General features: G+C 39.7%; 3 protein-coding genes, 1 long non-coding RNA gene and 1 other non-coding gene across 9 annotated transcripts; 2 read left to right on the plus strand and 3 right to left on the minus strand.

Moving 5' to 3' along the window:
* Positions 1 to 6,006: 6,006 nt before the first annotated feature.
* On the minus strand, positions 6,007 to 11,918 carry LOC128062233 (uncharacterized). 2 transcript variants are annotated; one of them, XR_008200805.1, is made up of 4 exons: positions 11,791 to 11,918; positions 7,359 to 7,515; positions 6,928 to 7,086; positions 6,007 to 6,258 (listed from the first exon to the last, which is right to left on the minus strand). It is a non-coding gene; the product is annotated as an uncharacterized LOC128062233 (long non-coding RNA). The 2 variants fall into 2 exon arrangements; XR_008200804.1 differs by having other exon boundaries at positions 6,007 to 6,320.
* Positions 11,475 to 53,737, plus strand: OTUD4 (OTU deubiquitinase 4). The gene is made up of 21 exons (XM_052654622.1): positions 11,475 to 11,633; positions 15,788 to 15,871; positions 18,291 to 18,341; positions 23,180 to 23,226; positions 23,755 to 23,827; positions 24,886 to 24,967; positions 26,770 to 26,902; positions 30,015 to 30,072; positions 30,317 to 30,434; positions 30,530 to 30,594; positions 33,981 to 34,075; positions 35,125 to 35,225; positions 35,329 to 35,515; positions 40,647 to 40,809; positions 42,741 to 42,864; positions 43,166 to 43,221; positions 43,934 to 44,014; positions 44,884 to 45,022; positions 45,581 to 45,841; positions 47,081 to 47,121; positions 48,737 to 53,737. The coding sequence occupies exons 1-21, from the start codon at positions 11,475 to 11,477 to the stop codon at positions 49,928 to 49,930; spliced, it is 3,312 nt and encodes a 1,103-aa protein (XP_052510582.1). The 3' UTR covers positions 49,931 to 53,737.
* Positions 53,738 to 57,076: 3,339 nt separating this feature from the next.
* ABCE1 (ATP binding cassette subfamily E member 1) lies at positions 57,077 to 87,734 on the minus strand. Its single transcript, XM_052654582.1, has 18 exons — positions 87,630 to 87,734; positions 81,060 to 81,193; positions 78,517 to 78,602; positions 76,100 to 76,197; positions 74,978 to 75,095; positions 74,477 to 74,614; positions 74,245 to 74,314; positions 73,938 to 74,034; positions 72,994 to 73,083; positions 68,467 to 68,588; positions 65,243 to 65,464; positions 64,013 to 64,072; positions 63,855 to 63,913; positions 62,089 to 62,199; positions 61,862 to 62,004; positions 61,619 to 61,741; positions 60,027 to 60,138; positions 57,077 to 58,520 (listed from the first exon to the last, which is right to left on the minus strand). The coding sequence occupies exons 2-18, from the start codon at positions 81,160 to 81,162 to the stop codon at positions 58,473 to 58,475; spliced, it is 1,800 nt and encodes a 599-aa protein (XP_052510542.1). The 5' UTR covers positions 81,163 to 81,193; positions 87,630 to 87,734; the 3' UTR covers positions 57,077 to 58,472.
* Positions 87,735 to 87,872: 138 nt separating this feature from the next.
* Positions 87,873 to 229,026, plus strand: ANAPC10 (anaphase promoting complex subunit 10). Of its 4 annotated transcripts, XR_008200815.1 has the most exons (8): positions 88,097 to 88,277; positions 89,409 to 89,535; positions 110,331 to 110,421; positions 123,218 to 123,338; positions 172,811 to 172,985; positions 196,509 to 196,585; positions 217,166 to 217,271; positions 228,958 to 229,026. XR_008200815.1 is itself a non-coding variant. In XM_052654792.1 (5 exons), the coding sequence occupies exons 2-5, from the start codon at positions 89,421 to 89,423 to the stop codon at positions 173,039 to 173,041; spliced, it is 558 nt and encodes a 185-aa protein (XP_052510752.1). In that variant the 5' UTR covers positions 87,873 to 87,971; positions 89,409 to 89,420; the 3' UTR covers positions 173,042 to 173,059. The 4 variants fall into 4 exon arrangements, 2 of the variants coding, with proteins under 2 accessions (XP_052510752.1, XP_052510751.1); XR_008200814.1 differs by lacking the exon at positions 228,958 to 229,026 and having other exon boundaries at positions 217,166 to 217,291; XM_052654792.1 differs by lacking the exons at positions 88,097 to 88,277; positions 196,509 to 196,585; positions 217,166 to 217,271; positions 228,958 to 229,026 and adding an exon at positions 87,873 to 87,971 and having other exon boundaries at positions 172,811 to 173,059.
* LOC128062683 (U6 spliceosomal RNA) lies at positions 90,312 to 90,414 on the minus strand. Its single transcript, XR_008200837.1, has one exon. It is a non-coding gene; the product is annotated as a U6 spliceosomal RNA (small nuclear RNA).
* Positions 229,027 to 288,358: the final 59,332 nt, after the last annotated feature.

A 288,358-nucleotide genomic window follows, 5' to 3' on the forward strand; every position in this document is an offset into this window, starting at 1 on the left:
AAGGAAATTACCTTGAATATTCATTGGAAGGACTGATGCTGAAGCTGAAGCTCCAATACTTTGGCCATCTGATGGGAAGAGCCGATTGATTGGAAAAGACCCTAATGCTGGGAAAGATTGAGGGCAGGAGGAGAAGGGGGCAGCAGAAGATGAGATGATTGGATGATCTCACCGACTCAATCGGCATGAGTTTGAGCAAACTCTGGGAGGTGGTGAAGAACAGGAAAGCCTGGTGTGCTGCAGCCCATGGGTTTGTAAAGAGTTGAACACAACTTAGCGACTGAGCAACATCTCAGTAAGACAGGAGAGATAAAGATACAGAATTGACTGGATCAAAGAATCTCCAGTAGGAGTCAAGATAGTACAGTAGCCCTGGAGTCAAAATCAGAGAAATTCAGACTTATTTTGTGACCCTAATTGAAAAAAAACCTGTGAAAGCAATCATTATGTTGTTTTGTATTTATTTTTAAAGCATTACTTCAGACTTCTGTTATTCCACTCAAGAGGGAATAACAGGGAGTTTATTTACCTTCTTTCCTGAAATAACCAAAAGTCCAGGCGAAATATATGAAACAATGGTTTTCAAGACAATGGATGTTAGCAAACAAAGGACAGTGATGACTGAGAGATGAGAAACAGATGTTGTGAGTTCTACGATCACCCCAGCTTAATGTCTGGAGAGAGGCTTTAGGCCATGGTTGCTTCCCAGGTAGCTCAGTGGTAAGGAATTCGCCTGCCAACATAGGAGACTCGGGTTTGATCCTTGGGTCAGGAAGATCCCCTGGAGGAAGAAATGGCAATCCGCTCCAGTATTCTTGCCTGGGAAATGCCATGGACAGAGGAGCCAGGTGGGATACAGTCCATGGGGTCACCAGGAGTCAGACGTGACTGAGTACGCTTGCATGCACAGAGAGAACCCAGGCAAAGTCTCGCAAAAGACAAGATATGAGAAGTGGAGCATGAAGTTCCGACCTCCCCTGAGTGCTCCCCCCTCCCTGAATCTCCAAGTGTTAACCCAGAAGCTCTCCAGATCTTGTCCTTGTGGGATTTTATGGAGGCTTCAGTACATAGGCACAGTTGATTAAATCACTGGCCATCTGTGATTGAACTCAACCTTTAGCTCTTCTCTCCTCCCAGGAAGTTGGGGTAGGACTAAAAGTCCCAACCCTTTATTCATAACTGGTTCCCCAGGCAACCAGCCCATCCTTAGGTTACTTAGGGTTTTTCCATAAAAGCTGCCTATTAACAAAGACGCCTCTATTGATCTCTTCATTTAGGAAATTCCAAGAGTTTAGGAGCTCTGTTCCAGCAACTGAGAGGAACAAAGACCATATATATATTTCTTATTATAAGTCTCAATTTCACTGGCAGTTTCTTATGAGGTTATATGCATGCCCAACAAATGACCTAGCCATTACATTCCTAGGTAATTTCCCCAAGAGAAATAAAGAGTTCACAGCAGCTTTATTTTTAATAGCTTCAAATTGGAAATAACCCAATTGCCTATCCACAGGTGAATGGATAAACAATGTGTAGTGTGTCCAGAGAATGGAATATTACTCAATAATGAAAAGAAATGAACTGCCGATCCATGAATGGATCAATCTCAAGATGAATTTTTCCCGCAAATGAAGTCAGGCAAAAAGAGGGTTCATTCTGAAAGAGTTTAATTCATATAAAACTGTAGAAACTGCAAACTAATCTACTGTTTCTGTTAAAAACTGAACTGGACCCAAAAACTTACCTGTTGAAGTTCTAACACTCAGTACCTCAGGATATAACTATTTAAGGAGGTAGTATTTTGAGTTTCCCTGGTGGCTCAGATGGTCTGCCTACAATGCAGGAGACCCAGGTTTGATCCTTGGGTTAGGAAGATGCCCTGGAGAAGGGAATGGCAACTCACTTCTTGCCTGGAGAACTGCACGGACAGGGTAGCCTGGTAGGCTACAGTCTGTGGGGTCACTACAGTCTGTGCAGTTGCAAAAAGTCAGACGTGACTGAGAGACTAAGACTTTCAGGACTTTAAAGGGGTTGGTGTTGTTCAGGCTCTCAGTCGAGTCAACTCTTTGCGACCCCATTTAAAATGAGACCATTCAAATTAGCTCTAATCCAATCTAACTGGCATCCTTTTAAGAGGACATTTTTAGTCAGATGGATGCAGAGAGAAAAATCATGTGAAGTCTCATGGAAAAATTTTCCATCTACAAGCTGAGGAAAGAGTACTCAAATCAACTCTGGGAACACTTTGATCCCAAACTTCTACCCTTCAGAACTGTGCTAAAATAAATTTCTGTTAGGTCAGCTGTGTGTGTGTTAAGTTGCTTCAGTCATGTCTGACTCTGTGAGACCCTGTGGAGTGCAGCCTGCCAGGCTCCTCTGTGCATGGGATTCTCCAAGCAAGAATACTGGAGTGGGTTGCCATGCCCTGCTCCAGGGGATCTTTCCCACCCAGGAATTGAACCCACTTCTCTTATGTCTAACCTGTATTGGTAGGTGGATTCTTTACCACTAGCGCACCCAGTCTGTGGTATTTTATTATAGCAGTCCTAGAAAATCTGCCTGCAAAGAAGGAAACTGGGGTTCGATCCCTGGGTTGGGAAGATCCCTTGGAGAAGGGAATGGCTACTCCAGTATTCTTGCCTGGAGAATTCCATGGACAGAGAAGCTTGGTGGGCTACAGTCCATGGGGTCACCAAAAGTCTGAAAGGACTGAGTGACTAACACTTTTTAACTTTTCACTTTCAGCAAACTAAGGCAGTGATAGAAAACATAGTATGGAGAGCTGAGGATGGGGGAAGCCTGGGGTAAACCAGTCACATAGGGGGACAGGAAACTCAGTGGGGTCATGGTTATGTTCATTATCTGGATTTTGGTGATGATTTCGTAGACAGAGACATATATCAAGGCTTCTTAAATTGTATACTTTAAATATATATATTTTTATTGTGTGATTTGCATTCTCAAGGAAGCTATTTAAATGATTTAACTTTTACACCGCTTTTTGCAGTAGTATGTTCCATATCTTTGTTAGTTTTAATTATGATGGTACACTTTTGTATTTTTATTAATAATTCCTTATTATAACTTTAATTTTATTTATTTTATTTTATTTTTTTATAACTTTAATTTTAAAATATTGGTATTTTTATGTTGCAATAATCTTAAGCAATACAATTTTATTTTTCTGTGTCTTTGTCTAATGGTGTGATAGGCATACCTCATTTTATTGTATTTTCCTTTACTGCATTTTACAGATACTGTGTTTCTTACAAATCGGAAATTCATGGCAATCCTATGTTGAACAAGTCTTTTGGCATCATTTTTCCGAGAATGATTGTTTACTTCATGTCTCTGGGTCACATTTTCACAATTCTCACAATATTGCAAACATTTTTGAGACATGGCCCTCCAGCAAAAAAGATTACAACTGACCGAAGGCTCAGATGATAGTTGACAGTTTTTAGCAATAAAGTATTTTTAAACTAAGGTACATACATTGAATTTTTTAGACATAATGCTATTGCACATGTGATAAACTACTGTATCGTATAAGCATAACTTTTATATGCCCTAGGAGGCCAAAAAATTCATGTGACTTACTTTATGGTAAAGGTCTGGAAGCAAACCCGCAATCTCTCTGAGGTGTACTTATCTACATAAATAGGCAACCTAAAGACTGGAATCTTTAAGAATTTTTTGTGGTGATTTAGAACAGGGATTTTGGGGTTGAATACAGGTCAGCTGTCTATTTCCTCCTCTCTTGTTAATTTAAAGATCCATAATTTCCTTTTTCATGTGTAGTAGGCGCTGCCTCTCTGATGCCATCCGAATTTTCAGATGTTCCCGGATATGATGGATGATCTTCAGAATCACCTGGGGAAATTCAAAAAACAGATTCCTCTGGCCTATCTGTTGCTATTCTGATTCAAGAAACCTGGAGTAGGATTCACAAAATTAACCTTTTAAAAAATGTATTTATTTATTCATTTGGCTGGGCTAGTTCTAGCTGTGGCGTGCAGGATCTTCGATCTTCATTGTAGCATGTGGGATCTCGTTTCCTGACCAGGGATTGAACCCAGGCCCCGTGCATTGCGAGTGGGAGTCTTAGCTACTGGACCACTAGGAAAGTCCCTAACCATTTTTTATTATAGAACATTTCAAACATGTACAGAGTGGAAGGAATAGTATAACGAACACCCATACACACGTCGCTTAATTTCAACAGTAATTATCTCCATGACCCAGTCTTTATCCCCATCTTTTCCCTTCAATACCATTGATCTGTTGTTTTTCAGAATTTCTCTGGGTGATTGTAATCAACACATAGACCCGCACACATAGTTAAGAGGCTCAATAGTATTCTAATTGTGCATATTAAAATGTAGTCAATTTTCTATTGTTTAACATTTAGATTATCTTCAATTCTTTGTTTATAAAGAAAAATATGTACAACTAGACACACAGTCTTGGCAAAATACTTAGGTCTCAACTACAGGTTCCAGAATTATACATTTTGTTTTCTTTAAAAAAAAATTATTTATTTATTTGGCTGTACCCGGCTTAATTGAGGCACTCAGGATCTTTGATCTTCACTGTGGCGTGTGTGATTTTTAGTTGTGGCATGTGGGATCTAGTTCCCTGACCAGGGATTGAACCCAAGCCCTCTGCATTGGGAGCATGGAACCACTGGACCACCAGAGAAATCCCTACACTTTCATGTAAAATGTTTTTCTCATTGAGAGATTTATTGGAAACACAGGAAAATATTTAATGACTATTTATTAAACTGCTGATCTGAATATATAAAAGCGAATACACTCTTAGACACGTGGGAAATACAAAATAATCATAAATTCTGCAAGCCTACAAAAAGTTTACAATCCCACACTGAGAAGACATAGTAAATTCCTTGTAAGGTGACTTTGTAAATTTGCTTGGGTCAGAGTGAGAACTGAGAAGTGGTAGTGAAAGGAGGGCCTTCTCAGGTGGTGCAGTGCTGAAGAATCCACCTGCCAATTCAGGAGACACAAGAGCCGCAAGTATGATCCCTGGGTGGGGAAGATCCCCTGGAGGAGGGCATGGCAACCCATTCCAGGATCCTTGCCTAGAGAATCCCGTGGACAGAGGAGCCTGGCAGCTACTGTCCACGGAGTCACAGAGAGTCAGACATGACTAAGCACGCACGCTATGAGATGAGTTAAAGGAGCGGTAAAAGGCTGAAAATAGGTGGGGTTTATTTACAGAGATGGTGGACTCTGACTAGCTGTATAAGAGCCTCAGTCTATTGTGAGGTTTTTCGTCTTTGCAACTTGAACATAGCAATGTGCTGACCTCATAAGGAAGTGACAGCTGCTGAGAGAAACTAAACCATAGTTTGACTCCTCCAGTCACACTGGAAATAGGGTGTCAGGACTACAGTCTGAGCTCTGGGGTTAGAATGGACTCAGTTCATTCTGTTTCACAATGAGGAGGTAGCCAACAGTGGCAACGTGGCAGCTGAAGGCGAATATGGATTGGTGATGAAGAAATAACATCAGGAAACCTTTTTGGAAGTCCTTTAACATTTGGGATTCCCAAATTTTCAGAAAAAGAAAATTTTTCGAACTTTCTAGGAAAAAAAAAAAAAGTTCTGTGCAACTAAGGGAAGTAACTCTTGTAAATTAAATTCTATTTGGCCCCAAATAGCTCAGTGGGTAAAGAATCTGCCTGCAATGCAGGAGACCCTGTGTTCAATTCCTGGGTTAGGAAGATCCATTGGAGAAGGGATAGGCTACCCACTCCAGTATTCTTGGGCTTCCCTGGTGGGTCAGCTGGTAAAGAATTGCCTGCAATACGGGAGACCTGGGTTCGATCCTTGGGTTGGGAAAATCCCCTGGAGAAGAAAAGGCTACCCACTCCAGTATTCTGGCCTGGAGAATTCCATGAACTATATAGTCCATGGGGTCACAAAGAGTTGGACACGACTGAGCAACTTTCACTCACCATTATTTAATATTGAAAGAAAAATATGCCAGGATACATAGACAAGTTGTAACAAGAACAACAACAAAAAATGCTTGGTTAAGTAAGTTCATTTTTCTCTCATAAAACAGTCCACGCCTTCCGGCCTTGAAGCATTGAAGGACTCTGTTTTCTTTCAGCTTCTTCATCTGTTCTCTTAGAGTACTGTCTTTGCAGTTAGTGTTGGCTTTGTTTCAACCATGTTTTCAAATGAGCAGAAGGAAAGCAGGAAAGACTGTCGAGGGCAGGAGGCTTCATCTTTAAGGAAATGAACTAAGAGTTAAGGGCTTTGCTGGTGGCTCAGATGGTAAAGAATCTGCCTGCAATGCAGAAGACCAGGGTTCAGTCCCCAGGTCAGAAAGATAACCCCAGAAAAGCGAATGGCTACCCGCTCCAGTATTCTTGCCTGGAGAATCCCATGAACAGAGAAGCCTGGAGGGCTACATATACATGGGGTCACAAACTTTCTCAGACATGACTGAGCAGCTAACACAAACAGACTGAAAGTTAAACGCATGGAGTCTGTTCGCATCTCATTGGCCTAGAGTAGTGACACGGTCACATTTAGTTCCAAGGTAGGAAATGTGTGAGGGACCATGCAGGTAGTTCAGGAGCAACAAAGTGTAAGCTGGAGGACAGTCTGAGAGAAATAGTTCTTTTTTTGAAAATAGGTTTTTTGTAGGATTTAATTACTTGCATTTTTGTAGAAAACAAACCCAAATGTTATGTGGTAATAAAGCTCAGATGTTCTTAGGATTTTGTATTTTGTAAAGGATTTTATGAATTAAAAAAAAAATCTGCTTACTGGCAACTTTGCTTAGCACAAAAGATAGTAAATTAGTGATTATTTTCATGAATTATTGACATATATTCTATGTCTACCTAGTAAAGGGGCTTCCCAGGTGGCTCAGTGGGTAAAGAATCTACCTGCAATGTGTTTGATCCCTGGTTTGGGAAGATCTCCTGAGAAGGGAATGGCAACCCATTCCAGGATTCTTGCTGGGAAATCCCATGAACAGAGGAGCCTGGTGAGCTACAGTCCGTGGGGTCACAAAGAGCTGGACACAACTGAAGTGACATACACACCTAGTAAAGAGAAACAATGGGGTGTTATGTTTGTCTTACTTACTTTGGGAATGTTATTCCAACATTTAGGAGCTTAACATAAGAAATATGCATTAACTCACATAGCTTGTGAGATCAAGAATCTTAGAATTAAGAAGCTCAGCCCTGGGGAATTCCCCGGTTGCCCAGTGGTTAGGGCTCTGCGCTTTCACTGGCAGGGCTTGGGTTGCATCCTTGGTAGGGGATGGGGGTGGGGGCGGGGGTTGAATTCAAAGAAAAAAATAATCTCAGACCTTGGCTGGATGAGGGGTTTCTCATGGAGTTGCAGTCATCTGAAAGCTTGATTGGGTTGGAGGACTCACTTCAAAGCTGACTTATGTGGCTGTTGGCTGAGGCTCCAGTTCCCCACCAGGAGAACTTCTAAGTTTTCCCCATGGTAACCAGCTTTCGCTAGAGTGAGTCACCCACAAAAGAGGAAATACAAGAGAACAACCAAAAACATCTCTTATAACCTGATCTCAGCAGCAATATATTAAATTTGTACAATTTGCTCTATTCTATTGATCACAGAGACCAATCCTGCTATAAAGTGGAGGCGACTATATAGGAGAGTGAATATCAGGAGGCAGGAATCATTGGGGGCCATCTTTGAGAATGCCTACTGTAAATGAATACTGGAGGATGCCTACTTGGAGAAGGAAGTCAACCCACTGAAGCATTCTTACCTGGGAAATACCATGGACAAAGGAGCCTGGTGGGCTACAGCCTATGGGGTCGCAGAGTTGGACACAACTGAGCAACTGAACACCACCACCATAACACCTTTTTATTGGAAAAAAAACTGCAGAAAATCTATCATTTTTAAAACAAAAAAATTTCACCAGATACAATTATTAGCTCCAAAGTTTGTCAGAGCAAACAGACTTGAGGTATTTAACTATGTACAGTTGACACATTTGCCTGGGATGACTAATTTTGTTCCTTCAGATTATATTTGATGAAAATGTCTGCTCTTCACTTTTGCTAATCAGAAATGGCTTCCTCAGAGCGAACATGGTCAGTCAGATGTAGTTTCTTGAAAACTTTCAGAGGTTAATGCTAGCAAGTGAATTTCTACAAGCATTGGTTCAGTTTAAAGTCATAGGATCCTTTAATGTTGCCTAAACAGGGAGTATATTTGGGGATTTGGCATACAGAGGGTCTGTCTTGGATCAGGTCTCAAAATACCTAAAGGATTTCCTTAAACAGGCCCCCTGGTCAGATACAACAGGTGTTTTACTTCTAATTTTGGAAGCAGAAGCAGGCAGTTTAGAGTGAGGCTGATCTGCACTCATTCAGCAGGAATGAGGATAATAAGTAATTTTGTCAGGACATGAAGTGTAGAAATGACTGGAAATGTGTTATTCTTCTAGTATTCTGATAATAAACCATATTTTTATAAGATTACATAGAATGGTGATGAATTCTGATTAGAGCCTCTGTTTTCTGTTAGTATTTAATGATTCATTTAAAAAATACTGTAAGTCAACCGTAGTGTCAACTAGAGTACTTATTTAAATGATTGTATTCATTTATTTGTCCAATTGTGAGTGAATTACATTTTTGTAATGGAAAATAAAGACATTATAGTGTTAATGATGTATTTGGTTTCCTTTTCAAAGTGTTTCAAAGGAATCTGGGGGCTTAAAAAACATAGTGATATTCCATTAAAAAATAGATAAGGCTTAAAATAGAAAATATGCTTGAAACACTATTAGCCACTCAAAATGAAATTATTGCACATATAAAAGGTGAGCAGAGCTTTTTAATGACTTCTAAAAATTAATGTAATCACGAACAATGTAGTCATGAACATTTCAATTACAAAATAAGGTTTGATAGATTTTCAAACGTGAGGCCCCTGGAAATATGTTTCTAATATGTTCTCAAGATAATTAGGAATGCAGTTGTCTAGCATGCTAGACACAGTAGATTTTCCATAAATACCTATTGATTTGGAGATTAGCTTCAGAACTCTTATTTCTAAATTACATAAATGGTAGGAAAGGCATGGTTTTCTTTTGGCATATAAGAAAGTCTGTTGCTTATTAATACTACAGAATCTACTCATTTTAAGAATTCAATACTTAAGCTATTGTTTAGATATTACTTTACTTTCCGGGTCTTCCCTGGTGGCTCAGATGGTAAAGCGTCTGGGTTGGGAAGATCCTCTGGAGAAGGAAATGGCAACCCACTCCAGTATTCTTGCGTGGGAAATCCCATGGACAGAGGAACCTGGTGGGCTATAGTCCATGGGGTCCCAAAGAGTTGGACAGGACTGAGCGACTTCACTTTCACTTTCACTTTCCATTCCTCTGTGGGTTTAAAAGGCAAGTCATTGTTTATAAAAAGAAAGTGCCATATTTTAAGTAGTGGTAAAACTGGGCAGTTCTTTCTGAGCGGAATGAGAGTGCAATCGTATATTTTAAATTATATATATTTTAAAGAAGGAAAAGCAACAGGTTTGACTTGAAACTAGGTTTTTCTAAAAGGGATTCTGCAGTGTATTGCTCTACAAAATGTACAACATTCAATAGTGGGACAAGAAAATTCATTTAGGTCAGAATCCTTTTTTTGCTTTCTCTAAAAACAGCACCATTGGATATTTGAATTTTTAAACCTTAAGAAATCAAATCTAAACGTTCCAAGGAGAGTGAACACACGAGTCATTGTTTGCACCAAATACTGAAAACAGATTTCTCAAATAGAATTTTCAGTAATTTGCACTGGACTCTCACCATCTGGCCTGCCTTGCCCCCCATTCCAAAGAATCTGTTTGACCACATGTCTAAATCTACAGTAATTCTTCCATCTCGCCAGCCCCACCCTGCCGCACCATGGCTTCAAGAGTAGATTTTATGATTAACCATGTATTTAAAAGATTGAGATACCAGATGCTGTTGTACTTGAATAAAAATAAAATTCTGGTGTCACAAAAACAAGCTGGATAAATTCTAGGTTCTAAAGGCATACACTGTCATTCAACTTCTCAGGGTGGGAAGTTGAACAGGAATCCTCCAGCAAACGCCGCTGGATCCCAGGGCACGTCCAGCACGCTATCAAACAATTAATTACAAGATGGTTTTCTAAAAAGGAAAAAAAAAAAAAATCTTAAGTTTTTTCGACTAGCGACACCCCTTTGTGCTGGGGTGGGCAGCTATAGTGGCAGGGTGAACCAAAATGTTTGTGGCAAAGGCATCATCTTGCGATATACCCCCAGAGCTGTACTTCTAGTCTCGAATAGGAATCAGCAGTCCACGGCTGATTTATGGACAGCCCGTATCGCCCCGCACGATGCGAGTTCCAGGAGCCTTCGCCAATTAGGTCTATTTTCTGCTTAAGCCGTTAAAGCCACCTCCATGGAAACGTCAGGGGAAGAGGCCGGGGGGGAGGGGAGCAGACAGGTGCGCCCTCTGTTTGGAAATACACAAAGGGCCGACCCAGCGGCCTCCGTGTCCCTGGCAACTCCACGCACGCAGAGCGCGCGCACATCCCGCAGGCCCGCGGCGCAGAGGGCGGGCGGCCGGCCGGGCGGGGCGGCGCGCGCAGGTCTCCGCGCAGACCCTCGGCCTGCTGGAGGACGCGCGGTGCCCGGGAAGCGTGAAGCCGGCGCCGGGTGGCGGCGGCGGCCGCGCTGTAGGGACTTGTAGTCCGCGCGCCTCCCGGGCGCCTCCCCCCGCCGGGTAGGCCGGCCGCGCGTCCCCGCCCGCCGCAGGCCGACTTCCTGCCGCTGCCCAAACTACACCTCCCGCCGTCCTCTCCGCGGTCGGGGCCGAAAGCGAAAACACATTCTGGGCTGCGAGGGTGCTGCCCTCCCGCCGGGCGCCCCCGCCCACTCCCCGCCCCTCCGGCGCCCTCCTGCGAGGTGGGGAGACGGTCAGGCCGCGCCTTTCTCCCTCGGCTTCTTCGGCTCCCGGTGTGGGGCCCACAGGCCTCGCTTTCACCAAGAGTCTGGGCCGGCGCGCTCGGGTTGCGGGGGTGTCCTCGCTTCCGCCGGGTCCGGCGAGGAAACTTGTGTGTGTGTGGGGGCGGGACCCCGGGGCCCCAGTGGCTGAGCCGGGCGGCGAGGCCCGCGTCAAGTGACTGCTCGCTTGCGGGTTTCGGTGAATTCCCCGCCTCGTTTCCCCCGGGCGCGTGGCCCCGCGGGAGGCGGCCGCGTGCGCCCGGCCATGCACTAGGCAGGGCTCCCCATGCGCGCGGACCGCCGCCTCGGGCCGCCGCCTGCCGCCGCCCGCCCAGCGCGAGCCGGAGCCCGAGCCCGAGCCCGAGCCCCAGCCGCTGCCCGCCCCCGGCCGGGGCGTCCAGGAGCCGGCGGCGCGGCCATGTGGGGCTAGCCCGCGCCGCGCCGGGCCTGCTGCGCGACCGGCAACATGGAGGCTGCCGTCGGCGCCCCCGACGGCGGCGACCGGGGCGGCGCGGCGCCCCGCGAGGACGCGACGCCCATGGACGCCTATCTGCGGACCCTGGGCTTGTATCGGAAACTGGTCGCCAAGGACGGGTCGTGCTTGTTCCGAGCCGTGGCGGAGCAGGTAACGGGGCGGGGGCCGGAGGGGGCGATCGGCGGGGGGCCGGGTGGGAAGCGGCGGGCGGGCTGCGCGTGGCCCCGCAGGCGTCACAGCGGCCCATTGTCGCCCCGGAACCGGACGCTGCCCTGGGACTGGGAGCTCCGAATCGAAACTTAAAAACCTGTAAATGATCTGGGTGTCGTCCCTCCTGGCGAAGAGGTAATGAGTTGAAGCTAGCCCGTGAGGCCTGCCGGAGAGTCTGCACCCTTGCTGGAGGGGTGGGAACTTGGCGAAATGCTGTTTTTCGCCTCCCCTTTTGGCTTTACAAGCACAGCGTTCACACCAGTAAGCAGAATGTTTACTAGAGGAGGTGGTGCACCAGACTCGACTCGTGGGATCGTGATATCTTCCCCCGCCCCCCCCGCCCGCCCCGTTACTGGACTTTGGAGCGTGGGGTAGCCAAGCCCGCGGATGTCCGCCTGAGTCAGGAGTGGGGGAAATGTGCAGTTTGGGAAAACCAGACTTTAGAAAATGTGGAATGTTTGCACAGAATTGTCTTTGAGTAGATTTCACCTTCTTTTATTGTCCTGCAAGGCAAGTGTAGGTAAACTAAAAAAAAAATAATTGACTTAGAAAAAGTGTTTTAAAGTTGCTAGTGGGAAGGAAGACTGTATCTGGGGTCCCTTAGGTCCTTGGCCGAATTCTTCCCCCTTACTGATTAAAATCACTTTGTAATACAGTTCTTGGGAGGATGTTTCTGATTTATTTTTTGGTAAGAGAGCTTATTCCCTATTATGTAACACTGTAGTTGGTAGGTGTGCAGCAACCCAGATCCATCCTGTATTAAGAAATAGCTGTTGAATTAGTTGGACATAAATTTCACATTGCTGTCCTGGTGTGTATTTCCTACCGTTTTCCTTTGCTTTCCTTTGGCCTAAGATCTACCCCTTTCCTCTCCTGCCCCCCTTTGGAGTTTTTCTGTCTCTCTCACCTTTTTTAATGCTAAGTAGCTTTCGGAATTTCTTTTTGTGAGTAAATGTTTTCCTAAACATCTATAGACCAGTCTATTCTTGTTTTTTTCAAAGTCCAAAGGCCAGCCACTTATTTTCCAAAGGCCCTCGTTTTCACATCAGTAGCATAAGATATTCTTTTTTTTTTTTTTTGGAAACAAGAAATTGGTGTAGCTGGTCCAGACCTTTGCATTTTGCGGCTGGCATTGTCATTCATTCTTCGCAAAGCTCCCCAAACTGAGCTGTGTCTTTTTCAGTTCAATTGATTTCTCTTATTTTTGGAATTTTTTAAGATGTTCTAATGTTGCTTTGGGAGATGTTAACACAAACAGATCCCAGTCTTTACTATTAGTAGGTAAACAGTCTGTCCCATTGGTGAGTTTTCGGGATCACCATCTGTCCTGCTTCATCCGCCTCAGCCTCCTGAGTCTCCTCATCACCTCCAGAAGCAGAGGGAAGATGTGGAAGTGAATTCAATCCCTATTGAAACATATTATTGGCTCTAGCAAGAGTTTGGTAAGGAAAGAGGTGGAAGCAAATAGAAATACGAGAAGTATGGTGCTTATTTGGAGTTGGATTATACACATCATAGTTTATATTGAAGCAGAAAGGTGTGGCTGGTTTCAGAACTACATACCACAGGTAATTGGCAAACTCGATTGTATAGACTCTCTTTTTAAGTAGAAATGAACAATAGCTAGCTGGTTACACGAAGAGCTCATTGCTAACAATAGTTAATGCATTTTATTATATCTCACTGTGATGGGATTTAAATTAGGCTTGAGGGAATGTCCCTTCCACTTACGGGAGGCTGACTTTTAATACACTGAGCTTATAGAAAGTTTGTTGCGGTGACTCTTGGAGCAAACTCTGTTCTTCGGTAGACATGGACCACAGGTGTAGTCTTCATGGCCAAAGGTGGCGTGTGTGTTGGTGGTCGGGAGGGAAGTAACGGCATCCTCAGGCTGCCCTTCAACAGTGTGCACAAAGGATTTACTTTTTGCCAACAGTTTCTCCAGTAATATTAGAATAACTACCATTTCTACCAGGGAGTCACAGTAAGTGATCTAAATGGCAGCCTTTGGCGGGGGAAATGCAGGGGGAGAGACTTGATTTAGCCAGAGTCTTCCCCTCCAAATTACCTGATTTAAATAACCCCTTCCCTTTTTACGCTTCTGGCCTGTGGCCTGCAGGAGGCCTGACCTGAATCAGCTCTGTGGCCCTGGAGCTAAAAATAGGGCCCTCTTAGAGGGCTTGGTGAAGCAGAGTGTCTCAGCCTTTCTCTGTGTTTATTATCTGTCTGCCCTAAGATTGGAAAGCCTCCTATTTCTAGGTTATTTTCTTGTATGTAATAATTTGCAAAGATATTTGTCATACCGTTTGAATTTTTCCTGAGTGCCCTTGAACTTGCTTTTCAACAGTTGTGATTTAGCCTCCTTTCTCTTGACATTCCTTTGCTCTATAAAGCCCCAGCACCCTGGGCACCTCGTACTGAGAATTTTACTTCTGAGTAACGGGTTCAGATTTCATGTGCTAGTGAAATGTTTGTTAAAGGAGAAAAAACATGCCTGTCATTGTGTTTGTTGTAAAATCATAAGCTTTATTCACTTATGTCTGCCACCTGTTGCTAGGTAAATGACTGTAAGACTAGCTTCACTGTGCTAATGGCAGAAATGCCCTATCTGATGACACTGGTTTACTCAGACTAATATGTTGATTCATAATAGCGTCTAGCGTAGCTTCTGTGAAGGAAATGTTACTAAATGTCATGTGTTGAATGGGCAAAAAAATTGTGTGGTGGTGATTTTTGCATTTGGATAGTCCTTCCAGTAAGGATGGATGCTTTTTTGTAGTTCCTAAAGACAGCAGTGTTCGCATACTTGTTAAGCTGAAAGCCAGCTAGTATGCTGAAAAGCAACGCATTGCTAACCTCAGTTTGCATCGTCAGAGTATCTGAATTGAATGTAAGGGGACCTGCTAGCTCTCCAGGCAATTGCGCCTCTTGGTTCCGTGGGTATAAATGAGCCTTGGCTGTTATCCAGAGAGACCTGTAGCAGGTGCAACCGGAGCTTCCCTTTTCCTGAATTCTCTGCTCACCCTGAACATAAGGGAGACTCACTCAGTTGAAACTGTAACTCTTAAAGCTACTTTATAATAATAGAAATTCTCAAGAGCCCTGGATAGTAGTTTTGAGACGTTATTTTAAATGTCAGTTTTTTCCCTCCCACTTTGACCTTGTAGGGTAGCAGGAGCACCTTCGTTTAAGACACCTAGTAGTAGAAAACAGTTTTAATCTCCTTTTTTTTTTTAGCGTGGTAAAATATTAGAGACTGGCCAAAGGGTTTCAAAACAAAGCTTTAGACTGTTGTTAAGAGGCAAGATGCCAGTAAGTTGTTCTTTGGTTGAACTAGTTGTTGAACAGAAGACAGCAGAGGCTGCAGAGTGAAAGGGTGTGGATCATGTTCGTAGTATGGCCTGTTTCAGTTGGTGCTTTAAGATTTGGGGCAGAAGAGCACGTTTGAAAGCCATTGGGATGACAACACACAGAAACAGATTGCATCCTCTGCGCTGCTCCCTGGTTGGTCTTCCCCGAATCGTGTAAGCTGAGGATTTAAGAATGAGTGCCTTAATTTTTCTCAAACCACGGTGGACTTACATTTATACATAAGGCAAGTAATTCAAAGTTACTGGGAAAAAGCAATTTCTCTACTACGGGCAGAAAGCCTCGAAGACTTATTTTTTTGTTGAAGTCACCTCTTCGTCCTCTCTTCCAACGAGCTGAGGATGGGGCTGAGCGCTGCGTGGCGGGGATTCTGTCAGCTCTGCTTTGTGACGAGTGAAGTAATAGTAGAGGGGTGGCCGGGAGAGGAAAGTGTAAGCTTACAAAGATTTCCCCAAAGGCGTGGTCTCAGTGACCTAAAGGGGAAATGGTGACAAGCTCTCCATCGAGTGACCTCTGGAGTAAGAGGCACTGTTGCTGGCACGTGGTGTGTCAGCTCTCAGGTGAGTGGGAGAGGTGAGAGTGAGCGCAGAGTCAGAAATGACGGAAGGGGAAATGGAGACTGCCGTCTGTTGGCGGTGAGGCTGTGTTGGGTGTGGAAGGTGTGGGCCGCAGCCTCGCAGCGTCTTCTGACACAGGGCTTGCCCGTGTGCTGCTCTCCCCCACAGGTGCTGCACTCCCAGTCTCGCCACGGTGAAGTCAGGATGGCCTGCATTCATTACCTTCGGGAGAACCGGGAGAGATTCGAAGAGGTGATTGACGATTTTAACCATGTAACGGTGCCTTGACTTAGAGGTACACGATAGCCATTTGAGTGGTCTAGTGGGAATTTCGCAGGTTGGATCGGATTGTAGGTTATGAAGATAAACCTTATAAAAATGAACTGCTTTTTTGAATTCAAATCCAAATCCATAGTCAGCTGTGATTTTTTTTTTTAAAGGTCATCTTGTGTTCATTTATTCAGACATTTAGAAAGCTTCTGTGACAGATGGATCACAGCCGTGGAGGCTGGAAGGGTGACTTGGGCAGGACCTGAGCATATTACTAGAGAGCCTTGTCTGACATGATCAGGGAGGCTACTGGTTTCTGTGATTGGTGACCCCCTGTGAACTGTAAAAAAATTGCAGTCCTTGGAGTATAAGAAATACACGGAGCATAGCTAATGTTGAGCCTCTGATTTTATCAGGAGGTATTTATAGATTTTTAATTTACAGGGTTCATCATTATGAACCACATATCAGAACATTGTAATTATATAAATAATGATTTGTAGTTAATAGAATGTAGTATAGTTAATTAGTACAGAATATCTTATCAACTGACTGTAATTTTCTTAGTATGTAGTAGGCTGTGAAATAGATGCCACGGTGACCTATTTTCACTTTACATTGAAAGCCTTGTAAGACGTACTGGTTATTGGTTTTATGATGTAGAATTATCATCTGACAATCTTTACTGGTATTTTCTCCCCGCTGACTGCCAAAAGAACATTGACACTTTGCATGTAACTCAGTTCTAAGACTTAATAGGTAAATAGTGTTTAAAGGTGCTCTTGGGTTGGAATTCCTATTTTTAAGCAAAATTTTATTACTGGTGACATTTTTCTGGATGCCATGTTTTAAGCTGAACAGTAATATATTCCAGGAAGGAGAGCCTGCTTGATCAGAAGATTTGAAAACTTGTCTTATTTTAAAAAGCTGGTAATGTGGAGGCTAGATAAGAGAGTATTATGGCAGAGAGGAAGGTAGGGTAGAGAGATAGTCTTTAACTATTTGAAGAAACTACAAGTGAATTAGTTAGTATTGGCTCCAGAGGGTAAAGCTCTGTTAACAGTAGTGGAGATGTCAGCAGCATTGTTTTAAGTGCTTTGCATGTCTTGATTCAGCTCTTACAGTCTTAGGCACTACGCTCAGAAGTTGAAAGTTCTGAGGGGGAAAGTTTCACTTTCTTTACAATGACTACCTCTACCAGTTTCTATTGACCAGAAGTGGAAAAAAGTCCAGGGTCGAAGGGTGTGCCTTTTTGTTGAAAATGTTTAGTCAGGGCCTAGGTAAGTAGTTTCTGATTATTAAGAAGAATCAGTTGGACGGAGGCTTGTGTCAGACCACAGCTTAAGTCTTTTGCAACTTTGCATGTTTCTGTGGGGTTTTATTTTTTTAAATTCTGTAAATAATAAACTAATAGAGAACAGTAGCCTCTGATTGGTGGAATATTTCAAATATGTGGCTGTGTTAGTGCAAGTATGTATTTAAGCTTAGGATACTTTTGGAAATTAGAGTATATCATCTATAAAATGATTAATCTCTGTCTTAAAAAAAGGGCATTTAAAAGATTTTTATAGACCAAGCAGTATATTTTAATGTTTTTAAGTATTATCACTTTGCTAAATTAACCGAGACTTTAATTGAAATAAAATTGAAATTGGTATTTCAGATGAATGTCTTTTAGAGCTTTCTCAATTAAATTAGTGCAACTGCTATGAGAAAAGCAAAAAGTGTAATCATATAGCTTGAATCAAATCAGATTTTTTTTGTTTTTGTTAAAATAACAATGAGACAAGCTGGATTAGAAAAATGTTGTTGATTCTTCAAAATATCTTTAGCATTATCAGTTCTTGTCTTTGTTTTTAGAATAATTGATCTAAGAGACAATGACTGTTCACATCTGTTAGAAAACGGGCATTTCTTAGCCCTTGCACCTGTCTTCAGCTCTCTTCTAAGCGCTGGCCTTCGCCCAGTTAGTCTTTAAGCGCTGCTATAACCATGTAAACCCTCTGCTGACGCCACGTGCTGTGACCTGGCACTGCCCCCTCCCTCGGCCTGCGGGTCCTGCCTCTGCTCCAGCCACGGGCAGGTGTGCTCACCCCACTCCGGCTGCGCAGGTGATTCCTCCCCACTGCCGCCTCCTCACAGGGTGCCGCCCACCCTCCAGACCCTGTCCAGGAAGTGGTTCCAGACAGTGTTTCCTTCTTTAAATTCTGCTGTGTCTTTATGATGTTTTCTTAATATTTTGTACATATTTTCATAATTAGATTTTTTCTGTGTGTGTGTATATATATATATATATATATATATAACTATTGTATCCAAGGTTTGTGTAAAAATTCAGTAATTCTCAGTGAAGAGATTAACTTTTGGTGGATTTCTAATAGGCCTTTTTCCCTTTTTGCAGTTTATAGAGGGGTCATTTGAAGAATATTTAAAACGTTTGGAAAATCCACAGGTATGTAGTACTCTGAGATGTTTCTATGTTTTAATACATTAAATATGGTGAGGTTGGTATTAGAGTGTATGGAGGAGCTTCTGCCTTAGGTGCACGTGTAATTGGAAGACAGCTGCTGCCACGAGCATTGCCTCACTCGGCACAGTCATGCTTTCTTGATCTGTCGTGACGCCCTTTAACGTAGTATAGAAGATCTCAAATAGCACCGCCGAGGATTTCCAGAGTGTGGTGCAGTTGTGTGTATCGGGCTTGGTGGACAGGGCGGTGTTCGATTGCTTCCTTATTAGGCAGCTGACAAGACAGGTTGCATCCATTCCCCTTAATGAGGTCCGCATGAGAAGCAGGAAGAGGCTGCTGAAGGTTGGAGGACAGCCCCTCCCCACCGACTCCCCCTGCCAGCACTTTCTTAGTCACTTGGAAATTAAAAGAAATTTTCTGTTTCCTATTTTCTCCTCTCCTGCTGAGAAAGCTAATGCTCTTTGTGTAGAAATCCAAATGTTAACGGAAGGCCATGTAGAATGTTCCCTTATCCCCAGAGATAATCACTGTTAGATTTAAAACGACAACAAAGAAGACTCCAAGAGGAGTCACATGGGGAGGAAAGGGTATACTAACAGGGGTAAGGTGTTTGATCATTGTGTGGGGTCTCTTCGATTCCCTGACGCTAAGTTGAGTGCTTGCTGTGGGCTAAGAACGGCCAGGCCCCGGGGATGCAGAAGTCACTGGGCTTTGGATGCTGTTCCCAGGAGTGTCCCTGCAGTAGGGAAGGGTGTCTAGTACCAGTGAGAAGGCACGTGTGTCCTAAGAAGTATAGGTGTGATGCTACAGTTGCGTCCTTGTTCCGTCACTTCAGTCGTCATCTGCCTTTTTGTGACCCTGTGGACTGTAAGCCCACCAGTCTCCTCTGTCCATGGGATTTCCCAGTCAGGAACACTGGAGTGGGGTGCCATTCTCCTCTCCAGGGGATCTTCTTGACCCAGGGATTGAACCTGAGTCTCCTGCATTGGCAGGTGGATTCTTTACCACTCTGCCACCTGGGAAGCCTGTGTCACAGATAGCAAAGATTAAACACCAGAAGGTTAACAGTTCTCGCCAGCTATTACTGGTGATTTTTATTTCCTTTGTAGAAGATGAAGGGAATGACAAAGACCATTTATTAATTTTTAGTCAGGAAGAAACCCACAATACCATTTTATGGTGATCTTTGTGAACAGTTCCGGCTCTTGGGCTGAGAAAGGGTAGAAGAGACATTCCGAGAGAGAAGGGGACAGGGAGGGGAGTGAGGCAGTGGAAGGGGACTGGAGACTGATTCGGGGACCTGCAGGGGCGGGGTGGCAGGTGCTGCAGAGTGCCTGGGAACAGCCCTCTCCTTCCCAGGGTGCTGGCCGGCCAGGTGTGTTATTCCCAGGACACTCCCCTCCCCAAGCTGGGCGGGCCTTCTGCAGATGTTGGCAGGTGCCTTCCAAACAGAACAGGTGTGTGCTCTTATTAGCGATAAATATTTCTGTTTCTCTTTCTCCCCGATACATGGAATGTATGAAAGGAAGAGAAACGTAGTCAACCGATACGCTCCATTGCCTCACCCATGTTTCTCAGAGAAAGAGAACTTCCTCCTTTTTTTCTTAAAAATATCAATGGAGCATTTTGAAAAATGCCTCAAAAAGAATATATTTTTGTCAGCTTTACAGAGGTAAAATGGACATATAGTAGATGCTTTAAGTTTATGAAATCTGACGGAGGCATGCAGCTGTGTGATCCCCTCACAGACACCACACAGGGCGTTTCCGTCACTCCAGAAGTGTCTCATAACGTTTTGGCAGTTGATCTCTACTCCCCTTACTCCCACCCGTGTGCGAAGTTTTGCCTTCTCGAGACTCGAACAGATAGAATGGTATAGCTTGTAGTCTTAACATGTCTGGCTTCTTTCACTTAGCATAATGGAAGCATTTTGAGATTCATCTGTGTTGTCCTTTGTGTGACAGTTCATTTTTATTGCTGAGTGGCCATTCCTTGTATGGATGTACTGCAGCTTGTTTTAGCAATTTACAGGTTGATGGATATATGATTTCTTCCAAGTTTGCTGCTGTTATTAAAGCTGCTAAGACTATTTGGTTGCAGGTCTTTCTATGGACAGATGTTTTCTTTTCTTTTAATTAATATTGTTAATATTGAGAGTGGAATTCCTGGGTCATACGGTAAATTCATGTTTAACTTAATGAGAAATTGCTAATCTGTTTTCCAAAGTGGCTGTGCGGCTTTGCTTTGTCATTAGCGATAAGTGAGAATTCCAGCTGCTCTGCATCTTCATCAACGCTCAGGATCGTCAGCCTTGTAAAATTGTAGCTGTTGCTACCTAGGTAGTGGCCGTGCGGTGGTGTCGTTGCGATCTTAACTTGCATTTCTCTAGTAATGTTGAGAGCCTGTTCATGTGCTTACTTGCCATCCGCATGTCTTTGTTGGTGAAATGTCTTGCTCATAGATTCTGCGCTTTATTATTTTGGTTTTGTTGAATTATAAGAGTATTTTATACCGAGCATCATGCATTCTGTATTGGGTGTGTATTTTCCAGTACTTTCTTCCTATTTGTATCTTGTCTTTTAGTGTTCTTAATAGTGTCTTTTGAGGAACAAAAGTTTGCTTTTGATGACTATCTAAGAACATTTAATTTGTGTTTTTGATACAGTGTGGTTCTTTACAAGATTAAAAATAGATTTTGTAGAAATGCTGTGCTCTTAAGCCACAGTGATAAAGTAGGCTAACATAGAGTGTTGAGTAAGTAAAAACTATAGCGTTCAGGTGGAAGACAGTGATAGAACATAAATTAAGAAAAAAGTCAAAATTGTTAGAGAAGGCAAGCTATAATGGCCATTGTCTACTTAACCAGACTACGATAGAATTTATCCTGAAGATTAAATACTTACAAAATGGTACCTTATTTGAGATGTAGTGTCTTGTTGACACTAGAAGTGATGCGGTGCATTCTGCACAGAATGGAATAGCTTGGGTTTATGATCTCAGCAGACGGTTTCAGGGAAGGATTTCCTCTGTGCCAGAAGGTATTGCTTGTGGAGTTTTGAGAGGCTGTGATTGCTAGGCAGAGGCCTATTTTAATAAATCTGTTTTAATGCATGGCACCTATTTCATTTTGAAAAACAGAGCCAACTTTAAGATTAATTGAAGTGCAGAGTCTGTGGGGAAAGATGATCCTTTTCGGAGAGGATTTCAAACCATCATCCAAAATCCTCTCCTTATCTCAAATCTCTCTTCTTTGAAGGTGGAAGTGGCAGCATTCATTTACTGTAGTTCTTATTTTTAGTAACTCTTGGTATTAAGTCTTTACTAATTTCCCAGGTAGTTTAGGAATACATTCTCATGGTCAAAGATTTATTACAGAATGAAGAGTGAAAATCCTTACTTTTCCCCTCATCTTTAAATTCCTGTTTCCACTGTCAATTTAGGATGTATCCTTCTAGTTCCCTCTCTACGTGTATGTGTCTATATATATTTATTTTGTTTTGCACAACAGGATTATTTTACTGACTTACTTTTCCCACTTAATAGTCTGAGTGATCTTTTCAGGTCATTTCATAGGAATATAGCTCATTCTTTTTGGTGATTGCATGATATTTCCATACATCGTTTGGGTGAATGATAAATTATTTAATTATTCCTTATCTATTAGTGGAATCTTGGGGCTATCTTTAAAAAATTTTTCAAAATTATTACAGATAGCTGTAGTGGCCATCCTGTTTATATACATTTTTTGGACATATGAAATATTTCTTTCGGATAGTTTTATAGAAGTTGAATTGCTAGGTTACCTTAAAGAGTATTTTAATTTTTGATAAATACTGCCTTCTGAAAAGCTTAAGGACTTAAAGTGACTCCTTTAGTACTAAAACTTCTACCACATGTTAAAGTGATTCCTGGCACACTGCTTTCTTTGTACCTTCGATTATTCTGAAGAGAGTAGACCCGCCCTTTCTCACCCTTTCTGGTCCTTGAGCTCTGCTTCTAGGCAGTGTCCTGTTTCCTGGGCACATACTGTGTGCTGGGCTCTGTCCTGAGTGCTCAGCTGGAACTTTGCCTTCTGCGAGTTCTCAACTTAGAGACACTACTCTGTCATCCTGCCACATCAACAGGAATTCTTATTCCAGCCCTGTTACCTAGGATATTTGTTACCAAGACTTGGGCTGCTTTTTAGTGTATATTATAGCCCGTTTTATAAAAATATTTTTATAGTATTCTCAGTACTAATAATAATGAGCTCTTTGGGCCATTAAGGAGAATGCGTTTGAGTCAGTTCCAGGATGAACCTAGAGCCAAGTAAGTTAGAAAGAGAGAAACAAATACCATATATTAACACATATATATGCAATCTAGAAAAATGGTACTGATGAACCTATTTGCAGGGCAGCAGTGGAGATGCAGACAGAGACGAAAGATTTGTGGACACTGGGGAAAGGAGAGGGTGGGAAGAATTGAGAGAGTAGAGTGGAAGCATATATATATTACTGTATGTAAAATAGATAGCCAGTGGGAATTTGCTGTGTGATGCAGGGAGCTCAAACTGGTGCGCTGTGACAGCTTGGAAGGGTGGGCTGGGGTGGAAGGTGGGAGGGAGTTTCAAGAGGGAGGGGACATAAATGTACCTGTGATTGGTTCATGGTGACACATAGCAGAAAGCAACACAATATTGTAAAGCAATTATCCTGAAATTAAATTAAAAAAATATTAATGAGCTACTCTAGCTAATTAGGGGTATCATATATAAAGATGTGTATTAAGATATTATAGAAAGTAGACACTTATGGGCCAGTGTTTTTTCTTCAATACAGGAATGGGTTGGACAAGTGGAAATAAGTGCCCTTTCTCTTCTGTACAGGTAAGCCCTGTAATCACATAGGTAAACAAAAATAAAGCCAGTGGGAAGTTAACATGCTCCATTGTAACGCAGTTGTTAAAATAGCAGAATCACTTACAGATCTTCTAGAGAGATGATTTCCTCCTTTCTCAAGGCTGCTAGCGTTGAATGGCTAGAACAAGGGCAAAGCACCATATTGTCAGTTTTACAGCTTTTTGTCTGATCAGGGGAATGCTTAATTTTTTCTTTTCAAAATGTCTTTATAAATTTCATCTCCACGCTTTCTGTGGTTTTGAGGTCTGCTTTTAGAATTATATCTGAAGTTATATAGAAAATTATATTTAAAAGTTTACTTGTTTAAAAGGATACTTTTTGCTTAAGTATGTTGCCGCTTAGTTATCCGTTAGTGCCTTCTGTATACTGCTCTTTCTCCAGCACCTAGAGTGTTGCTTGGTGCACTTGACTCTTGAGTGAGTGAATGAATGAAGGACTGAGCCTCAATTTGTGAAGTGTATTTCATCAGAAATAATTTCTAAATGTTATTTTCAGGAAAGATTTTATAATTTACCAGAAACCAAATGTTTCTCCTTCACAAGTAACTGAAAATAATTTTCCTGAAAAGGTAAGAATTGTTCTAAGTTTTTCTAAAGGATTTAAGTAAAGGAACCACTCACTTGCCATCTTGACTGCCTGAGCTATAATTTTTAAGTGACTTTTTTTTTAAGTTCTTATTAATCATTTACAAGTTTTATTATTTTGTACTTGTTTTTCTGCACAAATGTTGAACTCTCTTGTGACATTTTATTAGAGAAAAATAGTTGAGATGCCAGTGTATGTGATTGACTAGACTATTACTGTTTTACATCAATGTATACATTAGATAGAAACATAACTTGTGAAAATAGGTTCTACTGTTGCATCCAGAAACACTTAACTGTGAAATATTTCCCATTACAGAGGTAGTTTACTGGGTACGTTGTTATTATCTAGTCACCAGGCAGAAACAACTGGAAAATGATGTAAAGCCCAGAAAGGAGGGGGAAAACACCACGATTCATTACTAGAGAATTTTGTTTTCATGATCTGCATTGGGTTACGCAGCCCAGGTTGAAGTGTCTTGTCACCACGTTTATGGTGGCAAGGGGAAGGGAGCTGAGGTAAATATGCCTTCGTAAGGACTTGTGGGTGTCCGAGGTGCCTGGCTCTGGATCTGGCCTTTACAGTGTAATTTTTGGAATATGATGTAGTCTAAGCAAAGTCAATGTGCGTTGCTCTTTGCATAAGTGATTGATTATTTAGAAGGTACATGAAGCTGTAAAGCAGAAAAAAATGTACTTTTGATTCTGCTCCTTAGAGGTAAGCATCATTAAAGTTTTAGAATATTTTCTTACAGTCTTCTAACCCTTCTCTTTCAGTAGTTGAAATAATTTGTTCTTACAGATTGTGTGTGATTTTTATGATGCAGTAAGCGTTTCCCCAAGTCATTAGGAATTTCTGATTCCTGGCTTTGTATCCATTTCAACGTATGGATGTACCATGACCACATTACAGCTTTAGGTTATTTCTAAAACATTCTATGTGGAAATTTATTAACTAGTAACTCAGATATTAGAGATGTAAGTAGCTGTGTAAATGTTGTGTGTAAAGGGCTGAAGGATGTATTCTGTTTTTTCCTTTCAGGTATTCCTGTGTTTTTCAAATGGAAATCACTATGATATTGTCTATCCCATAAAGTATAAAGAGAGCTCGGCTATGTGTCAGTGTAAGTATCACCCTTGTGTTGGTTTAGAAATTTTCTTCCTAAGCTTTATGGTCTCGAGCAAACAACTCAGGGCAGATACACTGTTTTGTTGTGTGAAAATATATTTCTGAGAACTTTAGGTTACCAAAAATCTTAATATAGTAAAAACTTGTTTCAATAGGAAAAAGGTGCTAGTAGATTAGAGTTTGGCTTGTAAATACGAAGTTATATTTTCCTGTGGTAATCAGTATCATTAATAAAGATTTGTATGTTTTTAAAGCTTTTAGTGCATAGCTTGAAAATCTCAATGATTCAGGAAATCAGTATTTGTATTTGTCACCTGACCAGGGTTTCTTGACCTTTTGCTATTAATATATAGGGCACATAATTCTTTGTTTTGGGGGTTGTAGAATGTTTTAGCATCTATTATGCCAATAGTGGGCCTTCCCTGGTGGCTCAAATGGTAAAGAATCTGCCTGCAGTGCCAGAGACCTGAGTTTGGTCCCTGGGTCAGGAAGATCCTAGAGAAGGGAACGCCAACACACTCAGTATTCTTGCCTGGAGAATTCCGTGGAAGGGGAGTCCGCGAAGTCGCAGAGTTGGATGCAGCTGAGTGACTGACCTGCTGACATGGCAGTAGAGCTCTCTCTCTCCCCTGTGACAACCACAGATGTCTCCAGACATTGCCAGGTGTTTCCTGGGAGGATAAAAGCCACTCCACCTCTCCCAGTTGGGAGTGACTGCTGTGGCGGCGCCTTCGTCCCTTATTTATCTCCTTTATCATCTGTTCTGACGAAGTGCACATGACCTGTACGGAGCACTGTGCCGGGCACGTGACAGCCTCTCCCCTGTTCTTTAGCTAAGGGGGACCAGTAAAGACAGCACATGGCGCCGACCTTTTCAAAGCTGGAATGTCCAGCTTTTGATTGACTGAAGCGGCAGAGAACATATCCCAGGATGCAGACAGCCAAACGTCACATCTCAAAACAGATCAGTTCACAATTTTATATTACTTGTATTTAATGTATTGGTGTATTTAAAGCTAACAGTAATACAAAAAGGTATCACAGCTGTGAGCCAAAGTTGATAAAGTTCAACACGCACAGTGAGCAATGACTTAACTATGGGTGTACACACTGTGCTAAGCCTCTCCGTACTGCTTTCATATTTAATCCTAGCACAGTGAAGTGCTCTTATTCCAGCTGTTCTCATGAAGAAACTGAGAACTAAAGAGGTCATACAACCTACCCAACCAGAAGAGGCTTGGATGGAAAACTTAAGGAACACTACGTTTGCTAGAAAGAAGATACCTTTTCATAATGGACTAAAAAGAAACCATCGTAAAATGTGTTCTCAGCAACCACTGAAGCATATTGAGACAATGTTTCTGCTTTACAAAAAGAGGAAAACAAAAACAAACCTACACTCCAGAAAGCATAGAAATATATTACCAAATGCCCAGAACCTCTGCAGGAGTTCGGGCCTCTCATTTGTTTTAATTACAGCAAATCTTATGAAAACAAGTGCACTAAGAATTCATCACAGTGGTATCTACCCCTCAAACGAGTCCCCAAGAGACCCCCTTTCTCACCACCTTGTATCTACCTCAGTATCATCCAGACAACAGGCAGTGATGATTTTGAACTAACTGACCGCAAAGACAGAAGTCTAGTTGCTCTCTAGGTAATTTTCTGGTTAAATTGTGTTATTGATCATAAGGTGTTAGAAGGTATTTAGTTAAGGTTTTAGAAGCTTGGGTGTCTCAGTTTTATGTTAGAACATAAAATTAATGCTGTGTAACATCTCTTTCTTGTTACCTGCAGCTCTGCTTTATGAATTGCTGTACGAGAAGGTATTTAAAACTGACGTCAGTAAGATCTTGATGGGCCTAGACAGCTCTGAAGTAGCGGACGAAGACAGCAGTGAAATATCAGATTCAGAGGATGACAGTTGCAAGTAAGCGTGGCTTTGCCCTAAAGTACCTTTGTAGTGCCGTGCAAGGACACAGCTCAGCAACTGTCTTTCATGGGGCTGCCTCACTTAGGTGTCACGGTATTTCTAAAGTACAGCAATCTGCAGCAGAAGTTTCTTTTTTCCTGCCGCTCCTGTTACCTCATTTCTATTATGGGACTGTTTCTTTCGGAATTTGATTTTTTTTTTTGTTTGTTTATTTTTGTTTGTTTTTGGTAAGCATCTATTCCTGCGTAATCATGCGTGTATCTCTGAAATAGAGTTGGTTCTACCTATGTGTGTGTGTGGGGGGGTTCCCTCATTGCTCAGTTGATAAAGAATCCACCTGCAGTGTGGGAGGCCTTGGTTCGATCCCTGGTTTGGGAAGATCCCCTGGAGAAGGGAAAGGCTACCCACTCCAGTATTCTGGCCTGGAGATTTCCATGGTCGCAAAGAGTTGGAAATGACTGAGCGACTTTCACTTCATATGTGTGCATGTTCTAAAGTTTTCAGGTTAGGCTGTCAATTGCTCACATAACCAGTGATGAAAAATGGCCATTTTGACTTCCTTGACTTTCTTTTATTGTTTCTTTCTTAGATAATGCCTCCCCTTCTTTTTATGTAATACAAATCCCAAGTTGGAATATAAGTATATGTCAACAGCTCTGGATAATAATATTATTTATTTGTGTTTGTTTATGGTGTGAATAAACACCTTTTAACTTAGAGTCTGAAACTTATTTTTCTTTTCCACTGAAGACATACACGGTAATGGCTAAGAGCTTGGGCTGTGGACATTCTGACCTGATTTCATTCCTGTGTTCCTGCCAACTAACTGAACTTAGGGCAAGTTGCTTAAAGCCTCAATCCCATAGATATAAATGAGGATATGTCAGTCTTTCTTTAAAGTAGATAATGTGTAAGAATGAAATGAAATGTACAATGCACAGCCCAGTTCCTAGGTATAGTGTCCAATGTGTATGAATTTTTATCAATGATATTAAGAAATGTACTTTGTGTGTTCTAAGAACCAACCAATTTCATCCTCAGTGAAGCTAAAAGTATATTATTCCTTTTTTATGAGAGTATGAGTGTATCCTGTGATGTTACGTACTGTGAAACTAGAGGAAGATGAAGCCTCAGGATATCTAATTCTTTATTAAAGACTTATAAAATATATCTCCTTGTATCTGTAATTCCACACATTTCTTGAATTAAATGATTGGTCCTGATTGAAAGTTTGATTGACCACTGTTTCTACGTAAGAAATGAGCCAGATTAAAATCTGGGTCTACCATTGTAAATTAATCCTAGAATTGATTAAGGGGCTTTGCACAGATGGGAATTTTGCTGCGTGGTTTTCTCCAGGTGCCCAGTGTGATTAAGGCATGTTATAGAGCAAATGGGAAGCTGGGAGGGAGAATGATGACTCGGTGGTTTAGCTTGTCGCCATGAGTTGATGTGGGGGGACTTGAGCACATGCCCTGTGGTTGGTGCTACTGATGGCTTTAGCAATCCGGGTCTGGGATGGCAGCTGGCGGGTGAAGTGGAAGAAGTGCGGAGTGGAGGCTGGTAAGCTTGTAGAGGTCTGCCAGGGATGGTGTGTACATTGTCGTGGTCAGTTTTCCTCTTTATACCGCATTGCTGTAGCCCTGGGAGCAGGAAAGCCTTTCTGATGAGTTTTTTGTTGCTTTATTAAGGTTTTCTTTACTAGTGTCGTGTCTGGCTTAGGGAAGACAAAGCTTCATTTAGGGGAGATGGGTCCGTAATCATGGCAAGACAGATAGGCATGGTATCGTAATGAGGAGAAAGCAAGGACGCCACTGTGCTTCTGTGCCTGGATTCCTTTCACATTCGTATCGGTGAATCTGGGAGGATTAGCAATTAGGGTGCTTTTTAAATCCAGACTCTAGATAGTGGGAGTCTCTTAATTATTGCTGCATTTAGGGGTGTGACTCCTAAAGACTAGAGATTGATTTATGAAGGAGGAGGAATTATATGACAGAAGAATCCAGGTGGCTTCTCACCTTCTCACCCAGTCGTGTGCCATCGCTCTGCCCAGCCTCACCAGCCTCTTGGCTGCCCCAGGCTCTTTGCACTTGCTTCCCGTCTGCTTGCAGTACTAAACAGCCTATGGTTTGCTTTCTCGTCACCTTTAATTCTTAATTCAAAAAGACATCATTCTTTATCCCATTTTTTATTATTTGAGCAGGGCCTCAACACTGTAGTTTTTCTATCTTTCTTCCCCCAAAGCACTTACCAGCGTTAATGACGACTGATAACTTATTTAGCTTGTGTCTACTTCACCGGATTGTGTATCTTGTAGTGGGGTATTTTGTTTAATGGAGCCTCATCTATTGATGGACTTTCCTGGTGGCTCAGCAGGTAAAGAACCCACCTGCCAATGCAGGAGACACAAGAGACGCAGGTTCGATCCCCGGGTCTGAAAGATCCCTCTGGAGAAGGAAATGGCAACCCACTCCTGTATTCTTGCCTGGAAAATCCCGTGGACAGAGAGTAGTCTGGCGGGCTACAGTCCCTGGGGTCACAGAGAGTCGGACACGACTGAGGGCACACACATACGTACACACGTATCTATTGATACATTTTTGAAAGGAAGTTTTTACATTCAGTGTTTTTATAAACTCAGTTACTCTATCATCCCACATTTCACAGTTTATTTCTGTTCCTGTCTTCTTGTTGATTAAGTCAGTACGAATTACTGATAAAAATCTTTGACTGGAGAAGGAAATGGCAACCCAGGCAGTATTCCTGCCTGGAAAAGTCTATGGGCAGAGGAGTCTGGCGGGCTGCAGTCCTGGGGGTTGTATGGCTGAGCACGCATGCGTGAGGAGAGTGGAGGAGATGGGTTGGTAGCAATAAACTGGTAAACTTAAAGGAAAAAAAACTTTGCCTTATATGTATATACGCATATGCACATGTACACTCTGTTTGTGCTTACATACACATGTGCACACTTCCGTTTGCTTGGGCTCCTTGGAATATAGTTTTGACTTTGTGGACTATAACTCTGAGATTTTTCTGTGAGGTTAGAGTAAGTGAAATGTGTGTGAACATTTTTGTACTCCTAATGATACCTGTATTTCTTCCTTTGCAGGAGTAAACCTACCACTATTAATGATGTGAATGGATTTAAAACTTTGTCAAGTGATCAGGTATTTTTATTTAATGGTTTTTAACTATCTCTTCAATATAAGAAAGCATACAAGTTTATAGCCTTAATTTTTTTTCTCTTTTCTGGTACATTTTCAATAGAGTCAGGATCATCTCGTAAAATGTGTTTTTGGTGACTTCCTAATTTTTAAAGCTTTATTCTTTTGATTTTTCTCTTATACGTATCTCAAACATGTTTTAAAAGCATTTCTTTGTTGATTGGGCTTCTTGACTTCTTTTACTTAGCGTCCGAAAAGCAGTGGAAACTCTCCTAGCCTCCCTTTGTCTAGAAAGGTTCTTAAGTCGCTCAGTCCAGCAGTCTATAGAAATGTGGAATATGAAATTTGGCTGAAGTCTAAACAAGGTGAGTTAAAAAAAAATCTGTATTTTCCAGAAATTTACTTTGAGGCCCTTGAAAATGATTACATCAACTTGATATTATGCTGATATTCTTTACAGCTCAACAAAAACATGATTATTCCATTGCTGCTGGCTTACAGTATGAAGTTGGAGATAAATGCCAGGTAAGTGATTATGTAGAGGAAGAAAAGATTTTACTTGAAATCTTCCTTATTCTAATAGGAACTAAAAAACAGCTCAAGTTTGGATGTGTTGTTAATTTGAGATTTCAGAATATATTTTATCATGTATACATTTTAATAGTTAAAAATATTTAGCTTCTGAATACGTTACCAAAATCATGTATATCTAAAACTGTGCGACCCTTCACATGGTCTTTAAAGCAGTTCAGTCTTTGATAGTACTTGCTTCAAAGACGTAGCAGTAACCTTTTAGATTTTTAGATATTTTCTTCATAGCTGGCAGATAATGTACTGACATTGATTCAGACTTGACACTACAGGTCAGTTTGGTTTATGAAAGTGATCCTGGAAATTTTTGATACAACACGTAGTTCTTTTGTTGGATTGAGAAAAAGAAAGGGAACAGTTAGAGAAGTTTTGCCTTTTACTTTGAATAAGCTGCTGCTCTGGGCTTACTGCAGCTGACTGTTAAAGGGGAAAGTTGAGTTATGTCAGCGTTTCTTACATGGAGTGATATTGCACCCCTGCCTCCCCTCTAGCAATGTCTGCAGACATTTTTGGTCATTGCACCTGGGAAGGTACTACTGATACCTAGTGGGTAGAGGCCAGGCATGGTGCCAGACATCCTAGAATGCATAGGACACCCCCTCCTTCCCCACCCCTCCACCCCCAACACACACAGCAAGGAATCATCTGGTCCAAAGTGTTACTAATGCCAAGACTGGAGAAACTTCTGTGAAAAATTATGACTCTTTCTAAAACAAAAAAACCCCCATACACCAAAAATATTGTTATTTGGAAGATAATTGTCATCAAGAATGGTTCTCATAAAAAGTGTTACCTTTTAAAAACTATTTTGAAATCGCCATTGACAGACATTTCTTCTTGACTTGTGGAGGAAATAGTCATTCCTTCATGTTAAAGTGGTTTGTGAAAAGTATCTGGGGGACCAGGATTGTTTCTGGGTATCAGTGACAGACTTTACCTTAAGAACTTTGAGCAGTGTTCTGATTCGAGGGTGTTTTGAAAGTAGAGGAAGAGGATGTGATTCTTTTAAGGTTGTCAGAAATGTGCTCTAAGCACAGAACCGAATCTGGGAATCTTTTACTATAGTGATTTGGGGAACTTGGCAGAGAACAAAAGAGAAGAGGGCCCACCCTCCCCACCCTCCTCAGTAGAGAAGAGAAAGTACTTAGTTTATACTCTCGCTAAAATTGTTTTATTCATTATTTTAAACTGAGCATATTTCATTTGAGCTTTCAGTTCTTGGTAAAGCAGAAGGTAAAGCAGGTACTTGTTTTAATTTTTAATTTTTTAGAGTATTTTCCTTTTCTACTACTTGACTATTTCACTTGGATAAAATTTAATTGAAATTTTATTACGGAAAGTGTGAAAGTGAAAGTGTTAGTCATTTAGTTATGTCTGACTCTTTGCAACCCCATGGACTGACTGTAGCCCGCCAGGCTCCTCTATCCATGGGATTCCCTAGGCAATAATACTGGAGTGGGTTGCCATTTCCTCCTCCAGGGGATCTTTCTGACCCAGGGATCAAACCCAGGTCTCCTGAATTGGCAGGTGGACTCTTTACCATCTGAGCCACCAGAGTCTCAGACTCAAAGGTGACTTTTATTTACTCAGTTCAGTCGCTCAGTCGTGTCTGACTCTTTGCGACCCCGTGAATCACGGCACGCCAGATCTCCCTGTCCATCACTAACTCCTAGAGTTCACCCAAACCCATGTCCATTGAGTTGGTGATGCATCCAACATCTTATCCTCTGTCATCCCCTTCTCTTCCTGCCCTCAATCTTTCCCAGCATCAGAGTCTTTTCCAGTGAGTCATCTGTTCTCATCAGGTGGCCAAAGTATTGGAGTTTCAGCTTCAACATCAGTCCTTCCAATGAATACCCAGGACTAATTTCCTTTAGGATGGACTGGTTGGATCTCCTTGCAGTCCAAGGGACTCTCAAGAGTCTTCTCCAACACCACAGTTCAAAAGCATCAATTCTTCAGCACTCAGCTTTTCTTCACAGTCCAACTCTCATATCCATACATGACTGCTGGAAAAACCATAGCCTTGACTAGAAGGACCTTTGTTGAGAAAGTAATGTCTCTGCTTTTGAATATGCTTCTAGGTTGGTCATAACTTTCCTTCCAAGGAGTAAGCGTCTGTAATTTCATGGCTGCAGTCACCATTGCAGTGATTTTGGAGCCCCTCAAAATAAAATCTGTCACTGTTTCCCCATCTGTTTCCCATGAAGTGATGGGACCAGATGCCATGATCTTAGTTTTCTGAATGTTGAGCTTTAAGCCAACTTTTTCACTCTCTTTCACTTTCATCAAGTTTTAGTTCTTTTCAGTTCTTCTTCACTTTCTGCCATAAGGGTGGTATCATCTGCATATCTGAGTAAGCATATAAATGTAGTTTCAGTTTTAAATAAAAATTAGCTTCAGAAAATCTTTTTTATTGTTCAGCTCTTGAGGAGAGGGAAGCAGTGTCCTGCTGTGACCAAAGAATGAAATGTCAGCTTGAGGGCTTGGAATGGGCAGCTGCTGACCCTCCACCTCTGGCTGGGGAGGATGACTGTACTGTGCCATTTCAGTACCCATCCAGGAGTTCTGGTGTTCTTGAGTTCTGGACCAAGTCCCCCTGTGGATGCTGAGGGCTAGTGGTACCGATAACTGGAGATGGTTTTAAGCAAGGCTGTGTCCATCCAGCTGCTAGAGCAGGGTTGGGGGCGCCCTCTGCCAGAAGGAAAGTAAAAGGCTGACTCTCCTGTCCTGGTGTGCCATTGTGTAATAACCAACTGTATTTTAGAGAGACGATGCATCTATTTTTAGGGAGCAAAAAGGTCACATTTACATATTACAACATTTGAAATACTGGAAAAGTGAGAAGATAATATAATTTCCATAGCAGGTGCTCGCCTTTGTTGAGCGGTCGCTGTGTACAGGCTGGTGTCTTCTGTATGCATCGTGTGTGCCTCATTGCGCCTCTGTGGTGCCTGTGATGCAGACACTATAATTAGCCCCGTCTTGCATACGAGCGCAGTGAAGCACCAGATAAGTTACTTGCCTGAGGTCATATTGCTGCTGAGTAGAAAAGCGGGACCTGGAATCCTGGTGTGTGTATGGTGCCACAGCCCTGCCTTCAGAACCTCGACAGTTTAGAAAAAACATGGAAAAGTAAGCAAAGGAAAGTATTTTGGAACGAGATACACAGGTCTGGGAGATCAGAGGCATTATGGTATACTCTTTTAACTTAGTTTTGTTTTTAACTATGTATGTTCATCGACGCTTGAGTTGAAAATGAAATGGCAGTTTAAAAACGAATCAGGTGACTGATTTTTCTTTGCGAATTTGTTCAACAGGTTAGGTTGGATCACAATGGAAAATTTTCTAATGCAGACTTTCAAGGGGTTCACTCTGAGAATGGGCCAGTTTTGGTCGCAGAACTTGGAAAGAAGTACGTACTGTTCGCAGCTAAGGTGTTAATCCACTTTCTCTTCCACTTAGCCTGATGTAATCATGAGCATTTCTAAATGTCCCTGTGTATTTGCGAATTCAGTTAAATGTGTTGCGGGTGTATACAGAAATATACTTTTTTAGATCTCTTAGAAAAATAGTTTGAGTTCAAATTTAGTGTTTATGTGTTATGGTACTTTAAATAAAAGATACTTATTTCATTGCTTACTGTTTAAAATGTGCCATTCTTGACTAAGGCAGTTTAGAAAATTAACCTATTTTAACTGAAGCTTTGGAGGACAGGGTCAGTATTCATTTCTGATTTCATTCATTGCTGCCTTGCATGTAGTTTTCAGTAAATGATTATCTGGTGGAGTGAAATTCTTGCCACGATACAGTGTTATTTTAGAGCAACTTTTGTTTCAGCTGCTGCAGCCTTTATTTGAGGGAAGGGTAGTAAGCTCCACCTAGACTTTACCATGGCGAACTTCAAACATACGCAACTGAGGAGGGTTGTCAAGTGAACCCCAAGATAACTGTCACCCTAGCTCCATAGCTAACAGCAGGTTTGCCGTCTTTTCTAATCTCTTCTCCCTAACCCCTTAAAGCAGAAGAAAGGAGCAGAATTGGAATATTTGAAAGTGAATCCCATTTAAAGTAAAGCCACGCCATTTCTCATAGGTGCTGTGCGTCTGTGTGCCTCTCTAACAGCAAAGGCTTCTCCGTTCCCCACCCTTAGCCACAGTGCTGTTGTCACACCTCACAGAATAGTGTTCTTTCCTTCCTTACCTAATCTTTTGCTTAGACTGTGATTAAGGCCTCTCAATCTTCTGTTCTTTTGGGTTAGAAAATATGTTTTTGACCTTAGTCACTTGTTATAATTACATGTGGATTGCTGAATGCTTTGTACTTGATAGTGTGTTTTTACTATAAGAACTAAGACTGGAAATTCTCAGGTAAATTGAACATAAAAGATTTATGTAGAATACTTAAGTGCACAGTCTCAGTAGAGCACTTTAGTTACTTCAAGTCTCTCTCTTCTTTTTAAAGATACCCACCGAAGAGCCTCAGGCCGCCTCCCTCAGAAAGCTGGAACACACTGTCAGGGAAGAAGATGAAGAAGCCCCCTTCGGGACAGAGCTTCCATTCTGGTAGGAGCTCAGCAAGCTAGCCTCCTTTGGGGGAGGGGGATGGCACTTGGAGTTGTTGACAGTAGGCGGAGGGTTACAAAGGACTCTTGGCTTCGTGTCACAGATGTGGATTACAGAGGCCCGAAGAACTCCAGCAAGCCAGTGAAAGCCCCGTCAGCCCTACCTCCTCGCCTGCAGCACCCTTCAGGAGCGAGGCAGCACGCGTCCTCCAGCCACTCCGCTGCGCCGCAGGCCCAGAAAACCTCCAGCGAGCACAAAAGTCTCAGCAGAACACCCTCACAGATCGTAAGGTAACCTTCCTGAATGTAAGAGAGCTGGAAGTTAAGAGAGCCGGCATTTCTTATTTGCTGTGTTCCATGCATTTAGAAAGTTACAATTTTTTGTTCATATACTTGTCTAAAGCCTTAATATTTAATAGTAAGAGTATTGTTGATAAATAATGTGAGGATTTCAGTTCTTCGTTACTCTCATCACACAAATCAAAGTGATTTTATAGTTTAAGACATTTTGATTTTTTCATTTTTCACACAACAGCAGGATACAAATTGTGTTCGAGTTACCATAGATTATAAACCAGGAGACGCTGGAACATACCTAGGGACTTACAGCGAGGTGCAGAAATTTCATGGTCTAAAGGTATTGAAATCATAGAGAGTCTGTTCTCTTATCTTGGTGGAATTCTACTGGAAATCAATATCAAAAGATGTTTGAAAATAACCCACATATTTTCAGAGAATGAGATGGTTGGAAAGCATCATTGACACAATGGACGTGAATTTGAGCAAGCTCTGGGAGACCGTGAGGAACAGGGAAGCCTGGTGGGCTGCAGTCCATGGGGTTGCAAAGCCGGACACGACTCAGTGACCGAACAGCAGCACATGCTTTCAAGTGCAGTGTGATGTTTACTAAGAGAGATGTTTGACTTAGCCATTGAAAGCCTCAGTAAAGCTAAAAGACTGAAAAACATAGAGGGTGATTGCAGAGAAGAAAGCATTTTAAATGAAAAATTAAATCAAAATGAGAAATTAATTTCAATGATACTTTTAAAACCCCATGTATTCGGAAACTTAAATGTCCACTTTGAAATGATGGGTGTGTCTAAGAAGCTAAAAGAAGGAAAATTAGAAAATATTTGTAGGAGAAAAAAAAATGAAAAGAATTTATCAGAATTTTTTGCAGGCAGCTGAAGCTGCTCAGTGCAGCTAAACACAGTGTGGAATCTTGAGTAAAGTATGAAGGCAAATAATGGACACTAGCAGAAAATTTTGTGAAATTTGAACAAAATCTGTAGTATAGTTAATAATACTGTATCACGTTAACTTTTTTCTTTTTAAATAACATAGTATTTCTTTATATTCTCAGGATTGGATTAGAAATTAGACATCTTAACTTTTGAATAACTTTTTTCAGTGATTTAGATCTTAGCCAAGACAGATCTCCTGGCACCGCGTAGTTTTCTGGTAGTCTGTAATGTGTTAAATATTGAATTCCAGCTCACACTGCTAGTTCCCTGCAGGGTAAGGTTAGTTTTCTTTTATATATGAACGTAAATCAGCCAAAACGGCCAGCGTGCTTTGTTCTGGTAAGTTATGACCGGTTGCGGTCACGTGTCTAATGCTGAACAGGTTGTTGGGATCACGATCAGCATTCTGACTGAATGTGCAGAGGCATGGGCTTCTGAATATACTTCCGGGTCATGGTTTCCTGTGTTGCTGATTTCGAGTTTTCCCTAATCTGCTTTTCTTCCGAGTGGCTTATGGAGCTGTAGAGTAGCTCCTGTTCTTCAGAGGGGCTTTGTTTGAGAGTGTGTCTGCAGTGGAGGCCGCCCTTGTCCTGCAGCCTTGTCCGTGTCTCCTGTGGGTGCTTGTGGCTGATACCTTCCCCATCCAAGGTCGACTTCCCCAGTTACCTGAACCGCTGCAGCACTGGCTCATGTGCTTGCCAAGCTCTGGTCTTCAGCTTCTTTATTTTTGGCCTTTGGGCATTCCCCTTTCTTGGGAAAGTCCTTAACACGTTGTCATTGAAGATGGTTCATGTACTGTCTCTAGGACAGAGTTGTGGGTTCTTAGGCTGGCATGATGCCAGTACTGTGTGGTTTCCTGGGGCTGTGGCATTCTGCTACCCCAGACAGGCTTAAAACAACAGAAGTGAGTTACAGTTGTGGGGGCTGGAAGTCTGAAGTCAGGTGTGGTGGGGCCCTGCCCTCTGAAGGTTCTAGGGGAGAGTCTGTTGCAGGCGCCTCCTGCTTTTGGTGTGGTCCATAGCCCTGGGCAGTCCTTGGCTTGTGGCTGTAAGTCTCTGCCGCTACCATCACACGTTCTCCCTGGGTTTCTCTTCTAGTGAGGAACCGCTTACAGTGGGTTTAGGGCCTACCCTGCTGCATAGTGACTTCATTTTGATGTGATTACTCTTGCTTGCAGAGACCCTGTTTATAAAGTCACATGCACAGACCCCAAGGGGCAGGACTTGAGCATAACCTTTTTGGGAGACACAGTTCCAATTCATAACTCATACCAGTACCTCACATCCATTACATTTTTCTTTTTACTTGAACAAACTGTTTAGGATAGAAAATTGATATCGTTCAAAATCCAAAACACTCAAAAATTTGTTGTGATAATTCTCCTTGCCATCCCTGTTCATCCAAACTGTCCAGCTTCCTTCTGCAGTTGCTGTTGTTCAGTCACTAAGTTGTGTCCAACTCTTTGGGACCTCATGGACCGAGACACAAGGCCCCCCTGTCCTTCACCATCTCCCAGAATTTGCTCAAACTCATGTCCATTGAGCCAGTGATGCCATCCAGCTGTCTCATCGTCTGTTGTCCCCTGCTCCCCCTGTCCTCCCTCCCAGCATCAGGGTCTTTTTTAGTGAGTCAGTTCTTCGAATCAGCTGGCCAGAGTATTGGAGTTTCAGCTTCAACATCAGTCCTTCCAGTGAATATTCAGGGTTGATTTCCTTTAGGATGGACTGGTTTGATCTTCTTGCTGTCCTAGGGACTCTTAAGGAGAAGGCAGGGGCAACCCACTCCATTACTCTTGGCTGGAGAATCCCATGGACGGAGGAGCCTGGTGGGCTGCAGTCCATGGGGTTGCAAAGAGTCAGACACGACTGAGCGACTTCACTTTCACTTTTCACTTCCATAGATTGGAGAAGGCAATGGCAACTCACTCCAGTGTTCTTGCCTGGAGGGTCCCGGGGACGGTGGAGCCTGGTGGACTGCTGTCAATGGAGTCGCACAGAGTCGGACATGACTGAAGCGACTTAGCAGCAGCGGCAGGGACTCTTAAGAGTCTTCTCCTTCTCTTTCTGCAGAGGCAGTGTTAACAGATTCTTGTGTATCCTAAGGGCAGGGATATTTGAGCATGTGTAAAAAGTATGTATGTATTCATAATCTGATTGTCCAGAAATTCTAATGCGAACAAATGATTAAAAATCAATCATAAGAGAGGATTACCTCATGTCTCAAGGGTGGTCAGTACATACACAGCCCTGAGAAATGACCTGATTACAGAGTAATCAGGGCCTTGCATTCTTGGCATATCCAGGGATGCTAGGAAGGGGCGATGGGGGCCTGTGGTGGGTTACCTCCCCCAAAAGATGAAACTGATGCCCTTAATCGCCTAGTTGTGGCTTAAGTCTGACATGTGGACACTGACCAGACTCCACCAGCATCTGAAGGCTTCCTCACTACAGGCAGAATGCCTAAGAGGAGTAAATACAGAGACTCCCAAATGGCTGACTTAAATGCACTTTCGTTTACCACAAACTGAATTTTTATCCAGTGTGTTTTCTAGTGGTTTGTCCAGTCTGATAGGAATTTGAGTGATCCTACAGATGTTGCCCTTTTCTTGTTTATCTTAGGCATATGTTACTTGGTATATAAAAACACTTGATGGCAGAAGGCAGTGGATAGTGCATAGATGTGAAGCTTGGGAGAATTTTTGACATTGTGATTGATGGTGTAGGAACCCACTTGTATTTGCAGTGAGTAAGCCTTCACGGATGTAGGTGTGAGAATGAATTTTGCCAATGTATTAAATTTAGAGACTGCAGATGATTGAATAAAGTAAGATTTTAAAAAATTATGGTCAAAATTTAGAATTTTATAGCTAAATACTCGATTTAATGTTCATTAGAATTCATCTTGACTTTATTTCTAATATTTAACAGTAATTTGGAATACTCATTATAGAATAAAAGATCAGTGATGTTGGACATGAGACCTTGTGACCTCTCACTCTTTTAAAATTTCTTATTGATATTATCTCTTCCTTTTGAGAAGAAAACTGTATAACAGAAACCAGTGGGATTGCGTTGTGAGCTTTCAGTACGCAGGTGCTGAGAGTGATCGGCTTGCCAGGCTGGATACGCCCCTCCAGCTCGGCCCAGGCAGGGCGGGTTTGGTGCTCTGTGGCTGATGGGCGGGGTGGGCTGGCGCCTTCGGGTGAGGAGGCGTGCACAGTGGTTGATTGTGCAGAGACTCCTGGCTGTTGCTGAGTCGTCTTCGGAGTCTTTCACCACAGGGGTTTGAGAAGGAGCGGTCTAAGATGCTCCCGTCTTGTTTTCCCCTGAGACTCTGGGGTTGACATCCGCCCCATTGGAGTTAGGATGTGGTTTTAAGTGGGACTGAGGACAGGAAATGGCCGTTCTTTCTTTCAGAGGAGAAGAATCAGATGCTATCAGTTGTGTCCTTCCCAGTCTTTTGAGGGAGATGGTATCTCTTCACATGTTTTTCTTGTGGGCTTTGGATTTCCATTTCCCACTGTTGTGAAACCGTTAGACATGGAGGAAACAGTACTCCTATTGCCTGCAATAGTGAAATGTTAGGGTCACGTTATGGGCTACTCGACTCTATTCATGAACTCTTGTCTCCTCTGACCAAAGTTATGTTGAGATGATAGCAGTGCAATTAGTATCTCACCTCGTGCATTCTTTTCCCCCCCAGCTTTCATCTTCTCTTGATAGTGTCATTGAAAAGCAGGAAGGTGGTCCTGGTGTTTCTTTTAACATTGTCCTTTACTTAGAACAGAAAATTAGAATGCTTGTGAGGCCTAAACTAGTAACTTTCCCTTTCCTTTGAAAGAGAAGTCTTATGAAAATGTTGGAATATGGCCTAAAGAAAAGATACAATGCTTATATTTACGCTCCAATGAGAAGAAAAATCTGTGATCATGTCTATCGTTTGGAAGTGAGTTATATTTTTCTTTTCCTGCATTGTGAGTTTGTCATCTTGACTCTGAAATCCTAATAATTGAGGTGCTTCCTTTTGCTAAGCATTTATTACTCGGGCAGCTAAAAGTTCTGTAATGTGACAGTGTAGCTAAGATAGCAAATATTTGTATTGCTAAAAATGTTATTTTAGATTATTTTAGATACACAGTACATTGTCTTTTTTTCATCCAAGAATGTCTTATTTGACAGAAAACCTGATCGTGAGAGAGCTGAGGATTTTGATGCCACGACCCGAGAACCTAACTATTTCGGCCTCTCTCCAGAAGAGCGCAGAGAGAAGCAAGCCATAGAAGAGTCTCGCTTACTCTATGAGATTCAGAACAGAGATGAACAGGCTTTCCCAGCCCTTTCTGTATGTATATAAAAAGGAATTGGAAAAGTTACCCTTCAGAAGTCTCTCCTTAATCCAGTTTTTGTACTCAGCCATAGTTTCTAATGGGAGACGAATCATTTTTACACTGAAGGTTACCTTGGGGATGATGTAGCTGCCCCTCCTTTTCATCTTCATGAGGCAAATGAGGTCTAAAGACATTTCTAGTTGGTGGCAGAGTTGAGGCGAGTTGATTGTTTATCTAACTTCAAGTTGAGTATTTTGTTTTGAACTGAAGCTTGTTTGTTTTTGCTAGCCAAAGCCAGTGACTTACCCTAAGCAGTGGAGGTGTACGATTTAGTTAACAGGATACTTCTGTAAAATTGGGACATTCTTTTCAGTGTTCCTTATTAAACATATCTAGGACCTATTAAGAAAAACCTGGTACATACAAATGAGCGCTATGATTCAGAGCGGTCAGTGCTAGAGATGGTGGTGAGTGCAGCCCTGTGGCTTCGCCCTTGCTTCCTGTGTCAGATGTTGAGCTGTGACTTCTTGATGAGACAAGAGACAAACGTTCTCTGCCTTTAAGTGTCTTAATTCTTTTGAGTCAGAAGGGGAAACAGTAATGCTGTGTGAGGAAGGTCATTGGCACACAGGGGCAGGGTAGCTGCTTGAGTGTGGGGGCACTGGGCTCCCTGAGCCTGTGGTCTGGCGTAATGGTGAGTGGCACTAAATGACTTGTGACGCAGCTGTGAGCACCTGTGAGGCACCTGAGCTGTGGTTGGAACACTTTCTTAACAGTGGAATAAACAAGCAAAATGGAATGTTATAGAAGCTACCTTATAGTATATATATGTATGTGTATATGTGTATGTATATGTTGGTATGTATATTTATATCAGTATAAAACATTAAATCTCCACGCATTGTTTTCTGGCCTCTGTGGAATTCTTAAAGAGGTGGAGAGGCTGAGCTGAAACCAGCTCACTTGGAGTAGTATAGTTCAGGCTGGCACAGGGATTGGCGTTTAGGAATCGTTGGAAGACGTGCCCAAATTCATATGTGAATCAGGCATGGTCTCTATTCTGAGTGTAGTTTATCTCTGTGATATGTTATTTTCCCATAATATTTAGATAAGACAAAACTACTGATCTTTTAAGCTTCTACTCACAGCTTTTTGTCTTTTTTTCAGTTAGTGAATGATGAGAACTACTATAATGTGGGAATAGATGGCTGAAATGTTTTGATTGTTAAAATGAGGTTTTCATACTCACTGTGTTTAAATAGGCTTTTTTGATCCTGTCTTGGACTTGATAGTGACTCAGGTTTGTCTTCTAGAAAACACCCGCCACCTTGGCTGAGATCTCTTCTCAGCTGTGTGTAGCGTTTCCTCACAGATCCAGTAGAGCAGAGGCCTTCAGTGGTAATGGAGCTGAAAAGCCAGACTTATTCCAGCCCCTGTGCTTCACCAGATAGAAGCTGGAGCTCATGCGGGGCTTGGAGGGGTTTGCTGACAGTCAGCGATACTTTAGTGGGAAGAGTCCTAGTGACTGTATCTGCCCCTTGCCCTTGGGGCCTCCCCCGCTTCCCCAAAGGACTGTGGCTCTGCAGTGGCTGCTTTTGAAGGTTGGTGTGAAGGGTGCTATTCTTTGTACAGAGACTGGAAATACAAGTTGCATAGTACAGGTTTGGTCACAGTGGCTTCTTGAAATGTGGGCATATGAAGTCTTAACTACTAGGCCAAGCGTCTGACTGCCTCATCCTTTGGCTTATTAATAAGCCAGTTACTGTAGAGTATTTAATAGGAACCCTAGATTGTGTTTTTTTTGTAATCTGGGAAGTTTATAGATACAAGGTGATGTATTTTGAGATTTTTAGTCGGATGTGTGAACAGTAAGATTAATTAAAAGACTTCTGTTCATATACTTGTGAGTAAATCTTTTAACACAAAATGTTGGGTTTTGTTTAAGAGTTCATCAGTCAGCCAGTCAGCTTCTCAGAGTAGCAACCCAGGCGTCCAGAGAAAATCATCCCATGGAAGCGATCGAAAAGGAAGCAGGCGGAGAATGGACACTGAAGAACGGAAAGATAAAGGTATGTTATGTCATCATTTGAAAGCAGATGCTGGAGATCTGTTTCTGGCCTAAAGTCAGGCATGGGGAAAAGAACTCTCACTTTTTAATGACTGAGCAATGTACTGTCACATCTCACTGTTGCAGAGAAGCCTTGACTCAGGCTAAGTAAAGCATGGTGTGTAATTGTGAAAACTATTATTTGCTGACTGATCATGGTTAACATGGAATTTCCAGCTTTCTCTGCCTTCATGCTTTGTTGTTCTGTCTTCACACCTGACTAGTGGCTGATGCTGTCTTTTTTTAATCTTGATCTGTTATAGACTCTGTCCATGGACATATTTCCTTGGATAAAAAACCTGAGCCAGGCACACTGGAGGTAAATGTTTCAAATACTGATTACGTCTTTTTCTTCTCCCTTAACACTGTGGTAGTGCAGAAAAAGATGGAGATGATTTCATCATTTTATAACAAGTGGTGTTGAGTCACTAAGTCGTGTCTAGCTCTTTTGTGACCCCATGGACGGTAGCCCACCAGGCTCCTCCGTCTGTGGGATTTCCCAGGCAAGAATACTGGAGTGGGGTGCCGTTTCCTTCTCTGGGGGATCTTCCTGACCCAGGGGTGGAACCCCCTGGGTTCGACATCAACAAGCAGGTTTTCTACTAGAGCCATCAGGGGAGCTGCAGCAAAGTATTATGGAAGTAGAAAAGCAGAAAAAAATTCGGGAGAAAGTTACAATGCTTGAGGAAAATCGATGCACTCACAAATTATAACCATTTCTTCTAGGGTACATTTTGATGACCTTTACTTTCCATTACTCCATAGTATTACAGATTTTTAAGGGAAAAATGCTATTTTGGAACCATGCTCCTGGTAAAAACTGCCATATAATTTGATGTGATAAAGACATGCAGGCAAAATTACCTACCTGTTGAAGACCAGATACAATTGAAAAAAATGCTCAGTTGTTAGAGGAGTCAGTCAGGTGCAGATAGGTGAGCTATAAAGGTAGCACAGTTATCCCAGAATATGGGTGTTTGAAATAGAGCATAACCCCCCCCCCCCGTTTTTTTTTTTTTTTGCTTCCAAAGAATATTAGCAATGATAAGTGTGCAAGAATTTCATCACCATCAAAATCAAAGAAATTAGAGTGCCCACCTCCTACAGAGCAAGTAAGTACATTGTTGCATTTGACACTGAATGCTATTTAAAAACAGAAAATAATAGGAAATGAGAGAACTTATTAATAGATCATAATTTGGAATGCAATTATGATTTTTCTCTAATTCTGTTCTTGGTTAGTCTGGAATGGTCTCAATGGAATGTTTCCTGGACATAGAAACCATTCTTCTGACTTGAATTTGGATAAGTTTTTATCTGGTACATTATGTTGCCTTTGTGATGAGCTGGCTTGAAAATAAGATTCTTGAAGGGAAATTTGGTTTCTTTCAGAACTTAAAGAGACATCTCTGTATGCTTACCAGTCATTCCATAGAAGGGAAGGGATGTAACGACTGAAGAGATTAGAGAGGACACATGTCTAAAGGGCAGCACTGCCAGCTTACAGATTTAACGACGGAAGAACCCGCGTTCTAACAGATTGTTTTGGTTCTTGGTCTAATACAGGAGTAGAGAAAGTTCTTATCCTTTGTCTCTCAGTTAACATCCTTTGTGTCGGGTAGAAAACGTATGATTTTATGTTTGCTCTTTGTGTGAGGAGCTGTTCTAGACTCATGAATTTCAGGGTGATTTCCGTGACTTTGCTCCTTTGCCTTAAAGCATTTGGTTCAAGTTGCTTTATAGTTTGTTTTTAACCCCACCGGTGACTTCTGTGACTTTTGGTGGGCAATCACTGGATCAAATTTGTTAGTATGGAATTTTTAGCTCCTGTAATTTTTCTTTCATTTCGAAGACCAGAAGAAAGACCATTTATGTAGAAACTGCAGCTGTGTAAGAGGCAGGCAACTCATGATGCATTTGGTGGATGAATTAGTGTTAAGCACAATGAACTCTTGTCTTTTTGCACCCCTTCTTCTTGAAGAAGCCAGCAGAACATGTGTCTCTGTCAAATCCAGCTCCCCTTCTAGTTTCTCCAGAGGTGCATCTAACTCCTGCGGTGCCTTCCTTACCAGCCACTGTGCCCGCCTGGCCGAGCGAACCTACAACGTTTGGACCAACAGGTTAGATAAAAATTTTAAAAGTTGATGGAACCAAGCAGCAAAAGTCCTCCAAGTCTTGGCATTCTTGAGTGTGAGCTTGACCTCAGAGCAGGATCAGGTGCACGGAGCCTCAGGACTTTCTGTGACCCTCCATACTGCTCTGTTTCCCGTGGTGGAGGGCTGGGTTCACGTGGTGCTCATTGAAGAGCCGCCCTCAACGGTCTCGGGAGCAAGGCCTATGAGCTCTGGTTGCCCGGCGCTGGCAGTGTTGTTTTCAGTCCGCTCCAACCCCCTCAGCTCTTTATGGCCCCACGAGACACAGGCTGTGTGTCTTACATGTGTCTGTAAGAGCTGTTACTGGCTCAGAGCTGGTTTTTTGGCCTCATTTCCTCCTGCATGGCCGGGAGGGTGCTTGGTTGACATAAGTACTTCTTTAGATTGCTTAAGCGCATGCTGTTTTCCCAGCTGTGTAATGATACAGCATTCCTTTCCTTTTAGCCTAACGTTACCTTTTATTTGCAAAGGAGAATTGTCTTTTGCCTCTTCATAGCTTTTGATTCCTTTCCCTTTCTTTTGTAGGTGTCCCTGCCCAAATTCCTGTCTTGTCAGTGACACAGACTCTGACTACCGGACCTGATTGTGCTGTGTCCCAAGCTCATTTGACACCCTCTCCAGTTCCTGTGTCAATACAGGCCGTGAACCAGCCCTTGATGCCTTTGCCTCAGACATTGAGCCTTTACCAGGACCCACTGTATCCTGGGTTTCCTTGTAACGAGAAGGGAGATCGAGCCATCGCACCACCTTACTCACTGTGTCACACAGGGGAGGACCTGCCTAAAGGTGAGTGCCTCCTCCCAAGTTCAGGTTAACTTTAGTTACGAAATACTGCTGTGAGTTCAGTGAGAACTGTAAGTAGAGGGCAGAGGTCAGGTTGCTGAGTAAGCTGGAGGACTTGCTTGGGGAAGACTTGCTTGGGGAGGACAGCAGAGGTGCGGCTGTCTGTCTATCACCCACTCTTGTTTCAGCTTCTCTATGATGGGATATGTTTTTATACGTCTGGTAACTGCAGCATCCCCCATCATGTTTGCAAAAAGCCTGAATGCATTTTGAATTAAGTCTTAATAGTGTTACTAACCAGACAACTAAACATTACTGAGTTTTTCATATCAGTGGCTAGGTGTTTGGAACTACTCTTTTCATGTCCATGAAACGATTATAAGAAACGAGTGTAACATAATAGCTGTCATTATAGTGCTGCGTGCAATCATGTATATACGTATATGTATGTATATTTTAAAGGAATTCCTTTTAAATTTGTCCTGTTTTCTAAAGAGATTTTAGTTTGTGTTTGTGAACTTTCCTATCAGCAAAACTGAAAGAGTAATGCAGTGACTGCTCTTTACCTGGATAGTTGTAGATAATTTTATTAGCGGTTTGATGTTTGAGTCTGTGGGTAACTGGCTAATGTTAAATGAATACCCGAGCTACTCTTATGCTACTAATCTAGTTAATGAGTGTTATGTTGATTTTTACTCTTATCCCCCAACATTTTTATTTCATGATGTTTTAAACCCCACAGAGAAGTTGAAAAAAAAATGCAGTGAACATGTGGGTTTTCTTTGTACAGATGTGCTTTTAGTCAGGGCTTCCCTGGTGGCTCAGACGGTAAAGTGTCTGCCTTCCATGCGGGAGACCCGGGTTCGATTCCTGGCTCAGGAAGATTCCCCTGGAGAAGGAAATGGCAATCCACTCCAGCACTCTTGCCTAGAAAATCCCATGGATGGAGGAGCCTGATAGGCTACAGTCCATGGGGTCGCAGAGAGTCGGACACGAAAAATCTCAGTTTAAGCCATGTTGGGACTTGCATGTTAGAGTAGAAAAAGTGTGTTGAACCCGGAATCACCCTATAGTAATGGAGCCTAGTTTTGGTTATAATTTTTAATCCATGTTTTGTATTACAGGTGAGAGAAAACAGTTCAAGTAGGCAAAATTATCCTTAGAACTATGTATCATTTGAGGATAATGAGAAAAAGCTTTTTGTGAATGTATAATTTTAGTGTTGATGTTACTTATTTTCAGATAAGAACATTCTTCGATTCTTCTTCAATCTTGGTGTAAAGGTATTTACATTTTATTATTTTAAAGTTATTTTAATACCTTTTTTTTAATACTGTTTTAAATTACTAATTCTAACCTGTTGGTCAATAACCTAAGGCTTACTTAATCTTCTAGCATTTTTAATGCCTTACAGTTTGTTTTTTGTGGTGATTGAGGCTCCACCATTTGCCTGCTTTTCCTTGTAATTGACAGTGATTTAACCCTGTGAGTGTGTTTGGGAACCAGCCTAGCGGAAGTGCTTCTTGAGTTAGGTGAGAGGTCTGCACTTTGGGCCCTGGGCGAATTCTGGAGTGTGTCGGAGCCTGCCTGTTGGCGTTTATGGAACGGGGTGGGGCTCTTCTTCCCTGACTCAGTCGTTGAAAGGCTGAGAGGAAGCCAGCCGTGGAAGGCAGGGCTCCCTGGAAGAGCAGAGGTTCCTGCGGGAGGTGACCGGCCTGGAGGTGGCTTGTCTCAGGAAGAGCTGGAGAGCTCAGTTCTTGTCAGCGCTGTGTTGTCTCCTGTCTGGATTCGTTTCTGTGGGTTCTGGACGGTTAGAACATCAAGTGCTACCATGGCCTACAGACAGTTCATAAAAACAGACTTGATCAATTTCTTCATCTGCTACATTCATTGCCTAGTTTATATTTCTCTAGAAAATGTTGGCTGTACAGCTAATTGATTGATTAGCCAGTAATCTGGTAAATTTTTCTTTGTTTTGTTGTTTGGGCTGAACCTTTTGCGGGGCAACAATTTGGAGTATTTCATTTCATTATTTAGCCTTACTTGACTAGAGGTCTGGAGAGGGCGATGGCAACCCAGTCCAGTACTCTTGGCTGGAAAATCCCATGGACGGAGGAGCCTGGTAGGCTGCAGTCCATGGGGTCGCTAAGAGTCGGACACGACTGAGCGACTTCACTTTGACTTTTCACTTTCGTGCACTGGAGAAGGAAATGGCAGCCCACTCCAGTGTTCTTGCCTGGAGGGTCCCAGGGACGGGAGCCTGGTGGGCTGCCATCTGCGGGGTCGCACAGAGTCGGACATGACTGGCGTGACTTAGCAACTTAGCAGCAGAGATCTAAATTTAATCCTTGCAGTTGGATTGCTCTGGGGGTACCTGTAACCACGGAGTCCAAATGTTGGGGATCACCTACTTCTGTACCAGCGTTTTTAATGATAGAACCTGTCCAGTCTAGGTAGCTAGTTGGCTAACGGGGTCACATCCTGAGTTAGTGGTAGGGCCAGAACATGAGTGGAGGTCATCCCAAACAGCCAGTGATTGAGATGTTGGAAGTTGGAGGCTTGATTGCTGCTGGTGGTTTTTGAGATCTGTCACCCCAGATTCCTTCTGTGCAGTTAGATCTGCAGGGTGGAATTATTGATCACGATGGTCTGTGCTCATTGCTGTCTCCGGTCAAGCATCTGTATCAGGGCTGTGAGTTGGTTTCAGGCTAGGAACAAGGAATGCAGTCTTGGCAGTGACTTAACTTGGTGATTCCGCTGCCTGCTGTGTGTCAGAGGGGTCTTTGGTCTTTGCAGACGTGAGAAACTTACCTTGAGCTCACTCAAACTTCTCCCCCTGCAAACCCCCTGCCATGTAGTTTATCTTACTGTTTTTTTTTGTGTGTGTGTCTCTTTTAGGCATATAGTTGTCCTATGTGGGCCCCACACTCTTACCTGTACCCTCTGCACCAGGCCTACCTGGCAGCCTGCAGGATGTACCCAAAGGTCCCTGTCCCTATGTATCCTCAAAACCCGTGGTTCCAAGAAGCTCCTTCTGCTCAGAACGAGAGTGACTGTACGTGTCCAGATGCTCACTTCCCCATGGAGCCCGAGGGCAGCGTGAACGGCCAGATGCCACAGGCAGAGATGGGCCCGCCCGCGTTTCCTTCACCCCTGGTCATCCCTCCGTCTCAGGTGTCTGACAGTCACGGACAGCTGTCCTACCAGGCGGACCTAGAGGCAGAGAATGCGGGGCAGCTCCTTCACACCGAGTATGAGGAGTCGCTAAGTGGCAAGAACATGTTCCCGCAGCCGTCCTTTGGCCCGAACCCGTTCTTAGGCCCGGTCCCCATCGCACCACCTTTCTTTCCTCACGTTTGGTATGGGTACCCTTTTCAGGGATTCATCGAGAATCCAGTCATGAGGCAGAATATCGTTCTGCCCTCTGATGAGAAAGGAGAATTGGATCTGCCCCTGGAAAACCTGGATCTCTCTAAAGAGTGCGCTTCTGTGTCAGCAGCAGAGGAGTTTCCCGAGGCCGGGGGCGAGGACCCCCATGCTCCCCCTGAAGCCAGCGCGAGCAAGTCGGATGGCCGGGCTGAGCGCTCCTCGCAGACGCCGAAGGTGGAGCCGGCCCCGGCTCCCGGCCCTCCTGCAGCCGAGGGCGAGGCGCATGTTCCTGCTCCGCTTCTAAACAGAGAGAGGGAAGCTGGGCCCGCTGAGCCCAAAAGGACCATTCCAAGCCTGAAAGAGAAACCAGAAAAAGGGAAAGAGCCCAAGACTGCTGCTGATGTGGTCAGCGGGGCCAACTCTGTGCAGAGACCAAAAGAAGAGAGCTCAGAGGATGAAAACGAGGTGTCTCACATTCTGAGGAGCGGTCGGTCCAAGCAGTTCTATAACCAGACTTTCGGGGGCAGGAAGTATAAGAGCGACTGGGGCTACTCGGGCCGCGGCGGGTACCCGCACGTGCGAGGCGAGGAGTCCTGGAAGGGGCAGCCGACCAGGAGCCGCGACGAGGGTTACCAGTACCACCGGAACGCCCGCGGCCGGCCCTACCGGGGGGACAGGAGGAGGTCGGGGATGGGGGACGGCCATCGGGGGCAGCACACCTGACGCCGTTGCCGCTTAGAGCGGAAGCCCTTGCTTAGGTGGGATGTCTCTGAAGGCTTTAAACAAAACAACAAAAACCAATAAAAACCCAAATTGGAGCTCTCTCCACCCCTCCCCTTTACCTTCATGCTCATTCTGGACAGGAGATTTTGGATATGTGTTCACGGGGGCAGGTGAATTCCTGGTGTTGCCATTTTTCTGCGTACAAAACCTGTCTATTTATCGGGTGACTGCCCCTATAAAAAGTAGGAAATAAGTTTGTTAAAGTATTTTTTATAAACAGCTTAATATGAACCATTATAGATTTAGTGTTTGATTTCTGTTTTTCCTTATATAAGTTTAATTTCAGATGTTGGAAATGTGTGCTTTGTAGTGTTTACTAAAGTGACAAATACACCATTCGACACACTATAGATTCCAAAACATAACATCGCACCAAATAGAAACGTATATTTTATTATGCAATGCCTTAGTCATAAACTGGGCTCAAACAGGTCTTAGCCTAAAACACTGTTGTCTTTTGAAACGCTTCCAACCCAAAGGCCTTTCATCTCAATATCTGTCAAACTTGAATGATGTCTTCTCTTTAATATTACACATAAGGCAGCCTATTAACCTGTGTCTTAGAAATGTTGTATATAGTTCTTTTAATATTCATAGGGTATATTTTTGAATTTTGCTGAGTATTTGTTGAACTTGAGATTGCATACAAGAATAGATGTTTAAGAAATCATAGGAAATCTAATGAAATGGCTGTTCCCACCAAGAATTCTTAGCACTGGTGTAAATATCATGGTGCCTACTCGAAAGAAATGTCGATGCTATGCATTTTGAAAATAATCTGCATCTGTTAAAACTGCAGAAGTTTTTTAATGCCACTTTAACACTAATGCACTGACAGATTTAAGTATTTTGTGAGAAGAAATGTTAAAAAATTTTTAGCCTGACAGGTTTCTATAGAGTTACTGTGTTTGGTTTTTCTCTTTTGCACCATCCGTTTATGTGTACCACTTGATACTTGCATGTTCAGTTTGTCTCAGCTGGAACTGTTGTGCAAAAAAGGATGATTGTGACTGTGAGTTCCTTTTCTAGAGGGTGCTGCTAGACTATGGATTTGCTTTGCATCATGTCGCTTGATGCCCCTTTGGTAACGTGTCTCTGATCCTGCTTCCTTCCAGTCTCTGCAGTATTCATTTAGAACTTCCCTCTGCACGTTGCACTCTGTTCCCAATTTGAGGAGTTTCGATTCTCTGAATTAACACAGCATTCATTCATCTATGTTACTGTGTAAAAAAATTGCTGTAGCTTGTATTTCTTATTTGTACATATCAATGTGAAATTCTAACCTTTTTTATGTTCTCCTTTGATCAGGAAGTTTGAGTGCTATGCAAATAATGTAGTAATTTCTCTTTGCATGCCATGTGTAGTACACCTAGCCAAAAGTAGTTTTTTTTTTTTTTTTTTAAGCAAATTCCTTTAAAAGCAAATACAATTCACTTGAATTTGACAAACTGAAGCAGATGAGTTTTCTGGGTTCTCTGCTAACCTACGGGAATGTTTGGATGCCAGCTCGGCTCAGTGAATCTCCGCTGTACTGTAATGGTTATTTACCTCTTTGTTTTAATTACCTGATGTCTGTGTAACTGCTGATTTGAGTAGAGATTAGTGTGTAGATGTTTTGTAACATAGGATTTTAGAGAGCACTTTGGAAGATAACATTTTATTATGATGGTGCTAGGTAGAAATTTGTAGACTGGGATTGTTGTGTGGAAAAGAAAAAGATTCTTGAGAGAACCTGTTGAAAGGAATTTCTGTTGTCACCTAAGCCAGATAACTGGGGAAGGTACTGCTTAAGAATTTTTTTCGTAGTCACCATCAGTAGTTGTTATGGAATGAGAAGATGAGAGGGTCCTCCACTTTCAGCTCATGCTTTTATATGTGAGATTAGCTTACCTGATCATTTTAATGAAAATTATATTAGCTATAGTGACAACATTTAAAAGTTCAGCAGTGTATGTTTGATCTCAGGAGTCCAAAAAAAAAAAAAATTCATTCTTTTCCTGTGTCCTTGGTTTTCTTGACTGGGATTTGATCTCCGTTTCTTCTGGAAGTGTTTTAAAATTGGATAGGAGAGAATACTGTTTTGTTTCTTCGCTGTTACTCTGTCTTACCTCAGTTGAGTAACAGAACGCTCTATAGTTCCTGAAGGAAATGCCGAGTTGCTTCCTGTTTTCCCATACTTCCCTCCAGGACGTGGTGGAGACTGCTGAAGGAGAACTCGGAGCAGTTGGTACTTGAGTCAGTGACCTCTGGAATAAGAAGAAAGAACTCTGACTTCTGATTATTAGGCTTTAAAATTATCAGTCTTTGCAGGAAGGTCTGTTTTGTTTTCCCTTTAGGTTTGTTTTCAGCGTATCAGTCCAGGGGTTTGCCTTATGCTGAGGTCAAACTAGGGCCAAGCAAGCTTTGTCCTCCTCCATTTTAACTGAGTTATATGGTATGTTGACATGAGATAAAAATGTTTCAGAGAAAAGCAAAAGCTTAGAAGTGAGAATCATTTGTACTTTGAGTTGGAAATTATGACTTACTCTCTTAATGATCATACACATTTTGAAGAACAAACGTTTAGCATGACCAAAGCTCACTTCTTCTCATTTTTGTTGGCTTTTGCTAAACTTGATTCCAGCCCCTTTCCTTTTAGTATTGTGTCTATTTCTTCTCTTCATTTCCTCTCAGATAGATCTTCAGTTCTTGTTCCACATACCCCTTGGCGGCAGGATGCTAGCATCTGGGTAGTCCTCATCCTGTTGTTCCCTGTTATCTTGTGTGTGCGTTTTCACGGCTGACCTAAGCTCAGACCCTGCTGGGGCCTGGCTGGTGTAGGTTTTCCCTACTGATATGTCATCATATTTGATGCCAACTCTATATTCTTGCAGTGTGTTTCCTTTGTGACTCAAGGTTGAATAATGCCTGTGAACTGCAAACTTGCTTATGATTGACTTGGTGCAATATAGTTCCTTTCTAACCATTTCTGGTTTAGAAAACATTTAGCCATCCTAGAACTAGCAATATTTATTTATGCCTCATTTATTTTACCTTAGTCTTTCACTTATGGGTACTAAGCAAGGTCCATTTTAGTGTAGCTGAAAAGAATGCATATTTGGCTACACTATTTCTGTTTACTGTATTTTGCTTCCTATTTAACGTCTAAATGCTATTGTGTTGTTTCAAATCTTAATAATGGCTCAGTCCCAGTATGTCAGTTTCAAAGAACTAAGGTTTTGCTGTTAGTGTAAGCCAGTTACTCTCTCACTAACTGGGAATTCCCACTAATTTAGGTTTTTTTCTCCCCTGAAATACAAAGTTTAGAAAATCCTACAAGAGGGGTGGGTGCATGTCTTAATGCTGGGAAACAGCAACTTTGGGGTTGAATTTACTTGAATGGATAAAAAATTGCATTGTTACAGAGCTAGAAAAAAATTTTATGTATGAAAAATGATAATAGCCTTACACTGAGTACAGATAATACTTAAAGCATGTGAAGATGTGATTATTTGTGATGTTACTTGTAAAAAAAAGTATATATACATCTTTTGAAGTGTTGAAAGGAAAATAGTACTTTATATTCTTTATCATATCACTTTTTGTAAGTGTTGAATATATTCCTGTTTATTTTTCTATGTTCTGTTTTGTAGCCTTAAGAAGTGTTTCAAACATATCTGAATGTATAAAATAAGAGTAAATGCCCTACATGGTGTGATGCTGCATTATATATAAAACCGTGTGCATATATTAAATTTTGTCTCTCGATTCCACTTGTGATTCTTTGGCTCTAGGGTTTTAACCAGTAATATATAATATAGCATATAAATCTTAGGAGGAATTTAAGTGGAATTCTTAAGAGTTTCCATGCAGAAAATAGTATGTGCACTTAAACACCACGTGGGATTTATAATCTGTGGGGGTAAGTACTGTTCTTTTCCTTACGTTACATATATAATAAAGCTGGGGTCATGCGACTAGTAGGTGGTAGAATTTAGTTTTGAACCTAGCCCCAAGTGGTTTGAGAGCTAGTCCTGTTCTCTTTCTCGGCAGTCATTAAATGAAATGGGAATGTATAGAATATCTGAGAATAATTTATAGATTAAATGAATTTTTAAGTTAGATAAAGCATTGTTTGGAAGTTTTATTTGAAAATGTAGCCAGTATACTTAAATACTTTTAAGCCTAAGTTTCTACTTTTCTCCTAACTGAATTAAGTGCAGTTCTAGGGAATGATACAAGAATGTGAATAAACTGCAAAAGAAGAAGTACAATTTCCCTTCACAGACCTTAACTAATTTATAAGCTCTACCAAAAGTGAACCATGCACTCCTCAGAATCATCAAGCTACAGATGTTGGTATGAATGTCAGTTTTTTAGATTGATCCTTTGAGTTCATTAGAGAAACTGGAGCTTAAAAATCAAATTTTATTGTTTTTTAAAAAATCAACTTTTAAAATATGTGTCACTACTAGGATCACATTTTATTTTTCACATTTAGAAAAAATCTTAGGGAGGTTAAGTATAGTAAACAGTGTGGGTCTTAGGCCTCATCTCTCTTCGAATGTTGAATTAGGAAATTACTGAAATACTGAACTAGGGAATTATTAACTGATTTCAATAACAAAAATCTTTGTAGTAAGCTAGTTTTTTAAAAATGAAAAATTTGGCTTTGGATTAAATGCCTTCAGCTAGGCTAAGAAAGTAATGCTGTTTAGTACTTACCTAGGATATGCCTCTTACTAGTGGTATAACTTAGTCCTTTATACTTTTATACGTTCAGAAATCGGGGGCCAAAAATGGAGACTAGAAACCAGAGTTAGACATGAAATGACACAAGGCTCTGCTCCACCAGGGGATAGATGTGCGTGGTTGCCAGTCTCATTAGGTGAAGATGAATAGATACGGGAGGCAGACTTAGGCATGTGCAGTTGGGAGCTGGGACTCCTACGTTTGCATTCGCATCAGCAGTACCCCTGGAGAAGGAGATGGCAGCCCACTCCAGTGTTCCTGCCTGGAGAATTCCATGGACAGAAGAGCCTGGCCGGGTACTACGGTCCATGGGGTCGCAGGAGTGAGACACGACTGAGCAACTACACCACCACCACCAGGAGCACCCCAGTCAGAGGGGCAATAGTGGTAACTAAACATTTCCTACAGACAAGCCTCTCCTTGCCTGGTTTCCAGATTCTTAAGGAAAAACAAAAACCCACTGACTGTAGTCATACTTGTTTAGTTAGGTTTGATGTCCAGGAATCTGCAAGCTAAGATGAAAAGTGGTTCTGAGCTGGTCTGGCACAAGTAAATGGGAAGCCTTTGAAGAGACCTCAGAGCCAAGGTTCTTACCTCAAGAGAAATCCATGAGTTTTATCAGCTTAAACAGGGATTTGTTTTCCTAAGAAATCTGGAAGGAATGTGGCTGCTGGCATCGTGTGGTGTTTGACGGCAGGGCTAGCATCCTTGTGACTTACTAAGCATTTCCCTTTCGTCACCTTGTGGGCACAACACAGCCACAAAAAAGTGTGCCAGATACATATCTCTTTTTGTTAGGAAAGCAAAAGGGCTTCCAGAAACTCTCAAGAGGCTTCTTTCAGCTTATTGGCTAGAACTGGTCAACATGGCATGCTGAGCTGCAAGCAACAAGGATATTATGGAGAGGACTGTCATCATGGCCTTAGCCCAATTATGATCCACCAGCTGCAGCTGAGTACACGGCTTATCCTACCAATTAGGCAAAGAAGGGGAGGTACTGGTGAGTAATAATAAAATGAAAATTAAAGAATTGTAAGCTGCTGAACTGATTATTTGACAAACCTGTTTCTCTAGCTGGTTTTGTTTTCTCATTTATTCCTACTCAGACCATGTAAAAACTTCCACCTTAAATCTTGGAGGCACTGAAAGTTCACCACACTTTTGCCTGTATCCTTCCCTCTCACCAAGCTCTTGGGTGCCCACACTGATATATGTGACCTGACCTGTCTTCTGGTTCACAGGGATTATCTTACCATCTTCATAGGTTCTATTTCCCTGGCAGCTGCCTCCTCTTTTGTAGTCCTTTCTGACTCTCCAACCCAGAACTCTCTCTTCAGAACCATGTGGTACTCATAACTCACCAGACACTGGGGTTCAGGGCTTTACACACATGTACACGAAATACCAATGAGGGAGTGAAATTATGTAACAAAGTAAGTAGTTGCCTAGTCTTCCTATAGAAACAGAACCTCTGATGAGTAGATTGATCCCTTCAACACAGCAGTAGGCAAAACTACATGTCAAGACACCAAACTACACATTGAATTTGTAAGCAAGAGAAGGTACTGGACTTCAAGATGCTATGGTGTAAAATTAGGTTAACTTAAGTTGCACATACACTACTTTTTTAGACTGCTACATGCTACGTTAACTACGAACAGTTGATATGTACCAAATGTAAAATTCAAAAGGCAATAGGTGTGTGTGTGTATGTATGTTTCCTTTGTTCTCTGTTCCTAACCATCAAGTTATCCTTCTCAAAAGCGTTGTTTTTGAGTATCCTTTTATGTATTTTAGTACTTCATGCATTTTTATAAATAGTGGTGTCTTACAATAAACTTACGTTGCACCATGCTTTTTTGCTTAGAAATTTTTTCTAATCGGGATATAATGATATAATCGAGCAGTCTCATTCTTTTTAAGAGTTAACATCTGCTATTTGAGTTGGTAACAGATTTTATAAAACACTTTTCTTTGTATTAATATTTTAAGTCCTTTTCTATTGCTGTATAAAATTTTAAGTAACATCGAATTCCTTTTTAAAATTTTCATTTAGATGAAAAATACTACAATTGATACACATTCTATATCAGTAATAAGTAGAAAAGAACTGGGTTCTTATATCAAAAATATTTTAAGGACATAGTACAGAATAAGTAATTAAAAATAGATTCTGTCTTATTTTATTCAATATATTTGAAATAATCATTCACAAGTTTAACCTATCCTTAAAAATAGGCACTACTTATTTTAATATAATCTCATTTATGTACAAAGCAAACCCTTTACATATTCACACTTAGTTAAAAAGCATAAAAGGATATATATTATTAAACAAACACTGGTAACCTCTGGGAGGGTAAAATGAAGGGAAATCATAATTCTTTATTCCATTTATTTCTGTATATTTGAAATTTTCACAACAAACATTATAGATTACTCACATAAATTAATGTTTTAAAAGGCCTAATGGGTCTTAGTTAAACCACTCGTCACCAACTGTTTGCATATTAATTAAAGCTTCTGTAGTTTCCGGGAGCGCTAGAAGTTGTTCTCTGTCCTAAACCCCTTTTCTCACTTGTAGTATGAGTTAGTCCCGGTTCAGGGCATTAGGCAGAAGTATACCTGAAAGTGGCTTCACACTACAGGTATCCCACTGTTCAAGAAGTCTGGATCAGGGTTTAGAACTCCTGCTACACACTATCTAAAACTTAAAAAAGTCAAACAGATTTAGATAACATCCTCTATATTCAAAACCTAGAAATAAATATATTTGGTACCAAGGGATACTTTGTATTGCTATCTGGGCATTCCTTGGCGGTATTGTTGCCTTTAGGCAAGTGGCTCACAGTCCTTGGCTGCCCATCAGAAATCTGTGGAAGTTTAAAAATATAGATGCTTAGGGACCAACTCTAAAGATTTTGAGCTTGTACTGTACTTTTAAAGGAAACAAACGTTCTTTAAAAAACTTTTTCCTAAATCTTGATCAGTGATTACACAAAGGTATGTTTAAAGAATGACATTACCTTGAGAATAACTACAGAATATAGAATCTTATGGAATGCTACATCTAATTCAGAATCAAGCTAGGTTTTTCTTTTCGGGTAGGGAAGAGGAGGGTGTGTTGAAATGATTTTTGCTGAAGATATTTATAAGCACCAAAAACACTGTAAACAATGCTAAAGTTGGTAATAGTTTGTTTCCAGCAGTGGTGTTCCACAGTAATCTTCCTTTGAAAGTCTAAACATACTGACAATTTAATGCAAAGACTGAAAACAAATATAATCCTGATGTTTATTTATCAAATTTAATCAGTGAAGTAATCAATTGGATTTTAAAATAAGGGCAGTTTCATTATAATTGCATACTTGGCAAACCATGTAAGTGCAGAAACCTTTTTTAAGATTTTTAAAAGGGGGCAACACTGCTCAGCATTTGGTACATGAATATATAATAAACCTACTGAAAATCTTCCTATACATTATGGAAACCTGGAGGTAATTTGTATAGCTTGAAATGTCTTCATTTTAGAATCTTATGCACAAAAAGGGTTCTATCATCAAGATCAGAAAAGTGGCATTTTCTGTATTCAGACAACAATTTACAACACAACTGGCTTTTGATGTTACAGTAAGTTATACTTCAAGCTCTAGAGCATGTGGCGTATAAAACCTGATTTAAATTTTATATGACAAAAATCTCAATAAATGTTTCTCTTAATAAATGGCTTATCAATATTCTCCAATTCACTTTAATCATCCAAGAAAAAGTAGTTTCCACTCTTCTTTTGTTCTACATCCTAAAAAACAAAGAGAAGCAAACAGAAATCAACAAACACAGACGCAACAGAAATCACCACCATTCTCTGGTATGCCAGGGCTGGATTACCCACAGTATTACCGGTGCTTACAGCAGCGTCACACAATCTCCTCTGCACTCACTGGCTGCTTCTGGAAATTCCTCATCCCACTGCTCACAGGCAAGGTTACTATTCTGCTACCCACCTCCACTACCTACCAAAGACACCTTCCTTGGTGTACACCTCACACAAAATTCCTTTACATAAAATACCTTACACGTACAAAATTTTGCTATATAAAATTCTGTTTCCAAAAAAACTATTAAAATTCCATTTTCATCCTTCTAACTTTAAGCTCCTGATAAAAATGTAACCATGTCAGTTTGGGAACTGCCTAGTATACAAAATGTATATAAAAATAGTTTTTCCCAGTACCATTTGCAGACTGGCCAGTAATGATCCATCTACCTATCTGCCTAGCAGCTCCCTTATTAGAACTCAGGTGTGGTTGTCTAGGATGAATTGATACAGAGACTCTCCTGAATAAGTGTCCTTGGGGACTGAACTGAGTCTCTACCCAAGAAAACTACAACACAAAGGGTAAGGCTTCAGAAGAGATTCTTATGAACGTGCTCTAAAATTTAGTTCCTTTCTTCTGCTTAATTCACTTTTCAAAACTGAGGAACTATTCAGCTTTAATTTAAAACTTGCATTTCATTATCCTGGCTAGAGAGTAAACATAAAATATTATAGTGAAGGCTAAAGGCATCCAGACACGGTGTTAGGTGCTTAAGAATAAGTGATATGCTCTGTGTCTCTTGCTTTCCAAGGCCTCACGTTTTAGTAGCCAAGCTAGGGGAGTAAAATATGAAAGGGCGATGGCTAGAGGGCCATGAAACAGAAGCTGTGCTTTAAGCAGGCATTCATTGCAGGCATACTAGAAACACAGAAACACTTTTTTAGCATTTTTTTGGGGGCGATGAAGAAATGACTGCTTTCTAAAAACCATATTTAACATCAAGTATAGGGTGCACAATTACTTTATATACCACAAAGGAAAAAAAACTGCCTATTAAAAAGACTGCAGATTTAACCAAATTTCTTGTTTTACTGTTTACAATTTAATGTTCACTGAAGAAGTCTGTTTAAGACTCTTAAAATATACATTTTAATCGTGTTGTTCTTATGCAAGCACAAAAAATGCGTTAAAAAACTGTAAAAACTTCTCTATTAAGTGTAGTTTCCCTGCAAACACTTTAATGGCAAGCACCCTCAACACAAGCAGTACAGTGGCTGTGACTCAGAGAGAGAGTGCAGCAGTGGCAGCTCTCTCCCAAGCGCTGCCTTCCAGACTGATGTGTGCCAGCAGAGGCTAAAACGCGGAAAGCATGAATCTCAGAACTAAGGGAATGACGGAATTTTAATGACACAGTCTTCACTTCAAAACATACTCTCCAACTGTCCACACTGAGAAGTACCCGTGACTCGAGATAGCTTTTTACATACCTTGATTGAATTGAGCTTGTTTATTCTTGGCCTGTAGTTGTTTGGGTCTCTTCTGAATGTAATTTCAAGCTGAGACAAAAATTTATTCATGCCAGCCAAAAGGGTTTGAGGACTAAGGTGAAAAAGAGAGTCTATCAATTACAATTGATTTTTACTGCCCCCTCCCCAATTTAATTACTTTTTAGGAAGAAGAATATTAAGAACAACTGTTTCCTCTAATTCCTCAATCTTAAGTCATCTCAATAATAGTATAATCAGTATATTATAAATCTATATTAAAAATGTCTTTGCTTGACTAGTTTGGCTGTATTTTTGTGCAAAACAAATAGAGTTTAAAATGTATCTGATATGGAAAAAAACATTTAGCCAGAAGTACTACTTTAGAAAAATTAGGTGATGCAGAATTTCAAATCTTAAGACTTTCAGGGGAGAAGAAAATTTAACAGAGAAGGTACAATTATGTTAGAAACTTGGCACTGAGAAAAGTATGTACAACATAATGGTTTTTAGTAATAATTCCTTTTAAAATTTCCATACTATTTCTATACTAATCATTTTTGCTCACCTAAACTACTACTAAAATCATCCTACACCATATCATACTTGTGGAACATTTTAAGTATTTTTTAAATACAAAGGGTGGATCATTATTTGAAGGCTTCCCTGGTGGCTCAGACGGTAAAGAATCCACCTGCCATGGGGAAGACCTGGGTTGGGAAGATCCCCTGGAGAAAGGAATAGCTACCCACTCCAGTATTCTGTCTGGAGAATCCCATGGACAAAGGAGACTCGCAAACTATACAGTCCACGGGATCGCAGAGTTTGACACAGCTGAACAACTAACACATTCACTTTTCTTTTCACAGAGTCTATGAAATTTCCCTAACAAAGTACATTATTTTCAATAATTGACAATTTTTAAATTAAAAAAAAAAAGAATTTTAAGAAGTTTACTTTTATTTCTTGGATGCATTATTCAAACAGCAAACCCATTCCTCCCTAAACCAGGAAATATTGCATTGGAATCACATGAACTTACTGTTTTTATAGGCCAAATGGTTGAATATCCATAATTCATATAGTTCAACCTATTAAGATTTAAGCACTAAAAGCATAATGAATTTCTCATTAAAAAAAGAATTTTCTCATGAACTGTGAAAGTTAGGCTTCTTTATATTTCAAGTGCTATCAAGCCAATAAGAAGAAATGAAAGAAAAAAGAGAGGTAAAATCATTCATTTTAAACTCGACTGTACGTTTATAGCAGATATTTGGGGGTTAGTAAGCTTTACCACTAACACTGTAAATTGGGCAAGTCACGTACCCAAATAATGAAGCAGACAAAACATAACCAGAAAGAGAAGGTGAGGCCCCAAAGCTCTGCATCCCTATTCCCCTGGGTCAGGGCTATACCAGTCTAAAACCCGCTATTCTAATGTCATCCAATATGGTATATGAATACTCTTGGGAGTTACAAAATCACTTCAAGAGTTTTCCTTACTAAAAATTACAATAGTATGACTAATGTTTATATGCTGATTGGAAAAGTGCTGGAACTTATAATCAGGTTGAATGGTTTAGAAAATAGTTTACCTGTTTGCAACTGTGTTCTTGGATGGAACACCATCAAAAACGATGACTCGATCTGCTAGATAGGTTGCCATGATGAAGTCATGTTCCACAACAAAGGCTGTCTTCTTAGCATGGAGTATGAAACTAAAACACATGATTTTGAGATCTTAGTTTTATATCATCAAATAGTCAAATGCTATATTAAGCACATTTGTCTGCTAGTACACATGATCACATGTAATACACTTATGAGTGGGATATTACCGTTTGACAACTCGAGCAGCCATCAATCTTTGCTCAGAATCCAAATATGCGGATGGTTCATCAATTAAGTAGACATCAGCAGGTTTGCCCAAACAAAGAGCTAATGCTACTCGCTGCAGTTCACCACCAGATAATGTCTGCACCTATTTGCAGAAGAAGTTCAATAAACCATGTAGATACCCCCACCATTTAAAATGATAAAACAACAAAAATTATCTTAAGAGTACCTCTTGATCGATGATGTTTTCAATTTGCAGAGGCTTCATTACATCAGTCACAAACTGTGGATGAGTGTAAGCATCTCTGATCTTTTCATGCAGTAGCTGGCGAACACTTCCCTGTTTTTAAGGGAAAAGTATTCAAATTTTATTTCAGTACAAAACTACTCTGATTATGCACCTTATCGATCAGCTAGGTTATGTTTTGAGATTTAAAAAATTAAAAACCCATCATGTCCACGTAAAGAAAAATAAAAGCAATAATCTTAAAATCTGGAACAAATAAATGACTGCTTCAAGGGAAAAATCATTAAACTAGGAATACTTCTAAAGGTCAATATGTGTATCAAGTAATCTTAGGCAATCTGGGAGGTAACACAAATGTGCAACAGTATGACAGCGATGAATATAAGATGTCTTGAGAACTTAAAAAGCTAAGTTTATAAAAAACATCAATGATGAAATTTTTAATGTAAGCCAAGTCATCATAAATATTTTCAATATGAGTACTGAGGTACAGAAGTTAATAAGTTCATTACAATACCTGCAGAAATCAAAGGAAGTTAATTTCGAAATGTTTTAAGTCTCATCCATATTGTAACATATATCAATGCCTTCCTTTTGTGGCTGAATAACTGTGGCTCTACTGGTTTTCGTTCCTACCAGCAATCTATAAGGTTCAAATTTCTCTATATTCTCAGCAATACTTGTTCTTGTCTGATTGAAGTCATTTTAGTGGGTGTGATGTGGTGTCTCACAGTGGCTTTAATTTGCATTTCCCTTATGACTAAAAATGCTGAGCATCTTTTCATGTGCGTATTGGCCATTTGTTTCCTTTCTTTGGAAAAATGTCTATTCAAATCCTTCGGGCATTTAAAAATCAAGTTTTAAGAGTTCTTTATGTATGAGTACCTTATTAGATATATATGGATATGAGTACCTTATTAGATATATCATTTGCAAACAGTTTCTCCAGTCTTGTGAGTAGCCTTTCACTTCCCTGATGTCATTTGCACCACCAAACACATTAGGTTTTTGAAGATTTATTTTGTAAAAGATGCCAAACAGACTTAAAATAGTTTTCCCAGTAGTGGAAATGAAATTAAGGACTGCAGTAGTCTTAATATCTTCCTTAGCCACCTTATTACACCTGTGTGTGTGCTCAGTCGCTCAGTCATGCCTAACTCTTGGCGACCCCATGGACTTGTAGCCCACTACGCTCCTCTGTTGGAGAAGGCAGTGGCACCCCACTCCAGTGCTCTTGCCTGGAAAATCCCATGGACAGAGGAGCCTGGTGGGCTGCAGTCCACGGGGTCGCTAAGAGTCGGACACGACTGAGCAACTTCACTTTCACTATTCACTTTCATGCATTGGAGAAGGAAATGGCAACCCACTCCAGTGTTCTTGCCTGGAGAATCCCAGGGATGGTGGGAGCCTGGTGGGCTGCCGTCTATGGGGTCGCACAGAGTCGGACACGACTGAAGTGACTTAGCAGCTGCAGCAGCAGGCTCCTCTGTCCATGGGATTTGCCAGGCAAGAATACTGGAGTGGGCTGCCATTTCCTTCTCCAGGGGATCTTCCCCACCCAGGGATCAGACCCTTGTTTCCTCCATTGGTAGGTGGATTCTTAACCACTGAGCCACTTGAGGAGGGGGGGGACAGACAGAAACTGATTTGGAGAAACATTCTGATATAGTGTAACAGTAATGCTCTAGGTATATATACATATAAACTCTTCTTTAATAATAATAAAAAAAAATACCAGTATAACTCACGGTTGATTTGGGACTGATTTTCTGTGGCTTATAACTGACGTTTAGAACTGGAACTTCCCCTGCAGAATAATGCAAATAAATAAGACACTGAAAACTGCTCAAATCTTTAGAGTCTACTACATGGAAAAGAGTAAAAAAACTCAAGATTACAACAGTACCTCCTTCATCAGGTTTAAGCCTTCCAGCAAGCATTCTGATAAATGTCGTTTTACCAGTACCTGGCAACAGAAAACAAACTGACGTGAAAAATGTTTCACATTTAGAGTAAATCACTGCATTAAACTGGGTTGTAACTTGGAAACTAGTTTTGAAAAAATACACTGACACTACAGAATTCTGAAGGCTATATAGAAAATTACTTGAACTTTCCTGATTCACCTCTTAAGCATCATTCTAAACTCATTAGGAGGAATACATACTATTTAAAGTTTATAATGGCCATTTTAAATGGGTCTATAAAGTCTTGGGTTGATTCTTGAAAGACTTTTTTAGCTAAAGTACTGATGAACACAACTTATTGTTAAAACAGGACAATAACTGTTATGACTGACACCGTCATCACAAAGGCCATTTAACATGAAATATTTAATTGCTACCAAGCTGAAGACATATATTAACTAAAGACAAATACACTGACTAAAGACTGATATACTGCAACAATCTCCAGAAAATTTTTTTTCTTCTACAGTTATGTAAGTTGTAAGCATAAAATTCCCAAATCATCTCAAAATCATCAGCACTCAAAATCATCTCATAACTGTATTTATGACAGTAACCTATTATTTAAAAATGTCAGTAATATAACTATTTACAAAGTTGCAAGGAAAACATTTTAAACTAGACTGCTTTAGAATTACCAATTCTTTCCTTTCTGGTCAGTTTCTAGGATGAATAAATGTCACTGTATCAATATACATAGAAAAACCAGCTTAGAAAAAGATCTAATTCTCCCTGAAGGTTAACAAAATAAGAAATATGAACTTGATTAAATGACAAATTATACCATACGCTGTCACAAAATGTGAACCACAGTGAGAAATACAGGAATTCAATCTTGTTCCCAGACCTATAATATAACTGAGTCAAAATTTTTCAGAGTAATTAAAACTCAGTTACTGGATAAACAAAGTGAAAGTGAAGTTGCTCAGTCGGGTCCAACTCTTTGCCACCCCATGGACAGTAGCCTACCAGGCTCTGCTGTCCATGGGATTTTCCAGGCAAGAATACTGGAATGGGCTGCCATTTCCTTTTCCAGGGGATCTTCCCAACCCAGGGATCGAACCCAGGTCTCCTGCATTGCAGACAGACGCTTTACTGCCTGAGCCACCAGGGAAGCCCCTGGATAAACAGAATCAACTTTCAAATATCACAGAATAAGGGAAACTTACCATTTTCCCCCAGCATCACCATGATTTCAGAATCTGTAAACTCTCCAGCTACAATCGCTAACTCAAACTCTCCCATCTTTTTCTTCATTCCAGGATATTTATACATACACATCTTTTTAACTTCTTCTTCATTTGCTGTCTCAGCCACTTTAAAGACAAGTGATGCATCTCTGAATCTCAAGTTTTCTGTTGGAACGTAGCCATCCAAAAAAATGTTTATGCCTATTGGAAAGTTATTGAAATAGATTAGCAAAGATCAGTTAAAGACTAAACTTTTCCCACAGCAATAAATTATATAAAAACCAAACCCTAGGCTCTCTTGTGAGTAATCTATACATAGATTTAAATAGCAAGCAGTGCGACATGGTGTTTCACATACCTAATACCAGGTTTAATTCATGCACACACACATGCCTATATATACAAACACACATACACAAAGCACATCTTTTCATTATTATGTGATTTTTATAAGACTTTTCCCATCAGATTTTATGTGAAAGGCTGTGATGCCATTTATTCTGTATTTTAAAATTAAAAATTGCAATTTTTCTTTAAAAAATGACAAGTAAAATGGAATATTTTCACAGTGATATAAAATGAAGTAACACAGTTAAGAATTTAAGTTATAAGCATTCACTTTCATGTGAGACATAACCATATGCGGAACTTAGGATTTACTGCATTTGTTTTCAGATTAGCTTTGCAGATTTTTAAGAACTTCACTGAACTTTTCTTGGCTTTATTGTGCAAACAACATAATCTAAACAGATTTTAATAACCGAACAAAAACTAACATACTGGTACATGAAAATCCCTCCACACTAAGGTTGTTAAGAGCCACAATGGCAGATGCACAGAAATGGAAAAGCGGGTTATTTGGGAAACAATGGAAAGATCTGTTTTTGTGTTTACTATGTGTAACAGAAGAACAGTAGCTGAAGTTTCAGAAGGTCTTGAAAGAAAGTCTAGGATATTATTCATTTCATTTGCAATTAAGAACCAAATCTAGGCCTTCTCAGTCTAGAACACAGGTGCTCAATAAATATATACTGACAGAACAAATCAACAGATCCATTTATTCTGCCCAAATTAGCATTTTTGATCTTAAGCCATTTATGAATTAAGAATTCATGTTAAGAATAACGTGAGGTTAAAAAATTAAAACCAAACATTAAATAAAAATATAAACTCAAAGGAACCTAAGTGACCATTTAGTACAACTGCCCAATCCATTAGGTAAGAAAACAAAAGCTCAGAGAAGTGACTTTGTTAAAAAAAACAAAACAAAACAACACATCAGCTTTATACACTCCAACTGCAATGTTTCTCTATTTAAAAATGAGTTTAAGCTAAAATTCCTTTATAGTTCATAAAGAATTTTACATACATTTTAATTTCAGCATATTAAAGGAAAGCAGAAAGATTAAGTGCAGTTTGTTAGTTCAATAGTTTTAGCGGATAGGGAATATTAAAACCTCACCAGGAACTATTTCCTAGCAAATGCTTTAGACAAGGCATCTATTATTATACAGTTATATAGAGTTAGCAACCATGGATCACAAAGAGGCAGACACGACTGAGTGCCTTTCACCTTCAGGTCCTCCCTTGTGGCTTAGCTGGTAGAGAATCTACCCGCAATGCGGGAGACCGGGGTTCAATCCCTGGGTTGGGAGGACTACCCACTCCAGTATTCTGGCCTGCAGAATTTCATGGACAGTATATGTATATAGTTCATGGGGTTGCAAAGAGGCGGACATGACTGAGCGACTTTCACTTTTCTCTAACTAAAATTATGAAAAGTGACTGCCATGTATCCGTGTCGTTATTATCAATATGACTCTAGAACTACTTAATACTTTAGGCAGAGAGTAGATACTCTGATATTAGTTGCTAACTGAGGAGAAAAAAACAGTAATTGCTACTGCAATCATCTCTTAAGACTACTGGTAAGAAAACTGGGCACACTCACGAGTTTTTTCTAAAATATATTATCTCAATAGATGGATAGTATCTATCTCAAATATATTGGTAGGAAAGGGACAGTAAGTCCTTCCCCACATCTTAAATTATTTACACCCTTTCTATAGCTTTTAAAAAAGAAAAGCCTGTCCAACTGAGGGAACTATAAAGCTACATCAATAATTATTCTTATAGAATATGGCAGATTTTCAAGATATGGACTAAGGAGACATTTCATGTCTAGATTATCAGTTTAAGGCATAGCTGGAGAGAAGAAACATAAAAAGTAAAAATAGGAGTGAGGAAGCAGTGAAGGAAAACAGGAAAGAAATTAAAAGGAAGAAGGCATACCAGGTGGAGAGTGTAGTGATTTTGCTTCAGGAGCCACTTAGTGGTAGGCTAGTTTTTACTTTTGCCCAATGGCACCCCACTCCAGTACTCTTGCCTGGAAAATCCCATGGACGGAGGAGCCTGGTAGGCTGCAGTCCATGGGGTCGCTAAGAGTCGGACACGACTGAGCGACTTCACTTTCACTTTCATGCACTGGAGAAGGAAATGGCAACCCACTCCAGTATTACTGCCTGGAGAATCCCAGGGATGGGGGAGCCTGGTGGACTCCCGTCTATGGGGTCGCAGAGTTGGACACGACTGAAGCGACTTAGCAGCAGCAGCAACTTGCTTAGGTAGGGAAAACACACGGAACAGAGAGACAGTCCCTAGTCCCTCTTTCCTGCAAGTAGTAGGAATAAGTGAAAATACACATACTGAGCTGTTGTATTAGAATTTTAGTCACTCACCAGACTATAATATATTTAACTATTTTATTAGACTTTTGGATAACCTTAGTTCCACAAACTTAGGCTCCAGATTAAAGATAAATTTGAAACATGAAAACAATATGAGCACTAAATGAATTTCAAGAGTTTTCCCACTGGTACTGGCCTATCAAAGATAAAGTTGAAGATGACTAATAATACAGGGATGCTACAGAGGCTAAAATATAAAAGAACATTTTAGTACAGCAAATAAATAGTGAAACTGATAGAATATTTTTAGCCACAACAAAAACTTCTCCAAAAAGAAACAGGTTATGTTTAACAACTGGCATATAGAACCTTATATATTTATATTCTATTGTGAGATTAAATTTAATAAGGCCAGAGTTTTGGATAAGTAATATGACAGCAACACTTTACTTAGCATCAACAATACATTTTCTAAGCATTAATGTGAAAGAGCATTGTGAAAAGGTTTCAAGTTACCTTCTCTTACACTAAAAGGCATAGTGACAACACCATAAGCACTTGGTACGCCATATAAACAGCAGATGAAGTCGGAGAGATAGTCCAATACACTCAGATCATGCTCCACCACGATGATATACCTGCAAATCAATATAGATTAAATCAATGTTCACATTTCAAACTGTTTTCTAAACTAAAAGAAAAAGGTTAACATGAAAGTTTATGAATATAAGAAATAAATGTTTTGCTAATAAAAAAGCATTTTTTACTAAATGTTTAACTAAAAATGTTTAAAGGCATTTTTAAACTTTACAAAGCAGAAATATAATTATAATAGACCTAAACTGTTTACTATGCTATTCAATTTATGTATTAAACCCTTCTACTTGTCCTATCCCACACTAGTTGCAATATAGTTGTAGTAGGGGATGCATAGAGAATATGACATAATCCTCAATCTGAGAACTTTCAATATTAGCTGCACAGACTAGGAATTGATATGAAACAATACCAAAAAGACTACGTAGCAAAATGTTTTACAGGTGATAAAAACCTAATGAAAGGAAGGAAACAGGTTAGTGTGGGTACTGGAGCACTTAATAAATGAGATAGAACAGGAGATGACTTTTTAGTAAGAAAAAAAGTACTTCTAGTAGAAACTGTCAGGTAAATAAATAATAGTCATAAAGCTTTTATGCAGTATTTCATTCCTAGTCAACTCAGTTTAAGATTTTCAAAAAGCAATGACCTGCAGACATCAAATTCCAATTTATCAGCTTTCTGTACAAAAACCAGCCATATTTTTATTTTAATGAGATCATTTAATCATTTAATGAAATCATTACTCCCATAAAAACTGACTCAATTTGATTCACAATGCTATACTGTTTAAATTGTCAAGCATGTCTAATTCATTGTTTTCTTTCTCTATCGAGATTTTTAATTCAGGGTGGCATATTTCTATTTAATATTGCTATATGCTTTTAACAAATCTCATTTTTTTTTCCAGGGCCCCAGTAAGGCTCTTAGTTCCAGATGGAACAAATTTAACATCCTCAGACCTTCTTTTAAGACCTTCCAAAACTATAGCTACTACAGATATTCAATTTATAAAGTTACACTCTGATAAATCCATCATACTTAACCTAATCTAACAAACTTGGCCTAGCCCACCTGACATGTGTTCAGAACACTTACATAATCGCCTATTTTCAAATACAGTGTTGACTGCCACATGTAATGTGAAGGCTACACTGCAAGTGAGCAACAGAATGGCGGCAAGGGCGCCAGCTGTCTGTCCTCTCAACACGTGGCTGACTGAAAGCTGCGGCTGGCTGCTGCTGCTCAGCACCACAAACCAAGAGAATACCAAAAGCTGAAGTATAGTTCCACTGGATATGTACTGCCTTCCCAACACTGTAAAGTCAAAAAATCTTGAATTGAATCACAGTATCTGTACATTCCTTTATTACATTTGTATATAGGATATACTGAAAAATGGATCTTTGTTTCCTGAATAATCTACTCTTCTATCTCTGTGTGTCTAAGGGTTAGTCTATGATCGAATGGGTCTCCTGCCTACAATCCTCATCTGTTGAAGTCCTATATAACTCTTTAAGGTTCACCTCAAATTCTACCTCCAACAGAAACACCCTCCTTAATGTGCAAATAAATAAACTTTCCCCCACTGTTGAACAGTGCTAAGCATCAATGAAAATAGCAAATCACCCAAATGACCCAATACTTATCCTGCCTTGGTATCTTTACTGGCAATGTTCCATTACTTGGAATAGTTCTCTGCTTTTTTACCACTGAAATCTTCAAGGCCCAGTATATGGCAGCATAGTTTTATCTAGTGGTTTTTAATGTACTTTTGAAAAGAAAAAAAAAAAAAAAGTCACACCTCCTGCTTTCCCTACTTTCATATGAATCTTATGCAAAAGTCCTAAATGTTATTAAAAAATATTTAGAAGACTCACTCTATTTTCAGAGGGTTTCAAACAATAATCTACAGCATAATGAGAAATCTATGCTGTGAAAATTTATACCCTACACTTAATTTTGGGTTATTTGTTGGATTTTAATATTCCTCTTGCATTATTGTTCCTCTCACTAATCCATCCTCTATTTCTTGTTGTTTCCTAAAGGATACAGTCTTCAAAATCTTTTTACAGTATTAAAGACTGAATGGGTGCCTTGATACATCATAGAATTTCAGAATGCAGACATACTTCCTGAAACTTATTACCAAGTCTATCACTACAAAGAGATTATTTTGACCCTATGCCTATAAAATCAAGACCCAGCACAACTGAGAAAATATCTAACAATCATTTTCTTCACTTTGTCAATCTAATCTGTTTTGGTATGTTATCCCTTTTACCACTATGTACTGCCCTCTCATAACGTAGAAAGTAGTGACTTGAATGAATACATGTCACCTGGTTGTAAATTATTATCCTTTTATTTCTCTGCTTATGTATTCTTTAATTTACCAGATCCTAAGGTCCCTGAATATTGGGACCGCATTTTATCCTCTTACACTCCCCAAAGGGGCTTCTGCCCTGGTGGCACAGTGGTAAAGAACCTAACTGCCAATGCAGGAAGCTATGGATTCAATCCCTGGGTCAGGAATATCTCCTGGAGAAGGAAATGGGTACCCTACCCCAGTATTCTCACCTGGGAAATCCCACAGACAGAAGAGTCTGGTCGGGTATAGTCCATGGGGTCGTAAAGAGTGGGGCGTGACTTGGTGACTAAACAACAGCAACAATTTCCCAAAGAGCCTATCATAATGCCCTGAACTATGCATGGAGTGAAAATGATGGTCACCATTTACCTCAACTAAGACTGTCTCTTTATTACTGACAGTCTAAGTTTTCCTTCAAAGTATGTATAGGAATCATTTGTTCCTTGAATCTAAGGAGTCAAGTTTTTCAATTCTGGAAAATACCTGGCCATTATCTTTTCAGTTTGATTTTTTCAGATGCCTATAAAGACATATGCAATCATCTTCTCATTCTGTTCTCTGTCTCATTCTATTCTCCATGTCCCTGAATCTCCTCCTGTTTTTCCATCTCATTCTCTGTTGTACTCTGGTAGCTTGCTCAGGTCAACTTTTAAAGTTTGTGATGCTCTTCTGTTGTCCTAACCTGTCTAATTTGTCTAGTGAGTTTTCAATGTCATGACTATATTTTTAATTTCTAGATTTGTTTGGGTTTTTAAAACATGTACCTGTTACTTTTTTTGTACTATTATATTCTTAGAGCTTTAAATTTTTATGTTTTGAATGGTCTGAAATACTGCCTTACAGTCTCTGAGAATGCTACTTTCAGTTCTTCACGATCTAAGTCCTGCTGTTTGTTGTGTTTACTGACTCACTTGTACAGTTTTCTTCCATCATTGATAACCCTGGGTTTAAAGCTCTCGGTCTTTACCTGTAGAAACCCTGTGTGACCAGGGTTGAGAGCGTATGTCTCTGGAGTGTTTTTATATTTGCATCGTCTATATACCATAGAACTGACGATTCCAGGACTCTCTTTGTGTTACTTTCTTAGCATGGAGGGTTTTAGACATCCCTGATTACATAAATTTCAATTCCATATCCATGTGAGCTGCCAGTCCATAAACAGATATGAAGGGGAACCATCTCTCCATTCCCAAGGCTCTCACTGAGTGACAGGAGTATGTTTCCTTAACATCCTCATGTGTTTGCTCTTTTGCTGAGAAAGCAGCTGTTTGAGAGTCCTGGCATTTTGTGTGACAGTTCAAAAGAAGGCCCTGCTACCTGCCCACAAATGGTTGTTAAAGCTCAAGACTTATTACAGAGACAAGCACAACCCTTTAGGAAAGCCATCCTTGTTTCTCCCCTGTAATTTATAGTTCTCTGTTTGCTTTTTGATCCCCAGGGATTTCTCTTATGAAAGAAATTATGAAATCAACTACTAAAGAGAGGAACAGAAAATGCTATGCAGGAAAAACACTCTGTGTTCTGGCCATAGTCTTACCGTATCATAAATTCAAAACCTAGAAATAACTAAATTTTTTGAAAACTTCCTCATCTGCAATATGGTAATACCATCTAAAGATTCTAACTTATAAGATTAATGAGGCTCAGATGAGATAACGGATATAAAAACTCTTCAGACTACAACAGCATTCTATAAATACATGATGTTGTGACTAGTAAGAAGTTTTTAAGAACTCTTTTGTACTCAGTAAAGTCCTGGGACAACTGGAATTTCTCTGTTCTAAATGATGTGTATAAGCGACATATCCATTTGAGGATCTGACAAAAGCTAAGGATCTGCTTCCTGAAAACCCATAAATATATGTCAAAAATTTGTATATCACTGTAGGGTATTCTTAGGCTCCCTGGAAACAGGTATGGTAGTACAGAGGAAGCTTAAGTTCAAGTGACAGCTTCAAAACCAAGATGGAATATATGCACATGTATATGACATGGATGGTCCTGGTGCTGAATCTTTAGAAATTTGTAAAACTTTTCAAACAGAACGGCATAGGCATATGGCAAATTTTACTTACCTGTCTGGATTTATTAGAGATCGTATAGTAATAGCAGCCTTTAAACGCTGCTTGACATCTAGGTAACTAGAGGGTTCGTCAAACATGAAACTATGAAAAAGAAAAGCAAACATAATATGAAAGGCAAGTATGATAATAATTCTATCTTGCACATTAAAGCACTGAAATATTTCTGATTTAACAACAAAAATCCCATAACGGTAAAAATTTCTGTATTCTGTTCAGAAGCAGAAGGAAGAAATTATGAAAAGCAGGACGGCATATCAAGTCTGGGGAGAGACTCACAGATTAGGCTAACTTACAAACTGTTATCTCCTCAAGAAAGCTATTCTGATATATTCCAAAGTAATTCAGAGTGCTTCCCTTATTGGCTGAAGTCAGTTGCACTAAAGCAAACAGTTTTTGGAAAGGAGGGCCTTGCACAGAATTATAGAATACTTTACGAAGAAAAACTAGCCTGCACTGGATGCCAGAGTAGAAGTGTGGAAAAAGATGAGAGCAAAAAATATCTGGGAAAAGAGAGGCATTAAAAGGTAGGAAGGAAACTCGCCTTTACATTTGTGTCTCACATGGCACGCCACCCTGATTTAGGATAACCTAGAAGACCTCATGTTCCACTTGACTATTAAATACCTTGCCGGCCTGGTTGGAGAGCTTACATCTTAAAAAAATAATCTTCCTATGTATAAACAGAGTTGACAAAATACCTGACTTTACATTAAAAAGCTCTAGAATTCATAAGTTGTAAAGTTTTTACCCCTGATGGAGTAATAGGGGAATGGGCAATGGATGCACAGCTGCTTCAACATCTGAACTCAAGAGTTAAAACATTCACTACTCCTTCTATTACTAACAATTTATCCCAAACCACTGCTCTTTTAGCAGCATTATAAATAAAAACTCTAAAGTAAGGATAAGATTTACAAGAATATAAAGTGACCTACATATCAGCTTTCTGTATGCAGACGACAGCGCAGGCGAATCTCTGCAGCTCTCCTCCTGAAAGATCTTCAACATTGCGTTCTTTCAGATGGGTTAGGTCTATAAGAGGAATTGTCTTTAGTGTTATTCTGTTTTACCTCTTCAGGGTAAAATGTGCATTGCAAATCATCCTGCATTTGAATATTTCAGCTGAAAGTATGACAATTACTAGAGATTTTCCCATTTATTTCAGTAATCCATATAAAGATATCAGTCCTTAAGAGTTAAGTTCATGGCCTATTAAAACATATACACAAAATAAACACTTACCAAGCTGCTGACATACAATTGCTTGTGTCTTTGTTTCATCTTTTCGGTCCAAAATAGACCCCACTGTCCCCTGTCACAATACATCAGTAACAGTTACTATTATTTTCCTTCAATACTAATCCCTTCAATATTAAGAAGAGTCACAAAGTAAAACAAGTTTACTTTGATTTATCTTTCATATGTCCACCAATATTTGTAATACCCACTACACATCTCCTAAAAAGCAACTGACCTTTGCAGCCTTGGGAATCTGGTCTACGTACTGAGGTTTGATAATGGCTTTTAGGTCATCTTCAAGAATCTTGGTAAAGTAATTTTGCAATTCAGATCCTCGGAAGTAAGTCAGAATTTCTTGCCAATCAGGTGGATCCTAGAAATGTATGTACAGTTATCTGAATTTAGTAATACAATTGCAAAGAGGATAAATGTTATACAAAATAGAACATATATCCAAATAGAATACTTTTGCTTCTAACATACTAATAATACCAGAGGTGGATTTTTTTTTTTTTCAAATCAAGGAACATAAGTTTACAAAATCTCAGAATTATCAATTAAGTAGCATTAACACATTTTTAACTAAAAAGGAGTTTCATTTATAGTTTCTCAGCACTAATTACACAAATAATCTTGAAAATAAGAACATTAAAAAATAAAATCACACATACTCTCTCCTTCACAGCCTCATAAAACTGACCCAAGATACTCATTTTTATAAGGTGGCAATACATACATCATACTTCCCAAGGTTTGGCTTTTGCTTTCCTGCTAAAATTTTTAAAGCAGTTGACTTTCCAATACCATTAGTTCCAACTAATCCCAAAACTTCACCCGGACGAGGAATAGGCAACCTGTCACAAGTGTACAAAAATAATGAAACAACTCAGACTTAGGTAGAAAAAACTACATAATACCAGAACGATGTCTTCTGATGCACTTGCACTCCACACACATTCATTAATAAGCCAAAAGAGAAATATGTCAGATATTATTGGCTATTAGGAAAAAACAAAAACGGCAGCCAAGACTGTTAATTGTTAGAAATGCATCCATGACCAATATTACTCCAAATTTTATCTATTCAACTTTCACTCAAAGTCTAAAGTAACAATTTTTCTTTACATATAAGGCTCAGTTTTAATGTACAATAAAATGCTTTGGTACAAAACTGCAGAGCAGGTGCAACCTCACAGTCTTTTTCCTTCTTTCTTTTTTTTGGCCTGCCATTTACTTACAAGGAGAGAAGTGCCACATGAACCAGAAATATTCCACTTCATACTCCCTGCTGCAGTAGGGCCCCTTAAAGCTGGCAGGTTGAGAAATACCTTTTTATTAGTTAAATCTAGACTCCCAGATTCAAAATATTAGTGTTCAGCAGATTAAAAACCTCAAAGAATGTCAATAACAGTATATGTTGAAGCTCAGAGTAATATTCTCTGTAGATCATGAGATTAATAGATAAATAAAATCCACACAAGGTCCCTTAAAAATTATTTTGGGGAGAAGGATTTTATAACAACAATGATTCTCACCCCAGTTGTATACTAGAATCACCTGGGAGCCTTTTCAGGTTACAAACGGCCAGAATATACATCCAGAGATAAGACTAATTCAACTGGGTTGAAATTACCTGGGCATGAGTACTTTTAAAAAGACTCTCAGGTAATTTTAATGTCAGCCTGAATGAACCACTGACATATACAATGCTATTCTGCATGATGTTATAATATTATATTTTGCTTTAGTGGATGCAAAAGTTATTACCACTTTTTTTCCATTTTTTTATTTCTCTGAAAATTTCAAATGTATTTTACTCTTGACTGAAGTAAAGAACAATGTTGACTTGGAAACATACCTGTGAAGTTTGAAGGCATTGGCACAATATCGGTGTGTTGTTTCTTTTTCCAAGTTGCTTGGTAAGTTGACAATTGATAAGGCGCCAAAGGGGCATTTCTGTTATTTAAAATAAAGAATTAAGTTTCCGTTAATTTTTAGAAACATATGCATGACTAAAATGAACAGATTAAGAAGTTTTTACAATTAGTTTTCCAAATGTGGGAGTTTCACACAGACGTTAAGTACTGTTTTACTTCCTTTCCTTAAAAAAGTTAAGTTACTCAAAGGCAAGAATTGTAATTAATATATCTGTATTCCCCTTAGTAACTGGCAAAATGCTGGAGATTTAATCTGTTTAACACTTCGTGAAAACCTTACAGACCTGGAGATAGATTTTTGCGTTTAAAAAAAAATATTATTAGATAAAAGAAGGTTAAGAGCAAGATAAAACTTGATTATCTGGCATAGCTCAGCCAGTAATGCTTCTGTCTGCAATGCTGGAGACCTGGGTTCAATTCCTGGGTCAGGAAGTTCCCCTGGAGAAGGAAATGACAACCCACTCCAGTATTCTTGCCTGGAGAATCCCATGGACAGATGAGCCTGGCAGGCTACACAGCTCATGGGATGGCAAGAGTCGGACACGACTTGGTGCTATCTTTCTTTTCTTTCTATTGAGCGTACAATTTCATACACAGTCAATGAGAAATGTCCTCCCTTTATTTCCTTCTTCCTGTCTTCTGTATGCTTCCTTTTCATCTTTGTAAAGTCCTTTAAGTTTGTACTTTTCTTGGTCTATTTACGTCTCAACAGAGCATAGTATCTGCAACAGAGCAAGGACTAATGTCTTTCCATTGTGATTTTTAACCATCCCACATGAAAAAGATATTCATATTCCAAGTGAGTAAATTCACATAAAAAGAAAAACATTTATTCATAGAAAAACTTATTCAAATGGTGACTGTCAATCAGATAAATGCCCAAGGAATAAGAATGGTAAAAATTGGAAGGTGATTTAAGAGTGGTAATGTGGCTAGAAAAATTCCTCAGAAGTACAAATAAAACCAAAAGGATACAAGCAAAATGTATAAATGCAGATTAGAAATCTGTTTGATAGAACTGTTCAATGAGCTTAAGGAACTAATTCAAAAGTCTATATACAAAGATTTCAGTGAATTCCCATTTTCTAAGTTATAAGAACACAGAAGTTTAAAAAACAAAACTCTTATTTTCAAGCAAAATCATCAACCTCTAACAAAGAGTATTAATTCCTTAAGCAAGATTTTTTTTTTAAACAAATGGAGTCACTGCCATTTTACAGACTTCTCTATTATTCCATCAATGTACATAAAATGCTTATAGGCTTCAAGTAATTTAAACTTCTCTTAATCTTCAAAGAAAAAATATCCATGTTGTTCATATACATGCTGCATTACAAGTATCCTAAGTGTTCAGGAAGTATACACTACCCTTCTCCCCAAAGAGATTCATTACATCAGTATCTTTTCTGCCATGGAGTACATACCCAAATTCTGGAATCTCAATATGCTATAGTAGCCAAGAAAGAAAATAAAATCAAATACAGTGTTCAAAAAAAGATTTCCAGCACCCACAACATTGGCAGGCAAAAAATATTATTAAAAGAAGAAAAAACGCTTTCAGGTACCAAGCTTGGTACTTCTGGATACTTACCTGAAAATTCAGAAACCAATTTAAAATATACTTGAGCCTAATTAGAAAAAATAATAGGTGGTAGCCATATTCCAGGAAAGGTCCTTTCTAAAATACATTATGTGCAAATAAAAAATAACTAATTTAAGACCTTTATACTCTGGCTCCTAAATATCTTTTAAGAACCAAAGTTGGAAACCCATCACTCTTGAAAAAAAGCCCTAATCAAACTATTCAATATAACAAAAACTGAAGCATTTTGAAAAATTACACTATTGGAATAAATTCAACAATAAAAGAATACAGCAAAAGCAGCACTTCAGGATTAGGTTAAACTAAGAAAAGTTTTTGGCTGTGTCCATTTTTATTTAAAAGTGTGAATTTAAAATTAAACAGATTTGAAAAAAATAATATATAATATGACTCATATTTTTTGTCTTTATATTTCCAAAAAGTTCTGGTAAAGCTCTGGAGAATGTTCTTCTCATAAGAGGGTGAAAAAGAGAAATTAATTTTGGTTGGAAATGGCTTTACAAAATTGCATACAGCAAGGATAACTTTTATTTTTTTAAAGGATAATGTTTAAATGGGGTGGCTTAATTAATTGAAATTGCAATAATATTACTAATATAAGAAAACCATTTTTCTAAATTTGTATGATTTTTTCACTGTTTCATACTTGGGTCTTTACAAACAGTTATAATGTATTCAGAATTTTTAAATTTCATTTTTAGGTTATAATTTAATACAATAAATAATATCACTTACTTTAATACAAATACCACAGCCAATACAAAGAGTTTCAGAAATCCAGGCTATTTTGCTCTGGGCGGTAACCTCTATGCATAATTTTCCTGCAAAGGAAAAGACAGAATTAAGTCATTTCTTCTGATAGTCTAATTTTCTGACAACACTGTTATTTCAGCAATTCTGGTTCCAAATTTCCATACAGAATCAAATTTTCAAAGATCACAAAAAGAAATACATTTGAGATAATATCTTAAATCAGTGCTTTGTATGGATAGACTGCTCGACTTATTTACTTATATGAATATTCGTCATGTAAGACAGAGGTGACTAATATGCTTATTTTAATTTACTGCAAGAAGATGCTGGTTAAAGTATTTGTTGTTATTGGGTCACTAAGTCATGTCCAACTCTTTGTGACCCATGGACTGTAGCCCTCCAGACTCCATCCATGGCATTTTCCAGGCAAGAATACTGGAGTGGATTGCCACTTCTTCTTTATTTTTTTAATATTTACTTATTTTTTATTTGGCTGCGCTGGATCTTAGCTGTGGCACGTGGGATCTAGTTTCTTGACCAGGGTTCAAACCATGGCCCCCTGCACTGGGAGCATGTAGTCTTAGCCACTGGACCACCAGGGAAGTCGTAGGGGTTGCTATTTCTGATCTTAAAAGTTGACTAACCTGAATATTTAATCCACCAAATATGCCTTGACAATGGTATTATACACCTGACAGGAGAATGCAATACATTAGCTAGATCAGGAAAGCTCCCCAAAGACACGCATCTAATACACAGACTAAATTAAATTTAGCATTAAGAATATCAATAATGGCATTTCTGAATAGCACAGTAGACTGTAAGACATGACATCTAAAGTTTCTTTTAAGATTTAGTAAGTTTATTTCTCACTAGCATATTTAAAGTAACAATTATTTAGCATAGCTTTTAAAGACTACCAATTCTGAGTTTTTGAGAATTTATTTAATCTTGAAAATGTAGCAAAAGCTCATGAACAGTCATTCATACTAAGCTGTTTTTAAAAAGAATATTATCAAACACAAACATCTTGGTAGTTCTTTCTTCATGACTTAAAGTAACTATAGATTTTGCAGAAATGTAAGACTCTCACTAATTTGAACACTGGTTTGATTTTACAGTCAATGAACTTAAACAATACGTGAACTGTGAACTTCAGATGTTCAAACTGGTTTTAGAAAAGGCAGAGGAACCAGAGATCAAATTGCCAACATCCGCTGGATCATGGAAAAAGCAAGAGAGTTCCAGAAAAACATCTATTTCTGCTTTATTGACTATGCCAAAGACTTTGACTGTGTGGATCACAACAAAATGTGGAAAATTCTGAAAGAGATGGGAATACCAGACCACCTGACCTGCCTCTTCAGAAACCTGTATGCAGGTCAGGAAGCAACAGTTAGAACTGGACATGGAACAACAGACTGGTTCCAAACAGGAAAAGAAGTACGTCAAGGCTGTATATTGTCACCCTGCTTATTTAACTTCTATGCAGAGTACATCATGAGAAACGCTGGACTGGAAGAAGCACAAGCTGGAATCAAGATTGCCGGGAGAAATCTCAATCACCTCAGATATGCAGATGACACCACCCTTATGGCAGAAAGTGAAGGAGAACTAAAGAGCCTCTTGATGAAAGTGAAAGAGGAGAGTGAAAAGGTTGGCTTAAAGCTCAACATTCAGAAAACAAAGATCACGGCAAGAGGTCCCATCACTTCATGGCAAATAGATGGGGAAACAGTGGCTGACTTTATTTTTCTGAGCTCCAAAGTCACTGCAGATGGTGATTGCAGCCATGCAATTAATAGATGCTTACTCCCTGAAAGGAAAGTTATGACAACCTAGACAGCATATTAAAAAGCAGAGACATTATTTTGTCAACAATGGTCTGTCTAATCAAAGCTATGATTTTTCCAGTGGTCATGTATGTATGTGACAGTTGGACTATAAAGAAAGCTGAGCGCTGAAGAATTGATGCCTTTGAACTGTGGTGTTGGAGAAGACTCTTGAGAGTCCCCTGGACTGCAAGGAGATCCAACCAGTCCATCCTAAAGGAGATCGGTCCTGGGTGTTCACTGGAAGGACTGATGCTGAAGCTGAACTCCAATACTTTGGCCACATGATGCAAAGGGGTAATTCATTTGAAAAGACCCTGATGCTGGGAGGGACTGGGGGCAGGAGGAGAAGGGGACGACAGAGGATGAGATGGCTGGATGGCATCACCGACTTGATGGACATGGGTTTGGGCGAACTCCAGGAGTTGGTGATGGACAGGGAGGCCTGGCGTGCTGTGTGTGGTTCATGGGGTCGCAAAGAGTTGGACACCACTGAGCGACTGAACTGAGCTTAAACAGGGTCATTTAGTCACAAGGTATTTAAAGAAATTTAGAATAAAATCTGGTCTTATTTTTACATTTTAAAGAAACCAACAGGGGTGAAAAGTGTACACTAAAGCCTAGAGAACCATGATGATAATGCATTCTTTTAAAACTTTCTCTTATCCTTAAATGATCCACAAAACAGCTTACCCATTCGAACCACAGGGCAACTCTTCTTGCACTCCTGCCGACATTTCTTAGGTTTACATTTGTCATGGTTGACAATAGCAATTCTTGTTAATTTATCCGCCATGATTCTAAAGAAGTAAGACTATCCAGTTCCTCTATTAAAGAAAAGAGTAACAAAATTATGGCATAGTCAATGCAGTTTATTAAGATAAGTAAGTCACAGGTATAAAAAGTTTGAGAGGAGGAGATATCACTATTTCAGATATTAATACCTGGAACTAATTAAAAAAACAAACAAACTAGTGAAAGCAATAAAATAACTTGTTATGTCTGGAAAAACAAAATTTTACTTATATATCATTAATCAGAAAATTTATATAAAGAAGGAAAAAAATACTACTCTCAACAGTATATACAAATGTGATGAAACTCAAAATTACCACTGAAAGACAAAAGACCTGAACAAATAGAATGGTATGCTGTCTCAATTTTCACAAAAGAGAATAGTCAATATCAAAGTTTTCAATCTTCCCTGAATTTATACATTTAATTCAATCTCAAAGGGAAAAAACTGAATCAGACAAATAAAATCTAAAGCTCTTATGCAAAAAGTAGTAATAGCCAGGAAAATGGGAAAAGAGTAAGGGGTCAGGGGAACCTATACTTGACATATGGAAAAAATTGATATAAGGCCTAAGTAATTAATGCAGATACCAGTGGATGAATACTGACCAATAAAATAGAACAGAAAGACTTGACATGAAACATACATATGATAAAGATGTTTACTTCCTCCCTCAAACTAATCATCACTTCATGTCTTATCTATTTGACTATGATACTACTGATGGAAGTGGCAATTAGCAAGGGTTTAACCATTATGTTGGTCAATTGGAAAAAAAAGTAAAAACTGCTTTCGCTGGGAACTGAAAATATGGTCAAGATGAATTTTATGTTAACTGCGCTGATATGAAAAGGAGACCGGGGACTTCCCTGGAGGTCCAGAGGTTAGCATTTTGCCTTCCACTGTAAGGGGGTGAGGGTTGATCCTTGGTTGGAGAGCTAAGATTCCACTATGCCTTGCAGCCAAAAAACCAAAACATAAGACAGAAGCAATACAGTAACAAATTCAATAAAGACTTTAAAACTGTTCCACACACACACAAAAGAGAGACCAAGTAACCAAGTAGCTGAAAGTTTGAAAGCTTAGTCGCTCAGTTGTTTCCGACTCTTTGTGACCCCATGGGTTATAGACTACCAGGCTCCTCCGTCCATGGGATTTTCCACAAGAGTGCTGGAGTGGGGTGCCATTAACTATACGTATATAATTTTGGAGCTTTTAAAGTCTTGATATTTAACAGCACCATAAATTACAGAGCTGAGGTCAAAGTTAACATAATCTTCTATATACTGGGCTTAGTGATAGAAATTAATTTTCTTAGAATGTGATCAAAGTAATTCTAAAAAGCGCCTTTCTACTCCAGTTTATTCCAATATGTAATGAAAGAACCTCAAGCCAATAGATTATTGATCAACAAAGACATTCTGCTGGCTTTTTCTATCATGACTATGAACCCCCATCCAGATTTTTCTTGACTGAAAGCTTCCTCTTATATTACTCTCCAGTCTTTCACACATCCCTTCAGTATCGTTAGGTTTGGAGAGGACTAAGAGATGTTGCTCTTAGAGCTGCTCCCAGACAATTATTATCTCTCCCTTCTCATTAAAAACAGCCAGCTTTTGCTTCTTAGGTCATCCATCTGCTTTAGTCATTTCCAACCATATCAGTCCCTCATATCCTTTGAAGACTCCAGCCCTTGGCTAATGTTCACTCTTTACCAACTCTTGTCATAATACTTGGTGATTTCAATATGTTCATAGATGATCCTTCTATTAATAGCCTGTCCTCTCAGTTTATTAACCACTTTCCTCTAGTGAGCTTGTCTTTTACCCTACCCTACCTGGCCCTTCTTCCTTTGGCCAAATCCTTTACCTCATCATTTTGAATAACTGCATTTTTCTATAACCGACCTTTCAAATACGCCATTCTCCAACCATCTTTTCTATCTTTTCACTTCACCACTCACATATACAACAATCCAACAACCCTTTGAACTCCCCTCACTCCTCAGACCTGTAACTGTCTTTGCTGCTGCTGCTGCTAAGTTGCTTCAGTCGTGTCCGACTCTGTGCGACCCCACAGACGGCAAACCATCAGGCTCCCCCGTCCCTGGGATTCTCCAGGCAAGAATACTGGAGTGGGTTGCCACTGCCTTCTCCAATGCATGAAACTGAAAAGTGAAAGGGAAGTCGCTCAGTCATGTCCAACTCTTAGCGACCCCATGGACTGCAGCCTACCAGGCTTCTCTGTCCACGGGATTTTCCAGGCAAGAGTACTGGAGTGGGTTGGCAGTGCCTTCTCCAGTAACTGTCTCTAGATTCTATTAAATTTCCACTGTCCTTCATCCCTTTGTATCTTCGATTTCTTCTGTACCCACATAAAATTGTCAGTCACTTACACCCTTATCTATAATTCTGGTTAAATTCAACTCTTCACCTGCACACAGATGGCAAGAGAAAAAATAAAGCCATGCTGACTAGTATTATCTCAAGTGAACCTTTATGCCAATTAGCCATCACACTATATGTATTTCCATAGCTAAGTCCCTTTGCAAACTAAAAGATATCCATCCACCAGAGAAAAGGTTACAACAATTTTTTCCTATCTGTAACATCATCAATTATTCAGTCTTTCCACCAGCTTATTCCCAGCATTCAAACACTTCATTACCTGACCCCAACCTCCCCCACTGCTTCATTTCTCCACCAAGACTGCCAGGAGAAATATCAATAACCTCAGATGTAAACGAATTGCCTACACTCAGATGTAAAAGAGTTCACATTTCTCTAGGTATTTTCTGTGGAATCCACTGCAGACATTAGCGTCCATCATTTCTAACAGCCTGTCAGGTCATCACTGTATTTTACATGACTAAAGCAAACGGTTGCCGGTATTTGCTTCAGGGTCTTAGCATTTTCTGCTCCCTTTGCGGGTAATGCTACTCCCACTACTGGCTCACTCCTTCAAGTCTTTAATGTTGATTCTCAGTGAGTCTTCTCTAGCTGTGAAACTGCCTTGTTGTCTTCTTCTTCTTAGCTCTTCCTACTATATTACATAGTATATATTTCATATACATGTACGTATACGGTATATATAGGGTTTCCCTCATAGCTCAGTTGGTAAAGAAACTGCCTGCATTGCAGGAGACCTTGGTTTGATTCCTGGATTAGGAAGATTTGCTGGAGAAGGGATAGGCTACCCTCTCCAGTATTCCTGGGTTTCCCTTGTAGCTCGGCTGGTAAAGAATCCCTGCAATGAGGAAGACCTGGGTTAGATCCTTGGGTTGGGAAGATCCCCTGGAAAAGGGAAAGGCTACCCACCCCAGCATTCTGGCCTAGAGAATTCCCCTTGTATAGTCCATGGGGTCGCAAAGAGTCTGACACGACAATTTACTGTGTGTGTATATGCATTTATGTATTCTCTCTCTACACACACACAGACAATATTTTTCCCTCGCCAACTACAAAGTAGCCCATCACGAGTGCAGGAATTTTGTTTGTTCATTTCAGTGGCTGGCCCAGTGTCTATGTAGTAGGAAAGCAAACATTTCTATTGAATGAAATGTGAAAATGAATTTAAATATAGTAAATAAATTTCCTACAGGTTATAACAACTTTAGGAGTCTTTGCAAGTTACCAATACATTATAGTGACAGTTAAACACTAAAGTATATTATTTTTAAAAATCACCCAAAATGAGACAAACATCGTATGTAACAGAGTTACATTAATGGATAGGTTCACTTTACCTCTTTATAACTTTTAGAAACTCATCTAAAGATCAGCATAAGAAAATAAGTGATTTACGAACTGCTACCAAAAAAGCTATCATTCTAGAAGAGACAACTCCCAAGAGACTGAAGATTCTTCAGCTATTAAAAATAATAAAACTAGAGATCATACAAATTATGGTGAATGAGCATGATGAATTCCCCTGCAGGGGATAAATCTTCATTGATTTATCAATGAAACTGTTTACAATAAAGTTTATTTCTGCCAAACTACCAAATTGTTTTAACTGCTATTTCAAACCATTTAAAAAACCAAATGACTGTAGAAGATGATTTTTATAAAATAAAACATACTAGAGATGGTTAATGGAGAAGGCAATGGCACCCCACTCCTGTACTCTTGCCTGGAAAATCCCATGGATGGAGGAGCCTGGTGGGCTGCAGTCCATGGGGTCGCTAAGAGTCAGACAAGACTGAGCGACGTCACTTTCACTTTTCACTTTCATGCATTGGAGAAGGCAATGGCACCCCACTCCAGTGTTCTTGTCTGGAGAATCCCAGGGACGGGGGAGCCTGGTGGGCTGCCGTCTATGGAGTCACACAGAGTCGGACACGACTGAAGTGACTTAGCAGTAGCAGCAGAGATGGTTAATAAGCTGATTTATATTTTAAAATGATAAATTATAATGCAGTTAAGAAAAATGAATACAGATTCTCTGTAGAACTGTTAATTAACACAGCAAAGTGTAGACACTATTGTTAATTAAATTTCTATGTAAGTTTCAAGAATTGGGAAGAAGGATCCCCTCCTTTCTTTTTCAGTGAGAAAGCTACAGTACAGGAAAGCTTGGAGGGGAAGACTGTAGTTACAGACTCCTAGGAACAAACAGGGATCTGAAGCTATCTCAAATCTGAAAACAAACTGTTGAAAACAGGTACTTAAACAATGACCTCTATCATCCTTCCAGCTGAAAGGAAAAAAGGAAGTGAGACATTTATAGAAAGCATTTGTAGTCTAAAGAAACTTAAGTCGAACAGTCATGTCCGACTCTTTGCAATCCCATGGATTGTAGTCTATCAGGCTCCTCCGTCCATGAGATTCCCCAGGTAGGAATACTGGAGTGGGTTGCCATTTCCTTCTCCAGGGGATCTTCCCGACCCAAGGATTGAATCATCCATCCGCTTTACCGTCTGAGCCACCAGGGAAGCAAAGTCTTAACCACTGGACCACCAAGGAAGTCCCAGGAGTTTTCCCGCTCGGTTGGTAAAGGATCCACCTGCAATGCAGGAGACCCTGGTTCGATTCCAGGGTTGGGAAGATCCGCTAGAGAATGGAAAAAGCTACCCACTCCAGTCTGGCCTCAAGAACCAGCCCATGGAATCCGACAGGACTGAGCGACTTTTCACTTTGTAGTCTAAAACCAAAATTATTTTAACACCCTGTGAAAGCATATGAAAACGAATGATGCTTATGTCATGTGAAATATTATAAAATTCTATGCTATTGCAGGTTATTAAATTTATAAAACGTGTAAGTCGGGAGTGGTGCACAACTCTGATTTCAGAGTCTTAAACTGAAGACAATTAGAAGGGACGCTGAATTAATATAACTTTATCCTTGCCCCATACCAGCAATTACATTAAATATTCTTCCTAAAAATATTTTTTATAGGGGGAACAAGGATTTTAACTAAAACAAAAACAAACAACACTTTTTGGTTCAGATAAGACAAGAGCCCTTGGTTAATACTGACAAAAACGAAGCATTATCGTCAAGTAGCTGGTATAGAATGCATATTCTCAGAACCAGGGACAAAAGTACTGAGGACTGCAAAACAGATGCCACTCTCATAAATGCAGTTAGCAGTCCCGTGGAAGAGAAAGCACCCCTCCCCCCAATAAAACCAAATACAGTGTTTTGACAGTTATTTCTCTCTCACCGATTTTACCATAAAAAATGAGAAAACCTGCTTAGGTAGTTTATGGGATGTGGGAATTGACTTTAGCCGTCGCGCCCACGATGCAAGAACCACTGAAGGGGAAATAAAGGTACTTTCAGTAAAGACATAGTACCTGATCTCCAGAGGTTTAAGATACGATAACGGGGAAATCGAAGAAATCACCAAGTGTCATAAAAACTACTGCGAAATGCAAAATGCGTTCAACTGGGAGATTATTTGAGATCACCATGGTGACTGCAGAGTACAAGCCGCTGTGAGAAAAGTCTGGCCATCATTTCTATAAAGACTGGGAGTGGACGAGGAGGATCCGACTTCTTGGCGGTAGGATGCCGTGACTCATTCCACAATCCCCAAACCGCGAAGAAAAGGCTTCCACCTGTGCCAGAAGAGCCGGGGCAATAGGGGACGCTCTAAGTTATAAAGGCGGCTTTCATACAGACTCAGGGCTAGGGGAGGCGCGGGGTCAAGGCGGGAGTGGAGGCGGCGGGGAGTGGACCACCGAGAGAATGGCACCTATATCCATTTCCATGTCCCCTGGCGGGGGTGGCGGGCCATAGCGGCCGAGAGCCGGGTCAGCTGCAGGGAGAGGGCGAGGCGCCTCCAGCGCTCGGCGGCACCCGCGCTCCGGCGGTTCCAGCTGTCTCGTCCAAGCCGGCTGCCACGCGCCGCTGCCGCCGCCACCTGAGGCCTAACCAAAGGCTCTCGGAGAATGTCCCCACGGTGTTTAGACCGTGGCTGACTGCAGCTAAAGGCCAAACCCCTCCAGGCTATTCACGTACCTGGAGAAACAGATTCCCCTGGCGGAGGGGAACGCAGAGATCAAATCGGCGCTCGCTTTTCACTTCTCAGCCACACAGCGTGTTCCTGCGGCCACCGGCCAAAATGGCGGTGCCCAGCCGCCGCCTCACGCATGCCACAAGGACGTAACGCGCGTGCGCGCCAGGGCGCGCCAGGCGGAGCTGTGGAAAGAGGTAGAGAGAGGCGGCTGGGACTGACGTCATTGTACTGCGACCCCAGGGACGTCTCGGGAAGCTAGACGGGCCTGGGAAGCCGAGTGGGAGTGGCGCGGAGCTGCGGCGGATCCAGAAAAACCGAGTGGCGGCAAGCAGAGTCCGCAAGCTGTAAGTGCGTGGGCTTTCCCCGACGGGGAGAATGGTTCTAGCTTAAGCGAACACCTCTTCTGCATTGTCAGTCTTCTTTTACGCCATTTCCTCAAGGCCCGTGGGTCAGAAATGGATCTTTAGAGGTGGCCCATTTTAGCACTTCTGGCAGAGGTGTCAAGCAGAACCGACAGAGTCTGGACCAGACACTGCTCGCGGTGGCTTTCTCTCCTTGACCTTAGCTCCTGAACGGAATGGCCCGGAACCCATTCTTCTTCGAGCTCCGTGTTTTTTCCGCTTGGTGGCATCCAGTGCCAAGTTCGGCAGGTGAATTATGCTCCAAAATAGAGATGGGCCTTTTCTGCTCCAAAATAGAGATGGGCCTTTTGGGGGGACAGTTTGACATTTTTGGACATTTGAACATGTGACCGTAGGTTTAATTGCCTCATCTTAGATCTTACTTAACTTGTAGGTGGGAATACTTTAGTTTATTATTGAACCTATCCATTCATCCATGTACTCATTCAGAAAACTGCTAACAGATCGTTTAAGCCTCAGTCCTTTCCAGTTTGTAGTTCAGTGTCTGGTATTATTTAGAGAGTATCAAGTTTGAAGAGTTAGGGAACAACTGAGATCTGACAGAAGGTGAATATCAAAGAGACAGTGTGCAAACCTTCTGGGCCACGTTCATAATAGCATGTATGTATAACGATGTTTAGTAGTTGAAACTTTGCATTGCTGAAGCAGTCTTACGTGTTCACTATCCTGGAGGGTTTTTTTTTCCCCCCACATTTGGACACAGTTACCAAGATTAACTAACAAAAGGTGTGAAGGATGAAGTAAACTTGTGGTTTAGAACAGGCCCGTTACTTCTAGGCATTAAAGGCATTCTTCTGACTTCATGTTCTACGGTAAGAGCACATGTAATTGGAATTTTTGACAATTAATGAAGAGATGCGATTTTTCTCTGCATCACTTAATGGATTATATAAGATGTAGACCAATATTTACATACTCCAGGATTAAGATTTCAGTCTTTTTTAGGGAAAAAACTGCATTTGAATTGAAATTTTTGCTCATGGAGGTATAGAACTGCACAGCATTATAGAGTTACACATCAGCCCCTTTAGCAGGAAAGGGGAAAGCCCAGACCGCTCGAAAGTCTAGACTAGTTAAAGGCGAGCCTTGAGTTGACATCCTGATCCTATGGCGTTTTGACTACTGTATTTTGCTGCTTTGCACAACTTGTCAGTTACATTGTAGAAACAAAATGTTACATTGTAGAAACAAGACTGAATTCTAAGGCCTTTTAAATTGCAGTGGTTATGTCAACTGCTTTTGAAAATAGATGGTTACTATCCAGGTTACATTAGTGATACACTGGCTGTTAAACTTTTACCATTTGTAGAAAGATGCTCAGGTCCTGGTGTAATGTGAATATTCTTTTTTTCTGCATAGAATATTTTTAAAATGACCACACCAAACAAGACACCTCCTGGTGCTGACCCTAAGCAGTTGGAAAGGACTGGAACAGTACGGGAAATTGGGTCACAAGCTGTTTGGTCACTCTCATCTTGTAAACCAGGTAAAACAAAACAGAAAGAAACTGTTTGTGTTAACTACTGAAAGTTTCCTTGTACACTGGACTGACTTTAATATTCGTTTTGTTTAGATGTGTGTGTGTGTGTTTGTGAGTCACTCAGTCGTGTTCGACTCTTGGCGACCCTTAGCTCGCCAGGCTCCTCTGTCCATGGAATTCTCCAGGCAAGAATACTGGAGTGGATTGCTATTCCCTTCTCCACGGCATCTTCCTAACCCAGGGATTGAACCCAAGTCTCCTGCATTAAATGCAGATTCTTTACAGTCTCAGCCACCAGGGAAGCCCTTTGTTCAGAGGCTTTATTTTAATTTTAAAGTCTAATTGGATTTTCATTTGTTACATATCTCTTCTTAATTGCTTTACTAGTATCCACTTCAGTTTAACTGCACATGTTATAAGGTCCCTTTATCCTCTCCTCTTTTTGCTATGATTTAGTTACTTGGTTAGCATTTTTTTGACTATTTCTCTGGATGGGATAAATGAATGATACATTTTTTTTGCGTGATTATATATCCCCAAATAACTATTTTACTCTTGGTTGGGATAGAATTCTCTTTCTTTTTTTTTCCCCTAGTGTGATAAAGTACATTTTTTTTTTTTTTCTATTTTGAGAAAGGTGTCACTTCACACTTTGACTAGGATGAAGTTGGATTAATTCTCCCCATTTAATGTGTAGTATTCACGCTAGAACTCACATCACCAGAGACAGAGAATTTCTTTATGGACTTAACACTGCATCCTTTTCCTGGACCTAAAGCAAAATAAATCTGTAGTGCTTTACGCATTTGCGTGTCATCCTTATACAGGGGCCATGCTAATCTTCTGGCTATCATTCCAATTTTAGCATATGTGCTGTCAAAGCAAGCCCTGGGATAGAATTCTTGAGTGGCAGTCCTTCTCTCAAAAAGTTGGGCGTGCTAGTTTACCACTTCCTTTTTATCATGTTGCAAGTAAGATGGTGTATATCTGCCTTACTTGCTAAGTAACTTATTCTTTCTTTCTATTGATTCTTAGAGTTCAAGACTTTTGCCAGTATACATGTGTATCTTTTCTCATCCATATAGCCTGTAATATGATAGGCATTTTCAATCTGTAGACTCAAGCTCAGAGAAAGTTTTTTAGCTTAAGGAATTTCAACGATAATGGTATTGATTCAGTAGTCATTTTTCTCTCAGAAAGCTCTACTATTTACACATTAAGACTCCTGAAACCATCTTCCCAACCCAGCCTCTTCTGTTTCTCCTTAAGATTCTTTTCTCTCTCTTTTTATGAGTAATTTGAGGTATAATTTACTTAAGAAAATCTCACCCTTTTTGTATGTACAGTTATATGAATTTTAACAAGCACATCACAAATTAAAGCACCATCACAATTAAACATAGATTATTTTCATCATTTAAAGAAATTTCCTCATGTCTCTTTGTAGTCAATCTTTTGCCCCGTCCCAGACCACTGACAACTTGATCTGTTTTGTGTCTCTTTGGTTTTTACCTTTCTCAGAATGCCATATAAATGTAATCATATTTTATGTAGCTTTTGAGGTCTTACTTCTTCCACTTAGTATAGTACATTTGTGATTGTTCCTTTAGGAGTTGGTTCCTTTTTATTGCTGATTACTATTCCATTGTATGGATGTATCACATTTTGTTACCTATTCACCAGTTAATGGACCTTTAGGTTTGTGGTAGTCAGCTTCCCAAATGGTACCAGTGATTCCTGTTTCCTGGTTTTCATGCCCCTCTGATGACCTCTCCCACACTGTGTCAGGGTTAGTCTCTGGGACCAGGAGAATATGGCAGATTGCAGTCTCAGTGTGCAATTTCTGAGACTAGATCATAAACGACATCGTGGCTCTGCCATGCTCTTTTTTGGATCACACCGTCTAGGGGAAACCAGCTCCCATTCTGTGAGGGAGCAAGGGGACCCGTGGAGAGGTTGATGTGGTGAGAGGCATGGCCTTCTGACAATAGCCAGTGGAGAACTGGGGCCTCTTGGCAATAGTCATATGATTAAACCACCTTAGAATGGATCCTCCAGCCACTGGGTAACCAAACTGCTCCCAAATTCCTCTCTCATAGAAATTGTGAAGTGATGCATGTTTGGTGTTTCAAGGTGCTAAGTTAACTAAGATAAGGTTGCGTCCAATGTTTGGGGATTATGGAGGAATCTACCATAAGCATTCATGTACAGGTTTTTATGTAGACATATTTTTATTTTTCTTGATACTTCAGAGTAGAGTGGCTGGGTTAATTTATTTTTATTTCTTCCTTTCCAGTCCATACCTTTTATTTCCTTCTCTTGTCTTATTGCATGAGCTAAGACTTTCAATATGATGTTACATAGAAATGGCAAAAAGGGTTGTTGTTGTTTAGTCACAAGTCGTGTCCGACTTTTTTTTCTTTGCAATCCTATGGACTGTAGCCCCCCTAGGCTTCTCTGACCATGAGATTTTCCAGACAAGAATACTGGAGTTGCCATTTCTTTCTCCAAGGGATCTACTCAACCCGGGGATTGAACCTGTATCTCCTGCCTTTAGATGTGGACCTTTTACCGCTGAGCCACCAGGGAAGCCCCAAGTACGGTGTTAGCTGTTGTTTCTTATGGATATATAAAGTTGAGGAAGTCCCCCTAATTTCGGTAGATGTGCTGATAGAGTTTTGCCTTGAATGAATGTTGAATCTGTCAGATGCTTTCTCAACATCTCTTAGTATGATAATATGGTTTTTCTCATTTAGCCTGTTGTTTTGATGGATTATATTAATTTTAGAACATTAAACCAACTTTGCATACCTGGAATAAATTCCAATTGATTATGGTGAATAATTTTTTTTTATACTTACAATCAATTTGCTAATATTTTCTTGTGAATTTTTGCATCTGTGTTCATGAGAGATATTATTCCTTTCTTGTAATGTCTTTGTCTGGTTTCATTTTTAGAGTAATGCTACCTTTATGGAACCAATCAGAAAGTATTCCCTTTGCTTCTGTTTTCTGAAGAAAATTCTGGACACTTGGTATTATTTCTTCCTTAAGTTTGACAGAAGTCACTGGTGAAACCATTTAGGCCTAGTGATTTCTTTGGAAGGTTATTAACTTTTGATTCAATTTTTATAATAGATATAGGCTTTATTCAGATTATCTGTTCCTCCTTGTGTAAGTTTTGGTGGATTGCGTCTTTCAAGGAATTGGTCCATTTTATTTATCAAGTTTGTGGGCTTGGAGCTCCTTATAATACTCTTTTATTACCTTTTTATCCATGGGATCAATAGTGATGGCCCCTTTTTTATTTCTTATATTAGTAATTTATGTCTTCTTTCTTTTTTTCATATTTAGCCTGGTTAGAGGTTTATTGATTTTATTGACCTTTTCCAAGACCCAAGTTTGCAGTATTGGTGATTTTTCTCTATTAATTTCCTGTTTTTAGTTTCATTGATTTTTATTTCTTTTCTGATTTTTATTATTTCTTTCTCCTGCTTATTTTGAATTTAATTTGCTCCTCTTTTTCTGGTTTTCTAAGGTGAACACTTAAATTATTGACTTTAGAGCTTTCTTCTTTTCTAATATATATATATTTCATGCTATAAATGCAGTAAATTTCAGAAAGCACTGCTTTCTGTTATTGATTTTTAGTTTAATTTTGTTGTGGTCTGGGAGTACAATTTGTATGATATCTATTTGTTTGAATGTTTTTATGTGTGTTTTATAGCACAAAATGTGGTCCATTTTGGTTAATGTTACACATAAACCTGAGAATAACCATGCATTCTCCTGTCATTGGATGAAGCAATCTATAAATATCAAGTTAATATAGCTGATTGATGGTGCTGGTTCAGTTCAATCATACGCTTACTGATTTTCTGCCTAATGGATAAAGGTTTAAGATTCAGAGGCTAAAATTCCTTTAGTGTCCTTGTTTTTGTCTCCCTAGTTATCTTTGAATTTCTCTAGAGACTCCTTAAATGGCATCTAAGCTTGCAGTTCTTTGAATTTAACCCACTGATACTATATTGGAGTCCTGTTGATATGGTGTTAAGTTATGGGGAGAATGGAAATGTTCCGTAATCCTGTGATTAGATCTCAGTCTTTTAGTGGGCCTGTGTCTGTGCCTGTACCTTTTCAAGTGCTTCTCACCTTTTCTTACCCCACTTAGGTGAGACAGAAAGGCTAGAGGAGGATGGAGTCAGGTGTTTTCCTTTCCCTGCGTCAGTGGTGCCGTGCTTTGCTTAGTTGCTCAGTTGTGTCTGATTCTTTGTGACCCCATAGCCTGCAGCTCTCCAGGCTCCTCTGTCCATGGGATTCTCCAGGCAAGAATACTGGAGTGGGTTGCCATTCCCTCCTCCAGGAAATCTTCCCAACCCAGGAATCAAACCCAGGTCTCCGCATTGCGGGTGAATTCTTCACTGTCTGAGCCACCAAGGAAGCCCCCTGTGTTGGGCTCCGGTGAAAAAACAACAGCAACAAAAAAACATATTGGTTAGGCTCTGTTAAAACAGTTTTCCTTTAAGTCAGGCCTTTGTTGTGGGAAAGAGAATGCTTTTGGTGTGATTCACAATGATTACCTTCCTCCTCTGTCTGCCTCCTGCAGAATTTCCTGGAGAATTTTCCCGGATGTTTCCCATGAAGAGAAAGAACCTTGTGGGGCTCCTAGAGGTAACATTCCTGAACATGTGGAGCGCTCTCTGAGGCTGGGCAGCCAGGTGTTTGCACTCTCTCAGGCTAGTCTGTGCTCAGTCTCCAGCAACTAGTCAATTAGGAATTACTCTTAAGTTTTCCCTATTGTTCAGTTTTCCTACCAGTTGCTAACTCCAGTGATAGTTTCTGCTCCTGGTAAGATGTGATTCTCTATTTTCTGTTTCTTCAGTTTTCTGGGTGGTGGTTTGCCTTGTGACCTCTGTTGGACCTAAATAATTATTGGTTTTCAGTTCAGTTTAGTTCAGTCACTCAGTCGTGTCTGACTCTTTGCGACCCCATGGACTACAGCACTCCAGGCTTCCCTGTCCATCACCAACTCCCGGAGCATACTCAAATTCATGTCCAACAAATCTGTGATGCCATCCAACCATCTCATCCTCTGCCATCCCCTTCTCCTCCCGCCTTCAGTGTTTCCCAGCATCAGGGTCTTTTTAAATGAGTCAGCTCTTCGCATCAGGTGGCCAAAGTATTGGAGTTTCAGCTTCAGCATCAGTCCTTCCAATGAATATTCAGGGCTGTTTTCCTTTGGGATTGACTGGTTTGATCTCCTTGCAGTCCAAGGGACTCTCAACAGTCTTCTGTAACACCACAGTTCAAAAGCATCAGTTCTTCAGCACTCAGCTTTCTTTATGGTCCAACTCTCACATCCATGCATGACTACTGGAAAAACCGTAGCTTTGACTAGATGGACCTTTGTTGGCAAAGTAATGTCTCTGCTTTTTAATATGCTGTCTAGGTTTGTCATAGCTTTCCTTCCAAGGAGCAAATGTCTTTTAATTTCATGGTTGCAGTCACCATCTGCAGTGATTTTGGAGCCCCCCAAAAATAGTCTGTCACTGTTTGAACTGTTTCCCTATCTATTTGCCATGAAGTGACCCAACCATTTGCCACGATCTTAGCTTTTTTAATGTTGAGTTTTTTGAATGTTCAGTTAATTGAGCTTTTTTATTTTTGTTGTTGTGAGAGTGAGAGTAACATTCTCCTTGCTCTTTACAAGTCAGGCTCTTTTTCCTTTTTCCTTTAAAATATGTGTATCGTTTTATTTGTAGTGGATTTAATATAGACGTTTTTTGTAAAAATCTAGTCTGACATTCTTTGTCTTATAACTGAAAGTGTTTAGATCATTACACCTAATATACCTATTGGTGAAATTAGATTTAAAACTACTATCTTGAAATTGGGGGATTTGTCCATTTTTTCCTCTCCTTTTTAACCTGATTTTGGATAAGTTCAGTATTTTTTGTGACTCTTTTATCTTTCAACTGATTCATAAGTTATACCTCCTTTTTGAAATTTTCTGAGGAACTGCCTTACGGATTTCACTATATATCTTTGTCACAGTTTATCTTCAAGTAACATACTACTGCTATAGATAAGGCATACAGATCTTTTAACAGTATACTTCCAATTTCTCTCTCCCATCCTTTATGCTATTTTGAGATACATTTTATTTTTTGCACATTTAAAACCTTCAGGATACATTGATGCTACTTTTGTTTTAAAAGGTCAGTTATGTTTTGGAGTGATTTAAAAACAAAACCTTTAACTTTTTCAATTTGTGGAACTTTTTATTTCTTTGAATAGATCCAGGTTTCTATCATGGTATCATGTTCTTCCTGCCTGAAGAACGTTCTTTACAGTTTTTATATTGCAGGTCTACTAGCAATGTTTGGTTGAAAAAATTTTCATTTTTCTGTTTATTACTGTGGTATATTTTCCTTGCATGAAATTCTAGGTTAGCATCTAGGTTATCTATCATCTAGCATTCTAGGTTATCATCTCTCTGTTTTAGAGATGATATTCTGTATCTTCTGGATTACATAGTTTCTGAAGAAAAGTCTGCTCTAGTCAATGTGGCTTTTCCCCCCTGCCTTCTTTTAAGATTTTATCTTTAATATTTAGCAGTAAAGATATGAAGTGTGTGTATGTGTTTAATCCTGCTTGAGATTCATTGAGATTCTTGGATCTTCTAGTTTGATGTCCTGCATTATTTTGAAAATTCACTGCCATTATTTCTTCTGGTTTTTCTTTTGCCCCATCCTCATCTTTCTGGGAATCTAATTATACATATGCTTGTTCTTGTTGTTGTTCAGTTACTCAGTTGTATCCAACTCTTTACAACCCCATGGATTGCAGCTCACCAGGCTTCACTGTCCTTCACTACCTCTCAGAGTTAGCGCAAACTCATGTCCATTGAGTCGATGATGCCATCCCACCATCTCATCTTCTGTCACCCCCTTCTTCTTCTGCCCTCAAATCTTTCCCAGCATCGGGGTCTTTTTCAGTGACTTGGCTTTTCACATCAGGTGGCCACAGTGTTGGAGCTTTAGCTTTACCATCAGTCCTTCCAATAAATATTCAGGGTTGATTTCCTTTAGGATTAACTAGTTTGATTTCCTTGTAGTCCAAGGGACTCTCAAGAGTCTTCTCCAGCACCACAGTTTGAAAGCATCAACTTTTCGGTGCTCAGCCTCTTTATGGTCCAACTCTCACATCCGTGCATGACTACTGGAAAAAACAGCTTTGATTAGACAGGACATTTGTCGGCAAAGTGGTATCTCTACATTTTAAGACGCTGTCTAGATTTATGATAGCTTTTCTTCCAGGGAGCAAGCATCTTTTAATTTCATGGCTGCAGTCACCAACCACAGTGGTTTTGGAGCCCAAGAAAATAAAGTCTATCACTGATTCCATTGTTTCACCATCTGTTTGCCATGAAGTGATGGGACTGGATGCCATGATCTTAGTTTTTTTGAATGTTGAGTTTTAAAGCAGCAGAGCATTTAATTTTGGTAAACCAGTCGGTATTTGTCCCTTTGCTTTAGGTGCTCTATTTTTCCCCCTTTTTTTCCTCTTAGTGTTTTGCTTTGGGTTTTTTAATTGGTCTAGCTTCATTGAGTCTACTACTTCTTTCTTTGGCTTTATTGAATCTACTAATGATTCTGAGGAATCTTTCATCTTTGCTATGTTTTTTATTTATGGCTTTTTCATTTGACCCTTAAAGGAATTTTCCCTGTGTTGAAATTCCCTGTTTCTTTGTTTCATCTACTTTTCCCCCTAAATTCCTTAACATATTGGTCATAGCTATTTAAAGTCCCTTTTTGTTATTTTAAACATCGTGTTCATCTCTGAGTCTATTTCTAGTGATTGCTTTATCTCTTGATAATGTTTGTTTCTCTTGTTTGTTTGTGTGTCATAAATGCTAAAGTGTAAGTGTGTCATTTGTGCTAAGTCATGTCCAACTTCAGTCGTGTCTGATTCTTTGTGACCCTATGGACTGTAGCCTGCCAGGCTCCTCTGTCTATGGGATTCTCCAGGCAGAAATATGGAGTGGATTGCTTGCCCTCCTCCAGGGGATCTTCCTGACCCAGGGATCGAACCCTCATCTCTTAAGTGTCCTGCATTGGCAGGTGGGTTCTTTACCACTATCACCATCTAGGAAGTCTGTCATAAATGTTTACCAAATGCTAAACTGTGGAAAATTCTGAAAGGGATGGGAATACCAGACCACCTGACCTGCCTCATGAGAACTCTGTATGCAAGTCAGGAAGCAAGAGTTAAAACTGGACATGGAACAACAGACTGGTTCCAAATAGGAAAAGAAGTGTCAAGGCTGTATATTGTCACCCTCCTTATTTAACTTATATGCAAAGTACATCATGAGGAACGCTGGGCTGGAGGAAGCACAAGCTAGAATCAGGATTGCCGGGAGAAATATCAATAACCTCAGATATGCAGATGACATCATCCTTAAGGCAGAAAGTGAAGAGGAACTAAAGAGCCTCTTGATGAAAGTGAAAGAGGAGAGTGAAAAAGTTGGCTTAAAACTCAACATTCAGAAAACGAAGATCATGGCATCTGGTCCCATCACTTTATGGCAAATAGATGGGGGAACAGTGGAAACAGTGACAGACTTTATTTTTTTGGGCTCCAAAATGCAGATGGTGACTGCAGCCATGAAATCAAAAGGCACTGGCTCCTTGGAAGAAAAGCTATGACCAACCTAGACAGCATATTAAAAAGCAGAGACATTACTTTGCTAACAAAGGTCCGTCTAGTCAAAGCTATGGTTTTTCCAGTAGTCATGTATGGATGTGAGAGTTGGACTCTAAAGAAAGCTGAGCTCCAAAGAATTGATGCTTTTGAACTGTGGTGTTAGGGAAGACTCTTGAGAGTCCCTTGGACTGCAAGGAGATCCAACCAGTCCATCTAAAGGAAATCAGTGCTAAATATTCATTGAAAAGATTGATGCTGAAGCTGAAACTCCAGTACTTTGGCCACCTGATGTGAAGAACTGACTCATTTGAAAAGACTCTGATGCTGGGAAAGATTGAAGGCGGAAGGAGAAGGAGATGACAGAGGATGAGATGGTTGGATGGTATCACTGACTCAGTGGACGTGAGTTTGACTAACTTCCAGGAGTTGGTGGGACAGGGAGGCTGGCATGCTATGTTCCATGGGGTCACAGAGAGTCGGACACGACTGAGCGACTGAACTAAACTAAACTGAAACATTAGTAGCTATTGAAAAAAATGGTAGTTACATTCTGAAATGATAACCTCTTTTCTACTGTCAGACTTTTATAGTGGAAGTTGAGTGAGGAATTGACCTGGGTTTTAGATTGGGTTTTTTTTTTTTTTTGGTCTGTTTTGTTATAGTTACCTTCAGATTCCTCTAAAGATTCCAGTGTTTGTGGCAGGAGCAGTTGTGCCAGAGGAGTTTTCTTAGTGTTCCTCCTCCGTAATCGTTTTCAGTTATCTCTCTATCCCTGGGCTTCAAGGGTGTCTGTCTCTATGCTCTTGCCCTGCCTCCAGTGGTAAAATGTGATGGTTGTTACTCAGTGCAGAGGCTCAGAGGCAGGACTTCTCTGTTTTTCTAGTCCAACTTCAATCCTAGATAGCTCTTGGGTGCCTGGTCTCCAGAGTGGAACCTTCTCAGCGTTTTGGTTCCTCCTACCTATGATAGCGAAACTCTGGTCTTTGTGGCTCAGCTGGTAAAGAATCCGCCTGCAACTTGGGACACCTGGGTTCGATCCCTGGGTTGGAAGATCCCCTAGACAAGGGAAAGGCTACCCACTCCAGTGTTCTGGCCTGGAGAATTCCATGGGCTGTACAATCCATGGGCTCGTAAAGAGCTGGCCCAACTGAGCGACTTTCACCTCACTTTTACCTATGATAGGGAAACTCTGATCTTTCCTAGGGGAGAGTTTTCTGTCCTGTCCCAGAGGAAGGAGTGTTTCCTGCTCCTTTTCCAAGCATATAGGGTTTTTTCCTTTCCTTCTCTCCCAGCAAGTCTGGATCTGTTCTGTGTGCTGGAGTCAGCAGGTCTGATTCTCTTCCCTTAGCAGCTTAAGTTCTTTTCTGTAGGAGAGAAGGCTTTGAGGGGAGGATGGTTTTTGCTTTTCCTGCAGTGGCAGTCAGTCCCGTCCTCCATGCTTGCACCACTGACTTCCCAATTTCCTGTTCTCCCCGCTAAGTGTCCTCTTATGTGCACAGTGAGGGCTCTTAGACAAGAATCTGAGAGTGTGAATTCACCTTGTGTTTGAGACTCCCAGGGCTGCTATTCTTTTATGATAACCCACACTTAGCCTTTAGCAGTTTGTTAAAGTTCTGCCTGATTCCCGTTTCATGTGTGTATTGAGTCGCTGTTCTTCCTCCCATGCTCTACCACAGTTGGGAGTGGCTGTCCATCCTTTCTCTCTCAACCTGCAAACTGATCCTTCTTGGGTTTCAGGGTATTTGGTTGCTGCATAGTTTTAAGTGCTCATGTCTCCAAGAAAAATTATGAGATTTTAGTTTATCTAGCCATTTTTTTGTTGTTTGAGTAAGGGTTGTGCCTTTTTATAGCTTCATAAGTTCTAGACTGCTTCAGAAGTTTCTAACATTCTTTATAACACCAAATGTTTCTGTGAATTTGCTCAAATTGAGAATCTTCTGTTGCTTTCCTTAGTAGCATAATTCAGTTGGTGCCATGGCAATCTCAGTGACAGGGTAGGAATCAGTGCCAGTTCACACTGTTTTATGCTGTGGGGCTTGGCAGAAGGCAGCACATGGAGGTCATTGGTTCCCTGAAGATGCCCCCGCTGTCTGACGTCTTGGGGCTGCAGGGCAGAACAATAGCTGACAGTGCCGGAAGAACGGTGAGATCGCTTGAAATCGTGTTGGGTGGGAAGGGCATGAAATTCATCAGTGCACTGTCACGTGTTTCGTTTCTGTGACTTTCGGCTTTGGGCTCATCAGTGAGAGATAATTATGTGATGATCGTTTCATATGTTATGAATGACTGAATACTCTTTATTAATGAGAAACAGCCTGAGAAAGTTTAACTTTCACTTTGGTTCTTTATAGTAAGATGTTTTCCAGTTTAAGTCAGCAGACAGTCGCTGAAGTCTCTAACAGTGTTAGAGATTTAAAAATAAAAAAAGACCTTATTGTCAAGGAGTTCACAGTCTAGTGGAGAAAGTAATAATTAGTCATTATTATACAATGTAGTCATGTATAACTTTTGGAGTGAGGTTCTGTTTTAAGTACTTTGCATGCATAAACCATCTCAATAAAGTCTCTGAAAGTCATATGAAGTATTATTTACTGTTATTTTTAAAAATCATTTTCCACATCAGGAAACTAGAGCCCAGAAAAATTAAGTAATCTGGCAAATATCACCTGGTAAGTGGGGATGCTGGGATTCAAGGCAGCCAGTCTGCACTGGGTCGTACTGCTTTCCACTAAGTGGGCTCAGTGCAGGGTGGCCAGAGAAGGGGCCAGGAGGATTGCCGTGGAGGATCAGGGATGTGTTCATGGAGATGACTTACATCTGGATGAGGGGGTAAGGTAGAATGTCACTGAGGAAGTACCTGAGGGCAAGAGGAACGGTCTGTGCAAAGATGTACAGCCTAGCTGCTATGAGAACATGGTGCTTTCAAAGAATTGTGAATAGTCAGTGAGAGAGCAGAGCAGAACAGAGCAGAGGAGCATAGGTGGAACTAGTTAGGAAGAGACCTGATCAGAGGGGACTTTATTAAACTGTTCATCAGTTCAGTTCAGTTGCTCAGTCATGTCCGACTCTTTGCGACCCCATGAATTGCAGCACGCCAGGCCTCCCTGTCCTATCACCAACTCCCGGAGTTCACTCAGACTCACATCCATCGAGTCAGTGATGCCATCCAGCATCTCATCCTCTGTCGTCCCCTTCTCCTCCTGCGCCCAATCCCTCCCAGCATCAGAGTCTTTTCCAATGAGTCAACTCTTCACATGAGGTGGCCAAAGTACTGGAGTTCCAGCTTTAGCATCATTCCTTCCAAAGAAATCCCAGGGCTGATCTCCTTCAGAATGGACTGGTTGGATCTCCTTGCAATCCAAGGGACTCTCAAGAGTCTTCTCCAACATCACAGTTCAAAAGCATCAATTCTTTGGCACTCAGCCTTCTTCACAGTTCAACTCTCATATCCATACATGACTATTGGAAAAACCATAGCCTTGACTAGACGGATCTTAGTTGGCAAAGTAATGCCTCTGCTTTTGAATATGCTATCTAGGTTGGTCATAACTTTCCTTCCAAGGAGTAAGCGTCTTTTAATTTCATGGCTGCAGTCACCATCTGCAGTGATTTTGGAGCCCCAAAAAATAAAGTCTGTCACTGTTTCCACAGTTTCCCCATCTATTTCCCATGAAGTGATGGGACCAGATGCCATGATCTTCATTTTCTGAATTTCACTGTATATATAGTATGTGCCGCTGAACAATTTTAGCACAACAGCACAGTGTTCACAATTTGAGAATTGTGGAGGATGGCCTGAAGTGAAGCAATATTCGAGGTAAAGAACTGAGTTAAGAGACATGCGGTAATTCAGGAGAGCACTGATAGAAGGGAGAATTTTAATAAACTTCCAAAATGTTAGTATCAGTCTTCGAGAGATACAGGTTTACCTCACTGCTATAGCATGGTTGGTGGTAGATGGCTTTGCAAAACTGTCATTTTTTTCTTTGGAAATATTCAGTATCTCACTCAGATGATAGTTGAAATGGATTTAGTAGATTCAGCTAAATTTAATACATATCAGAAAATTATGTTTCTTTAAAAGTTATTTATTTTAATTGGAGGGTAATTACAGTATTGTGGTGGTTTTTGCCATACAGTAACATGAATCAGCCATGAGAAAATTATGTTTTAATTAGTGTAAGTTATTGTGATTTTAATCAGGAAGAACTACATAGGATAGTTTTCCATTATCTAGAATGACTGGATAATTTAGAATTCTGGGTAAATTTAATTTTTGATTAATCAGATGTTAATCAGAAACACTTGGTTTCAAAATGTATATGACTTTTGACAGTATTTTTAAGTTTTCTCTTTTTCTTGTCACATTAAGTATGGCACTGTAGTTGTTGTTCAGTTGTTCAGTCTGACTTTTTGTGACCCTGTGGACTTCAGCCTGACAGGGTTCCCTATCCTTCACCATCTTCCAGAGCTTGCTCAAACTCATACCATCCATTGAGTCAGTGATGCCATCCAACTCTCTCATCCTCTGTCAACCCCTTCTCCTGCCCTCAATCTTTCCCAGCATCAGAGTCTTTTCTAATGAGTCTGCTCTTCGCATCAGGTGGCCGAAGTATTGAAGTTTCAGCTTCAGCATCAGTCCTTCCAATGAGTTTTCAGAATTGATTTCCTTTAGCATTGACTGGTTTGATCTCTTTGCAGTCCAGGGGACTCTCAAGAGTCTTCTCCAACACCATAATGCAAAAGCATCAGTTTGTGGGCTCTCAGCCTTGTTTATGGTCCAGCTCTCACATCCATACATGACTACTGAAAAAATGATAACTTTGACTATACGGACCTTGGTCTGCAAAGTAATGTCTCTGCTTTTTAATACGCTGTCTAGTTTTGTCATAGCTTTTCTTCCAAGGAGCAAGTGTCTTTTAATTCCATGGCTGCAGTCACCATCTGCAGTGATTTCGGAGCCTGGGAAAATAAAGTCTCTCACTGTTTCCATTGTTTCCCCGTCTGTTTGCCATGAAGTGATGGGACTGGATGCCATGATCTTCGTTTTTTTAAATGTTGAGTTTTAAGCCAGCTTTTTCACTGTTCTCTTTTACCTTCATCAGGAGGCTCTTTAGTTCTCCATCGCTTTCTGCCATAAGGGGAGTGTCATCTGTGTATCTGAGATTATTGATATTTCTCCTGGCAATCTTGATTCCAGCTTGTGCTTCATCCATCCCAGCATTTTGCATGATGTACTCTGCATAGAAGTTAAATAAGCAGGGTGAGAATATACAGCCTTGAAGTACTCCTTTCCCAATTTTGAACAAGTCTGTTGTTCATATCTGGTTCTAACTGTTGCTTCTTGACATAGTGAACTTAATAAAACCTGTTTTATTTCTGAGGATTTTGTAGGACATGTGGGTCATTCTTACCAGCTTGTAAAAAGTTTAAGAAACTGGGTTTGAATACATACTTTAGGATATATTTAGAAGTTTTTCTTAAAAATTAAAACCAACAACCAAGAAAAGGTGGTCCTAATAACTTTTGTGTGCAAATATGTTTTCTTTTGACCTGAAAGGAATGGACTGTTAGATATTTCTCCAACAAAGGGGTTTATTCAGCATTAGCAGAAAATTGCAGTTTGGGGGTCTGCAGCCACGGCAAGCCACATGTAAGTTCCCATGTGACAGGGGAAGGAGCATACTTTAGTAAAGAAAAGGAAGCGGGGGGAGCCTATAGTAAATGAAGAATCCATGGCTTTTCATTGGCTGAGTCCCTGCCAGGGAAGAGCGAGAGTCTTTCTTCTTCCTCTTTGGCTCTGCTGTGGTCCCAGGGCATGTCAGCTCTCCCTTCTGGTCCCCCAGCTCTGTTTAATTGAGGTTTCTGTTTAATGTTTCACATTTCCCTCTTTTGATTGAGATCTTTCCCAAGTTTGGTGGCACAAGGTGAATCATATGAATCCAAGAGTCTGTTTCTTAGAGTTTGTTGGCACAAAGATTGGTTAGCAGTACCTGTTGGGTCCTTTCCAGCAATGTCGAAGAGAGTTCTTCTGGAGGTATGTTTTGCAATAGATGAAATCTTTAAGGTGTAAGGTATGATGCTTAAGGTCTTCATCTCCAAGGAGCACACTGTGGAAAGGTTGCTGTACCAAAGCAGGGTTATTCTTAATAGAAGCAGTTAGGCCTTTGCAGTACTGGAGCGCCTCTCCTTATATTGGTTGTGGGTCAGAAGATGCAGGAGCCAGGTGCACTGGGCATCTCATGATTATGTCAGAGGGCGAGAGTTTATGAGTGGGTCTGAGACTTAGAAGGACCAATCACTGTGCTTCTGGCCACAGTATTTGGAGGGACTGTACAAATTTTGCCAGTTGAGTCTTAATGCCTTTTGTGCGTTCACCTAAACTAGATGATTGAGGGTGGTGAGCATGATAGGAGCGCTATAAGACTGGCCAAGCCATGTCGACTTGTTGAAATACCAGGCCAGTGTATTGGGTTCTTCACTCGCTGTAAAATTCAGGAGAACCTCTTAGGTAGGGATAATCATTTGCTAAACGGCTTAAGCCACAGAAAAGGAGTAGCTTATATGCAAGACTTCAGTCTGGTAAAAAAACATAGAGACCATGACTAAAACATTTATATCAGTGAGACAGAAGAAGTTGTATGTGATCCATTTGCTAGACCTCAAATGGTCCATTAAGCAGTTTAATATGTGTAGGAGCAGTACACAAATTTGTACTTCAAATAAGTGGGACAAGTGAGGTAGGCACTCTTTGTAGCCTTCTTAATGTGTTCTCACCAGTATTGATGCATGAAGACTCTCATTGTGTCAGTAGATCAATGCTACAGCGGTGGGGAGTGGGAATTTGAGTCTCTAGGAAAACTGGATTATCTCTTTTTATCAAACAGTTACTGAATTTTCAGTCTTGTTTTTTTCTTTTCTGAGGCCAACAGTTGGGCTTTTCTAGACAGTTTTTCTAAATTACCATTTGGAGAAATATCCTTGTAAACTATGACAGAGGTTTGACTGCTGTTGGTCCCTTTAATGGCAGCATTCCTGCAAAAATATCAGCAAGGTGATCTCCCCTCGTTTCCAGAGAGTCATGTTTAGAATTCCCCCAAGTCTTAATAGCTAAAGCAGAGGTAAGTATCGCATTCAATAATTTCTGAACTTAGGGGCCATTTTAAATTTTATTTCTGCTGTAATTAAGGAAATCATGTTGGTTTCACAACATTTCAAAATCATGAGCTACTCTGAAAGCATATCTACTGTCACTAAATATCGGCAGCTTTGTCCTTGGTTAAAGTACGGGATCATGTAAGAGCAGAGAATTCAGCCTTTGGGGCTGAGGTAGCCATAGTAAAGATGCTGCCTCAACAGCATCAAGAGGAATTGTAATTGCTTACCCAGCACAGTATTTCCCATTGTCACCTTTTAAATAACCATCAGTGAACCATGAGAAGTCAGAGTTACCTAGAGGAATTTACTCATCATAAGGAGTCAGGATGTGGTCTGTCAGCATTAAGCAGTTGTGAAGGACTTCATTAGTGACAGGAGCAAAGAGTCCTGGGTTCAGGCTTTTACAGTGTAAGAGAGTTGTGTGAGGAATAGCGTACAAAGGACGTTTTAGAAGGTGAGGCAGCGGATTGAGAATTCAGGAGCGCTCCTACTGCGTCAGGTACCAAAGTGGTTGAAGGGGATTCCACAATGATTGTTTTGCTGACCTGAACCAAAAGGGCAGTGGCTACAGTGGCTGTAAGGCAAGTGGAGAGTGTCCCTCTGCCACAGGGGTTAAGGCTGAGAGCTTTAAGTGGTGGCTCTTTTCCTGTGAGAAATCTTGAGAAGGAGCGCAAAGAAGCAAATCATTCAGAACCCCCAGGGAATTTTATGTCATCCAGACCAGCCTTTGGGATTTGTGAGAAAAAAAGAAGGACCCTTAGTAAAACCCTGAGGCTTTATTATCTAGGTGACTTGTATTTCTTCCCAAATGAAGGCAAAAATGTATTGGCTCACTTCATCAGCTGGAGTGCACTGCATAAATCAGTTGATGCTGCTAAGTCGCTTCAGTCGTGTCCGACTCTGTGCGACCCCATAGACGGCAGCCCACCAGGCTCCACCATCCCTGGGATTCTCCAGGCAAGAACACTGGAGTGGATTGCCATTTCCTTCTCCAGTGCTTGAAAGTGAAAAGTGAAAGTGAAGTCGCTCAGTCGTGTCTGACTCTTGGTGACCCCATGGACTGCAGCCTACCAGGCTCCTCCATCCATGGGATTTTCCAGGCAAGAGTACTGGAGTGGGGTGCCATTGCCTTCTACAGCATAAATCAGTTACAGTTAAAGAATTTATTCCTGATGGGAATGGATGTTAGTAACATACAAGGATTAAAAACAGCAAGATGTTCAGGGAAAAATAACAGTGTTGCTTATTGCTAGTAGGTCCTGGACAAACTTCTACCAATAAAATGGGAGTTTTACAGAGATAATGAGGTCTTGAACCTTATAATCTTGTATTATTGGCTTTATGCCTTGAAAGACATTTTTACTTACAAGGTATTGATTAATTCTAGGAGGAGGTTTTGAGGAGTTGTTTGAATCTTGATGGGAGATATGCTAGGAATTCGTTAGTATCAGTTGACAATTTTGCCCATAAGGAGGGTAGTAGTTGATTTAATAGGGATAAAATGCTCGGTATTTCTGAAATCTGCTCTAGTACCATCAGAGATGGAGCAAACAAAAGATGTCAAAGGGTCATTTAATTAAATCATTTAATTAAAGGGTCATTTAATTAACTGTTAAGGGTCAAAGGGTCGTTTAAATTCAAAATGTAATTATTTTGAATTAAATAACTGAATTGAAATAATAATAATAATTGAAATAATAATTGAATTATTAATTAAATTAAATAATACTTTGTTATTTTGCTGCTGTCAGTGTCTAATAATTTTTCTCTTTTGGAAAAAAGAAAGAAATTCTGGCATGATAACTGTCTAAGAAGTCTTGGCCCCTAATAAATGAATAGTGGTGGAGGAACTGAGGGGGAAAAAGTCTTAACTCTTCAAAGGGCCTAGACAAAAGGGAAAAGTTCAGGAACCTCCTGAGGATGATCAGAGATCCCCATTATTTGAACTGGTTTATTAGTTCTCTGAGACAGAGGCTGTTTTATAGTAGTAGGGTATAGAGAGTGGCTCCACTGTCAGGACTGGAAGAAATTCCTTTCCATTCTGGAGAAATGTTTCTCCAGACTGACTGAGAGGATTGAGAAGAGTCCCTGTAGCTCCTCAGACCCCTATCATGGAAAATTGGGAGGACACTGGAAAGGCTGATTAGAGGGCGGAAAGCACCTAAAGTGCTTAAATTTGGAATAGTCTTTTTTCCAGTGTTGTAGCTCTTTGCAATAGTAGCAGAAACTAGGAGGGTTTTGGTTCTGTCTAGGAGCCTTCATTTGCTAGAACTGAAAATTAAGAATTTAGGCAGTCTTCCTTTGAGGTGACTCATCTAAAATGCAAGAGAACTAGCTCACCAGATTAACTGTATCTGGAGTGAACATAGGTTTCCATTCTATCCTGGTCCTTTTTACTAGAAGGGCAAGAGTCAGCCCATTAATAAACAGAAGTAGAGGTGACCTGAGTGGGATCAACATTCAGATGGAAGGCCAGAATTTTCTTTAGAAACAATTAGAAGTTGATTATAATAATCATAAGGAGGTTCATCAGATTTTTGTGTGCAAGTCTGAATTTTGTTCCAATCAACAGGCTTTGGAAAAGCCCCGGGACTGGCTCAGTGAAGCTGTTTATTGGTTGCTTGAGGCTGGTCACATAATAAGTTGTCAGGATGGTCTCCCAGTTGTAATTCTAGAGACCTTTCAGGATTTTCCCAGTTAGTGGTTTTCATCCAGTGCTGGCCCTGGCCTTCACCAGTTATCTTTGAACTAGTTGATAGGAATCAGAGAAACCAGGTTGGTAAATTTTAATGACTGTATTAAATTCCTTAGCGAATATGTAAGAATCTTCAATTACTTTGGGATCATTTTTGGCTTGGGATCAGTTTGGCTTGCAGTTCAGTTTTGGTCTGGGGAATATAAGAAATTAAGGGTTTAATGTATATTGTCATATGTGAAATAGATCACCAGTCCAGGTTCGATGCATGAGGCCGGGTGCTTGGGGCTGGTGCACTGGGATGACCCAGAGGGATGGGATGGGGAGGGAGGTGGGAGGGGGGCTCAGGATGGGGAACACATGTACACCCAGGGCTGATTCATGTCAGTGTATGGCAAAACCCACCACAATATTGTAGTTAGCCTCCAGTTAAAATAAATTAAAAAAATATAAAGAGAAGACAGAGAAATTAGGGGTTTAGCCTCTAGATCCTTAGGAGGCTTAAAGAGGAACATTCTGACAAATTCTAAAGAAAAGAGAGTTGGCAGAGTTTAAGAGACAAGGGGAAGGTTGGCGAGAGAATTAGTATGGGGGAATTAAAGGAGCAGAGGAGGTGTCGTCAGCACAGAAGAGGAAGAGGAAGATGGCACCAGAGGTGGAGTCTAGCCACAGGAGCTGTGGGAGGGTGACAAGATGGTGCCTGAGGTGGTGCCTATGAGCAGCCAAGGAAGAAGAGCCTGAGGCTTCAGGAGCCATTTTATCTTTCTTTAATCATTTATTTGCCTCAGTTCACCTTAAAATTTGATTTTGCAGAGAGACCATTTTAGACTCCTCATAATGTTGCGGAGCCTCAAAATAACAACCAAAATAAGCATTACACTCAGTTCTGGAAATTTTTGAGCTATTGTAGTCCAGTTCAGCTCTAAGGAAATTAAGTTAGGAATCTCAAAAGTTCTCTGTAATGGCCGTTAATATTCTAAATTGCCTTTGGTCAAGTTGGTCCATTTAGTTAGAAATGTGCCTGAGGAAGGACTTGGGCTTTTAAACATAAAATCATCTGGAGTCCTCCCAGGGGGCGGACACACTCAAAATGTTTAAATAGCTAGGATCTCATTTCTCTGAAGTTTTTCTCTGGAGTAAAAGAACAATTTCCAAACAGCTTACAGCACAGACAGCTCAATTCAAACAACTTGCAGGCTAATTCCAGCCAGTTTGAAGGAGACAGCTTGGTTTGGAGGAGGTAGGCCAAAGACTTTTTTTAAGCCAGTTTCCAGAGGAGAGCCCCTTCCAAAGGAGTAGGATGAAGAAAACTGGAACAGTTTCAGGGAAACAGCCCCTGTTCCCAAATGAATGGGCCAAAGGTATTTTCAGCCAGCTTTGGTTGAAACAGTCTGATCTCAAAATTAGAGTGACTTGCCAAATGAATACTTGTATATAAAACAAAGCCTTAACTGAAGAGATGAAGCCTTAACCGAAGAGATGAAGCCTTAACCAAAGAGATGAAACCTTAGGATAGATCCCAAATAAAGCCTGGAGAGCTTCAAATGCAAAGAGGGCATGTGCTCAGAATCCAAGAGAGAGACTTACTTTCATACTCCAGGGTCAGCAAGAAAGCAGTGAGTGGGTTCACTGTGGGTATTGCACCTGTTTGCTCACCAGTCCTGGACCTTTGGGGGCTCTTCCCCAGTCCCTGTGTGGGCCACTTCTCAGAACAAATATTTCAGAATATTTGTTCTGAAATAAATATTCTGCCAGATATTTCTCCAGCAAGGATGGGTTTGCTTAGGATCAGCAGAGTATTGCAATTCAGGGTCTGCAACCACAGTAAATCATGTGCAAGTTCCCACAATGAAGGGAAGTAGTACCCTTTATAGGAAGGAAAAAGAAGTGGGGAGGGCTTTAATAAACAGAAAGCCCATGGCTTTTCACTGGCTGAGTCCTTGCCAGGAAAGGAGAGGAGTCTTTCTTCTTCGTTTTGGTGCTGCTATCGTCACAGGGTGTCAGAACTCCCCCTCTGGTCTCCCAAATCTGTTTAATTGAAATTTCTGTTTATTAATTTTTTATGCTTCTAAGAATTGAGGTCTGGTTAAGAGGACAGGATAATTTTGGTTAATTTAAATTACACAGTACTGACCATCCTCTTTATCACACTTGCTGGACAAATATACATAGTAGTTTTATATTTTGAATATATGGCTCTTTCTTTTTCATGAGAATTCATTGTTGCTTGTGATTTTAGGATTTGGAGTGGATCAGTTACGAGATGACAATCTAGAAACTTACTGGCAATCAGATGGATCCCAGCCTCATTTAGTGAACATACAATTCAGGTAATACATAAAAAAAATTTTTCAATTTGTATAGGTTATAAGTGGACAAAGAAGTTGATTTTATTGACAGAAAATTTAAAGAAATACAGAAATTATAGTGAAGTGCACTTAACTCTGCTCTTTATAAGCCTCAGAGATTACTTTTCTACTCAATTAGGTTCTGTGTTTTAAGTTTCCTCTGTCTTATCCATTATGAATTCTGTTTTTTTCCATTTAATCAATACTTTCTGTTGAAGTATAGTTGATTTACAATGTTATGTTAATTTCTGCCATACAGCATAGTGATTGACTTATATATATATATACACATCTTTTTTTAGACTGTCCTTTTCCATTATGATTTATCCTAGGATATTGAATAGGTCTCTGTGCTATATATAGTAGGACCTTGTTTTCTTTATGTATTTTTCATGGTATTTACACAGTTCCTTTAATGTAGATATTTGTCAGATGTACTTTGCAGTATGATTTATATTAGAAAAATATGCTTTGCTTACGCCTTAGTGAATTGCTTTAAGTATACCAGAAGTGATGATGTTAAGTTTGTTAGGTATAAACTGTTCATGTAACTTCTCATATTTGTACTTCCATTTGGAAGAAAACTTTATTCTAACTTATTACGTTTAAGAACACTTTCAGTTTTGAAATGCTTAATTTTGCTGTAAATGAAAAACAGCCGTGTGTTTGTCAGTTGCTTTGAATTTATTGATAGAAACCAGTTAACTTGCTTATCTTGCTCCATATACACCATCTATTTTAACATTCTGTATATAGTATTTTTAGTTTGTTTTCATTGTCCTAGAATACAGATCAACACATTTCTTATGAAAAAACCCAGTAGTAAATATTTTAGGCCTTTTGTGCCGTCTGGTCTCTGTTGCAACTACTCATTAATGCCATTATAGCATGAAAGCAGCTGTAGGCAGTGCCTAATCACTGAATTTAGCTGTTCTAATTAGTAATTGTAAAGTGAAGTGAAGTCGCTCAGTCATGTCTGACTCTTTGCGACCCCATGGACTGTAGCCTACCAGGCTTCTCCGTCCATGGGATTTTCCAGGTAAGAGTACTGGAGTGGCTTGCCATTTCCTTCTCCAGGGGATCTTCCCGACCCAGGGATTGAACCCAGGTCTCCTGCATTGCAGGCAGACGCTTTACCATCTGAGCCACCAGGTAGAGGTCCTTGTTTATTTATTTTATACACAATAGTGTATGTATGTTAATCCCAAACTCCTAATTTATCTGTCTGCCCTCCCCTTCCCCACCACCCTGCTATTTTCTCTGGCAGCCATACGTTTGTTTTCTGTCAATATGTGGATTTGTTTTGTAAATGAGTTCATTTATATCATTTTGTTAGATTCTACTTGTGAGTGATATTTGATATTTGTCTTTGTCTGACTTACTTCACTTAATCTCTAGGTTCATCCATGTTGCTGCAATAGCATTATTTCGTGCTTCTTTACGACTGAGTAATATTCCACTGTGCATATATACCATGTCTTCTTTATCCATTTGTCTTTGGACATTTAAGTTTCTTCCATCTTTTGACTGTTATGAATTGTGCTGCAGTGAACATTGGGGTGCCTCACCCTTTTTGAATTACAGTTTTCTCCAGATATATGCCCATGATTGGGGTTCCTGGATCATATGGTAACTCAAGTTTTAGCTTTTTTGAGGAACCTTTATATTGTTCTCTAGGGCTTCCCTGATAGCTCAGTTGGTAGAGAATCTGCCTGCAATGCAGGGAACCCCGGTTCAATTCCTGGGTTGGGAAGATCCCCTGGAGAAGCAATAGGCTACCCACTCCACTATTCTTGGGCTTCTCAGGTGGCTCAGATGGTAAAGAATCCACCTGCAATGTGGGAGACCTGGGTTCGATCCCTGGGTTGGGAAGATCCCTTCTGGAGTGGAGAAGTCCATGGACGGTATAGTCCATAGGGTCACAAAGAGTCGGACACGACTGAGCAACTTTCACTTCCTTTCTCATATTATTCTGCATAGTGGCTGCACCAATTTACATTCCCACCAGCCATGTAGGAGGGTTCCTTTTTCTCCACACCCTCTCCAGCATTTATTATTTGTAGACTTTTTAATGATAGCCATTCCAACTGGTATGAGGTGATACCTCATTGTAGATTTGATTTCTCTGATAATTAGCAATATTGAGAATCTTTTCATGTGCCTGTTGGGCATCTGTATGTCTTCTTTGGAGAAATATCTGTTTAAGTGTTCTGCTCACTTTTTGATTTTTTTTTTAAATTAAGCCTTATGAACTGTTTGTGTATTTTGGAAATTAATCCCATGTTGGTAACATCATTTGCAAATATTTTCTCCATCTGTAGGTTGTTTTTTCATTTTATATATAGTTTCCTTTGCTATGCAAAAGCTTTTATTAGGTTTCTTTTGTATATTTTTTTATTTCCTGTAGGAGACAGATCCAAAAATATATTGTGGCAATATATGTCACAGAGTGTTCTGCTTATGTTTTCCTCTAGGAGTTTTACAGTATCTGGTCTTAAATTTAGGTCTTTAATCCATTTTGAATTTATTTTTGTGTGTTGTGTTAGAGACTATTCTAATCTCATCCTTTTACATATAGATGTCCAGTTTTCCCAACACCATGTATTGAACAGACCATCTTTTCTCCATTGTATATTCTTGCCTCCTTTGCTGCAGATTAATTGACCATAAGTGCATGGATTTAGAGCTTCCCAGGTAGTGCTAGTGGTAAAAAACCCATCTGCCAATGCAGAAGATGCAAGAGATGCAGGTTCGATCCCTGGGTCAGAAAAATGCCCTGGAGGGAGGGCATGGTATCCCACGCCAGTATTCTTGTCTGGAGAATCCCATGGACAGAGGAGCCTGGCGGTCCATAGGGTTGCAGAGTCGGACATGACTGAAGTGACTTAGCACACACACAGTCACACATTGATTTATTTCTGGGCTTTCTGTCCTGTTTCATTGATCTGTATGTCTGTTTCTGTCCTGGTACTATACTGTTTTGATGACTGTAGCTTTGTAGTAGTCTAAAGTCAAGGAGCGTGATTCCTCCAGCTCCATTCTTCTTTCTGAAGATTGTTTTGACTATTCAGCATCTTTGTGTTTCCATACAAGTTTTAAAAATATTTTGTTCTAGTTCTTTGAAAAATGCCATTGGTAATCTGTAAGGGATAGCATTGAATCTGTAGATTGCCTTGGGTATTATGGTAATTTTAACAATAATGATTCTTCCAGTCCAGGAACACAGTATATCTTTCTATCTGTGTGTGTTCTTTTCTCATCACCATCTTATGATGATCAGTTTTTGGATTACAGGTCTTTTGCCTCTTTCAGTCAGTTCAGTTCAGTCGCTCAGTTGTGTCCAACTCTTTGGGACCCCGTGAATCGCAGCATGCCAGGCCTCTCTGTCCATCACCAGCTCCCCGAGTTCACTCAAGCTCATGTCCATCGAGTCGGTGATGCCATCCAGCCATCTCATCCTCTGTTGTCCCCTTCTCCTGCCCCCAAACCCTCCCAGCATCAGGGTCTTTTCCAATGAGTCAACTCTTCACCTAAGGTGGCCAAAGTACTGGAGTTTCAGCTTCAGCATCATTCCTTGCAAAGAAATCCCAGGGTTGATCTCCTTCAGAATGGACTGGTTGGATCTCCTTGCAGTCCAAGGGACTCTCAAGAGTCTTCTCCAACACCACAGTTCAAAAGCATCAATTCTTCGGTGCTCAGCCTTCTTCACAGTCCAACTCTCAGATCCATACATGACCACTGGAAAAACCACAGCCTTGACTAGATGGACCTCTGTTGGCAAAGTAACGTCTCTGCTTTTGAATATGCTATCTAGGTTGGTCATAACTTTCCTTCCAAGGAATAAGCATCTTTTAATTTCATGGCTGCAGTCACCATCTGCAGTGATTTTGGAGCCCCCACAAAATAAAGTCAGCCACTGTTTCCACTGTTTCCCCATCTATTTTCCATGAAGTGATGGGACCAGATGCCATGATCTTCGTTTTCTGAATGTTGAGCTTTAAGCCAACTTTTTCACTCTCCACTTTCACTTTCATCAAGAGGCTTTTTAGTTCCTCTTCACTTTCTGCCATAAGGGTGGTGTCATCTGCATATCTGAGGTTATTGATATTTCTCCCGGCAATCTTGATTCCAGCTTGTGTTTCTTCCAGCCCAGCGTTTCTCATGATGTACTCTGCATATAAGTTAAATAAGCAGGGTTTGCCTCCTTAGGTAGGTTTATTTTTAGGTATTTTATTCTTGTTTGATGTGATGGTAAATGAGATTATTTCCTTAATTTCTCTTCTGATATTTCATTGCAGTATGTAGAAATGCAACAGATTTCTGTCTGTTAACTTAGTATCCGGCAACTTTACTGAATTCACTGATGAGCTGTAGTAGTTTTTTAGTAGTGTCTTTGGGATTTTCTAGGTATAACATCATGTAATTTTGCAAACAGTAACAGTTTCTTTTCCAATTTGAATTATTTTAATTTCTTTTTCTTCTGTTACTGCTGTGGCCAGGACTTCCAAAACCTTGTTGAATAAAAGTGGTAAGAGTGGGCATCCTTGTCCTGTTCCTGATCTTAGAGGAAGTGCTTTCAGCTTTTTGCCATTGACTATGATGTTAGCTGTGGTTTTGTTGTATACGTCCTTTATTCTGTTAAGGTATGTTCCCTCTATGCCCACTTTCTGGAGTTTTTATCATAACTGGATATTGAATTTTATCAAAAACTTTACTTACATCTCTTAAGGTGATGATATTGTTTTATTCTTCAGTTTGTTAATGTGTACTTCATTGATTAATTTGAGGATATTGAAATATCCTTGCATCTCTGGGATAAATCCCACTTGATTGTGGTGTATGATCCTTTTACTGTATTGTTGGTTTCGGATTGCTAATATTTTATTGAGAATTTTTGCACCTGTGTTCATCAGTGATATTGGCCTGTAATTTTCCTTTTTTGTGGTATCTTTGTCCAGTTTTGGTATCAGAGTGATGGTGTCCTCATAGAATGAGTATAGTAGTATTTCTCCCTCTGAAAGTTTTTGGAATAGTTTAAGAAAGATGTAACTCTTCTCCAAATGAAGTTCATAGTTCCTGGCTCACCTCTGCAGCCATCTGGTCCTAGACTTCTCCTTGCTGGGAGTTTTTAAATTGCTGATTCCGTTTCAGTACTGGTAATTCCTCTGCTCATATTTTCTGTTTCTTCTTGGTTCAGTCTTGGGAGGTTGTACCTTTCTAAGAATCTGTCCATTTCTTCTAGGTTGTCCCTTTTATTAGTTGCTAATAGTGGTCTCTTTAAATTCTTTGTATTTTGTGCTGTTGGTTGTAACTTTTCCTTTTTCATTTCTGATTTTATTGATTTGGTCCCTTCGCCTTTTTTTCTTGATGAGTTTGGCTAAGGATTTATCAATTTTGTTTATCTTTTCAAAGAAACAGCTTTTAGTTTCATTGTTCTTTTCTGTTGCTTTTTAGTCTACCTGCACGCTAAGCTGCTTCAGTCATGTCCAACTCTGTGCGACCCCATGGGCTATAGCCCACCAGGCTCCTCTGTCCGTGGGATTTTCCAGGCAAGAATGCTGGAGTGGGTTGCCATGCCCTTCTCCAGGGATCTCCTCCAATCCAGGGATCAAACCTGCATCTCGTATGTCTTTAGCAGTGGCAGGCAGGTTCGCTAGGATTCACATAGAACTGCTGTTATTTCTTGCTTAGATGGGCTTCCTTGGCGGCTCAGATGGTAAAGAATCTGCCTGCAGTGCAGGACGCCTGGGTTTGGTTCCTGGATGGGAAGATCCCTGGAGGAGGGCATGGAAACCCACTCCAATATTCTCACTTGGAGAATCCCCGTGGACAGAGGTGCTTCATGGGCTCAGTCCATGGGGTTGCAGAGTTGGATATGACTGCACAACTAAGTACAGCACAGCACTTGCTTAGGTATTTGATAAAATTAACCATTGAAGCTATCTGTTCCCAGTGGTTTTTATAGGGAGTTGTGTTTTTTTAAACATACAATTTATTATTTCTTTAATTTATTTTCTATGCCTGAATCAGCTTTCTTTTTTGCCATAGCACAGATTTTCTCTTTAATTACCAGTTTTCTCTCCCATTTCATTGCTACATTTCTCCCTCCAGAAAAATAGTTTTTTATGCCTCAGTTGTCAGCAGGTTTTAAAATTACTTTTCAGTGTAATTTTTATTTTATATATGGGTATAGTTGATTTATAATGTTGTGTTAGTTTCAGGTATACAGCTAGGTGATTGTTCTACATATATATATATATATATATCTTTTCAGATTCTTTTCCTATATGGGTTATTACAGAATATTGAGTAAAATAGTAGGTTCTTGCTGATGATCTGTTTTATTGAATCAGTTTTGATAAGTTGTTTTCAAAATTCATCTCATTTATTGGCCCAAAGCTGTTACCAATATTCCATTATCACAGTAGTGTGATTTGTAAGAAAGATACATACTTGGTTATTCAGATGTCTCATATATACTTGGTCTTCATTCATACTTCCTGGCTGAGAGCTCCCTAAACTCTTGGGATTTCCTGAATGATAAGAGCAATGGGATGATATTTGACTTCTTGCTCTCAGGTTCTTGAAAACACTTAAGGGAAGGGGACTTTTGGATTCCGCTCAAGGGTGGGAGCTAGTTGTGGAGAGAATTAGCCATGTGACGAGAAGGTTGGAACTTGCAGTCCCACCCCGTGATTTCCAGGAAAGGGAGACAGTATTTTCCAGTATGTTCACATTATTCTGAAGAAGGAAATGGCAACCCACTCCAATATTCTTGCCTGGAGAATCCCATGGACAGAGGAGCCTGGCAGGCTACAGTCCATGGGATCGCAAAGAATCAGACACGACTGAGCGACTGACACTTCACATTATTATTTCCCATTGCATATGTTCTTCTTTAGCTTTGATACTTCCTAATCAAGAGATGGCATCTATGACTCCTTTCTTGAAACTAGTCAGGCCTTTGTGGATTTCTTGTCTAATAGAATATGGATGTTATAATACTGTTCTTTCTAAGACCTGGTCATAACAGTCACTTTCTTCCTTGTTCTCTGTCTCTTTAATGGGTTCTTTCCCTTGGTACTCATTTACCATGCTGTGAGAAAACCTATATCAAATAGAGAAACCCATTAAAAAAAATGAATCATAACCCAAGTCCTCACCTAAGCTCCCAGCTGACAAGTGGCACAGCTTGCCAGCTGTATGGGTGAGCCACCTAGAAGCTCATCCTTCAGCTCTCAAGTCAAGTAGTCACACCCAGTGCTATGTGGAGCCTTCCCTTCTGGGTCCTGTCTAAATTCCAGATTCATAAACAAACAAAAAAATTATTTTTTTAAGTCACTAAGTTTTGACGTGGTTTGTTATATACTTATAGGTACATATTTATGTTTTCTCTTTTTAAGTCTTAATTGACTTAATTGACTCATTTTTCCTCATTCAGTTCAGTTCAGTTGCTCAGTTGTGTCCGACTCTGTGACCCCATGAATCGCAGCACGCCAGGCCTCCCTGTCCATCACCAACTCCCGGAGTTCACTCAAACTCATGTCCATCGAGTCGGTGATGCCATGCAGCCATCTCATCCTCTGTCGTCCCCTTCTCCTCCTGCCCCCAATCCCTCCCAGCATCAGGGTCTTTTCCAATGAGTCAACTCTTCACATGAGGTGGCCAAAGTACTGGAGTTTCAGCTTTAGCATCAGTCCTTCCAATGAACACCCAGGACTGATCTCCTTTAGAATGGACTGGTTGGATCTCCTTGCAGTCCAAGGGACTCTCAAGAGTCTTCTCCAACACCACAGTTCAAAAGGATCAATTCTTCGGTGCTCAGCTTTCTTCACAGTCCAACTCTCTCATCCATGGATGACCACTGGAAAAACCACAGCCTTGACTAGACGGACCTTAGTCAGCAAAGTAATGTCTCTGCTTTTGAATATGCTATCTAGGTTGGTTATAACTTTCCTTCCAAGGAGTAAGCGTCTTTTAATTTCATGGCTGCAGTCACCAACTGCAGTGATTTTGGAGCCCCAAAAAATAAAGTCTGACACTGTTTCCACTGTTTCCCCATCTATTTTCCATGAAGTGATGGGACCAGATGCCATGATCTTTGTTTTCTGAATGTTGAGCTTTAAGCCAACTTTTTCACTCTTCTCTTTCACTTTCAACAAGAGGTTTTTTAGTTCCTCTTCACTTTCTGCCATAAGAGTGGTTTTTCTGATTCTTCATAGTAGTTTTTTATTAGATGCTGAATATAGTAAATTTTACCAAGGTGAGTGTTGGATTTTTTTTTTTTTTAAGGGAATTAGACTTTGCTCTGGCAGTCAGCTAAGTTACTCAGGAATAAAGTTGATGGGGTTTCCCTGGTGGCTCACTGGTAAAGAATCCACCTGCCAATGCAGGAGACATGGGTTTGATCCTGGGTCCGAAAAGGTACCACCTGCTGTGCACCACACTCTAGAGCCCGGGCCCCACAGCTGCTCAGCCCACATGCCATAGCTCCTGAAGCCTGTGCACTCTAGAGCCTGTACTCTGCAAAAGAGAGGGCACTGCACTGAGAAGCCTGTGCACTGAAATTAGAGAAAACCCCAAGCAGCAATAAAGACCCAGCAGAGCAAAAGGAAAAAAAAAAACAAAAAACCTAGTTTCTTTATTAAAAAAAAGAATCAACTTGGTCTTCTTTAGGCTTGACTTTAAGCCTCTTTATTGGGAACTTAGAGTACCTTTTACTCTAGGGTGGAAGTCAGCAAACTCTTTGTAAAGGGGTAGACAGTAAATATTTTAGGCCTGGCAAACTATATTTAGGGCTCAATAATATTGAACCCTAAAATTAAACAGACTTACCCATCCAGTCATGAAAGTGCTAGACGGGTGGAGCCAGCCCCTATTAAATGTGTGATGTGAAGGATCTAAGCGCATGTTTGCTTCCTGAAAGACTCTTTCTCAGAGGAAGGGGAGAGTAGTGGGTGAGGGGATAGAGAAAGGCTGGGAAGATTACTTACATCATCAGAATGAAAGCATTACACTCTTTCTTCTCCTTTCTTACATCTTTCCTAAGATGCCTGGTATATAGTAAGCATTCAGTTATGGTGATTATTATTATGATGATTTGAGCAATTTGAGTAGCTGTCACTGTCTCATAATCTATGCATTTACCCTTCCCACATGCATTGTCACTGGACAAACAGCATGATTTTGTATGCAATATTAGTTTTTAAATTTACCATGAGATAAAATTTATAAATAAGTTTAAAAGGCTTTATGGAGTAATAGTTTTAAATTTTTGGTGAGGCACAGTTTACTTCGCAAATCTAATGAAACTACCTATATAGTATAAGTTATAACTATGAACTGGACATGGAACAACAGACTGGTTCCAAACAGGAAAAGGAGTACGTCAAGGCTGTATATTGTCACCCTGCTTATTTAACTTATATGCAGAGTACATCATAAGAAACTCTGGGCTGGAAGAAACACAAGCTGGAATCAAGATTGCCGGGAGAACTATCACATGCAGATGACACCACCCTTATGTCAGAAAGTGAAGAGGAACTAAAAAGCTTCTTGATGAAAGTGAAAGAGGAGAGTGAAAAAGTTGGCTTAATGTTCAACATTCAGAAAACTAAGATCATGGCATCTGGTCCCATCACTTCATGGCAAATAGATGGGGAAACGGTGGAAATAGTATCAGACTTTATTTTTGGGGGGGCTCTAAAATCACTGCAGATGGTGACTGCAGCCATGAAATTAAAAGATGCTTACTGCTTGGAAGGAAAGTTATGACCAACCTAGATAGCATATTCAAAAGCAGAGACATTATTGTGCCAACAAAGGTCCGTCTAGTCAAGGCTATGGTTTTTCCTGTGGTCATGTATGGATGAGAGAGTTGGACTGTGAAGAAAGCTGAGCTCTGAAGAACTGATGCTTTTGAACTGTGGTGTTGGAGAAGACTCTTGAGAGTCCCTTGGACTGCAAGGAGATCCAGCCAGTCCATGCTAAAGGAGATAAGCCCTGGGTGTTCTTTGGAAGGAATGATGCTAAAGCTGAAACTCCAATACTTTGGCTACCTCATGTGAAGAGTTGACTCATTGGAAAAGACTCTGATGCTGGGAAGGATTGGAGGCAGGAGGAAAAGAGGACGACAGAGGATGAGATGGCTGGATGGCATCACCGACTTGATGGACATGAGTTTGAGTGAACTCTGGGAGTTGGTGATGGACAGGGAGGCCTGGCGTGCTGCGATTCACGGGATCGCAAAGAGCCAGACACGACTGAGTGACTGAACTGAACTGAACTGATACCTATGATTTCTGGGGCTACCTAGACCTGGCTTACTGGTAGCTCAGTTGGTAAAGAATCTGCCTGCAGTGCTGGAGACCCAGGTTCCATCCCTGGGTGGGGAAGATCCCCTGGAAAAGAAAATGGCAACCCACTCCAGTATTCTTGGCTGGGAAATCCCATGGAGAGAGGAGCCGGGTGGGCTACAGTCCATGGAGTTGCAAAGAGTCAGACGTAACTGAGCCGTTAAATCATAGACCTGAGGGTAAGAACCCATGATGTAGATCAAATTTAAAGAATTATAAACATCTACATGCTACTGTTAAATGATGTCAACAGCAATGTTGAATAAGCTAAAATTCAATTAATAGAAAGGTGATGGTAGTTAAGATCCTGTGAGGCAGGCAGACACATGTGTGAACTCCGACTCTGCCGACTTACTAGCTTTGTTACCTTAAGCCAGTTACTAACCTGAGGGTTACTTTTTTTCCCTTTAATCAGTAAAATTGAGATGGTAATAGTTCCTGTATCACAGAGTTGAGGAGTCAATGAGATAATATATATATAAAACATTGATTCTGGGCCAGACACAGAGCATATTCAGTTATTCACTCGCTGTTTCTGCTGTTGCGTTGTGTTTAAAATTATTAGTGTTGTTATTATCCTTTGCCTTTGTAACCTAACTCTGATTATCTTTAGGTTCAGTGACTAAATTATCCTGAATTTAATAACAGAGATGAAATTATTCTGAGCAGAAAGTTTGGTCCTTTAGATCTGCTTTTGTTAAGAAAGAAAAAGGAATCCTTAAGAGTTGTCTTCATGATCTTTGATCTTGCCACTATAAGAAAGACCTTTCACTGCCTGTTTACGGCTGGTGTATCAGGCAAAAGATCTTTTGTACGCCCTTCAAAATTTCCCCTTCCTCCTGTGTTTCCCCTCCTGTCTCCTTCCTGGCCCAGCAGACAGAGAATGATGTCTGTTTGATGCCGCTGGCCTCTTTTGAAAATCTAGTAATGGCATTTATCCTGTCAGCAATTCCTGAGTATTTAGCGTTTTACATCTTGATCTGTCTTTATTACTTGAGGAACAGCCCTTAACTTTCCCCATTCCTTTCTGATGAAAAGCTTAGGCTATAGAAGTTTGGTGAGCTCACTAAGCTACAGATCCCCTGCTGTTTTTATAGACCGACTTTTGACACAGACTGCTTTTGTTCAAGTAGCTCATTGTTATTAAGTGAGTGCCAGTTTATACCAGATCTTAACTTTTAAATCACATTGAAATAGACTTCTTAATGATTATTTTGTTTGATGTTTAAATTGTCTGTTTTTCCCCCCAATGACCAAGGTAATACATGCTTATTTTAAAACATTATTCAGAAAATACAGAAATCATAAAAAAGAAAATAAGCTCTATGCCATCAGAATACTCACTTTTACTATTTTTGTATGGTTCTATATAGGCCTTTTTTTGTACGTATGTAGGTTTATATGACCTTAAAATTTTTTGTTTTTCCCAAAATGACATCCTTTTTTTCAGTCTGTTTTATAATCTGCTTTTTCCCCTTCTTTAACTATATATCTATGTGTATCTTAAATAGTTGTGTAATATTTCATTGAATTGGTGTATTATAATTTGTTTAACTAATTGTCTATTGAGATGGACATTTAGGTTATTTATAATTTTTCAGTGACTTAGCTGCAGGACCATGAACATTTCTCTTTATCTGTTTTAGAGTAGTTGTGTTATTATTGTCTTTTAATACATTCTTAGAAGTTCTTTGTGAGTCAAAGACTTTGCCTCTACTAAATGGCAATGAATGTACGTTTCCCTAATCATATTTGGGTATTATCAGTTATTTTCATATTTTCCAATATGATAAAAAAAGTCTATGTTTTAATTTCCTGTTTCTTTGATTATTGGTGATTGAACATATTTTAATTTTTTTTTGGCCACTAGCAGTTTTCTGAGATTAATTTTTATTACATAGTCTTTACTTATTTTTCTAAGATGTATATTTTAAAAGAGTAGAGGTTTATTTCTTGAACTAAGTAGTAAGATTATGCTTTCTAATTTTTAAACGTTTTTCTCTTTGCTAGACTTAGTTTCTCATTTAGCTAGTTATTTTCAAGTATTTTAACATAGGAAATTAAGTAAGTACTAACTAGAAAAGAAAACCAAGCTTGTTAGAATAATCTTCTTTGTCTAAAACACAAATGAGGAGAACTGAAACTCTCAATGCGTATTTGTACTCTAAGGTACCTATTTTGGCTTAACTGGTCCTTCTTTAGCATCTGGCTCTTGACCATGTTCTAGGTGAGAGATGTCTGTAAAAGTAACATGTATCTGTTTTGTGACATGTTCTTCATTTTTATTATTGTTAAAGGACATGGAAATCATTGATCCAGATACTCATGTTAGCAAAATATGACTTAAAATCAGAAGATAAGATGTTTGGGATATAATCTTTGCACATGATTAAAGCATGTTGTTTTTACTTTATTGCTTTTAGAAGAAAAACAACAGTGAAGACATTATGTATTTATGCGGATTACAAATCTGATGAAAGCTACACTCCAAGCAAGATCTCAGTCAGAGTAGGAAATAATTTTCACAACCTTCAAGAAATTCGGGTATGTCTTTAAAATTTTTAAAAATATTTTGTCCAGTAACATTTGCTGTTTAGAAGATGGTCACTTTTGACACTAAACAGATTAAAATGTTAATTTATAAAAGGGAAAGTGTTAATATTTTAGAAAACACTTTATATTTCTTATATTTTTCATTTTCTTCTGAATTCTGATTGTCATCTGTATTTTTTCTCCAGTATTTTATTACGGAAAATTTCAGATATACAGAGAAGCTGAAAGAACAAAACAGTGAACCCCAAACATACTCTTACTCATATTCTAGATTATACAATTGTTAGTGTTCTGCTATATTTGCTTTGTTATAATCTGTCCATTATCTAATTTTTATGTGCATTTCAAAATAGGTTGTAGTCACTCCAAATACTTTAGCATGGTATATGATAACTAGAGTCGTTAATATTTCTAAAGGTTCATTTGTTAAGGTAAAATTTATGTAAATTTTGCACAGATCTTAATTATATTATTTGGTGAGTTTTGACAAATGTATAATACATCTGTATAGCCCCAACTCCTGTTAAGATATAGAACTTTCCATTACCCAGAAAATTCCCGCATATTTCTTTCTAGTCAGTCCCCATATCTGTCTTACCCTCAGTGGCAACTGTTGGGATTTTTTTGTTCATTCATTCATACCACAAATCAGTTTTGCCTCTTCTAGAACGTCATATAAATGGAGTCATACAGAGTATACATTTATGTGAAGATTCTTTCGCTCAGCCTAATTTTTTTGACATTCATCCATGTTGTTGCATGTATCAGTACTTAATTTTTTGGATTCCTGAGTTGTAATCCATTGTTTGAATAAACTACAATTTATTTATCTTATGACAACTTTCTGAAGCCAATAGGACCGTGCTTTTGTGACCTGAATTTTATTAATCCCCAAATATTTACATTCCAGAGATATTTTCAGTGATTTTGAAATGTACACTTGGAAAATTGTGACCCTTATTAGCATTTTTTCTTTTCAGAAAATCTTTGAGCTCAAATAGTCATTAAAATCTTTTAAATTGGGTGGTTCTGAGAAAGATTTCTAGTTAAATTGTGGCCTGGACTCTTATTTGACTTGGTGTTTATATTTAGATCTATCTACATTTATATTTCTTCCCCGAGTTAGTAGTAGAATACTTAATAAAAATCATATGTACTTTCATTGTTTTCTCATTAAGCACAGTGTTTTTCTCTTGTGAATCTTGCTTATATATTAACAAATAATAAGTAAGTACATTGTCCACAGGTATTATTGTTGTTTGATCTTCTTTGAAATAAATTCATTGCTTTTTGAGATGAATACTTGGTCTTCTTCTGAAGTTATCTTCCTTTATTTTTAAAGAGTAATTCTGTAAATTTTCTCAAGGACTAATTGGTTTTGAAAAATTGCCATAAAAGAGGTAGTCTTATTCTAGTTTAAAAACATTTCTTGTTTTCTCTTGATAGACCATACTGTTAATTTGTACTTCCTGTGCTTGAATAAATTCATAAATAGATCAGTTCTGAATTTTCTTCATTTAAATTTTTTTCAATTTTTACTTTTTTCATTCAGAATCATTAAAAATTTTATTATCATAGTCATATTGGACCATTTGCTAGACTTTTATTAGTCAGTTAGTCATGTAACTAACAGTGCTTAGAGCCTTGAGATATTTACTTCTTATACTTCAATTATTAAACATTTTATATTTATCACATGATTGGGTCACTCACATTGAGAAGCCTTTGGGAGCAGAGTCAGCTTGTTTTGATTTAGAATTAAAGATTTGTCATACAGTTCTTCAGACAGGTTGAAATAAGTGAAACAGTAGGAAGAAAATGTTTTGATCCAAGATATGTATGGTTGAATCCTCCAAAAAGAGCCTGTTAGAACACTGCTACTTTTCTTATCTCAGAATTGTTACAGAGACTGCTAAAAGGAAATGAAGTAGTCAGAATTGGGGTTCAAAGCACATTTGTATAATGTTAGCTTGCATTTTGGAGAAGGCAATGGCACCCCAATTCAGCACTCTTGCCTGGAAAATCCCATGAGCGGAGGAGCCTGGTAGGCTGCAGTCCATGGGGTCGCTAAGAGTCGGACATGACTGAGCGACTTCACTTTCACTTTTCACTTGCATGCATTGGAGAAGGCAATGGCAACCCACTCCAGTGTTCTTGCCTGGAGAATCCCAGGGCCGGGGGAGCCTGGTGGGCTGCCGTCTATGGGGTCGTACAGAGTCGGACACGACTGAAGCGACTTAGCAGCAGCAGCAGCGGCAGCAGCATGTATGGCATATATTTATAACGTCCACTAGATGTCACTGTTGTCCTTTAATTGCTGTTCTCCTAAACTTAGAGATTAAGTTGAATACCTCAAGTAGTCCTAGTTGCACTCGTTTTTTCAAGAGTGTATTAAAAAATTCTTTAATGCATTTTGGGAACTGTAGTCTTCATGTCTGATTTCTAGATATGTGTTAAATATATGTTTGTATTTGTAAATTATAGAAACTTTAAAGAATATTTGGACCATTGTAGAATACTTTTAATCTAGTCTTTGCTTTTATTATATCATTTAAGTCATGAAACATTAGCCATATAGAATAAGGGCTCTTTTAAATAGTCTCTAAGTGTGTTTATATTTCTGTGTAGTGACCACATAGCCTCATGAGACCAATAATAATAAATATTACCAGGTGATAATGTAAGTTGTTTTCCTGAAAAACTTAATGAACATACTGTTTCTCTGCCACAGTTCTCGCTAAGGAACCATAATTTTTGGATTTTGCTTTAAAATATTAGTGCTGCCTTTGCAGCTCATAGTATAAAGAATACTTTTATCTTTAATTATACATCTTTATACGTGATTTATTGTTTACCTTTTTTCTTTTGTAAGTTGAAGAAGTTAAGAATTTGATAGCACTTTGTTTTTAAAGGAAAGATAAGCAAAGGATATTTTATTTTCTTAATGTTACTCTTCTATAACATCTAAATTTTTACTTTTAAAAAATCTTTGCTTTTTCTAACTCAGATACTAAGACAAGTGATTAAAATAGTGTGAACTTTTATGAGGTTTTTAGAACCATCATTTTATTAGTTATAGGACTGATTTAACTGAGTGGAAAATCCAACTAAATCTTTTTATATTTTTCCATGGATGCTTGCCCACCGGAGGGTGTAGTGTGTATTGGAGTGTTTTAATAGGTTTTCCTTTTTTACTAGAAATTATGGATTTGTTTACTTGAAACACTCTAAAGCCTATTTTCTGTAGCTTTGTTATTGATTTGAAATAGCAACTTTGAAAAAAATTATAGCTCAGGGTAAGAAAAACTTATCGGTCATCCTGTTTAACCAGGATTTCTAGTTTTCTAGCATATATTTTCTTTCATCTCAGTTATAAAGTATGTCGTTATATGTAGATCTTTGTTTCCTCTGTTGAAAAATCTCTGCAAAAAGATCAGGCCCTTCCTTTACTATTCTAGAATGCATATTTTAACCTGTATTCCTGAAGAGAAAGTTAACACAGAAATTAAGTTTAGACTTTCTGTTTAATGGATGCAAGATACTGACTCTAGGTTTGGCCAATTGGAACATTTTTTGTACCAGAGTTGAATTTATTTATGCTGCTCATTCTGCTTTCCTGTTTTCAAAATTATGTATCCTACACAGATTGGAAACCAACAGCCTAAGAACATTTTATGTTTATAATTGATTGCTTCTGCAGAAGAGACTATTTCTATATGGAAGTAAGAATTTAGCATTTCAGAGTCTGTGTCATTATCTTTTCAATATATTTCATCTCAGTTCTGTTACTTTTATGCAAGAAATCATGTTCATGCTCTCCAGGAAGTTATTCTAGAGATGTTTTCAAATAAAGATATAGTTTCTTTTTAACTGTTTAAATCCTTTATATTTTAGCATTATGTTTTGGTTTGATGTTGTTCTTTTTCTTTGCTCTCAGAAGGGAAAATCTGTGAGAAGGAAATTTTTTGTTGTTTAGTGTGAGGAACCAGAATACTACTATGTATTAAATGTGATCATTTTAGAATACATCCCCAGCTAAAATCTAAGAAAATTTAAAATCTAAGTTTTCTAACTGGGCGAATAGATACATGTGTATGTATGGCTGAGTCCCTTTGCTGTTTACCTGAAACTATTACAACGTTGTTAATCGGCTATACTCCAATACAAGATAAAAGGTTTTTTAAAAAATTACTAAAGACAGTTCTCTTTTTATCTCTGTGTGTATTCTCATTCCCATAAAAAAAGCTATTGTAGGAATTTTTGTTCTCAAATATAAAATGAAAGTCGTTTATTAGACATATAGTGGCAACTCTCAAAATTACTTCTACACAGTTTATGAAAAACAACTTGCTAATTTAAGGTTAAGCAGATGTTTTCAGCATATGTGAAAGTTGTTCTTTGGTTCATTGTTAGTATTTTACTTCTAAAATTTGTAGCCACAAGAGGATAAAGTACTGATAGAGCCCAAAATTGAGTGCTTAAGTGAATTTTAAGCCTTGCTTTTGTCTTCAGATAATAAAGCTCTTACCAAGTGTTTTTTTCTTTTTTCTTTTTTTAAGAGGAGGCTTGAAACAAGTCTTTAATGTTAAGAGAGCCATAATGATATTTTCCTTTTCTTCCATGTGGGTGAGCATTTTGGCTGTCTACCTTGTGTCTTAAATCAGTAGCATGGCTATGAGAGTCCATATATGGTACTTTGACAGAAGTGGTTAATAAGTCAGCTCTTCTGTTAAAATAACATTTACTATTATAATTTGCGTTCCATTAATGTGTGTGGTAGAGTGCGGAGATGCAGACAAAGGCTCTGACTCTCTCCATTGATCTTAAAATCTACTTTTATTTACTTTCTTATGAGAGGCCTATTTTAAACAACTTGATATAAAGTAGAGTGATTTAGGCAGTATCTACAGACATAATTTGGTTTGATAAGACAGTGTTTAATTTACTGAGCCTTTGGAAAAAATAGTTTTTATTGAATTTAGCTAATTGGAAAGAAAATATATTTTAAAATCAGTTTTTATAACTAATTTTAGGACATTTTGAAATGAGTGTAGAATATTTTGGTGTGGTACACACAGTTTTTTTGAAATAGTGTTGTCTTTTATCCCTTTCTGAACATAATGAAAAATATTCATAATCATCAGTGCATACATTACTTATTTCTAAAATGGAGTTGAGATAACTATGCATTTGGCATATGTTTCATCTTGAAACTAAAATATATTACAGAATAGAATAGTATATATATATTTAGGAGAGGAACATTCTTGTATCTCTTATTTTTTGTTTGACCACAAACTTAAACTATAGATTTTTTGCATAGCCTGGCAATTCCCACGTAAGACAGATTCATGCTTTGTTGAGTAAATATTTATTTAGAGGCTGTTAAGTGCCAGACACTGTATTAGGTACAAGGGATACAGCAGAGATAGTCACTATTTCTGCCTTCAAGCACTTTGCAGTCTGGTGGAAGAGACAGGCAAATAAATCAACAATTACAATTTAGTAAATACATGCAGCGTGAATGAGAACACAATAGTTTAAAGTTTTTTTAATTTAATGATAATGATAGTTTGAACATTTTTTCTAAAAGAGGTGATGGTTCAACTGAATCTGAAGGATAGATGTGAAGCCTCCTCAGGTGGAGGATAAAGCGGAGCTGTTCCAACATAAAGGCTCCATACAAAGATATGCAGGCATGCAGGTCTGGCCTGGTGGCAGAACTGCCGGGAGTTTAGCATGCCCGACAGCTGGGTATGTGTGAGGCGTCTCAGGAAAGACGGGAGGAGTGTTTATTCTTTCAGCATACTTACTGTGATGGTAATGGCCTGTGTACATAAGGAGTTTACCTTTTTTTGTAGAGTAAATACATTTGTTCCACTGAAAATGATATGGGTGAAGTCAGATTGTGCCTGCTGTCAGACTTCTAGGGAGCTTAGACTTGAAATGAGGAAACACTGATAAAGTGAAATCCTGGCTATGGTGGGACTGGAGCAATGTGAAAACCAGGCATGTAGTCCTGTGAGTGCAGGCTTACTCGCTCAGTCGCGTCCAACTCTTTTGCCACCCTTTGAACTGTAGCCCACCAGACTCATCTGTCCATGGGATTTTTCAGGCAAGAAAACTGGTGGGTCTCCATTTCCTCCTCCAGGGGATCAGGGTACAAATTACGAGGATTTACCTAAGGTGAGAGCGGTTGGGTCCAAGAGGAGGGGATGTGTTTGAAGTAGAATGCAAAGGACTTGTGAATGATTGCTACCTGGGAGTATCCGCAGGTGATTCAAGTAGGTAGAACGGCACATCTAGCATTCTTTTCATGTCTGGCATCTGGTTGAATATTGCGATTTAATTGGAAATGGAATATAGAGTAAGGACCGTAGAGGTGGGGATGGAGAGAAAGTTTAAGCTAATGAGATTAATTTTGCCTCTGATTTCTTGTATCTTTTCAGATGGAAGACTTTTTCAGTGGGTAGTCAGGTCCATGAAGCTGAACCCGAGGGAAAAAGTCTAGGTTAGAGGTATAGGTTTGGGAATCATCCATGTGTAAGTATCAGCTTAGGTGTGAGTTTCGATGTCATTCAAGGAGTGTGTATGGTTGAAAAGAATACCAGAGCTGAAACTGTGGGAAATGCCAATATTCAAGGATTGGGTAGTAAAAGGTCATCCAATGAAAAATGCTGAGAGGAACTGCCAGAGATGAAAATAAAAATCAAGAAAATATAATGTCACAGAACTGATAATGGTCAAGAACTCAGTTAGATAGGAACTGAAGAGTTTCCTTCCTAAGCCTGTGTGACATGTAATAGGCAATGTATTTAATGCAGCTGTGAACTAAAGCAGTTCTTGCAAGTAGTTTAGTCACTCTTTGGAGGGATAGTTTCTAAATTTATATTAATAGATTGGAGACTAATGAAATTAATTTGCTTTTGTAGCAAGAATTCTAAGTTTTCCTATCATAGTATTTGTGCTAAGAAGATTCTGATGGGTGTTCTTGTTTCATAAGTCTTTAAATTGGAAGGTTTTGTCCTGCTGATGCATACTTGAAAGAAACTGTGAAGTCGATGGGGTTTCTTTCAAGAGCATTGTGCTGTATAGTTGCTTTTTTCAAGAGCATTTTCACAGCAGTTATGGAAAAACTGCACTTAAAAAGATTTTTTTAGGCAGAGTGACAGTAGTAACAGTCAAGGGCAAAGAAAACAACAACAAAAAAACAGAATTAGAAAGCCCTTTATTTAACCCTGGGCTTCCATGATGGCTCAGTAAGGAATCTGCCTGCAATGCAGGAGACCTGGGTTTGATCCCTGGGTCAGGAAGATTCCCTGGAGAAGGGAATGGCAACCTACTCCAGTATTCTTGCCTGGAGAATCCCATGGAGCCCGGAGGGCTGCCGTCCACGGGGTTGCAAAGAGTTGGACACAGCCGAGCAACTAACACTTTCACTTTATTTAATCATATGGCAGGATGTGGGTTTCCCAGGTGGTGCTGCTGGTAAAGAACCTGCTTGCCAATGCAGGAGACATAAGAGACACGACTGAAGAGACTTCACACACACACACGCATGGCAGGATGTAACACAAAAATGCAATAAAGTGCACTTTATTATGTGCTTTCCTTACAAATATGAAAGTGAGATATGGATTATCAACCCCTGTTATGTAAAGAACGCTTACTGAGTGTGAGCAGCTGAATGAGCCAGGACTGAGCACCTGACTGAAAACCCAGCAGGTGTCGGAAACAGTAGAGTTTAATAAAAAAGTCAAACCAGCAGTCAGTCCATAGACTTGCCACTGACCTATGTTTGTATACTTCACTTCAAAAAGGTTATCTAAATAAATCCAGTCGATTCCTTCTCAGGAAAAAAAAAATGTTTCAATTGTGATAAAAAAATAAGCCCGTAGAGTTTGTCATCTTAACGTTTTTAAGTATATAGTCCAGTAGCGTTAAGTATATTCACATTGCTATATAACAGATCTCCAGAATGTTTTCATCTTGCCAAACTGAAAATCTGTGTCCATTAAAACAAGTCCTTGTCATTTCCCTCCCCTCAGACCCCAGTAACCACCAGTCTGCTCTCTGTCTCTGAATTTGACTGCCTTCGATACCTCATAGGAGTGAAGTCATACAGTCTATGTCGTTTCGTGACTAGCATACTTCAGCTAGCACGATGTCTTCAAGGTTCATCCAAGTTGTAGCATGTGACAGGACCCCTTTCCTTTCTAAGGCTAAGTCATATTCCATTGTATATATAGACCACGTTATGTTTACCCATCCCCCTGACAATGGACACTCAGTTGCCTCTACCTCGAGATTATTGTGAATAATGCTGCTTTGAACACGGGTGGGCAAATATTTCTTTGAAACCCTACTTTCAGTTCTTTGGAGTATAAATCCAGAAGTGGAATCGCAGAATCAGATGATAGTTCTATTTTTTAATTGTTTGCCTCTCTCCAAAGGATGGCTTGTAAGAAACAGGCAAGTTAGCAGTAAGACTTGATGGAAAAACATAGTAATTTGAAGAAGGAGGGGTAAGGTGAAGGGCCATGCACCACTGAAGCTTTGAAGTTAGAAGATTATAAGCTGTGAGGTACAGGAGTGGGCAGGATGGCGTATGAATGGAGTGGGTATAAGGACAGAGACACCAGGAGAGAGACAAGTAGGGTGGGACAAGTGGCTGCTGCCCCAGCATTTTTCATTTCCTGACCTTTCTGATACCTGGGTGTTTATTTTCTCCTGGTTTCCCATGTATATATAAACTTTTCCATAATCTCCTGCTTCCTGTAGACTTTTGATTGAGTTTTTATCTCTGGCTACTAAAATGACCCTGATCAGAACAGTAGTAGCAACAGAAAGAGCTGCAGTGTTTCTTGCTGAGAGATACCTGCTGAAAATATTTTTCATAATTTAAATATATATTGAATTGAGGTGAGCCTACTCAGAGACTTTCATTTTTTTTTTTGTCAGCCTCTTATTTCACACGTGTTAAATGAAGAATTCATATTCTCCAAATATTAGGGCAAATAGTTGATTTTTTTATAGGACCAGTGTTGCATTTGGAAGAAAAGAATTGGCATATCAATTTTGATTTTTTTTTAAATATTTATTTTTTTAAATCTGCTGCTCCTGGTCTTAGTTGAGGAATGCAAACTCTTAGTTGCAGCATATGGGATCTAGTTCCCTGACCAGGGATTGAACCCGGGCGCCTTGCATTGGGAGTGCAGAGTCTTAGCCTCTGGACCACCAGAGAAGTCCCTCAGTTTCGATTTAGATTGGATTGACCATCCTAGAATCGTTTTTGAGTTGTTGTGTTCACTATTATTTGTGTTTATTGTTAGCTTTGTGGTTCATTAAGTACTTCCTACACACGTCCCTGTGCTAAGCAGTCACAGTCACAGTACGTTTTTTCTCTCCGAAGCTCACGTGGTGGTCAGATATCATCCCCATGTTCAAATCAAGCTGAGGCTTAGAGAGGCGAAGTAGATCTTGTGCTGTAGGGCTCACGCTCAACATGAGACCGTGAGGACTGCATGGGGCTTCAGAGGTGATTTAGTTCATTAGGAACTCAGATGCTGAACAAACTCAGTTGCAGCCTTTCTTACCTCAGGGAATATAGGTGCAGGGTTGCCAGTCTTGCAGTTTTTAAAGAGAAATCCTAAATCTGGATTTGAATATGAAATTTCCCGATTTTTAAAACATGCTGGGCAAACAAGGTATATTTACTGCTGGATGTGGCCACCAGTTAGCAGCTTCTTACCAAGTACGATGCCATTACTTACAAGCAGTACACCACGAGGTGAAGTAAGCTGCCCAGGGTCACACAACAAAGCAGTTTTTAGCTGGGAACCAACGAACATTATGTATTTCTTTCATTTTTTTCCTTAAAAAAAAAAAATCACATTAGATTACAAGTTACCAAGATATTTCATCAAGTTTTAAAGAAAAATTGAAATCTGTACCTGAGGAAGTGAACTAGTTAGTACTAATTAGTAAGTGGTGGGATAGATTGATTATTGATTTTCAAAATGTATTTAAAAATTGTTTACTCCCTTGGTATATCCTCTTGAAAATTATTGATACATGTAATGCTAAAGTTTTTGGCGTGTGTGCGTGCATGTTAGGTCACTTCGGTTGTGTGTGAACTGTAGCCCACCAGTCTCCTCTGTCCATGGGATCCTCCAGGTAAGAACAGTGGAGTGCGTTGCTGTGTTCTCCTCCAGAGCATCTTCCTGACGCAGGGATTGAACCTGCAACTCTTAGGTTTCCTGCATTGGCAGGCAGGTTCTTTACTGCTGGCACCACCTGGGAAGCCCGTTGTTGGCATACATGTTTGTAAATATTTGCTTTTCTTTTTGCTGATTGCTTTTGCTTAATGATTTTATAAAGACCTTTAATCAGGGTAATTTGGAGAATAAGATTCCTAAGGAGAAATGAAAAAAACCTCCAAGTTTAAGAATAAAAGAGTGAGAATATTGGAGTAGGAACCCTTCTGTGGCCACAAGCATTTGTAGATTTTTGGGGACAGGGTATCTTTCCTCTTACATTTACAATTATAGTTGATGGTGGAAAACAGAAACAGTAGTTCAACTATCTCAGTACTATTTTCAGAACAAATTGTCTACTTTGTAATTAGCTTAAAAATGATAATTAGCTAAAATGGTCCATAACTAATCTTGGTCTCTGGTGCTTAATTAAGTAGGGGAGAGGCGACCTTCAAAGTACTTCTCATAAGAAAAGATCTAGAATCAGACTGAATGATACTGTAACTTTGAGACAGTAGTAGGGAAATTGTTTAGATGTTAGCTATCTAACAATTCTTATTGTCTGAAGCCTTATCTTGTTCTAAATTAATATGATGTTTCTTAAATAGCTGTGTAAAATTGCTACTGCCTTATTTTTGATAATGAAGATTATAAATTCTTATTCTGGATCTTACATAATCTGTAGGTTCCCATTCTTTGCCACCAAATGAACAGAATTATCATATAGTTACAGATACCTCAGATTGAAATATATAATGCTAAGAGAATGAGAAGACAAGCCACAGACTGGGAGAAAATATTTGCAAAAGATACTTCTCGTAAAGCACTGTTATCCAAAATATACAGAGAACTTTAAAAACTCAGTAAGGAAACAAACAACCTGATTTTAATAATAGGCCAAAGAGCTTACCAAACATCTCGCCAAAGAAGATACACGAATGGCATCTAAGCATATGAAAACATGATCTGCATCATATGTAACCGGGGACATGCACACTAAAAGGAGATGATAGTACACATTTTACTAGGATGGCAAGAGTCCTGAGCACTTAGTGAACCCAGTCCTCACAAGGACGTGGGGCAGAAGGAACTCTCACTCACTGCTGGTTGGAAGGCAAGACAGTGCAGCCATGTCCCTGGTGGCTCAGACCGTAAAGAGTCCACCTGCAATGCAGAAGACCTGCGCTCAGTTCCTGGTTGGAAAGAGCCACTGGAGAAGAGAGTGGCTACTCTCTCCAGTATTTTTGCCTGGAGAAATCCATGGACTGAGGAGCCTGGGGTTACAAGGAGTCAGACACGACTGAGCCATGTTCGCTTTCACGTTGGAAGACAGTTTGGCGGTTTCTTATAAAACTAAATGTACTTGTACCATATGATCCAGCAGCCTTGCACTTTGAAATTTACTCAAACGAGTTGAAAACTTCAGTTCAGTTCAGTCACTCGTCATTTCCGACTCTTTGTGACCCCATGAATCACAGCACGCCAGGCCTCCCTGTCCGTCACCAACTCCCGGAGTTCACCCAAACTCATGTCCATCGAGTTGGTGATACCATCCAGCCATCTCATCCTCTGTCGTCCCCTTCTCCTCCTACCCCCAATCCCTCCCAGCATCAGAATCTTTTCCAATGAGTCAACTCTTCACATGAGGTGGCCAAAGTACTGGAGTTTCAGCTTTAGCATCATTCTTCCCAAAGAAATCCCAGGGCTGATCTCCTTCAGAATGGACTGGTTGGATCTCCTTGCAGTCCAAGGGACTCTCAAGAGTCTTCTCCAACACCACAGTTCAAAAGCATCAATTCTTCGGCGCTCAGCTTTCTTTACAGTCCAACTCTCACATCCATACATGACTACTGGAAAAACCATAGCCTTGACTAGTTGAACCTTTGTTGGCAAAGTGATGTCTCTACTTTTTAATATGCTATCTAGGTTGGTCATAGCTTTTCTTCCAAGGAGTAAGTGTCTTTTAATTTCATGGCTGCAGTCACCATCTGCAGTGATTTTGGAGCCCCCCAAAATAAAATCAGCCACTGTTTCCACTGTCTCCCCATCTATTTCCCATGAAGTGATGGGACCTCTAGCCATGATCTTCGTTTCTGAATGTTGAGCTTTAAGCCAACTTTTTCACTCTTCTCTTTCACTTTCATCAAGAGGCTTTTTAGTTCCTCTTCACTTTCTGCCATAAGGGTGGTGTCATCTGCATATCTGAGGTTATTGATATTTCTCCCGGCAATCTTGATTCCAGCTTGTGTTTCTTCCAGTCCAGTGTTTCTCATGATGTACTCTGCATAGAGATTAAATAAGCAGGGTGACAATATACAGCCTTGACGTACTCCTTTTCCTATTTGGAACCAGTCTGTTGTTCCATGTCCAGTTCTAAATGTTGCTTCCTGACCTGCATATAGGTTTCTCAAGAGGCAGGTCAGGTGGTCTGGTATTCCCATCTCTCTCAGAATTTTCCACAGTTTATTGTGATCCACACAGTCAAAGGCTTTGGCATAATCAGTAAAGCAGAAATAGATGTTTTTCTGGAACTCTCTTGCTTTTTCCATGATCCAGTGGATGTTGGCAATTTGATCTCTGGTTCCTCTGCCTTTTCTAAAACCAGCTTGAACATCTGGAAGTTCACAGTTCACATATTGCTGAAGCCTGGCTTGGAGAATTTTGAGCATTACTTTACGCGCGTGTGAGATGAGTGCAGTTGTGCGGTAGTTGGAGCATTCTTTGGCATTGCCTTTCTTTGGGACTGGAATGAAAACTGACCTTTTCCAGTCCTGTGGCCACTGCTGAGTTGTCCAAATTTGCTGGCATATTGAGTGCAGCACTTTCACAGCATCATCTTTCAGGATTGGAAACAGCTCCACTGGAATTCCATCACCTCCACTAGCTTTGTTCGTAGTGATGCTTTCCAAAGCCCACTTGACTTCACATTCCAGGATGTCTGGCTCTAGATGAGTGATCACACCATCATGATTATCTGGGTCGTGAAGATCTTTTTTGTACAGTTCTTCCGTGTATTCTTGCCACCTCTTCTTAATATCTTCTGTTAGGTCCATACCATTTCTGTCCTTTATCGAGCCCATCTTTGCATGAAATGTTCCCTGGGTATCTCTGATTTTCTTGAAGAGATCTCTAGTCTTTCCCATTGTGTTGTCTTCCTCTATTTCTTCTTATTGATCACTGAAGAAGGTTTCTTATCTTTTCTTGCTATTCTTTGGAACTCTGCATTCAGATGCTTATAGCTTTCCTTTTCTCCTTTGCTTTTCGCTTCTCTTCTTTTCACAGCTATTTGTAAGGCCTCCCCAGACAGCCATTTTGCTTTTTTGCATTTCTTTTCTATGGGGATGGTCTCAATCCCTGTCTCCTGTACAATGTCATGAACCTCAGTCCATAGTTCATCAGGCATTCTATCTATCAGATCTAGGCCCTTAAATCTATTTCTCACTTCCACTGTATAATCATAAGGGATTTGATTTAGGTCATACTTAAATGGTGAGTGGTTTTCCCTACTTTCTTCAATTTGAATCTGAATTTGGTAATAAGGAGTTCATGATCTGAGCCACAGTCAGCTCTTGGTCTTGTTTTTGTTGACTGTATAGAGCTTCTCCATCTTTGGCTGCAAAGAGTATAATCAATCTGATTTCGTTGTTGACCATCTGGTGATGTCCATGTGTAGAGTCTTCTCTTGTGTTGTTGGAAGAGGCTGTTTGCTATGACCAGTGTGTTCTCTTGGCAAAACTCTATTAGTCTTTGCCCTGCTTCATTCTGCATTCCAAGGCCAAATTTGCCTGTTACTGCAGGTGTTTCCTGACTTCCTACTTTTGCATTCCAGTCCCCTATCATGAAAAGGACATCTTTTTTGGGTGTTAATTCTAAAAGGTCTTGTAAAATTATAGCCACACAAAATCCTGAAAAATCCACACAAAATCTTGAAAACTTATTTCCACACAAAATCCTGCACCCAGATGTTTATAGCAGTTTTATTCACAATTCTTAAAATGGAAGCAACCAAGGCATCCCTCTGTAGGTAAATGGATAAATAAACTGACAATGGAATGTTATTCAGTGTTAAAACGAAATGGACTCTCATCCCATGAAAAGACATGGAGGAACCTTAAATGTATAGTGCTAGTGGAAAGTTTCAATCTTGAAAGGCTACATATTATATAATATTAACTGTGTGACATTCTAGAAGAGGCGCACTGGAGGGGGGAATAAGAAGATCACAGATTGCCAGGAGTTGGGTGTGATGGGAAGATGAATAGCTGGGACTGAGAAGATTTTTAGAGCTGTGAAGATACTCTTTGTGATACTATAAAGATGGATACATGTCATGGTATCAGGTTGGTGCAAGCATAATTGTGGTTTTGGATGGTGAATTTTTGTCATTATATCTAGACTCAAACACATCTTTATTAATCAAGATAGGGATCATTACAATCAACACATTCTTGCCAATGAGAAATAAGTTTGTTTATTCGTATGGTATAAAAATCTGTGCTCCAGGGTTCAACGAACGCTTAGAAAGCACTTTCTGCTATTTGTGGAAGCATTTTCCGTTCAAAAACTTGTCAAGATGCTTGAAGAATGGTAGTCAGTTGGCAAGAGGTCAGGTGAGGCAAAACTTCATAGCCCAATTCATTCAGCTTTTGAGTGTTAATTAAAAAGTTGAAGTGTTACTTGTGTGACGTGTGATCGGGTGTTGTCATGCAAAAGAATTGGGCCCTTTCTGAAGACCAATGCCAGCTGCAGGCATTGCAGTTTTTAGTGCATCTCATTGGTTTGCTGAGCATGCTTCTCAGATGTAATGGTTTTGCTAGGATTCAGAAAGCTGTAGTGGATCAGACTGGCAGCAGAACACACCAAACAGTGGCCATGACGGTTTTTTGGTGCTAGTTTGGCTATGAGGGGCTTCCCTGGTGGCTCAGCTGGTAAAGAATCGCCTGCAATGTAGGAGACCTGGGATCGATCCCTGAGCTGGGAAGATGCCCTGGAGAAGGGAACGGCTACCCACTCCGGTTTTCTGTCCTGGAGAATTTCATGGACTGTGTAGTCCATGGGCTCACCAAGAGTTGGACATGACTGAGCAACTTTCACTTGGCTTTGGGAAGTACTTTAAAGCTTCTTCTCTGTCCAGCCACTGAGCTGGTCTTCGCTGGATGTTGTATAAAATCCACTTTTCATCACATGTCACAATCCAATCGAGAAATGGTTCATTATTGTTGGCGTAGAATAGGAGAAGATGACACTTCAAAATGACGATTTTTTTTTTTTTGGTCAGCTCATGAGGCACCCACTTACTGAGCTTTTTAATCTTTCCAATTTGCTTCAAATGCTGTATGACCATAGAATGGTTGACACTGAGTTCTTTGGCAACTTCCTTGTAGTTGTAAGAGGATCGGTTTCGACTATCTTCTTGATTGATCATTGTCAACTTACAATGGCTGGCTACTATGCTCCTCATCTTCAAGGCCCTTGTTTTCTTTGCAAAACTTCTTGGACCACCACTGCGCTGTATGTTCGTTAGCAGTTCCTGGGCCAAATGCACTATTGATGTTGCAAGTTGTCAGTGCCGCTTTATGACCCATTTTGAACTCAAATAAGAAAATCGCTTGATTTGCTTTTTGTCTGTCATTTCCCTAGTCTAAAATAAATAGCAAGTAATGTCACTAGCAAAAAAAAAAAGAAAACACATAAAGTGAGAAATGGGCATTAAAATGATGTATAACATAACCACATTTATTTAAGAAAGTATTCCAGGGGGCGGTCCTAAGATGGCAGAAGAATAGGATGGAGAGACCAATTTCTTCCCCACAAATTCATCGAAAGATCATTTGAACGCTGAGCAAATACTACAAGAATGTATTCCAGGATCAGATGCAAAGTTCAACAGTGCAAAACCACAGTTACTTCAGCTCTAACCTAATACATGTGTCCAATTCCATAGAATATATAAGGTAGGAGTAGAACTCTGAATGTAAACTTTGGACTTCAGATGATTATGATGTGTCAGTAGAGGTTCACCCTTCGTAACATATGTAGCAGTCTGGTGCTGGATGTTGATAATGGGGGAGGCTGTCTATGCCCCAACCAGTAATGCTGAAGAAGCTGAAGTTGAACGGTTCTATGAAGACCTACAAGCCCTTTTAGAACTAACACCCCAAAAAGATGTCCTTTTCATTCTAGGGGACTGGAATGCAAAAGTAGGAAGTCAAGAAACACCTGCAGTAACAGGCAAATTTGGCCTTGGAATGCAGAATGAAGCAGGGCAAAGACTAATAGAGTTTTGCCAAGAGAACACACTGGTCATAGCAAACACCCTCTTCCAACAACACAAGAGAAGTCTCTACACATGGACATCACCAGATGGTCAACAGTGAAATCAGATTGATTATATTCTTTGCAGCCAAAGATGGAGAAGCTATATATAGTCAACAAAAACAAGACCAGGAGCTGACTGTGCTCAGATCATGAGTGCCTTATTACCAAATTCAGACTCAAATGGAAGAAAGTAGGGAAAACCACTAGACCATTCAGGTATGACCTAAATCAAATCCCTTATGATTATACAGTGGAAGTGAGAAATAGATTTAAGGGCATCTGATAGATAGAGTGCCTGATGAACTATGGACTGAGGTTCATGACATTGTACAGGAGACAGGGATTGAGACCATCCCCATAGAAAAGAAATGCAAAAAAGCAAAATGGCTGTCTGGGGAGGCCTTACAAATAGCTGTGAAAAGAAGAGAAGCGAAAAGCAAAGGAGAAAAGGAAAGCTATAAGCATCTGAATGCAGAGTTCCAAAGAATAGCAAGAAAAGATAAGAAACCTTCTTCAGTGATCAATAAGAAGAAATAGAGGAAGACAACACAATGGGAAAGACTAGAGATCTCTTCAAGAAAATCAGAGATACCCAGGGAACATTTCATGCAAAGATGGGCTCGATAAAGGACAGAAATGGTATGGACCTAACAGAAGATATTAAGAAGAGGTGGCAAGAATACACGGAAGAACTGTACAAAAAAGATCTTCACGACCCAGATAATCATGATGGTGTGATCACTCATCTAGAGCCAGACATCCTGGAATGTGAAGTCAAGTGGGCTTTGGAAAGCATCACTACGAACAAAGCTAGTGGAGGTGATGGAATTCCAGTGGAGCTGTTTCCAATCCTGAAAGATGATGCTGTGAAAGTGCTGCACTCAATATGCCAGCAAATTTGGACAACTCAGCAGTGGCCACAGGACTGGAAAAGGTCAGTTTTCATTCCAGTCCCAAAGAAAGGCAATGCCAAAGAATGCTCCAACTACCGCACAACTGCACTCATCTCACACGCGCGTAAAGTAATGCTCAAAATTCTCCAAGCCAGGCTTCAGCAATATGTGAACTGTGAACTTCCAGATGTTCAAGCTGGTTTTAGAAAAGGCAGAGGAACCAGAGATCAAATTGCCAACATCCACTGGATCATGGAAAAAGCAAGAGAGTTCCAGAAAAACATCTATTTCTGCTTTACTGATTATGCCAAAGCCTTTGACTGTGTGGATCACAATAAACTGTGGAAAATTCTGAGAGAGATGGGAATACCAGACCACCTGACCTGCCTCTTGAGAAACCTATATGCAGGTCAGGAAGCAACATTTAGAACTGGACATGGAACAACAGACTGGTTCCAAATAGGAAAAGGAGTACGTCAAGGCTGTATATTGTCACCCTGCTTATTTAATCTCTATGCAGAGTACATCATGAGAAACACTGGACTGGAAGAAACACAAGCTGGAATCAAGATTGCCGGGAGAAATATCAATAACCTCAGATATGCAGATGACACCACCCTTATGGCAGAAAGTGAAGAGGAACTAAAAAGCCTCTTGATGAAAGTGAAAGAGAAGAGTGAAAAAGTTGGCTTAAAGCTCAACATTCAGAAACGAAGATCATGGCTAGAGGTCCCATCACTTCATGGGAAATAGATGGGGAGACAGTGGAAACAGTGTCAGACTTTATTTTTGGGGGCTCCAAATCACTGCACATGGTGATTGCAGCCATGAAATTAAAAGACGCTTACTTCTTGGAAGAAAAGTTACGACCAACCTAGATAGTATATTCAAAAGCAGAGACATTGCTTTGCCAACAAAGGTCCATCTAGTCAAGGCTGTGGTCTTTCCTGTGGTCATGTGAGAGTTGGACTGTGAAGAAGGCTGAGCGCCGAAGAATTGATGCTTTTGAACTGTAGTGTTGGAGAAGACTCTTGAGAGTCCCTTGGACTGCAAGGAGATCCAACCAGTCCATTCTGAAGGAGATCAGCCCTGGGATTTCTTTGGAAGGAATGATGCTAAAGCTGAAACTCCAGTACTTTGGCCACCTCATGCGAAGAGTTGACTCATTGGAAAAGACTCTGATGCTGGGAGGGATTGGGGGCAGGAGGAGAAGGTGAAGACAGAGGATGAGATGGCTGGATGGCATCACTGACTCGATGGACGTGAGTTTGAGTGAACTCCAGGAGTTGGTGATGGACAGGGAGGTCTGGCGTGCTGTGATTCATGGGGTCGCAAAGAGTTGGACATGACTGAGTGACTGAACTGAACTGAACTGATGCTTGTGTGGGGCAGGGGTATATGGGAAATCTATACATTTGTCTCTCTTTTGCTGTGAACAAAAAACTGCTTTAAAAAATAATCTTTGTAAAAAATAGTATATTCTTTATCTCCCTACCACTGAGAGTAAGCAGTTTTCTTAGGGTTTAATTGGCACACTGAACTCATATAAAATAGTAATTATAACAAACTGACAACTAATGTTTTCCCTACCTCTTCCCTGAAGAAGAACATGCTTGCTGAATAAACAGATGAGATTTCATAATAATAAGTACCCTGATTTTTTTTTTTCTGTAGAAAACATCTCCAATTTTATAATAGAAATCAATAAAATAATAACAGACTTATAGCCAGTAATTGTTAAAAATGCTATTTTCGTATATACGTTTATTGTTATTTAGAAAGCAGCTTTGAAAATACATAGGTTCTAACCCTAAAATATTTAGACTCATTAGTGTGTTTAGTGTCTAATTTTCAAAGAATCCCTGTTCAGATAATCTTGTATTTTTTGACTTACTGAGTTTCAGTTTTGTGTGAGTTTACCTAAGTATTCAGATTTGGTAGACTCCTCTGAAGTTGAGGAAAAGGTACTCTGTGATTGTTTAATGGTAGATATAGAGTAAATTAAGTTTTTCAGGCAGAGTATATCATCCTTCAAGATTCTGTTTTTTCTTTTTCTCCCATTTCACTTAATTGTAGTGAATCTTGCCAATCAATATGGGTTTTTTACGTAGTGTTTCTTCTACACTAACCTTATACAATAAAAACTGTGACCTTTGACTTATTCCCTTAATTGTACTTTCTTTGAGATTTGTGAGGAAATTGAATATTGTTGTTCAGTCAATAAGTTGTGTCCAGTCGTTTGCAACCCCACAGACTGCAGCACGCCAGGCTCCTCTGTCCTCCACTTTCTCTCAGAACTTGCTCAAATTCGTGTCCATTGAATCAGTGATGCTATCTAACCATCTCATCCTCTGTCATCCCCTTCTCCAACCTTCAGTCTTTCCCAGCATCAGGGTCTTTTCCAGTGAGTCAGCTCTTCGCATCAGGTGGCCAAAGTATTGGAGCTTCAGCTTCAGCATCAGTCCTTCCAGTGAATTTTCAGAGTTGATTTCCTTTAGAATGGACTGGTTTGATCTTCTTGAAGTCCAGAGGGCTCTTAAGAGTCAAGTCGTCTCCAGCACCACAATTTGAAAGGATCAATTCTTTGGCACTCAGCCTTCTTTATGGTACAGTGCCAACTCTCACGTCTGTACGTGACTACTGGCAAAAACCATAGCTTCGACTGTACGAACCTTTGTTGGCAAAGTGATGCCTCTGCTTTTTATTATGGTGTCTAGGTCTGTCCTAGCTTTTCTTCCAAGGAGCAAGCATCTTTTAATTTCATGGCAGTCACTGTCTGCAGTGATTTTGGAGCCCAAGAAAGTAAAATCTGTCACTGCTTCTACTTTTTCCCTTTCTATTTGCCATGAAGTACCCTTTAAATGAATAGTCCTTTAAAAAAAAAGGTTGCATTTGGTTTCATTGTTGACTAAGTATTATACTCATTTTAGATATTGCTAACCTCTTAAAACTTAATATGAAAGCTTTCTTTTCCTATGTTTTGCGAATTACAATAAAGAGATACTACACATAAAACTTGTGTAAAAAATAACTGAGTTGCCAGTAGTCTCTAAAGCTTATTTTTAGATCTTCAGACTAATTTTCCAAGAGTTGAGTTTCCTCATTTTTTAAAATTGGGAATTTCTTGAAGACATGCATGTTCTCTAGCTATTAAAACCATTATACTTTGGCTGCATTATTTTATAAAATTGCTCTTATAGAATTTCTCTTTAGTATTAACCAATAGACCTACTTTGAGATACATAAGAAATTATGAAATTTGTTGTAATTCTGTTAGGAATATTTTTGAGAATGTCGTCTACTGTATCACAAAGTGGCCTTTTTGTACAGATCCAGAGTAAAAATTTCCTCCAGATCTGAATTCAGGAAAAGCGTTTTGGATCTTATTACGCATGCATGCGCACACACACACACAAGTTCCTCTACTGAAGAACTTTTCAGCTTAAGGACTTTAATAGACATGAAGATCTGACTGTTGTAAGAGAGCAGTGAGTAGGGGAAGAAGTTCATCAGCTCTGTTAGTTACCAATATGTGGTATTAGCAGTTGATTTTTATAGTTAAAAATCACACATATGACTAAATGGACTTAATAATAGCTCTTTGGACTATAATTAAGTAGAAGAATCTCTGTACTGTCAGAACCAATAATGACACCCACTCTTCTCTGACTGCCAGGAACTGTGTAGCCAAATTTGTGACCTACTTAATAACAATTCTGGGTGTATTTCTGTGCCTAATCTTTCCTTTCTGCCATTTAATAATTTTAAGCTATATTTCTTATCAGCTGCCACAAATCTTTGATAGCTTCCACTAACACAGGGACAGTATCTGTCTTAATCACCCTCATGCCTGAGTATGTGGCACACAGGTGCTCAGTTAATATTTGTGCAATTTTTTTTCTTCGGCAATGGTCCTAGTATTTATTTTAAAGATAGCGGAGGGACATCTGTTTTATCTTTAAAAGAATTTTAGGCAGATTAGTTCTTAAACTGATTCCACCCTGGCAGCCCCACTTTTTGGTGTAAGTGTGTGCTCCCAGAGAAGATGGTGACTACAGGGAATATAATTTACCTCCTAGGAGAATCTAGGAGACTTGTAACTTACCTCTTACTAACCTGGCCCAAGGGTGATAAACTCAGGTTAAGTAGGATAAGAGAGGCACTTAGGGAGTAAGAACAGGCTGATGAATGAAAAGAAGTCTCTGCCTGCCTTCACTTTTCAACTTAGTATTTGGGAGGTTGTGTCACATTGAAGATAATGAAAGGATAAAAATCAACTCAAAATCATTCTTAGCTAGTTTGTAAAATCTAGTTGTTAAACGTTAGCTTTAGCTTTATCCATTAAAATTTTTTGTCATTTCTCTGTGAATGAATAATGAAAGGCGTTGAGAGATGTTCCTGGCTGTAAAATACTTATTTTGAATGAAGAGTTGCCTTATGTTGAGAGAGAATTATCAAAGGCAAATATGGAATTCAGATTTAAAATTTCTGTTGACTAGGATCAGGATTATCAGTAGCATGAAATTACCATGACTCACTGAACTCCATTTAACCTGAAGTCATAGTCATTTGAAACTTGTTATTCCCCCAGAGTCATATTGTACTTGCCATTGAACACAGAGTTCTCTAACCTTGGCTTATGGGGGCAAAACCCAGTCTGTTTCATAATCTGCAGCCTGGGTTTTAAATATTGTATTTAAAGTGGGACAGAAGGATGAGACTTGAGCCAGAGGAAGGAACATGTTTCTGGATTGTCTTTGCCACATGCTGCTTTAATCGTAGGTTTTGGAGTCTGTCAGATCAGAGTTGAAATCGTGGTACTACTACTTCTTATTTTGTGATACAGTGCATTTCCTATGTCCTCTTGGAGCCTTTGTTTATTTACTAAAATGAGAATCACAATACCTCTCTTGTTTGGGTGGTCATGAAGATTAAAGAAGATAACTGTGTAACAACATCTGCAGTGTGTCAGATACTAAGTTTCTCAAGTTTATGTCCTTCCATTCTCCGTTTTTCTCAAGTTTTATGATGGCTGCTTGCTTTATCCTTACTCATAGTAAGGATACTCCTTTCCAAGATTGCACAAGGTTGGAAAGTCTTATATAAGGCTTCCCTTGTGGCTCGGCTGATAAAGAATTCACCTGCAATGTGGGAGACCTGGGTTCGATCCCTGGGTTGGGAAGATCCCCTGGAGAAGGGCAAGGCTACCCACTCCAGTATTCTGGCCTGGAGAATTCCATGGACTCTGTAGTCCATGGGGTCATAAAGAGTCGGACATGACTGAGCAACTTTCACACACACACACGTGGTGCTAGTAATGGAGAGTAGACAGGTTGTCTTGGATTCAGTTCCTCACTGTCAGACCTAAACATGACATGTTGCTTTTTAAAAATTTAGTGTTGATATTTGGTATTTGTGTATCAATTGTCCAAAGTTACATAGAGCATATATTCCATGCCATTTTCTATTTGTTTTTGTTTTGTTTAAACCTTAATGAAATTTTCATTGGCATTGGATTAAACATACAGAATAATCCTTTAAAACTACAGCATTATTTTGTGCTTTTTGTAAAAGAATAGCAGTTTTAATCTTTCTGATATGATCCAGTTAATAGCGTAAAATCTGTTGGAGCACACATTGAGCCATTGTGTCAAAATATTGGAGCTTTCTTTACTAAGGTAACAGCTCACTAATGTGGATACTTCCTTTGATTTTGTATTTTGTTCTTGAAACTTTTTGTGCTTATGACATTTTTTTTCGATTTATTTAAAAAATAAGCAAAGCTGACTTAATACTGATGACTCTGAATTCTGCTTCTTGGTCCTTATAAATCCTTTCTCTGGAGAACGTATTCTTTTGAATTAATACAGTATTTATAGTAATACATTTATAGAGTAGGAGGGTATAAATGCCATTTAAAAAATGTATTTATGTACATCTTAACTGCCATGAATTTTAGCCAAGCCAGTATTTTCAAAAAAGCTCTGTCTGTCCTGATTGCATAAATATTTTTGCAAACATTTCCACTGAGCAGTGAATGAAGCCCTGAAAGTCACTCTTGCCAATCTGAAGGCTCCTAGAACAGAGAATTTGAGAGCAGTATTTGACTTTGGAAATGCACAGTGTGCTCCTCGAGCTGGGAGGCTTTTGCTTTTAGGGCAGTTTGGCCAAACAATTGAACAGATTGCTTCTTTTTGAAATTCATAAAGCAAAAATGGAGTTAATCACAATACAATTTTTGCTAGAACATACGTTAAGTTGACTCGCTAGGTCAAATGATTTAAAAATTACTCTATGAAAAAGTTATTTAAAACTTAAAACTTATTTTAAAAATCCTTTGGAAAGAAATTGATATCTTGATATAGTATTAAGATAGCTTTTTACTTCTTTGTGGCCCAGCATAATAGACAATACCTTTGGCTTAGAAACTGGGAGTATTGAGTGTGACAGTTCAGATGATTTTGTATGTATGAGCAGGAAATATATGGGCCCAGGCCTGTGTGTGGATCACTTATACATTCATATACGTGGGAGTACGTTTGGGTTGGAAGTGAAATGAAAAAAACTAGAGGATTGACTTACCGTTAATAAAACTTAGTGTTGATATAATTATATGGGTATCAGTTACCCATATTCATTCATCTTTTTCTAGTTGTTGCTCCGTAATAACAGGGCATCATTCTTTTACAGGACAGTTTTGAAGCTGGCAATACTCTGTGGTCCAGATACTACAAGATGATACTGTGAGATGATGGGGGATTATCTCATATTTTTCTGCCCAAGTGATGTTGAAAGACCACACTTTGGCAGACTGGATAGATTTGGCTTCATACATCAATTTTGCCACTTACTAGCTTCCTAATGCGTAGGATAAGGATAGCAGTGTTTTCCAGTGGGCTTCTGAGTCAAAATAAAGTTTGCAAAGTGCTTATTTATGTTGCTTGTCATGTAGCAAACACTCAATTAATGCAAATTCTCTTTTGTGTTTTTAAAAAATAAGCAATATTTGGCAACTTAAAGCTTTTGTAAGTATTTGAAGTAAAATACAAATTAATTTCCGCAGTATCTTCCGTGGGGGGAGTAGTAGTGCTTTCTGCACCTTGTTAGAAATCTTGATAAAAGTACTGGATGTTGCATTTTAAAGGGTTCTCCTATTCTATATTTAGTTGTATAAACCATATAAGCAAATGTAGACATAGCTGATTATTGTTTTTCAAAAGCTTTAACATTTTTATGGTAAACTTCTATAAAATAGAAGTTGCTGTATATAATTTATAAATCATAATTTACAAATTAATTCAATTTTAGACAAATGTAGAGTTTCTATCATATAATCAACAGCCAGTTTTGGGGAAAATGACGTTACTGTGACATGTTATTAAGATAAACTTAAAATCCCATTAGATACCAGTATTGTCATGTTTCTAGAGGTTAATTGGCTGCATTCAGTTATAGATTATGAATGGTTCCACTTGAATAATCCACTGAGCTATCAGGCAGAAAGACCAATAGTTCACGGAACTAATTGACCTTGTCAGTATAATAGAAACACTTACAGATAAAATTCTCTTTGCTAACAACATTGCAAATGAAAACCCCAGAAGAAACTGTTATGTCCTATAATGCTGTGATTCAGTTAGCAGACTGTGGATGGAGGTGGGTCATGGAGTGTGGAAGTTGGGGAGGTGAGGGGTATAAGGGATAGGAGAGAGAATTTTGGAGGGAAGCTAATCAGGCGAAACATTAGAAAGAAACACACAGTTTCAGAATGAGCGGAACTCTGCCCATGGCAATTTTAACCGTCTTGAATCTCTAAAAACGGGTGTCTTTGAATTTCTGTGAATTAGTGTCTTTAAGTTTTTTTTTTTTTCACCCTTCTTCTGTATGTCTGGCTCTTTTTTTATAGATCTGATAGTCATTATTGCAGTGAGTTCTGAGCAGGAAGAACACGTCTTTGAGGAAGCACAGCTCTGTAATACAAGGATGAAACATGTTTGCCATGCTACTGTCTTGATTTATTTACATGTTTTACCAGCAACGTAAGAAGGATATTATCTGGGGCACTGTTATATCCTGGATTCTAAAATAACTCTGCTTTTGTTTGTTTGTTTTTTGGTACAGGTTTGGATTTGTGCCAGAGTTGGGGCAGGGAGCAATGTGGGGAAGAGATGCAGAATAAGAGAGAACACTCATTTCATGACAGATTTTGATGTTTTTGTTTTCTCTCTCTCTCTCTTTTGGGGGTGGGGATGGAGGAGAGTAATGATGAAGACCATGTATTTTATTAAAGAACCAAAGCAATATATCCATCTGTCTTAAAGAATGCAAGTGTTTTTCAAATGCTAGTGAACCAGTATCAGGCCTTGGTCTTTAAAGGGGAAAAAACAACAAAAAAAGAACTTAGCTTAAAACTCATTTGGGGTAATAGGGATTTACAAAATCAGCCCTGCGAAACTGTGCAGCCGATATCAGCCTTCATTGTAATACTGTAGGAAAGTGATAACATTCCTGTCTCATTTTCCTTTTTTAAAAAGACATCTTTTTCATTATAAGAAAAAGACAAATTGTTAAATGGGCTTGAAAAATAGTAATTAAAAAAAAGATTTATAATGGAAAGAGTTGATGGTATATTTCACCTAGAGTAAAAAAGACAATGTGTAATAAGGGATTTTGTGGTTTTACAGCTCAGTGCATGTGTTTGAAAGCTGTTCTCTCAGCAACGTGGGTGGCAGGTTATGCTACCATATAATGTATTGTAGTTGGCTCTCCACACTTGTCAGGGTTAGTGTTCAACCACTCGGAAAATTTTCCCATTGTTCTATCATGTGAACCAAGACTAGTGTTGAATTCCCAATAACTTAAAAAAAAAAAAGAGTTTTAATTAGAAAGTTTGGAATTTGATTACATCTTATTGTTTTAATACAGAAATATATATATATATATTTTAGTATTTTATCTAGTATTGCAATTATGTTTCAGGAAGAAAATAGCAAATCAAATTCATCTTATTCTTTTTTTTAATAGATTTTTACAGAAGTTTGTATACTGAATCTTGCCCTTTTTTTCTGTCTTAACACTCTATTTCCATCTTAAGCATTTTGCTTTAGATGGACCATGGCTCTTGGCAGCTAGTGCATTTTTAGCAAATAATACTGTTTCTAGTAAGAGTTGCAGAGAGAAAAAAAAAAGCTTAGTGTGAGGTCCTTGTAAACTGAACCTTTGGAACATTACTTTATTTCTCTCCCCCCCTTTGTGCTGCTTCTCTATTTGTGTAATGGTTATAAATTACATCCTTTGAAAGGAAGAATGAAAAACAATTTTGTTTTGTTATTTTTGTAGTTGATTTTTTTTTTCTTCTTTACCTGCTATTTGAAAGATACACAGAGAAATAAGCAATTATGGTATTGAAATTCCATTGTGCCAGCACCTCCAGAGCATAATCCAAAAAAAACAGAAAACCGCCTGCTGGGTTGTCTGCAGTATGCTTGTGTGAACATCAGTGTCTGCTGTTCACACATCATTTTTTTTACTGAAAATTCCTCTCAGAATAAAGACTCTGTGTTTTCTGAGTGTAGTGAAACATTTGTTGGTCCTTATATTTTAAATTTGTGAGGAATTCTGTTTATGGGCTAAGTTGTCATAGATGTATATTACACGATTGTTTCTGGCACATCGGGAAGTAGAGAAAAGGCGTGTATGTTTATGGACTATAAAATAATGAAAAACTTTAAATGAAAAGCTTTAAATGAAATTATAAAGCAGTAAAGGTGAGAAATAACGAGCTTTTGTTGAAGAGATATATGAAGGATTGATTTAAATATTGACTTTTGCCCCTCAAAACCTATTTTATTTATAAAGTAAAGTGTATCTTGGCGAGATGAATATACAAATATCATAAACATGTCCTGTACTTCAGGACAAATTCAGATGTTTAATATTCAAATACTTAAATATGGTGGCTTCTTGACAATATTGATTTAGTAAAATCTTTAAACTGACCTTACCTAATTGCTCTAATCAAGAAATATATTGGAAAATATATTTATGGGTCCTTAGATTAATTTTTTCACTTTTAATCTTATATACTTCATTTATTTTTATTCTTATTATGCTGCTGGTTTCTTATAAGACATAGATAGCAGATTTACAGAATATAATCCAGAGTGTTGACAGCTTCAACCTTTCTTTCAGACTCATAAAATATCAAAAAGAGAAAGTATTTATGAAATACTAGGGAGCTTCAGGTTTAAATTTGGTGAAATGGAAGTTGATGCCCACAGTCTCGCATAAGGTTTTTTTTTTTTCCCTTAGAAACTTTCCATGTAAAAATTAGTAAAGGAGTAATGATACACATGTTTTTGCTGAAACTGAATTTTTATCCATTTCAACTATTTTTTATCAAGAGAGAATTTCAGGTGGTTTTGCCTTTGAATTTCACTGAGTTTCTTCACCAATTAAAATGCACTTTCACATTTTATAGTAATTGTATGAACCTTCTAATTATTGATTCTTCTGACTATTAAATTGAGATTACTGTCTGAAATCAGTTATCATACTTAGTCCAGTAAGCAGTGATGCTTGCATTCAAATCTCTCACATGTTCTCCTCAATTTGCTACTTATTAGTTGTCTTAATCTTTTTTTCAGTCTTGTAGATGGAAGAGATTGTCATTTAAACAAGGTATATCTCAACATGCCTCCAAGAAAGGGGCGTAAGAACACCAAGTCCTTAACATGCTAGTTTCCTAAGGGCCTAAGACTCCTGAGTGTGCTGATTGCCACAAAGCCTAATTGCTCACAGAGCAGCCTGGCACACTGCCATTCCCCCACTGGGCTGTTTGTTGGTGCTTGTGAATAGAACAGAAATGTCTTTGCTTTCTCTACTCAGTTGCCGCTGATTGCAGTTTTAGGGAACAAGTTAACATTTTTCTTCAGATGATAGCCATTCAGGCCAAGGTAAAGTCAAACTTTATATATCTAAGCAATAAGCAGTAGAATTAGTTCAATGCTTTTAAAAGTAACGTAAAATAAAATTCATTATTTCTTACCCTATAATATTAATCTTGTAGTCTTCACCTTAACTGTTCAAGACAGATGTTCTAGATTTGGGTAGACAGTTTTGAAAGTAAAGAGTGGTTCTTTTTTGTACTTTTGCTAACAGTATCTGTTACATATATGAGTTATTGGGCCAATGGAAATCACTGTTCTTGCAAAGTGTATGAGGGACTACTTCACTTATTTTGAAAATCCTTTATTGAGAATATTAGAGATGTTTGCATTGTAATTTTCAATGTACCTGGAGGTGTATATTGGGTTTTTACCTCTGTTTGGATCTGTAAGAAGAACTTCATTTGTTCCCAACATCATGCTCTACTTCTAGGCACCGTAACTAATAGGAAACGATGAGTGTTGTGGGACTTGCACGCACTTGGGTTACTTTCTTTTCCTCCCAATCCGCTTCAGAGTTCCACATCTCTTTAAAGCACATGTAGGGTTATACTTGAACTGCAAATAATTTATTCCCTTGTACTCATCTCAGAATATATCATAGCCTCATTTTTTATTCCAGAGAGACATACTTCAAGACTACATTATTCCTTCGGTGATATTCAGAGTTTGGGCAGGGAAATCACTTTCAAGTCCTGGCTTCATCCTTCATGAACTAGGTGACCCTCAGCAAATTATATAACCTCTCTATGAACTTCAACTTCCTCAGCTGTAAATCAGGCCTGTGGCATTGGGATGATTAAATCAAAGATCAGTTAATTTCCTGACACATGGTAGAGGTCACTAAATGGTAGCTGTAGGGAGCAAAGCCTTGGAAACAAGTAGTGTTCTCCTAGGCTGTGAAAGCGTGCGCTTCAGTGCCTTTCTATAAAATCTCATGAAACTAAGAGCTTCAGTTACACAAAGCTGTTGGATATGCATTTGTATATTTGAGTTGATAAACATACTAAGAGCATGGGCTTTGGAGTCTTCTGCTTGGGTTTGGGTTCCTTCCTATTGTGCCGCTTAACTCTAAACTTTGGAAAGTTAGCTTCTCTGGGCCTCAAATTTCTTGTGTATCAAATGAACGTGAAATTAGTGTATCTCACATGGCTGTTGCAAAGCTGGAATGACTCAGTACCTGTAAAACTGTTAAAACAATATTTGGCAAAGAGTAAGTGCTCCAAACATGTTCGTTGCTGTTAATTGTTACGTTATTTCATGCTGCTGCTACTGCTAAGTTGCTTCAATCGTGTCCGACTCTGTGCGACCCCATAGACGGCAGCCCACCAGGCTCCCCCGTCCCTGGGATTCTCCAGGCAAGAACACTGGAGTGGGTTGCCATTTCCTTCTCTAATGCATGAAAGTGAGAAGTAAAAGTGAAGTCGCTCAGTCGTGTCCAACTCTTTGCGACCCCATGGACTGCAGCCTACCAGGCTCCTCCGTCCATGGGATTCTATAGACAAGAGTACTGGAATGGGGTGGCATTGCCTTCTCCGATATTATCTCATAGAAGAGGAAAAATCGCAGAGCCAGAAAACTTGGAGTCAGCCTTAATTAGTGATGTCTCTTTCATCCACTCCCAGATAATCCCCATTACTTTGCTTTCTAGTCCCCTTCAGAGCTCCACATCTCCTGAAAGTGTCTATAGGATTATAATGCAGTCAGAATTCTACTTTTTAGTTATTAACTCCATAGAATTGTGACCTACTTGCAGGAAAAATGTTTACATGTCTCTTGATCAGAAAGTATTTGTTGAGTTTATCACCTTCCAGTTTAGGTCTTGGGTTAGTTTTTTAAACAGTCCTTTTAAAGACAACTTGATTGTGAAAAGACCTTTTAAAGGCTCCATGGAGATTCTAAACATCTTTTTTTCTTATTTAGTTATATATTTATTTACTGCTTTATTGAGATAGAATTGTATGTCAATCCTGTTGACAAATTGAGTGATGTACAGTGTGATGATTTGATACACATGTATTATTGTGAAATGATTACCCCCAGCAAAGTCAGTTAACACCCACATGTCCTCACATAATTGCCATTTTCTGTGTGGGCAAGAACATTTAGGATCTGCTCTGTTAACAGCTTTGAATTATATTTTAGTGTGGTTCATTATAGTCACCATGCTGGACATTAGGTTCCTGGAAGTTGTTCATTTGACAGCTAGAAGTTTGTTCCTTTTAGCCAATATCTCCCCAGTTCCTTCAACTCCAGCCCCTGGCAGCCACCATTGTATTCCCTATTTCAATGGGTTTGGCATTTTTACATTCTACATGAGAACATACCATATTTGTATTTCTCTAAACTATTTTTCAGAAGGTAGTAGGGTCTCCGTGTATCCTTCTACTTCAATTGGATTTTCTTAAATAAGCAATTATTCACTTAGTGGTTAAGTGATTTATATGAAAAGTATTTTATAGTGATTCTTTGGTATCTTAAATTACTGATCCCCCCATCTCTTTTCCAGTGGTTTGTAATCTAGCTGTAAGCCGTCAAACTGCCTGTCTGCTTAGATATAATTCTGCCATGTATATTTAAAGGCTATCTTTAACCTTTCCTTGTTTTGAGTATTTGTTTACTATTAAGATTTATGGTGTTAAAATGATGATATATGTTTTAAAGTTGCTACTTAAAAATTACTCACACATGTGAAAAGTCTTAGTATGCTAGACGTACAAACACAAGGTTTTAACATATCTACCATGCATACAAATTCTGTTTCTCAGTTGTGTTCTAGGATAAAAGATAAACTAATGTAAAATGTAAATGAAATGTGCATTTGTTTATTTTAGAACTCATTTAATAGCACATCATAATTTATTTGGGAGCTCAAGGCCTGGGAAAAAGCTGAGCCTCGTATGGCAAGAGAAGCCCTGCAACTATGTGCAGGCATTGCTGCAATTGTTTCTCTGTGTGCTTGGCTCTCCCTCCTCCCCCAGGTCAGGAAAGCACCACAGATCGTCCATGTGCACATGTAGCTTACTTAATGCAAGAAAAAGAGCTTTATGCGCATCCCAAAGCTAAAGTGTACCTCTTCCCATCCCTGTCATAATCCTTTCCATATCTTTTAGAGGTAATCACTGTCATAACCTGTTATGATAATTTCTTAAGTTAAAAAAAAAAAGTTTTCCCATCTTTGCCTGCATCCCTAAGCAATAGATTCGTGTCTGTTTTTGATCTCTTAACTGGTTTATTTGGTATTGTCAGATTTCTCCCTTCCCCCTCTTTCTTTCTTTTTTTTTTTTTTGGCCAACTTAATCAGTCTTGTTCTCTAATTTTCAGTTATACTGCAAATTGTCTTAAGTTTTATTTTTTTAGTTTATTTTTGCTACCATAAAATATGCATGTAAGTTAGAAGTCTGAAAGGACCATGACAGCACTTACAGGAACAGCACTTCTCTCTCTACCCCACACCTCCATCCTACTCCTCAGGAGCACAGCTCTTATTCTGAGTTATTTTAGCCATTTGGGGGAGTTCTTTCTGGTATTCGCTTTCATATTTCTAAATGATGTATGTGCAGATCTACATAATATGTGTTCAGTTCAGTCGCGTCCAACTCTTTGCGACCCCATGAATCGCAGCACGCCAGGCCTCCTTGTCCATCACCAGCTCCCAGAGTTCACTCAGACTCACGTCCATCAAGTCCGTGATGCCATCCAGCCGTCTCATCCTCTGTCGTCCCCTTTTCCTCCTGCCCCCAATCCCTCCCAGCATCATAGTCTTTTCCAATGAGTCAACTCTTCGCATGAGATGGCCAAAGTACTGGAGTTTCAGCTTTAGCATCATTCCTTCCAAAGAAATCCCAGGGTTGATCTCCTTCAGAATGGACTGGTTGGAACTCCTTGCAGTCCAAGGGACTCTCAAGAGTCTTCTCCAACACCACAGTTCGAAAGCATCAATTCTTCAGTGCTCAGCTTTCTTCACAGTCCAACTCTCAGATCCATACATGACCACAGGAAAAACCATAGCCTTGACTAGACGGACCTTAGTCGGCAAAGTAATGTCTCTGCTTTTCAATATGCTATCTAGGTTGGTCATAACTTTTCTTCCAAGGAGTCAGCATCTTTTAGTTTCATATAATCTCACATAGTGTGTGTGTACATATCTATAAAGACACGGTCTAATGAGGTCTTGTGCTCTGCTCAGTTGCTCAGTCATGTCTGACTCTGCAAGCCCGTGGACTGTAGCCCACCAGGTTCCTCTGTCCTTGGAAATTTTCAGGCAAGAATACTAGAGTGGGTTGCCATTTCCTCCTCCAGGGGATCTTCCTGACCCAGGAAGCGAACTTGCATCTTTTGTGTCTCCTGCATTGGCAGGCAGATTCCTACTATGAAATATTAGAATTTAGCCCTGTAATCCTATTTCTTCTCTCAAAAACTTTTCTTTATTTTCCTAGTATAGCTTTTCTTGCTATTTACTAAGTCATTATACCCATTTTCACTGTCATGACCACATTAGTCAAAATCATTATTTTTGTAGAATTAATGATTGCCTCATTTTTTCATCTGAATTTTAAAAATGTTATCAGCTATTGATATATCCCTAAGTTCTCTGACAGATCTTTTGAAAACTTCTGGAAACAGTCATACATCCTTTCTCAGTTTCACTTTTTTTTTTTTTCATGTAAGCATCCCTACTGTACCTTCAGCCTGGCTACTGTGTCCATGTGTCAGTCAGTGGAAGTTCATTCAGAGAAGCAGAGCACTGGTATATGCTTGTGTGTGTGTGTGTGTGTGTGTGTGTGTGTGTGTGTGTGTGTGAGGGCTGGTATTGTATAGAGTAGTTTTGTTTGAAGGATATTGTCTTACACAAGTAAGCGTTGGTTAAATAAATTCTGCAAGGCTGTTGCTTTCACATCTGAATGCTAGAGCTTGAAATCCACAGGGCAGGAAGTCAGAAGTGAAGATGGTAAAGTGGTGAAGGGCAGGGCCAAGCTGGAACCCATACACCAACTCGAGGAGCTGAGATCCACATCAGTTCTCACTGCCCCTCACCTTGTGATGTCAGTGTGCTATGGAAGGAGTGATGCCCTTTTTCATGGAGCAGACACACACTCGTCTTGGGAGGCAGAGAACCCACAGGAAGACTCAGGGGAAGATGGAGCAGTTGTAGGCCTGGCTGCCGACCCATGACAGCGGGGTGTGTCAGCATGTAGTGACAACTTACGTGGGTCCCTAGTTTGATGATCTACAAAGCCTGTAGCCTCACCTACCTCCAAATGCAGAATGGCCGCTGCTTCACTCCTGCTGTCGAAACCTTGCACGAAAATCTCTCTCATGTCTCACCTAACCGGAAACATGCCAGGAAAGGGATTCCAGAAAATGCAGTTTGGGTTAGCACAGCTGGCATGGTAGGGAGCCACCGTGGTGGCCTGGAGGCCGTTTCTCTTAGACCTCTGACTGATGGCCCCAGCTGCTGCTTTTCAGTATCCAGCACCCCATCAGTGCCCCAGAGTGAGAACAGCAGGGGTACTAACTGAGGCTTACTCCTGGAGTGAGCTGACAGGAGTCCTCTGACAGGCAGCCGTGGCCTAAGGACTCCTGGACAGCCATGCCAGACTTTCACGAGAACTGCACTGCAGTATCACACATGACCCCACCCTCCTCCTTCCCCCATCTCCTTCTCCTCGGCTCAGACCTGCACTGCTGCCTAACAGCTCTTCCAGCCTTCCCTGGCTCCCTCCCCACTTTCTCTCACAGATGTTTCCTTTAATAAATTTCTTGTATATCTGTTTCTGTCTTGGTGTCTGTTCAGAGGACTTGGACAAACAACTATCTTCTTAAGACATCCCTTCAACATCATCTTGGGAATTTCCTTCATCTTTTTTGGTAGATTCCTTGTTCCTTGGGTCCCAGGTCTTCATTTTTCTTGACTTTCTTCCTCTTTTGGTGAAATGTATCCTCCATATGGGAGGTAAAATTGTTGAAACCTTGCATGACTGAAAACTTTATTTTAATCTCACCCTCGAGGGATGATTTGGCTGGGTATGGAATTCTTGTTTGGAAATAATTTTTCATCAGAATTTTAAGCACATTCTCCATTGCCTCATAGTTTTCTGTATAAATGTTGAGAAATACAATGCCACTTTTGATTTCTGATGCTTTGCCTGTGACCTGTTTTTCTCTGTAGAGGCTTTTAAAATTGCTGTACCTTTGATGTTCAGAAATTTTATGATGGTTCTGCCATGGTGTGTGTGTGTGTTTCCTTCATCTTACTGAGTGTTTGTGGTTCGCGTCAGTGTGGAAACACCTGTCCTTTAGTTCTGGGAAGTGCTCTTATGTTCCTTCATAGTTTTCTTCTATTTTCTCTGTTCTCTCTTTCTGAATTCACATTTGTTAGCAGTGATTCTTCCTGCATTGAGCCACTGATTTTCTTATTTTCTTTCTCTTTTGTTCTCAAATTCCAAGCAGTTCATATAACTTTGTATAATTAAATGTGTGTGTGTATGTGTTAGTTGCTCAGTCGTGTCCGACTCTTTGCGACTCCATGGACTATAGCCTTCCAGGCTCCTCTGTTCGTGGGATTTCCGAGGCAAGAGTACTGGAGTGGGTTGCCGTTTTCTTCTCCAGGGGATCCTCCAGAACCAGGGATCAAACCTGGGTCTCCTGCATTGCAAGCAGACTCTTGACTGTCTGAGCCACCATGGAAGCCCTGTATGTGTGTGTATATATATGTACATTCATACATATACACATACATATATACATACACACACGTGTGTGTGTGCGTGCACATGTGCATGCATGCAAAGAACTGATTCATTGAAAAAGATCCTGATACTGGGAAGATTGAGGCCAAGAAGAGAAGAGGGTGACAGAAGATGAGATGGTTGGATGGCGTTACTGACTTAGTGGACACCAGTTTGAGCAAACTCAGGGAGATGGTCAAGGATGGGGAAGCCTGGCGTGCTGCAGTTAATGGGGTCGCAAAGAGTTGGACACAACAGTGTATATGTATATTTCTAAGACCTATTTTTGCTTCTTGGTCTTTTTTATAAAATAGCATTCTATTCTTGTTTTAAGGATGCTTTCCTTTATGAAGCTGAAGATACTAATAAAGCTTTGCTTTGTTTTTAAATTTCTTGTCCTCCCTTTATTGCTTCTCGTCAGATTTCCTTTTTTGTTTTTGCTTTTTTTCAATTTTTGTTTTTTGTTTTTCTTTTCTTTTTTTTTTTTTTACATGCATGGAGAGCCTTGGCTATTTTCTCATAGCCTAGGCGTGAGGCACAGATTAGCAGTTGGGGAGCAGTTTCCTGCTCGTGATGGAATTTGATGCTTACCAGGCCTTAGAGCAGTGTGGCCAGGCTGGCACCCTCACCTCTGTGCATACAGGCCACCTTCTCAATGAGGCCTGTTGTGACTACCGTATTTAAAACTGCACACACCTGCCCTCTGGTGCTTCTGATCCTTCTTTTCCTGCTCTGTATTTTCCCCAAAGCTTTTTTTCCCCTCAGAGCACTTTTATTACCTAGTACTTATATAATACCTTATTTATTATATTTGTTATTCATTTTCCGTCTTCCCTCCATAGAGTATTGGCTCCATAAGAGCGGAGATTTTGTTATTATTTTTATTTTCACTGATATCTTCCAACCACCTGGAATAGTGCCTAGCACAAAATAGGCATTCAATAAATATTTAATTAAATTGGGTATACTCACATCACTGTGTGTACCTCTCATCTTACAGATTTGTTCTTTTTTCGCTTTTCTCTTTTTCTTATGGTCTTATTTTTTTCCAGAAAATAGCAGTTCATTCATTGGCCTAGAGGCGTAGGGTGAAGGATAGGAGGTGGGATGTGGAAGGGGCTCCAGGGTGATCTGCCTGGGATTCAGCAGCCCTGTAGCTGAGTAAGATGAAGAGAGCTGAGGTTCACTGTTAAATGTCTAGACATTCACTCCATTAAAAAATATATATATATGCTGCCATCTTGTCTTGTTTTACCTCAATCTAGATCCTCCCTTCTTTAACCTGTACAGATAATATGAACTTTTAGTTTTCTATGGGAGTAGGAAAGGGAGGGTCACCTGCCTACTTAAGCTGGGGACTGGTGTGAATCTTGACATCCAACTGTTTCCTAATTGGATAACTTGTTTTCCTGTTTGCATATTTGTTTATTTTTAACCTAACCTGACCCTCCTACCTTCAGAACTACCTGGTGCTTTCACTTTCAGAGATATTAGGTTACAGTGCACCGTGCTTCTTGACTTCTCCCATCCTGCCTGCTTTTGTGGATTTATACATTTTTCAAATTCTTTAGCTGTCATTTTTGTTGGTGTCTGGGAGTCTGTTATTCCCTAAACTATTTTGCAAAGGATTTATAAATTATATTCATCAAAATAGTATGTGCATGAGAAATAATGGATGATTAGCTAGAACTCCTGAACATAAATAAATTTCCAATAAATTGATAATTTCCTCTTACTACACCGGTCACAGTTTCCAGTAATCCAGGACACAGTTAAGTCCACACTTTGTTGACTGATGAACAGATTCTACTAGATTCGAGCAGTAGTATGATGGCATTTAAATATCCTCTTTGGAAAGTCTAAAAGTACTTTGTGTATGTGTTTGTATACTTGTATGTTTTCTCGTATCAGGAGAGATGTGAAAAAAGATGTAAACCTAATTGGAATCTACAGTTAGCATTTAAGGAGTAGAGTGTGGGGACTGAAAAGCAGAGGGCCATAAGTTGGAATAGTTGTTCACATTAACCATGAGTGCTAGGGTTTTGAAAATGAAATAAAATCTTGGTAAAAGGTTATGTAGTTAGTGAACTTCAGACTTAAAGAAAAATTAGAGTTGGGGGGCCAGGCTCTCATGTGACAGACCAGAAGTGCTTGTATTATTCTTATATTTAAAAATATAAAAAGAATTCACTAAACTAGAGCATATCCAAGACACTTGACCCATTTTAGATGACATATAGTCAATGTCCCTTTGCCCACTCGTGATCTCTGGAATATTTTCAGTCAGTTTCCTGCACAGTGTAAATTTGCTTTTGCCCGACTGCAGGTTATATGGCTAAAATGTGGGTCAAGGGCCATTCAACATTAGGCAGAGGAGATAAGCAGAGTCTAGATCATGCTTACAGTGTTAAGGATCATGGATTTATTCTTAACTATAACAAGAAACTAATGAAAGGTTTTTCAGGTTTACATTTTTGCCTGATGACTCTGCTGCTAATCTGAGCTTAGACTGGAGGAGGACAGAAGCAGCTACAGTAAAATTGGTTGAGAGGTCACTAGAAACAGTCCTGAGCAGCAGGTATTGCTGCTTACCAATGCCACATGCCCCCATCTCCTTTCCTTGCCCGGAGAGACCACTTCCCACAGTAAAGACGGAAAACGCCTGGCACTCCATTTCCAGCTTCCATTGCAGTTAGTGCAGAGAGGCATGTGATCCAGAAATGGCCAATGGGAAATCTGATAGCTTCAGGAAAACATTTTCCTCTATAATTAAAACAGGAGAAAGCCTTTTTGGACATTTGGTGTGTGAGAACATGATGCTTGCAGCTGCTGCAGAGATCATGGACAACAGAGTATGTATGACAGAGCAGAAAGGTCTGGGCCTTTTTTTTTTTTTTTAACTTTTTATTTTTACATGGATGCAAAAAGTCCACATACTGTGTGAAAGGCTCATTGAGTTTTCATGAATTAAAGAAATCTATATAATCAGCAACCAATAAAAATCCAGAAACCCTCCTTATGCTTTCTTATGTGCTCTCAAGGTTAATCATTATTCTGACAATATGGATTACTTTCACTTGGATTTTTAAAAAAATCTGTTTTGTTTTTGTTTTCATCTTTCAGTGTTTTGCATTAGGAGATGGCATCATATTTTGTATATACTCTTTTGGGGTCTGGCTTGCTTTTACTTGGGTTTCTGTGGTAGCTCAGATGGTTAAGACTCCGCCTGTAGTGCAGGAGACCCGGGTTTGATCCATGGGTTGGAAAGATCGCCTAGAGAAGGGAATGGCTACCCATTCCAGTATTTTCGCCTGGAGAATCCCATGGACAGAGGAGGCAAATGCGACTGAGTGGCTAACCTTGTTTGTCTGTCTGTTTTATTCAGCATGTTTGTAAGAGTCATCTGTATATTTGGGTAGCTACAGATTGTTCATTTTCGTTCCTGTAGAACATTATGTTTTGTGAATATACTCCAACTTATTCATTTGACTGTTGGTATGTATTTGGGTGGTTTGGCTAGCTGGGGCTCCTGTGAATATTTTCATATACACACTGTTGAATATATGTATGCATTTCTGTTGGGTATATATCTCTTTGATTTGTAGTAGTTCTTTAAATAGTTAAGATAGGATTCCTTTTCTATACATAGGCATAGGCATATTTCCCAATCTGTGACTTGTTTTCTCCACGCTCTTGATTATATCTTTTGATGAACAGAAGTTCTTAATTCTGAAATAGTTGACCACTGTTTGTTGATTGATGCTTTTTGTGTCCTGTTTAAGAAAATTTTACCTAATCCAGAGTTACAAAGATATTTTCTTTTGGAAGCTTTAGTTTCTGACTTTGACATTTAAATTGAAATTCATCTGAAACTGATTTTTTGTTTATGGTGAGAAGTGAAGAAATCAAGATTATTATTTTTCCCTCAAAATGGAAATCCAGTTCATCCAGCATCATTGCTTAAAGAAACTTACATAAATAACAAACCTATATATAACAAAAATATACATAGTTTTGTGATGGATTTTAAAACTTCTATTTCTTCTTTTTGTTTATCTTTTCCCTACTGCACCAGTGAGTGTCATCTTTGACAAAAATCAGATGTCTTGTAAATTTGTGGGTTTGTTCCTGAACTCTGATCTCATGGGTTGTTAGTCTGTCTTTGCACGAAATCTGTACTGTTGCGGTTATCACTTAGGTTGACCTTGTATCCAGTGGCCTTGCTAATTAAACTTTCTTATTAATTCTAATAGTTTATAGATTCTTTCTTAATTTTCTAGATGTATAGTCATATAATTTACAAGTAATATTATTTTTTCTTCCCTTCCAATCCTATTCATCTTCTCCCTTTCCTTCTGTCCCTCCCTCCTCTGTTCCCTTCCATTTTCCTTGCATTATTGTGCTGTTCATGACCTCCAGTACAATGTTAAATAGAAGGGGTCATAGTGGATGATTGTCTTCTTATAATCTCTTTAGAAAAGATTTTAATATTTCTCCAACCTATATGATGAGGGTAGGTTATTTGTTTAAAAGATTCCCTTACATATTAAAGAGACTGTATTCTGTTCCTATTTGCTAAAAGTTAAAGTCATAAATGGATGTTGAATTTGTCAAATACCTTTTTTGTGTCTGACAATGATTATATGAGTTTCTCTCTTTTTTCTATTCAGTTCAGTTCAATTCAGTCGCTCAGTCATGTCCGACTCTGCGACCGCATTAATTGCAGCACGCCAGGCCTCCCTGTCCATCACCAACTCCCGGAGTTCACCCAAACTCATGCCCATCGAGTCGGTGATGCCATCCAGCCATCTCATCCTCTGTCCTCCCCTTCTCCTCCTGCCCCCAATCCCTCCCAGCATCAGAGTCTTTTCCAATGAGTCAACTGTTCACATGAGGTGGCCAAAGTACTGGAGTTTCAGCCTCAGCATCAGTCCTTCCAGTGAACACTCAGGACTGATTTCCTTTAGGATGGACTGATTGGATCTCCTTGCAGTCCAAGGGACTCTCAAGAGTCTTCTCCAACACCACAGTTCAAAAGCATCAATTCTTCAGCGCTCAGCTTTCTTCATGGCCCAACTCTCACATCCATACATGACCACTGGAAAAACCAGAGCCTTGACTAGACGGACCTTTGTTGGCAAAGTAATGTCTCTGCTTTTCAATATGCTATCTAGGTTGGTCATAACCTTCCTTAATAAAAGTCAATTACATTGATTAATTTTTAAGTGATAATCCAACTTTGTGTACCTGTGTTAAACTCCACTTAGTTGGACTTGCTACTCTCTTGTTTTAGATTTTCTTATGTTTCATAAGAAAAAGTGGTCTATAATTTTTTTTTCTTAAGGGAGGGATATTTTTATGATGTTTTTATGAGGCCAGAACAACTTGTTGGAACCAAAGTTGTTCTGGCCTCATTAAATTTTTTTAAAAATATCCCTCCCTTTTCTATTCTCTAAGCATTTGTACAGAGTTGATACCATTTCTTCATTAAATATGTGGGGGAATTGAATGGTAATGCCATCTGGATCTGGAGTTTTGCAATGTATTTTAAATTACAAGGCAATTTTTAAAATAGATATAGTTCTATTCAGATTTTCTATGTCTTCTTTTTGTTATTTTTGATAAGTTGTATTTTTCAAGGAGCCTGTTGACTTTGTCTTCTGATACATGTGTGTATATATATATTATATATATGTATAATCTGTTGAGTCAGTCTGATAAATTCTTAATTTCAGATATTTTATTTTCAGCTCTACCATTTCTATTTTAAAAGTATATTCTAATTCTCAGATGAAATTATCATTTCATTTATTCATCTTTCCCTCTTCTTAGCTTGGTTAATAATAGTAATGATTTTTTGATTGATTGCTAGGCTAGACTCTAGATCTGTGCTCTTTAGCCACATGTGGCTTTCGGCTAATCTTAATTGAGATATGTATGGTATAAGTGTAAAATGTCAGATTTTAGCAATTTGGTACCAAAAAAAGTATGTAAAATAGCTCAGTAACTTTACATAGATCACATGTTGAAATGATACTAAAATGAAATTAATTCACCTGTTTTCTTTGTGCTGTTTAAAATGTAGTTCTCAGCCCTCAGAGATTGCCAGACACTCTGCTCTTCTTCTGAGAGACCCTTTGCTTATCTGTTCACCCTCCTGTTCTAAATAACTTCACAATTTAGCAGATATTTTGAGGGGAAAATAGGGCGTGTGCTTAAAGATCTTGAGGTTTCTAAGCATGTCTTCTGAAAGACCACACTAGTCATAGTGCCATGTGTTTCAAGAAGCACCTCTCTATTTGGGCAAAACCATGATTTGTAACATCTCACCTTGTCCTAGAATCAGCAAACACCCACATGCTTCAACTGAGTACAGAAAGACAAGTTACCTCCCTGAGGTTCTCCCCTCCCCAGACTGTGGCCTCCTATAGTCCTCTTTGTTTTAGTGGTTCTCTGACAACTCTAAAATGATGATTTGAAGAGATGCTGGATCATCAAAAAAGCAAGAGAGTTCCAGAAAAACATCTATTTCTGCTTTATTGACTACGCCAAAGCCTTTGACTGTGTGGATCACAACAAAATGTGGGAAATTCTGAAAGAGATGGGAATACCAGACCACCTGACCTGCCTCTTCAGAAACCTGTATGCAGGTCAGGAAGCAACAGTTAGAACTGGACATGGAACAACAGACTGGTTCCACATAGGAAAAGGAGTACGTCAAGGCTGTATATTGTCACCCTGCTTATTTAACTTATATGCAGAGTACATCATGAGAAATGCTGGGCTGGAGGAAGCACAAGCTGGAATCAAGATTGCTGGGAGAAATACCAATCACCTCAGATACGCAGATGACACCACCCTTATGGCAGAAAGTGAAGAAGAACTAAAGAGCCTCTTGATGAAAGTGAAAGAGAAGAGTGAAAAAGTCGGCTTAAAGCTCAACATTCAGAAAACAAAGATCATGGCATCCAGTCCCATCACTTCATGGCAAATAGATGGGGAAACAATGGCTGACTCTATTTTTTTGATGCTCCAAAATCACTGCAGATGGTGAGTGCAGCCATGAAATTAAAAGACGCTTACTCTTTGGAAGGAAAGTTATGACCAACCTAGATAGTATATTAAAAAGCAGAGACATTACTTTGTCAAGAAAAGTCCATTTAGTCAAGGCTATGGTTTTTCCAATAGTCATGTATGGATGTGAGAGTTGCACTGTGAAGAAGGCTGAGCGCTAAAAAATTGATGCTTTTGAATTGTGGTGTTGGAGAAGACTCTTGAGAGTCCCTTGGACTTCAAGGAGATCCAACCAGTCCATCCTAAAGGAGATCGGTCCTGGGTGTTCATTGGAAGGACTGATGTTGAAGCTGAAACTCCAATACTTTGGCTACCTGATGCGAAGAGTTGATTCATTCAGAAAGTCCCTAATGCTGGGAAAGATTGGAGGCAGGAGGAGAAGGGGACGACAGAAGATGAGATGGTTGGATGGCATCACCGACTCAATGGACATGGGTTTGGGTGAACTCCAGGAGTTGGTAATGGACAGGGAGGCCTGGCATGCTGCAGTTCATGGGGGTCACAAAGAGTTGGACACAACTGAGCGACTGAAATGAACTGAACTGAATTGTCTGATAATGAAAAGAAGAAGAAAAATTCTCCTTGTGATGAGAACTCTTAGGACCTACTCTTTTAACAACTTTCCAAGGTATCGTATAGCAGTGTTAGCTATAGTCATCATGGTATACATTGCATCCCTAGTACTTACCTTATCGGTTTTTCTTTTCAGTGATACTTAAGTGTGGCTAACTTGTTCTTGTCCTCCAGAGATTTTCTGCAATTTCTTAACACTTCTTCACCATTTTGGGCTTTTGGTGAAATTATTGTTTTTGACATTCACTTCAGATTTAATTCAGAATTGTTCCTGTAGATTAGTAGAACAGTCTATCTAGTTCTTATCTTTGTTATGCCTCTTTTTTTTTCAAACAGGTGACTTTAAGATTTAAACCATTAAAAACTGTGTAAGCTTGACTCTCCAGGAACTCTTTCTAGAGGAAATGTCTCTATATAAAAACTCTTGCCGACTTACAAGTCCAGAATTAATGTCTTGACCCTCTGTAGCAGAGTGACTGATTTTGACCTCAGGGTGACTTTCTTAGGTGGGGTCACCTTCTTCACTAGGGTCAAAGAGCTTGCTTTCCATAGTGAGCTCTTTTAGTTGGCTTCTGTCTTTCTTGTTAAGCTGCCTTTGTGGTATCCTTACTTTCAACAAATTTGGAACTTCTGAAGTTTCTTTTGGATCCTGTTAGACTTTCTTTCTCTACAAGTAGGTCATCATTGCAGTTAACTGGTTGTATTCCTTCTGAAATGAAAGGATGGTTAAAATGCCAGAATCTGCTGCTTCATGTACAACAGTCCTCATATTGAGAGTCTGTAGAATTTTATCAACTCACAGCTGTGGATAATGAAGGAGCATGAGGTGGTGAGAGAGGAGAGCAGAGGGCCACTTTCTCGAAGCAACTTTCAAGTCATTGTTCCTTCTCTCATTTATTTTCCAGGGATTTGTGATTAGCAATAGGAAACGACATATGAGCAGCTTTGTATTTGATATTTGATGTGATTTTCATTAACAAATTATTTCTTTTTTTTTTCCTTTTTAAGGTAAGCTTTGTTTATGGTGGAGTTAATCCTTTAAATCAACGTATCCTTAGAGGATATCCTGAAATAAATCAGAGCCAGAGTAGAGCTAGTGACTTAGAGTTTGCTGATAGGAAGCAGAAGATCTTGGAGCCAGGCTGAGAGATCACTTGAGAGAAACTCTTCATAAGAGAAGTTTGCCAACCCCTGCCCTACATCTATAGTTAGCAGAATTGGGGGTATCTAGCCAATAAAAAATGTTAAATGAGGGTATATATGGAAAAAGAGCCAAAAGGGGAGTTGGTAAGAAGAAAGAATGAGCAGGAATATAGAAAAATTTACATTTTAATGGTCATGGAAATTTTATTTATTGACATCAAAATCAGAAATGGGGAAAAGAAGAAAGTTAAATTGGCAGAATTTTATCTTTTATTAATTTTCTGTTTAAAAATACAAACAGTGTAAATATTTTTCACTTAAACTATGTTAGTCTTTTAATCATTGTTATAAAAAAGGCATTAAAATTATATCTACTACACATGTTTTTGTTTAATCCATGAAATAAGTTAAAATATGGCAGGATCAGAATAATAACTCTTTGGAGATGACTGAGAAGTTTAAACAGGAGACAATAGAACTGAAGTCGATACATGAGTTGTTTTTTATGATTCTCAGGCAATGTAGTTGATTGTGAAGCTATTTGAGAGATGTTAATAGCTATACATACTTTGTAATATACTTTTAGTGACTGAGATCAGTAATTTTCTTATGTTTTGAAGAAATAATGTACTAATAATATTTATTGAATAATTTACTATGTTTACAATTCTGTACTATCATGCCCCAAATTATACACTACAGAATCTTAGTATAACTTACATTACATTGAAGCATTTAAAAAATACTCCAATAATAGCATTGAGTCTATCAGAAGTAGAAGTAGATAGATAATTTGGTTAAATTTATTCAAAACATGATGCTATTAAAGTGCTGCATTCAGTATGTCTCAACATGTCAGCAAATTTGGAAAACTCAGCAGTGGCCACAGGACTGGAAAAGGTCAGTTTTCATTCCAATCCCAAAGAAGGGCAATGCCAAAAAATGTTCAGACTTTTGTGTAGCATTGAGTACCATTGTGTTCATTTCACATACTAGCAAGTAATGCTAAAAATCCTTCCAGCTAGGCTGTAACAGTATGTGAACCAAGAACTTCCAAATGTACAAGCTGGGTTTAGAAAAGGCAGAGGAACCAGAGATCAAATTGCTAACATTTGTCAGCTCATAGAAAAGCAAGGAAATTCAGAAAAACGTCTGCTTCATTGACTATGCTAAAGTCTTTGACTGTGTGAATCACAGCAAACTGTGGAAAATTCTTAAAGAGATGAGAATATCAGACCACCTTCCCTGTCCCCCAAGAGACTTGTAGGCAGGTCAAGAAACAACTGTTAGAACCAGACATAGAACAACAGACTGGCTCAAAATTGGGAAAGGAAAATGTCAAGGCTGTATATTGTCCTCCTGCTTATTTAGCTTATATGCAGAGTACATCATGTGAAATGCCAGGCTGGATGAATCACAAGCTGGAATCAAGGTTGATGGGAGAAATATCAGTAACCTCAGATATGCAAATGATACCACCCTTATGGCAGAAAGTGAAGAGGAGCTCAAGAACCTCTTGATGAAGGTTAAAGAGGAGAGTGAAAAAGCTGACTTAAAACCCAACATTTAAAAAACTAAGATCATGGTATCTGGTCCCATCACTTCATGGCAAATAGAAGGGGGAAAAGTGGAAGCAATGACAGATTTTATTTTCCTGGGCTCGAAAACCACTGTGGAGACACTTGCTCCTTGGAAGAAAAGCTATGACAAACCTAGACAGGGTATTAAAAAGCAGAGACATCACTTTGCCAACAAAGGTTCATATGGTCAAAGCTGTGTTGTTTCCAGTAGTCGTGTACAGATGTGAGAGTTGGGCCATAAAGATGGCTGAGAGCCAAAGAATTGATGCTTTTGAATTGTGGTGATAGAGAAGACTCTTGAGGGCCCTTGGACAGCAATGAGATCAAAAGTCTACCTTAAAGGAAATCAACCCTTAATATTCATTCGAAGGACTGATGCTAAAGCTCCCATACTTTGACCACCTGATGTGAATAGCCAACTCCTTGGAAAAGGCCCTGATGCTGGGAAAGATTGAGGGCAGGAGAAGAAGGAGGTGACAGAGGATGAGGTAGGTAGTTGGCATCACCAACTCAATGGATGTGAGAGCAGACTCCAGGAGATGGTGAAAGATAGGGAAACCTGGCGAGCTAAGTCCATGGGGTCGCAGTGTTGAACCCAACTTAGTAACTAAACAACAACAGTAAGGAGTTGAACAGAATCTTAGTTTTACTTTTTTGTCATTATTGAGATTCATTATTGCATACTTACCTGGAAAATAGATTTTTCTAGCCGGGAGTGCTTTTCGCCTCCTCTGAACTCCTGTGGGTATCCATTATAGTGGTTTCCTATTGTTGCTATAGCATATAGCCACACACTTAGTGGCTTAAAACAACACATGGTTATCATCTTACAGTTCTGAAGGTCAGAAGTGCAGAATGGGCCAAGGCTTGGAGGCGCCGCGGCGGAGACGCGTGGGGATCACGTTTGCCTGGGAGCGAGGCGCATCATGCCGCGTCCACACACTGGAGAGAAAACTGAGAATGAAATTGCTTTGGCAAGCTAAAATGAGCTCGATTCAGGACTGGGGGGAAGAGGTAGAGGAAGGAGGTATTTACCATGTCACCCTCAAGAGAGTCCAGATTCAACTGGCTGCCAATAAAGGAGCGAGATGGCTTGGGAATGAGTCATAAAGCATCGGAGACAACTTCAACATCAGCAACACGTTTGGCCCAGAAACTGCTGATGAATGCGCAGTGCAGTGGTGGTTCAAGTTTTGCAAAGGAGACAAGAGCCTTGAGGATGAGGAGCTCAGTGGCCAGCTGTCAGAAGTTGACAATGGCCAACTGAGAGCATCATTGAAGCTGATCCTCGTACAGCTACATGAGAAGTTGTGTAAGAACTCCACGTTGACCATTCTGTCCTCCTTTGGCCTTAGAAGCAAATTGAAAAAGTGAAAAAGCTCGATAAGTGAATGCCTGAAGAACTGATCCCAAATCAAAAAATTATTGTTTTTGAAGTGTTCTCTTTTTCTACACAACAACAATGAACCATTTCTCGATCCGACTATGATGTGCAATGGAAAGTGAATTTTATATAACCAGTGGTGACCAGTTCAGTGATTGGACCGAGAAGAAGCTCCAGAGCACTTCCCAAAGCTAAACTTGCACCCAAAAAAGGATCACGGTCACTGTTTGGTGGCCTACTGCTGGTCTGATGCACTACAGCTTTCTGAATCCTGGCGAAACCATTATGTCTGAGAAGTACGCTCAGCAAATTGATGAGATGCTCTGAAAATGGCAATACCTGCAGCCGGCATTGGTCAACAGAAAGGGCCCAGTTCTTTTCCACAACAATGCTTGACTGCACATCATATAACCAATGCTTCAAAAGTTGAATGAATTGAGCTACAAAGTTTTGTCTTATCCACCATATTCACCTGACCTCTGGTCAAGCATCTCGACTACTTTTGGAAGGGAAAATGCTTCCATAACCAACAGGACACAGAAAATGCTTTCCAAGAGTTTGTCAAATCCCAAAGCATGATTTTTTTTTCTTTGTATAGGAATAAGCAAACTTATTTCTCATTGGCAAAAATGTGTTGATTGTAACGGTTCCTATTTTGATTAATAAAGTTGTGAGCCTAGTTATAATAATTAAAAAAAAAAAAAAGGAAGTGCAGAATGGACCTAATGGATTAAAATCAGGTGTCAGCAAGGTGGGTTCTTTTCTGGAGATTGCAAGGGAGAGCTGTTCATTGCCTGTTCCATCCTTTAGAGGCTGCCCACATTCCTTGGCTTGTGGTTGCCTTACTCAGTCTTTGCTTCCATCACCACATCTCCTTTTCAGTCTGTCTTGGCCTTCCTCTTATAATGACCCTGCGATTACGTTCACCTACCCAGGTCATCCAGGGCAATCTTCCCATCCCCAGGTCTGTAACGTAATCACATCTGCAAAGTCATTTTGCCGTGGCAGTTAACATATTAAGGGAAGTTGGGGAAGGGCATGGACATCCCTAGGGACCCATTATTCTTCCTACCACATCTTTTGCCTTTTATTTAGAATCATCGGATGTCAGAGCTAAAAGGGGCATTGGATGAAAACTTGTCCAGTCCCTTTACTTTATTTGTGAAAAACTGAATGAAACCAGAAAGGCTGTTTGTTTTTGTCTGCCTCTAAAGCTTTATTGAAAGATGTGAAATAAGGCCTTAGTTATGTTTTTTGTGCTTAACTGTACTTTTATCATAAGTATACAATATTTACTGCCTGAGTGATTAAAAGGTTAGTCATAGAAACCAGGTATATCTTATTTCTGACTCAGCTATTTTAAATTACTGCTAATGGAAGTTTATAGAAAGTGACTGACTGAAAATACCATGAAGGGTAGGGATTCATTTATTCTTATATTTTAAAATTAAAAGAAAGAAGTTATTCCATCTTAAAAATGACTACCTTTTTTAAGATGCCAATTCTCTGTCTCTTGCCCAGCTCTCCTTTTGTCTGCTCACCCTCCTTCATAAAAAATGAAAGACGAAAGAAAGAAACAGAGAAGAAAGAAAAGAAGGGAGAGAAGGAAAAAAGGGACAGTGGTGTTCACTTAATAGTTTTTCTAGAGTAACTCATGGAATCTGGATTGAGTTTCTTTGATATTCATTGCTATTGGGATGGATTAATAAGTACTATCTGTAATAATATCATGTATTATCTGTAATGCGTATCTTTCATGTGTATTCAACCCAGGGATCGAACCCAGGTCTCCCACATTGCAGGGAGATTCTTTACCTGCTGAGCCACAGGGAAGCCCATTCAATAACTAAGATAATTTAAAAATCAGTGTTTATCTTATAAAAACTATTTCATAAATTTAGGAAAACTTTTTAAAATTTAGGTTAATTTTTTGAATTATGATTTTTTTCCTCTTGTTAAGGAAGGATAGTTTAGACTCTTGGTTAAAATAAAATGAAAAATTTTTTAAGTTTATCTGGAAAAACATTTTAAAAATCTAGATTTTAGGTTTAGGTTGTCATTCATACTAGATAAATGACTTACTGTTTTCCAAGAAAAAAAGCTTTGTCTGATGCTTATGCAATGACTAATTTTCTTTTGATATTCTTGTAGTTTATATAGAATCTGATTTATTGTTAGGTGAGTTTGGATATATTAGGCATGGTTCTTAAAATAAAATATACCAGAAGCATAATGAGTCTTTTCTTACTTGTATCAGTATGATTTTCCATTGGCCCTATACATCTATACATGTCTAAATCTAAACTTGTATGTTATACAAGTTTCATTAAATACTGAATTGCAAATAATTCTATTTTTATTTTGTCTTCTAAGATGGTACATATAGGTGCATAACAACTGTAAAACCGTGGACCATGCCAGAAGTGCCAAATAACTGATAGTTTATTATATTGTCATGTTCTCAGTGAGAAAAATGTTAATTATAAGTCAACTTTAGAATGCATTTGTTGTAATAAATTATGTTTGTTGGGTGAAAACATAATCTGACTCTTCTTTTCTTGGCAGCAACTTGAATTGGTGGAACCAAGTGGCTGGATTCACGTTCCCTTAACTGATAATCACAAGAAGCCAACTCGCACTTTCATGATACAGATTGCTGTTCTAGCCAATCACCAAAATGGAAGAGATACCCACATGAGACAGATTAAAATATACACACCAGTGGAAGAGAGCTCCATTGGTAAATTTCCTAGATGTACAACTATTGATTTCATGATGTATCGCTCAATAAGGTGACCTTAGAACAAAAGTCATTAAACATCTTATCAGTACATATTAAATCTGGTTATCTTTATTGAAAAATAAATTAATTATTTTGCAATTTGGTATACATTGAAAAGTATTTTATTGTAACTTTAATAAATACATTTTGGGTCATAATATCTTTATTTTCTTGAACATATAATAAGGCTCACATATTTTATAATTATTAAAAATGAACCAATGATTTAATTTTCCTTATACCAAAAGAAAACCAATTGAACTGAAAAATTTTAAGATATACACAAGTATTTTTACTAACTAGGTAATTATTTTATATAGTGATCATGCATTAGAATAATAATGTATTGCATGTTTGGGAAAAAAAAACTATGTTTTATCAATAGGTATTATCTTTAATAAGTCAAAATTATTATTAGTTTTTTCTATCCAGAGGAATGTCTTATATTAATGCTAGGCCTTAAAAAATTTTTTTTAATTTGTTTATTTGGTTGGTTCGAGTCTTAGTTGCAGCACACAGGATCTTCCTTTGTGGCACACGGACTCTAGTTGTGACATGGGTTTAGTTGTTCCACAGCATGTGGGATCTTAGTTCCCCAGCCAGGGATCGAACCTGTGAGCCTCTGCATTGCAAGGCAGATTCTTAACCCCTGGACCACCAGAGAAGTCCCAATACTAGGCCTTTTAGAAACCTGTCAAAATCAGCTTAGCATTCAGTGTCTGATGAGAGCCACTCTGATTTGGGGAGTGTTATTAATTGTATCATAATTGTTGTACTTTCATGAAATATTTTTAACCCGAGTTGTCTATATCCTAATATTGTGTCAGATTGCTACTATAATCTACTGTTTATCCTAGTTCTGATGGTGCTTATAGGATAGTTAATTTCAAATTTGTGTCTGACACTGAAGTCCCATTCCCTAAGGGATAATGTAGCTCACAAAATTTTTTAAAATATATGAAATTATTCTTTACATATAAAAATATTTTAAAGGTGCTTAAATGAGTTTTCTTTCCATGGTTTAACATGAATCCATTTGATTCTGTATGTCTTCCCCAACGCTACTTGCTGCCCCATATCTCTTACTTTGGGGGAGACAGAACTTCCCTATATTGGCTCATTTTTTTTCTTTTTGTGGCTGTGCTACATGCTTGTGAGCTCTTAGTTCCCCAGTCAGGGCTCAAACCCGGACCCTTGGCAGTGAAAGCATGGAGTCCTAACCACTAGACCACCAGGGAATTCCCGCCCCTTATTGGCCCTTATTTGGGAAAGATTCCTCAGAGGTTCTTGCATTACTGGGTAGACTGAAGTCTTAAGTTAGCAAAGTTTAAAAAATAATTATGTTTGATTTTATTGTGGCAGATTTGATTTATTGTGGCCACTGATTTATGTGGATGCTATAAAAAGTGAAGGTTTCATATTTTTCACTCAGCAGAATCTCAGCTCTTTTTCTGAGTTCCACAAAGAGTTTGTTATTTTCATTTTCTCCTTAGAGTAAGAAGCATGGTAGGTGACTATATGGTCAGCAAGAAGTCTGTAACCAAAACTCATTTGAGATCAGCAAATTAATCCCGAATACAGATGTGGGGTACTGGGAGGGAAAGAAGAGAGAGCTGAAGAAAAACATGGATAGGAGTTTTAAAACAGGAGCAAATCAAGGAAGTAAGAAGAGTAATATATAGTTGGCACTGTATTAGATGTTCTGTGTTAGTCTGATAAGGAAAACGTTCATGTAAACACAAGGTCTTCATCTAAGATATAGAGAAATCTAATAAAAGGTACAGGAGGTTTTAATAGTAATAATTATAATTTATCAGATGCAGTCTGTTATTTCCTACTATCCTAATAGGTTGTAAAGAAACTCCTAAAAGTAGTAGGGATTAACATTGCCGGGAGAAATATCAATAACCTCGGATATGCAAATGACACCACCCTTATGGCAGAAAGTGAAGAGGAACTAAAAAGCCTCTTGATGAAAGTGAAAGTGGAGAGTGAAAAAGTTGGCTTAAAGCTCAACATTCAGAAAACGAAGATCATGGCATCTGGTCCCATCACTTCATGGGAAATAGATGGGGAAACAGTGGAAACAGTGTCAGACTTTATTTTGGGGGCTCCAAAATCACTGCAGATGGTGATTGCAGCCATGAAATTAAAAGACGCTGACTCCTTGTAAGGAAAGTTATGACCAACCTAGATAGCATATTCAAAAGCAGAGACATTACTTTGCCAACAAAGGTCCATGTAGTCAAGGTTATGGTTTTTCCTGTGGTCATGTATGGATGTGAGAGTTGGACTGTGAAGAAAGCTGAGTGCCAAAGAATTGATGCTTTTGAACTGTGGTGTTGATGAAGACTCTTGAGAGTCCCTTGGACTGCAAGGAGATCCAACCAGTGCATTCTAAAGGAGATCAGTCCTGGGTTTTCATTGGAAGGACTGATGCTGAGGCTGAAACTCCAGTACTTTGGCCACCTCATGCGAAGAGTTGACTCATTGGAAAAGACTATGATGCTGGGAGGGACTGGGGGCAGGAGGAGAAGGGGACGACAGAGGATGAAATGGCGGGATGGCATCACTGACTTGATGGGCTTGAGTTTGGGTGAACTCCAGGAGTTGGTGATGGACAGGGAGGCCTGGCGTGCTGCGATTCATGGGGTCGCAAAGAGTCGGACACAACTGAGCGACTGAACTGAACTGAAGGAAATTATTGGGAAAATCAGTATGTTTTCTGCTTCTGTTCCCTTTCCCTGTTTTCCATAAGCCAGCTGGCTGACTACATCATTAGGCATAGGATAACTTGGTAGTGGAGGATTATGGAGGTAATGGTTCCCCTTATTTTAAGGATAACAATGCATAATTACCTGAAGCAGTTTTATTTCTCTTTTGAAAGTGTAAATTATATATCCAATAAAAGATTTGTATCTAGAATATATAAAGAACTCTTATAACTGAATAGGAAGAAAAAAATCCAGTTAAAGTGAACAAAAGATTAAGCCAACATTTCACCAAAGAAGACATATGATTGGAAAATAAGCATATGAAAAGATGTTCAGCTTCATTGGATGTTAGTGAAATGCAAATTGAAATCTTAATGAGATACCATTTCATAGCCACTAGAATGTCTGTGATTAAAAAGACAATTGCAAGTGTTAGCAAAGATATGGAGGAACTGGACCTCATGTCAGATTGCTGATAAGGATGTAATTGATATATAAACACGTTGATAAGGAATTTGGTAATTTTTTTTTTAAGTTTAACAGATACATACTATACGACCAATCATTCCTCTTACAGGTATTTACCAAAGAAAAAAGAAAGTGTATGTCTATACAAAGACTTGCACATGAGTGTTCATAGCAGTTTTATTTGTAGTACCTAAAAATTGGAAGCAAAGCATATGTTGTTCAACAGGAGAAGGTATAAACAAATTGTAGTAAATCCATGTAATAGAATACTACTCAGTAATACAAATAAATGAAGTTAATTAATACACAACAACGTGGATAAATTTCCAAATAATTATGCTGAAAGAAGCCACTAAAATGACTATAGTCTGTATGATTCCATTTTTTTTTAATTCTAGCACATACTCTGGAGAAGACAATGGCACCCCACTCCAGTACTCTTGCCTAGAGAATCCCATGGATGGAGGAGCCTGGTGGGCTGCCGCCTATGGGTCACACAGAGTCAGACACGACTGAGCGACTTCACTTTCACTTTTCACTTTCATGCATTGAAGGAAATGGCAACCCACTCCAGTGTTCTTGGCCTGGAGAATCCCAGGGACTGGGGAGTCTGGTGGGCTGCCGCCTATGGGTCACACAGAGTCAGACACGACTGAAGTGACTTAGCAGCAGCAGCAGCAGCACATACTCATCAAGTGATAGAAAGCATATCAGTGGTTCTTGGATGGGGTATAGAGAGAAGTCAGAGGAATGAATTACTTGAGTGGATGACAGAAATGTTCATTATCTTGACTGTGGTACTGGTTTCACAGCTATGTACATACACCAAAATTTGCCAAGTTACACGTTTAAAATGCCTTAATAAAGCTTACTTTAAAAAAAATAGCTTATTCTACCTGTTTCACATAGGAATCACCCAAAATGCTAAACTCAATGTAGTTATATTTCTTACTGTATAAAATCTGAGAATATAAAACTAGCATTGAAAATCCATTTTAACAGTTAAAACAGTGACAGCAAATTCATGGGTCCATCTGTAGTCAGTATACATTTTTGAGTATTAATAAAACTGTGCAGTTGTGAGATTTAAATGTTTTCATTTCACATGTAATCAAAGTATTGGACACTTTAAATCAGTTTATCACCTGAGGAAATATTGTCACAAGAAACACTCCATAAAACTGTGGAATTATAAAATACAACAGTTCATTGAAGAGTAGTAAACACCCAACTTATGAAAACACTAACGTATATTGAGTGTTGAATTAGATGTAATAATAAAACCGAAGTAAATCTGATGCAGACTTTGCTTTCCAGTTGCTTTTAGTCTACTGAGGGAAATAATAGGTCTCTGATAACCAGGTCAGAATTTAGAGCGGTAAGATCACTCTGTAGAAAAGAGAGTTGACGTCCTGTTCAGAAGTTAGAGGTAAAGCTGTAAAGTTAGAGAAGGCACTGTGGAGGAGGTGGAATTCCGGAAAGAAAGACTGTTTGTAACATCAGCCAGCTTCCTCACTTTCCAAGCTTATTCTCAAATCCAAGCTATCGTCGTTTTTACATGAATAACAATGATTAATTTGAAACAGATGATGTGTATGTAAGGAATCCAGTGATGTTTCGTACGTTTGAAAGCTTCCAAAGATTAAAACACAGGCCAGTCTTGAAAAGTAATTTTTGGCTCCATGGCTCTGTTCTTTTTGTTTTTATGACTACTAGTTACAAATTTTTATGAGTATAAAGTTTTGACTCAGATACAGATATTTGACGTGTTTCTAGTGTTAGAAAATTTTGCTTTAAATTCTTAATGTCGTCTTATATGTCATTTTTAATTGACTTCTTGGTTATTAGCTTGTTTTATCAATTACTTTTTAAAATGATGAGTTGCAGAATATGGTAAAGCATTAGGGAAAATAATACTTTGCAGTTGTGGTTATTTGGAGACACTTTTGCTTTGTGGATCTTTTAAACCAAGATTACCTTCTTTTGCCCACGTTGTTTTGGCTTTCCTCACTTCTGCTGTGACTCCCTGGGGTATGGTGTTTGGAAATGTTCGCTGTACAAGGCTGTTTACCAGCCATCTACAAGGAGGCTCTCTGTGCTTCATGATCTGCCATTTAGTTGAGCCTGCCTCTGTGCAGTGGTGTCTAGAAAGCATTAGAGAGAAGACAACAACAACAAAAGCCTCAGGGATTACTTTATTAATTATCCATGATAATGACTTATTCTATTAACAGGACATATCCGAAGGCTAATTAATTAGGACTCCCCCCCACTATAAATTCAAGAAAATGTCTATAATCCATGGCAATATTATATGAAAAGTTGGAATCATTTTTTAGTAATATTAACCAGTCTGTATTTTCGTTTTATGTGTAAGTTACTCTCCCTTTTTTCTATGGCTGATCCTACGATGGTTGTTTATTTTCCCTTGTCCTTTCTGGTAAATAGAACCGATTGACTATTTTGCCAACATAAGCAAAACTACACCAATTTAAAGGTAGTCTACCTGCTTAGAAATCTTTTTCTGAGTGAATTAGTATTTCAGGAAATGATACTTCACATCATGTATCACTGAAGCTCTAGTATTTACCATCTCAGTTGTTTTAATTATTGCACTTGTGGCCGTAAACTTTCCACTGATGGAGTTCAGTGATCGTCATAAGATGTTTTTCCACTGGGCATTTACTTTTCCAATGTTGAGAGCAAATTACGATTCTCTCCCTGTGGTCCTAGAAGTAACTCCCCCAACTATTTTTATAGACTTTATTCTGAGACTGGCTCTCCTCTTTACCCTGGCATTCATCTATAGCTGGAGATCCAGATTTTAACAGATCATTTCCTGTTATTACTACAGCAGTATCAAAATGCTGATCGCTTACCAAGAAGCAAAGTATTCAAAAGACTGAAGTAGAGCGTTCAGCCAGCTGTTTGTTTTTCAGCTGTTAAAATTCATGAAAATCACAGATTGAATGGATGTGAAGACAAAACGAAATAGACTGTAGGCTTAGTCAAGAGAAGAATGATTACAAGCCGTTAAGTTATAACAGCTGTTAAGTTATAACACACTCAGGTGTCTATCAAGACAAAGGAAAGGGATTTTAATGTTTATTTTAAAACTTTATTTCTTAAGGTAACATTCAGTAACTGATAAGAGATGCAAGGAACTTATTCTTCAGAAGTCTTCTTTCATTTTTTGCCCATCATCTGGGCTATTTGGAACAAAATTCATTTCTTTGTTGAAATCTTCAACTGCTAGGCTGGTATTTGGTTGTACTTTTGAATCTTCTCCTTCATCTTTCTATACTCAGTAACTGTAAACCCTGAAGATTCTTTCTCCACATGAATTATCACTTTCAGTTTCACCTCATTCACATCTTTCTAGGTCAATTCAGTCTTACCAGAAAAAGAAAAGGTACCAGATAAAACTTTCTAATCTTGCAAACTGGAATAGATGCTCACAGCCCTGTACTTTAATACACATGTGCATTCCCATTGGTAGGAAATGAGTATCACACTAAACAGGAAGCTTCAGTGTTCTCTTACCCTGTCTAACTAGTTCTAAGCCAGTCTCCTAGACCCACTCTTACTGCTGATTCTAGTTCTGAATTCCTTAGCTGCTTTTAGCCACTTCTGTTTGTTCTTGGCCCTTTGGAATTTCATGATAAAGACCAATTTTTTAACAGAAATGTTGTATTCTTATGTCATTTGGGTACATTTTCTCTGTTTTAATCAATTGAATAATAGTCACTATCCTAGACTATCTCTAATAACAAAGCTGATCATTTTAGTAACACTGTGCCAATGAAGAGAGAGAAATACAGTTTGACATATAACATTTACTAAGGTTGGCAAGCATGCAACACATTTTATAAAGATTTATTTAGATGGAAATAATCGACTGTCATTTTTTTGTTATTAAGAATACTTGATTACTTATCCCTATTAAGTAAAAAAGATGTTGACTCTACAATGCTGTGGTCAATTGTACTGCATATAGTTTCCAAGAGAAAAATTATCTTTTTTCAAACAACATGTACAATTATATTCCTTATATCCTGTGTAGAATATAAGTAAGTAGAAAACATATTTCCTACTTAGAAAGAATTTATAATTAGCTGATGACAGCTAGGAACAGACACTTATGCATACTTAAAGGAAGGTAGTATTGAGTTAAACAGATAAGTATCTTTAATAGGGATAAATATCACCAATGCCCAGGTAGTCAGTAAGGTTCTTATGAAAGAGAAATTCATGCACATAGGGTATCTAAAGAGGCCTTCTTGTCAGCTCATGTACACGTTGAGAAATAGTGAAGGTAAAGGTCAGAGTATCACCTTCTTTCTTGACAGACCACAGATTCATGGATGTGTTTTTAAGTCTTAGCTAATTGGGGCTTTTCTAATAATGGATCGTTAAGATCAAGGTCATAACTGGCTGCACAGAATGAGTCAGGAGGCTCCCTAGAAGGAGGATGGAATTTTATTTTTCCTATATTTACAAATCAAATGTTTGCCTCCTCAGGGATGGAGTATTGGGGTGGAGAGTGGCTCAGAGTAAAGGAACCAATTTTCCTTTTAGTTGGGAGTCATCAGGAATAGGGAGGAAGTGTTTCTAAATTTACACTCTGGTTCCAGAACAGCATGCAGTTTTAAGTAGAGAGAAATGAGAGGGCATTTTAGGCATGGAAAACTATGCATTTGTGGAGGAATGAGGAGATTATATTCAGATTACAGTAAGCAGGGTTTTTAATTTTAGTAACGTGTTAATTTAGGATGAAAGAAAGGTAGGGGAGAATGGAGTGAAAGTTTAATCTTACCCTGTTAGGTATGAGTAACTAGTTTTATACCCTTACATTCCTATTACATTTAATGCTATATTATTTTTTGAAAAATGTATTGGTGGATAATTGCTTTAAAAATATTGTGCTGGTTTCTGCCGTACATCAACATGAACCAGTCACAGGTATGCATCTGTCTCCTCCCTCTTGAACTTGCCTCCTGTCTCCCACCTCATTCCAGAGCACTAGGTTGAGCTCCCTGTGTCACACAGCAAATTCCTGCTGGCTGTCTGTTCTGCATATAGTAACACACATGTTTCCATGCTGCTCTCCGCTCATCCCACCCTCCCCTTCCCCCCACTGTGCCCACAAGTCTGTTCCCTGTGTCTGCATCTCCACTGCTGCCCTGCAACAATAGGTTCGTCAGTTTTGTCTTTCTAGATTTCATACACATGCTTTAGTATGCAGTATTTGTCTTCTACTTTCTCACTCTACAGTAGCTCTAGGTTCATCTCCCTCGTTAGGACTGACTCAAATTACATTCTGTTTTATAGCTGAGTAATACTCCATTGTGTATATGTACCACAATTTCTGTATCTGTTCGTCTGTCAATGGATGAAGCATCTTCCATGTCCTGCTACTGCTGCTGCTGCTAAGTCGCTTCAGTCGTGGCCGACTCTGTGCAACCCCAGAGACGGCAGCCCACCAGATTCCCCCATCCCTGGGATTCTCCAGGCAAGAACACAAGTGGGTTGCCATTTCCTTCTCCAATGCATGAAAATGAAAAGTGAAAGTGAAGTCGCTCAGTTGTGTCTGACTCCTAGAGACCCCATGGACTGCAGCCTACCAGGCTCCTCCACCCATGGGATTTTCCAGGCAAGAGTGCTGGAGTGGGGTGCCATTGCCTTCTCCGCTTCCATGTCCTAGCTATTGTAAAAAGTGCTGCAGTGAACACTGAGGTACATACAACTCTTTCAATTATGTTTTTCTCAGCGTATATGCCCAGTACTGGCATTATTTGGTCATATGGTAGTCTTATTCCTAGTTTTTTAAGGAATTGCCATACTCTTCTTCATAGTAACTGTTTCAATTTACATTCCCACCAACAGAACAAGACGGTTCCCTTTTCTTCACGTCATTTCCAAATGCTATATTTTTATTAAAACTTTGGAAGAGAAAAGATGCAATATGGTAGCCTAACACCTACCACCATTGTAAGTTGTGAAGGAGACTATGGAACTAAACTGTTTTTTAAACTAATTTTATGTAAATCAAAAGATTTATTTAACACTTGTCTTAATTAAGATTGGACCTTGAAAAAGACTATCAGAAGTTTTCCTGGGATGAACAGTTGGGTGGAAATTTGTGCTTTTCCAAAGGGAATTGCTCAGTGGATGATTCTTGTGGAACCACAGGAATGTCCACTCAATTTGGATTCATTGTTCCAGGTTCTCTCCTTTCCTTCCAGAGATTTAGATAATAAAGAGAATTCTTAGAAAAATCCACTTAAAAGCAAAACTATCAGAAATTATACACAGCTCCAAATAAGGCTCTCAAATGGCCATTATAAAAATATTTGAGTTTTTGGATATGTTATGTGTTTAAACAAAGTCATCATTTAGTAGAAATACAACTTGAGTCCTTTGGGTCCAATTTGTGCTTGTCTTACATCTAATTACTTTTAGATTCAAAAATAAAGACTTCTTTTAGAAATGAAGAAGTCTTTGAAGCAGTATTATTCATACTGTGTGTGTGTTAATCACTCAGTCGTGTCTGACTCTTTGCAACCCCATGGACTGTAGCCCACCAGGCTCCTCTGTCCATGTAATTCTCCAGGCAGGAATACTAGAGTGGGTTGCTGTCCCCTTCTCCAGGGGATCTTCCTGACCCAGGGATCAAACCTGGATCTCCTGCATTGCAGGCAGATTCTTTACTGCCTGAGCTACCAGAGAAACCCATTCATGCTATAATCCCTTTTAAAGATATGAAGTATCTTTTAAGATTTATATCATGAAATATACTAGTGATATGAAGAATGGTATAGTGTAAGCACAGTTTCTTGATTTAAATAATAGAAACAATTTTGCATATGCTCTTTGTATAGCTGCTGCTGCTGCAAAGTTGCTTCAGTCGTGTCTGGCTCTGTGCGACCCCATAGATGGCCGCCTACTAGGCTCCTCTGTCCCTGGGATTCTCCAGGCAAGAACACTGGAGTGGGTTGCCATTTCCTTCTCCAATGCATGAAAGTGAAAAGTGAAAGTGAAGTCGCTCAGTTGTGTCTGACTCTTAGCGACCCCAGGGACTGCAGCCTACCAGGCTCCTCCGTCCATGGGATTTTCCAGGCAAGAGTACTGGAGTGGGGTGCCATTGCCTTCTCCGCTTTGTATAGCTAGTGAATACAAGAAACTTTTAATGTGTGTGAAGTTTTCTATTATTTGCAAGCTAAAAGGAAGTAACTCAGTAATGTAGGAATTATATGAGCACCTAAACCCTATCTGTGTAATCTTTGGCTAAAGATTTTATCAGCTTTTTCTCTTTTTAGGTGTGTGTGTGTGTGTGTAGCATAATGTATATACAGTGAAATGCACCAAACACTAGCTCAATGAATTAGGTCAAAGTGGACACCCATGTCCATGCCAAAGGCTAAAATACCTCCTTGGAAGCCCTCTTCATGTGCCATCTCAACCACTGTTCCCTTCCTTCCCTCTAAGATTGACCTCTACCCCTAATGTAATATCCATATGTATTAGTATATACAATGTGCAGTATATTTTCTTTTGTGTATATTTTCTTTTGTGGATATTATACTAATATCCATATGTATTAGTATATACAATGTGCAGTATATGTTCTTTTGTGCAGTATATTTTCTATTAGTATATACAATGTGCAGTATATTTTCCTTTTACTCAGCATGATTTTTGTAATATATATTCGTATTACTGTATCTTATAGCTGTAGTCTGTTCATTTTTACCACTACATATCTAATATTCTATTGTAGAAATATTGTTTTTGTTTAGTCTCTAAGTTGTATCCAACTGCTTTGTGACCCCATGGACTGTAGCTTGCTAGGCCTCTCTTTCCATAGGATTTCCCAGGCAAGAATACTGGAATGGGTTGCCATTTCCTTTTCCAGGGGGTCTTCCCGACCCAGGGATCAAGCCCAAATCTACACTGGCAGATTCTTTACAGCTGAGCTACTAAGGAAGCCCCTCTTGTAGGAATCTACTATAATTTGTTTACTCATTCTACTGATGTTTGTTATTGTGTTTTCCTTTTTGAAGCTATTACAAATAATGCTGTTATGAAATTCTACTACTTGTCTTTTGACTCTTATCACATGTGTATTCCTGTTACGTATGTATATAAGAGCTGTATACCTCACACAAAGGGTACATGTATGCTCATTGTTTACAGATAATGCTTCATCATTTTCCAAAGTGCATGTAATCATTCACATGCAACAGCAGGCCATGAGTCCCTGCTTCTCCATATACTCACCAGTGTAGTATTGTTGGTCTTTTAAATTTTAGCCACTTTGATGAATGTAGTGTTGTCTTATTGTAGTTTTAATTTTCTGTTCGTAGTAGTTAATGAGATCAAGCCACTTTTCATATGTTGTCAATTTGGATAATGTCTTTTGTGAAGTGTTCTAGTCTTTAGTTCATTTACAAATTCTATCTTGTTTTCCTTGTTGATTTATAGAAGTGCTTCACATATTCTGGTTGTAAATGCTTTGACAGTTATCAGTGTTGCAACCGTCCTCTACTCTGTGGTTTGCCTTTTTCATTCTCTTAAAGATGGGATCTCTTAATGAACAGAAATTCTTACTTTTAATATAAACCAATTTATTAATCTTTTCCATGACGGTTAGTGATTTTTGTGCAGTAAGAAGGCTTTTCCAACCTGAGAATTGTACAGATATTTTCTTATATTATCTTCTAAAAGCTTTATTTGCTTTGTTGTGCAGACTTAAGTGTGCAATCCATCTTAGATGATAAGAGTTAAATTTCAATTTTTTTTCATATATATTGACCCAGCACCATTCACTGAAGACCATAATTTCCTGTTGCTGTACAATGTCACCTTTATTTCAAATCAAGTGTCTATATGTATATGGTATGTTTTTGCGTTCCGTACACAATACAATTTGTCTCTTGTACCAAAAACATTTTGTCTTATTACTGTTGATTTGTAACACAGTTTGATATCGGGTATAGGTATATCAAGTGCAGTCTGTTCCTTCTTAACACTCTCTCAAGTATTCTTGACATTTTTCATTATTATTATTATATACATTTTGAATTCACCATATCAGGGTACATGCGTGCATGTGTGGACACAAACACAAACTGGATAGAATTTTTCTTGGGATTGCTATGAATCTATAGATCAGTTTGATAATTTATGCTGCACTTCATGGGATCATGAAGAGTCAGACATGACTTAGTGACTGAACAACAGCAACAACATGCTTTTACAATATTGTCTTCTAAGTCACTAAAAACTCCCATCTATTTGAGTCTTTAATTTCTTTCGATGATGTTTTATACATTTTTAGGGAGACATCTTGTACATGTTTTGTAGATTTACTTCTAAGAATTTGATATTTTTGATATTATGGATGATACTTTTAAAAATTTTATTTTGGTAAATAGTAAAATTAATTTTTTATTTTCACTTTATATCTACCAAATTTGTTACTTACCTCTAATTAGAATTTTCTGTAGATTCTTTTTACATTTCTAAATGATGGCTATTTTATTTCTTTTCTTTTTCTTATACTTTTACTTATTTTATTTCCTATTTATACTAGCTACATCCTCCTGTGGTGTATTGAAGTCTGAGATATTAAATTGAAAACATTGAGAGCAGTCATTCTTATCTTGTTTCCAGTCCCAATGGCAAAGCTTTCAAGATTTCTCTGTTTCGTATGTTTGCTTAGGTTTTTTTTTTTTTTTAGAAATACTTAATATTGATAAAATCAATGTTAGTCCCTTGTATTTCTAGTTTAATAATTCTTTTATTTTTAAGTCATGAATGAATATTGAATGTATAAGATGCTTTCCTTGCACCTATTGAAATAACCTTGAGATTTTTTTCCTCTATTTTATAGTATGTTGAATTATATTGGATGATTTTTGAATGTTAAATTAATCATCTTTCTTGGAATAAATCCTACATGTGAATCACTGGGTTTGCTGAAAATTAGTTTAAGACTTTTTCATCATGAGTGAGTTGACCTGTGATATTCCTTTCTTTGTACTGTCCTTGTCATGTTTTTGGTTTCATAAAAAAAATTGGAAAGTTTTTAAATTTTTCTGTTTTTTGGAAGAGTTTGTGTAAGACTAATGATTTCTTAAATGCTTTATAAAATTCACTGTGAAGGCATAATTATAGGTTTGATTTTTAATTTTAAATAGATGGAGAACTATTCAGATTTTTGTACTTCTTTTTGTGTAAGTTTTGCTAATTTGTATTTTATTGGGAATTTATCCTTTTATCTATATTTTCAAATTTATTGGGCTAAGTTATTCATAGTGTCATTTTATGATATTTAGAATGTCTGCAGGATCTGTGGTGGTAGATCCCTCATCATTCCTGACTTTGTCATTTGTGGCATCTCAATTTTCTTCTTGTCAGCCTCAGTAGAAACTTATCAGTTCTGTTAGTCTTTTCTAAGACTTAAATTTTAGTTTTATCCTCTCTATTATGTATATTTGTTCTATTTTATTAATTTCTGCTTTTTATTATTTTCTGTTTTATTAATTTCTGCTTTTTATTATTTTCTTCTATTTTCTTTGGACTTGCACAGTTCCGGTTGGTTTAATATGTTTTAATACATATCCCTTATCTTCAGTTAGAATATTTTCTAACATTTGTAAAAAGCTTTCTCTTTGACCCATCATGTATTTAGAAGTACGTTGCTTAATTTTCTGTCCAAATATATGGTAATTTTCAAAATATTCTTTTATCATTCATTTCTAGCACAGTCACTCTGTGAAAGGAAAACATTTTTTGAAGTTTGGTGAAACTTGCTTTAATAGCCCAGCATGTGCTCAAATTTTTATTCATGTTTCATACAAATTATATATATATATATATATATATATAGTGCTCCATATATATCATATATGTTCCATATATATATATATTTGGTCAGGTTTATTAATTGTGTTGTCCAATATTATATATTCTGATTATTTTGTCTGCTAATTCTATTGATTAATAAGAAAGTTGTATGAAAATCTTCCACATGATTGTGGACTTGCCTACTCTTTCTAGTAATCCTGTCAATTTTATCTTTATATATTTTGAGGCTCTGTTACTAAGTACATAGACACTTAGAATTATTATTTCTCTCTGAACAATCAAACCATGTATTATAAAGTGTACTTCTTTGTCTCTAGTCTTTTTTTTTTTGCCATAAAGTCTGCTTTGTCTGATTTAATAAAGCTATGCTTGTTTTCCTGTGATTCGTATTTAAATGTTATGTCTTTTTCCATTCCTTTTCTTTCTGTCATTTCATATCCTTATATTTCTTATGTTTTTTGTAAATATATATTTTTTTCATACACTTTGACTCTCTGGTAGGAAAAAATCTATATGGCTTATTTGAAAGATCAGTTCAGTCACTCAGTCGTGTCCGACTCTTTGTGACCCCATGAATTGCAGCCCAAACAATGCAAGTAGGAAGTTTGACCTGTATCTTCCTTCAGGGAAACAACTGATGAATTTTGAACAGATAGGTGAGTGTAGAATAGATAGGTACATGTTTTATATAGATAGGTACATTTTGAATATTGAATAGATAGGTACATGTTTTACGAGGATTAAATCAGTAAGATTCAACTGGAGCAGGAAGCACTGGAGGCAATAAAGATAGGTTCTGTATGCTTTAAAATAATATAGTGTCTATAACAAGGGTGCTTAATAAATGATAAGCCTACAGTCAAATATTTGATTACTAAATGAGAAACCCAGGTGTACTGTGATGAGAGACCAAAATAGGAAGTGACAGGAAATGACTGGAAATATAAAACAGACAAGATTCATTGTCTGTTTTAAATGTGGCTAGGCAGAAATTTTAAGTGTAGACATTGATTTAAACAAACATATTGATATCATGCTGAGATATTTATATAGGTGTCTATGAGAACCTCAGAAGAATAAATTAGGCAAGGAAAAAATGGTGAATATATTGATCATTAATTTATAAGCATTAAAAATAGTTATATATAGGGAAAATTTTAAAGGAGAGTATAACACTTCCCTTTACTACCTCTCCCAACTTTCAAACTACCATGTTAGTTCTGATTTATAGATTATATTCTCCAGATCCTGTATAGGTGGTTGCTTGCTCTGTATTTTTCAAGTACTTTTGAACAAAGAGCCTCAATTTACACATTTCCAAGAGGAGGCCATTTTCCCTCCAGTAGTTAACTCAAGTGCTTTCACAACTGTATATTATTACATGGTTTCAAAATAATTCAGTGGTAAAAATTTAGTTCTTTATATACCAGACCACTTTACCTGCCTCCTGAGAAGCCTGTATGCAGGTCAAGAAGCAACAGTCAGAACTGGACATGGAACAATGGACTGGTTCCAAATTGGGAAAGGAGTAGGTCAAGGTGGTGTATTGTCACCCTGCTCACTTAACTTCTATGCAGAGTATATCATGCAAAATGCTGGGTTGGATGAAACACAAGCTTGAATCAAGATCGCTGGGAGAAATATCAATAACCTCAAATATGCAGATGACCCCACCCTTATGGCAGAAAGTGTGGATCACAATAAACTGTGGAAAATTCTGAAAGAGATGGGAATACCAGACCACCTAACCTGCCTCTTGAGAAACCTATATGCAGGTCAGGAAGCAACAGTTAGAACTGGACATGGCATGGAACAACAGACTGGTTCCGAATAGAAAAAGGAGTACGTCAAGGCTGTATATTGTCACCCTGCTTATTTAACTTATATGCAGAGTACATCATGAGAAACGCTGGACTGGAAGAAGCACAAGCTGGAATCAAGATTGCCGGGAGAAATCTCAATAACTTCAGATATGCAGATGACACCACCCTTATGGCAGAAAGTGAAGAGGCGCTAAAAAGCCTCTTGATGAAAGTGAAAGAGCAGAGTGAAAAAGTTGGCTTAAAGCTCAACATTCAGAAAATGAAGATCATGGCATCTGGTCCCATCACTTCATGGGAAATAGATGGGGAAACAGTAGAAACAGTGTCAGACTTTATTTTTTGGGGCTCCAAAATCACTGCAGATGGTGACTGCAGCCATGAAATTAAAAGACGCTTACTCCTTGGAAGAAAAGTTATGACCAACCTAGATAGCATATTCAAAAGCAGAGACGTTCATTACTTTGCCGACTAAGGTCCGTCTAGTCAAGGCTATGGTTTTTCCTGTGGTCATGTATGGATGTGAGAGTTGGACCGTGAAGAAGGCTAAGTGCCGAAGAATTGATGCCTTTGAACTGTGGTGTTGGAGAAGAGTCTTGAGAGTCCCTTGGACTGCAAGGAGATCCAACCTGTCCATTCTGAAGGAGATCAACCCTGGGATTTCTTTGGAAGGAATGATGCTAAAGCTGAAGCTCCAGTACTTTGGCCACCTCATGCGAAGAGTTGACTCACTGGAAAAAGACTATGATGCTAGGAGGGATTAGGGGCAGGAGGAGAAGGGGACGACCGAGGATGAGATGGCTGGATGGCATCACGGACTCGATGGACGTGAGTCTGAGTGAACTCCGGGAGTTGGTGGTGGACAGGGAGGCCTGGCGTGCTGCGATTCATGGGGTCGCAAAGAGTCGGACACAACTGAGCGACTGAACTGAACTGGACTGAACTGAAGAGGAACTAAAGAGCCTCTTGAAAATGAAAGAGGAGAGTGAAAAAGTGAAAGTGAAATCACTCAGTCGTGTCCCACTCTTTACAACCCCATGGACATCAGGCTCCTCCATCGATGGGATTTTCTAGGCAAGAGTACTAGAGTGGGTTGCTATTTCCTTCTCCAGGGATTCTTCCTGACTCAGGGATCAAACCCAGGTCTCCCTCATCGTAGACAGATGCTTTACCGACCGCGCCACCAGGCTGGCTTAAAACTCAACATTCAAAAAATTAACATCATGGCATCTGGTTCCATCAATTCATGGCAAATAGATGGGGAAACAGTGGAAACAGTAAGAGACTTTATTTTGGGGGCTCCAGAATCACTGCAGATGGTGACTGCAGCCATGAAATTAAAAGACGCTTGCTTCTTGGAAGAAAAGCTATGACCAACCTAGACAACATATTAAAAAGCAAAGACATTACTTCACCAACAGAAGTCCATCTAGTCAAAGCTATGGTTTTTCCAGTAGTCATGTAAGGATGTGAGATTTGGACTCTAAAGAAAGCTGAGCGCTGAAGAGTTGATACTTTTGAACTGTGGTGTTGGAGAAGACTCTTGAGAGTCCCTAGGACTGCAAGGAGATCCAAGCAGTCTATCCTAAAGGAGATCAGTCCTGAATATTCATTGTAAGGACTGATGCTGAAGCTGAAGCTTCAATATTTTGGCCACCTGATGTGAAGAACCTACTTGTTGGTAAAGACCCTGATGCTGGGACAGATTGAAGGCGGGAAGAGAAGGGAACAACAGAGATGGTTGGATGGCATCACTGACACGATGGACATGAGTTTGAGTAAGCTCCAGGAGTTGGTGATGGACAGGGAAGCCTGGCGTGCTGCAGTCCATGGGGTCATACAGAGTCGGACACAACTGAGCAACTGAACTGAACTGAATTTCTGGTTTTGCTCTGACCTTTTCTCAAAATGCACTTATTAATCTTTCCCTTAACAGCTGCTCATCCACTTTTCATTATATGTTAAGGAATGCAGAATTTGTAGTAGTTATCAGAATTTGGAGGAGATTTAGACTAAATTGGGCTTCCCTGGTGGCTCAGACTGTAAAGAATCTGCCTGCAGTGTGGACCCTGGGTCAGGAAGATCCTCTGGAGAAGGTAATGGCAACCCACTCCAGTATTCTTGCCTGGTGAATTCCATGGACAGAGGAGCCTGTTGGGCTCTAGTCCATGGGGTCACAAAGAGTCGGATGCAGCTGAGCAACTAACACTTTTACTTTTTCACTTGGACGAATTAGTTATGTGATAATTCTTTTAGTCATAATTCTTTAGTAGTCTCTATCAGCTATTTCTATTGTGTTAATGTCTTCAGTTTCAATCTGTTATTTGGCTACTGAATCTGCCTATTATATATATGGTTCCCTCATGGCTCACTGGTAAAGAACCTGCCTGCCAGTGCAGGATACACGGGAGAGGCAGGTTCAGTCCCTGGGGCGGGAAGGTCCCCTGGAGGAGGGCATGGCAACCCACTCCAGTATTCTTGCCTGGAGAATCGCATAGAGAGGAGCCCGGTCGACTACAGTCCATAGGGTCGCAAAGAGTCGGACACGACTGAGGACTAAGCTACAACAACATATGTATATGGCTTCTGGCTTCCTAGATGACATGTGATATAAATTCAACCCTCTGTTGTGCAAGGCCATATTCTGAATTCTCAAGAGATTTATTTTACCCACTCAGAGCCCAAGCACAGGAAAACGGGTTTCCCTATTGTCTGTTGCCTTCTTTTGGTGTGTGGGCAGAATTCTTCCCTTCAACTGAGTGTTTAGACCTTCCAGTTTTATGTGGGGATCTTAGTTTCAGTTCTCTATTTTCAGGAGCCAAGTTATCTATCCTTTGCTTTCCCTTAAAAACTGAAGTCCTAGATTGCAACTATTCCTCACCACTCCTCTCTGAGGCAAGCACAGGGTAACCTCATTGCCAGTCCAGTTTGAAGTAGCTTCATTATTCGTGACACCTGGATATTTTTCTTTTATAATATATGAGTTTAGTTGTGCATTTTTTTTAAGTTTATGCAAATTTTTCCAGCATTTCCAGTTGATCTAGCAGGAGGGTTTTTAATGTATAGTCTGCCATATTGCTGAAACTCAAATCTTGAATTCTTTCCACATCTACAAAGTTTTTTATAAATATCATTGACTTTCCACAGTTGGAGTGGCCTTAAAATGACATATTTTCCCTCTTTTGATTTAATTTAAAAAATAGTACCTGATTCTGATACTACTAGACCTTTGCCACATCGTAAATTCAACTCAGAGGCACAAGGAGACTAACTCTGAAGGCTGATAAAAGCACAGCTCTTTTATCTAGGTCTGAGAAAGTAACCCTGAAAATACATCCCACATGAATAAATAATGCCAAATTCGGTGTGGTGAGTACCTTGGGGTGCAGGGGAAAGAGGAACTGAGAAACGAGATCGTTAGGCCTTCAGTTACATTTGTAACGTTTTATTACTTAAGCTGCGTAGTGTATACCCAGGGGCTTATTATGTTCTTTATATTTTTAAAAGTATATATCTGAGACACTTCATCATAAGAATGAGTATGAAAGAGATTGTCACCATAATGAAGTTGTACTATGTATTTTATTTCATTTAATGGAAGATACCCAGGGCGTTTGTCATTGTCATGCCTGTTTGTCAAGCAAAAAGATAGTTTTCCATCCTAATGAGATAAAGAAAGGAGTAAGTTACTTCAACTACTGCTAAGCTTTAGTTATTTCCATATTAGACTCTTGTTTCTTCCTGCCTGTTAAAAATGTCACATGACTGACCATAAATTTTAACCTACCCAGTGATCATGCTATTTCCAACGTGGGGAATAATTCTAGATTATCCAGAATAGCAGTAGGATATATCTGAATCCTCTTTTGTGTTAAAAAGTCCCTATTAAATGTTTCTGCAACCAAATATTCTGTGTACGTTCTTTGTTCATGCTGATTACAAGCATTAATGTTTAGTGATCTTGTTCACGCATATCTCTTAATCTTGGAATAGGCAAAGAGGAAGGAAGGGTTGGCATATAGAGGGCCCAGATTCTTTCGCTTGTTTACTTAGGCTGGGTGCTTGACTTGACTCCTTGTACAGACTCCCTCCTCCTCACAGCATTAAAAATAGTTAACGTTTGGGGTTCCCCTGGTGGACTAGAGGTTAGGGCTCTGTGCTTCCACTGCAGGGGACACCAGTTCAATCCCTGGTCAGGGAACTAAGATCATTCAAGCTGTTCAGCATGGCCAAAAAATAAAAAACTTAATAATCACTGAGCACTTTCTTTGTGCTGCTGCTGCTGCTGCTAAGTCACTTCAGTCATGTCTGACTCTGTGCGACCCCAGAGACGGCAGCCCATGAGGCTCCCCTGCCCCTGGGATTCTCCAGGCAAGAACCCTGGAGTGGGTTGCCATTTCCTTCTCCAGTGCATGAAAGGGAAAAGTTGGTGACCCCATGGACTGCAGCCTACCAGGCTCCTCCGTCCATGGGATTTTCCAGGCAAGAATACTGGAGTAGGTCGCCATTGCCTTCTCCTTCTTTGTGCTGCTGCTGCTGCTACTGCTAAGTCGCTTCAGTCGTGTCTGACTCTGTGCGACCCCAGAGACGGCAGCCCACCAGGCTCCCCCGTCCCTGGGATTCTCCAGGCAAGAACACTTGAGTGGGTTGCCATTTCCTTCTCCAATGCATGAAAGTGAAGTCGCTCAGTCGTGTCCGACTCTTCGAGACCCCATGGACTGCAGCCACCAGGCTCCTCCATCCATGGGATTTTCCAGGCAAAAGTACTGGAGTGGGTCGCCATTGCCTTCTCCTTCTTTGTGCTAGTGGTTATTATAAAACATTCTTGATGTATTCTTGTAGTTAATCCCTACTATATCTTATCATTATCCCCTTTTTAGAATGAGGGAAACAGATTGATTAGCTTGACAAGATTTCATAGTTACTAGAACTAAGTTGAATATTCTAAGTAATTATGAAGGAGCCGTCTTCTCTCTTCATATATATATACACATATACATATATAACAGGTGATGCATCCCAGGTGGCACTAGTGGGAAAGACCCTGCCTACCAATGCAGGAGACTTAAGAGATGTGGGTTCGATCCCTGGGTCAGGAAGATTCCCTGGAGGAGGAGATGGCAACCGACTCTAGTATTCTTGCCTGGAGAATCCCATGGACAGAGGAGCCTGGTGGGCTGTAGTCTCCAGGATTGCAAAGAGTTGGACATGACTGAAGCGACTTAGCATGCATGCGTGTGCATGTGTGTGTGTGTGTGTGTGTGTGTGTTAGAAACAGAGGAGGGGGAGATTCCATTGTTCTATATTATATCCTCTAGTTTGGATTTGTTGTTGTTCAGTCACTAAGTCATGTCCAACACTTTGAGACCCCCAAGGACTGTAGCACACCAGTCTTCCCTCTCCTTCACTTATCTCCCAGAGGTTGCTCTGAATCATGTCCATTGAGTCGGTGATGCTATCTAATCATTTCGTCCTCTGCCACCCTCTTCTCTTTTTGCCTTCAATCCTTCCCAGCATCAGGGTCTCTGAATACCACATAGCAGTAACTTAGTATTACTAGAGCATCAGAAAGATTGATGTAGCTGTTATAAAGTGTAGGATTTAACTGATTTCTATTTACAAACAGTAAAATGTGAAACAGGAAAACACAGGATGGATGAGCAGTGAAAAGCAGGCTGGTTCATCAGGATACAAGAGTGGCTGGAGGGCAGAATACTTGTAAAAATAAGCTGCTTCTAACCGTGGTAGAATATCTATTGCTTCTGATGGTATGTGTGGATAAGATAGATATGTAGCCTCTGGTTCTATGTTTTCTGTCATACCAAAGACAATTAAAAGGACAATACTGTCCTGGGATTCTCACCTTTGACCTAACCAAATAAAACCCTCCCCACATCACTAGTGTTAAGGGAGAAGGGTGGGTGCAGGATTGGGACACAAAGATAAAGAATATAATGAATTGCCTAGGCTACAGGAAACATCCTATTTCTTTGGAGATTAAACTCATTGCTTTTCAGAAAAGGCAAAAGAAAGAAGGGAGAATGGAGGGACAGAGAGAGAGGCAGGAGGAAAACTTGATCCAATGCAGAAAAAATTATTCACTTCTATTTCTCTCTGTGACTTAGAGAAGATGCTTGCATGGCTATTTTGTGAACTTACAACTTTGAAATCAAGTGATTTTATTTTAACGGAGCCTTGTAAAGAGCAAGGGATTACTTTCCCTCAAGTTTTCTTAGAGAAATTCACATATCTCCAAATTTCATCTTGAACTTTTATTTCTATTTCTGACTGGGGCTTGTGTTTAATTATGTTGGCCTGTTTCCATAATTCTTGGCTTGGGGGCACTTAGACATTTAGGGGCCCTTCATTAGATTAGCAATAAATCATAAACGAGTAAGTATAATCTCAATTACAATAAGGCTTCCTCTATCCAGTTTACCACTGGCATCTATATGTGATCTAAGCTAAATCCTGCTGCGATAATATTATAATAATTATTAACAAGTTAATAATAACATTGGCTCATAGGACCCAGAAGCATGATTTAGGGGTGTGAGCAGATGTTTTCTTTTGCCTTCAGAATTTCACAGGTGTCCAACAACATTGTAAATGTGAGAAGGGGCCAGTCTAAGGACAAGTGCCCTGGGGTGACCAATAAATAGTTCTGCTTGCATGAATATTTTACTGTTTTGCAGTTTTAGAAATCTGTAATTAAATTAAAATTAGGTCTTGTGGAAAACTAATCTCCTGTCTCCAAACTTTCTTAGAAAGATTCAGGTATTTTCAGGGTGCCCCCTGAAGCTACATTTTGAGCTCTATTTAATTTCTTGGGCAGCTGCTCCTTCACTACCCTCTTCCCTTATGTTTCCAATAAGAGGGGTACAAAATTTTATGAGGAATCTTTTGCAGTTCTTTTGAAAATCTTTAATAAAAATTTCTTTTAAAAATTTATTCCATTTTCTGTACACAGGAAGTGAATTATTCAAATATTTTATAAGGTCCTTTATTGTTTACAAAGAATTTTATGCCCATTGCCTCATGTAGATGTTTAAAGCAAATTTGTCAGGTAGATAAGGTAAGTCACCCCATAATACAGAAGAAGCTGAAACTGCAGGTAGTAAATGACCTAGGTCTTCTGACAGTTCATCTAGCATTTTCCTTATTTCAACTTATTCCTTGACCAACTGCCAATGAAAGACTTCCATTTAAATATAGATCCTTGGGTGTTCATGCATGTGTGTGTGCGTGCTCAGTCGTGTTCAACTCTTTAGACCCTATCCTATAGACCGTATAGGGCCCTCTGTCTGCCAGGCTGCTCTGTCCATGGGATTCTCCAGGCAAGAATACTGGAATGCGTTGCCATGCCCTCCTCCAGGGGATCTTCCCAACCCAGGGGTCAAACCTGCATCTCTTGCATCTTCTGCATTAGCGGATGGGTTCTTTACCATTAACACCACCTGGGAAGCCCATCTCTAATATTGATTTTTTGAAACTTTATGGAGTCATTGGAACTATAAGGGTTGTTTGAGGGACGATCAGTAGTTGATAACAGTCTACCTCCGTTAACTGACTTTGCTTTCTTTTTCTGTGTATGTTCTGGGTCTCAGAAGTACAAGACCAAGTATGAATGGGGTAAGGGGACCCTTCGTCACTAAACAAGCATTTAACTGATTCCTGCTGAATGGTAAGCATATAATAAATGACAGCTTCAAAGACTATTTCAACATGATACAGAGGGAGATTCTTAGTTTAGAATTATAAGGCGTCAGCAGCTTCATTAGTGGGAGTTATGTGGGGCTGAGCTCACTTCTGGTGCTTCTTTCCAGATCTTTGGTGTTCTTGATATTCCTGTGTCATTACGCAGAGCAGTGTTAGCTCCAAGAATGCAACCGTGATACCCAAAGGTGGTGAACTCTTAACACCATTATGTTTATTTTTATGAGAATTAGGTCCAGATTAGCCTAAGCAAAGGCATCAAATCATTTAGGATCACAAGCAAAGTGGGAGGGCTTCCCTAGTAGTTCAGTTGGTGAAGAATCTGCCTGCAATGTAGGAGACCCAGGTTCAATTCCTGGGTTGGGAAGATCCCCTGGAGAAGGAAATGGCAACCCACTCCAATATTCTTGCCTGGAGAATCCCATGGACAGAGGAACCTGGCAGGCTACAGTCCATGAGGTCGCAAGAGTCGGACACAACTTAGCGACCAAACCACCACCACCAAGCAAAATGGGAAATAAAATGTATTTTATACTGAATCTTTACAGATGGATTTTGCAAAGCACCGTTAATTAACTGTAGTCCCAACTGGGGATACATTTTTAATGATTTGCAGGAAGTTTAGGGAAAAGCTAGATTTAAAGGAAAAAAACAATTCTAGTCCCAACTGCTCTATAGCTGGGAATTAAAATAACCCGTGAATTTTTCTGACCAAAATACAAATACTAGTTATGAAATATTTCTTTTACTCATTGCCAATTCTTTAATAGTCCATTAGGTATTTCTAGGAGGTGGAGTAGTTGAAATGAAAATTTGATCTCAGAAATCTGAAAGGCCAGAATCTTGGATAAACTGTCTGAGGTGAGATAGACCTGGGTGTGAAAGGAGGCTTTTTCTGTGGTAGATTTGCCTTCGAACTGGGCATGTGTTTCATTTGGGTAAGTCTTTGAAAGTTCCAGGAATCACTGAAAAAGGAGAGTTGAAGGAACTTTGAAATAACTAGTTTAATCCTACTGCAACTGAAGAGTAGGCCATTTCATGGAGAAGGCATTCAATTGCTTCTGTACGACTTAGCTTAACTTCACTGTCCTTTGCAGCTTAAAAGTTAAGTTACTCAACTTGGTCACAGATTCCACTCTTTAAACCCATTCTATCTCCACATTAGACCCTTTTTATAAAACCAACTTTCTTGTATACTACCCCTCTAGATGGATTGGGATAGACTGGGAGTTTGAAATTAACATTATATTGACTGTTATATTTATACTAGGTAACCAACAAAGAGCTACCATATAGCACAAGGAACTCTGCTCAATATTCTGTGATAACCTGAATGGGAAAAGAATTTGAAAAAGGACAGATACATGTATATGTATAATAGAATGATTTTGCTATACACCTAAAGCTAATACAACATTGTTAATCAACTGTACTAAAAAAATATATATATGAGAAAGTAAAGAAAGGAAAAAGAGAAAGAAAGCAGTTCCCGTACAGGGGCCCCTTCTTTGTAAGCCCATTTCTAACATAGGGACACAGGCATTATATTTATACCTACATTAAAAAGAAGATGCACTCATACGTGGCCTTATTTCATTGAGAACAGTTTTCATTTTCAGTTATAACTTTTATTCTTTTTTTCTATATGACCACTTCTTTAAATAGCAGCCATTTCTAGTTTCCTTCTTTAAATACCACCTTAAGAAATAAAGCTAAAATAGATACCTTCAACTTTTTTGTACTGTCGAGATTTTATTTCAAAAATAGTCAAGTCAAATTTCCTTGAGGCTAAAGTTGAAAATTCAGCTTTACTCAGGGTTCTTCAAGCTACTAGTTACCCAAAGGGAAAAAAAAGAGAGAGAATTATAGAATGTTAGCTCTAGGCACTATTTAGTTTAATCTCTTAACAGTCAAAGAAGCTGGAGCCCTATTGGCCAGCCAATTCTCTAGTAGGTTATACAGATGGGTAGAAGTCTGTGGGGGTTTCTTTCAACTCAGAGCAATTCTGTTGAACCCTGTGTATTTGGTTGGATTTGGCTTGAGAAGTGGTGAAAGAAGGGAGGCTAAGGAAAAACAACCCATGACAGCTTTATGGCCAGCTCGTTAAATTAAATCCTTCGCTTGACACTGTATTGCTTTCTTTGCTGGGTGTGGATTGACAGGTATTGATGAAACATCTTGGTTCTAACTCAAAATGCGGGAGTGACAAGTTATAACTTTGACAAGTTGAGGTTATCAACAAGCCACAGGGTAGGTCTATGGATCCCAGGCTGCAGCAGCCATTCTACCACCTCTAGCAAGCCTCTTGCTTTAACAGGGATGCACTTGATCTCTTCACCCTCAAGGAGTAGATTAAGAGCCTCAGTAAATGTGCCATTAAGATACTTCATTGTACTAAGCCATTAACACACACCTCAAAGACACTGGAAGCTGAGGGCCTTCAACCACCCAAGAAGCAAGCATATGAATAGCCTAGAGGAATGCCTAATGCTGTATCTATGTTGATATTTCATTATTAAACACAGTTTAAAAATTGCTCTGAAGTAATTTTTCTGTGGCTTTGAATAAAACCAAAGTGGATACAATAGCAAATTCCTTTCCAAACTACTCTAAATGTCTACTTTGTTGTGGTTCTGACTACATTAATTCCTTGACCTTGGGCCTGAGTCAGGCTAAAGGCTTCAGCCTTTTCACCACCAACTAAGCCTTTTTGAGATTTCACTTTTTTATTGAAGAAGCTAAATTTGAAGGATTTGAGAGATTTTACTGTGAATGTACTTTTTTTTGTTGTTGTTTTTTATGTGGACCATTTTTAAAATCTTTATTGAATTTGTTACCGTATTGCTTCTATTATGTTTTTTTGGATTTTTGGCTACAAGGCCTGAGGGATCTTAACTCCCTGACCAGGGATTGAACCCACACCCCCAGTGCTGGAAGGGAAAGTCTTAACCACTGGACCACCAGGGAAGTCCCTAGACGTACTGTTTTGTTCTCTGCTATTTTATTTATTTTCTTGACATAATTCTTACAATAATAGAATAACATGATAGAAGAATTTTAAACCACATTGGACTCAAGAGATATTTAACTCAACTCTTCATTTTAGAGGTGAAGAAATCATAGATCAGAACTGTGAAGGCACAATTTTCGTGTTGCCTTTTTGTCATAAAGGAGTTTGGCATCTGTGGCTTATTCTTTTCTGAAAACTATGAATTTATTTATCCTCTCTAATCCTTAGTCACAATTTGGTTTTCATCACCTTCTAGTGATTGATATAATGTATTAGGTGTGAAAACTTAGAAACAAAGAGATGACTTGTCAAAGTCAGAGACTGAGGTAAGATAGAGAAAAATTTGGTGTTGAATTTTGGGGTGCTAATCCTGAGGAGAGACCCTTTTTAAAAAAGATTTATACTCATTCCTTTTGATATTTAAAGAAAATTAAAAATCTGCATTTTCACATTGATCTTTAATATTTTCTGTGGTTCAAGAAAGTCTTCTGAGAGTCAGATACATCCTGCAAATTTTGTAGAACAGTCTTTCAAATGGCTCACCTGGAAAGACACATGGACTTATTAACTGCAGATAATTTTATAGCTCTCTTGTCTTTGTTGAGAGGAAGGGGTGGTTATGATTGACTTCAGTGAATGCCTTTAGGCTAAATTGACAGAACCAATAATGGATGTGAATGTAGGAAAAGTGTCCACGGAGAGCCTCTTGAAAGGAACTCTTGTGGTGCTAATATCCAATCATGTAAGAAGCTGTCTGCCTCATCATACAATGATCACTATATATTCTACAGATTCAACTCATTCACCAAGTTACTGAAGTCCTGTCTGACTCTTTGCGACCCCATGGACTGCAGCCCTCCAGGCTCCTCTGTCCATGGGATTCTCCAGGCAAGAGTACTGGAGTGGGTTGCCATTTCCTTTTCAAGGGGATCTTCCCGACGCAAGGACTGAACCCAAGTCTCGTGCGTTGCAGGCATGTTCTTTACCAGCTGAGCCACCAGGGAAGCCCCAAGTTAGGATCTAGTAATTCTTATTATCACTTACAGTTGAAACAACCAAACCAAACAAAAGCCATTGCTCTTAGGCAAACCCTTTTTTCCCTAATTAGCTCTCAGGATATATTTTATCTGAAAAATGAGCAGGTTTCAGGTATTTATTATTCAGAAATATAATAGTTAAGAATAATGAAGTCATGGGATTTTGAATGATGTTTTTACATTTTTTTTGGTTGTTAGTTTTATTATTTCAATTTTTTAAATATCAGAAATAAAAACCAATAAGCGACATTTTATGGTTATTTTATTTTCTGATCAGATCCCTTGTTAGAGCTTCCATAATACCATGTCATAATACCACCACTGAATTTCATTTCTATTCAAGTGCACACATTTCTAGGGATCCTAGGCCTCAGGAATACAACAGTGGCTGATAGCCCTATCAATCCTGTTAAACTATGTAATATTCATTTGCACTCTCTTCTCCACTGTATCTTAAGTTGTCCCAGGACAGAGACCGTGTCTTACTCATCTTTATGTCTCCAGTTTATAAAACAGTGATGCACTCAAAGAATATCTTTTGGATGAATCTGTGAATTAAGCTCTGTAATCCTGGTGTCCCTTCTGAGTTTCCTCTGAGGAGCATAAAATTCCAATTCTAAATGTGTAAAACAGGGTAGTATCCTTATTTGGCATCATAGCTCACTTCTGTGTAACTTGATACTGCTGTTAAATAAACAGGGTGGATGCTGCAAAGCATAAGAAACAATGAAGTATGCATCCCTATCCAGGCTGAGGACATGGTTTTATTAACACAAACCAGGATTTTCCTTTAGAAGCTGCAGAACCTGTTGTTGCCTACTAACTGTCAGAACAGTTTAACATCAGCTGTGCTACAAGAAAAACCATTGTATTTGACAGACATTCTCCAGTATTTAAATGAACAATACTAAGTAACCCCATACAACAGGTCAACTCATTCAGCTATTGGAATGTATATTTTGCAGCCAACCTACCCGGGTGGGTCCATGCAGACACAATTCTATTAAAAAAAAAAAAAAAAGCAGACATTCACCGGAGGCTAGGCTGAACTGCTTTTATGGTCAAGGCAGCCAACTGGTAGTTTAAGAGTGGCTGCTTGGTAGGAACCTCCCCTCCTCCCGGCTTAGCCAAGGGGATCCTAATCCCTCCTCCCAGCCTGCTGCTTGCTCAAGATTACAGGAGTCTTCTGATTCTGAATAAAACTGCCAGCTGTCTTGACAGAAATAGAGATAAGAGAAGCATTCCTGAGAAGAGGGAGTGGCCTGGGGTAGCCGGGAATGGAGTAGGGTTCAGGGAGGGAGCTGAGGGGATAAAACCAAAAGAAGAAACACACCCCCAGAACAAGTTCAGAGAAGTGAACAAAGGCAGCGCAGCGCCTGGGTCAAGATAGGAGAGACCACCAGGGTGGCGCAGGAGGACGGCCAAGGGGTAACTCACTGTGCACGTGTGTCATGGGAGAGAGCCTCAGGAGGAAAGGGCTCAGCTACCCACCCCGTTTCTGCCTTTGCCTGTAGGGCCTAACTCACAGGGAGAAACCATTGCTCTACTAATTTGTTGTTGTTTGGTCACTGAGTTATGTCCGACTCTTTGTGACCTCATGGATTGCAGCACACCAGGCTTCTTCTATCCTCCTCTAATCTCCCGGAGTTTGCTCAGATTAATGTCCATTGAGTCAGTGATCCCATCCAACTGTCTCATCCTCTACCTCCCCCTTCTACTTTTGCCATCAATCTTTCCCAGCATCAGGGTCTTTTCCAATCAGTTGGCTCTACAAATCAGGTGGCTAATGCCTGGGAGCTTCAGCATCAGTCCTTCTAATGAATATTCAGGCTTGACTTCCTTTAGGATTCACTGGTTTGATCTCCTTGTAAAACAACGAATTCTCAAGGGCATATTAAGAGGTAGAGACATCACTTTGCTAACAAAGGTCCATATAATCAAAGCTATGGTTTTTCCAGTAGTCGTATGGATGTGAGAATTATACCATAAAGAAGGAAACTATAAGCAAGGTGAAAAGACAGCCTTCAGAACGGGAGAAAATAATAGCAAATGAAGCAACTGACCAAGAATTAATCTCAAAAATATATAAGCAGCTCATGCAGCTCAATTCCAGAAAAATAAATGACCCAATCAAAAAATGGGCCAAAGAACTAAACAGACATCTCTCCAAAGAAGACATACAGATGGCTAATAAACACATGAAAAGATGCTCAGCATCACTCATTATCAGAGAAATGCAAATCAAAACCACAATGAGGTACCATCTCACACCAGTCAGAATGGCTGCTATCAAAAAGTCTACAAACAATAAATGCTGGAGAGGGTGTGGAGAAAAGGGAACCCTCTCACACTCTTGGTGGGAATGAAAACTAGTACAGCCACTATGAAGAACAGTGTGGAGATTCCTTAAAAAACTGGAAATAGAACTGCCATATGACCCAGCAATCCCACTGCTGGGCATACACACTGAGGAAACCAGAATTGAAAGAGACACATGTACCCCAATGTTCATCGCAGGACTGTTTATGATAGCCAGGACATGGAAGCAACCTAGATGTCCATCGGCAGACGACTGGATAAGAAAGCTGTGATACAAATACACAATGGAGTATTACTCAACTATAAAGAGAATGCATTTGAATCAGTTCTAATGAGGTGGATGAAACGAGCCTATTATACAGAGTGAAGTAAGTCAGAAAGAAAAACACCAATACAGTATATTAACGCATATATATGGAGTTTAGAAAGATGGTAACAATGACCCTATATGTGAAACAGCAAAAGAGACAGATGTAAAGAACAGACTTTTGGACTCTGTGGGAGAGAGGGTGGGATGATTTGAGAGAATAGCATTGAAACATGTATATTATCATGTGAAACAGATCGCCAGTCCAGGCTCGATGCATGAGACAGGGCGCTCAGGGCTGGTGCACTGGGATGACCCTGAGGGATGGGATGGGGAGGAAGGTGGGAGGGGATTCAGGAAGGGGAACACATGTACACCCATGGCTGATTCATGTGAATGTATGGCAAAACCCACTACAATATTGTAAAGTAATTAGCCTCCAATTAAAAAAAAAGAAGTCTGAGCAACAAAAAATTGATGCTTTTGAACTGTGGTGCTGGAGAAGGCTCTACCGATGGGGTGACTGACACAGAAGAGCACAGACACCACCGAGACTGGCTCTCAACCTGTGGAAACACTCTGAGCAGTCAGAGGGATGATGCTGTTCCTAAAGGAATTATTGCCAAGCATGAAGCCCGGTGACTGGTAGCACCAGGCTTCAGAATGTCTCAGGCCCAAATTATCTTTCATGTTTATGGCACAGAACCCTAGGGTCTCGACTGAGTACTCATCTCAGGATATGAGCAGAATCAACAATACTTTTTTTAAAGAAATATTTGTTTATTTCACTGCCTCGGGTCTTAGTTGCCGCATATGGGCTAACCACCCTCCCCCCGTGCTGCCCCTCACCACCCCCCAGCATGCGGGATCCTTGTTCCCTGACCAGGGATCAAACCTGCATCCCCTGCCTGGAAGGCAGAGTAAAATAAGTTTTCCTTGTAGTTCTTAACAGTTCCTTACACCGGGAAAATATCATCTTAAGATATGATTTGTCATTTTCAACTTTATCAGGGAAAATTTCAGCTCTTTTGGCTCTTTAATAGTTGGGAAATGGAGGTGGGGAGGGGAAGCCATTATATTTAATGGATTAATATAATCCAGCTTCTGCAAAAAAGCTTTAGGGCAGTTTGCAACATACCCAAATAGGCAGGAATTGGCAAGTTTTGGCTTATGGATGCTTAGAAGCTGCTGGACTGCCAGGGAAGTCCCCATCGTTACTTTTTTGAGAAAATAATTTGGCCTTGTTTATAAGGAAAACCCAGGTCCCATTTCTGCACCAGAATGCAGAATGTCTAATATGGAATATCAGGTTGTCAAAAATTTTGAAAACATAAGGTCAGTTCTATCACACAGGGATCTCTGATGTAAAAATGGGGCTCTTTTTTAGCGAGCACTGTGGATTAGTGGTGTCTCAGATACCAGGAGAGAATTCAGTTATGAAATGACAATGATTCAATCGCCAACGCATGGCTGAAATATCTGTTAGGTTAGAAAGATCAAGTAAACACTGTAGAAAAAAAGTCTGTTTTAATGGAAAATTGTGTATCACCTGTAGCCTACCTTTCCAAATAATCTGTTTCTAGCCTGGTTTGTTGTCATGGAGCTGTTTTAAGAGTCCCTGTAAGTTTTAGGTAACTGATAGATGTGTGTTATGTCTATTCTACTAGTGATTTTATTTCCTCTCCCACATGGAAAAGCTAGTTTTGGCCCTATAAACTCAGGACTAGTTTACTCCTTATAAATTTGTGTTTAGATTTTTCCTTTGAATGGTTATAACATCTGTCTGGTTCTTTCATATTATATAATTTGTTAAAAAATCTTTAACACATGTTTATTTTTATACCTCTGTGGGAGTCTTGAATTTACCTTTTTCTAAAATTATCATTTAGTCTTTTCTGCTAGACTCTCAAAGCTAGACTCTTACCCCTGTTTATCAACTAGGGGTAAGAAGGGACACTAATAGTTACATATTTTATAAAATGTTCAAGTGACCCAAGGAATCTCTGAAGCAAATTTGTACTCCAGCCTAGCTCAAGTCCTGCCACTAGCCTGACACTTTTATTGTTTACCTAGACATTCGGGTGCTCTCTCTGGTTCCTATGTCCTCTCCTCATCACCCAGACTCTTGTAGGCTTGTTCTCTCCATGGAGAAGTAGCATCAGAGCTTCTAGGCATCCATAACACAAAACTTGCCAATTCCTGCCTATTGGGGTATGTTGCAAACTGCCCTAGAGCTTTTTTGCGGAAGCTGGATTATATTAATCCATAAATATAATGGCTTCCCCTCCCCACCTCCATTTCCCAACTATTAAAGAGCCAAAAGAGCTGAAAGTTTCCCTGATAAAGTTGAAAATGACAAATCATATCTTAAGATGACATTTTCCCGGTGTAAGGAACTGTTAAGAACTATAAGGAAAACTTATTTTGCTCAAGAGCAGAGTATTTGGGGGTATTGTGACTTAGTTATTATTATACAGTAATAACTGTAGTCCAATCAATGCTTACTGAGGCCCACTGTGAGCTAATACCTCTGCAAGAAGCACAGACCAAGTAAAACAAAATCTCTGCCTTCAAGGAGCTCGCAGAAGAAAAACACACGTGCGCAACTAACCATAAAATACTTAGCAGTATGAATGCCATGGGAGAAACAAAATGGGTCTGAAAAGTGAATATGATTGCTTGGTAAAGAAATTTATCAACAATTTTAATTGAAGGATTGTCCAGTCACTTTACAGATGAGGAAACCAAGTCCCCCAAATGTTATAGGATCACAATTCATCCATAATGTAAGCATAGATAACAGATATAGTGGGTGATCGCAAGATGATTGAATAGCATGTACATTTCAACTCTTAAACTAGAGCTGCTATTTCTTCCATACAGTGAATTGACCTGCAAAGTGGGTTGCTCTGTTTCCAGCCTACTTCTGAATGTAAAGGAGTCATTTGTAAAAGACTTTTGGCAGGCTAATGTCCCAGGCCTGGGGGAGATTTTACTGTTATCTGAGCTGTTATCTGAGCTGCAGTCTTGGGAGGTCTCCATGGGCTAAGCGAACAATCCAGTGTCTGGGGAGGTTGTGATGGTAGTGGTGGTGGTACCCCTGGCAGCGTCTGCCTCCTGGGCTGGCAAGAATTAGGCGGAGTGAGAGCTACAGCTTTTCTGGCTGAAGTTCAAGGCTGGGCTCTTATCCCAGCAGGGAGCTAGGGTGAAAACCAGAAGCTGGGCAGAAGGCCAGTGAGATCAAATGGTAGCTCATTCCCAGGAGTCTCAATTCACCTCCAGGAGCACTGGACAAACTGCTTCCAGATTCTGCTCACTCATGAGATGGAAGCTTCTGACATGTGGACCAGCTGAGCAATTCCCAGCTGAGATGGGGAGCAGCTGGGTAGTGTCGGGACACTCAGGGATTGGCAAGGATGAGCATGATCTGTCATAGACTTGGGGTTTCTTATATAAAAAATATACCTGTTGATAGAAAGTACAGAAAAAAAAAAAGGAAAATTTAGAATGAACAATGAATTCAAATACTTTCAGGCTTTTCTACGTATGTGTGTATACACACATATATAACAAATGAAGATAATATTGTATGTAGTATTATTGTTTTTCCATGCAATATTTTGCACACATTTTTGAAATTATTGAGCATCTATTTTTTATTGGAAATAACTTTTCTTATTACACAAATATAATGGACAGTTGTCTAAACTGATCTTCTCCCTGTTTGTATAATTAATTTTTACCCTAATCATGGAGAGAATTTAAGAGTTGCGAGGGATGTGATAGTCATCCTGTCACTCTCCCAGAGATGCAGAAACCGAGGTCCAATTTGATTGAGTGATTTGCAAGTTTAAACACAGCAGGTTTAAACAGAAACAAGGCTAAAGACACTCCAGGGTACTTTCTGTGGTATAGTGATACCCTGAATTATGTATTTCCTGTGTGTATGGCTTGTCTGCTTTGCCAGAGATAGTGTTATGTGATGCCTTGCTACTTCAAGTGTGTCTGCCAGCCTTAATGGCGTCATCCCGGAGCTGGTTGGAAATGCAGATTCCTGGGCTCCACCCCAGGCCTTATGAATCACAACCTACCTCTAACCATAGGCCTGGGTGATTCATATCCACGCTAAAGTTTGAGTAGCCCTGGAGGAATGATCATTAAATATCCGTGGTTGCTATGGTGTCTGACCCCACCAACTTCATAGGTTGAGACCTAAACCCCGGTGTGATGGGGCTTGGAGGAGGGTCTTTGGGAGATGATTAAGTCACCAGGGTTGAGCCTTCCATCTGTGAATCAGGAAGTGGGTCTTCACCAAATACCAAATCTCCTTGCACCTTGATCTTAGACTATCCAGCCTCCAGATTGATGAGATATACACTTCTGTTGTTGATATCTGTTATTTTGTGATAGCATCCTGAACAGATTAAGACAATGGTATTACTTGAGTCTTTTGTTAATAGCAATGGAAACTGACTCCAAGTACATTAAAGCAGAAACAGGTGTGATAGTATTTGTTAGAAAGAGACAGGTGTACTGAAAACCAAACCTTAGGGATTAAGCTTCTAAAGGACATTAGAAGTGGAACTTGGTTGACCCTGTTGGGGAGCTCTCCCATAAGCCTGATGCCCAGTTTCAGTGGCTTTACAAAAGTTTTGGGCTTTCCTGGTGGCTCAGATGGTAAAGAATCTGCCTGCAGTGCAGGAGACCTGGGTCCAATCCCTAGGTCGGCAAGATCCCCTGAGAAGAGAAAGGCTACCCACAACATTCTTCCATGATTAAGACTATGCTTTAATCATCCATGTACTCCACAACTAGTACAGTACTTACTGTTAAGTATACACTAGATACATGATTAATGAATTTGAATTCCTATTTTGAGATTTTAAAGTTTTTTTGCCTAATATTTTATGATTCTCAGAATAATTGTCATAATGCTCAGTTCAGTTCAGTTCAGTCACTCAGTCGTGTCCGACTCTTTGCGACCCCATGAATCACAGCACGCCAGCCCTCACTGTCCATCACCAAGTCCCGGAGTTAACTCAGACTCACGTCCATTGAGTCGGTGATGCCATCCAGCCATCTCATCCTTGGTCATCCCCTTCTCCTCCTGCCCCCAATCCCTCCCAGCATCAGAGTCTTTTCCAATGAGTCAACTCTTCGCATGAGGTGGCCAAAGTACTGGAGTTTCAGTTTTAGCATCATTCCTTCCAAAGAAATCCCAGGGCTGATCTCCTTCAGAATGGACTGGTTGGATCCCCTTGCAGTCCAAGGGACTCTCAAGACTCTTCTCCAACACCACAGTTCAAAAGCATCAATTCTTTGGCACTCAGCCTTCTTCACAGTCCAACTCTCACATCCATACGTGACCACTGGAAAAACCATAGCCTTGACTAGACGGACCTTAGTCGGCCAAGTAATGTCTCTGCTTTTGAATATGCTATCTAGGTTGGTCATAATTTTTCTTCCAAGGAGTAAGTGTCTTTTAATTTCATGGCTGCAATCACCATCTGCAGTGATTTTGGAGCCCCCATAAGATAAAGTCTGACACTGTTTCCACTGTTTCCCCATCTATTTCCCATGAAGTGATGGGCCCGGATACCATGATCTTCGTTTTCTGAATGTTGAGCTTTAAGCCAACTTTTTCACTCTCCACTTTCACTTTCATCAATAGGCTTTTTAGTTCCTCTTCACTTTCTGCCACAAGGGTGGTGTCATCTGCATATATGAGGTTATTGATATTTCTCCCCACAACCTTGATTCCAGCTTGTGTTTCTTCCAGTCCAGCATTTCTCATGATGTACTCTGCATATAAGTTAAATAAGCAGGGTGACAATATACAGCCTATAATGCTACTGCCGGCAAAAGCACTCCGTACTCTGGTCAACCAATAAATTAAATTTGGCTAAATTATAGTTGAAGCCTTTGACTGTGTGGATCACAATAAACTGTAGAAAATTCTGAAAGAGATGGGAATACCAGACCACCTAACCTGCCTCTTGAGAAACCTATATGCAGGTCAGGAAGCAACAGTTAGAACTGGACATGGAACAACAGACTGGTTCCACATAGGAAAAGGAGTACATCAAGGCTGTATATTGTCACTCTGCTTACTTAACTTCTATGCAGAGTACATCATGAGAAACGCTGAGCTGGAAGAAGCACAAGGTGGAATCAAGATTGCTGGGAGAAATCTCAATAACCTCAGATATGCAGATGACACCACCTTTATGGCAGAAAGTGAAGAGGAACTAAAGAGCCTCTTGATGAAAGTGAAAGTGGAGAGTGAAAAAGTTGGCTTAAAGCTCAACATTCAGAAAACGAAGATCATGGTATCCGGGCCCATCACTTCATGGGAAATAGATGGGGAAACAGTGGAAACAGTGTCAGACTTTATTTTGGGGGGCTCCAAAATCACTGCAGATGGTGATTGCAGCCATGAAATTAAAAGACACTTACTCCTTGGAAGACAAGTTATGACCAACCTAGATAGCAGATTCAAAAGCAGACGTTACTTTGCCGACTAAGATCCGTCTAGTCAAGGCTATGGTTTTTCCTGTGGTCATGTATGGATGTGAGAGTTGGACTGTGAAGAAAGCTGAGTGCCGAAGAATTGATGCTTTTGAACTGTGGTGTTGGAGAAGAGTCTTGAGAGTCCCTTGGACTGCAAGGAGATCCAACCTGTCCATTCTGAAGGAGATCAGCCCAGGGGTTCCTTGGAAGGAATGATGCTAAAGCTGAAACTCCAGTACTTTGGCCACCTCATGCGAGGAGTTGACTCATTGGAAAAGACTCTGATGCTGGGAGGGATTGGGGGCAGGAGGAAAAGGAGACGACAGAGGATGAGATGGCTGGATGGCATCACCGACTCGATGGACGTGAGTCTGAGTGAACTCCAGGAGTTGGTGATGGACAGGGAGGCCTGGCGTGCTGCGATTCATGGGGTTGCAAACAGTCGAACCCGACTGAGCAACTGAACTGACTGAACTGACCCACAACAGTACTCTTGCCTGGAGAATTCCATGGACAGAGGAGCCTGGTGGGCTATGGGGTCACAAAGAATTGGGCACAACTGAGCCACTAGCACTGACTTTGTAAGTTTTAAATGTATGCATGTGAGAGTAAGGGGGCGATGAGGGAAAGAGAGAGATGGAGAGAAAGAGAATATTTTTGTTTAGGTTTTATGTTCTCTTGATCAGTGACCAAGGTGCAGGGTCCTGTTGCAGCATGGCCACTGGACCTCATTGCTATAGCTGTGATCATTCCCGGAGACGGGAGATGGTGAAGAGATGGTTATCATTACCAAAGTTGCCTGCTGTAATTTTTAAACCAAAGTGGTCACATTTTCCATAAATAATTGGGCATAAAAGTATTTCTAGTCTTTCTACCTCTGCAGCCCCTGTTTCTCTTACTTTCATTGTTGCAATTTTTCCATCAATGAGAGCATACATTCTACTGATTTCAGCAATTAACATTTTGCTGATGACACCCAAATGTGCCTCCAGCTTGAATCTCTTTTCTGAGCTCCAGCCTCCTATCTCCAAATGTTCTGTCACTACTTAAAGTTCAACAGGGCCAAAACTGAGTTCATCATATGTCCTTCTCAATTTCTTTATTTTTATCAAGATGTGACTGTTTTCCATGATAACTAGCATCTGTGCCTCCTTCCTTATTTTTTCAAATGCCAAATCCTGAACTTTAAAATGTGAATTTCTTCAATATCTCCCTTGCATCCTTGCTGCCAACCAGAATGCAAATCCTTATCCTTTCTCATTACCTAACCATGACCCTCCTCCTTTCCAATCTTTCTGTCTCACCAGTAGATTTTTCTTAAACTTTACTTGTATCATCTATGGCCTACTTCACAAAATATTTAATATTATTTCAGGGCATTTTACATACAGGTCTGAGGTCATCACCACAGGATAACATTGGTCACTCAAAGATCCCCATTGTCAGGGATGTACTTAAAAATTATTTGAAAAGACAATTTTTCTAGAAATGTTGTATGAAACATTTAATAGATGTTAATCTATTAAATCTATTAATCTACTTCGTTGACAGCCAATAGAGTAGCCAACTCTATTAAAAATGAGGGGCTTCGCCGGTGGTCCAGTGGCTAAGACTCCACACTCCCAATGTAGGGAGGCCCAGGTTCGATCCCTGGTAAGGGAACTAGATCCCACATGCTGCAACTAAAGGTTCTGCATACGGCAACTGAAAAACAAAACGAAACAAAACCCCACATGCCACAACTTAGACCAGGCACAGACAAATACATAAATAAAAATTTTAAAAAATAGTTCATTCCTTAAAAAAAAGAAATGAATAGCATAGTGCTGATATAAAGAATAATGTTAGTATAACCGTTAACCTATTAAAGGAAAACCATTTTCTCTATTCACACAGATGCTCTGACACCAAATCTGTGGGTTTTCCACACCAAGCAATTCTCTATCTGTCTGGACACCCAACTGGATGTTTTATAATTCAGTTATAATGCTAACTACCTGAAGTTAGCAGAGACCCCACAAATCAAGTGCTCTGACGTACAACACTACCCCTCGCTTCAGATGCCAATCCCAAGTCCAGGCTGTTAAACTGTGCTCCTGACTAAATGGCTATGTCAGCTTAAAGAAAAATGCACAATGTGAGAGTTGGGAGCTTAAGTTTTATTTAGGGTCTTTTAGTGGACAGTAGCCAAAGAGACAGTCTCTCAATAGCTCTGAGGAAACCACTTAGTTTTAGACTAACCACCTGAGACTTAGAGGGAAAGCCAGCTTCTAGATGATTTTCAGCTAGGGAATACATGCAGTCAGGCATAAGTGAGTGAAAGTGTGAATGCCTCAGTCATGTTGGACTCTGCGACACCATGGACTGTAGCCTGCCAGGTTCCTTGTCCATGGGATTCTGCAAGCAAGAATACTGGAGTGGGTTGCTATTTATCCCCTTTTCCAGGGAATCTTCCTGATCCAGGGATTGAACCCAGGTTTCCCGCACTGCAATGCAGTTAGGCATATATCTCAGTAAGAGATTACTGCCACTCAGAAGAAACAAACATCTCTAGTTAATGATTTTAGTGCTTTTCTGTGTACGGGAAGATGTAGGAATCTGAGTTCATTAAATTTTTTCTGAGATACACACTAAGAGGCCTGTTTTCTAATCTTTTACTTTTAAACACATGGATATAACGAAGTACATAAAAAAAAGAAAAACGGATAAGCATAATTTATTTTAGGTTTCAATAACTTTCTGTTTCCTAGAGAGATCCTCCAGGTGAGACATTCTTGACTCCTGGTCTCATGATATTGTTCACAATATCACTGTGAATATGTATGATTGTATGTTTAATGTGTGAGCACTTTCCTAGAGAGAGGAGCATAATTTTATTCAGATACTCAGAAGAGTTTTGGCTAAGACAGGGAAGCCTTCTTCATGTCTAGATTCCCAATATCTACAACAGACCATGTTACAATAATAGGTATGCAATAAAGATTTCTTAGATAAATAAAGCTTATTTATTTCTGAATTCCATTCCATGTATAGCTTTAAAGTGTTAGATAATTCATACTTAGTTATAGACTATTTTTATATTATCCACTAATTGTTGTATAATTCATTATTTCATTTTAGTTTCTTATACACTAATCTGGATTGTGAGGACAAAGATCATGCCCTGTTTCTTTTCTTTGTTGTATAATACCCAACACAGTGCCTTGCATCTAGAAAATTTAAAAAGAAGTCTGTTAATTGGCTTGTCTCACTGGCTCATTGACCTAGGAATTTAATTTCTATATACTTGAACAGAAGTGTGAGGAGCAGAGCCACAAGTGGCCTGGTGGATATGATGGAGACCTGAACAGCTACTACATCCTTCTAAGGCAACTTTCATGTCCTTACACTTATGGGAATACAAGAAAAGAATTATTAATTTGACTCATGTTTTTTTCACTGCCTACATATTCATTGATTAATTTAATAAATACTTGTTGGGTTTCTGCTCTGTATCTGGTGCTGTCTAAGGCACTAAAGAAAAAAGAAGATGGTTGTTCCCTGTCATTGAACAGTTTATAGCCTAGTGTAGGACCAGACCTGTAACAATGAACTGTAATGCACTATGCTGAGTCCTGTTATGGAACTAGCTTCAGGATGTTATCCAAGAGTGAATAAGTAGCTACAGAATCCTGTACGTATTTATAGAAGAGGTGACATTTGACATTTGGTGAATCAGACTGACATAAACCTTTATCATCTGAAACTTACAATGTAGCAGAGAGGGCAGAAGTTAAAGACACAGTGCAATGTGGGCATTTAATACGGGACCTTACTTACTCTGAGAGGGAGGGAGCAGGTATCCAAGAAAGGTAAGCTAAGCCTCAAAAGATATACATAGAGTGGCTGGACAGGAGAGGTAAGAAGAGATGGGGGAAAAGACAGAAAAAAATTCTGTTACAATTCTGGGACAACTGAATATTCACATGCAAAAGAATCAAATTAGACTTTTACCTCACACCATATATAAAAATTAACTCAAAATGGACCAAGGACATGAATATAAGTTAAATGCTTGTAAAACTCTTTGAAGAAAAATTCATTTCAGTTCAGTTGCTCAGTCGTGTCTGACTCTTTGTGATCCCATGAACTGCAGCATGCCAGGATTCCCTGTCCATCACCAGCTCCTGGAGCTTGCTCAAATTCATGCCCATCAAGTCGATGATACCATCCAACCATCTCATCCTCTGTTGTCCCCTTCTCCTCCCACCTTCAACCTTTCCCAGCATCAGGTCTTTTCCAGTGAGTCAGTTCTTCACATCAGTTGGCCAAAATATTGGAGCTTCAGCTTCAGCACCAGTCCTTCCAATGAATATTCAGTACTGATCTCCTTTAGGATTGACTGGTTGGATCTCCTTGCAGTCCAAGGGACTCTCAAGAGTCTTCTCCAACACCACAGTTCAAAAGCATCAATTCTTCTGTGCTCAGTTTTCTTTATAGTCCATCTCTCACATCCATACATGACTACTGGAAAAACCATAGCTTTGACTAGATAGACCTTTGTTGACAAAGTAATGTCTCTGCTTTTTAATATGCTGTCTAGGTAGGTCATAACTTTTCTTCCAAGGAGCAAGTGTCTTTTAATTTAATAGCTGCAGTCACCATCTGCAGTGATTTTGGAGCCCAACAAAATACAGTCTGTCACTGTTTCCACTGTTTCCCCATCTATTTCCCATGAAGTGATGGGACCAGATGCCATGATCTTCGTTTTCTGAATGTTGAGCTTTAAGCCAGCTTTTTCACTCTCCTCTTTCATTTTCAAGAGGCTCTTTAGTTCTTCTTCACTTTCTGCCATAAGGGTGGTGTCATCTGCATATCTGAGGTTATTGAAATTTCTCCCGGCAATCTTGATTCCAGCTTATGCTTCATCCAGTCCAGCGTTTCTCATGATGTACTCTGCATAGAAGTTAAATAAGCAGGGTGACAATATACAGCCTTGACGTACTCCTTTTCCTGATTTGGAACCAGTCTGTTGTTCCATGTTCAGTTCTAACAGTTGCTTCTTGACCTGCATGCAGATTTCTCAGGAGGCAGGTCAGGTGGTCTTGTGTTCCCATCCCTTGAAGAATTTTCCACAGTTTGTTGTGATCCACACAGTCAAAGGCTTTGGCACAGTCAATAAAGCAGAAGTTTTTCTGGAACTCTCTTGCTTTTTTGATAATCCAATGGATGTTGGCAATTTGATCTCTGGTTCTTCTGCCTTTTCTAAATCTAACTTGAACATCTGGAATTTCACAGTTCACATACTGTTGAAGCCTGGCTTGGAGAATTTTGATCATTACTTTGCTAGTGTGTGAGATGAGTGCAATTGTGAGTTAGTTTGAGCATTCTTTGGCATTGCCTTTCTTTGGGATTGGAATGAAAGCAGACTTTTTCCAGTCCTGTGGCCACTGCTGAGTTTTCCAAATTTGTTGGCATACTGAGTGCAGTACTTTCACAGCATCATCTTTTAGGATTTGAAAAAGCTCAACTGGAATTCCATCACCTCCACTAGCTTTGTTCATAGTGATGCTTCTTTAAGACCCACTTTACTTCCCATTCCAGGATGTCTGGTTCTAGGTGAAGAAAATGTTCCTTTCTTTGAAGAAAATGTAGGAATAAATCTTCATGGCCAGGGATTTGACAATTGATTCTTAGATATGACACCAAAAGCACAAGCAACAAAAGAAAAAAAATAAGCAGACTTCATGAAAATTAAAACCTTTTGTACATCAAAGGGCATTATCAAGAAAGTGAAAAGACAACCTACAGAATGGGAGAAAGTATTTGCAAAATATTTATCTCATGAGGGTTTAGTATCCAGGATATAGAAAGAACTCTTACAGCTCAACAACAGAAAGACAGACAGCCCAGTTTAAAACAATATCTGTAGAACAGTATACAAATGGCCAACTAGCATATGCAAAGGGTATAATCAAAATATTAGATAATAACAGGAATTGATGAGTAAAAAGTCTACAAACAATAAATGCTAGAGAGGGTGTGGAGAAAATGGAACACTCTTGCACTGTTGGTGGGAATGTAAATTGATACAGCCACTAGGGAAGACAGTATGGAGATTCCTTAAAAACCTAAGAATAAAATCACCATATGACCCAGCAATCCCATTCCTAGGCATATACCCTGAGGAAACCAAAACTGAAAGGGACACATATATCCCATTGTTCATTACAGCACTATTTATAATAACTAGAACATGGAAGCAACCTAGATGTCCATCAAGAGATGAATGGATAATGAAGTTGTGGTATATATACACAATGGAATATTACTCAGCCATAAAAAGGAATGCATTTGAGTCAGTTCTAATGAGATGGATGAAACTAGAACCTATTATACAGAGTGAAGTAAGTCAGAAAGCAAAAGATAGATATCATATTCTAATGCATATATACAGAATCTAGAAAAATGGTACTGAAGAATTTATTTACAGGGCAGCAATGGGGAAACAGACATAGGGAAGAGACTTATGGACATGGGGAGAGAGGAGGAGAGGGTGAGATGTATGGAAAGAGTAAAATGGAAACTTACATTACCATATGTAAAATAGATAGCCAACGGGAATTTGCTGTATGGCTAAGAAACTCAAGCAGGGGCTCTCTATCAACTTAGAGGGTTGGGATGGGGAGGGAGACGGGAGGGAAGTTCAAAAGAGAGGGGATATATGTATACTGATGGCTGATTCAGGTTGAGGTTTGACAGAAAACAACAAAATTCTGTAAAGCAATTACCCTTCAATAAAAAAATTTTAAAGAGTTGATGAGGATATGAAGAAATTGGAACTCTCATTCATTGCTGATAGGAATGTAAAATAGTTCAGCTGCTGTGGAAAACCGTTTAGTGGTTCTTCAAAAAGTTAGTAGTTAAGCTACAGAGTTACCATATGACTTGAAATTCCATGCTTAGATATATACCCCAAAGTAGCAAAAAAAACAGGTGTTCGAACAAGTGCACGTACAAGCACATTCAGGCTGTATTATTCACAATATCCAAAAGATGGAAATAGCCCAGATGTTCACTGACAAATGAATGAATAAACAAGTTGTAGTATATATGTACAATGTTATATTATTTATCAACAAAAGGGAATGAAGAACCAATACTTACCACGAAATTAATGAACTTCCACAACGTTATGTTAAATGAGAGAAACCAGACCCTAAAGGCCACATATTGTATGGTTCTATTATATTTACATGAAATGTCCGAAATATGCAAATACACGAAGACAGAGAGCAGGTTGATGGGTGCTGGAAGTTGAGGAGAGCAGGGAAGAGAGAGAAACTGCTTACTGAGTAAAGGGCTTTACTTTGACTTTTTTTTCAGGGGCTTGCAGATCTTAGTTTCCCAACCAAGGACTGACAGCGCAGAGTGAAAGCATGGAGCCCTAACCACGGGACTACCAGGGATTTCCCTAAAGGCTCTTACGATGGTGCGATGGAGATATTCTAGAACGATACAGTGTGCGCTTGTACAACAGTGTGAATGTACTTAATGCCGCTGAATTAATCATTTTAATATGGTTAATTTTGTCCTATGTCAATTTCACCTCAGTAAATTTCTTTAAAAATTATGTTATCAGTGGTCTATAAAGCTGGGGCAGTGGAAATTGTCTGTGTGAAGGCAGGAATATTCTAAAAGTGTCTGAAGCATTGAAATAAGATAATTGTGGCCAAAGTGTAATAAACTCAATAGGAGAACTAAAAAGTAGGCTGGAGGGGGTGGACAGAGGCGAATATTGAGGTGTTAATCATAAGGAATTTGTTGAGAGGAAATAAGGATATGTCGTCATGATATATAATTCAAGTCTTTTAGAAATTTTCTCTGGTGTGTAGAGAGTAGATTTTACGGGGTCATGGAGCATTCAGGGAGTCTGTCTGAGAGGTTATGTTGGAGATCTAAGCAAGAGACTCCTGCTGCTGCTAAGTCACTTCAGTCGTGTCCGACTCTGTGCGACCCCAGAGACGGCAGCCCACCAGGCTCCCCTGTCCCTGGGATTCTCCAGGCAAGAACACTGGAGTGGGTTGCCATTTCCTTCTCCAATGCATGAAAGTGAAACGTGAAAGTCAAGTCACTCAGTTGTGTCCGACTCTTAGCAACCCCATGGACTGCAGCCTACCAGGCTCCTCCATCCATGGGATTTTCCAGGCAAGAGTACTGAAGTGGGGTGCCAGTGCCTTCTCCGAAGCAAGAGACAATGGTGGCTAAATCTAGGATGAAAGCAATGGGAAATAAGGGAACATGAAAAGATTTGAGAAATATTTAGGAGCTAAATGTTTGATTAGATTTAGAGGTGCTGTGCTGTGCTCAGTTGTGTCTGACTCTTTGTGACCCATAGACTGTAGCCCAACAGGCTCCTCTGTGCATGGGATTCTTCAGGCAAGAATACTGGAGTGGGTAGCCATTTCCTTCTCCAGGGGATCTTCTTAACCCAGGAATCAAACCTGCGTATCTTGCATCTCCTGCTTTGGTAGGTGGATTCTTTGCCACTAGTGTCACCTGGGAAACCCAGATGTAGAGATAGGATTGCCAAATACAGTTACATTTAATTATTTGGGAAATATTAATACAAAAATGTAACTTGAGGAGATGTTGAGGGACAGGGAAGCCTCTCATGCTGCAGTCCGTGGGGTTGCAGAGTCGGACACGATTGAGTGACTGAACGTCAACAACAAAACAAAATTATTCATTGCTTGTTTTTTAAAAATATTTTTTGATGTGGATCATTTTTAAAGTCTTTATTGAATTTTTTACAGTATTGCTTCTGTTTTATGTTTTGTTTGTTTTGGCCATGAGGCATGTGGGATCTTAGCTCTCCAACCAGGGCTAGGACCCTCACCCCCTGCAAGACAAGGCAGTCTTAACCTCTGGACCACCAGGGAAGTCCCTTCATTGCTTACTGAAATTAAAATTCAGTTGAGTGTCCTGTATTTTCAATTGCTAAATCGGGTAACTCTACACGGAAGGTAAAGGAAAGAGAGAATTCTGACATTTTGATTTCTGGTGCCAGCACCTGGCAGGTGATATCTGTTCTTACTGAGACTAGGAACACTGGGGGAGGAATAGATTTTTCTTGGAGGAGGAGGAAGACATCACACATTCAATTTGGAAGTAACTGTATAGTCAGTAGACTAATAAGATTTACAGAATCACTCAAGGAGTGTTTGCAGAATGAAAAGAGAAGAATGTCCAGGATGTTATAGGCTCATCGGTAATTAAAAGATGATCAGAGAAAAAGAAGTCTGCAAAGGAAACTGAGAAGGATCTAAAACCCTGGAGGATGAGATCCAGGATGGTGATTGTGTGGAAACCCAAGTTGGAAAGGGTTTCATGGAGGAAAAAGTGCTCTACCTTATAAAGTAGAAGTTACAGAGAAGTCAAATCACTTTTGACTGAAAAAAGACTAGCAGTTTTTGTCAATTAGGAGATTTTGGAACACTTAAGAACTACATCCTGTCCCATCACTTCATGGCAAATAGATGAGGAAACAGTGGAAACAGTGGCTGACTTTATTTTTCTGGGCTCCAAAATCACTGCAGGTGGTGATTGCAGCCATGAAATTAAGATGCTTACTCCTTGGAAGGAAAGTTATGACCAACCTAGTCAGCATATTAAAAAGCAGAGACATTACTTTGTCAACAAAGGTCTGTCTAATCAAGGCTATGGTTTTTCCAGTAGTCACGTATGGATGTGAGAGTTGGACTATAAAGAAGGCTGAGCACCGAAGAATTGATGCTTTTGAACTGTGGTGTTGGAGAAGACTCTTGAGAGTCCCTTGGACTGCAAGGAGATCCAGCCAGTCAATCCTAAAGGAAATCAGTCCTGAATATCCATTGGAAGGACTGGTGCTGAAGCTGAAACTCCAGTATTTTGGCCACCTGATGCAAAGAACTGACTCACTGGAAAAGACCCTGATGCTGGAAAAGATTGAGGGCAGGAAGAGAAGGAGACGACAGAGGGTGAGATGGTTGGATGGCATCGTTGACTCAATGGACGTGGGTTTGGGTGGACTCTGGGAGTTGGTAATGGACAGGGAGGCGTGGTGTGCTGTGGTTCATGGGGTCGCAAAGAGTCTGACACAACTGAGGGAATGAACTGAACTGAACTGAAGAACTCCTTTGGTGTGATGGTTCAGGGCAAGGAATGCACAGATCTAAATTTAATGGATTATGGAATGACCAGGTAAGGATATAGAAGAACCTACAAATTAGTATTTGAAGCAGTTTTGCTGAAATATTTAGCCAGTGGTGGTGGTAGAGAACATCAGTTCTGTATTCTCTATGCTGTCTTCATCTGATAATTTACTTTCTGCAGAAAACTGAAGCAAAAAATTAATAAGAATCCATTTTCTAGACTCTAGACAAATGTAAAATGAAGGCATTCAGTTTTTCAAGGTACTTCATTTTGTTCTGCAGAGGAAGACCACAACTTTCTGAATGAGAATCAACTTTGATGTAAATAGTACCACTACAACTAGACTCTAGACAAATGAAAAATGAAGTTTTCCCCCACCCTGTTCTTAAAAAAAAAAAAGATTTGTTTGATTTTTCAGTCCCAGTGATTAACTTTTTATTTTTTATGTTAAAACTTTTTTGAATTAAAATTTTTTTCCCAGTGATTTTTATAGTCATTCTTTTTAATATATGGAGGGTTGATTAACTGTATTTATCACTTTGTAGTATGCAGGACAGGTGTGTTTGTGGCTTATGAGCTAGAGATAGGAGATTGTGTCAAATACTAAATCAATTAACGTTGATTTGGTACATAGTGAAGCCTACCATGTTATAAAAAAACAAATATAACTTAAAGGCAAAGAAACACTAAACACCCAGTTAATTTATGGCAAAGCATACTTAGTTTATGATTTTGGTTAATACATACTTTAACTAGAACAGTGTTCTATGCTCATTTTTATTAAATACTGTAGGTGTTTGCTGGGGCATGAGGTAATAACCCAAATACAATTAAAATGACCATAAAATTAGGGTCTCCACACAGGCTCCCAAGGATGGGTCTGTTTGAGGCTTCTAGTCATCAGCATTGGGTGGTCTGCTCTTGGTGCATGATACTTAAATAGAGCTTTTTCCCCTTTAGGTCTGTAAGGTGTTAAGGTGTTTTTATAAAACCCCATAAACCCTCGTTAAACACTTTTTTTTTTTTCCATAAAGAAAACTTCAATCTTTATTTGACGTGTTTTCTGTGGCACTATTTTGGCATTTTAACAAGTTCTTTAAAGAATCACTCTAATAATTGCATACACCTCTGAGTCGGGGTGGAGGGGTATTTATTCAGGTTTTTGTACATCACACTGCCTGATCCACTAAGCAACAAGCACAGCATTTTGGTACACTTTAATTTAATAAGAAAAAAAGATCAAAAGAATCTCCAGGTGGAGAAAGTTAGGCTAATTTGGGTGTTGCATATTAACTGATTGAAAGGAAGGCCTGACTACTGACTGAATTAACTATAATTCAACTGTATTAGATTATTTACTACTGTGAGGGCTTCCAACATTGCAGAAGAAATAGCAGCACTTTTCCCCACCTTGACACTCCTTATTCCCTTTCCCTGCTTTATGATCCCTGCCTTTGACAATGATGTATAACATTTTTTGTGTTTACTATTTTTGTGTCTGTCAGACTGTAAGATTTATGAGAAATGGACTTTGTCTTTTTGTTCACTGTTGTATATTTTTACTGTCTAGGACAGTGCTTGGGACATAATGGCATGCAATAAATATTCCCTGAATGAATGAATGAATGAATGAGTAAAGGAGTGAATGAATAAATCACATTCTATTTGTTTTCCAAGGTATAGCATGAATGTCAGCTCTCTCAGAGTCCAGATTTCATATGCATGTAAGTTTCTCGTAAAGATCTAATTTCTCTCCCCTTTCACTCCGCATTTTGAATCACAGAATCTTGGCAACATTAGGAATAATATTTGTATGTTTATAGGAATCACGTGAAGTCAGATCATGGTTTTTTGATGATGTCATGAAGCACTATTCCATATAAATACATTTGCTCTCTAGAATTTCTTCCAAGTAAAAACAGGTGGTCATGTTAACTTTTTCTTTTTTCTTTTTTTTACTTTAAAAGAAAGAAAACACCTCAGTTACAGCAATGTTGATATTTGCAGACTCTGTGTTTTTAAAAACCATTTAACTGAGGACGGGGATTCTGGGAAGATGGCAGAGTAGAGAGCACCAGACATCTGTCCTCTCACCTAGAAAACAACTGCACTAGAAGATACAATTGTTTTGTAATCTGGAGTCTATAGAAAGCTTGCAGCTTCCAGGGAAAGGCTTAGACAGTAAACTGAAGTTAATTTTAGTTGATTTCAACTGTTAGCACTGTAGCGGCTCCTCCCTCTCCAAAGCACCAGCCAAGGTAGGCAGCTGTGTACTTGATCTTGGAGCAGCTTGAATGCAGTTTGCAAGAGCAAAGGTAGGCATTGAGGACTCTGTGCTCTAAATATTGAAGATGTGTTCTGATTGCTTCTGATTGCCTGATCATGGAAGTTCAGACACAGAGGTGACCAACAATTATTTGTACCACCCCCCTCCAATGTTGAAAGCCTTTCTGCCTCTGGTTCAAGTGAATTCCAGGGAAGGTAATGAGTTGGCACCTTCCTTTCTTTACCCTCCTTCATTTTTCTCTTTTTCCTCTTTTTAAGTCAGACATAGAAGAAAAGCACGTTCAAACGAAACTGCATATCCAGGGAAATTAGAAAGTCATTACACATGCCTAGGAAAAGGTACAGGCTCAGAAAAGCCCTGCAAAGACCATAAGTTTACACTTCAGGGCAAGCTTAATCAAAATAAGACAAAAACTAAAACAAGCAGACCCTTTAGAAAGGAGGAGAATCTAATTTTGAGAGAACCACATTATTAGATTCAAATATCCATTTTCAACAAAATAAAATCTCAAGAAATATAAAGAAACAGGGATGTATTGGCCAATCAAAGGAAAGAAATAAACAGAAACTATCATTGAGATAGACAAGAAAGATATACTGGACAAAGATTTTGAAACAACTGCTATAAAAATAAAGGACTAAAGAAAGATGTGGGCAAAATCATAAGAACCAGGTATGAACAAAATGCAAATGCCAATAAAGAGAAAATTTAAAAAGATGCCCCAAAGAAATTCTAGAGTTGAAAAGTACAGTAACTGAAATGAAAAATTCACTGGAAGAATTCAAAGTCATATTTGAACAGGCAGAAGGTAGAGTCAGCAAACTTGAAAATAAGAAAATGGGAATTATCAAGTCTGAGGAACAGAAAAAAAAATAAGAAAGTTCAGGAAAAGTGAACAGATCCTAAGGGACCTGTGGGATATCATCATGTGGAACAACTTACACATTGTGGGAGTACAACAAGGAGAAAAGCAAAAGGGAAGGAGAGAGTATTTGAAGAAATAAAGGCCAGAAATTTCTAAAACTTGGTGAAAGACAGAAGATAAATATCTAAGGTCGATGAAATTCAACTAGCATGGATTGAAAGAGGTTCACACTGATACATACATTTTAAGAAACAGTCAAAAGTCAAAGACAAAGAGAATCTTAAATGCAACAAGAGGAAAGCAATTGGTAACACACGAAGTGTCCTCAATAAGATTATCAGCAGTTTTATTACTCGAAAATTTGGAGGCAGGAAGGCAAAGGGGGTATATTTTCATGTGTTAAAAGAAAGAATTTGTCAACCAAAAATCCTATATCCAGCAAAATTGTCCTTGAAAAGTGAAAGAGAAATTAAGACATTCCCAAAATCTGAGCTATTTCTTTGCCAGGAGACCTGCCTTGCAAGAAATCCTAAAGGGAGTCCTGCATGTTGAAACAAAAAGATACTAGACAATAGCTTGAAACTTTATGAAGAAATAGAGATCTTAGTAAAGGCAAGCATATCAATATTTATTAAAGTTAGCATTACTGTAACAATAGTCTCAGGAGATCCAACCAGTCCATCCTAAAGGAAATCAGTCCTGGGTGTTCATTGGAAGGACTGATGTTGAAGCTGGAACTTCAATATTTTGGCCACCTGATGTGAAGAGCTGACTCATTTGAAAAGACCTTGATGTTGGGAAAGATTGAAGGCAGGAGGAGAAGGGGACAACAGAGTATGAGATGGTTAGATGGTATCATCGACTTAATGGACATGAGTTTGGGTAAACTCCAGGAGCTGGTGATGGACAGGGAGGCCTGGCGTGCTGCGATTCATGGGGTTGCAAAGAGTCGGACACGACTGAGCGACTGAACTGAACTGAACGATAGTCTATGATTCCTTTTATTTTTTATTTTTTTTGTTTTCCTCATGATTTAAGAGGCTAGTACATTTTAAAAATTTCTTGGTGTAAAAGTATTGTAACTTTTGTCTGTAACTTCACATTTTGTTTTCTACATAATTTCAAGAGGCTAATGCATTCAAAAAACAAATTATTGGTTTAAGTTTTGGACACACAATATACAAAGATAAAATTTTGTGACACCAATAACTGAAAGAAGTGGGGACATACCTATAAATGAGCAGAGTTTTTTAATGTTTTTGGAGTTACGTCAGTATGAATTCAAATTAGAGTACTATAACTTTAGAATATCAAATGTAATTATCATGATAACCACAAAGAAAATACCTGTAGAATATGCACAAAAGGAAATTATAAAAGAATGAAAGCATTTCACTGTAGAAGAATTAGCTAAATTTTTACAAAAGAGACTGTAATGCAGGAAATGAGGGACAAGAAAGCTATAGAGCATATAGAAAACAAATAGCAAAATGACAGAAGTGAGTCCCTCTTATCAACAAAGACTTTAAATGTGAATTGATTAAACTCTCCAGTCAAAAGACAGAGATTGGAAGAATGTGTTAATAAACAGAGCCAACTAACTGCTGTTGACAAGAAACTCATTTTAGATCCAAAGACACAAATAGGTTGAAAATGAAAGAATGGAAGAAGTTATTCCATGCAAATACTAATCAAAATTTAACAGGGGTGGCTATATTAATATTAGACAAAATTGACTTTAAATCAAAAAGGTATAAAAGACAAATGAAGACATTGTATATTAATAAAAGATTCAGTACATCAATAAGATATTACCATTATAAATACTTATGCACCTAAAATGGACCATCAAAATATATGAGGCAAAAATTGACGGAATTGAAGAGAGACATTTTCTACAATAACAGTTAGAGACAACAATGTTGTTTTTCAGTCTCTAAGTCATGTCTGACTCTTTGCAACCTCATGGACTGCAGCATGCCAGGCTACTCTGTCCTCCACTATCTCCTGGATTTTGCTCAAATTCCTGTCATTAAGTCAGTGATGCCATCTAACCATCTCATCCTCTGCCACCCCCTTCTCCTTTTGCCTTCAATCTTGCCCATCATCAGAGTCTTTTCCAATGAGTTGGCTCATTGCCATCAGGTGGCCAAAGATATTTAACTCTCAACACTGTGTAGAACAACCAGACACTAAGGAAATAGAGGACTTAAACAATGCAGTAAGCCATAATAATAGGTGTAATACAGGACACTCTATTTAATAACAATGAAATACACATTCTTGTCAAGTGAATTTGAGATGAGTATTCTCCAGAATGGACAGATGTTACATCACAAATGAAATCTCAATAGATCTAAAGATAAAGATATCATACAATTATCTTGCACTCATTTGACATGCTAGCAAAGTAATGCTCAAAATCCTTCAAGCTAGGGTTCAATAGTATGTGAACCAAGAACTTCCAGATGTACAAGCTGGATTTAGAAAAGAAAGAGGAACCAGAGATCAAATTGCCAACATCCATTGGATCAAAACAAACAAACAAGAGAATTCCAGAAAAACCTTTATTTCTGCTTCATTGACTTCGCTAAAGCCTTTGACTGGGTGGATCACAACAAACTGTGGAAAATTCTGAAAAAGATGGGACTATAAGACCACTCTACCTGCCTCCTGAGAAACCTGTATGCAGATCAAGAAGCAACAGTTAGAACTGAACATGGAACAATGTGCTGGTTCAAAACTGGGAAAGGAATACAACAAGGCTGTATATTGTCACCCTGCTTATTTAACATATATGCAGAGTACATCACACAAAATGCCAGGCTGGATGAAGCACAAGTTGGAATGAAGGTTGAGGGGAGAAATATCAATAACCTCAGATATGCAGATGACACCACCCTTATGGTGCAAAGAGGAATTAAAGAGCCTCCTGATGAAGGTGAAAGAGGAGAGTGAAAAAGCTGGCTTAAAGCTCAACATTCAAAAAACGAAGATCATGGGATCTGGTCCCATCACTTCATGGCAAATAGATGGGGAAACAATGGAAACAGTGGCTGACTTTATTTTCTTGGGCTCCAAAATCACTGTGGACAGTGAATGCAGCCATGAAATTAAAAAAACACTTGCTCCCTTGGAAGAAAAGCAATGGCAAACCTAGACAGCATATTAAAAAACAGAAACATTATTTTGCCTACAAAGGTCCACATAGTCAAAGCTATGGTTTTTCCAGTAGTCGTGTACGGACATGAGAGCTAGACCATTAAAAAGGCTGAGTTCTAAAGAATTGATGCATTTAAACTGTGGTGCTGGAGAAGACTCTTCGGAGTCCCTTGGACTGCAAGAGACCAAATCAGTCAATCCTAAAGGAAATTAACCCTCAATATTCATTGGAAGGACTGGTGCTGAAGCTGAAGCTCCAATACTTTGGCCACTTGATGTGAAGAGCTGACTCATTAGAAAAGATCCTGATGCTGGGAAAGATTGAACACAGGAGGAGAAGAGCACGACAGAGGATGAGATGGTTGGATGGCATCATTGACTCAATGGACATGAGTTTGAGCAAAATCCAGGAGATGACGAAGGACAGGGAAGTTTGGTATGCTACAGTCTATGGAGTCGCAAAGAATTGAACATGACTGGGCAACTGACCAACAACAACAACACGAAGTATCTTCTCTGACCACAGTATAATGAAGTTAAAAATCAATAACAAGAAAAACTGAAAAATTCACAAATTTGTGGAAATTAAACAACTAATGGATTAAAGAAAATAATCACAAGGGAAATTAGAAAGTGCTTCAGTTCAGTTCAGTTCAGTCGCTCAGTCGTGTCTGACTCTTTGCAACCCCATGAATCACGGCATGCCAGGCCTCCTTGTTCATCACCAACTCCTGGAGTTCACTCAAACTCACATCCATCAAGTTGGTGATGCCATCCAGCCATCTCATCCTCGGTCGTCCCCTTTTCCTCCTGCCCCCAATCCCTCCCAGCATCAGAGTCTTTTCCAATGAGTCAACTCTTCGCATGAGGTGGCCAAAGTACTGGAGTTTCCACTTTAGCATCATTCCTTCCAAAGAACACCCAAGGCTGATCTCCTTTAGGATGGACTGGTTGCATCTCCTTGCAGTCCAAGGGACTCTCAAGAGTCTTCTCCAACACCACAGCTCAAAAGCATCAGCATCAATTCTTCGGCGCTCAGCTTTCTTCACAGTCCAACTCTCACATCTATACATGACCACTGGAAAAACCATAGCCTTGACTAGACAGACCTTTGTTGGCAAAGTAATGTCTCTGCTTTTGAATATGCTATCTAGGTTGGTCATAACTTTCCTTCCAAGGAGTAAGTGTCTTTTAATTTCATGGCTACAGTCACAATCTGCAGCAATTTTGGAGCCCCCAAAAATAAAGTCTGACACTGTTTCCACTGTTTCCCATCTATTTCCCATGAAGTGATGGGACCAGATGCCATGATCTTCGTTTTCTGAATGTTGAGCTTTAAGCCAACTTTTTCACTCTCCACTTTCACTTTCATCAAGAGGCTCTTTAGTTCCTCTTCACTTTCTGCCATAAGGGTGGTGTCATCTGCATATCAGAGGTTATTGAGATTTCTCCCGGCAATCTTGATTCCAGCTGGTGCTTCTTCTAGCCCAGCGTTTCTCATAACGTACTCTGCATAGAAGTTAAGTAAGCAGGGTGACAATATACAGCCTTGACGTACTCTTTTTACTATTTGGAACCAGTCTGTTGTTCCATGTCTAGTTCTAACTGTTGCATCCTGACCTGCATACAGATTTCTCAAGAGGCAGGTTAGGGTGGTCTGGGATTCCCATCTCTTTCAGAATTTTCCACAGTTTATTGTGATCCACGCAGTCAAAGGCTTTGGCATAGTCAATAAAGGAGAAATAGATGTTTTTCCGGAACTCTCTTACTTTTTCCATGATCCAGTGGATGTTGGAAATTTGATCTCTGGTTCCTCTGCCTTTTCTAAACCCAGCTTGAACATCTGGGAGTTCACGGTTCATGTATTGCTGAAGCCTGGCTTGGAGGATTTTGAGCATTACTTTACTAGCATGTGAGATGAGTGCAATTGTGAGGTAGTTTGAGTCTTCTTTGGCATTGCCTTTCTTTGGGATTGGAATGAAAAGTGCTTAGAGCCTATTATTATGGGTTTCCCTGGTAGCTCAGATGGTAAAGAATCCACCTGCAATGCAGGAGGCTTGGGTTTGATCACTGGGACAAGAAGATCCCCTGGAGAAGCAAATGACAACCCACTCCAGTATTCTTTTTTTTTTTTTTAATGATGATAAATTTTGGTACCATTTGTATTGATAATAATGTATTATGCAGTATTATAATATTTTTATTTCTTTTTTATTTTAAGTTATTTATTTTAATTGGAGGATAGTTACTTTACAATATCGTGGTGGTTTTTGCCATACATAGACTTGAATCAGCTTCGGGTGTACATGTGTCTCCCATTCTGAACCCCCTCCCCCACTCCAGTATTCTTGCCTGGAGAATTCCACGAACAGAGGACCCTGGTGGGCTTCAGTCCATGGAATTACAATGAGTTGGATAAGACTGAGTTAACCACATTTTGTGTGTGTGTGTGTCTTTTAGAGACTATTATAGACTGAATGTTTGTGTCCCCCTCAAATCCATATATTGAAAATTCAACCACCAGTGTGTCTGTATTTTGAGATGAGAATTTTAGGAAGTAATTATGGTTAAATGATGTAGTAAGTGTGGGGCCTTGAGCTGATAGAATTAGTATCCTTATAAGAAGAAACACTAGAGAGTTCTGTCTTCCTCTCTTTCTTCACTCACCAGAGAAAGGCCATGTGAGGACATGCTGAGAAGGTGTAAACCAGGAAGAGAGCTCTCACTTTGATCCTTCCAGCTTCCAGAATTGTGAGAAAATAAATTATTGTTATTTGAGCCACAGAGTCTGTGATATTTTGTTAACAGCTGCCCTAGCAAACAGATTTTGGTACCATGAAGTAGGTTGCTGCTGTAAAAAAAAAAAATACCTGAAAATATAGAAGTGGCTTTGGAACTGGGTAAAGGGTAGAGGCTGGAAGATTTGGGGATACATGCTAAAAAGAAATAAGCCTCGATTGCCATGAAAGGGCTGTTGGTAGAAATATTGATGTTAAATGTGTTCTGCTGAGGAATCTTAAAGCAAAGAGGAGAGCCTCCACCTCCTTAGGGAATACATAAATAATCATAAAGAGAATGTTGATAGAAATATAGATGTTAAAGGCCATTCCAGGGCGATCTTAGATGGAAATGAAAAACAGGTTATTGGAAATTGGAAGAAAGGAGATCCTTGTTATAAAATGGCAAAGAAGTTTGACTGACTTGTGTTCTAGTATTTTGTGGAACATGGAAGTTGTGAATGATGAAATTGGATATTTAGCTGAGGAGATTTCTAAGCATAATGTTGAAAGTGAAACCAGGGCCTCTTGACTGCTTACAGTAAAATGCAAGAGGAGAGCTATGAATTAAAGAAGGGATTGTTCAACAAAAAAGAACCAGAACTTAAAGATCTGGAAAATTCTTAGCCTTTTCATATTGCAAAAAACAAGAAAGCATGTTGTAAAGAGAACACCAAGAGTATGGTTATACTGTAACTCAGTGAAAAGATTATGGGATTATAGGAGCAGAAACACTACCAGTTTGAATGGAAGGGGACAGGGGTGAACTAAATGAAGGAAGGCTTTTGGAATTCTTGGATTTTACAGGAAAGGACAGTATGCCTGTTTGGCTGTGAACATGTGCTATTCTTCAAGAAAAGGGAAGAATGTTTCAGAAGGTAATTCAGAGATTATCAGGGTCAGGGCCTCAGTTTCAGTGGGCCAGACAGCCTTTTCCCAGCAGAGGTGTGGGGACAAGTTCCTGCCTGGCAGAACTGCAAGGGCATGACTCTTGCCCAGTAGAGCTGTGGAGTTGGGGTCACTGCCCCAGTGAGTCCAGAAGGTGGGTCAACCATCACAGTGGGTCCAGAAGGCAGAGCATCAGACAAAATAGGGTTATAACTGGGCCTTAAGATCTAATGTAATTTGCCTTGCTAGATTTTGAACTTGCTTGGAAGCCATCACCCCTTTCTTCCTTCCAGCTTTTCTCTTTTGAAATGAGAATGTCTATTCTATGCCTGTCCCACCAGTTTCATTTTGGAGGAACATGACCTGTCTGGTTTATAGCTGGACAGGAATTTTGCCTCAGTACAAATTGTACCTGGAGTTTCACCCATATATGATATAGATAATTTTCAGATAAGGCTTTGGACTTTAAACTTTAGAATTTGGTGTTAAGACTTTTGGGGCTGTTGAAATGGAATAAATGTATTTTGCATGTGAGGAGGACATGAATTTTGAGGGCATAATGTTATGGACAAGGTTTATGTCCTCCCAAAATTCATATGTTGAAGCCCTAACCCTGGTGTGACTGTATTTAGAGATTGGGCCTCTAGGGAAGAACTAAGGTTAAATGAGGTAAGAAGGCAGTGTCGTGATCCAATAGGATTAGTGCCTTATAAAAAGAGATATCAGAGAGTTCTTCCTGTCTCTCTCTCTATGTCTCTCTCTCTCTCTCCCTCTCTCCACATGCATAAGAAGAGTTCATATTAGCACATAGTAAGGATAAAACCCAAAGGGAAAGTTCTTACCAGATACCAGCTCTGCAGGTACTTGATCACTCCCCAAAACTGTGAGAAAATAATTTTTTTTTTTTTTTGCTTAAGCCACCCAGTCAATGATTTTCTGTTACAACATCCCAAGCTCACTAAGACAGAGACAAATCAAAATGAAAGCACAGCATGCCATTTATGGAATGCTGTGAAAATTGTGCTAAGGGGGAAAATTATGGTTATAAACACTTACATTAAAAAACCAAAAAAATTGTAAATCAAATAAACTTAATTTTACAACTTATGAAACTAGAAAAAGAAGAATAAACTAAACCCAAAGTTAGAAGAAGGAAGGAAATAATAAGTAGAGCAGAGATAAATGAAATTGAGAATAGAAAAGCAATAAAGAAAATCAGCAAAACAAAAAGTTATCTATAGTGTGGAAATGGGTATGAAAATATGAAAATGGGTGTGATACATTTAAATAAAATGTTTCAATAAATGTTCTCATTAAAAGCAAAAAACAAAACAGAACAAAAAGTTGATTCTTCAAAATGATCAACAAAATGTACAAACTGTTAGCTAGACTGACTAAGAAAATAAGAGAGAAGAGTCAAATTACTAAAATCAGAATTGAAAGTGGGAACATTGCTAATGACTTTATTAGAATTAAAAGGATTATAAGAGAGTACTGTTAAGTGATTGTATGCCAACAAATTAGATAATTTAAATGAAATGAACAAATTCTTAGAAACACAAAACCTACCAAGACTGAATCATGGAGGATTAGGAAATCTGAATAGACCTGTAACTAGTAATGAAATTGAATCACTAATCAAAAACTTCCTAACAAGGAATCCCTGGAGTTGGTGACTACCCCGGTGAATTCTACCAAACATTTAAATAAGAATTAATATCATCCTCAAACTTTTCCAAAAATTGATGAGAAGGAAATACTTCATAATTCATTCTATGAAGCTACCATTACCCTGATAACAAAGCCAGAAAAAAGAAACTACAAAAAAAAGAAAGTAGACCAGTATCTTATGAATGCTGATGCAAAAATTGTCAACAATATACTAAAAAACTGAATTCAATAGCATATTAAAAGGGTTATACACTGTCACCAAGTCAGATTATTTCTGGGGTACAAGAATAATTTAACATATGAAAATCAATGTAATATACCACATTAACAGAATGAAGGGGAAGAAAATCCATATGATCATCTCAATTGATGCAGAAAAAGCAACTGACAAAATTCAATACCCTTTCATGATGAAACCATTCAACAAACTAGTAACAAAAGGAGACTACCCAAAAAACATAATAAAAATAATATAAATATATGAAAAACCCCACAGCAAACATTCTCAGTCATGAAAGGCTAAATGCTTTTCCTCTTAAAATCAGGAAAACAGTAAGCATTCCTGCTTTTGCTACGTCTGTTCAATGTCTGAAAAGCAGAAACATCACTTTGCTGACAAAGATCCATATAGTCAAAAGTCAAAGCTATGGTTTTTCCAGTAGTCAGGTACGGATGTGAGAGTTGGCCCATAAAGAAGGCTGAGCACTGAAGAATTGATGCTTTTGAACTGTAGTGCTGGAGAAGATTCTTGAGAGTCCCTTGGACTGCAAGGAGATCCAACCAGTCAATCCTAAATGAAATTGACCCTGAATATTCATTGGAATTGCTGAAACTGATGCTCCAATACTTTGGCCACCTGATGCGTAGAGCTGACTCATTGGAAAAGACTGTGATGTTAGGAAAGATTGATGGCAGGAGGAGGAGAGGGTGACAGAGGATGAGATGGTTAGATGGCATCATCAACTCAATGGACATGAGTTTGAACAAACTCCGGGAGATGGTGAAGGACAGGGAAGCCTGGAATGCTACAGTCTGCTGGGTCCCAAAGAGTTGGACATGACTTAGCAACTGAGCCAAAACAATTCAGTATAGTACTGAAAATCCTATCAAGAGAAATTAGGCAAGACAAAGAAATAAAAGACATCCATTTGAAAGAAGCAAGCAAGATTATCTCCATTCGTAGATGATAAGATCTTATATGTAGACTCTTTTTCTGCCCAGAGCTTTAGGTACATACACTTTTATTTCCGCAGCTCAGTAGATTTTGTCTAGTCTTTTTTTTTTTTTTTTTTTAGTTACTAGAACCACTCTTGGATCCCTGACCTTATGTATGCAGTTCTGTTTTACCTCCTGGGATAAAAGTCTAGCCTTGAATTCCTTTTCTTTCCCTGGTTTGACAGTCTAGCTCTTAGATAGTAAGGCTTATCACTGTCCTCATTACTTAGTGAACCTCATTTTTTTTTGCTTCCGCTTACCGCTTTCATTAGTTTGATGGGGCTGCTGTAACACAGTACCCCAGACTGAGTGACTTAAACAAGGAAAATGTATTGTCTCGTAGTTCTAGAGGTTAGAAGTCTGAGATCAAGGTGTCAGCAGGCTTAGTTCTTTCTAAGGGCCTGGAAAGAAAATCTGTTCCGTGCTTCCCACCCAGCTTCTGGTGCTTTGTCGGCTATCTTTGATGTCCTTTAGCATGTAAGAACATCACCCTAACCTCTGCCTGCATCTTCACATGATGTTTTTTACACGTGTGTGTCTGTGTCTAAACTTCTTGGTTTTATAAAGATACCAGCCATATTGGATTAGAGGCTTGCCCTACTCATATCCTAACTCAAATAATTGCATTTTCAGAGAAACTAATTCCAAATCAGATCGTATTTTGAGGTACTGTGGGCTAGGACTTCAGTGTATGAGTTTTGGGGAAGGCACAATTCAACCCATAACACCACTCTTCAAGTTCCTTCCTCGTTTCTAGCATCTGCATGTTTTCTTTTATAAGTTTATAACTCAGTTATTTAATTTTGTTTGGTTGTACTATTTTGTTCAGTGAGTACTCAAATAAATAAAAAAAGCGAGTACTTTATTTGAAGCGAGGGGGCAATGTCCCACATCAATAAAATCCACAAATTGACTGGAATTTTGTTTTTCCATGATTTAAATGGTAAGAAAATTAAAAAAGAATCACCAACTAATATTTTACAGAAAATTAAATAATTAAGGGCATAAAAGAAGGAACATAAAATGTAAAAAAGATATTATCAATAAGAAAAGGTAGGTTTGAAAAATAACAGAGCTTCTAGCAATGAAAACTATAGATATTCAAAATGCAAAATTCAATGGATACATTAAACTGTATTCTAGACCCAACTGAAGAAAGAGTTCGTGAACTGAAAGATTGATCTGAGAAGGTAACAATAATGCAGCACAGAGGGGGAAAACGGGAGAAAAGGCAAGAAGAAAAGAATAAGAAAGAGGGGTTGAAAGATGAATTCTAATTTAAAATTAATATAGTTTTAACTTAAAAATTAAAATGAGATCAGATGTTTGCTTCACAAGGAGCTCCAGAAAATATGGGAGGAATAGAGAGAACTAGAAATTCCCATATATGAAGAGATAAAGGAGGGACTTTTTCAGAATTGAGAAAGGCATTGATTTAGAAAATGTCAACTGTGGTTAATTCCTAATTATTCAAGAGTTGACACTTGCCCCACTGCCTAGGTAAGAAAACGCAAAGGAAGATTTTTAATTTTGTGTTGGTATCTCTGGGAAAGGATTTTGTTGTGGAAGAGTTTGAAACCACTGGCTATGAGGTAAAAAATACTTATCTGAAGCCTTCTTACATTTTCTTCATTTCCAACTCATATTAATGACAATGATAAAAATTATGCCCTTGTAGTTTTTGAATGATATAGCATCAAACTAGAATTTAGTGCATTTGTAATATTGAGCAGGTTAATGAATTAAATAATATATTAAGTTCAACTTTTCCCTTAAAGAAAATTTAGAAAATGTTTAGACTTGAAGCTATGGACATACATTCTTAGGGTATGGATTATAATGTTAACTAGCATGCAGTTCTTATTCTGAATGTAATTCTTGTTTTGAAATTCAAACAATAAACAATATTTTATACATATTTTTGTTTAAAGTCACATTTTGTCATATTTGGCTGCAAAGCATATAGTAGAATCAGCACAGTGCCTATCCAATGGAAATATGAACAGGACCACACAAAACGGTTCCACTGTGTCATTTTGTTCAATGTGGCTTCAAGAAAATAAACTTTTCTCACCACAAAAACTTGCTTGTCGTTTCCCACTGTTTAAAATGATCACTTTTAACTTTATTTCCAGCACCTTATCCCTTTTCTAACCGTTGTCTACTCTAAAGTGACTTGTTTCTTTTGCTCTGGAATCCCTCACTCTTCATTTTTTTTGAAACCACATTTCTAACTATAAAATGCATATTATTAAAACATGTTAAGCTTTGGGGATAGTTTGATGTTGGTAATGTAAGACTTTTGGCTCATTCACTTAGAATTTTGTGGTATTTATATTTTCAGTATAGCTGATATTTTTTCTATGTGTTTTAACTTTTAGAGATTTTCTTTTAGTGCATAGTTGAGAACTGGCTTAATTCTCTAAAACATTCAACTTAAATTTCATTCAGTTTTCTTTTTCAGTCTGTTTATCAGACGGTGTATTAATGGGCATTTTTTTATCCAAGAATCTTAGATTTTCTTGATTCTAACCCAAGACATAGAACTGAGCTTCAAAACAGACAACATGAATTATTTCCAGATATTCTAATAGGTGAGAGAGAGTAACAGCCTAATGTGCCTTGCACCAGCAGAAGCGCAAGCCTTGGGCAGTCATGATACTATTTCTAATCCTTCACAGGCTATACTTTCTAAATGGTAACATCCTAAACAGAACCCAATATTCTGATAAGGATTTGGTACAGAATATTGTTGAGGGGAATTTTAAATTCCCAGTGTTATTCATTTTAATACATCCTTATATCACATAATGTTTTTACTTATTTGCTTCTCCGTTTCAGTTCCACTGAAAGTTTGGACCAGACAATTCTCTGTTGTGGACAGCTTTTGTTGTGTGTAGGATGTGTAGTAGTTCCCCTGGTTTCTATCCACTAGATGCCAGTAGCACCCTCCTCAATCATGACAGTCAAAAATGTCTCCAGACAAACTGCCAAATGCGTCTTGTGTGATAAAACCATCTCTCGTTGAGCACAACTGGTTTAGGGCATTGTATTGCTAACTCATTCTGCTCGTGATCAAATCTAGTCTTGACTCACTCCCAGGTGTTTTGTCCTTAATACCTGTCAAGCTTACCTGTCAACTATGCTTTATTCTGATATGAATGATTTATTTTACTTTCTAAGCATACACATTTTGTCTTCATTTTCACCTCATTGTATAAGAAATTTACACATCTCATCAAAGTCATTTGAAACTTATCTTCAGCAGAATACAAACAATGTTATATATTCGATGTTTAAAAATTTTGAACATTAGTAAAGATAAGAAATGTAGGGATTATCCCTGTGAAGCACAACTTGGAAGTGTTCTCCAAATTGATAATGTATCACTAGTAATTGCCCTTTGAATGTGACCCCCAAATCAGTCATTCATTTCTTTAATATAACATGGCCCCTAGCCTACTTTTCTGAATGTCTTTAACTTTGTTTTGTGAAACAATCAGAATGCCCTATCAAAATCAGGAAAGATTACATCTGAACTTACTCCATTTGATTGTCTCTCAGACTTTCTTTTTCACACAGTCACATTGGTTGCTTGCTAGTGAGTGAGTGGAATTTTTCTTGAATTACAGAGGAGGGCTCTGTACAGTCTGTGCTATTCTTTGAAGATGGGGTATACTGAGGATGGTCAACATCTGGTGATAAACGCATTTTTATAAGTCACAGATGGTGAGGAGTGGCGCTTCTCTTATAGACAAGAAAACCTATGTGGTAGGTGGTGCAGTGGCAAAGAATCGGCTGTCAATGCAGGAGACGTAAGAGATGTGGGTTCAATCCCTGGGTCGGGAAGATCCCCTGGAGAAGGGCATGGCAACCCACTCCAGTAATCTTGCCTGGAGAATTCCACTGACAGAGGAGTCTGGAGGCTACAGTTCGTGGGATCGCAGAATCAGACATGACCGAGCACTAAGGCTCTCACTTTTCAAGCATTGTCAATCATCTTTTCTCCCAGCCTGCTTCCATCCCTCCCATTCTTCCTTCACTTGTTTATTGTACATTGCCCTATTTAGTCAACTAACAATTACTGATTACTCACTGTGCGCTAGGCATTAAGAACACAACGAGGAAAACAGTAGGGACCTTGGTTTCACATAGTAGAGAGACAGGCTCAAGGAGTGGAGTGAAGGAGAGAGGTGCTAGAGGTAAAAGAATCCATCTGCCTTTGCAGGAGATGCAAGAGACATGGGTTTGATCCTTAGGTCAGAAAGGTCTGCTGGGGAAAGACATGGCAACCCGCGCCAGGATTCTTGCCTGGAAAATTCCATGGACAGAGGAGACTGGCGGGCTGTAGTCCATGTGGTCACAAAGAGTCGGACACGACTAAGCACACAGACACAACGTGTGAAGGAGACAAGTGAACAGCTATCTGCATTGCAATGTACTGTATGTGGTGATATATGCTTATCCCATTAGAGGAATGTGCAGGAGAGGTGGTGCCAGGGAGTGCTTCTCAGAGTGATCTCTAAATTCACAATTAGGAATTGCTCTGGAGAAAAAGTGGGAAAGATATTCCAGGTTATAGGAGGGGAATGAAAGAAGGCATGATTGGGGAAATACAAATGATTCAGTCTTGATAGAGAGTTCTCCTCTTTCATCAGAAATAAATTGAGGAATATAGACCACCTGTGATTTATGTAAATATAGTTAGTGTCCACAGCTCATGACTATTTGTCTTTTCCTCCCAAGTGTCTACTGGCAATGGGAATATCTAAAAATTGTCACATCGTTTTTGAGTGGATATTTCTTTATGGAGACATAGATGATTTTTTTCTAATGGAGTATCAGCTAAAACACTGTTGCTTGACATGATGCTGACTTTCAAGTTGGCATTAATTTATTCTCCTATTTCTCTATGAGAATAATACCATAATACCACATTATGCTATTTTATGCCAGTAGTTTTAATTGCCATGCCTAGTGAAAAAAGAAGGTAGACACTATACAACCACTGTTTAAATCCCAAGGAAATAAACATTCTCTTTCACTTATTCACAATAGTGATGCCCTCTTTTCTTTCTACGTCTTTTTTCTTTTCTCATTCCTTATTTTCTAATTCATTCTTTCTGTATCTCTGGCTTTAGAACTCTTGCCTTCATCCTACCATATTTTGTTATATATGACTAGACTATGCTGGCTGTTCTTTAAGGGGATAAAGAATTAGATCATAGATAATAAATAATCTTCATATTTGCTTGTAGATGGGCAGAATCATTTTTATACCAGTTTATTATAAGTTGAAAGCAGAGACTAATCTTGCTTATCTTTATTTAGTAATTAAAAAATCAAACCAAAAAATGGATAACTACCTCAAAATTATTATCCTACACTTTGCAGATAAGGAAGATGTAAAATAAGCAGTGGTCCTACAGAGAGTAAGGAGTAAATCAAAGAATCTATCAATAATCAAGCATGATGCTTTGAATTGACTCTGCATGTAATTTATCAATAATATACAGAATAATTGAGGTCATTGGATGATTTTTTAGCAACAGCAGCAGCAGCAGCAGCAACAGCAGCATTTGATAATGGCAAAGTCTGATGTAAACTCAATGCATCTGAATAAAGAACTCACATTTTGCTAAATCCAATCAATTATTCTCAATTATATACTGAATTTCCTATCGTCAGTTCTTTTTTGGCTATTCTTTCTAGGGGGTAAGAATAAGATTACACTCAGCATATTGACAGCCAATTTGCTAAAACATTTATTTATTTGTGGCAGTCCTGGATCTTCGCTGCTGCATGGACTTTCCTCTAGTTGTAGGGAGAGGGGCTACTCTCTAGTTGTGTGCGAGTTCCTCATTCCGGTGGCTTGTCATGGAGCGCAGGCTCTAGGCTCATGGGCTTTAGTAGTTGCAGCGCTTGGGTTCTAGAACACAGGCTCAGTAGTTGTGGCACATGGCTTAGTTGCTCTGTGGCATGTGGGGTCTTCCTGGATGAGGGATCAAACCCATGTCTGTGCACTGGCAGGCAGATTCTTTACCACAGAGCTACCAGGGAAACCCCAACAACTGACTTTTTCACGATGCTATAGCAATCACTGGATCAATCGTCATAGACTCAGAGTATGTTATGAGTTCAATATTTCCTGTTTGGAATTTTTGTCCTAAGGTTTTCCCGTGCTTTATGGAAATACTGCTTTCTAGGATTCTGGTTTAGTAGAAGATGTTTTTGTTATTTACTATAGGATCCATCTTCCATGGAAAAATGTAAATTCCTTTATGATTTCCATAGAGTTGGGCATAAAAACTGACACAAACATTTAGAATAACATTTAGTAAAGTCTCATGCTGTAAAGAGCAATATTGCATAGGAAACTGGAGTCAGGTCCATGAATCAAGGCGAATTGGAAGTGGTCAAGCACAAGATGGGAAGAGTGAACATCGACATTTCAGGAATCAGTGAATGAAAATGGACAGGAATGGGTGAATTTAACTCAGATGACCATTATATCTACTAATGCGGGCAGGAATCCCTTAAAAGAAGTGAAAAAAAGAAAAGTAGCCATCATAGTCAACAAAAGAATCCAAAATGCAGTACTCGGATGCAATCTCAAAAACGACAGAATGATCTCTGTTCCTTTCCAAGGCAAACCATTCAATATCACAATAATCCAAGCCTATGCCTTGACCAGTAATGCTGAAGAAGCTGAAGTTGAATGGTTCTATGAAGACCTACAAGACCTTCTAGAACTAACACCCAAAAAAGATGTCCTTTTCATGATAGGGGACTGGAATGCAAAAGCAGGAAGTCAAGAAACACCTGGAGTAACAGGCAAATTTGGCTTTGGAGTACAGAATAAAGCAGGGCAAAAACTAACAGAGTTTTGCCAAGAGAACACACTGGTCATAGCAAACACCCTCTTCCAACAACACAAGAAAAGACTCTATACATGGGCATCACCAGGGGTCAACACTGAAATCAGATTAATTATATTCTTTGCAGCCAAAGATGGAGAAGCTCTATACAGTCAGCAAAAACAAGACCAGGAGCGGACTGTGGTTCAGATCATGAACTCCTTATTGCCAAATTCAGACTTAAATTGAAGAAAGTAGGGAAAACCACTAGGCCATTCAGGTATGACCTAAATCAAATCCCTTACAATTATACAGTGGAAGTGACAAATAGATTCAAAAGATTAAATCTGATAAACAGAGTGCCTGATGAACTATGGACGGAGGTTCATGAGATTGGACAGGAGGCAGGGATCAAGACCATCCCTAAGAAAAAGAAATGAAAAAAAGCAAAATGGCTGTCTGAGGAGGCCTTACAAATAGCTGTCAAAAGAAGAGAAGTGAAAGGCAAATGGTAAAAGGAAAGATATACCCATTTGAATGGAGAGTTCCAAAGAATAGCAAAGAAATAAGAAAGCCTTCCTCAGTGATCAATGCAAAGAAATGGAGGAAAGCAATAGAATAGGAAAGATTAGATATCTCTTCAGGAAAATTAGAGATACCAAGGGAACATTTCATGCAAAGATGGGCTCAATAAAGGACAGAAATGGCATGGACTGAAAAGAAGCAGAAGATATTAAGAGGAGGTGGCAAGAATACACAGAAGAACTATACAAACAAGATCTTCATGACCCAGATAATCACAATGGTGTGATCACTCAACTAGAGCCAAACATCCTGGAATGTGAAGTCAAGTGGGCCTTAGGAAGCATCACTATGAACAAAGCTAGTGGAAGTGATGGAACTCTAGTTGAGCTATTGAAAATGCTAAAAGATGCTGCTGCGCTCAGTATGCCAGAAAATGTGGAAAACTCAGCAGTGGCCACAGGACTGGAAAAGGTCAGTTTTCATTCCAATCCCAAAGAAAGGCAATGCCAAAGAATGTTCAAACTACCACACAATTGCACTCATTTCACACACTAGCAAAGTAATGCTCAAAATTCTCCAAACCAGGCTTCAACAGTACATGAACTGTGAACTTCCAGATGTTCAAGCTGGATTTAGAAAAGGCCAATGAACCAGAGATCACATTGCCAACATTCGCTGGATCATCGAAAAAGCAAGAGAGTTCCAGGAAAACATCTATTTCTCTTTATTGACTATGCCAATGCCTTTGCCCGTCTGGATCACAATAAACTGTTGAAAATTCTGAAAGAGATGGAATACCAGAACACATGACCTGCCTCCTGAGAATTCTGTATGCAGGTCAAGAAGCAACATTTAGAATTGGACATGGAACAACAGACTGGTTCCAAATAGTAAAAAGAGTACATCAAGGCTGTGTATTGTCACCCTGCTTATTTAGCTTATACGCAGAGTACATCATGAGAAACGATGGACTCGATGAAGCATAAGCTGGAGTCAAGATTGCCAGGAAAAATATCAATAACCTCAGATATGCAGATGACACCACCCTTATGGCAGAGAGTGAAGAGGAGCTAAAGAGCCTCTTGATGAAAGTGAAAGAGCAGAGTGAAAATGTTGACTTAAAACTCAGCATTCAGAAAACTAAGATCATGGCATCTGGTGCCATCATTTCATGGCAAATAGTTGCGGAAACAATGGAAACAGTGACAGACTATTGTTTTGGGGCTCCAAAATCACTGCAGATGGTGACTGTAGCCATGAATTTAAAAGACACTTGCTCCTTGGAAGGAAAGTTATGACCAACCTAGACAACATATTAAAAAACAGAGACATTATTTTGCCAGCAAAGGTCTGTCTAGTCAAAGCTATGGTTTTCCAGTAGTCATGTATGGATGTGAGAGTTGGACTGTAAAGAAAGCTGAGCGCTGAAGAATTGATACTTCTGAACTGTGGTGTTGGAAAAGACTCTTGAGAGTCCCTGGACTGCAAGGAGATCCAACCAGTCCATCCTGAAGGAAACCAGTCCTGAATATTCATTGGAAAAACTGATGCTGAAGCTGAAACTCCAATACTTTGGCCACCTGATGCAAGGAATTGAATCATTAGAAGAGACCCTGATGCTGGGAAAGATTGAAGGCAGGAGGTGAAGGGAACGACAGAAGCGATTAACTGAACTATATCACTTTCCTCTTCTAGTCCACCAATATTCCTAACTTTACCCTGCTAAATATATGCAAAATCCATGGTATTCTATTTTGATGCCAAAATGAGAACTTAAAGCTCTGTGGAGTATATTTATTTTCTAAAATATTATCTTTCAGAAAGGAAAAGCATTGATGGTTTCTTGCTTGTCCCTAGGAAAATGGTATTCGATTGGCTCTGGACTTCATTTTTTGGAATGTCAGTTTTTCATTTGTGCACTCATATGTCACAATAAAAATATTCTCTTGCTTTTTTCTTTTAACCCCTATTATTTCATTTTTGTTGAAGAAAATTATTAACCTATATTCATGATTTGTGTTTTAAACTGATGAAAAAATTGGTCTCAATTTTGTATCCCTTTTTGTAGTGATATCCTTTGCAATATGATTTTATAACATCTTACTTCAGTCCTCTGAATCTGGGATGGCTTTGTGACTTGCTTTGATCAATAGAATGAAGCAGTAGTAACAGTTATGAAATTAGGCCTTTATTATTTCAACTCTCTCTTGGCCACCTGTCTCCACTATGAGAATAAGTCCAAGCAGCTTGCTTGAGGATGATAAACTGTATGAAATGGGGCCAAGGTGTCCTTGCCTCTAAGAGCCACCACCCAGAAGCATAAGTGACACCCATCATTGACCTGTGGCTCACCAGAGTGGTAGAGGGGAACCCACATAAGACTAGAGAAATCACTCAGCTGAATCCAGCCTAAACTGTCATCAAAGACTTTTCAGGTAAATTGTGTGGTCTTAAGCTATTACTTTTAGGTTGGTGTGTTATGCCGTCAGTCATAGCCAACTGATGCAACATGGAGGCCTATGAATGCTCTGAAATTTTGTGAAAAATTTGGTATTTTTCTTTTATAGGAAGAACTTTTAGCATTTAGCAGTTCTCAGACAGCTGTGGTCCAGAAATGTTTTATAAATCATTGCCTTCCTTATTGACTTAGTGATAGACTTAATCACATTCACCTATTACATGAAACTATTTGGATTCTGATGAAGACAACTTTTGATTAGAATGGGAATAAAACAACAAACAAACAACAAAAAGAAACATTTCATGAGTATAGGTGTGCATGCCCATGTACCTTCTGTCAATTGGACTGGAAATCTTTGGATCTTTTCTCTAGGTGATATATCTTTGATATCATTGATTGTGTAGTACTGAAGTCTTTTGTGCATTGCTTATAATTAAATGCTAGAGATATATAATTAGATTAAAAGATGAATTTCAAATGCTAATTCTCTGCTTAATCAGATTGCCACTGCAGATTACATTTGTTACATAAATTCTTTGATGAATTTGCTATTAAAATACCTTCATAATTGATGGTGTAGGATGCTCTTTCATCCCTTGTCCCTTGGATCCTCATTCTAAGCTGATCCCCTCCTACTTCACAGAAAAAAGGTAAATCATCAGAAGGGACCTTTGTCAACTCTCGGATAGGACAGCAATCACGTGAAGTCAATAAAACTGGTAACATAATGACCTGTTGCTTAGTTAATAAAGCTGATGGAAGCTTTAGCAATTGTCCAATTGTTTTAACATTGAAAAGCTAATTTTTTAAATTTTATTTTACTGGATTCCTGTCCTGAAGGTTGAGGAGTATTATATTATTTTCTAACTGATGTCTGTGTTGTCCTTGGTGGGCTGATGAGGCCAACACACAGGCTCTGCCTGAATGCAGAGCATTTGCTCTGCACTTATCTACCATGTGCCAAACCTTGAGAGCTGTGCATTTTCCTCAAACTCAGATCTTCTGGCTCATTGTCAGTCAAGTCATGCCAGAGCTGCTAGCCAACAAAAGCATATAGGGAAAATAAATTTGTCATAGGAAAAGTACAGAAAAGTGATCACTTTCGGGCAGGACTACAGTAAGAACACTGTTAGGCTGCATTGCACTAATGTTAAAAACAAAATGCCTTGCCAAATATCTTAAAAAAAATTTTTTTTTTGGTGTGTGTCAATTAAAGTGCAAGTGTTTGGATACTTTGAGCATAGAATTAGACCCAAATTCAATTATCCACAGTAAACCATAGATATTGGCAAGAATTATTTATTCAGGAACCAGGATGGTTTTATTTTAACCCTTCCCCCACACCCAAGCCAATGTGTTTTCACTAGCCAGTGCCCAGGTGTGAGTAGGGAGCGGTGGGGGGAGCGGTGGGCGGGATGGCTTGTATTTCAGTAAAGTATAGCAGGTGTAATGGTGGTCTCAGAGAAACACCTCCTTTCTTTCCACAGAATAACAGGCCATTTTATTGAGAAAAGAGCTGCGTTTTCTCCAGCACTTACACCTTAAAGCTTCAAATTCAGACCACATAGAGAGGATTTCCAGTGACTACAGAAGGGCTGCTGTAAACACCTAGTGGCCGGGAATGGAGGTTTCCATCAGTGCTTTGTCCCTCCTCTAAGGGAAAGCACAATAGTCAAAGTTTTGTTCCCTTCTTTTTGGCTCTGAAATACTTGGAAAAGCATTAACAAAGATAAAGAAAAGGCTTCCCTGGTGGCTCAGATGGTAAAGAATCTGCCTGCAATGCAGGAGACTGGGGTTTGACCCCTGGGTTGGGAAGACCCCCTGGAGAAGGGAATGGCAACCCACTCCAGGATTCTTGCCTGGAGAATCCTGTGGACAAAGGAGCCTGGCAGGCTACAGTCCATGGGGTTGCAACAACAGCACTTTTAAAATTATTTTCATTTTTGCCCACACTGTGTGGCATGTGGGATCTTAGTTCCTTGACCAGGAATGAAACCCTTGCCCACCTGCATTGGCAGTGTGGAGTCTTAACCACTGGATCTCCAGGAAAGTACCCTGATTCTACGAGATTGTGTCACCCAACAAGTTGAATGGAATAGAAAGAGAAATCTGAGGGGTCCTTCACATGCCATATTTGCCACAAAATATGTTTTGTACATTGCTCTGCCAGGAACTTGACGTTCGGTGGGTTCATATATTGATGCCGTGAGGGCCTGGCACCAGAATTTTCTCAGTGGGCAAAGTAGGTGCCTGCTACCCAGTGAAAAAGGGAATAAACCACACGTAACATCTATACAGCATGCAGCAGTTACAGAAGGTCCCTTTATTCCTTCCAGATTCCCCAAGTCATGTGTTCTTCGGTTCCATCTGCATCCTTTCTTTTCTTCAGCAAGGTGGCCATCAGTGTCAATTTCCCCTAGATATTATCTGTATAAACATTTCAGATCTGGAAGATGGGAGATACACACTCTGTTTTGCCCTGACCCACATGTCTCCTTAAGGAAGGCTGTGTTTATTACAATATCATCTTCAGAAGATGAACATGATTTAGGGACTGCTGTTGTGCTTGTCCTGGGAGGTACGTGTTGGCATGAAAAAATCCCACACAAAGAGATTAGGCACAAGTTGAGCGCTGAAGTTGCATGCTCTGTTTCCTTTCATTTTTTTTTCTTTTTAAGAAAATGTTCTCAGATTTTCCTCTTGCATCAACCCAAGATAGTGTTCTGAGCAACTTAAAATTTTTCAGCTGCCTCCACCCTCTGTTTTTGGATTGGTTTTGTTTTTGAACTCTTGTGGCCACTTAGTTATTTACTAATGGTTGAAGAAGTGTCATAAAAGCAGCAATGCTACTTGCTAGATATTCATAAATACTGACACATACAGAAAATATATGCACATCCACTCATGCATAAATTGATCTCTGAATGGATTCTAAGCTAGCAGGGAGAGAATATGCAATTGATCTCATGGAGCTAAACTTGCTTGGATAATTTTTTCTTATAGCAAAAAGAACTTTTTAAAAAGATTCTGCAATAGATGAACCTCAAAAATTTTTTTCTTAAAAGTATTTTGTGTCATACAGACATGCTCAACTATTTAAAAATTTTACTTAATCTGTTTCAGCTTAGGCTTTTCAGAAACTTTAGGGCTCAACTTTTTCCTTAGTTTGTTTGATGATTATCTACAGCTTAAAAGCAAGAATGCAGGCAACACTGGAGTCCCCGAAACAAACTTGGTTCTCTGAATTTTCATCACTGACTTTCTGAACTTGTTCTGAAATCAGGGATATAAAAATGTTAGTATTTAGGAAAAGTTAGGTGATCACATGGTTGCAATTTGAGCTATACATTAAATCCACAGAATTTTATAGTTAAAAGAATTCTATGGTGAACATGTTTATATGTGTGTGTATATATATATATATATATATATATATATATATATATACGTGAAAAGTGAGTGTTAGTCACTCAGTCGTGTCAGACTCTTTAAGACCCCCATGGACTGTAGCCTGCCAGGCTCCTCTGTCCATGAATTCTCCAGGCAAGAATACTGAAGTTGGTAGCCATTCACTTTTCTAGGGGATCTTTCTGACCCATGGATCAAACCCAAGTAACCTGCATTGCAGGCAGATTGTTTACCATCTGAGCCACCAGGGAAGCTTGGTGTAAAGAACTGTCTTGGAATCTATTGGAGTCTATTTTGGAAACAAATCCAGACCTTCGTCTTTCTGGCTGAGGTGATGCCCTTCTCTTTTGCAGATTCCCAGCTTTGCAGCTAGTATTATCTATATCATGAGTTCCATTTTATTACTTACAATGCGTAAATCCTCTAACATGACTTCTGAAATTTTACACTAAAGTTCCTTCAGTGGTACATTACCATGAACTCTGAATTCCTCTGCCCTGAGGAAGTCCAGCCCAAACTGATCCAAATCATATTCAAATTTTCTTTGAATACTTTACCTCCAATATTAATGCAACATTTATACTATGATTCATAACAAGTCTTTGCTTACTTTAATGTCAAATGTTTTAAATGACTTCCCTTTGTGTACATTTGGTGCATTAGGAAGAGGTGCCGGCTTCATTCCAGCATGCCCCACAAGGCTCTAAGACAGTAAAGAGGATTTACATTTTTATCCACTCATTCGTTGACATATTTAGCAGTTCAGTTCAGTTCAGTTCAGTCGCTCAGTCATGTCCGACTCTGCGACCCCATGAATCGCAGCACGCCAGGCCTCCCTGTCCATCACCAACTCCCGGAGTTCACTCAGACTCACATCCATCGAGTCCATGATGCCATTCCAGCCACCTCATCCTCTGTCGTCCCCTTCTCCTCCTGCCCCCAATCCCTCCCAGCATCAGAGTCTTTTCCAATGAGTCAACTCTTCGCATGAGGTGGCCAAAGTACTGGAGTTTCAGCTTTAGCATCATTCCTTCCAAAGAAATCCCAGGGCTGATCTCCTTCAGAATGGACTGGTTGGATCTCCTTGCAGTCCAAGCGACTCTCAAGAGTCTTCTCCAACACCACAGTTCAAAAGCATCAATTCTTTGGCACTCAGCCTTCTTCACAGTCCAACTCTCACATCCATACATGACCACAGGAAAAACCATAGCCTTGACTAGACGGACCTTAGTCGGCAAAGTAATGTCTCTGCTCTTGAATATGCTATCTAGGTTGGTCATAACTTTTCTTCCAAGGAGTAAGCGTCTTTTAATTTCATGGCTGCAGTCACCATCTGCAGTGATTTTGGAGCCCAAGGAAATAAAGTCTGCCACTGTTTCCACTGTTTCCCCATCTATTTCCCATGAAGTGATGGGACCATGGTTTTCTTTTCTTTTTTTTTTTTTGAGTGCTTCCTCTGTGTTCAGCGCTGTGCAAGGTACTGAAAGAAGAGAGCTTCTTTCTTTAATAATTTAATAATCTAGTGCTGGGGAATGGGGGAATAAACAGGGAAACTCTTAAATATAATAAAGTCTATCGAGGCTATGATTGAATTGTGTACAGTTTACACAGTTGGGAGTTTGGAGATGTTTCAATCTTGGAGTCCTTGGTGGTACAGTAGGAGGGGAAAGACATAAGATGGGAGATAGGTAGATGCTAGATTGTATTGGGCTTCATCTGCCATATTTCAGCACAGAGTTTGTCTCACAGATAGGAATCCCCAAAGAGTTTTAGGTGTGGGGCTGATGTGATCAGTTTCATAGCAAAGCGGATAATGAATGGAAGAAAGCAAGACTTGAGGAGAGAAACGGGTTAGGTGACTCTAATAAGAGTCTGGTACAAAGTGATGATGACTTGAACTAAAGCCATAAAATGGAGGATAAAGATATCAAACTTCCCTGGAAGCCCAATGGTTAGGGCTCTGTGCTTCCACTACAGGGGGCACTGGTTCGATCCCTGATAGGGGAAGATCTCACGTGCCAGGTGGCAAAAATAAAAAGAGGAAGGGCCATATGTGGGACATGTTACAGAGCTAGAATTGACAAAACTGGGTCATCAGCGTGATGTGGGAGGTGCACTGGGATGACCCAGAGGGATGGGATGGGGAGAGAGGAGGGAGGGGGGTTCATGCTGGGGAACACATGTACACCCGTGGCAGATTCATGTCAATGTAGAGCAAAACCCCTACAATATTGTAAAGTAATTAGCCTCAAAAAATTAATTAATTAAAATTGAAATTAAAATCCTGCAATATAAAAAAAAAAAGAATGATTCTGGGGTTTTGGTGGGGGATGGCAAATAGTGCCTTAACTTAATTCAAGAGAAAGATCATTTTTGTTTATCTGCTGGCTGATCCTGGGTCTTTGCCTTTGCCAACACAAATGGCACACCTTGCTCCATCACAAGAGCCTCCACCGGGACGGCAGGAAGTGTGCATTTCGAGACAAAGAATGGGCGTCTTCCTCAGTGACTGAAGTACCCGGTGATCTCTAAGTTCTGCTGCCTCTCCTCTTGGCCAGTCTCCCTTTGAGGCCCTCAGATGGATACTCTGCCCAAACATTTCCAGTTCCAGCCTCTGCTAACGCAATGCCAAGCTTTTTAAATTCAGTATCATGGCCATTTCCTTCCCTGTCTAGGCAAATAATTAGCATGAGGCCAAGCAATCTCTAAAGGGACAGCGACTAACGCCACTGCTAGGCTGTCTGGCCACACTCCTGTAAATGCAGCTGGGAAGGAAACTATGAACCAGACCAAGTGAGACAGTTGCTTTTACTCATGGCTTAGCAGGAGAATGAGCCTCATGTTTGCATCCTCCTTGTATTCCCCGAGTCTTAGGGACCATATGGAACCCCCCAGTGAGCACCAAGCATTCAGTGGTCTTGATACTGACCAGGGTCCTTGGCCATCCCCAATCCATAGAAATTCACTAGAGGCCAGATGAATGATCCAAGCAAGGCTTTCCGGGGGCCCCTGTGCCAGCTGCAGGAGAGAGTGAAAATAAGCAACGTGTTCCCTTCCTCGCTCTCCAGCAGGGTAGGGGGAGCAAGCTCATTCTTTGTATGGGGTGAGGGTAGGGGTGTGACCAGACGTTGGTCTGGAGAGGTGGCTTAGGTGGTTTGCCTACCCCTTTTGTGGTGTTCCGTTCAGGGGGGCATGAGCAGTACCCTACTTTTGCTCCTGACACCCAATTTTTTGCTCCTAGCTCTTCAGAAATGGCAGAAATGGTTTTTATTTTATTTTTTGTCATTTTGTATCTTTTGGTACAGGACTACCCCAGTGCATGCACACATTTATTTTTAGTCCCATATGGCCTTTTTGAATTTTGTATCTCAAGGGGAGGTGTGTCTATGTGCAAGCTTTGCAGTGCCGCAGCAAAGGGTCCCACCCAGGTCTCAGGCCTTTCTCAGTCTGTCAGAGATGAGGAACTCTGCATGAAAACACCCTCCAATCTTAAAGGCACTGCTAGCAAAGCTGCCCAATCTGGGCCCATGAGAGGGAAATTATCTTTATTTTCCTGGTTAAGTGTGAGGTCAGTTTATTTCTCGCCCTTGGTTCTTGTCTCAGTGCAACAAAAATTTGGAACAATGGACAAAAAGAGTTTAAAACAGCAGACAAGTTACAGCTCAAGTAGACAGATTTTTTATTAAACAGACACTCCCAAGATACAGGAGCAGGCCAACCCGCAAGGAATCATCATAACAATCCCTCTTGACTTGACCCTTTTCTTACTTCCTGTCTCTTCCTTTTGGAGGTGCCCTGGGTGGGCTTCTCTTTTTGGTGGCTTTTTCTTGTTGCAGAGCACAGGCTGCAGGGGCCTGGACTCCATACTTGTGGCTTGTGAGCTCTAGAGAGCAGGCTCAGTAGTTGTGGCACATGGGCGTAGTTGCTCCACAGCACTCAAGGATCTTCCTGAACCAGGGATCAAGCCCATGTCCCCTGCAGTGGCAGGTGGATTCTTATCTACTGTACCACCAGAGAAGTCCCCCTAGCTTGTCTCTGGTAGCTTCTGGAAAAGGCTGGCTTTCCTTGGCACTCCTTGACTGTGGCCTCATCCCTTGAGTCTTTACCAGCATCTTCACATCACTATCTCCTCTATGCGTTTGTGTCTTCTCCTCTTCTGTTTGTTACACATCCTACAAGGACACTTGTTATTGAATTTGGGGCAGCTTGGATCATCCAGAATGATCTCCTTGTCTTAAGACCCTAACTTAATTAGATCTTTAAAGACCCCCCCCCCTTTTTTTTTTCAAATAAGGTAGCATTTACACTTCCACAGAGTAGGACATGAAATTTCTTTTTAGGTGACTGTCATACAGCCTACTACAGAAGGGGTCAAGAATAGAGGTAGAAGGAAGAGTCCAAAAATAGGATACAAAGAGACTGGAGAAAGGAAGTGAAATAAGGATGTGTAGAAATTGGAGTGGGTGGTCGGAACCCAAAGAATTCTCACCTAGCAGCCTCAGATGTCTCTGTGAAGCAGCAGGCAGGGTTGTATGTTCAGAGGACCTGCAGTAGGGATAGGCCTGAAGATAGGAGAGAAGTGAACTACTCTAAAGCGGCATGATGTGGGAGGAAACATTGACAAAGAACAGATGAAGGGCAAAGGGGCGGAAGAGGGTGAGATGTGGGGGATGATATGTTAGTGGACCTTACACTTGAAGACTTGACCATATCTTTATGCACGTTTTGTTATATTTTTCATCAAGAGGGTGCAGTAAAATAAAACAACTAGAGCATCAAAAAAAGAAAAGCAGGGCTCTCTAGTAGCTCAGTGGTAAAGAATCCACCTGCCAATGCAGGAGACATGGGTTCGATCCCTGATGGGGGAAGATTCTATGTGCTGCGGAGCAGCTAAGCCCATGCGCCACAGCTACTGAGCCCCCGTGCCCTGGAGCCCGTGCTCCCCAGGAGAAGCAACGGAAACGAGAAGCCTGCACACCACAACTAAAGGGTAACCCCCACTCTCCGCAATTAGAGGAAAATCCACGCAGCAGTGAAGACACAGCACAGCCCCATAATAAATACACAAATACAATTATTTTTAAAAAGTGTTATAAAGGAAAAGCAAAACAAATGCCGATGAAAACGAAGCAGCAGCCTGCTAACTTTGTCTAGACCAGCCCAGCAAATCCACTGCTTTCTCGCCGTGAGACCTAGGGCAACACTGGGTGGCTAAGGCACAGCCAGGATTAATGTGGGAGAGAAGGGAATGAAAGCCTTCAGTCATTGGGAGCTCCATGGGGAGCAGGGCAAATTGAGCTGCATTTTCTTTGGCTTCTGATCTAAAGTTTCTCTAGAAAAGGCTTTTCGAGGAAATGAGAGAAATGCCAAGAAGGGGAGTGTGCTAACTGTGGGGTAGATAAGCCTCTGAACTGAACATACTGTACTTGTCCAAATGATCAAACCATAGGAACAAACTTCAGTCTGTAACTTTAGCCTTATTATCATTTTAAAAAATTAACAGGGGGCTATTTACTGGGCACCAGCCATGTGTTGGCCTCCATATTGCCCTGAGTCCATATTTTGGTGGAAATAGTGCCAGCATTTATATAAATGACTCCAAGCAAGTTCTGATCTTGAGTCTTCCCACAGTATACCATTAAACCCATGTCCAAATGTCTAGACTTTCATATGATCAGAAGAAAGGATCAGACATTTTTTCTGGCCTGCTTCTAAGTCCATGAGTTTAAATGGAATCTAGATACTCGGATTAATGGAACAGAGATTAGAAATGAACAAGAGTTTGTTGTCTGAGTCCATGATATTCATTTCTTGGTTCCTCAAGTTCAAAGCTGAAATGATGAGAATTACAGAACCTTGTAGGTGCTAGATTTCATGTTCCGGGTTTGTGTCCTCTAGGCACCAGCAGCCAAGAGAGTGATTGTATATACCTTATAGTAGGACTTCTCAAACTTTATTTTTTTTCATAATTTTAGTAATAGCTAATATTTATTGAACACTTACTCTGTGACAAGGTCTTTACTCTGTCTTTATAGCAACTTAAGATGTAGACATTTTTACATTATCCTTATTTTTTTTTAAACGGGCTTCCCTGGTAGCACAGTATTTTTGGGCTTCTCTAGTGACTCAGATGGTAAAGAATCCACCTGCCATGTGGGAGACCTGGGTTCTATCCCTGGGTTGGGAAGATCCCCTGGAGGAGGGAATGGCTACCCACTCCAGTATTCTTGCCTGGAGAATTACATGGACAGAGGAGCCTGGCAAGCACCCTGATGCTGGGAAAGATTGAAGGCAGGAGGAGAAGGGGACGACAGAGGGCGAGAGGGTTGGATGGCATCACTGACTCAATGGTCATGAGTCTAAGCAAGCTCCGGGAGATGGTGAAGGACAGGGAAGCCTGACGTGCTGCAGTCCACGGGGTCACAAAGAGTCGAACATGACAGAGCGACTTTCACACACAAGTATTTAAAAAACTGTTTGCTCTGTTTTTATTTTGGGCTGCACTGGGTGTCCGTTGTGCACGCAGGAGCTTGGTTGCAGTGCACAGGCTTCTCTCTTAACTATGGCATAAAGTCTCCAGAGCCTGGGGTCAGTAGTTGTGGCACAGACTTAGTTGCCCTTTGACAGGATGTGGGATTTTAGTTCCCCGAGCAGAAATCGAACCAGAACCCCCTGCCGTGGAAGGTGGGTTCGTAACCTCTGACCCACCAGAGAAGTCCCTATCATCCTTATTTTATTGGACAGAAGGATTAAACAATATACCCAAAGTTGCAGTGTTTTTAAAGGTTGAAATCCATATTCAAACCTGGACAATCTGATTCTGGGGCTAAACAACTACGTCCTCATTGCTATTACTTTGCCTAGTTTGTCTCCATAACGTCCAATTCCTGTCCCACCACCCGACAGTACTGCATTCTTATAGTCGCAAATAATCATCTAATCATCAGTTCTTAATGTCCCCTTCCTGACTTCTCTATAATTTTCAGGACAGTCTGTTTTGAAGCATTCCCTTCCCTTGACATCCGTAAATATTCTTGTTTCTCTTCGGCCCTTTTCAACACCTCTCTCTCCTTTTTGGACTCTCTTCCATTTTTCCCTCTAAGGGAGGGTTTGTCTCAAGCCTTCAAATCTGAGCCCCAATCTACACATAGTGCTTTAATCTCCTTTAGGAATAAAAGATCCTGAAAGGAAATTCTCTCAACAAAACCCCTTTTACACTAGTAGAGCGACAACTGTAGCTTCCACGCCAGGCCCAGCCTGGGGTTAGTGCTTCTCAAACTTTAATGTGCTCACGAATCTCCCGGGAATCTCGTTAAAATGTGGATTCTGTAGGTTTGGGGATGGGCCTGAGATTTTTGCATTTCAAACAGGCTCCCAGATGACTGATGCTACTGGTCCAAGGGATATATTTTGAGAAGCAAGATGTTAGACTATTTTTTAAAAATATGTATTTATTTACTTGGCTGTGCTGGGTCTTAGCTGTAGCACTCAGGATCTTTGATTTTTGTTACAGTATGTGGGATCTCTAGTTGCAGCATGTGGGATCTAATTCCCTGACCAGGGATTGAACCCGGGTCTCCTGCATTGGGAGCACCAAGTCTTAACCACTGGACCACCAGGAAAGTCCCCAGACTATTTTAAAAATTTGTAGAATACTTGCACATTGATCTAAAAGTTTGTGGATCTATAAATATAGGGTCCAAAAAAATCATATATAATAATATGCTGGAAATGTTTCCCTTATCTTTTGAGAAGATTCACAATTTTTTAGACTCTCAGTGTCTTCATATTGACCATAAATCCACTTAGTTTTCTCTGTGGTGAGTATCCAGCAATTAAAAGGAGCCAAAATATCTACTGTGAAGATAGTGAGTAAGAAATTTCTGAGTTTTGAGGTTGATGGGCTCCAAAAGTACATCCCCAAGAATGTACAGGATTTTTCTTTTTTTTTTTTCTTTTTCTTCTTAATATTAAACCTCATGAAGAAACTAGACAATCTCTTGAGAAGATAGAGCTTTTGTTTTTATGATCAAGATTTCAGTTGTAGCGTTGGAGGCACTTTTACTAAGATTAATTAAGCTATTTGCAGATTTAGCTCTCAGAGAGGATTGCATTGGTTCCTTATTCAGCATCCATGTTCTTCCTTCTTTTCTATCAAAATGCAATTTTGTGGAAGTATTACCCCTGATACCATAGAGCTACATGCTTGGGGATAACTGATGCTTCCCTAGCTCCAGCATGGGTCTGGTCCACTGAAGGGTAATCCTGTTCCTTTGGCTGGTTGTGACTCGGAAATGAGATCTAGAAGCTCCCAGGGGAGCCTCTTGGACACATTTTCTTACTCCTAGGAGAGATCCATTGGAGAGAAAAGTCTGTCCTCTGTATTTTATGAAGGTGCAAGCTCCGAAACTGCCGAAATCATCTTGCAACCAGCTTGAGGATAAAGCCAACAACAGTGGAGAGATGGAGTGAACTGATACTATCATTAGCCACTGACTTAACCAATCTCACAACCCTCCTGACTCCTGGGCCTTTTTATATATGAACTAATTTCTATTCTGTAGTATTCTGCCTCGTCTGGTTTGAGATCTCTGTTACTAATAATTGAAAACATCTTTCTTTTTTTTTTTTTATCTTCACACCAAATAAAGTTGAGAAGGACAAGGCCTAGGGAGCACACATCCCTACATAACTTGCTCTTTGAATCCTCAAGAGGATCACAGTGCAGCTCGAATACATAACGATCTTATTAAAGCTGTAGAAACTCAGTTTGGTGACACTGAAATAACCAAGCACAATGATTCTCATCTGCTTGATGAATAGATGAATTTCTTGAACGTTAACAAAGTTTTCCCCCAAAAGATATTATTTTAAAAATAAATTTTCACATTACACTGATAAATCTGAGAACCAAGCAGCTTTTTAAAACATCGATTTATTTACTTTTATTTTCCATTTTACGTACTTTGTGTGGCTCCTGATGAGTGGCCCTAGATTATTCATGACTGCTTCTACTGTGCGGAGGTATATTTTAAGAAAAACAAGTCACCAGCCACTCTTTCTGCACTTTGAACACACACATCGCTAGAGTGAATACTGTTCAAATGTGAAAAATTAGAACTCACGTTACGGTTCAGGCTGCTGCAATGCTTTGACACTGGCTTCTCCCAAAAGTAAATAGTCTGAGTTTGTTGATCTTTTGTTGTTAAAACTCCATTTGTGAGTGTTGTGAAACATGAAATAATCTGTACATTTGCAGCACTGAGAATGATGCTGTGTGAAGCAAAGTGGCTGAAGAATGACTTCTTTATAATAACATATGGCAAATCTCTCTAATGAGAGGCAGTTTACTGGACAAGCCTACACGTGGTCCTTGACAGCAGGTGTCTGGAGAAAATCCTGTGAACATTTTCAAGTATACTGTTACTGGCAATTGGCAAGAAAAGGGGGAAGAGCTGAATGTGGAGGATCGGACCAGAAAGGGGAAGAAAATGCAAAACGATAATGAAAGAGAGGGGAAAGAAAGAAAACCTAAAATCCCCAGCTCACCAGCTTGTTTCTGCATTAAGGAAGCGTATAAATAACTCCATTAGAGGGCACTAAACATGACATATTACCTCCATGGAAGAGAAAGGTCTTATTGTGCCCACACCACTAAGTTACCTAAGGCTCCTTTCTCAATAGAGAATGGATGCAAGTGACCAGCTCATGTCAGTGGGGAGTTTAATTAAACCACTCAACGCTGGTCTGCAGCAGCTGAGAATGAAATTTATTGGGGGAAAATATTCATTTGGACAAGTTTTACATGAGGGTTTTGCATCCCATGCTTAATGTCAAATGCAGGGCTGTCACTCATAATTGTGTTCTTGTGCGCTTGAACAAAGGTGCCTGGTCCAGGAGGTGAGTGGGGGCTGCCGTCAAAGCCACGTTGCACTTGCCAAGCCGGAACCCTGGCTGAGCCCTGCGTTTGCCGGGAGCCAGGGGTGCATTTTTTTTCATCCCACAAAGGTACTTTCTTCAGTTAAGCCATGGGCTCTCCCACAGGGGCATCTTTTACTAATTCGCCAGATGGGAATGAGGGACTTTTTTTTTTTTTTTTTAATGACTCTTTTTCTAATTGGTCCACCTTGAGAAGACACCTTTCTTCCCTCTTTGGCACAAAGGCACATATAAACGAACAGCTGCCCTGTTCAAGAAAGTTGAGTCTGCCCCCCAAATTGGACCCTAGGAAAAGACTAACATAGAGGGCGATGGACATGGGGCTGCTGACGTGTAGGTAGGTTACGATTATACTTCGAGAACTCTTATTTTGGAAGGGTAGCCATGGGCTTGCTCTGTGCATGCCATTCCAGGAATTGGCCTAGTCTGCTGATGAAAGTTAATCAGTTGCAGGAAGAAGAAATAGGCTTATGTCCCTGAAATGTGGACTCTATAATCTTACCTTTCCGTTGCCACTAAGTGTCCCCTGGTCTGGTTGTCTTAGGAATGCAAAATGGGCAGAGTTGATGGGGAACAGTTTTTCTTTTATTCCATGCAACGTATTACACTTTATGGATGACTAGAGAAGGAGTGAAAACAAAGCAATCAAGAGCAAAAGGAAGGACTTCCCTGGTAGTCCAGTGGCTGAGGTTCTGTCCTCCTGCTGCAGAGGGCCTTCATTCGATCTCTGGTTAGGGAACTAGATCGCATATGCCGCGACTAAGAGCTGGGGTAGCCAAATAAGTAAATACGTAAGCATTCTTCTCCTTATCACAATGTTAGTGATGATTTTTTTTAAAGCTCTTTCATTAATTCTTATGCTTTGAGAAAAGGCACAGTTCTCACAAATTCTATTCTTTATCAATGTGGTCAATTTTATTATTTAATATTTCTCCAATTGTTTAGTCTCCTTTCCTTATGAAAAGATTGTACATTTTTACCCTGCAGTTCCCACTGGTTAAGAAATATTCTTCCAGCCTTCCCTGGTGTTGCAGTGGGTAAGAATCTGCCTGCCAATACAGGGGATATGGGTTCGATCCCTGGTCCCAGAAAATTCCACACATGGAGAAGCAACTAAGCCCTTGAGCCACAACTACTGAAGGCCAAGAGCCAAGAGCCCATGCTCCATAATAAGAGAAGCCACGGCAATGAGAAGCTCTTTACACAACAGAGACCAGCGCCCAGTCACTGCAGCTAGAGAAAGCCCACACTAAGCAACAAAGACCCCATGCAGCCAAAAAATATTAATTAGAAAAAAAGAAGTCTTCTTCCTTGTCGCATTGGTATTGGGTTTGGCCATGTGACTTCCCTTGGCCAATCATATCTGAGAAGATGTGCTCAGATATAAATAGGTGGCATTTATATTTACAACACAGTCTTACCTATGCCAAGGATTTGCTTCCCTGTGCCACTGAGGATGACATGTCCTTTATAAGGGCTGCTTCCCTAGCCTGGATCTGAGAATGAGAAGTCCTGTGGAGCAGACACGCAACCTACCTGCAGCCTACATGCAACACTGGTGCCAAAAAAAGCCTTTATTTGATACGGCACAGAGATTTGATGGGTCATTTGTTATTATAGCAAAGCTGTCCTAACGAAAATCTTACAAGAAGTAGCATTGGCTTTTGGTCAATGTATGGCAAGAAAACTCTAATTAAAGATGGGGGAGAATGGCAATCTACTGGATTGGCCAAAATGTTCTTTTGGGGTTTTCTGTCACATCATATGGAAAAACCTGAATGAACTCATTGGCCTACCCAATATGATATGAAGTGGTGACTATTAGGTGTATTGCCCATCCACAATCATTTGAGGGCAGAAATACAACTGAATGACTTTCGGTTAAGATGTGGTAAAACAGAATGTCCCTGAAGTACAGTAATTACTATTAGATAGATTAGATTAGACAAATAACTAAAGAAGTGAACTCAGAAAAGAGTTATGTAAGCTGGGATGAGAGGGAAAAGAGAATTTAGGAGTGTTGAGATTTGCAGGGTTGAAATACATAACCATTTCTTCCATAACCAGTAAAGGATGAAATTTAGAAATGCTTTGAGTTCTGGGAGTAACAGCAATCAATTAAAACTTAATCTTGGCCGAAGGTCATGATGACCACATCCCTTGTTAAATCTCTAAATATATTATGGCATCCCCCTCCTGCAAAGAAATTGTCTCGACTGGACAGAGTGGATCAGAGAAAAGAGGGAAGGGCATGCTTATCTGATAAAAGACCAACGATCTTGAACTGCCTGTAAGGGAAGGTGGGGAGGACTGTCTTGAAAAAAAACTGTGGGTGTGGCACAGGGATCTAACTGGAATCAGATAGGTATAGAGCGGAGAGTGTTTTGTGTATGTGCAGTGGGAGAGGGAGATAAAGAGATTGTCAAAAGAGCTGCCAGCTTGAATTAGAAGAAAAAAAGAAAAGACTGTTCAAGACATAAACGCAAACCTTTGGGCCCCTAAATATCTACAGGCAGAATGCAGGCTGAGAAGGATGCTGACAAAGACCCTCAGGAGCCCTCTTTTTGACTAGTTCCCCCTCCCACCTCCACTCTAGCGAGAATTCCTTCCATTTTGGGGAGGAATCACCCTCAATGTCTGGGTCAAACAATCACTCATCTCCCACCCTTGATATCTGATCACCCCGGCTTGCCTTCAGCAAGAACCATGTTACCTTGTTTTCACAAGTACCTCCTGCCTTGATGTCTTCCTCTTTGTAATTTTCCACCCGCTGACCCCCTCATTCTGCTCACTGACCGTAAATCCCTACTTGTGCTTGCTGTCTGCAAGCCGAGGCCAATTTCTCGCCCCTATTTCTGGAGTCTCGACGTCAGGAGTCTCAGCAACAATCGAAGTGGTCCTGAATAAAGTCTTCTTCACCATTTTAGCAAGTGTCCTTAGCAGTGCTCAGCCACAAAGGAGGGGATACTGTCCAGTGGCCTTTGCAGGTGAGGTCAGGGAGGATAATAACCAAAGAAGCTCCACTGGGAGGGCAGAGGCAAGAGCCATGGAGAACACGGACCTGAGAATGACTGGTAGGAAGTAGAACTTGTGCTGTGTCCAGGAGCACTTACTCTCCACTGAGACGGAGGCCTTTGCAACATTTTGCCCTGGAGGTTAGCATTGTTATTGGTAAGTGACCAATACATATCTCCCTTTCTTTCTGAAGGGTGTTTCTTTCTATTATCATATTTCTGAGATACTACTATGTCTTGTGTTTGTAATTTGTGGTTTAGTCCATGTCTCTGAAGAGAGACTCAGTTCAGTTCAGTCGCTCAGTTGTGTCCGACTCTTTGCGACCCCATGAATCGCAGCACGCCAGGCCTCCCCATTCATCACCATCTCCCAGAGTTCACTCAGACTCACGTCCATCGAGTCCGTGATGCCATCCAGCCATCTCATCCTCTGTCGTCCCCTTCTCCTGCCCCCAATCCCTCCCAGCATCAGGGTCTTTTTCAATGAATCAACTCTTTGCATGGGGTGGCCAAAGTATTGGAGTTTCAGCTTTGGCATCATTCCTTCCAAAGAAATCCCAGGGCTGATCTTCTTCAGAATGGACTGGTTGCATCTCCTTGCAGTCCAAGGGACTCTCAAGAGTCTTTTCCAACACCACAGTTCAAAAGCATCAATTCTTCGGCGCTCAGCTTTCTTGACAGTCCAACTTTCACATCCATACATGACCACTGGAAAAACCATAGCCTTGACTAGACGGACCTTAGTCGGCAAAGTAATATCTCTGCTTTTGAATATGCTGTCTAGGTTGGTCATAACTTTTCTTCCAAGGAGTAAGCGTCTTTTAATTTCACGGCTGCAGTCACCATCTGCAGTGATTTTGGAGCCCCCAAAAATAAAGTCTGACACTGTTTCCACTATTTCCCCATCTATTTCCCATGAAGTGATGGGACCGGATGCCATGATCTTCGTTTTCTGAATGTTGAGCTTTAAGCCAACTTTTTCACTCTCCACTTTCACTTTCATCAAGAGGCTTTGAAATAGAGACAATTAGGAGAGCCTGGACTTTTGAGCGCAACTGGATGGAATTGCGCACATGTGTGGAGGACGAGAGCAACTCTCCATGACCCAGCGGGTGGACTAAGGTAGACTGTGCCATTGTCCCCTTTCTAGTTACTCTCACTTTTCCTTAAAGAAGATGATTCATTCACCTTCACTCATTGCCATGTGATTTGCAGGAACCCTCCCCGTCCTCCCTGCCACCATAGGAGGGGTGAACTTTATGGAAACAAGCAAAGACCACCCAAAGGAGAACAAACAGAGGCTATTTATTCAGAGGCTGCTACATAGCAAGGCAGTCAGCCTCCATCACTTGCCTTTGGCAGAGAGTCAAAGGCAGGCAGGGGAGCGGGAGAGCTATTTTACAGTGAAAGAAAAGGAAGGCTTCAGGTATACTGATTGAGGTTGTTGGCACAGAGACCCTGGAGGCAGGCTCGCTGGAAACGGGGAATGTTGTGTGATTGGTTTGGGAGGATATTTGGCTTCTCTGGTCAATCCTGAGTTGGAAGCAGGGGCAAAAAAATCTGGCAATCATTGACCAAGCACTGACCATGTGGAGCTGATTGCTACAGATGTTGTGGTTTGGCTTCCTGGGCTGGTTGCTGCCGAGGTTGGAGGTCAGGGTTTTATTGCGTAGGTCTGGCCATTATCCACTTGTGTGTTCAGTCTCCACTTTATCTCATTGACACTGAGCTTAGCAACGGGAATTCTTCAGCCAGTAGGATGTGAGTGAGCATCCTATACGTCACATTTGAGCAGAAGGCTTAAGAGCCATTGTGTGTTTTATTCTGAACTTCTTTCCCTTCTGCTGTGAGACTGGCATTTCTGATGTAAGGGGCTGCTTCTTTAATCAAGGTTCCAGAAGGTGAAGACACATGGAGCAGGGCCATTGCCTACCCTCTGCCAAAAACACAGCTGCAGTGGACCTGGAGTCCCCATGAAATGTCAATGAAAAAATAAACCATTATCAATTGAGTTTCTTTCTTTTTTTTTTTTTTTGGTCGAGTTGCACAGCTTGTGGAGTCTTAGTTCCCCAACCAGGGATTGAACCCTGTGCCCCCTGCAGTGGAAGCACAGAGTCCTAACCAGTGGACCACCAGGGAGGTCCTGAGGTTCCTTGTTTAAGCAGAGAAGCTAACTAATGCAGTCATCCTAGATCAGAGAGACTCTGATGGCTCCCAAGCCTAAATAAAGAGTTAAACGCATGTTCTATTATATATTAAGAAATAGAATATCTGCACCAATGAATAATCGTAATAAAGATATTGATAACAGCAGCTACCATCTATGTAAAGTAAGCTTGTTTGAAGGCATTCAGTCGTGTCTGACTTTGTGACCCTCTGTCAATGGAATTCTCCAGGCAAGAATTCTAGAGTGGGTAGCCATTCCCTTCTCCAAAGGATCTTCCCAACCCAGTTATCCTGTATTGCAGGAAGATTTTTTTTTCCATCTGACCCACCAGGGAAGCCCACCATCAATACTTAGTCATTTTAAAATTTCATGTAGCTCATGAAAAAAATGTCATTTACCAGAAATTCTCTTAAGAATCTGTCTTTCTAGAATAATACTCAAGTGACTGGCAAGTAAGACAGTGGGAGGATTTAGATGGGACAGAATGCCTCTGAACAAGTAGAGGGATGGTACTTTTAGGTCATGGTTGAACCAGAGAAAAAAGGAGACAAAGAAAAGAGGCAGACAGGAGGTGGAACCGGTGAGGTGGGAAACCCTGGGGCTCAGTGTGGTCTATTAGCCCTTCCCTCTAAATCTCAAATACGTTTGTGAAACTGATGCAATGTCATGGTGAGAAAACTGGGTGAACCTGCAAGGGATATGCTGAAGTTGCCTGATGGGTGTAGAAATATCAAAGTAGAGATAACTATGGCCATGGGACATTATAGGAAGTTATAGAAAGGGATTTTAATGGTCACAGGCTGAAGAGTTGGACCAAATTTAATTAAATTTCTTGAGTCTTAGAGGGCTGCTATTGGTAGAGAAATGATGTTAACCAAAGCCTATGAGTAAATACTATTCCCATTTCACTGATGAGGAAACTGAGACCCCTAACAGTGGCATAACTTGCCTTGAATCATGCAGTGAGAGATTTGAACAGATGGGATGAAAGTCTGATATGAATTCTTTTAAGGCTGTGCTCTTTATTCTGTTATTCTGATTCCATGTGAAAGGTAAAACTTGATGATACATTTGTAGCCTCTCAGGAAAATTTTAATGAAGGTAATTATTTAGGGCAATTTTTACTACAAATTTTCCTTTCTTAATGAAATTTTAGTATTGTGCCTACTTGGCTGTATTCAACACCCCTTTTAAAAACCACAAATTGTTCATGTCACTCCTGGCCTAAAACCCTGTGGAGGTGAAGGATCAAGTCCAAATCCCTTCGTGGGGCCCCCACGTCCAGGCTGACCTGGGCTACCAGGCCCCCCGCTCAGCTCACACCACACTCTGCCTCTGTCTGAGTTCCAGCTGCCGTGGCTTCCTCAAAGGCACCACTGTACTCTTGCATTTACCCTTTTCCTAGAAGGTTCTTTCCACTAATCCCACACTCTTCTCATAAAAGAAGGGAAAAAAAGACTTTCATGGAACTAAACCCGACTCATCTTTCAGGTTTCAGTTTAAATATTTCTCTTCAGTGTAACCTTTCTAACTCCCTGTCCATTCCCTCCAGATTAGGTCGTGTCCTTTTGTTAACTATTCTTATAGCTCTTTATGGTGGTGGTTTAGTCGCTGAGTTGTGCCCATTTTTTTGCCACCCCATGGACTGTAGTACGCCAGGCTCCTCTGTCCATGGAATTTTCCAGGCAAGAATACTGGAGTGGGTTGCCATTTCCTTCTCCTTTATAGCTCTTGCCCTTCTCCTTTGTAAGTACTTACCTTTGGTTGTTACTATCGATATAAATCCCTATGATCATTAGCTTAATGAGAGGCAGTAGGGTTATCCTGTTTACAAGAGAAAGCGACGAGGCCACATTGCCTAGATTCAAGCCTCAGTTGTGGCACTTATTAGCAGGGAGGGCCTGGCCCTGTTGTGTAAGAGCTGTGTCTTCTTTTCCTCTTCTGAATAATGGACATGAAATAATAGTACCTACTTCTGGAAAATCACTGTTCCTCTCCCATCTCAAACAGATCACTTTTTAATATGATTTTATTTATTCATCTTAATTGAAGGATAATTGCTTTACAGAATTTTGTTGTTTTCTGCCAAATATCGGTATGAGTCAGCCATAGGGATACATATGTCCCCTCTCTCTTGAACCTCTCTCCCATGTCCCTCCCCATCTCACCCCTCTAGGTTGTTACAGACCCCCCGTTTGGGTTCTCTGAGTCACACAGCACATTTCCATTGGCTATCTATTTTACATATGGTAATGTAAGTTTCCATGTTGTTCTCTCCATACATCTCACCCTCTCCTTCCTCCACCAACCCCGCCCACCCTGTGTCTATAAGTCTATTCTCTGTGTCAAAATAGATCACTTTTGATGTGTGGGATTTTTCTCCCCATAACAGTACAACTCAGGGACTTCCCTGGTGGTTGAGGGGCAAAGACTCCATGCTCCCAATGCAGGGGCCCGGGGTTCAATCCCTGCTCAGGGAACTAGATCCCACATGACGCAGCCAGGGGTTCTCATGCTGCAACTAAAGCTCTCACATGACACAACTGAGATCTGGCATAGCCAGATAAATAATAAAAATAAATATTAAAAAAATTAAAACAAAAAGCAATGCAACTCAATTTTCAGGTGAAATCTACTGGATGTCCCACAACTTAACTCAGTTATGACTCTGCCCAGAATTTGCACAAACTTCGTAAGTTAAGGGCTCAGTCCAACTAGACCATGTCTATTTCAGACACCCAGGCACAGTTGGTGGGTCCCCAGGGTATCTACAGCTTTTGTCTGACATGGCTACAAATCTGGGGTTTCCATGATCCCTTCCTCAGGCTTAGCGATATGCTACAATGGCTCACAAAACTCCAATAAACATATATTTGGGTTTTCCAGGTGGTGCTAGTGGAAAAGAACCAGTTTGCCAATGCAGGAGACTTAAGAGACACCGGTTTTATCCCTGGGTCAGGAAGATCCCTTGGAGAAGGAAATGACAATCCACTCCAGTATTCTTCCCTGGAGAATCCCATGGACAGAATTAGCCTGGTGGGCTACAGTCCACAGGGTTGCAAAGGGTTGGAAATGACTAAAGCAACTTAGCACACATGCATGCCCCATTTTATTACAAAAGAAACAGAGGCATGACCGGATGAAGGGGTCCACTGGCAAAGTCTAAAAGGGCCCTGAGTTCAGGAGCGTCTGTCCCTGTGGAGCTGAGTTTTGCCAACCCGGAAGCTCATCAAATCTCTTCACTCAAGAGTTTTTATAGGGCCTTAATTCCCAGCCCTGCTCCACCCACCACTTCTGAAAAAGATTGGTGACTGGGGCTGACCGTTATCTCTCAGTGTTTCTGGTGACCAAGCCTGCTGTGAAGCTGTGTAACATACACTCAGATGTGATCCTTTCTCATATGGATGTTATGAGTGCTAATTGAGTCAGTTCTATGGAGTGCTTTGTTGTTGTTTTTTTAATAGTTAAAAAAAAAAATATCCTGACCCAATTTATTTACTTATTTTTATTTTTAATTTTTTAAACTTTTTGACCACTTGGCATATGGGATCTTAGTTGCCTGACCAGGGATTAAACCCAAGCCCCCTGTAGGAGAATCATGGAATCTCAAGCACTGGACTGGTAGGGAAGTTCTTCTATGGAGGGCTTTGTATGAAGAGGGATCATTCTTCAATTTAAGTGAGAAACAGACTTACTCTTACAATAGTTTCCTTGGAGATAAAGCAAATCAAAAGATAAAGAATATAGACAAGTGCACATACATCTTTCAGGACTGAAGGAAATTAGTATACTCAGAGATAAAGAGATTGAAAGGGTCATTTTGTAATATGGCTTTTTATTGGAGGTAGAACGGTATGGTTGTGAAAAACTAAGTTTAAAAAAATGACTTTCAGTATCCTCTGATCTACTTGATGAATGATGTGTAATTATTGCTTGTTAACCAATATGAACGAAAGTTATTTAAGCTGAAGGTCAAAAACTTAATACAATAAATTTAGTCAGGGAAAAACATATTGACAGAATCTAAAAGACAGAATTTTATTTGTTAAATAGTCAGTCATGTGATACTTTATAATTTCTTTCATTTCTGTAGTCGACAACTATAGCTTCTTGTGCATTAGAATAGCCAAAACAATTTTTAAGAACATCCTGTGAAACTTACCCTACCAGATAACAAGGCTTATAAAAATGAAGACAATGGGTTGCTGCTGCAAATATAGAAAAGTAAGCAATCAAAAGCTAGAGGACCCAGAAAGAGTCCTGTGAGTATATAGAATCCTGGAATAGGACAGAAGCAGCGTAACAATTGGTGCAGGAAGAATGGACCATTTAGCAGACAGTTCCAGAATACTCAGTTGTCCACACGCAAGACATAAAATCACATTTCTGTCTCTTAGATCTACAGAAGTAAATTCCAGACCAGTCACAGAGGTAAGGATGAAAAAGTTCAAGACCTTAAAAGAACACATAGACAAATATCTTTATGACATGTAAAAAAAGATTTCTTAGATAAGACAAAGAAGCGTGAATAGTGAAGGAAAAGCTTAATACAGCTAATGTGAAACTTTGTTGTCTAGCAAAAATAACTTCAGTAAAATGAAAAGGCATGCCACTAGATAGAAGATATTTGCCATAGCCAAGATTTAGTAGCCTTACTATATAAAGAACTCACATAAATCAATAAAGAAATAAGCAATTCAACACAAAAATGAGCAGATTCACTGAATTTGTTCCTGTGGACTATAGCCTGCCAGACTCCTCTGTCCATGGGATTCTCCAGGCAAGAATACTGGAGTGGGTTGCCATGCCCTCTTCCAAGGGATCTACTCGACCCAGGGATCTCCTGTGTCTCCTGCATGGGCAGGTGGGTTCTTTAACTAGCACCACCTCGGAAGTCCAGTAATTTCTTTCTCCAGAACTGAGGGACAACCTTATACGGTTTAAACTGGTAATATCTGCTGCTGCTGCTGCTAAGTCACTTCAGTCATGTCCGATTCTGTGCGACCCTATAGACAGCAGCCCACCAGGCTCCCCTGTCCCTGGGATTCTCTAGGCAGGAATACTGGAGTGGGTTGCCATTTCCTTCTTCAATGCATGAAAGTGAAAAGTGAAAGTGAAGTCTCTCAGTTGTGTCCGACTCTTCATGACCCCATGGACTGTAGCCTACCAGGCTCCTCCATCCATGGGATTTTCCAGGCAAGAGTACTGGAGTGGGATGCCATGTCCTTCTCCAGGTAATATCTGCTGCTGCTGCTAAGTCGCTTCAGTCGTGTCCGACTCTGTGCGACCCCATGGACTGCGGCCTACCAGGCTCCCCCGTCCATAGGATTTGCCAGGCAAGTGTACTGGAGTGGGTTGCCATTGCCTTCTGCCCAGGTAATATCTAGTACAGTTTAAAATGTATACAGTTGTCCCTCAGTTATGGGGAGACTAGTTCCAGGACCCAGCAGGTACCAAAATCTGTGGACACTCAAGTCCCTTATATAAAATGACATAGCATTTGCACCAAACCTTTGCACATCCTCCTGTATACTTTAAATCACCTCTAGATTACTTGTAATACCCAGTGCAGTGTAAATAGTTGTTAATACAGAGCTAGAGCTATGTAAGTAGTTGCTGGTGTGTGACAAATTCAACTTTTGCTTTTTGGAACTTTCTGGAATGGAGGGATGATATTTTCGATCTGTGATTATTTGAATCCACAGATGTGGAACCCATGGATATGGAGGGCTGACGGTATATGCCATGACCCAGTTAGTAGACTCCTGGGTATATACTGTGGAGAAACTGACATGTGTGTGCTCTGTATCAATCAAGGTTCATTTTCAAGGAACAGAATCTATTCTAACTATAAAGCAGACGCGTTTATTAGAAGTTATTTAATGGCTTTAGAATTTTCAAGAAGGCTAAAAACTCTAGGCTGGGCTTTCAGAAATGACTCCTCCAAATCATGGAGTTGGGCGAGCAAAGGAGCTGCCTCCTCATCTATGGTCAAGACACCTCTGGCTCCAGAATCTTGTCGCTGCTGTCAGAGTCAGTAGGTTGTCACTGTCATACTCAGGAAATCATCACAGTCAGAAAGTTACTGCTGTTTCTGCTGGATCCAGATCAATGCTGTGTCTGCTGTGATCCACTCAACAGAACAGATACCTTGCCCGGCTCTCGACACCTGCAAAGCTCATGACTGGCCCCTGGGATGCAGCCAGCACATGTGGCATGATCATGCTTGCCAGCAGAGAATACTGAGCACAGACAGGCAGGCTCTGCTTCTCTTTTGTGTCCCAAATCTTGAGTTCATCTGATTGGCAGAATGTGAATTAATTATACATAATCACTAATTTCTGTGATTCTTCTTAGAGAATTTGTATTACCTTTGGTTTGCTATTGTGGAAAGGGCTGGTAGTTCTGGAAGTTTCCATTTGGCTTTTCTGCCATTTATAATGGGCTTCCCTGGTGGCTCAGATGGTTAAAAAATCCACCTGCAATGCAGGAGGCCTGGGTTCAGTCCCTGGGCCAGGAAGATCTCCTGTAGAAGGAAATGGCTACCCACTCCAGTATTTTTGCCTGGAGAATTCCATGGACAGAAGAGTCTGACAGGCTGCAGTCCATGGGGTCGCAAAGAGTCAGACATGACTTAGTGACTAACACACTTTTTTCTCCCTATATAATAGCCATAACTCTAGAAGTCAGAAAGCTATGTGAGAATTCTTCTAGTTTTTTTCTTTTTTTTTTCAAGTCTGCATATAGGTATGGAGATATAACCACAAGATGTGTTCAAGAACACACTGGGCTCAGTGTGAGATCAACTTGGATCAAAGTTCCGTGTATCGCTTGACCACAGTAAGTCCCCCTTCTTAATAGTTGACCACAGGAGCAATACTGGAACTCAGGGATTAACATTTACTTAGAGTCAGAGCCCAATAAGTCTTCAGATAAAAATCTAGATAGTTCCCTTTTCCCAGGGCACAATTATGATGGTAAATATCAACAGGTCTTTGGGAGCAGCCTAGCTGGCATTTATAATATGGCTTATGGCCATGTCTCAGCTCTCAGCTTTTCTTCTTCAGGTGATCCTGGCTTCCTCATTCATGGGACTCTGGTTCTCACATCTTGGAACTGGGCCAGCACCCTTCGTTCTCTATCATTTTGATTCAAGCCAGGCCTCCATTTATCAGTCAAAGAGGCTTTGGGACTCTGTTGAGTGGTATGGAGAATAGAGCAAACTGTTCTATCATCAAACCCTTGCTTTCTATGTAATGAGTCTATTCCTTATCTCTAGTTGTCACCTGCTGGTCTTTGCTACCCTGGGGTGGTTTTGTCCTTATTTAACTTGGGTTCTATTTCTGAGTGACTTCCCTGGTGGCTCAGATGGTAAAGCATCTGTCTACAGTGCAGGAGACCCGGGTTCAATCCCTGGGTTGGGAAGATCTCCTGAAGAAGGCAATGGCACCTCACTCCAGTACTCTTGCCTGGAAAATCCCATGGATGGAGGAGCCTGGTGGGCTACAGTCCATGGGGTCACAAAGAGTCGGACACGACTGAGTGACTTCACTGTCACTGTCAATGTCTATCTCTGAAGAAATATCACTGCCTTGATCCCCAACCTGCAAAAACTGAGGCTGTGATGATTTCCAATGTTTTGGTAAAGAGAGGTCCTCTGAGCACTTTCAAGGCCCACAGCTATGAATGAGTAAGTCAGGCAGGCACGTTAAGCTTTCTCCGACTTCCCTACCTCCCAAAGTCTCTGAAAACTTTCCTCTACCTTCTATCAAGAAATTTCTAGTAACTAGCTTTATTTAGTGTAGGCCACTGCTGAGTTCAGGTTCAGTTAACTAGGTAAGTGAGCACTTCAGACTACTTCCAGGTCTGAGGACTAGAGCACTGAATCCAGAGTCTCTGGTGAGTGCATCTATATTCAGCCTCAACCATCACTCTCAGAATCCATCCTCATAATTCTCTAGGTATTTATCCATTTGTTTTGCTTCTTTAAATTTAATGAGTTTGTTTTTACGGGAGTATAGTTGGCATGCAATTTTGTGTTAGTTTCAGGTGTACAGCAAAGTGATTCAGCTATGAGTATGTTTCTTCAGATGATTTTCCATTATAGATGATTATAAGACAATTGAATATAGTTCCCTGTATAGTGCTATTTTTTATATATTTTATGTACAGTAGTTTGTATCTGTTAACCTCATACTCCTAACTTATCCTTTCCCTTTCTCCTCTGGAGAAGAGAATCGGTACCCACTCCAGTATTCTCTCCTGGACAGGTCCATGGACAGAGGAGCGTGGGGGGCTATAGTCCATGGAGTTGCAAAGAGCTGGACACGACTGAGTGACTAACACTTTCACTTTCACAACCATAAGTTTGTTTTCCACGTCTGTGAGTCTGTTTCTATTTTGTATGTAGATTCATTTGTATTATTTTTAGATTCCACATATGAGTGACATATAATATTTGTCTTTTCCTATCTGACTTACTTTACTGATTATAATATTCTCAGGTCCATCCATGTTGTTCCAAATGGCAATATTTCATTCTTTTTTAAGGCTGAGTAATAGTCCATTGTATATGTATAACACATCTTCTTAAGCCAATCATCTGTTGATAGGCCCTTGGGTTATTTTCTGTGTCTTGGTTATGCCTGGGTAACATAGTTTTAAGCTTTATAACTATCTTGGTTATTGTAAATAGTGCTCTATTCGATAGTAATTTTGTAGGATCACTTTTATAAAGAGAATAAGGTATTTTAGTCTTTTTGTTGTAACTGGAGTTTTGTTTTATTGATAGTTTAGAAAATTCCTTTCATCTTTACAACTCATTATTGATAATGCCGTGTAAAGTTTTAGAACTATTGCCAAATTGTTTAGAAAACTGAGAAAACCACTGTCAAATATCTCATTTTTTTATATGAACTATAAGATTTGGAAGTTTTCTACGGACTGGCCTCAGGCTCTGTCAAGTTTTAAACTTTGCTGTTCTTCTGCCACTCAGCGGAATGTACAGGCATGTTCAGACTGCGGTATGATCTTTGGATCTGTCTTCTCATATCACAAAGTCAGATGAGATCACACACTGGGCATTAGGAGACATTGTAAACACAAAACTGTGCCTGTTCATCTAAATGTACACCTAACTCAGTTTTTTCTTAACTAGACTCCAAAATGCCTAATGCCACACCATCAACACTGGAAGCAAGTGTAACTGAGGGGAAGTTTGAGTGGAAAGAGACGGTAGCTTTAATTTATAGTAGTTAAAATATCTTACTTCTGCAGTTTTTATAAAAAACACATAAATCCACCTCTGATGATAGAGTATTGAGTAAAATCATTAGTAGGATGAAAAAATAGACCCTTGGTTGAACTTTCAGGTATGACATCCAAAGCTACAGTAGAGAACAGACGACTGGGCCATAAACCCAAACCATCCAACCCGCTGAGCAAGAAACTGCCACAATCAGAAGCTGATCACGTCATCAGGAAGCAGTTGCTGCCACTGCCAGTTCCAGACCCACAGCAGAGCTGCCGTGATTCACACTGACAAAACGGATACATGACACCCTGCCTGTCAAACCTCATGAGTAACTGGACATTAGGACCCCTTCCATCACTGTGTGAGAAAACCCAGTACCTCCACGACCACATTTATCAGCAGCAGCAGAAATGGCAGGCATGCGGAGTCTATCTTACTATCATGTTGAACACCTTTCACGGTTGCCTTTGATTGGCCAGACCTAATCATACGTGGATCTCGTGCTATGAGGCAGCCTGGTAAATTTTTTAAAATTGTGATTTATTCGTTTTGGCTGTGCTTGGTCTTCATTACGGCACATGGGCTCTCTCTAGTTGCGGCACCCAGGCTGAGGAGCATACGGGCTCCCTAGTTGTGCCTCCCAGGCTTAGTTGCTCATGGCATGTGAGATCTTAGTTCCCTGACCAGCGATCAAACCCACATCCCCTGCACTGGAAGGTGGATTCTTAACCACGGGACCACCAGGGAAGTTCCCAAGTCTAGGTAATGTAGTTTTAAGCCTTCTAAGATAACTGAATTAAAGGAAGCACACAGAAGGAGCATAGAATAGATAGTGTTCACCAAGGTAGTGAATGAAAAACAAGAGGTGCAATAATAGCTTACATTTATTGAAAACTTTCGATGCTCTCATTTTAAAAAAGCAGGAAGAAGGAAACCCCTGAGCATTCCCTGAAAGGCATATGTCTAATTAAGTAAACTGGTTTATTCATATAATCATCCTATTCAACTGTTAAATTGAATGAACTGGAACTAGATGGATGAATAGGAATGTATCTTAGGATAGTGTTTTTTCATAAAAAGCAAGTTGCAGAAGGATTCATAAAGAATGATAATTTCATGCTAAGTACAAAGAGAGGAAATCAGTACTAAGAGATACATATATAATAAAGGTATAAAAATGGGCTTGAGACTAATCAACAGCACATTCTGGAGGGAGTTTCTGAGTGATCCAAGGAAGTGGTTACTGGAGTTCTTTATTGCATGCAGGTTTTGCTCAATCCCAGGGGACACCGTTCACATAGAATGCAATGTGTTATCACCCATAGGGGTCATTCACATTCCATTCCAAGAATAGTACCTTCTGCAATTGCTCCACATGGCAGCCCCATGCTCTGTAGTTTCTGCTGACAAGTGTGCTCAGTAGCCTGTCTGTTTTTAAAAAGCTGGATGAAATGAGTATACCATTGTTCATTACAATCTTTTCTACAAATTTGTATAGATAAGAAAGGTTTTATAATCAAATACACTATGGATCACAATACAAAGTTCTAATTTCACCTTTGAAATTCTGTGTAGGCCGATCCGGGAAACAGCATCTTTCAAACTGATAAGTTTGAGAGCCATGTTCCACTTCACAGCTCTTATTCCTAGAATTTTATATTGAGTGACATACCTTATATTGACATACCTTTTTTCAATGATAGGCCTCATTTTAGCAGTCCTTTGGCATTGATGAACCAAAAGAGGCTAAGAGAGCAAAGCCTAAGTGTGTGATAAATGATCCTAACTTTTAGTGAGAATTTTTAAGAACTGAATCATGGCATTTTGAGATCATTAATTTTCACTGGCCTTACTGCTTGGGCTCAGGATTCTGATAGTTGAACAATAATTTTTCTAGTTGAATTTTTTTCCCTTTGTCTTAAATACAACAATGATAATTATTATTACTAACATTTATTGTGTACTTAATGATGTACTAGGCACTGTTGTAAGTCCTTTATATACAGTAATTCATTTAAATCTCACAACAATTTTAGGAGGTAGGTGCTTTTATTATCTTCATTTGACAGATGAGAACATTGAGTAATAAAGGTTAAAGAACTTGTCCTAGGTCATAAGACCAAAAAAGTGATAGGGCTGAACCCAAGTATCTTGTTGTTTTAGTCACTAAATCTCGTCCAACTCTTTTGCAACCCCATGGACTGTAGCCTGCCAGGCTCTTCCATCCATGGGATTTCCCAGGCAAGAATACTGGAGTGGGTTGCCATTTCCTTCTCCCGGGGATTTTCCCAACCCAGAGACTGAACCTGTGTCTTCTGCACTAGCAGGCAGATGCTTTACCACTGAGTCACCTGGATCCAAGCTTAGCTAACCCTAAACCTTTTGTAAGTGTTCTATCTCTAAAACATATTTCCCTAAATTCTCTTAGATAGTTTTTCACTCAGATGCTGTAGAAGTAGATTTCCCACTTTCCCAAAACCCCCACTTTCCAGATTTATGTACCTTAAATATTTAATACTATAGGAGATATAACTTTCATCCAGGCAAAAAAGTCACTCTAGAATATCAAGTTGAAGATTAGTCAGTAGACAGAGGAAATTCTAATGTTACTCTGGAATCCAGTAAAATTTATATACACCAAACCCACACATCTTTGAAGTGAGGATTTCTGAATATTAGTTTCCTATTATTTACATGGTCTGGTGAATATAGCTTTTTTGAAAATTCCAAGCCTATCTCTCACTCTGTTTTTTTGGTTTGTATAACCAATTATTTGACCACTTCTAAAATTACTCTCCAAAGCTACATGGAAGAACCACCTCAAACATTCCCATCTAGTGCATTTATCAGGGAGAAAGACATCTGGGGAGAAGCAAAGTGTATGCATGGAAATATTCTGTTTTCAAAAACAAACAAATATGCGCAGTGAGACCTGGGGTCCTGGTTCAAAGATGTGGGATATTTTGTGCATCGTTTGTATGAGTGCGAGCCAAAGCCTTCCTATTTTTAATAGTTCATTTTAGAGAGATTAAAAAGTGATTTCTCTGAATGTTGACAGAGAAAGAAAACTCTAAGAGGCCCTGTACACTCAACCTTGGCCCAGCGCAGTAGCCAGGGGGTTAGAGGTTGCTGTAGCAATGACCTATATTACGTAATGTCTCCCATCTGCCCACAGATGTGTGAGTTTGCTCAAATGTTTTATTAGATTTTTATTACACTTCCAAACAGCTCCAGCCCATCTGCATTTGCCAGCCTGGGTGCAATTTCTAAACTACCTGATCCATTAGCTATTCAATACATGCAGATATATATTGAGATACATTCTCTGACCAGGTCCTTGGTACTGTTTGGGTGATACCGACACACGTTTCATGGATATAATAAGCAAAATTGATAAGGAGGTGATGATGACAGAGATGTCTGTCTGGGTCAACTCAGAGCCAACAAAACTTTAAATGAGAATTAGTGTTGTGTGGTTGATAACATTCATCTTACTCCCATCCATTCATCATCTGATCTTCAAGGAAACAAGACAAGGAAAACAATAATAAAACAAAAACAGTTCACATCAACTTTGCCTTAGTTCAGGCATCTATAACAAAAATATCACAGACTGGGTGGCTTATAAACAGCAGACATTTATCTCTCTTTTGGAGGGTTCTGTAGCCCAGATTGTTCTCCAGACAGTTTTGGAGGCCAAAAGTCCAAAAAGGAGGTGCCAGAATGGGTGGGTTCCAGGGAGAGCCTTCCTCGGGGTTACAGACAGCTGACTTCTCCTTGTACCCTTGCATGGTGGATGGCAGAGAGGGGAAGAAAGCTCTCCTGAGACTGTTTTAAGGGCACTAATCTCACTCACAAAGAATTCACCTTCATGGACTCATGTAATTGTAATTACCTTTCAAAGGCCCCACCTCCTAATACCATTACATTGAGAGGTAGGGGTTTTGGGGGCCTGGTTTTAAATATCCACCCATTGTGGTTTATTCATATAGTGGAAAACAATACCCAGTTGTGGATGTGACTGGTGACAGAAGCAAGGTCCGATGCTGTAAACAGCAATATTGCATAGGAACCTGGAATGTTAGGTCCATGAATCAAGGCAAATTGGAAGTGGTCAAACAGGAGATAGCAAGAGTGAACATCGACATTCTAGGAATCAGCAAACTAAAATGGACTGGAATGGCAGAATTTAACTCAGATGACCATTATGTCTACTGCTGTGGGCAGGAATCCCTTAGAAGAAATACAGTAGCCATCATGGTCAACAGAAGATTCCAAAAAGCAGTACTTGGATGCAATCTCAAAAATGACAGAATGATCTCTGTTCATTTCCAAGGCAAACCATTCAATATCACAGTAATCCAAGTTATGCCCCAACCAGTAATGCTGAAGAAGCTGAAGTTGAACAGTTCTGTGAAGACCTAGAAGACCTTTTAGAACTAACACCCCAAAAAGATTTCCTTTTCATTATAGGGGACTGGAATGCAAAAGTAGGAAGTCAAGAAACATCTGGAGTAACAGGCAAATTTCGCCTTGGAATACGGAATGAAGCAGGGCAAAGGCTAATAGAGTTTTGCCAAGAGAACACACTGGTCATAGCAAACACCCTCTTCCAAAAACACAAGAGAAGACTCTACACATAGACATCACCAGATGGTCAACACCGAAATCAGATTGATTATATTCTTTGCACCCAAAGATGGAGACGCTCTATACAGTCAGCAAAAACAAGACTGGGAGCTGATTGTGGTTCAGATCATGAACTCCTTATTGCCAAATTCAGACTTTAATTGAAGAAAGTAGGGAAAACCACTAGACCATTCAGGTATGACCTAAATCAAATCCCTTATGATTATACAGTGGAAGTGAGAAATAGATTTAAGGGCCCAGATCTGATAGACAGAGTGCCTGATGAACTATGGACGGAGGTTCATAACATTGTACAGGAGACAGGGATCAAGACCATCCCCATGGAAAAGAAATGCAAAAAAGCAAAATGGCTGTCTGAGGAGGCCTGACAAATAGCTGTGAAAAGAAGAGAGGCGAAAAGCAAAGGAGAAAAGGAAAGATATAAGCATCTGAATGCAGAGTTCCAAAGAAAAGCAAGGAGTGAAAAGAAACCTTCTTTAGCAATCAGTGCAAAGAAATAGAGGAAAACAACTGAATGGGAAAGACTAGAAATCTCTTCAAGAAAATTAGAGATACCCAGGGAACATTTCATGCAAAGATGGGCTCGATAAAGGACAGAAATGGTATGGACATAACAGAAGCAGAAGATATTAAGAAGAGGTGACAAGAATACACAGAAGAACTGTACAAAAAAGATCTTCATGACCAAGATAATCATGATGGTGTGATCACACACCTAGAGCCAGACATCCTGGAATGTGAAGTCAAGTGGGCCTTAGAAAGCATCACTACAAACAAAGCTAGTGGAGATGATGGAATTCCAGTGGAGCTGTTTCCAATCCTGAAAGATGGTGCTGTGAAAGTGCTGTACTCAATATGCCAGCAAATTTGGACAACTCAGCAGTGGCCACAGGACTGGAAAAGGTCAGTTTTCATTCCAGTCCCAAAGAAAGGCAATGCCAAAGAATGCTCCAACTACCGCACAATTGCACTCATCTCACATGCTAGTCAAGTAATGCTCAAAATTCTCCAAGCCAGGCTTTAGCAATACATGAACCGTGAGTTTCCAGATGTTCAAGCTGGTATTAGAAAAGGCAGAGGAACCAGAGATCAAATTGCCAACATCCACTGGATCATGGAAAAAACTAGAGAGTTCCAGAAAATCATCTATTTCTTCTTTATTGACTATGCCAAAGCCTTTGACTGTGTGGATCACAAGAAACTGTGGAAAATTCTGAAAGAGATGGGAATACCAGACCACCTGACCTGCCTCTTGAGAAACCTATATGCAGGTAAGGAAGCAACATTTAGAACTGGACATGGAACAACAGACTGGTTCCAAATAGGAAAAGGAGTACATCAAGGCTGTATATTGTCACCCTGCTTATTTAACTTATATGCAGAGTACATCTTGAGAAATGCTGGACTGGAAGAAGCACAAGCTGGAATCAAGATTGCTGGGAGAAATACCAATAACCTCAGGTAGGCAGATGACACCACCCTTATGGCAGAAAGTGAAGAGGAGCTAAAAAGCCTCTTGATGAAAGTGAAAGTGGAGAGTGAAAAAGTTGGCTTAAAGCTCAACATTCAGAAAACGAAGATCATGGCATCCGGTCCCATCACTTCATGGCAAATAGATGGGGAAACAGTGGAAACAGTGTCAGACTTTATTTTTTGGGGCTCCAAAATCACTGCAGATTGTGACTGCAGATTGTGACTGCAGCCATGAAATTAAAAGACGCTTACTCCTTGGAAGAAAAGTTATGACTAACCTAGATAGTATATTCAAAAGCAGAGACATTACTTTGGCGACTAAGGTCCGTCTAGTCAAGGCTATGGTTTTTCCTGTGGCCGTGTATGGATGTGAGAGTTGGACTGTGAAGAAAGCTGAGCACCGAAGAATTGATGGTTTTGAACTGTGGTGTTGGAGAAGACTCTTGAGAGTCCCCTGGACTGCAAGGAGATCCAACCAGTCCATTCTGAAGGAGATCAACCCTGGGCTTTCTTTGGAAGGAATGATGCTAAAACTGAAACTCCAGTACTTTGGCCACCTCATGAAGAGTTGACTCATTGGAAAAGATTCTGATGCTGGGAGGGATTGGGGGCAGGAGGAGAAGGGGACGACCGAGGATGAAATGGCTGGATGGCATCATGGACTCGATGGACGTAAGTCTGAGTGAACTCCAGGAGATGGTGATGGACAGGGAGGCCTGGCGTGCTGCAATTCATGGGGTCACAAAGAGTTGGACATGACTGAGCGACTGAACTGAACTGAACCCATCACTTCATGGGAAATAGATGGAGAAACAGTGGAAACAGTGACAGACTTTATTTTTTGATGCTCCAAAGTCACTGCAGATGGTGATTGCATCCATGAAATTAAAAGACGCTTACTCCTCAGAAGGAAAGTTGTGACCAACCTAGATAGCATATGGAAAAGCAGAGACATTATTTTGCCAACAAAGGTCCGTCTAGTCAAGGCTATGGTTTTTCCTGCGGTCATGTATGGATGTGAGAGTTGGACTGTGAAGAAAGCTGAGCACCAAAGAATTGATGGTTTTGAACTGTGGTGTTGGAGAAGACTCTTGAGAGTCCCTTGGACTGCAAGGCAATCCAACCAGTCCATCCTAAAGGAGATCATTCCTGGGTGTTCATTGGAAGGACTGATGTTGAAGCTGAAACTCCAATACTTGGCCACCTCATGCAAAGAGTTGACTCATTGGGAAAGACTCTGATGCTGGGAGGGATTGGGGGCAGGAGGAGAAGGGGATGACAGAGGATGAGATGGCTGGATGGCATCACTGACTCAATGGACGTGAGTTTGAGTAAACTCCGGGAGTTGGTGATGGACAGGGAGGCCTGACATGCTGCGATTCATGGGGTTGCAAAGATCAGACACGACTGAGCAACTGAATTGAACTGAACTGATAGTGACAGCAAACTATAACATCACAAATAAACATGAATGAAAAATTTCAAACCCAATATTGTGCAAAAATCAGTGTTATGGAAGAACCCATATGATATACTAGTTGAAAACATGCATCACTATACTTTTTTAACATGGAGGTATAGTTGATTCACAATGTTGTGTTAGCTTCAGGTATATAGCAAAGTGATTGAGTTAGCTATATAAACGTGTATCCATTCTTTTTGATGCGTTTCCATTTTAGGTTACGAGAGAATGACTATAGTTCCCTGTGCTATACAGTAGGTCCTTGCTATTTATCTGTTTTATATATAGTAGTGTATATCTGTTAATCCTGAACTCCTAATTTTCCCTCCCCCTTCCTTTCTCTTGTAGTAACCATACATTTGTTTTCTATATCTGTGAGTCTATTTTGTAGAGAAGTTAATTTGTATACTTTTCAAAGATTCCACATATATAAGTGATATCATGTGGTATTGTTTTTCTCTGTCTGATTTTCTTCACTTAGTATGATAATCTCTAGTTCCATCCATGCTGCTGCAAATGACATTATTTAATTTTTTTTATGGTCCATCAGTTCAGTTCAGTTCAGTCACTCAATTGTGTCCGACTCTGCGACCCCATGAATCACAGCACGCCAGACCTCCCTGTCCATCACCAAGTCCCAGAGTTCACTCAGACTCACGTCCATTGAGTCAGTGATGCCATCCAGCCATCTCATCCTCTGTCATCCCCTTCTCCTCCTGCCCCCAATCCCTCCCAGCATCAGAGTCTTTCCCAATGAGTCAACTCTTTGCATGAGGTGGCCAAGTATTGGAGTTTCAGCTTCAGCATTAGTCCTTCCAATGAACACCCAGGACTGATCTCCTTTAGAATGGACTGGTTGGATCTCCTTGCAGTCCAGGGGACCCTCAAGAGTCTTCTCCAACACCACAGTTCAAAAGCATCAGTTCTTCGGCGCTCAGCCTTCTTCACAGTCCAACTCTCACATCCATACAAGACCACTGGAAAAACCATAGCCTTGACTAGACGGACCTTAGTCAGCAAAGTAGTCCATTGTCATATGAACCACATCTTCTTTCTGCGAGTTGGAATTTTAACATACATTTGGCAGGGCAACACAAACATTCAGTCTATTGCAAATTCCATGTAATTTTTTTTTCACTGATAAAAGTGATTTGAACAACTTTTTTCTCTGTTCCCCATCAATCATTTGGCCTTGTGAACAATGGAACTAAGAGTCTCTCATTCTGACACCAATGATAATAGCACCTTCATCAGTCTGAGACATCGCTACCATGAGTAGCTTGAGAGGTTCGGGATGAGAGAGTTAGACCCTTTTCCTTCTCCACGAGAAGAAGCCATATCTATCTTGTTCACACTCCAGCTTCCATCATGAGACTCAGTGTGTGGTGGGCCCTCAATAAATACGTACTTAGTCAGTGATGGAACGGATATAGGTTTGTACTGGGTGTGTCTTTTCTGGGTAGCTCCTAGTGACCAAATGCTTGACGAGTCAATAGATTTCTAGTCTACAGCCCACTTTATATTTTGTGGTAGAATTTTAGTTAGTCATAACCACCATCCGTCATAAAAAATGCAATCTTGGAACTCCTCTGAGATCCTAAGAAAACTTTCAATTGCGTATTAGAGATTCCATGCTGGATAATAGTGGCTTTCTTAGGCTGAATTATTCATATGGTGAGTTGGAAAGGTCTGTATAATAAAGCTGGATGATTTTCATCTTTTGATTTAAGGGTAGGATTTGTAGGAAACTAATTTTATTCCTTAACTTAAATCGAGAAAGCTTTTGGTGTTTTTTTTTCTAGTGTTTCTGGCAGCCCTCTATCAATGGTTGGAGTTTCTCTCTTTTACAGTCACATAAGCAACTGTTCTCTTCAGATGCCATTTGTGAATGTAATCCATTTTCAAGTTGTTTGTTCCAGTACAAAATGTGCTTCACATATACTGGAAAGTCAAGAAACAACGTCTTCTCTTTTATATTTTAGCATGTGCAAAATTCATCATGAAGTTATCATGTGATTCGTTATTTCACTTTTAGTTAAGAGGAAAGTAACATCAAAAACCACGTGAAGCAGCATTTATCTGGTGGGGAGGTCCCTGACTTCTTAGTCCTGATTCCATGCCTGGCCAGATTCAGTCAGAAGACGAGAAATGCTTGCAGGTGTCATGGGATTCCTATGCTTCATTTGTACTGGGCAACCTTAGAAAGGGGAATTTCTGTATGTGAAGCCAAAGAAAGCTTCCTTGAGTCTCAGGTTGAAAATAAGGTATTTGGTTGTATGAGAGGATGAGCCTAGCAGTTGGTAACCCACCAGAAGATTCTTCCCTGAAAAATTGTGATTATTTTCCACATAAGGAAAGAGACAAATGAATATCATTTTGAAACCTCTTTCTGATTAAACACACCAACCAAAAATGCATCTACCTACATCATTTTAAAAGAAATCCAGAGGGGCTTTGACAGCATGTGAGCCATTCCCATTGACCTTCTTTCACTGAATGTTTCTCACACTTATTTGCTCTTTATTTTCATGTTTGTAAAATGTGTTCCCAAGCCCTTTAGGATAAAATCAACAATAGTGCCCAGGGCTCCAGCTAAAGAGTCCCAGTGGGAGGGTCTGAGCCTTTTGTTCGGAGGATCTAATAGAGTGCGAAGCTGACACAGAAATGGGAGGATCATTCAGCTAAAATTAAAGTCTTTGTCCCTTCATTAGTTGAACTTGAACTTCACATTTCTGAAGTTCTTCTAGGTTACTTTTTCCTAAAATTCTGATTTTATCAAGATGAACAGGGAAGCTCGTTAAAATCTCTCTTATTTTTAAAATAGAGGGTGCAAAAAATCTCATTTGTTTGGTTTAGCTAACATTCCTGATTTTTTAAAATGAAATTTTGGAAAAATTAACTTGAATCTCAAGGGTACATTATTCTTAATCATTAATGAAGGGATTTTTTTTTTTTTTTCAAATTTCTGGTTAGAGGCTTCATTTTATTTTATTAGTTTGTTGACTTTCTCAGCCCCACTGGGAAAAGTGAAGAGTCAACAGCTGGGCCTTTATGTGATTAATGAGCTAATGTGATTAAATAAAATTTATCTTTATTATTTTTGGTTTGAGGGAACTGTTGAAAGTGAGAGGAAACTTTTGACCGTGAGTTTCATTATTGACCTCCTAACTGCCATTTCAGACTTGCTGTATCTTATTTCTAATATCAGCTCATTTCTTGTTTTCTTCAGTTGGCAGAAGAAAAGTGAGAAAATTAAAATACAATGATTGAAGGTGTGCAGATAAGTGACTCTGGCATTTCTATGATGTTGATTGTACAATTCCTTTGTATTTCCAAATTGCAGGAAAAATGTATTGCCAAAGCCAGTGAAACTTGGTCAGATTCTGATACAGTAGACTCTGCGAGGTAGCAGTTTTCCTTCTTTTTGAGAATGGAAATTTCTCCTCTTTCTATCTCCCTTGTTACTTCATTCATCAAGATGTATGATCTCAGTCCTCCATTATCTTTCCAAGTGAAGGAAGGTAGGGAAAACTAAGGAAAAGCCCGATCAATGAAAAGGAAATTTCATTTCATAGTTTTTAAGGCTTTATTATATTCTTTGCATTACACAGAACCCCCTATATTACCCAACTCTGTGTGTGCAAATTCGTACTACTCACAGTAGGAGGTAATAAAGATTCTGTAAGGTCTTCCAGTTTTAAAGGAAATTGGACAGATAATGGGCCATTACTGTTTTATTAATATTACTCTGATCAGAGCAGATGTTCAAGGTGATGACAGTGAACAGGAGGAATGAACTATGAACATGCCATTGAATAAATTAACATCAAATACATGTTTTAAAAAGTGCAATTAGGTATAAACACTGACTTATCTGAAGCTAAAAAAAAAAAAAACCCACAAACCAAAACAGCCAACCTCTCCCCCTACCAAAAAAAAACTTCAGAAAATACTTAGGGAATCTCCATTCTATGCAGATTCCAGGGAATAATAGGGTCCTATGAGAATAAAAAGATGCAAAAAGCTTTAGATAGGGGGGAAAGCTTTATATAGGCTTATAAAGAGCTATTGCAGGAGGCAAATTCTTCCATTTCTCAAACCTCTTCTCTGATTTTAACCAGAAGGTCATAAATTCGGATGCCTACAGGGAGCAAGCAGGTAAATGAAACTACTGAACTCAATGAGAGCAGTGGCTAACTGAGAGACACACGGTCATTGTTAGGGTAGCCATGACTTCTCAGTTCTCTCCAATTATTGCCAAGTGGAAACATGAGCCCAGTGTTGTGATAGCTTCTAATTTTTCAAGAGAAGCTGGAAATTGATTTTGTTGGATGAAATTGCCCAATTTGGGGGCAATTTGAGTTTGCTCAAGTGTCGTCAGATAACACCGTTTTAAAGAAAACATTGTCCAAGGCAAACAAAGCTCATTTATTGGCTGGGCCAAAAACAGGCTGCCATTTATGACTTCTGCTTTTCTCCCTGTCTTCAGGTTTGATTTCATCCACTCCTATAAGTTATAGCTTATATGCCTATAGCTTGCAGATTAGATATATCTTGATCGCCATTGGTGCTAGATGATCCTGCTTGGGTAGCTTTTAAGGATACCTCTTAGGCTCTCCACTGGTTTTCTTCTTGCTTGGACAGGGTGTTGATTCAAGTAGCATTGATCTGGAGGAAAACAAAATGGCAGAGAGGAAGGCCCTTGAGTTCACCTCCCCTCATAAGCACACCCAAATCACAACTAACTGCAGAACAACCATCAGTAAAGACCAGAACCTACCAAAACAGATGTTCTAAAGACAAGAAAGAAACCACAATGAGACGGTAGGAGGGGCGCACTTGCGATAAAATCAAACCCCATACCCCCCAGGTGGGTGGGTGATCCACAAACTGGAGAATAAGTATATCACAGAAGTTCTGTTTTAGGAATGAGAATCTTGAGCCCCACCTCAGGCTCCCCAGCCTGTTGTAGTTGTTGTTGTTCAGTTGCTAAGTCATGTCTGACTCTTTGGGATCCCATGGACTGCAACTTGCCAGGCTTCCCTGTCCTTCACTATGTCCAGAGTTTGCCCAAACTCGTGTCCATTGAGTCAGTGATGCCACTCACCCTTCTCTGTTGCCTCCTTCTCCTGCCCTCAATCTTTCCCAGCATCAGGGTCTTTTCCAATGAGTTGGTTCTTAACATCCGGGGACCAAAGTATTGGAACTTCAGCTTAGGCATCAGTCCTTTCAATGAATATTCAGGGTTGATTTCCTTCAGAGTTGGTTGGTTTGATCTCCTTGCCATCCAAGGGACTCTCAAGAGTCTTCTCCAGCACCACAATTCAAAAGCATCAATTCTTTGGCGCTCAACCTTCTTTATGGTCCAACTCTCACATCTGTACATGACTACTGGAAAAACCATAGCTTTGACTGTTCTGATATTTGTCAGCAAAGTGATGTCTCTGCTTTCTAACATGCTGCTAGGTTTGTCATGGCTTTCCTTCCGAGCAGCAAGTGTCTTTTAATTTCACGGCTGCAGTCGCCGTCCACAGTGATTTTAGAGCCCAAGAAAACATAATATGCCAACGTTTTCTGCATTAGGAGTTCAGGTCAGTTCAGTTCAGTCACTCAGTCATGTCCGACTCTTTGCAACTCCATGAATCGCAGCACGCCAGGCCTCCCTGTCCATCACCAACTCCCAGAGTTCACTCAGACTCATGTCCATCAAGTCCGTGATGCCATCCAGCCATCTCATCCTCTGTCGTCCCCTTCTCCTCCTGTCCACAATCCCTCCCAGCATCAGAGTCTTTTCCAATGAGTCAACTCTTCACATGAGGTGGCCAAAGTACTGGAGTTTCAGCTTTAGCATTAGTCCTTCCAAAGAAATCCCAGCGCTGATCTCCTTCAGAATGGACTGGTTGGATCTCCTTGCAGTCCAAGGGACTCTCAAGAGTCTTCTCCAACACCAAAGTTCAAAAGCATCAATTCTTAGGCGCTCAGCTTTCTTCACAGTCCGACTCTCACATCCATACATGACCACAGGAAAAACCATAGCCTTGATTAGATGGACCTTAGTTGGCAAAGTAATGTCTCTGCTTTTGAATATACTATCTAGGTTGGTCATAACTTTCCTTCCAAGGAATAAGCATCTTTTAATTTCATGGCTGCAGTCACCATCTGCAGTCATTTTGGAGCCCCCCAAAATAAATTCTGACACTGTTTCCACGGTTTCCCCATCTGCCATGAAGTGATGGGACCAGATGCCATGATCTTCGTTTTCTGAATGTTGAGCTTTAAGCCAACTTTTTCACTCTCCACTTTCACTTTCATCAAGAGGCTTTTTAGTTCCTCTTCACTTCCTGCCATAAGGGTGGTGTCATGTGCATATCTGAGGTTATTGATATTTCTCCCGGCAATCTTGATTCCAGCTTGTGTTTCTTCCAGCCCAGCGTTTCTCATGATGTACTCTGCATATAAGTTACATAAGCAGGGTGACAATATACAGCCTTGACGTAGTAGGAGCCCCCAAATCATTTGACTCTGAAGGTCAGTGGGGCTTGACTGCAGAAGCTCCACAGGACTTGGGGAAGCAGAGACTTTACTCTTGGAGGGTGTGCACAAGGTCTTGGATGCTGTGGGACTCAGGGCAAAAGCAGTGACTTCATAGGAGCCTGGGCCAGACCTACCTCCTGGTCTTTGAGCGTCTATGGGGGGAGTGGGGGGGGCAGCTGTGGCTCTCTGGTGTCATAAAAGCTGTTGGTAGGCATATCAGGGAGTGTTCATCTGCATGAACTCTTGCTGGAGGCAGACAGTTTGCTCGTGTCATTAACACCAAAACTTAGCCCCGCCCAACAACCTATAGGCTCCAGTGCTGGAATACCTCATGCCAAAGGACTAAAAGGATGGGAACACAGCTCCACCCATGTGCAGACAGGATGCCTAAAGACTTTCTGAGCCTATAGCCACCTGTGGACATATGAGGCCCTGTCCAATAGAGAGACAAGACCCAGCTCCATCTACCCACGGGCAAGCACCAACCTTCCCACCATAAAGCTTTCACAAATGCCTCGATCAGCCTCACCCACCAGGGGGCAGACACCAGAAGCAAGAAAACTAGGCTCCTGCCGCCTGTGAAACTGAATCCACAAACAGATCAGAACCTACCCCAGGACGAGCTGGTCCCTGGCCTTTGGTCGATGAGAAGGGAGTGTACTGCTGGGACACACAGGACATCCCCTGCAGAGGGCCACTTCTTCATGAGAAACATGACTAACATACGACATATGTAAAAATATAAATACAAATTTAAGCAAAATGAAATGGCAAAGAAACATGTTCCAGGCAAAGGAACAAGATAAAACCCTGGAAGAACAGCTAAGTGAAGTGACAATAGGCAACCTACCTGAGAGAGCGTTCAGAGTAATGATTGTAAAAATGATCCAAGAACTCAGGAAAAGAATGAATGCACAGAGTAAGCAGTTACAAGGAGTTTTAAACAAAGTTAGAAAATATAAACAGCAACCAAACAGAGCAGAAGAATGCAATAACTGAAATGAAGCAGCACTGGTTTGTGTGGAGCTGGTCTGCAAGAAGCATGTGCAGGATGTCAACAGCATGGAGGGGAGACCCACCTGGATTTGCAATCCCTGTGACAGCGTATCGCCCTCAACCCCCAGCTTCAGCTCATAGGACTTGGCTGCCTAGAACACCACTTTTGCTCCAAGTACTGAGAAAACACTGGTGATTCCTTAAGCAACTTTTGACCAAGGTTTGATTTTCTAAGATGACTTCAACATTTCATGGTTAGAACACATGTATAACCCTCAGTTTTCTCTTATATACTGCCTTCTCCCATAAACTCTTCAAATTCCTTAGAAGTTATAGTCACTAAGCCCCAAATCGTCACCATTTTGTGAGCTCTAGTCTCCCTAAACTTCTCTAAATGTTGACATTTTGTCACAGTGGCTTGCCTATGAACAAGTATTTTGTTGCAGTGACTTGTCTATGAATGTCTGAATGGTGGAGCAAATATGTTTGTGCTACCTCAGTAAAGTCACCCCAGAAAACTTTTCTAACATTACAGTCAAAGTAGTTGCTCCATCAATGGATATACTTAAACAATTTTCTCTTAAAATATGTTTTTGTTAAATTTGCTATTGACACTAATGAAGATTCCATGAGTGTGAATAGGTACTCGATAATAAATATTGGTTGAATGACTGCTGACAATATACGTTCTCTGCTGCTGCTGCTGCTAAGTCACTTCAGTCGTGTCTGACTCTGTGCGACCCATGGATGGCAGCCCACCAGGCTCCCCCGTCCCTGGGATTCTCCAGGCAAGAACACGGGAGTGGGTTGCCACTTCCTTCTCCAATGCGTGAAAGTGAAAAGTGAGAGTGAAGTCGCTCAGTCGGGTCCAACCCTTGATTTGTGTGTATGAATGTGTGCATCACTGCATAGGCACCTCTCTTGCTCTGTTTCTCTCCCTCTCTCTCTCTCTGTCTCTCTCTCTCTCTCTACTATACATTCTCTAGTATATGTATACATAGAGAGAGAGAGAGAGAGAGAGAGAGAGAGAGAGAGGGAGAGAAACAGAGCAAGAGAGGTGCCTATGCAGTGATGCACACATTCATACACACGAATCATTGTATGTTCAACTATTGAAAATGATCTAGCAAGTACCATAACCTGAGATATATAGAAACACCTGTGGTTTCATTCATCTATAAATCAAACTCCAATGCTGCATAATACACTTTAATTATTTCTAAAAACTTTAACATTTTTCTGTGTGACAAAGGAATATACCTTTGTTTGTTGCCATATTGTTATACATATATTATTTTGCCATTTTAATACAAGGGAAAGAAAAAATGAGGAGAATCCAATTGTTTGTGGGTTTTCTGTTTTGTTATTGAACCAGAAATCTCAAAAGAGGCTTCTAAACATCTATCAGCAAGGTTAATAAGTTTTTTTCAAAATAAGAGATTGGGTATAGGATGACTTTAAGCTGCTAAATTTAAACAACCTAGATTAAATTAATATAATCTAATATAAAACCTTATCTCCAGCTTATTTTACAGTTACTTAAGTATTTTGTTAATTATATGTTCACATTCTTATTAGCAATGTTATATATGTATGATGTATATATATATATATAGACATATATAGTGAGGTTCCTTATTATAAGTGGATATAAATATGCATTTTAAATAAATGTACTTTCTTTGAGAATTTTTAATCTGCTTCTTATCAGAAGTATTTTAATAGTCTTTTTTTCAAGCCTCAGACTATGACTGATAGAGTTAAAAATATGAGACGCTGCAACTCTGGTCTTCTCTTCTTACTGGCTTGTGCCCGGATTATTAGTATTATTTTTCAGTTTGTGACATTTTGGTAGAAATCTTTTTAAGCCACCTGTTCATTTTACGAGATTAAGTTTCCGGACAATGGTTAAATCTGAGAAGGGAACACATAGAGAGAGATACACTGCAATACATGAGTGCATGAGGACCTCTGTGGTGGAGGCTGTGTGCCTTTTCCTCTTTCTGGGCTGATAACCAGGTACACTTCCCACCCTACTCCTCCGCTTTGTGGTTTACGTGGCTACGAGAGCAAGTTCTAGTCAAAGAAAGGGGAGCTGAAACAATATGTGCCGCTTCTAGGCTGGGACCATAAAAAACATTCGTAGGGCTGATTCGCCATGTCCTGTCCTTCTTCGGGCTGGGAGACAGGCAGATGGCCATGCTGACCCTGAGTGGAAGTTGGCAGAGTTTCATTAACCTGAGTGCCTGAGTGACTTGAGCTACTCTGCGGATCTGATCACCAGAATGACTCCCTGAGCTAAAAATAAACTTCTTTTGTGCCAAGCCATGGCATGTTTGGTCCATAATTACTGCAGCCCAGCTTCCCTGCACTGAGGCAACCTGTGTCACACCCGCAGCACTGTGGAACCCTGAGCTTCCTTCAGGAAAACTCACAAGCCCCCGATGCTGTGGGATCCTCGGTCTATATCTGAACCAAGTGGACCATACCTGGCGTCATTTTCATGTTAACTGTTAGCTAGGCTTACTCTCTTATTTTTTTAGATAAAAAGTCAATAGAACTAAAAGTTCTAATATTTCTTCCTGCACCCTGGGATATGTTGTACTTAACTTAGCAACTGTTACGTTAAGAAACTACAGTCGGTGGATTTCGCATTTCTTCACTGGGTCAACCTTGTAATTGCTTTAAGATGACAATGTAAGTAGGAGTTTGGCATTGTTAAGATGCATTATTCTGTAAAAAGAGGAAAAGAGATCTGATTCTCATTTTCCTGGCAACAGA

Source organism: Budorcas taxicolor, chromosome 17, assembly GCF_023091745.1.
Source record: "Budorcas taxicolor isolate Tak-1 chromosome 17, Takin1.1, whole genome shotgun sequence".
Lineage (NCBI taxonomy): Eukaryota > Metazoa > Chordata > Mammalia > Artiodactyla > Bovidae > Budorcas > Budorcas taxicolor.

Bases quoted from the DNA above. Each gene is read 5' to 3' on its own strand.
- OTUD4 (XM_052654622.1), top strand. From the start codon at position 11,475: ATGGAGGCTGCCGTCGGCGCCCCCGACGGCGGCGACCGGGGCGGCGCG. The intron at 18,342-23,179 runs GTATGTAGTACT...TCTTCAATACAG, and splicing joins AACGTTTGGAAAATCCACAG to GAATGGGTTGGACAAGTGGA. The intron at 47,122-48,736 runs GTATTTACATTT...TGTCTCTTTTAG, and splicing joins TCTTCAATCTTGGTGTAAAG to GCATATAGTTGTCCTATGTG.
- ABCE1 (XM_052654582.1), bottom strand. From the start codon at position 81,162: ATGGCGGATAAATTAACAAGAATTGCTATTGTCAACCATGACAAATGT. The intron at 78,603-81,059 runs GTAAGCTGTTTT...TTTCCTTTGCAG, and splicing joins TTGCCCTGTGGTTCGAATGG to GAAAATTATGCATAGAGGTT. The intron at 62,200-63,854 runs GTGAGTTATACT...CCTTAAAAACAG, and splicing joins AAATCAGTCCCAAATCAACC to GGAAGTGTTCGCCAGCTACT.
- ANAPC10 (XM_052654792.1), top strand. From the start codon at position 89,421: ATGACCACACCAAACAAGACACCTCCTGGTGCTGACCCTAAGCAGTTG. The intron at 89,536-110,330 runs GTAAAACAAAAC...TTGTGATTTTAG, and splicing joins ACTCTCATCTTGTAAACCAG to GATTTGGAGTGGATCAGTTA. The intron at 110,422-123,217 runs GTAATACATAAA...TATTGCTTTTAG, and splicing joins TTAGTGAACATACAATTCAG to AAGAAAAACAACAGTGAAGA.